Source organism: Eschrichtius robustus, chromosome 12, assembly GCF_028021215.1.
Source record: "Eschrichtius robustus isolate mEscRob2 chromosome 12, mEscRob2.pri, whole genome shotgun sequence".
Taxonomy (NCBI): Eukaryota; Metazoa; Chordata; class Mammalia; order Artiodactyla; family Eschrichtiidae; genus Eschrichtius; species Eschrichtius robustus.
In genome coordinates this window covers 86748469-86993870 of record NC_090835.1, presented here as the reverse complement: position 1 = coordinate 86993870, position 245402 = coordinate 86748469, and the positions used below count along the sequence as shown (strand labels likewise).

Genomic DNA, 245402 nt, shown 5'->3' with positions numbered 1-245402 from the left:
GTCATTGACTTTGTTTAATGACTAAACTATTATTATTTTGTCCTGTTTGACTGCTTTCCTTTGCTTCTGCATTTTCTCACTTCTCTGATTACACTTATTCTTTGGCTAGTTTTTCTACAGACAAAAGGCAGGCGGGGGGGCATGGGGAGGGGCGGGGAAGACCGCAGAGTCCTGCTCCGTTTCAAGGCTTGTTAACACATCTGCATAGGCAAAAATGCAGTGATAGAGTCACTGCACACAGACGATAATTAAGATGTTGCATTGTTTCCCAATATGTTGCGAGCGTTATAAACATTGATAAAGACACATTTTTTTTTTAAAGACACATTTTTGATAGAGGTCAATTTTCATCAAGATCCAAAAGAAAACAAGAAATGTAAATCAGTAGCGTCACTGTCATGAGTGTTTGAATTTACCTGCCTCTGCCTGGTGTTCCTGTGGGAATCTTGGGAGTTTGATGAAGAGAATAACGTGTGTTGGTCCAATATTGGAAAAGGAGTAGAAACCTAGCAGAGGATGGTTTCGATCCATCGACTTCTGGGTTATGGGCCCAGCACGCTTCCGCTGCGCCACTCTGCTTTTTGTTTCTAGAGTTTTTCTTCTACCTTACCAATTTGTATATAGATTGATAGACGCTCAAGCCTGTCGATTCTTCCCTCTCCCCCTTTCCCACTAACTTCCTTCTTTCATTCTGAGTCAGCCCCACATTTCCTTCTCAAGATTGCTGCCTACGAGCAAATCTCTAAGGCTTCGGCACTTTTGTAATTTACTCAAAAACCGAAGCTCTGAAACCCTTTCTCAGGAACTTGGTATTCAACCCGTTAGGGTCTCCTACACCGATTTCTAGGGATGAATTTAGAACTCAGACTTTTTTCCCCCGCGCCTCCCGCAGCTCACTCCCGGACTCTGAAGTTGGGACGCCCTGGCTCTTCCCCGTCAATGGCAAGGCCGAGGACAGGGCAGGGGCATTGTACGATCGCGCCCCTGGAGAAACTGAAGACGTGGCGGAAGAGAAGGAAAAGCAAATACTTCCGAGAATCGTCACTCGCAGAGCTGAGGGAGACGTGAAGCCCAAGGTGATCTATCCTAGCTGGATTCTTTGTTCACACCTCAGTCCATGGCCACCTGCTGCTTGCTTATTCAAAACCAGACGTCTCCCTTTTTATTTTCATGGTTATATGCCATATTCTTTTGTATGATTTGGATTGCTCTAATATATTTTTAAAATAAATGTTGGACATCGAAGGTGCTACTGAGGAGGTGAAACTTTTAAGTGGATTTTTACAAAGACAGGTTATCAATACTCCAATCTCCTTAGGAACCAGAAATGATCATTTTCCAAGGGCAGAGAGAACTCGAGTTTCTTGAGATGAACCTAGCCACCAATATTCAAAATCCAGAAGGGTGATTTTTTGCTGCATAAGTCTACCTCAGAAGATGATTGATTGATTCCTTTTCTGAGCTGTTCTTTCCTTCTCAATTCCCCTCTGAATTCTACAGGGCTCCGATTCTACTTTTTTTCATTTTCTCTGCTACAGAAGCCACAGACTTTGTCTTAACCTCCTAAGACAGAAGCCATGGAATCATCACTTCCTCAGATATTTTCATCCCCAGTAACCTCCCCAGCTACATTAACAGAATAAAACCACCACCTTCAAAAAGAGAATCATTGGCCCATGGTCTTGTAAACCAGTAACTTTTAGTCCTGAGTGCTGTCCCAGGAAAACCTTGGAAGGAAGGTTTGGAAATTCGATGAGGTACGGTTGGGGTCCAGGCCTTGGCATTATTAGTGGACTTTCTGTAAATCTCTTCAAAAGCTCAATGCAAATGTTCTTATTCCAGCAAAGTAACCTGAGTCCTTGAGGGTCACACCCTTTTTGTGGGCATTTATGTAGCTTTGGATTCTAGGGCATATACCACACATATTTCATTTCTATTGTTCATTCCTTATTGCCTCATCTTTAGCTTCAAATTTATCTTTCAATTTCTATTCATCTGCTTAAAGTTCTTATTTTAAAGGCCCATATTGCAGTCACTGTTCAGCTACAGGTTGGAGCAGCTAGAGGAGCTGCAGGTGACATTTCATCACCGGAGAGACCAAGCCAGTATCTCTCCCACAAGATTCTGAATACGATTTATGCTCCCTAAATGGGCCAGATTCATGGGCCTGAGACCTATGCAGTCACGCAGCTCACTGCCCCCGAACCCACACTCAGAAGGGTCCTGCTCCTGGGGTTTAATGCTCTGCAATTGCTCTCTTGAAATTCTTAATAGTTTTACCTTTACACACGTTTTGTGAGGTCCAGTAGGACATGGAACATGGGTAGATGTGGGGCTTTCGTTGAAGCCTTGGCTCTCACAGGTCCCGCCACCCAGAGATGAGTTTTCAGCGGCCAATGTACCCTTCAGCTGGCAACCTGCCCTGCTATCCTTCCCCACCCCCCTCTCACACCTGCCTCAGCAGTAAGCCCCCTGGGAGGTCTGGGGAAGAGGTAGTTAAGCAGCATAACCCTGGTGCCTCTCGGCTGTGGCACAGTGTCTGTTGTCCCTGCCCCAGGCTGGCAGTCTGACAGTGTCAGGGTAAGTTGGGTGGGAGTCTTGGTGGGCGTGAGCCCTTAACCCAGACTCATATGGGTATATTTTCATAATTTTAACAGCACTTTCTTCCTGCTTTTTGAACAAAGGGCCCTCATTTTCATTTTTCACTGGGTCCTGTAAATTATGTAGCTGGTCCTGCTCCCCAGATTTCCACAGAGTCTGGTTCTCTTGCCTGCCAACCTCCCCCCCCCCACCCCACAGCTTCTTTACTATCTTACTATCACCTTTGAAAGGTCAGGCCTGAATTCTCAAAGAGGGAGCCTGATATCTTCATGGGAAGAATGCAGGATCAGCTACTCCCCACAGGACAGGCCAATAAATTGAGTGACGAGGTGTTGAGGCAAGGAGAGTGACTTTATTTGCGAAAGCTAAACAACAACAGCAAAGAAGATAAAAGAGAAATCTAGCTAACCAAGAAGATGGCGGACTAGTGCCCTTAAAAAACCATCTTAATATGGTATTTAAAGGCACAGGCTTTTAAAGGCAGTGTGAGGGAGGGGCTCCAGGGTGTGTGATGAGCTTGTGAACAATTCTCAGATTGGTTGGCATCAAGGTGAAATTTTGAGCACCACGCGTCTTCTGGTTTCAGTCAGTCTGGGGTCTCCATGTTTGTGGTCAGCAGTTTTCATCTGGTGGGCATCTGCTTCCTGTAGAAAGTTAGTAATGTGTGTCAGACCTTTACATCTATCTTTCAGGGAGCTGGGAGTTCAGTGACTCTGCTATATGGCTGGTTTATAGTCTAAATTGTTACTAGTTTCCTGGACCAACAGCTGTTCTTTGTGTCTATGTCTTCACAATTCCTAATCATTAACTCTTGAGTCAACATTTTGAGACTCAGAGGAGGCCTGGGATGCTAAAGCAAAAAGCCTTTAACCTCAAAGGACAAGAGCACAGGGGCTTGTATATGGTTTCAAAGCTTCATTTTGAAATCCCACTGCTTAATGCTGCTTAACCACTCCCCTGTAGTACTCCCTCAGCAGATTTTTTTTTTAATGTGGTCATCTGGATTGAATTGTACTGAATTGACCTTGAAGTGTTTCCAGGGAGGAGACAAAGTAAAAACACTTAAAGGATACCAATGAAGAATATCTTTAGGAACTAAAGGTAGAAAAGAACTTTAAATTAAAAGTGAAAAATCCAACTATAAAGACAAAGATGACAACTGTGACTATATTAAAATCAAGAACTTTTCATTAAAAATATTGCACTTTGGGGGAGGCGTGGTGGTGGGATGAACTGGGAGATTGGGATAGACATATATACACTAATATGTATATAATAGATAACTAATAAAAAAAATCGCACATCATTCAACACTCAAGGGATGGGGCTAAATTAAAAATTAGATACAAATGAAGAAAGAAAAGGTAGAAAAAATATAAGTGAATATTCCTGAGTCAATAAAACAGAGATTAATAGATGAAAAATATGAAAGACTAGTAAATAAGCATGAAAAAGGAGATTTAAAGTTCCAAACAAGAAATAGAGAAAACAGGATTAGAAGTTGCTCCTTGACTGGAGAATCAGCCAGTGATTGTTTATATTTAGTCTGTAGATTCTGGAGTTAAGATATCACATGATAGGTAGTCTTCCTGTTAGCATGAAAAGATAGCACCATGTCTAATAAAAGAGAAAAAATGTAATCTCTCTAAAGTTAGATGTTGAAGGGAAGCAGAATACGCCATCCCAAAATATGCCTCTTTGGCATGTGAATTATTTTGATCTGAAGGCAATCAAGACCCAGCTGACTCAGGAAAAAAAATGTTTTTACCTCTCCCATAACTACCCAAAAGAGTTTTGATAGGGAGCCTGTACCAGAAAAAACAAACAAACAAATACAACAACAAAAACAACAACAAAAAACTATTACCAGATGTAACTTTTCTATCTGAAAGACCTATTTGCATGGCAGGGCAAATTTCTAATTACCAAACTTCTCTTCTTATCCTCCTGTGAACTACACACCTCCGCTTTGAAGCCTTAGGCCCCTATCCCATTCCTGAGCTCAGGATGGCATAAGCCTCAATTCGCCACTTTGCCCCTGAGCCTCATATCATTGGGGCTCCTGTATGTATGAAATTAAATCAGCTTTTCTCCTGTTAACCTTTCCTATGTCACTTCAGTTACTAGACCAGCCAAAAATCCTAGAAGAGAAGGGAAATATTTTCTGCATAGTACAGTCAGCTCTCCATATCCCTGCATTCACATTTGCAAATTCCACCAAATTCTGATAGAAAATATTTGAAAAAAAATTTCAGAAAGTTCCAAGAAGCAAAATTGAAATTTGCCAAGTGCTGGTAACTATTTACATAGCATTTACATTGTAGTTACAACTATTTACACACATTTACATTGTATTAGGTATTATGAGCAATCTAGAGATGATTGGAAGTATTAATATATGGAAGGGTGTGTATATGCAAATACTGTGCTATTTTATATAAGGAATGTAAGCATCCTCGGATTTTGGTATCCTTAGGGGTCCTGGAACCAATCCTCCAAGGATACTGAGAGATGACTTTATTTGCATATAACCTACACTCATCCTCCCGTACACTTTAAATCATCTCTCGATTACTTATAATACCTAATACAATGTAAATGCTATGTAAATAGCTGCTGGTGCATGGCAAATTCAAAATTTGCTTTTTGGAACTTTCTGGAATTTTTTTTCCAAACATTTTTGAACCACCGTGGGTTGAATTCAAGGATTTCAGAACCTAGGGATGCGGGAGGGTTGACTGTATCTCTGGGGGTGGAGCCCAGGCATCTGCGCTTTAACAATTGCTCCAGGTGATTCTTTCATATGTTAAATGTACTGAATAAGAATCTGCATTTAACCAGATCCCAAGGTGATTTGTAAGCTCATTAAAATGAGAGAAACACTGACCTACAAAACTTAAAAAAAAAAAAAAGAGGCTACTGTTCCAAGATGCTTCAAGTAATATAACTTAGACTTGCAGATACTAATTCCACATTATATGTTTATTTCAGAAACTGTTCTCTTTTCAAGCCAATTTCTAACCTATTTTGAGTAAGTGGAACTCAGTTGCAGAAGTCTTTATTCCATTGATTTCTAGCTTATGAGAAAATTCCATGACTTTGTGCAAATAACTGCCATCACAGACTATCTTCTTTATGGCCTAAGCTGTCCCAGTCTCTCTTTTCAGGAGCTCTTAAAACAACCTCTTTCAAGTGCACACATACCGTTTGTGGAAAATGTATTTTTATTGCTTTTTCCCCTAAAAGATAGCCTTACAAGAGAAAGTTTCAAAAAGTTCCCAGAAGGGATTAATATGGAGTTAATCAAACTGTGGAATCTCTAATGTGGAGTCTTTATTTCTCTGGTTTGCCAGATTTTGACCATTTCGATTGAGCTGCACATTGTATTGGGCTTGGGAAACAAAATTCACTTGCCTTCTGGAGACCCTGCTGAGTTTGAATTCCCTTCACGCTACATACACCTGATATTTTAAATAATCAAGTGGGGAGGGATAGAAGAAAGATTGGAAACAAAAGCAGGATAATACATTTGTTTTTATTCATCTTGGAAACACAAGAGTCCATTAGAAAGCATGTAAACTAAGGAAAGTATAAAAGATTTTAAAATGTTCCACCTGACTACAGCACTGTAATTAAATATATACCCTCTCAGTTTTACAAATAGGTAAACTAAGACGAGAGTCAGAACTCAGGGACCTGATCAAACATGTCTCCATTTCCACTAACACTCTCCTAATTAGCTTACTGTTAGACGACTTATATAAATTGTCATATGTGTCAGGAAAATGTGTCAAAGATTTTAAAATGAACAACAGAATTTACTGGGTCCTTGCGTTAGTGAAGTATAGAGCATTAGTCTAGTAGACCACGTAGGAATTATCTGATTTTATAGGCGTGTGCGTCTCTGACTGACTTTCTATTTACTAGGCTATTCTGGAATTCTATGGTGGGAGAAGTTAACTCACAGAAAATTGATAATAATGCAAATGGCTCTTGTTTACATCAATGCAAAGGACTTTGCTCAGTTGAGATACAATTTTACCCAATAGAAGAAATAAGTCCAATCTTAAGTTTTATTGCCCTACAGAATATTAACCAATTTTGCATCTGTTAGCACATTTATTTCACCCTTTCAGATTGTGTGTTGTCTGTTCTTCATATTCTCCTTTGAAGCAGTTTTAACAGCTTACTCATTGATTAGTGAGATATATGAAATCTTTGACACTGTGTTCGTATTATATTTGTTTGAAAGTCAAGTTTTCAGCTTTTCATTGAATGATAACACCAATATGTTTGGGGAGTTCAAAAGAGGGAGAGAGAACTCCTGCCTGGAATGTCGAGGGCTGAATGACAGAGCACATGACCAAGGGGAAGGGGGAGCTGTTACGTTTGAAAGATTATTAATTGGCAGAAAAGGAGAACCCAGAGCACATTTTCTAAGTGTTTGGAAGGTAGGACACCATAGTTCAGAAAGGGCAGTGGAGCAGGGAATTTGGGTTGTCGCAAAACCGTATAAATGCCAGAGGTTGTAAATAGAACCTCGAAGGTGAATGGTCTCTTCAGCGACTGCTCTTTGTCACATGGCTTGCTAGGGAAAGTACCTACATAAATTCTTTTTAATCTCTCAAGAATCTTGAGGTAGGGATTTCCCTCTAAATTTACAGATGAAGGAAGTGTTCACAGATGGTCACAATAATATAAAATATCACACATCACAGTTTTGTAAGTGATGAAGCTTGAATTCAAACATACGTATCTGATTCAAGATCCTCATGTTTTCTACTCTTCCTGCATTGCCTTTAAAACTGTATTTTAGGTTCTCTGCATGAAGACCAAAAACGAAGCAAAAGAAAACAACTCACCCCTAATCATTGTGCACACAAAATTGGATCTTTCAATAGCTGTTTTGCCAGTTCATACATATGTGTTTGGGTTGTTTTCTGTAGGAAATGAAAAGTTTCTGAAGGCTATTGATTTGGGAGACTAACTAAAGACTACTATGCGACAGAATGGAAAGAAAACATTGGATGAACCTCTCTCTTTAACCAAAGCAGGAGGGATTTTAACAACAACAAAAACATTTTTTTAAAACTCAGTAGAGATTTTAAACCAAGACCAAGACCTAATTTCAGTCCTCCATGCTCTATACTTCTCTTATTATGTGTCCTATAATAAACCACATCCTGCCTCTTCACTTCCCATCCCTTCTTTCACGCAGGTGGAAAGAATGGAAGAGGGAAGATAAGTTAGAGGGAGAGAAAAATGGCAACGGAAGGAAAGGGAGGAGAGAAGAGGAGAGAGGAGAAGGGAGTGGACCCCTTGTAGGAACCGTTAAGATGCTGGAAATACTACTGTACAGGGAATCTTTAAGTCCCACTCACAGGCCCAGTCTCCACTAATAAAAACTTGTTAAGATAAAATACTGTGAGATACTGTGAGCACCGGGGAAAGCTCCTGAAAGACGGTAGTTGCAACATGGGCCGATAAAATCTATATCCCAAGTCCCCTACTCCTTAAGGTCGGTCTTGTAACCGTGGTCAGCAGGGGTGGAGTGGGAGAGAGACTCAAAGTAGGTGTGATGTGGGCTCCCGGTCTTCAGAGCAGTATCAGTTCTGTCGCCCAGCGCACGTCTTCACCGTAAAACTCCTCCTTTCCTGTCTTTCGGTTTTGCAGATAGTGCTTGGTTTGCTCCTGTAATTTCTAAAAATGACTGGTTCCTCTCCTTCCTGGATGGAACAGTTTTCAATCATGGACAGAATTGCTACCGCTGAGGTTTTGCTGTTGTCGTGTCAGGATGGCCGAGTGGTCTAAGGCGCCAGACTCAAGCTTCTGTCTTCCCTGTCTCGGGGCTTCTGGTCTCCGCATGGAGGCGTGGGTTCGAATCCCACTTCTGACAAGACTCAGTTTTGTTTTCGGCAGGCACACTCACCTTTCAGCCTTCAAAAAATCTCACTCTTGCCCTTCCACCTTGGTTCCCCCGGCACTTGAGCGTCATCCTCGCTTATTCCGTAGTTCGGCCCATTCTGCCTCTAAAGACACCCCGCCAACAGCATCTCTCGAACCTCCAGTCAAGCCTTTGACAAATGAAAATTCCCAATTAGAGAACCTGGAGTATTCCCACAGCCAAGTGGGCACATTTAAAAAATCTTAGCGCCACCGATGATGACCTTCTCTTCCCGAGAGAAGCCAGCAGTGGATTTCCAGCAGAAGGTCGTGCCTTGCTTTGTCAGGCTGTTGATCTTAACGAAACCCAGGAACTTGACTCAAAAACAAACAAAACAAAACAAAAATACAAAGTAACCAGGAAGATCTCCCTTTCCCGGAGAGATCCACTTGCTGTGGGCAGGAGGAAAACGTTATACTGTCTGCCTCGCTGTTGGCAAATCAAAGGCCAGTCTCCTGCATGACCACACCAGCCAGAAGGACCCAGACTTTTTTTAGTGGTAGCTCAGCTCAAGGGTCTCCCACACAAAGTCTTAGACTTTTCCAGTGGGGAAATTACTGGCAAATTCACAGCTTTTCCCCATAGAGAGGAATTGAAAGAAACAAAATGGAAACAATCATACAATTGTTAAAATCAATTTGCAGCCTTTGTATTTTTGTATTAATGAGAAACATATAGGAAGGACTAAGTATATACAGTTTCTGGTTTTGCCTTTTGCATTTAAAAACAACATCACAATACCTTATTTTACCATCTTCCAAGTTAAATAAGAAATGACACTTTGGGGAAAGTGGCAAGTACTCAGAACATTGTCTCCTAAGTTTTTTTTTTTTTTTTTTTAATCAAGCTCTGTAACAATTTCCTGGCTAGAAGGATCCTCAGAGCTCAGTACTCAGCGTCTTGAGCAGGTGTTGGGTACCTTATAAAGAGAAGTAAACATTGTAAAATTATTTTTATTTTATCAATACTTTTTAGGTTTCTCTGTGTAGTCCAAAATATAGTAGGAATGCTTTGAAATAGAAAATAAAGCCAGTAACAGGAAAATAAACAGTCCCAACTCGAAACAATGGCTGAAAACGATGAAAATGGAGAATGGAGAAAAATAACTTGGAATTTCATGATTGCAGGGGAAATGCAGAGCAGAAAAGTGTGGTGGGTGCTTAGGAATCTGTAGAGTGTAAAAAAGTGGAATTTAATGATGGAAGGGAAAGAGAGGCTTTGGGTTCAAAAGGTAAGTTAATCACACTTGGTTGTCCAGGGCTCATTTGTGTTATTGGTCCATGAAAGGTCATTCTCAGTTCTACTTTGTTTCATGGCCTGTATCCATCCCTTTCCTCTCCCCCCAACATATAGATCCTCTGTAAAGTTTTTAATGTTCTTTAGAAAAGAAACTACCCTCAACACAATGCTGTTGCCTTGTGTGATTTTAATTTTCATTGGCACTGTTCATCCTGATATTTTTTCTTTTACTCAACGCAGTTTGAAAAATCTATTGTCTTGCTACATTTACATCTGCTTTTATGTGCAGCTGCTACATAGTATGAAATTCATGGGTGGCCACTGCTGTACACCTGATGGACATCTAGGTTGCCTCTAACAATCTGGTACTGCAAAATGCTACACTAGGTAAGGCCAAGCATGGAGCTGAGCTGGAATTTCACCGAGATACATTTCTAGGAGAAAAATTGCTGTGTAGTGATTTAAAAGCTATACAGGAAGAAAAACTCATTTAATATCAAAGCTGCAGAAATCTAAGATCTTAATTTTAAGACCAAGATCTTACTTAGCCTATGTAGAACTTCATAGAAGGCATTATTTACTTTATAAAATGAAAGACAAGACAACTAGATCACATCATTCTTAAAAGAAATCTCAAAATGAGCTATTGATTTACTTAATTTTAATAGTATGAGCATTTTTTTGGCTATTGGTAACCAAAAAATGTTTTCAGCAGTGTCATAATCTTGAGGGACTTTCCCTCTTAGACTTTAGAGGTGATATAAGAAGGTGACAAAGGAAACTTTTTGTTAGAACTTTATAACAGATTCCTTTCTGTGTGCAGAAAAGCAGTGAAGGTTTCAGTAATTCTTCCCACAGTAAAAACCCAAGATCCAAGTGTGGATGACTGGTCAGTTGATCCACTAAGGAAAAGACCACAGGTTGTTATGGTATTTTTTTCCTGGGAAGAGGGATCTCACAGAAGGCAGAGCTGGAGGTTGCCTCCATATAGCTCTGAAAGTATCCTAATATTCTCAAACTGGGGAATTCTCATTTTCGAGTGTCCTTCAGGGCGGGAAATATTTGCGGTGTTGAGGGTTGAGTTATTACGAGCTATCCAAGGTGAAACTTTTGACATGAACGTGGCAAGTGAAACAAAATAAGGATGTGTCAGAAACGGGATTTGAATCCACGCCTCCGTTCGGACACCAGCAGCCCCAACGATGAGAAGCAGAAGCCTGAGTGTGGCGCCTTAGACCACTCGGCCACCCTTGCACGTTAATCTGTTTGAGAGTGTTATACTGTAGACTCTGAGGGGTTAGCGCCTAGCTGAGTCCCAGAAGAAAGTTTCTGAAGTTTGTCGGACTACGAGTTCTGAGTTCAGAGACTGCGAAGCAGAGAGGTAGGAGAGTACGAGCGTTAGTACGGACCTGAATAATTCTTTCTGCCTTGGAGACGGGGTGGCAGGGTATTGAGCGACACTCCCTCCTCGCCCCTCCCCCTTCCCCAGCCCAGTCCCCTGCCTTCCGCTCCGCCGCCAGCCAGACCAGGGTCCCGCGCCTCACACAAATCTCCTCCTACGGCCCCGACCCCCACATGTGATCTGGACCCCAGGTCACTGTGTCCTTTGCGGTTCAAACCTTTATCCAGCAGGTCCAGTTCGATGCTGCCCCAGGATCGGTGGAAACTTTAAGTGAATAAATGGTCAACCCCATTGCTGTGGACAAGAGAGGGTCAGTCCCCTTGTTCTCAACCCATCCAAACTGTGATTTTATCTCCTGAAGCCATACTTACATCATTCATTCCACCCATCACCGTCTTCTGACCTGCAGGGTCGCTTGTGCTCTACAGTAATAATCCTGCCATTCTTCTCTCTGGAGCTCTCAGATGCTTTCCAGTAAATATTACCCATCTTGGGTGACCGCAGCTATTCTGAAACATAATGTTTACCTTTTATGACTGAAAAAAATATGTTTAAGTGACTGAAAATGAAATAGCCAAAGGGGAGGGGGAACAAAAAGGAAAAAAAAAGAGAAGAAATATCTTTGTTGCAATGATTATTCTAGGATTAAAGGAGAGAAGAAATTTAAAATTCCGATAACTAGGAATATCACCAAGTTTCTATAATTAGGCTGTAAAGTCTAAATCTATAGGACACTTAAATTTGAGAGCTATCACTTTTTAATTTGTAATTACCTCATCTATTACCCTAAAACTAAATGGGAAGCATCTCTTTTTAAAAAATAAGTTTATTGTTTGTAGATTTTACTCTTTTTATTGTGACTATTTTTTCACTATACGAACAGTACAATTACAAAGTATGCAAAATTGACAGTTTATATTTTAATATATACATATGTTGAATTTTTGCACTAATGCTTCCTATACTTTGAAGCATAGGTATATTCCTACACACTCTTGAAATCTATTTATATATTTTTTTGTAGAAATGAAAACGTCTGAATACAGGTTTAAAATATTTGGGATACTTGAAAATGGATATTATCAAAATATAATGTAAACAAGAAATGGTAACTGAAATATGCCATAATTCAATTTTCTTTATAGACTGATTTTTGCAGGGCCCAGCACAGTCAATATTCCATGAACTGCTGGGTAGTATGTTTCCTAGGCACCTGTTTAATATTAATATTAATTTATTTTAATGTCTCAAAATTTTCATTACAAGTCCAGGGGACATTGGATAAGTGAAATCTGAGGAGATAGAGGCTTCTAAGTGGTTAGAGTTCCGTCATAAAAAACCTGTAGTAGATTGTATTTTCCAAAGATGGTCATACAGCTGTATCTCATGCCATGTGTTTTTCTTTGAATACAATTTTGACACATTTCCTTCCAGAGGTTGGGGGGTCTCTGTTCCCTCCCCTTGAATCTGGATAGGCCTGTGACTACGATGGAAGAGATACTCTATCACTTCCAAAGCTAGGTCATAAAAGGTGATAGAAGCTTCCAATAGTTTTCTCTCAAGACATTTGTCCCCAGAACCCAGCCACCACACTGTGAGGAAGCCCCAACAAAGCTGCAGGGAGGGACCACATGGAAAATAACTGAGGCCTCAGCCCACAGCCAGCAGCAGCGGCCATACATTTGAGTAACCCATCCTTCAGATGATTTCCTGCCCCCGGTCTTAGGGTCTTCCACTTGAGTTTCCAGAAATCACAGAGCAGAGGCAAGCCGTCCTCATTGTGCTCTGCCCAAACTCTGTGAAAACCAACAAATCTGTGAGAACGAATAAATGACAGGTGATAAATTAAGCCGTTTAAGTTTTAGTATGATTTGTTACGTGGCAATAGTTAGGTATGGATCAATCTTGGTCCAATGAGGAGAGAGGAACAAATAACTGGGCAGGAAAAGTTGTTTATTTATTTATTTTTCCAGTTTTATTGAGATATATTTGACATATAACATTGTGTAAGTTTAAGGTTTACAACATAATGATTTGACATATGTATATATTGCAAAATGATACCATAATAAGTTTAGTTGACAACTATCAACTCACATAGTTACGTCTTCTCCTTGTGATGAGAACTTTTAAGATCTACTCTCTTAGCAACTTTCAAATATACAATCCAGTGTTGTTAACTACAGTTGTCATGTTGTACATTACATCTCCAGAAAGTATTTCTCTTATAATGAACAGGGAAAGTTTAATACAGAGAATTATTACCTAAAGAAGCGGTTGGAGAAACAAGGAATTGGCTAGTAAAAAAGTAAAGACAACACTGATGAATAAAGGAATAGCAAATATAAGGAGCAGTCACTACCCTTAGGGCTGAAAACACCTTAGGAAGTGCCCCTCACCTACAGCTGAGCCAAAGCACAGAAGGAAGAGCCCTCTACCCTTCACCCCACCCCTAGCTAAGATCCAGACCTCGATGGGGAAGGCATGGGTATGGCTCACTGAAGAGCAGAGAAATTGCTCTCGGGTTGTGCCAGCAGAACTTGCTTGAAATGTGCCCTCTGGAACTTGCTGGAGATCCGTCTTCCAGCGTTTCTTGGAAAGCTCTTCTTGGAGAGGTATCTCACTGAGAGCACTCCCCTACAGAACGCTCAAGGGGGATGCTGGCCAGGGGAAGTTGGTGGCTGCTGGATCCTGAAGCAGGGGAAAGCCATGCCTAGTGTAGGAGCAAGGCCCTGGGGAAGCAGCAGGCCAAGTAGTGCGTGGGAACCAGGATGCAAAACCCGCTTCCTCCTGCAATGATTCTCCACCATCCTCTACCTGCAGAGCTTCAGTGCCGACTGGCAAAAGAAAACTATTTAAAGGATTCATATCCATTTCCACAAGGCAGGCAAAAAGGGTGAATTTGGGACTGAGAGACAATAAATTCATTATGAGTACTGGGTAATGGACACTTTGTTACCTGAAAATGGGAACAAACCCTAAAACATGTGACTCTGGGCCCGGGGAAGCAGACAGAAACCGGAAAGACCTTGAGGAGAAGGTTACTGAAAAGTCCTGAGGACAGTTTCTTCCTGTTGCCCGTCTCGCCGTATTTCATTGAGGTTATACATTACTTTAGGTGCAAGAAAACCAGAGGTGATCACTATACCTAAATACAGGATGAAATCTGAGAAAACTGCAAATCACAGGTTTGTTGGGACTTTATGATCTCTCTTGAGCCTGCATCCCCTTCTTCTCTGATACTCAGGAGATGAGGAGGAGCTTCCGGAGACAGGCCGTTCTGCACGGGCAAGTTTAGGATTTTGGAGAATCTGAACAAACTGGCTCTCCTGGAAAGCAGGAGGCAGACCTTGAGTCCAGAGAAGTTTAGGAAGCCGCTGATGAGTAGTAGTGATAAAATTGACCTCACATTTCTTTCACTCCCCTCACTCTCAACTTCTTTAATACGCCCATTTCTTTTTTTCTTGCGTTTCCCTATTATTTGCATTTATGACACTCCAGGTCACAAGGGCATTGTTTGGCCTGTATATGACTTTGGTGAGTGGGAGGTGAAGTGTGTTGTTTTTTACCCTGGGAGACCTTTTAGAGAGCTGGCTGGCTGGCTTTTCAGAGATTCTGCAGCGTCTCCTCTGGATTATGGGAGAACTGTATTCCAGGCTGGGACAGATGCACAGAGACTGGATTTCCCTCTTCTCCACCAATAAATCTTATTTTGCTGAGTTGTTTTAATGTTACTTGTATTTGTCAGTAGTCGAGGTGTTTTGGTTTTGCTTTTCGTTTGGAATTAAGAGCCATTGTTTCTTTATTAGCCAGCTATCAAATCCTGAAAGTAGACAGGAAAACAGTCCTTGCTTTGTTTCAGGTGCACAGGGCCTCTGACTTGGGACAGGAGACCTAGGATTTGTGGTTGAGTTTTCTTCTTTACCAGCTCTCTGTACATTATGGTTGGTGCTTGTGCAAGCTGCGTCGCTATACAGATTTTTTTTTTTTTTGGTGACCCTCACAGCCCCTTTGCCCGGGTGGAAATTAACAATTTTCTGGTATCTTTGCCACAGCACCTTTGGACAGAACTTTTCTATTTGGATTTCAGCGACGCGCGGTGGAGGAGAAACATGGCCCTTTCTTTACGCCCCGGATTGAGGCTCCAAAAGGTATTCCAGCCTCAAGGACTAGGCTACAAAAGGCAGAGCCTCTCCTCGGCTTCTGTTCCCGGGAGGTCGCTCCATTTCCTTCTTCCTGCTGGCCTCATCATTACCCTCACCCCTCAGTCTCTCTTCTGATAGCTGATATCGGGGAATTTGAGACAGATCTTGCTTGCTTTCCCCCAAGGCTCTAAGAACTGAAGTCTGGAATATCTGGGCTTCAATCGGTGCGAAAGGTACCGCAGAGTAGCGGGCGTGGCTGTAACTAAAATCAAGTGGCCCAGTAGTTCTCACCCCAACCTCCGCATCCTGGCAAATGGGCAAGCTGTTTATTCCCCACTCTCGTCAACGTGCAACCTCGGACCCTCGGCTGCTCTGGATTCAAACAAAAATCTCAGAGGTGATTGAAGGGTCTTGTACTTCCTTTGACAAAAGCGAATCGAACGGGATGTTAAAACTATCAGAGAGTGAGGGAATTTGTTTGACCACAGCCCAGAAAATCGAAAAGGGGATGGGGGCAGAGCGTCAAATTTTCTAGAAACCAATCAAAACAAAACAAAACAACAAAAACCTAAAGATTTCAGCCTATAATCTGCTTTAGGACAAGGCGTGAAAGAGGTCGTCAGGCGAGGCTCCGTAGCTCAGGGGTTAGAGCACTGGTCTCGTAAACCAGGGGTCGTGAGTTCGAATCTCACTGGGGCCTTAAAGGCGTTCGTTTTCCATCTGGAGCAGACCTCAATTAAGAGATGTATTTCTAAGGGGTGAGTTTCGGTTGTCCTTGACACCAAAACCTAGAACTAAAAATCGACCTTTTCAGGTACAAAAGGAATTACATAACAGAAATAAAGCTGCTGTGCCATCTGAATTCTTGATGATACCTGAAATTCAGGTATGAAAACCTCACTCGAAGTGCCACCAATAAAATTAATACCAATATAAGCCAGCTGATAAACTATCAGTAATTTTTATTGGGATTCAATAAATTGCAACGTAGAGTCCTGACTAACTTGGGTGCTATAGGCCTAAAGAGATATTGTAATTATCGATTTTATCATACTTACCTAATGGACTTTAAGCTCCCCTGAAGGCAGGAGTCATATCTTGTTTGACACTGTATCTCAGAGCCTTGCAGAGTGTGGAACCTAGTGGGTGCTCAGTAACTGTTTGTTGAATTAGGCCGAGCTGAAGAAATGTAACCAGAGTGTGGTGAGTTTGCAAACACCTTAGGAGGCATAAAAGTTACCTGAAAACCAAGGAACCAAGGTCAGTTCATAGAGAAGAAAAAAGAAAGTAACACAGTGCTGATGAAGATTCTACCTAAGTAGGAAGCAACTAATCTTCCCGGTCTCAATTTATTATCTCATTATTGGAATTAGCTGTCTGCAAAAGCAAACCACTGATCACTTCTGAATGGCTAACATAAATTGCTAAAATCAAGAATCCAGATCAAAGATTAAAATGATGGAATTTCCATATACCACATTTGTATTAAATAATTAATAATATAATAATACCCAAAAGTCACAGATACATTCCTCAAAAAGTACTTTGGATTCTTGAAACAATCCAACACACTTTACATTGTACCATGTTTGAAAATTTTATTGTAAATTGCTGAAGATGCAGGACAGGCACAGATGGTTCGTTTTTGTTAAAATCAACCAGAGTAGCTGTCTATTTCTTGCAACTGAGGACTCTGGTTGTTGCTCAGTCTTCAGAGTTTTTTATGCTTTTCATAGCTTCATGAATACCACTCTCTCTGCTCGAAATATGCCTCCGTCCCTTCTTCTAGCTAAGTCCTACACATCTTTCAGAATTCAGCTCATGTATCACTTTACCTTCAATCTAGGTGAGAGGTGTCTTTTCATAGCACCATTTGTACACCTTTATTATAGCATATATTGAATAATATCTAGTAAATAATTGAGGTATTTTTTCTCTTTTTCTTCTAAAGTGACACTTATTGATAGTAGAAACCAAGCCTTGTTTAGAGCTGTATCACCACAGCAAGTTGGCATTCAAATATGTATGAATACATTTTTTAAAAATGAATGAGTGAATGCTACATTTCCAAACCTGCATGTACTCTGTAGACAGATGACATTATCAGGAAATTATTTAGCCTGGTGTTAAAAGGAAATAATACGGAAAATTAAAACCATCTTTGTAATAACTTTACAGTGTTAATGTCTATAATATTTGCAGTTTATCCACTGAACTTCAGGGACCTTGATTTTGGCACACACTGGTAAAAAGCTGTTAATTATGTGGCACCGTATTCAGTAATGTTAAAAATGCAACACATGGTTTCCAGTTCCTCAGGTAAAGAGCTTGGAAGTCTCCGCCCTGTCCTAACAACAATTAAAAAGCTGAACAGACTAAAAGCCAACAACTCTTCTTGAATCCTTAAGAGAGAGGAGAATACAGGACAAACCCCTGCTGGCAAGATTGGAGAGACAAACTGGTAAATATGAGTCACAAACCTATCAAGCAGAGACCCATGACCAGAAACTGCCAGGGAACCAGCACTGGGAAGAAAACCTGAACTGTAATTTATGAATTTCTGGAGGCTCAATGTGGAAAACTCTGAGAGTTAAAAACTCCAGGGGAACTCAGTCACAGGGGGACCCTAACAATATTGGGAGATTTACCACCAGGAGTTCAACCAAGTTCTCACAGTAAATATTGGAGAAAATTTTTTTCATAATACTGGCAGAGGAAAAAAAAAAGAAGAACTATTTTGAAATACACCAGAAGACTCTGTCCATCTATAAAAGGCCTGCTCTCAGGAGAAACTAGTTAACCAGAGCCTAACCTGATGGCATATTAGCAGAGCCATATTGACGTTGGGGAGGGGAAATACTCATTTCAGTCAGTTCTAGCCTTCTATATGGGAGAAGGAAAATGCCCAACACCAGCACAGTCTAATCATCCTATCCCATCTAAGGGGGGGGGAGAAAAAAACAGAAATTTTGTGAAGTCCACAGTCCAGATGCATAGACTCACTAAAAGGTCACTGACCAAATCATATGACTACAGAACACTTCCCTGCCCCACACACCTCGCCACCACATTACTAAAGGTCTACTTACAGCAGTCCTTTTTACTCAGCACATTATGTCTGGCTATCAAGAAAAAATTACAAGGCATACCAGAAGGCAAAAACCAAAAACCAAAAACCAAAAAAAGACACTTGAAAAGACAGAGCAAGCATCATAGCAGGGATGTTGGAATGATCAGACCAGGAATGCAAAACAACTATGATTAATATTCTAAGGGGACTAATGCATAAAGTAAACAGCATGCAAGAACAGAAGGACAATGTAAGCAAAGAGATGGAAATTGAAAGAAAGAAAGAAAGAAAGAGAAAGAGAGAGAGAAAAGGAGAGAGGGAGGGAGAAAGGAAGGAAGGAAGGAAGGAAGAAGAGAAATGCTAGAGACCAAAAAACACTATTATGGAAATAGAGAATGCCTTTGATGGCTTTTAAGTAGACTGCACACAGCTGAGGAAAGAATCTCTGAGCTAGAGGATATATCAATAGAAACCTCAAAAACTGAAAGAGCAAAGAGAATAAAGGCTGAATAAAACAGAACACAGTATTCAAGGACTGTAGGACAACCAGAAAATGTGTAACATAGAAGTAATGGCAATACCAGAAAGAGAAGAGAAAAAGAAACAGAGGAAATGTTTGAAACAATAATGACTGAGGCTTTCCCTAAAATTAATGTCAGACACCAAACCACACGTTGAGGAAGCTCAGAGAACACCAAGAAGAATACATAACAAGGAGACTACAAGTAGGTATATCATTTTTAAACTACAGAAAAATCAAAGATAAAGAAAAAGTCCTGAAAGAAGCCAGAGGATAAAACACCTTACCCATAGAGGAACAGAGATAAGAATTACATCCAACTTCTCCTCAGAAACCATGCAAGCAAGAAGAGAGTGAAGTGAAATATATAAAGTGTTGAGAGAAAAAAACCCACCAACCCAGAATTCTGTACCCTGCAAAATTATCCTTCAGAAGCAAGCAAGAAAGAAAGACTTTCTGGATTTCCCTGATGATGCAGCAGTTAAGAATCCGCCTGCCCATCCAGGCGACACAGGTTTGAGCCCTGGTCCGGGAAGATCCCACATACCGCGGAGCAACTAAGCCCGTGAGCCACAACTACTGAGTCTGCACTCTAGAGCCTGCGAGCCACAACTACTGAGCCCACGTGCCACAACTACTGAAGCCCGCGTGCCTAGAGCCTGTGCTCCACAACAAGAGAAGCCACCACAATGAGAAGCCCGCGCACCACAGCGAAGAGTAGCCCGCACTCGCCACAACTAGAGAAAGCTCACGTGCAGCAACAAAGACCCAATACAGCCAATAAATTTAAAAAAAAAAAAAAAAAGAAAGACTTTCTAAGACCAACAAAATTTAAAGGGATTTGTTGCTAGTAGACTTGCCTTGAAAAAAAATGCTAAAAGAACTTCTTAAGAGAGAAGGAAAAAATATAGGTCAGAAACTCAGGTCTACATAGACAAAGAAAGAGCACTGAAGAAGGAATATGTGAAGGTAAAATAAAACCCTGTTTTTTTCTTATTCTTAATTGATCTGCCATATAACAGTTTGTTCAAAATAGTAGTGTAAACAAAGTATTTGCTCATGTATGCTTATTTGTATATCATATGTATATGTATATATATTTGCTTATGTATGTTTACATATATGTGACATGAATGACAGCAATGATACAAGGTACAGGAGAGACGAATTGGGATTATTTTGTTATTATATGGTACTCACACTATTCATGACGTGGTATAGTGTTATTTGAAAGTAGACTTGGATTAGCTGCAAATGTATATTGCAAACTCTAGGGCAACCACTAAAAAAAGTAATAGAAGTATAACTGATATGCTAAGACAGGAGAGAAAATAGAATCATATAAATGCTCAATTAAAACCTCAAAAGGCAGAAGAAGTGTAAGATGACAAAAGTAGGAAAAAAGAACAAGGGCAACAAATAGAAAGCAATAATGAATTAGTAAATATTAATCTAACTATATCAATAATCACTCTGAATATGAATGGTCTAAATACCCCAATTAAAAGATGGAGCTATTATCAAAAAGACAAGAAATTACAAATGTTGGTGAAGATGTGATAAAAAGGGAACCCTTCTGCACTCTTGGTGGAAATGTAAATTGGTGTAGTCACTATGGAAAACAGCATGGAGTCTTCTTAAAAAATTAAAAATAGAACTACCATATGATCCAGCAATTTCACTTCTGGTATTTATCTGGAGCTTGAAGGAAACGTCCACTTTGATGAACTAGACCAAGCTGACCCAGAGAAAGGGATCCAGAGAAATAAATACTCCAACCTCTCTGTCTTCTCTCATTCTGGTTTCCTGTTAGTGCTCCCACAAATGAAACTCAAAGCTGAAGTCACAGGGCAGGGGAGCCCATGTTGTAGTCCATACAGGCTGGCCTTCCATGGAAGAGTAGGCAGAGATCAGAAGGTGTGTGTGTGTGTTTCAACATTAAAAATTAAAGCACTTAGCTTTCTATCAACATTTTTCTCCATGAACGTGATTTCATGCTTATAATGCCTATGTTGTGTTAATGAAAGTCAGTTTAATATCCAGTGACATACTGTGAGTCTTGTAAGTTTTCATCTCTTAAGAACAGTAATTCCCTAGATACTGGTTCTTCTTACCTAGATCCAGACTTGGAACACAGCACCATGAGTGCTCTTATGAGGTTTATATAAATCACTTAGAACAGTGTCTGGCCCATGATAAGCTCGATCCAACTAGTGGCTGCTATTATTATTTAGATGGAATGACCTCTAGAGGTTCAGGCAGATCTCGGTCTCTCTCTAGGACTGTGTGGTGGGAATGTAGGAGGAGATCGTGTGGTGAGATGGTCATTACTAAAGAGTCTATATCGCTTCTCACTGCTCCTCACTTTAAGGTGTATGTAAAGATCCCAATTCAGTAATGCAATAGACACCGAGATGTGGAAACACTTCTGCCCTCACATCCCTTCATGCGTCTGTATGGAGAAATTTGCTCATTGGTGTATTGCTCTCTGTCCTGTTTGTTAAGTATTCTGTGGTCAGGAATAGACTATTCCCTTCTTTACACAATTCTCCTTTTCTCTGACAGGAATTATTCCATAAAAGCCAAAAGGCTTCGTAGCTCGTGTGTATGTGACAGCTGCGATTTCCCCACGCCAAAAACAAGCAAGCAAACAAACACACAAATAAACAAAACTAGCCTTTATAATTAGATGCCCCAGGCAGGAAACGAGGATGCTGGGTGGGCATTAGATCGCAGAGGCAAACTATCTGCAATGAACCTCTAAAGAAGGTCAAAACAGGTGGAGGAGCAGGGTGGGAGTAGGGGTGGTGGACACCGCCTTGATTTCTGTAACACGCGCCACAAAGGAGCGGTTACCACTCTGGCTTTTCCCGCAAGAGATGCCGGACCAGCTGGCTGTATGACTTCGAATGCGGTTTTCAGGCAGGCTCGGGGAGGATTTGGGGGAACCGGGAGGCGCAACCTGGAGGTGCTGGACAGCGAGGCGGGTAGTCCCTCCAGGAGCGCGGCGGGTGCTGGGAGACTCGCGGAGCGAGGGCTGGGCTGTGTCGGCTTCTCGGCGTCCTCCATCTGGCAGGAAGCATCACGGACCAGCCAGGCGGTGCGCGGTGATGCTCTGCCTCAGCCAAATAGCCCTTGTCTTCCATGGATATCTTTCCCTTCTTGGGGTCAAGGCGAGGAAGAGCCAGAGTCCGCTCGCCCTTTCTCCTCAGCCTTCTCTCGGGGCTTCTAAAAGGAGCACCCCTGGATCCCGGGGAAATGCTGATTTCCGCTGGCGTAGAGGAAGGATCACATACACGCTTCTGCGAAAGATGAAAGCGTCTCGAACAAAGCGTGTTTTATTCGCCAGGGTAGCAGCGGTGGATGAGGGTAGGGGTGAAGAGGGTCCCTAGCGGTGCCGCGCGCTCCAGCTCCAGCTTGTCGCGGGGACCGAGCGCTCCCGTCGCTCATGACTCTGTAGAGCGCGCACCGAGACCCCAAAGAAAGCATGCTCCAGTGGCGCAATCGGTTAGCGCGCGGTACTTATACAGCAGTATATGTGCGGGTGATGCCGAGGTTGTGAGTTCGAGCCTCACCTGGAGCATGTTTTCTGCCCTTTACGATTTCAGTCTCTTTTCATTCTACTGCTTTCTGTCCCTCTTCTTTAAAGAAAAAGCTGAAAAGAGGTTATTACATTTTCCATGGTGAGAATGCAGATATTCCATGATTAAGGAGGATATTTGGTCGTTTTCAAACATAGGAAGAAATCACAAGCCAAAAGGAAGCAAACTGAACATGTTCTAGCAAATTCGATTCTCCTCAATCAGGAGAATTTAAAGTCAGGTTGTACAGCCTCAAATGAGTCTCCCTCACCCTTTCCTCGCTCCTTTTAAAAAACCATTTCTCAGATCCTTGGGGACTGAGCAAGGAGGAGGAAAACCTGGGTCTTGTGCTCTGCAATTTCGTGCAGCTGTCACCAGGGCTCACGGATTTTCAGAAGCTGCTGTCAGGCATCTTAGCTTTGAGTTCCACAAGATTTGCAGTGAGGTTGCTGAACTCCATCTTTGAAATATAAATTGTGCTTTGAGTCGCGCTCCACCGCCTACTTTACATAAATCAGACTGGGGAACAGAAAATAATTTCCCCCAGCAACGAAACATAGGTGGTTATGTATGGATCTCTTCCTAATTTCATCAGAAAATAAACGGCCTTGTTTGGAAAAACGACATTCATCCTGACGTTGTGTCTGAAATAAATGATTGAATGTTGCTCTGCTTTTAACCAGTTTCTCCTGGATTTCATTGTCTCACAGGGCCCACCTTCTCTTCTGTCTCTTACATATGGCTATATCCCACAGTTCCATCTCAGCTTTTTTTCTCATCTAATGACATACACATTCTTTGTATTATATTAATTCCCTTGATTACAACATCTCTCTAAATACTGATGATTGTAAGATTTCTTTCCCATCCAGACCTATGCGTCCTACTGCCTACAGGACTTTTTTGTCCAGAAATTTACGCAGGTCTGTAACATCAACACGTGGGAAAATCATCAACTTCAAATCCACTCCCTCTCCTGTGCACTGTATCTCAAAGGCAGTCATTCAACAAATACCTGATGCCTGCTTTTTGCCAGATCCACTCTAGGTGCTGAGATTACTGCAGTAAAATTTTAAAAATCAAGCCTCTGCTTTCTGGAATCTAAGTTCTAGTAGGGAGAAATAAACAATGAACAATTAAATATAAATATATAGTTAGACAAAGTGATGATACATTTTATAGAGAAAACAAAACAGTATAAGAGGGATCAGGGATACCAGGGATTATGCTGGGAGTGCCATATGAGGTAAGGTTGTTAGAGAAGGCCTCTCTAAGCAAGTGACATTTGAGCAGAAACCTGAAGGAAATAAGGGAGAAAGTCTTGGATATATATGTTGAAAGAGGTGGAGGCAGATGTAAGAACAAATGCAAAAGCCTAGACATGGGAATGGCCCCATGAGCATAGTTAGAGAAGAACAAGGAATAGAGGTCACTCCAGTAAGTCCCCTACATACAAACCTTCAAGTTGCGAGCTTTCAAGGATGTGAATGTGTGTTTGCATGTCCAACCACGTAAGTTAGTTCACGTGTCTGGCGTACCTTGTCATGTGCATGCATCCGCTACAAGTGGGTGTGTTTTTGTGTACTTTACTGTACAGTACTGTACAGAGTACAGTAGTACAGTATCTTTATTTCAAGCCCAGGATGTCTGGAGGCAAGCATAAAAGCAGTGGTGATGTAGATGGTACTGTTAAGAAGCACCAGGAATTGGAGGCCCAGACAAAGGACAAAGAGAGACTAAAGGAAGAAGTAACTGAAGAACCAAAGAGATTCACGATGCAGTCAATGGTAAGGGGATTTTCTTTCTTTGAGGCGGCACTGTTAGTTTTGAGGCACGGGACCTGAAGGTAGAACAGTGCACGAAGGTTGCAGCAGCCGTTCAGAATGCAATCCAGTGCTACTATGTCATCTACGACAAGAAAAAAAGAGCTACTACCCAGACATCACTGGATTGTTTTTTTCAAGAAGGTAGATAGAATTGAATCCAGCAAGGAACCAGAACTTGTGCCATCAACATCAGGCATTAGTGAAATTGCAGCTTGCCCTCCATCTCCTATTGCTGACGATCCTTCAGCTCTACCATCTCCCACCTCCTCTCCCTCCTCCATTCAGTAGCTCTTCTTGCCTGTGCACTCAATGCCAGCCCCTGTGTGCCAGCTGTTGGACTGTACTACTGTAGTTTTCAAGGTACTGTACTGTAAGATTAATTTTTTTTTTAATTTTCGTGTTTGTTTTTTATGTATTATTTGTGTGAAAAGTATTATAAACCCATTACAGTTCAGTACTATATAGCTGATTGTGTTAGTTGAGTACCTAGGCTAACTTTGTTGGACTTCGGAACAAATTGGACTTATGGATGCACTCTCCCAAGGGAACTCATTTGTATGTAAGGGACTTACTGAATTTTTAAACAGAAAAGCCTCTTCAATGATTCTTAAAAGCTAATGCCTGACATGATATTTTATAATACTAGTTAAGACAGTGACCAAACGATGTTTGAGGAAACAGTGTGAAAGTAAAGTTGCCAGAGGCACAAAGATGTCTCCAGGGACTATTCATGTTTCCTGTAGGAATCTCAGACCAGTCAAGGGCTGGGGTTGTCCCTGGTTTCCATGGCTTGATTTTAGAACTCTGTAATGACTCTGATCACACCAGCTTCTGCGGAGCTCTTCAAAACAGAAAGCAGAGATATAGTTCTCTAACATTTCCTTTTTAGTAAGACATGCATGTACAATAAGATTCACCCATTTTAAATGTAGAGTTTGATGAATTTTGATAATTGTATTAATTTCCTATTGTTGCTGTAACAAATTAGTGCAAATTTAGTGGCTTAGCACAAAATTATTTTATTTAGAAGTCCAGAATGGCTCTCACTGGACTAAAATCAAGCTGTTGGCAGGTCTGTGTTCCTTCTGGAAATTCTTGCAGAGAATTCTTTTCTTGCTTTTTCTGGCTTCTAGAGGCTGCCCACATTCCTTGGCCATGGACCCCCATTCATCTTCAAAGCCAACAGTTGCATCACTCGGATCTCTGCTTCTGCTGTCACATCTTCTCTGACTCTCATCTTCTTATGCCTCTCTCTCCTATCTTTAAGGAACCTATGATTATATCAAGCCCACTTGGATAATCCGGGGTAACCTCCTTGTTTTAAGATCCTTACCTTAATCACATCTGCAAAGACCCTTTTGCCATGTAAGGAAGCACATTCACAGGTTCTGGGGACTATGGTGTGGACATCTTTTAGGGAACCCTCATTTGCCTACCACAGTAGTTATACACCATTGTACACATAGCACTGCACTTAACATGGAGAACAGCACCTTTCCCCTGAAAAGTGTCCTCCTGCTCCTTGGTAGTCCATCTTCTCCCTACACTCCTGCCTCTGGCCACCTCTGATCTGCTTTCTATCACTACAGTATGTCCTTTTCTAGAATCTCATGTAAATAAAATGACACCTTTTATAGCCAATTGTGTTAGATTTCTTTTACTGAGCTTAACACTGTGCTAATCTCTGTGGCAGAGAATCATTTTTGATTCCTGGCTTCTCCACACTCCCCATATTTATCTGTTACTGAGTCTTCTCAATTCTATCTTACCTCCTTAATATCTCTCAATATTTCTGTGCCCACCGTCCATGTTCCCGAAGGCCTCTGTACCTTGGCAAATACTCCTCTTCTGCCCTGAAACTTCTTTGCTCCTCCTTTTCATTTGCTTCTACTTCTTCCATTGGAGATCACTTGTCTGTCCTCAGGGCGTGATGAGAGCTCCATCTCCACAGTTTGGATCTGACGCTCTCCTGTGAGCTACATATGCTGTGCCAGGCACTTGATGTATTAGTTCAGTCTTATCTTAATTCACTCTCATTTATTGGGTCATAAGCTCCTTGGGGGAGACAGGGGCTGCATCTTCATTGCACCCAGCTCAGCTGCTGACTCTGAAGAGACTGTAACTCTCAGCATACTTTTTCCGCCTGTGGTTTCGTGGACGTCTCTGCTTCCTTTACGGTACTCCTTTGTCTTCCCCCATTCTCACTGCTTAGGGTGAAAGTTTATTGTATTGATTTAATTTATTCATTTTGGCAAAATAAAGGTTAAATTTCAGCTCTGGGAAATGAGCAACGTTAGCAAGAGAGTTTTGTTTTGTCTTGCAGTTTCTTTCACTAGAGGAATGTAAAGATCTGAGGTCAGAAAAGAGATTTGCCAGTGCAAATAAAAAAGATCTCTTAAGCTCTTTTCTCCACAGATAATGCTCTTCTTCCTCTTGTCCATGTGACAGATGCCTACTCATACTTCATGGCCCAGAAAAAAAAATCTGATAATTTATTTCTTCTTACTAATAGGTAATTCGTAATATTAAATTCACATTTATCTCATTGTAAAAACGATGTATTTACACATACAACTGTCTTCCTACTAGTTTGCTTATCAAGGACAATTGCCATGACTTTATTTAAAAATTTTTTTTTTCAATTAAGTAGTCCAGTATGTGACACTTAGTAAAGCCTCAAAAATATCAATAGCGTCTCAAAACTGTACAGTGGAATAAAGTCAGAACTTTGGATAGAAGAGGAGGATAGGAAAAGAAGAAGGAAAAAATAAGGTGGTTTGGATGGGAATGATGAGAAGAAAAAAAAACGTGTTTCTTTTTGGTTGTTCCAGATGAAAATATTGGACATTTTGAACACTGTTACTCAAGGTTTTTCTAGAGTTGACATATGCTTCTGCCAAATAAAGGACTAACATATATGTTTGGCTAATAATTAGAATTCGAAATGAGTTTGTTTTAGCCCCATCGTAGGGTAAATAACTACTGTAGATCTCATACTATTATGAAAAAGAGTTAAATAGTCTACATAAAAATTTTTCCTCTTCATATAAGAATACTCCAATAATTTTTTAGACTATTTATGGAATTATAGCGTCTTATATAATAGTGGAACAAGAAACTTTTCTTACCATTTTGACCTTCTGGGTTTCTTTACTATTTATTTCTCCCCAGTTTCCGTTTCTGTTGCTGATGCAAGCTGAAAAGATTTGTATCCTTAAAGGGTCTCCAAGTGATTTTATCTATAACATAAATATGGCCTACTTTTGTGTCTTTGGCATGTCCAAATTATATTTCATATAACTACTTTGTTAATTTTCAAATTTTTTGTATACATAATATATGGTTCAAAATATTTTATGTATAAAGGCCCTCCCTATTCCTATCCCCAGCCAACCAGTTCCCCTCAGTACAGGCTATTCATTTATGTTATTAGTTTCTTGGAAAAAAAGAATTATTTGCATCCTCTTTGCCAGATACCGTTCTAGGTGAGGGTCTGGGGAGGAGCCCATCCCTTCCCATGTAGAGAAAAATTTGGCCACGCCCAAAGAGCGGTCTGGCCTTTGCTCTCAGCTTTTGGGAAGTAATCTATATCACATCTAATAGTAGTGTGTTTGGGGGGCGGGGGGCGGTGGGGTTGGCCATGCTCTGTAGCCATGTCAGAAAGACCAACCATGTAATTTACAGCGAGGGCTTCGGGTCACTTAGTATCAGTCAGCCTAGTGAGTGAGTTCAAGCATGTGGGTAGTCAATCACTCATGCCTATGTAATGAAGATCCAATAAAAATTCTGGACAAGGAAGGTTGGGTGAGATTCCTGGGCTAGCAATAGTCTGTGTGTATTGTCACACATCGTCGTCAGGAGGGTAACTCATCCTGAGGACAAGGAAAGTCATATTTAGAACCTTGCCAGAATCTACACTATATGTCTCTTCTTTTGGCTGATTTTAATTTGTATGCTTTTTCTGTAATAAGTCATAACCAGTGAGCATAATAGCTTTTGGTGAGTTCTGTGAATTCTTCAAACCCAAAGGTGTTTTTGGGAACCCCCCCCAAACTTGCAAATAGTGTCAGAAGTGAGGGCAGTCAAGGGGACTTTGCTGTTTGACTAACTCCAAGTAGAGAGCTAAATACCTCTTCCAATTTGACAACGCTTCCCATGCAACTCATCAATTGTAATATATCAAATAAATTAAACTCTTTCTAGCACCTCTCTTTTTACCTCTTTTTCTAGGGCCTTCTGGGAAATCTCAAAGTCAGTTTTAGCTGCAAATGATATACATTAGGACTTGATTTGAGGAAGAAAAATGTCAAAAGTTGTCAGATATTTTGAACACCTAATTAAACAGGATCACTTATTACTGGAAAACAATACTTGGCTGCCTAGTTAATCAAAGTGACAATAAGATTTTAAAAGTAGACATAGAGGACTTCAAGTTTCTACCCCAATTGTAAAAAGTTTGGAAGTCATCACTCCCTACCTCACGACAACAGGAAAGCTAAGAAAAACTAAAAACTAACAACTCTTCTTAGATATATCAGAGAATTGAGCCACAAGGAAACCTGCTGACAAAAAAACTGGAGAGAGAGGCAGGTACCATGAATCACGGTTACCAGGGGGTAGAAGCCCAGGAGCAAAAGCTCACAGCTGGAGCCAGTACTAGTTGGAGTATCCAGTACATGAACTCTAATTGATATGCTAAGAGGAGAGAAAAAAGAATCTATAAAATGCTCAATTAAACCCAGAGAAGACAGAAACAGAGTGGAAGACAAGGAATAAAACAAAGGATAGGAAAATGAATAGAAAGTAGTTACAAATATGGTAGATATTAATCCAACAATAGCAATAATCACATTAAATATGAATGTTCTAAATATACTAATAAAGAACAAAGACTATCAGAGTGAATAAAAAGACAAGATACAACTACATTGTTTTCAGTTGAATTGTGTTTCCTCTGCTCCGAATTCATATGTTGAAGCCCTAACCTCCATTATTTCAGAATGTGGCCTTATTTGGAAATAAGATAATTGCAGATGTAATGTGGATAAATGCAGATTAATTAAGTTAGGATGAACTTATACTGGAGAGGAGGGGAATCCTAATCCAATAAAACCAATATGACATCTCCTTATAAAAAGGGGAAATTTGGAAGCAGACATGAACACAGGGAGAATGCCTTGTGAAGAGGAAGGCAGAGATTGGAGTAGTGCATTTACAAGCCAAGGAACACCAAAGATTGCCAGCAAACCACCAGAAACTAGGGGAGCTCACAATTTATATTTATAACTAATCTAAATACTCTTTCAAATAACACTACACAACTTCATGGGTAGTGCAAATACCTCATAACAGAATTTTCCCAATTCCTTCCTCCCATCAATTATAATGTTGCTGTTATTCATTTCAATTATCTATAAGTTATAATCAGTCAATACATTGTTGCTATTATTTTTAGCAAACTGTTATCTGTTAGATTGATTTTAAAAATAAAAATAAAATATTTGATTTTACCTTTATATATTCCTTCTGTGTTTTGGGTTGAACTGTGTTTCTCCAAAATATTTTGAACTAATAAAAATTAAAATACAACTTATCAAAAGTTGTGGGATGTAGAGAAAGTAGTGTTTAAAGGGAAATAGACAATGAATGCATATATGAGAAAAAAAAAAAAAAAGAAAGATCTAAAATCAGTAAGCTTCCACCAGAGGAAACTAGAAAAGAAGAGCAAATTAAATCCAAGGTAAGAAGAAGAAAAGAAATGACTGTAAAAATTGAACTTTAGAACTGAAATAGATCAAACTGAAAACAGGAAATTAATGAAAAAAATCAACAAAACCAAAAGCTGGTTCTGTGAAAAGATCAATAAAATTGATAAACCTTTAGCCAGTTTAACAAAGAAAAAAAGAACACAAAATTACTAATATCAGAAGTGAAAGAGAGGTCACGAGTACTAGATAATAAAGGAATATTACATATTATTATTTATGCCCACAAATTTGATTACTTAGATTGAATGAGGTAATTCTTTGAAAGATACAGTTAAAATTCCAGCAAGTTACTTTATATATTTTGATAAACTGATTCTAAAGTATATATGGAAAGACAAAAGATCCAGAATAGCCAACAGGACGCTGAAGAACAAGGTTGGAGGTCTGACATTATCCAACTTCAAGATTAGTTATAAAACTACAGTGATCAAGACAGTATGGTACTGGTGAAAGAATAAACAAATAAATCAATGGAACAGAATAGAGAGCCCAGATATAGATCTAAACCAATATAGTCAAATGATTTTTGACAAAGGAGCAAAGACAACTTAATAGAGAAAGGACAGTCTTTTCAACAGATGATTCAGGAACAGCTAGACATCCACATGCCAAAACAAAACAAAGCAAAACAAAACAAAAAACAGTCTAGACACAGATCCTATGTCACAAAAATTAGTTCAAGTAGATGATAGACCAGACCTAAATGTAAAATATAAAACTTCTCTAGATAACATAGGAGAAAACCTAGCAGACCTAGGGTTTGGTGAAGACGTTTTGCCATGCTGCATGGCTTACGGGACCTCAGTTCCCTAACCAGGGATTGAACCTGGGCCAGGGCAGTGAAAATGCTGAATCTTAACCACTAGACAACCAGGGAACTCCCATGGCAATGACTTTTTTAGATGCTACACCAAGAGTATGATCAGTGAAAGAAAAAAAGTGATAAATTGGACTCCATTAAAATTAAAATCTTCTGCTCTGTGAAAGCTCATGCAAAGAGAATGAAAAGATAAACCACAGACTGGAGAAGATATTTGCAAAACACATATCTGATAAAGGACCAATATCCACAATACGCAAAGAACTCTTAAAACTTAGCAATAGGTAAACAACCCAATTTTAAAATGGACAAAAGATCTGAATAGACATTTCATCAAAGAAGAACTACAGGTGGCAAGTAAACGTATGAAAAGATGTTGAACATATATCTTTAAGGATTTGTAGATTAAAACAACGAGATATCACTACATACCTTTTAGTAGGCTAAAACCCAAATGACTGACAACATCAGATGCTCTTGAGGATGTGTAGACAGAGACTCACTCATTGCTGGTGGGAATGCAAAATGGCACAACCACTTTGGAAGACAGTTTGACAGTTTCTTACAAAACTAAACATAGTCTTTCCAGATGATCCAACAATTGAACACCTTTGTATTTACCCAAATGCATTGAAAACTTATGTCCACACAAATATCTGCACACAGATGTTTATAGCAGCTTTATTCATAATTGTCAAAATGTGGAAGCAACCAAGATGTCCTTTGTTAAGTGAATGAATAAACAGTGGTACACCCATACAATGAAATATTATTCAGCACTATAAAGAAATGAGCTATCAAACCATGCAAAAGACATGGAGGAACATTACATGTGATAGCTAAGTGAAAGAAGTCAGTCTGAAAAAGCTACATACTGTATGATTCCAACTATTGAACATTCTGGAAAAGTCTATAGAGACAGTGAAAAAGGTTGATGGTTGCCAGGGGGTGGTGGTTTGTGTGAGGGATGAATAAATGGAGCACAGGAGATTTTTAGGGCAGTGAAACTATTCTGCATGACATTATAATGATGGATACATGACATTATGCATTAGTCAAAATCCATAGAACTGTACAACACAAAGAGCAAACCCTACTGTAAACTATAGACTTTAGCTAGTAATAATGTACCAGTATTGGTTCATCCATTGTAACAAATGTATCACACTAATGCAAGATGCTAATATTCAGGGAAACTCCAAAGTGGGGAAAAGATGGTATATAGGAAGTCTCTGTATTCTCTGCTCAGTTTTCATGTAAACCTAAAAATTCTCTAAAGAATAGAGTCTAGTTAAAAAAGTAAACATAGGAGGTAATGTAATTATAAATAACCTTAGCTGTTTCGAAAGTGGAAAGACTTTGTTACCTGAAATAATCAAGACATAAAAAAAAGAGTGTCCTTTTAGAAGGTACGAGGCGGCTCTCAGAACGGTGCCAGCCATGGGTGCCAGGCATGAATGCAATGTGGCTTTAGATGGCTTCTGGTGGACAGTTGTGTACCAAAGGGATGAGAACCGCTGCTGGGGTCTTAAAGCACAAGCTTAATGCTGTATCCATGGGCAAACAGGCACTATGCAGGAAGTTAAGCACTATGTAGGCACTAAGCTGAAATTTGAAGGGGTGGACTTGAATCCTTGACCTGTCCGGGCCAACTTTTTGATCCTGGGTACATGTTTTTATCCATGGATGGCTTGCTTGGGGTGCAAATTTTGGAGATCTTTTATATAAAGGTGTCAAGAGAGGTACTGGCTACAACGCAGGGAGCAAGAAGTTTTAAGCAAAGGCAAATGTGTTACCCTGAAGATTTCAAGGGCATTTATGACAGCAGTCATGCATCTTAACAGTTGACAGGCAGCTGGATGGATGCTCATGGGATAGGAGAGGAAACAACTTTTAAATTTTTTTTAAAGCCTATTTTATTTATTGGCCATGCTGCACAGCATGTAGGATCTTAGTTCCCCCACCAGGGATTGAACCCGTGCCCCCTGCAGTGGAAGCGCAGAGCCCTAACCACTGGACCAGCAGGGGATTCTCCAACTTTGAATTTTAATAAATATTTATGAACCATCAAAAAAAAAAAAAAAAAAAAAAGAGTGTCCTAGTAGTTAAATTCTGCCATTTTAGGAGGTAATGAACTGAATTGTTATCATAACGCAAAAGCATGTAATGGTGAGGGTTGAGGGGTGAATTTTATATTTTAACCCAAAATGCCAAAGGTAAACAAAAATTGGCAACAAAACCGAAACAAAATAGTGCTCAAACAGGGAACCAAAATCAAATCCTTACCATACTACAACTGACACATGTCTGGAGCACAGGGACCAGGAGCTGGGCTCACTGAGGGATCTCCAAACTGCCAGTCAGGAAAGGACCACAGCAGGCTTGCGAGGACTCGGTGCCTGGATGGAAAAGATGGGTGTCTGAGGTGGGCTGTGACTCATGGCAGCAAACTGTCAAAGACAAAACCCAGATAAATGAGATTTATTTTATTCGGGCTATTGCATTCAGGAGAGAACTCCAGATTCAAAGATCAGTGTCTCTGCAAAGTGGTTTGCCTTAGATTTTTATAGGGAATAGTAGACGAGTTACAGGTGAAGTTATTTACATTTGGAATTGCTCGGAAATCTCGATCAGATGAATAGAAAATATTTATCTCTGGGTCTAGTTACTTGTAAGGGGATTGTACAGAAAAGGGTTAACATAGAAGCCTGAGATTGCTATTCTTAGAAAGATCAGCTTGCAAGATGGGCCCTTAGCTGGCATCTGGAAACTAAGATTTTGAAATAGTTCCCACCATTTCTTAAATGACACAAGTGGCTCACTCTGCCTAAACTGTGCAAACAATATGGTTTATCCTGAACACTTTCTTTGTGGGAGTTCTGGTACATGCTAGGCAGCTACTAATAAATATCTAGACATTGAGTCTCTAATGAATGAATTTCCCTTGTGGACATTTCCCATGTGTTGTCTTTGCAATTATATACAATATATATTATATATAATATTATATATATATATATAACGACTCCTATTTATAGATTAGAATGTTATTGTTGTTAATGGTGCAGTAGATACTGACTTTGGGATTTCTCATTATTCATGGTGCTCAGTTAATTAGGCTTTAATTACAACAACTGAACATTTCTAAATATTGTATTTCCATTTTCAAATAGTTATGATAGCACTTTTCTATGTAAAAGGGTGTAAGAAATAATTTTATTAGGATCAGTGGGTTCTAATAATGTCCTCATCAAGTATCCGAGCTCTTTCTTCTTGATAAAGACAAAGACTGGGTCTTTGTTATGGCTAATGTGGGTAGTATGCTGGGTAATGCTTTAATTCTTTTAAGATGAGGTCCTAAATTCAAGCCCCTTAATATGAAATTTGAGCTTAACGTCTGCCTCTGAGAAAAATTATGTAGGACACGAAATCCTAAAACTCCCACTACAACAAGAAAGAAGGCGAGATGAATCACAATTACAAACATCATATTTGTAAAACATGGGAGTGTTATGGAAGCAATGAAGACTGTATGAATTGAAGTTTCAGAGAGTGGTAAACCCTTCTGTGGTGAGCTCATATTAACTGGATTTTTTTCTTTTGTTTTGTAACATACTGAGATTAGCTTGTAAAAGGACTGTTCTGGAGGAAAGAGAAGCCCGAAAGGATTTGGTTGGTTAAGGGAGCTGACATGACAATTTAGAAACTACAGGAGCCCCAAATATGATTAGTTTCCCTAATGAGACAGTTGATAGATTGGAGGACTATACAAGCATACTTGGGGAGTTTGGCCAAAGGCTTCTAAGGACAGAGTAAAATCTTCCATAATCATACTGTTTAAAACAGAAAGTCCTGCTAGAGACAGGCCTCTACCTTGTACACACAGCTGCTCTCCCTTTCAAGATGTTTGCTAGATTTGAAGCTGTAGGAGATAGGAGACTAAAAACTCAAAATATCTGAGGGCCAGCACGTCATCTCCTACAGTCTTCCACAGCTAAAGAGACAAACATCTGTCAGGGTAAAACAAACAAACAAACAAAAAATGCTCAGGAAATTCAAGGAACAAGAACAAACTAGACATAGTAAAGATGTGAAAATTTAAACTGCGTGATTAGCCAACCTCACTAAATTGACATATCTAAAACAATATATAGAACAGTGTTAGAATGCATATTACTTTCAAATGTACATGGAACATATATCAAAATAGACCATATAATGAGTCATGAACAAAATCTCCAAAGACTTAAGTTACGTAGTATATACTCTCACATCACAGTGGAATTAAATTATAAATCAATGAATGTATCTAGAAAATCTCCCACTGTTTGGAAATTAAGCAAAGAACACATTTCTAAATAACACTGGGGCCAAATAAGAAATCAAATGGAAAATATAAAATAGGTAGAATTGAATGATAATGAAACTATATTAAAAGTGCTGAGGTGTAATTAGAGCAGTGTTGAGAGGCAAATTCATGTCTTTAAATGTATATGTTAAAAAGAAAAGGTTGAAAATCAAATATTTAAGCTTTCATCAAAAGAAGCTAGATAAACAAAAGCAAATTAATTCTAAGAAAGTAAAATGAAGAAGATGCTAAAAATAAGAGGAGAAATCCATTGAAATGAAAGCTAACACACAATAGAAAAAAATCAACAAAGCAAAAATATTAACATCTTTTTGCCAATGAAGTTAACGATTTAGATGAAACGATTTCTCACAGAGTGAAAAATGCAATTTGCCATAGCTGACACAGGAAGAAACAGAAAATCTGATCTGTCCTATATCAAGCAGAGAAATAGAATCTCTAATATGAAATTTTCCTACAAATTAAACTTTAGGTCAATATAGCTCACTGGTGAATTCTTCCAAATATTTAAGAAAGAAATAATACAAATTGTACACAAATTCTTCCAGATAATATAAAAGGAAAGCTTCCCAGCTTACTTGATGAAGTTAGCATGATCCTGATATCAAAACTTGACTAGGACATTATAAAACTAGAAAATTTCAGGTCAATATATCTCAGGGAAATAGATGAAAAATTCTAAATATTAGTAAATTGAATCCAGCAACGTATTAAAAGAATAATCTATTATGACCACATGGAACTCATTCTGTAAATTTAAGAATATTTGGTTTAGCCTGTAAAAAACAATATACATTAGCACACTAAATTTTAAAGGAAAAAAAATTATATGTATATCTCAATAGATGCAGAAAAATCATTTAATAAATTTCAATCCCCATTCATAATTACAATTCATACAAACTAGGAATAAAGGTATCTTCTTTAATCTAAAAGAGTATTCAGGGGAAAAAAAAAAACCCTACAACTAACCTTATGCAATGGTGAAATATTGAAAGCTTTCTTTGAGATTAGGAATAAGACAGGAGTGTCCACCATAGTAACCTCTATTCAGTATTGTACTGGATGTTGTAAACAGCAGGTAAGGGAAAAAAAAAAAAGTATAAAGACTAGAAAGAAGTAAAGTCAGCATTGATCACACTGACATGATAGCATACACACAAATCCAAATGATCTACTAACAATTATCATTAATAAGTAAATCTAGCAAATTTACTGTATATAAAGTAGATATACAAAAATAAATGGCATGTCTCTATACTAACAATAAGCAATTAGAAAATGAAATTTAAGAAGAAATGCCATCTAAAATAGCATTGCTAAACATCAAATGCAGAGCAGTTAATCTTTTAAAACAACACTTCAACACTGAAAACTTCCAAACATTGTTGAGAGAAATTAAAGACTTGAATGGAGGAATCTACCATGGTCCTGGCCAGAAAAATCCAATCTTGCTAAAATACTAATTCTCCCCAAACTTACTTATAGATTTTATGCATCGCCAAAAAAACAAAAAACAAAAACAAACAAAAAACTACTAGCAGGATTTTGGGGGAGAGTGGGGGGTGGAAATTGACAGTTGGTTCTAACATTTATATTGAAATAATAATTTTTTAAAAATCCAGAATAGCTATGGCAATCCAAAGTGAGAAAATCAAAACTGAGCCCCTATATTATCAGATATTATTACTTACTTTTAAGTTAAAAAAATTAAGACAGTAATATTGGTGTAAAGACAGACATATACCAATAGGACAGAATAGAGAGCCTAGGGAAAAAAAAACACATATGCAGTTCCCTGTTTGATGACAAGGAGACATTGTAATTCAGTGGGGAAAAGATTGACTTTTCAATAAATAATGCTGGGTCAATTGAAATCATATAGTAAAGAAAATGATTTCAATCCTTATCTCACACCATACATAAATTGAAAATGGAATATCAACTTAAATGTTAAAAGTAAAATACTTAAACTTCTAGAAGAAAACATAGAATAGCTTCATGACTTTAGTGTAGGCAAATATTTCTGAACTAGGCTGCAAAAAAGCACTAACTGTAAAGATTGGACTTCATTAAAAGTCCAGTTGGACTTCATTAAAACTGAAAAGTTCAAAATACAAAATTAGGAGAACTAAAGGTGTGCCACAAATTAGAAGATATTTGCAACACATATCTGACAAAGGACTTGTATTCACAATACGTAATGAACTACAAATCAATTTTTTAAAAACTGGAAATCAACCCAATTTTTTAAATGGGGAAAACATATGGGAAGATGCAAAATATCATAGTCATCAAAAATGCAAGTCAAAATCACAAAGACCTATCACAACATCCTGGCCTGAGTAGCTAAAATTAAAATGACAATACCCAGTAGTGGCTAGGCTGTGAAGCAACCAGAAGCCTCATACATTGTTTTCAGTAGTGAGAACTGGTACGTGCATTTTGGAAAACAGTTTAGCAGCACCTAATAAAGTTAAACATACATATATCCTATAGACCAGCAATTCCACCTATGTATCTATGTATCTATCTAATAAATCAGTGATTATGTTCACCTAAAACCATGCACAAGAAGGTTCAGTGCTTTTTATAATAACCCTAAATTAAAAACCAAATGTCCATCGACTTTAGAATGGGTAAGTAAATTGTAGTATATCCATAAAATGGAAGTCGATAAATAGGAACAAAATGCTTTTAACTACTTTAGAAAACATAGATGAATCTCAAAGACAATATTGAGTGAAAGAAGCCAGACATAAGAATGCGGAGTCTACCTGATTCAATGTAGAAGTTTAAAAACAAATGACAGTAGATATAGTGAAAGAGTTCAGAACAGTGGCTTACTTTGGGAGGGTATCAAATCAGAGGGAGCAGGAGGGAGCGTGCATGGTGACAAAGGGGTGTAAACTAGTAAAAATCAACACGCTGTACACTTAAGATTTCGGTGCTTTACTGTATATAACTTATACCTTAATAGAATAGAAAGGAATAAAAAACGACTGAAAGAGTAAAAGATATTTAAGCGTCAAGCTAGAAATGATCCCAAATGATGTTGTCTTATGTATCTAGGAAGCTTACCATTCCAACAGGAAGCTCTGAATCACCACACCCCTATAGCTATCCAATTTGTATCCTTAAGAACAATACATAAATTTTCTTTTATCACTGTTTTTTTTGTTCTTCCTATCATATTCAGGAAACATTGAGTATGTTTCTCCATTGTCTGAGTTTTGGTTGGTACAATTATTTTTAAAATGGGAAATACGTTACATTTTCAGAAAACAAGGCAAAATGTTTTCTTTTTTCTTTCTGAAATGGAAGAGGTTGTTAAGAAAGACTATTTAAAGGGAGTAGCTGAGAGAAAATTAGCCACCGGGTGGCCGAAATAGCTCAGTTGGGAGAGCGTTAGACTGAAGATCTAAAGGTCCCTGGTTCAATCCCGGCTTTCGGCAACTCTTTGTCACCCTTTTGTAATGTGAACTAGGAGACACTGACCCAATACCAAGTGTCCGTCACCTTCAAATATATTGTCCATAGTGCCATTTATACAATGAGGAGTTACATACATTTACCCTTAATTTCCATGGCAAAACGCAATTCTATGCCCATATGCATGAATTCTTCCACAGCTTCAAGTAATTCCTTGCGGTAAAGAAAAAAACAAAAAACAAAAACAAAAACAAAACCCAAAAATACCCCCCAAAACTTAGTGTTTTATTTAGTTTGCACCTAGATGTTATTAAAGGCATCTGTAAGAAGCAGGGCATAAGCACTTTCAGTTCTCCACTTATTTACAGTAATTCTTTCAGTGTTCAAATTACTAAAACAAGCTCATTCCCTCGCGAAGACTTTCTATGTGAACATCAGGGATCTATACACAAATTGTGGGATGTACAAGGATCTTCAAAAGCCAGAATGTGGTTGATTTTGACAAGTACAGAGGACGTGTGACTGCAGAAGAGGTGTCAGATAGATTTCTTTTCTGTGATTTTTGAGCACCTGTAAGTCTTAGCTCTTGAAATCCAGGACAAGAGCCCTTGAAGACTAGAGGAATAAAACTTAGAAGACTCTGGCGGAACTTGAGCCCGTAACGGTTGAAAATTTACCAGTAGAAACCCACCTTCTCTCTTGCGCCAGAGTCGGCCTAAAATTAAACAAAATCATCACTTGCTGATTCATTTAGCTTTAAATTAATATATTCGTTGAAAATTTACCTAAGGGTCAGTCAGCATGAAAGTTCGAAAAGTAGAAAAGAAATGATACAACCTCAGGAAATGTAAAGGGACACTTCCCGAGGCTGCAGGAGATTCCTTCAACTTCAAATGATAAAAACTATAGCCTCACCAAGGACCAAAGAGCACATCTCACTTGTTCTATCTTCTCCGACCTAGTGCTTGGATCCTCTGCTTCTCAAAATGGAACTTGAGTGTTACAGAGAATGCACAGTTGGGTGAAAATTTTAATACCGACTTGAAAAAATTAGGTCACTAAGTTGCAAGTCATTAAAGAGACTTTTGCAATTTGTGATCCAGTAGGGACAGGCTTCTAAAAACCGGAGGCTCCCTTCATTCACGATTGAAAATCTCGTAACAGTGCTTTCTCCACAAATAAACTAGACAGCCTCTGCACGAAAATTTCTCCGTGGATTTTCTAGTCCAATAAGAAAGAAGAATTGAAATAGTGTAGTTTCCCCAAGAAAGTCTATGAATGTGGTTTGAGGGAGCGGGGGAAAAGAAGTTCCTTTTATTTTTCAAACACAAAAAATGTAAACGAATTTACTTCCTTGAAAGAGAGTAACTTTCAGAGTAGCAGGTTAGTTCAGTTGGTTAGACCGTGGTGCTAATAACACCAAGAGCGCGGGTTTGATTCCCGTAGCGGCCAGTCGAGGTGTGGTTTTGACCTTCTGGTGCCTGCCGAGTAGGCACTTAGAATCCACAGTACGTATTAACTCCGAAACGCCGCTGCTCAGAACCGGAAGTTCAGATATTGTCTCCTTTGTAAAACAAGAAGGCTATGTATTTTCGTTTCGCCTTGGTGGTTGTAGTTTTTCAAAATAAAAGTAACTTTAAAAGTTCAAGTTTATTGAAGAAAATTGAAGGAGTAGTGTGGGAACGAGACGGTTGTGTTTCAGGGAAGGATTAAGGTTAAAAAGAGTTACGAAATGTGCCTGCTTAGTTTTTGTGAACCTTCAGGAGACAGTATTATTTTGGCGCTTTAAACGAGTTTCAATCGAGAAAAGGAAGCAAGCTCAGGGTGGCCAGTGACCGAGTTGTTTAGAGCGTGGTCCTAGTAGCAGCAAGACGCGGGGTGTGTTCCCGTAACGTCTGTGCTTCGTTCTCTTTCCTTATCCCAGGCAGTTTCCAAGGTAAATGCCCGCTACACGTGAGGTTGCCCCTTGGCTTTCACGGAAGATCTTCTCTCCCTTTAGCAGTAAATAGCTGGGAACGGAATACGAAGCTGTAAGACGCCATTTCTCCTTTCAATCCGTTCACAGCCCAACAGACTTGGGCCCCCGGAGGTAGCGCGTTTGGTGGTTCCTTTCATTTCAGCCTCAAGGGCTCCTCATAGCGCACGTCGGCAACTTCGATAAATTTACCTGCGGTGCAGAGCGAGGATACAAGCTACACCTTCGGAAATCGAGCCACATATTAAGATGCTCTTTTGGTTTAGTTTGAGGAATCCTCCCCACCCCCCACCCACCCTCCCGCCTTGGCAGTGATTTCCCCCCAGCCTCTCTGTTCTGTCTCCACACAGAGAAAAGAGGTAGGTCTGTTCTTTGGAGAGGCCGCTCCAAAGCTGCCTTCCCACGTCTTCCTTACACGCTCATCTTCTCCTGGGGTGTTTACTTTAAAAAAATAATGGGGAGGGCACTCCTCTTGGTTCTTCTGTCCACTGAGGTCCGGTTTCCCAGCTCCTGCCTACTTCCAGAAGATGGTCGGTTCTGGCTGGTGAGGGAGGGGGAAGAGGGGCATCCGCCGGGCTTCAGAACTGAACCCTAATGGGCCCAACTGAGTGAGGCAAGGAGCCTCTCGCATCCCGCGTCCCCAACAGCCGAACCTTTCTTGACCCAACCTTTCCTCAGGAGATGTCCCTTTTCCTTTTGCTAGTAGCCATGCGAGGAAAGAGCTGTGCAGGGTAGTCCTCTGTGAGTGAGGACTCTTCCCAATAGGAAAAAATATTGATGGAGAAGATACTGCCAGGAAATTTTGTTTCGTTTATTTTTCTTTAAAGTTTGATTTAACCACCACCCCCCCCCTTCCAGTGGTCTTTTTCAGCCAATCTCTTTTCTCAAGTTCAAGAAGTGATGAAAGGAAGAAAATTTTCAGGATGGTCTTCTGATGCTTCTGAAGTCTCTTTCAGACTCAACTGACAGAAGGTGAAGGATCACTTCCACGAAAATACATTCGAAAGACTTTAAAAATGAAGGATCACTTCCACGAATATACATTCGAAAGACTTTAAAACTTGTTTCAGTATCCTTTTGAAAAAAGTACCTAGGAAGATGAAGGAAAAAAGCCAAGCTTTCCGAGCCAGCCAGGAGTCGAACCTAGAATCTTCTGATCCGTAGTCAGACGCGTTATCCATTGCGCCACTGGCCCCTGCTAGACAGTTAGTCTCATGTTCATATCTTCATTACTATCCACAGTTTATGCCAGCCGAAAGAATGATTGCTTTTTTTTTTTTTTTTTTTAATTGAGTAAGAGGTTAAAACCAGAGACTGTATGGACTTTGGGAAAGCATGATTTCTTTTGTGCTTTGGTTGCATAACATAGATTTACATAAAATGTTTTCTTTGAAAACAATGGTTAATCTTCACTTATTCTCTGACTATGCGTTGAAAACTTGTTTGGTGCTTAGTATGCAGCTGCTCTCGTTGCTTGAACAAATCTCTATGGACTCAAGTTATCTGTTCACTTTTCCTCACTCTATTTCACATCCTTTCTTACCCAGCTTATATTACTGCCTAGTTTTGAGCTCTTCATTCCTTCTTTTTTTCCCTCAGAATATTCATCTGCCCTCAAAACGCAATAAGGAGACAAGAATTCAACAGAAATATACATTTTAAGAATTTCATTTGACAAAGAAACTTAGAAAACAGAATGGAATTGGCTTAAAAATGTACTTAGCTGTTCAAAGTAGGCAAAATAGCTGAAAATGCAAAAGTGCTCTAAGAGTGGTTTACTACGTTAAGAAGGAGACCAGATTTTTGAAATTCAAGGCAAAGTCAGAAGTTAAAATGTAATATATCCTCTCTGTGCCTCAATTTCCTGGTTTGTATAAAACGCTTGTCTTAAAGAGTGCGTAGCAAATATGATGGAATATTATCTTAAATTTTTATGGCTCTCACCAGCAGCCGCTGATATCAGGACAGACACTGAAGATTGCTGCCTGGGAATGCTTTAAAGAAGCTGCGGCTCTCTATAATCACAAAGATAAACGATTTCCCCAAATTCCAACGTCTCCTCTGTACACTTTGCTGCTGTAATCTCTCTTAACAGATTTAACAACTTCATTTCAACGCAGCCAGTACTTTTGAGCGCGCTCTAAGCCCGGTGAGGACAGTGGGGAGGCTGGGCTCAGGAGGCTCACAATGAAAGGGAATGAAATCTGGCTGCCGCCCACGCTCTTTAAACCTCTTTAAAAACTTGGGTTCTAAATCGAAACTGCAGCCTGAGGGATTTCTGTGAGGCTAGTTGGCACAGCATTACATTTTGCGGAAGCCACATCGAAAACGAGGACGCTGTGAGCAGGATTTGAACCTGCGCGGGGAACCCCCATTGGATTTCGAGTCCAACGCCTTAACCACTCGGCCATCACAGCTCCGGGGCAACGATTCCCTTCATCAGACTAAAGACAAGTATGCATTGTTGCCATGCAAGGTGGAAGAAGGGATAGGACCACGGACTTCTAGGTGTCCCCAAGAAAACCTTCTCCAACTCCAGGCTTGCTTATTTCACTCAGTGGCGATTTCGACTTTTCAGGTATTTAGGCAAAAAAAAATCTTGGCAACATTTTTTAATACTTCAATTTTTCTTTCATTCCACGGATGTGGGGGAATTGTCTTGTTCTACCTACAAAATGTATCTAGATCTGAAAAACTTCTCACCACCCCAACTGCTACAGCCCTGCTCCAAGAAACCTTCATCTCTAACATGGAATATTGCACAAATCTCTTAATAGGTTTCCCTTCTTCCACCTTTTTCATCCCTGCAAAACATTCTATGAAAAGCAGTCTGAGAGATATTTGTGAACCTAAAACACTTTATGGCACAGCTTTGCTCAAAACTGAACCGGCAACTCCTCATTTCATCAGAGTAAATGCCAAAGTCCTCACTGGGCCTACTGGATTGTCTGTGATCTCATTTCTCTGGTTATACTCCTTCTTGCCTACTCTGCTGTCCTTACTACTGACCTTCTTGTTTTACATTGTATATATCAGGCACATTGCTGTTTCAGGGCCTTTGCACTGACTGTTCCCCCTGCTGGTAATACTCTTGCTTTGATATATGTATGACTCAGCCCCTTATCTACTTCAGGTCTTTTCTCAAATATCACCTTATCAGTGAAACACGGCCATAAGTATAAACTCCCCTCATTCCAATGCTTCTCCTCCCCTCATTCCAATGCTTCTCGTCCCCGTTCTTTATTTTTTTCCATATCACTTATGATCATTTGATACACTTTAAAACTAGCTTGTTTATTTTGTGTATTTTCTGTCTTCTCTATGAGAGTGCAAACTCCAATGAGGGCAGAGATTTTTGTCTGTTTACTGCTAGACTCCCAGTACCCAGAGGAATGTCTGGTACATTTATTGAATGGATGACATTCAATAAATGTTTGCTGAAAATGAACGAAATGAGTTTTAATATCCCATTTTGCAGATGAGGAAATGAGATGCAGAGAGGTTATTAAGTTTCCCAGGATCACAACATAATAAAACCAAGACTGAAACCCAGCATTCAGACTTCCTTCCTAAAGATATTTCTGCTCTTCCAGAGATGCCTTAAGGGTTAGGGATGAAGCTGAGGGGGGAGGATAGGGAAGCAGTGTTGGCTGACTTGGGGAAAGAGGAAGAACTATAGAGGTTGGGATGGTTCAAAACAAACAGCTTCCTCCACAAGAACCATGTATTTGACTAGAACTTTTCTGATGCTCACATTCAAAGGCAGCAATCTATATAGTTTGTCTTAGGGAACACTACCTCAACATCAGGACCATTGTTCATACCCATTTGCTTAAATGAAAAAATTCAAGTCTCCTTTTGCTCTGAAATATGCATTTCCCCATTTCCTCCAGGGGAGCAATACCAATAACAAGCATAATGGTTGTGACAGTTATCTCTGGTTACTCTCCATGTCCTCTGAGACTCTTCATATCTGGCTTTCTCTGCCTTCTCCCTAATCTGGTAAAATTGCTTTCATATTCTATGCTCAGTATCACCATCTTAATATCCATGTCTTTCTTGTAGGCCCCTCCTTCTTCTAGAAAACTGCAATAATGTGGAACACTTCAGCCCCAGTCACTCATGGATGCAAATACTGGCTCCAAATTTTACAACTTGGTGATCTTGAGCACTCCTCCACGTCTGCATCTATAAAACAAGTAAATGATTGTCAATAACAACGGCACCTACCCCCTTAGGCTTGCTTGTTAGTTTATATATGAAAAATCAATAACTACTTGATTTAATAGCTGGTAACAAATGGTAGCTATTACTACTGTTCTAGCTCTTTCTTTTCCATTTTTAGTTTCAACAACATAACATGGGAAGGGAATCAGAATATGCCACCCCAAAATATGCCACTTTGGCATAAGGATGGTTTTGAAGGCAACGGAGAAAAAGCAAACACAGGAAGGACTCTCAGTCCTCTTCCTCTCTGTCTAAAAGCAGGGGGTAAATTTCCCTTTGTGAAGATGTTCCCCTCCGCATCCCCCATACCAGAAGGAGGAGAACAACCCTTATCACCAGAGATGGAAAGTCAACACCAAGATGAGTCTGCACACACAAGCCTTACTAAAATAACCCTTATCTTCTATTAGTTTCCCCATGTATTTACCTTCCCAGATTACTGCCTTTGGGAGCCCAAACCCCTCTTTTCTCTGTCTCTACTTCTCTATAACTTATTGCCCTTTGTTAAAACAGTATAAAATCTTTTGAGTCTAACTGCTTCTTTGGGTTTTCACTTCTTTTCTGGGAAGTCTCTGTGCATGTAAAATTAAAATTAAAATATTAACATCAATAAAATTTGTAAACGTTTTCTTTTAGTAGTCTGTCCTTTGTCAGTTTAATTCATAGGTCCCAGCTACAGACCTAAGAGGGTAGGGAAAAAGTTTTTCCTCCCTTACACACGGCAGGTGCAAAGATCAGAGCTTTGCGACTTTGAAGAAAATATACCCACTTCCAATAGGATATTAAGGAATGAACAGGTAATATGGAGCCAGGTGTCCTCATGTTTGAGTCATAACACACACACTAGCTCTACACTTAGGCCAGATAGGCGATCACTGCAAGACTCAGTATCTCAAATTACTGAGATACTGAGTCTTGCAGTGAAATTAGGAAAAGAATACCTTCCTCAGAGAATCATGGTAAGGGTTCAAACTTAACACCAGTATCTACTGAGTGTCTATTTTGTATCAGGTATATGCAAGGCAGTGTGGATTCATTGATGAGCAAAACCAGACACTGCTCTTACCTTCATGCAATTTACTACATTCCAGTGAGAGAAACAGACATTAAGCAAGTTACCACACTGATAAATGTAAAATGTGCAGGGAAAGAGAATACATGATACTATGAGTAATACAGGACGTTCACTTAGGGATTTTAAGGAAGTCTTCCCTGAGAAAGTAATAATCCAGCTGAGATCTAAGCATGAGCAAGAGATAACTAAGCAAGGAGGCAAGCACAAAGCTCTTCAGCTAGAGGGGACATCATGTGCAAAGAGACTGATTACCTGAAGGCCCATGAGTATGGAACACAGACTGCAAGAGACAGTGAGCTGTAACATGAGGGTGGAGAAGTACTTAAGAGTTGGTATTTGGGGCAGTTATACGTAATGTGTTGTATAATATGACATCTACAACGCGTAGTGTGGTCCAGACTCTTAAAATGCTTGTTTCTGCCTCCTCTTGCCTTTATCTAGCCAAAATATCCAGAATATAAGATCTGGTGTGACTTAACCTCGAAGGAAAAACCAGTTAAATTCCCCCAATAAGTTTGAAAGAATTCACCTCAGAAGGATCGTGAGAACCCTCCTAGGGGCTGGTAGGGGCAAATTCGGAGCCCCTGCTTCCCATTCGGAGATCTCAGTCTCTGTCGCCCCCGTGTGGTCACTTCGTGAAGGCACGGATGTTAACTGAGTTGAACGCTTGCAAGACGAAGTAATTACCCTGAAGGTGGGTCAGGAAAGCGGAAGCACCTTCGTTCCTGCGTTATGTCCATTCCAAAAGAAAAACTGTCCTCCTTAATGGTTTTTAGCAAAATATATCATGAAATACACACAAGCAAGTCACCAAACTTCTCAACCCTTTCTTATTTCCGGGAAATCCCTCAAACTGCCCGAATACCTAACTGATTTCAGAAATGGTCAGGATCCTTCCTTTCATCCGGGACGGTCTCCGCCTGAGCTGGATGCCAGATGCTGAGTTTTAGGAGAACGTTGCGTTGATTCCGCTGAAGAAAAGGAATCAACGACAAGCGAAGGCCCCGAGTCCGCCCTGAGCCTGGGGGTGGAGTGGGGGGAGGGGGCGGATCCGGCATTTCCCCCTGCGGGGGGACACCCACTGGAGTTGAATAGATCAATCCCACCGAGAAGCAGACCCAGAGGATCTTCCTGGGGTGGTGGGAACGGAGGGGAAGGAGCGGTCCCGAAAATGCAGGCAAGAGTCGCCTTTCTCCAGTGCAGATACCCAGGGGGTTCTTGAGGGCAGGGATCTTCTCTTATTCAACCCCCGACCCCTACCCCTCCCCACAACTCTTCTTCCCCATCTACGCCTGATGACTTTTGGAACTACTGGATGGTACTAACAGGAATAAGCATAACTGGACAGTTGGGCGGTCGCTGCTCAGTTTCGAAGTGGAGCACTTTTCTTCCTCTGAAGTTCAGGAGAAAGTCACTTTGCAGAAAACCCACACGTCCAAGGGAGCCAGTGTCTCCCGCGCAGCGCAGGCGGGGTCTTGTGCAGCGGGTGTCTCCTCGGGTCGACACCATTTGGGCCTCTCGGCCCTTCCAGCCAGAGGACGCCGAGCGCAGGAGGAGAAAGAGCGGCCCGCGACCTGCGCGGGAGGGGAGGCGGGGAGACCCGGGCTTCAGCGCAGGTGGCGTCGGGACGGCTTTTCATTTTAAACCCCTGGACTTCAAAAGAAGCGCAAATGTCTGTGTATGTTTTGAAGTCTGGCACCACCAAAAGGAAGTACGGGTTTCGTGCTGAAATGGGAAACAACTCAGAAGTAAGAGTAGGGAAACCCAGACCTGTTTCCGCCCGGTTTAGAATCGGTGACCTTTCGCGTGTCAAGCGAACGTGATAACCACAACACTACGGAAACTGGACACGGAATAGAAACAGGTGAAGGTACTCCTTGATGCACTAGGTCTCTGAAATTTTTCCATTTTTTGAAATCAACGATATTATACATGAATAGAAATGCGTTTACCAACTATATCTACCACAATGTTCAGAAGAAGCCTGTTCGAACAGCCAAAAAAACTGGAATGCCCTTGAAGGCTTCCCAGAGAAAATGACACCAAATCTAAGACTTCATAGATGAAAAGAAGTATGGTGGTTGTAGAGAGGTAGAAAGGGAATTTTGTTACCGAGAACTGAATGAAGTGGGAATAGTTCGTGGAGTGGAGCGGGAGTGGGAATCCAAGAATTTGAAGCAAAGCATGGAAAGAAATGAGACTAAATGGAAATATATGAGCCAGATCAGAGGGAAGAGGGATGTGCCTTCCAAAGAGGGGAAGGTAGATTTCAATCCGAATATGATGAGAGATTGGAGACTAACCTTTAATTCTTGGCGTATAGACGTTATCACTGAAGGGTTTTGTGTTTTTTTTAATCAAAGTGTAATTTACATACATTAAAATGCTCTAATCTTAAGGGTACTTATAGCTCAATGGGGAAAAAAATGTGACAACAACTCATTGATTCAATAAGCTCAGCAAATAACAACCAAGATAAACATAAAGAAAACTATAACTAGCCAAATTATGTTGAAATTCTTGAAAAACAAAGATAAAAACATCTTAAAAGAAGCTGGAGAGAAACGATACTCCATGTTAGATTAAACAAAGATTAAGTGGAATAGCAAATATTAATTCAAAGAAAGGTAGAAAAGGAGAAACAGAGAACAAGTAGGACAAATGGAAAACAAATTATGATGACCAACTTAAACCCAAATATAAATAATTGCATTTAATGTAAATGGAATAAACAATTAAAAGGCAGAAATTGGCAGGCTAAATAGTAAAATAAAACAAAGAAAAACAAGAGGTCTCTGTGTCCTGCTTACAAGAGGTACACTTGAAAAATAAGACAACAGATTGAAAGTAAAGTGACGGGGAAAGATAAACTATGAAAACATCAACCATTAGAAAGCTGGTGTGGGTATACAATATGAGACAGAGTAGACATCAACGTAAAAATTCATACCAAAGATAAAGAGGAACATTTCATAATGATAAAATCAGCAAGAAGACATATTAATTCTTATATGAAGCAAAACTGAGAACACTAAAACAAGAACTACAGTAAGCACAATCATGGTTGGTGATTTTAAAGACCACTTTGAGCAGCTGATGAGAAACTGACAGAAAAGGGGAAGTAAGTAGGGATAGAGAAGACGAACCATAGCTAGTAACCAGTCAACTTGACCTAATAGACATTTAGACTACACCCAACTACTGCAGAATTCACATTATTTTCATATTAAAATATGAAAGGTGCATATTAAAAACTGCATATTAAAAATTAAGAAGTGCATATTAAAAGTGCATATTAAAAATTCACCAAAACAAACAAGTGCCATCAAACAAGTCTCAATAAATTTTAAAGGACTAAAACTATTTTTTAAATGTTTTCTGACAATAACAGAATTAAACTAGAAGTCAATAACAAAAAGATAATTAGAAAATTCTAATACTGGGAAGCAAGCATTACACTTCTAAACGAAGTATAAGTACAATGGAAACTAGAAAATACTTTGAACTGAAAGAATGGAAATACAGCATGCAACTAAGCAGTGCTTAGAGGGAGATATATAGGTTTAAATGCATATATTAGAAAAAGAAGAAAGGTTTAAGATTGGGAAATTTTAAGGAGGAAATGATGTTTTGTATTTTAAGCCAGAGATTTTGGTCTGCTGTGTTGAGAATGGCTTTAGATGGCCAGTCTTGGAGACAGGGAGAACAGGAAGAGGCTGTTGTAGATTGTGGTGAAGAAGAGATATTGAAGATCCAAATAGGAGCCAACAGATGAACAGAAGGGAAGAACATCTCACATATGCTGAAGGTAAAATCAGGAAGACTTTGAGATAATTTGATTGGTCGGGTAAGGCAGTGGGAGGAGTCAAGTTTAACCACAGATTTCCAGTGGGATTGATGATCAGTTGAGCTCATGGTGTACTGTGCTAGTGGTACTCACGTGAAATGCAGGTGGCAACGGAAATATGAGTTTGATATTAGGGAGAGACCTGTTTCAGACATGGATATTTTGAAAGATCAGCTCCAGGCAGGCAGCCAAGGAAGGGTCAGCTCCAGAGACTCCACAACGGAGACAAGATGTAAATGTCAGCCTTGGAGAGTGCCAAGTGCTTTCAATTTTTCCATGTGTGATCGTGGTTTAGGTGCAAGGCTCAGAGAACTTTAAACTTAACAATGTGTGGATGTTCAAGACTCCTAAGTTTGGTGTGCTGCCTGTGTGGAATTGTACACACAGAAAAGAAAGTATGATAACAGGAAACAAGGACAGTTGAATCCAGAAGATCTCAGTTGAGTCTGCAGAGTAACAATGTTTGGAAGTAGTTTTCCATAGTGTAGTCGTTATTATATTCATTTCACACACCTAAGTGTGTGGGCACCAAATGGAAACACTTCTTAATCATTTCTCTACTCCAACATTTTCCATCATCACCGTGCCTTACCTTCCACCTTTTTAAGGGACTTTCCATTCGAATCGGTTCACCAAACTTTATCCAGTGCCCAACATGAGAAATGAATACCTGGCCATGAAGAAGAAAGAACCACACAGCTGGCCTAAGACAACGTCAGGCCTACATTGAGAGCACAAAAGTGGAGCTGTCCATTTGAGGATCCTAAGCCAGGACACATTTAATGGGGGAGGAAGTTTGAATGAAGAATCATTTAGGTCAAGAATGAAATAGCATTTCAGTTAGAGAGAAGTCCCTTTAACAAAGATACGATTGTGAATGTCCATGATTTGTTTAAAGCTGTTTTATAGAATAACAATAGTTTTATCATTTAGTACTATTAAGTAGTCAACATTTCTGGAGGTACAGAATATTACTGATTAGTTTCAATTCCATTTTAAGGGGTTCTTTAAAATGTCAGTCCTCTGACACATTTGCATACCTGATGCTCAACAAAGGTGTAATTAATCTGTTGGCCCATGACAGTGAGAAGCAAGGAGGTACTTAGGGTGCAATCGTTGCTTGTAGAATTCTGTGCACATTCCTAAGTATGGGGGAGTGGGCATTTGTAGAGTCTGACAAATTATTTTAAGATATATCTTAGAATGCCAAAAGAAACTGCAGATAAAACAGAAACACATTTGCTTTTAGGATTTGATGTGTTTTTCAGAACTTTTATGTAAAAATCTGTCTAGAGAAGAGTCTAAGACTTCAGACCTCAAAATGCTTTTTTCATCTGTCTCCAAACTCTTGTTAGATGCTTTATATGTTTAGTCACTAACCATTTTTCTCTTAAGATGACATCACATTCTTCTCTTTTCAAAAATTTCAGTGATGTCCTAGAGTCCAGAATCACTTAAAAAGTAGAAACAGCTATTACAGTACTCAATTTAAAGTTTAAATTAGGTTTTTTTAGCCCTTTCTTTAATTTTTTCCCCTTACCTTCCTTTAGAATAGAGTTAAGAGCAAAAATGCAAGGGAAAATTGCAGGTTTACTAGGAGAAATGGTGAGTAGCAAGAATGATTCAATGGTAGAGGATTTAAACTCACCCCCTTTGACCATGGGTCTCTGTCTTCAGTGCACTATCCATTGTCCCTCAAAGGTACTTGATAAATACTTCTACTTATTACCTTGAAATTAGAAAAGCCATTAGCCATTTAATGGTCCATTGTAAAAAAAAAAAAAATTGAGTGCCAACTCTATTCCAAGTGTGTTTGAGTCTGCAAAAATAATTAAACCTCTCAGTAATCAGGCAAATCCAAAGGATATCTGAAAGGGCATGTATTTAAAGCTGTTGAATCTCCATCACTTGATTCAAACACTTGGATAAAGGGGCAAACCTCTGCTAGGCTAGGCTGCCTATCCACTGCTAATATCATGATTCGGACAAATATTCAGAATCCTTAAATTACTCTTGGTATGTGTATTGGGAATGCTTCTCCGGGTATTATTCGACCTTCTACCTCTGTCCTCTTCTACAAGTACCCCATTTTGCCCAAGCAAAGCTTAAGTCCTGACTATTGGAAGATTCATCCGGTGTCAATTCAGGTTGGTTTCTACTCACCTAGAGAAAAATATTTTCTATCACGTTAAATCGCAAAAACCCAGAGCTCAGCAGGGTAAGAGTAGGCACCGCTGGGACTTGAACCCAGGATCTCCTGTTTACTAGACAGGTGCTTTAACCAGCTAAGCCACAGAGCCTCACTCACTGTAGTATCTGGTTACATATCATTTGAAAACAATTTTACACATCTCTGCTCTAATGAGTCTAGTAACTGGTTTACCAGGTGATTAAAAAAAAGGCACCTTGTCTCAGTCAAAACTAAGGAAAACATGTTCTTTTAGAAGAATAAATACAGGGGCTAGATTAAGATGACTATCTCCTCTTGGGAAATTGTTCCAGCGTGGACACCACTAGATTCACTAGACTGTAGACTCTGGCAACAGGGGTCAAATACTTTTGTCCCAAGAGAAAAAATGAAATGGCTTTCTATTAACCAGCATTTTGTTTAAACCACGCCTGCTGTCTTCTCTGTTAGTGTGTTGAGGCGTTACTGGTCAAAGATTAGCACATGTCTGACACATGGTTGCTGAAAGAACTGTGTGTGTTGCGCCTGTCAAATCATCCTTGGGATGGCAGCACTTATTTCTCCACTTCAGGAATGTTGACTTCTGATGGCTTACTACTGGGTTGGTCTCTGTGCACTGTCCTCAAGGGAAAAGAGGCACCTTGCTCAAAGTTATACCTGCCCCTGGGTGCAGCTCAAATCCAGCCTCAGTTCAGAACATTACTGAAGGGCCATTTCAGGTTCAGATATCCCAGTGAGATCAGCTGAGGCCTCTGTTACAACAGCAAGTTCAACTTCTGCCTCTTCCTAATCCTGCTTCCCTCACCCTCTCATTGCTGTTGATTCTAAGAGTGTTCCCAGTAAAACTCCTGCACACAAATCTCCATCTCAATGTCTATTTTCCAGGGAACTGACCTATGACCAAAAGCAAGTGACTGTAGCCTACTATCAAAGTAAGTCTGAATGTGGCCCAGATTTTCAAAAATCACTTAACCATACCAAGTACCCTAGTAAAACAAGAATGGTAGATACTACTAATAATATTCTGCTCTACAAACTTTCAAAATTTTCACCACAGAACAAAGCAAATGAAGACACCTGCAAGTTGATTTGGAAGATGTACAAATTTACTGAAAGGTGCTAAAGAACCAGAAGAATCATTTACATTTATGATATTAAAAGCAAAGGATTGAAATGGAAAGTTAGAAAATAAATGGCAAATTTAGCTAGTCAAAGGATATGATTCTCATTTCTAGGGGGAAAAAAACCTGTGAATACCAAATACTAAACACTTTATATACTAGCAGTGCATATCCAAAAGGAAACTATGTAATATTTATAGATATATATGCACACATGTACTTATAAATGGCGGGAGAGAGCATGAAGAAGGCTTTTTACAATGTACACAGGTCAATTAACTTCTGAAAAATACTACTACCCCTAACTTAACAGAAACAGTCGTGGTGGGAAGGAGGGAAGAAGTAGAACCCAGCAAAGAGAGCAGAGGGTGACTCAGGAATTAGCTGCTCTACTGGCCCCTCCCTGGGTTGACACCTGCCCTCAGGTGGATCAGGGTGCACTTTGTCCTGGAAAGGGTGCATTTCTCAATTATGCCTCTCGAAGGAGGTTTCCAGCCTCTTTCCACTGAGTTGCCCAACTGGGGCCTCGGCTCCTCCTTCCCTTTCAGATCCCAACGTTCGTCTCAGGTCCAGATAACTGACCTGACCCCTGACACGTCCTGGCTTCGACATCCCTTGTCTTTGGTTCTACCCAAGGACGTGGCCGGTCAGATGCTCTTGAGAAGCCATCCGCAAGGTTCTTTCCCTCCCGCGGACCCCAGCCGCTCAAGTGTTCGATGACCAGCACTGCAGCACCAAGGCCGTGACTCTCTCCTTCGGGAGAGGGAGGCCCGAAAGCGCAGCTGAAGACTCAGGGTCGCGGTGACCGCGGAAGGACCCCGGGGCCAGGTGGCTACAGGGTGCAGGTTCCCGGGTCCCGAGGCTTCCAAGAGAAGCTGACCTGCCTGAAATGGTCTCCAGGAGCAGAGAGGAATCTGGATCCCGCGCGCATGAGCCGAGTCCTTCGAGGTCTGTGGCGGCTCAATGGTCAGTTCCGTGATCCACCCGTCGCGGTCTCAGGAAGCCCTGCCTGGGGACGTTGGCCTGAGTCTTCTCGGGCCAGAATCCGATGTTTGAGAAAGATTAAGTTTTCCCGGAAGAAGGACACTTCTTTGAGACAGAATAAGAAGCTTTTTCCTCCCTCCTCATCCATTTCCCCGGCCAAAGAAGCATCTCTCTTCCCAGCGTAAGCTGCAAGACAATGCTGTTTAAGTATCGCTGGTAATTTGAAGAAAACGAATCTTGCTCCGGCCGGTTAGCTCAGTTGGTTAGAGCGTGGTGCTAATAACGCCAAGGTCGCGGGTTCGATCCCCGTACGGGCCAAACCTCTTTGACCTTTTCTATCTCCCAAAAGAGATACTGCATAGAGGAAGAGTGTCTGAACGTAGTAGGACTATCACATTTCCTTCTAACTTCCTTGCTAAGGGGTTCTAGAACGTTGCTTGGGCGGAGTAAACAGACCCCCCCCCCCAACCCCGCCCAAGACCTGGTACCTCTTCTAGGCTCCAGGCACTTCTCCAACTCACAAAGCACAACAGTAGTAGAAACCTGCAGGTAAAAGGTACAACAGAGGGCCATTCTTTATTTCATTTTGTTTTGTTTTCCTGTAAGGAAACTATTTCTTGGAGAAAAAACTGGGTTATTTGATTGCTTCCTCCGAAAACAAATTGTAAAACCACCCATTCTTCATACTGCTCCCTCTGGGTCATTCTGTACTCCCCCGTTCCTTCTAAGAGAAAACAAGATTTAAAAATAGAAAAATTGTCCAAAACTTAAGTAGAAAAAATGACAAAAGATCTTTGTTTTATACACTCTGCACATTTATACCAACATGAAAGGTATACATAACTTTAAACATTTTAAATTTTGTTTTTCTTGCATAAATAAGACATTCACATGTTTAAAAAAGCAGAAACTAAAAATAGATACATTGGAAAGTTTCCCTTCCATTCTTACCCTCCACCAGCCCACTTCTCACCATCACCTCCCATAGGTAAAGTCTGTCCTTAATTTTTCATTTATCCTTATTGGTTTTCTTTATGCATATACAAGTAAACATGTATATTGATTGTTATTTTTTCTTGTTTTTCCACACGAAAGATAGCATCATTATTTATTCACTGTTTTGCATTTGCATTTTTCTCTTAATATATATTGGATGTCCCAAATTGCACTTTCAACTTTGTACACTGTCAGATCAGAGTTTATTTTAAAATGAGTTGGTCCTGCCAGCCAGAAGTTGACTGACTCTGCAAACTTCTTAACCATTGTACAAAGTGTAGGCTTTTCCAACCCAAAGAAGGAGGTGGTGGAGATGATATCCTTAATTTTCTCTTATAATTTGAAAAAAAGCACTTTCTTAAGCCATATAATGTTCAAAGAGGTTTGAATATGGGCTCCCAAGCTGCTCAATAATCAAAGAAAATTAGATATAATTTCAACAAATATTTATTGATCTCTCTCTCACTTTTCAGTATGGCAATTTATTGTCCTTCATGAAAAGATATGAAGGAAATATAGCTAATTGACAAATTAGAGTACAAAAAAAGTGTGTGCATGAATATGATCTCTTTTTAAAAAAACTACACTGCAACTAACTCTCAAATGGTTCAGGGGGAAAAAATGAGTACATATGAAGAGAGAACAAAAAACCAAACAAATGTAGAAAATGTGTTAACAATTGCTGAAAATGGATATAGAGTATATAGGAGTTCTTTGTATTATTTTTGCACTTCTTCTGTAAGTCTGACATTATATATATATATTTAGAACCTTAAAAGTGTAAACTCAAGGAGAATGTGTACACACATATATTAAAGGACATTCAACAAATGTGCTGAATAGTAATTCCCTCCAGATGGCGGAATTTATGGACCATATTTATTTTCTTCTTTTTGTTTAGCCACACCTTCTAAATTTTCTACAACGAACCTTTATATATAATTGTATAATATAAAAAGAAAAAAAAACTTCAGAGAAAAACAAAGAGGGAGAAAAAAATCAGTCAGTCTCTAGGGTGTTTGCTCTCAATATACCTCCTTTCCTTATTGGGGAACCAAGAAGAGGGAGTGAATTACTAAATAATAGAGTAAAATTCCTAGAAAGAATTACCCTGCCATAATAATGCAGTGCACATGGCTGATGCTCAGAGTTCCTTACCTGGGATAGGACTTTTCAGGTCCATGTTACATATTCAGTATTAGTGGTGAGATTAATATTAATTGAAAATTGAAGCAATTAATACCCTAGGGTATAAATCAAGATGCTATGAATTTGGTTATTTGAATAGGGGGGTCCTCAGAATATAGTAATCCAGCAACAAAATGATGAACATGATTTTAAGAAGCAGTTTAGTGTCTTAGTTAAAAGGAAGTTCTCTAGAGCTAAATGATCAGAATGCTGACTCTAAATTCTGTCCTCGGTTATTTGTAAAATGAGCATGATTATAATACCCACCTCATAAGTTAGTTGTTATGTTTAAATATGTTAATTCATTTAAAACACGGAAATAGTGCCTGGTACATATGTCTAAATAGTAAATATTGAAAAACCAGAACTGCAGTATAGCATAGCAATTCTGGGATCAACCTTAAAAAGCAGGTCTATTTTATTCTTACAACACTACATTCATTCCCAAATTCAATGTATATTCTTTTCTACCTGTCCTAAGAATCAGCTGACTTTTCTCACCTCAGATCTAGTTCCTCTTTTGTTCATGCAAAGTTTTGTTCATTACTATTTCCTGGGTTCATTTTAGAGCTTTTTCACGATGAGTTTTTTCCTAGCTTAGCCTCATTATCAAGGTCATATGCCTTTTGTTTATCACAAGCATTACATTTCCATTATTTCCTTGTGGAAGGAAGCTTTTAATTTTTGCTCAGGGATGGATGGATGGATTGCTTTAAATTAGCTGTTCTTTAAAAATACTGCTCTATTCCTTCCAACCACTCATTCTTCTCATTCCCAAAGAGTCTGCAGGTTGGAAGACTCTTTTCCCATCTATCATCCTTTACTGTGGTCTCCAAGATGCAAATACATCTAAGTCTTTACAATCGAATGTTTCAATTTGCCATTTTCATTACAAGTGGTTTTTGTACTTGTTACAAAAGAATTTGCATTGGTTCCAAGAAAGGATTTCCTGAAAGACAATGTTCATTCTTGACCAAGACAGAGCTTTCTTCTTTACTTTCTTTTTTAACGAAAGTGGGCCCGGTGGAAATACGACTGATGAAATTCCTGTTAGTGGTAAAGAAATTTCACGAAGTCAACGCTATTGAAAATATTAACGAAGACCCTCGGAAGTTATACGTTGGCCTGTTAGCTCAGTTGGTTAGAGCGTGGTGCTAATAACGCCAAGGTTGTGGGTTCGATCCCCATATGGTCCAATTCTGATGCCCCCGCGACAACCTGGGACAAAGTTTTCTTTGCTCATGATTCAAAAGGAAATCATAACTTCTTACAATCATGAAAGTTTGATTATGACAATTTAGCTCCCTTCCCTACCTCTGAACTGATAATAGCCAGCAGGGGAACACCTTTGCTTATTGGTTTAAACCTAAATTTATAAATCAATCGCCTATAAAGGCACAGGACATAACATATTTATCATAGACTAATCATGAATTGCCCCTGGAACTTAAAATGGGGGTAGAATCTCCTGAGTTATCCAGTTTATGTGCATGAGTAGTGCATATCTGAACAAAATCAGAATTATATTAAGAAGGAAAAAGGGTGAAATGGATACCAGGTAGCAACTGTGACCAGTAGTATAGACTGGCTTCCTCTACACTTCTGCCACCCCATTGTAGTGTGCCTCCGATACACTGGGCCTGCAGCAGTAAAAGCTACATTTCTCAGACCTCCTTGTCACCAGGATTCCCTGTGTCACGTAGCTTTGGCTGAGCAGACATACTCGTGCGAGACTTTGGAGAAATGAATATTGTGAGATAAAGCCTGGATAGCTCTTCTGGCATATGTCGGTCTAAATAAAGAGGTAAACTGAGGCAAGTTCAAAGGACCAGAAATTGAGTTTATTTGGGAATAGCAGAGGAATTGCAATTCAAGAAACGCATCATGTAGCAAGCCACGGGTGGGTCTGTTGAGGGTTTGGGGTGGCTGTATTTACGGGCAAGGAGTGTAAAGGGGGGGGGGGAAGTCCAGCCAGATTAGCGGCTATCCATGGATCAGGAGATAAGTCTCTGTCTTCTGTAAATCAGGCATTTAGGGGAAATCAGCCCCTCAGTTCTTACCTTCCATTCTTCTGAGGGTGCATGTGTGAGATTCTCTATTTCATATCCTCTGGTTCAATTTTAAATTGAAATCCTTTCACACGTGCGTGGTTGTTGGGATATTTTAGTTTACCTGCAGCTACTGTCTAGGATTTTGTGGAACCAGAAGTGGCAGCAGTAAGATTTCTACCGAAGCATTTTCATGGCTGGGTGCTTCTGACAGTGTAGTATCCACACTTGATTCTGGTCTCCAAGAAACTCTGTAAACTCAAAAGAAATCCCTTTTAATTTTACCTAATTAGAGTGGATTCTATTTTCTGAAACTAAGAACACTGATTAGCTATCAACATTGACGGCTGCAGTTGTGGTAAAGATAAATGGTGGGAAATAAAGGCCAAAAAAATCCAGTTAAAAAAGCTGTGGTCCATATTTGAGGTAAAGTAAAACTTCAAGGAGTTTAGGCAATTGATGGAGTATAAGAGAAGGCCTTGACATTGGGAACGCTGTAAATGACTTCTGACTTTTTAGCTGGCTTTTGCACAGTGAGGCTTACCCATCATAGATCAGCCTACAGATCCTACTCCTTCATGGACCTTGATCGTTTTACTCATCCATCTGATTGACAGACACCAGATTTCTCTCTTTTCTTTCCTGTGCTATCCCACAGCCATGATAATCTTTTCTCTTTACCCATTCCACTGATTATGATCCTTGTTTCTCTTTTTATATCTCTGTCCTTGTCCACATTCCTTGATTTTCTTTTTGCCCCACTACTCCATCCTAGTACCATTACCCACCATTACCACTATCTGAGAGACCTTCACATTCCTACCTCTTTCCTACCGTCCTACTCTTTCATTCACATAAACTTCATACCCAGATATCAGCTTTCCCAAGACAGCTTTCCCAGACCAGGCCTGTTGGAAGTTTGTCGCCAAACCTTTGATGATAACATAATGCTTCAGATGATCTATGTCTATGGAATTGATAACATATGGACCTTAGATGCTTTTATCTAAGAGATATCTAAGAGATATCTTTTAGCTAAGAGATATCTTTTAGCTAAGAGAGTTCTCCCTCCAGCCCCTCCTTGTTACTCACCTGTGACCTCAACAGGTTTCCAATCTGCACACAAAATAGGCAAAGAGTTTGCTTTTATGGAGCTTTCATTCTAGTGGGAGAGACAAACAAGTAAACAAATGAAGGATCAAGATAATTCTGAATAGTGGTAGGTGTATTATACTTATGAGAAAATAAGACAGGGTGGTATGATGGAGAAGACTGGGTGGAAAGCTATTTTAGATGGGGTGGCCAGGGAAGGGCACTCTGCAGAGGTCACTTTCAAGCTGATAAGGGAATGTGGAAAAAGTCAGCCATGAATGATTTGAGGCAAAGCACTGGAAGCTAAGGCACAGCAACTCCAAAGGCCCTAAAACCGAATGACCTTGCAATGCTGTAGGGACAGATGGCCAGTGTGGCTGAAGAAAGCTGGTAAGGGAAAGGATCTAGTACTCTGGCTTTCCCTGCTCATATAAGTCTTGGAACAATCTCTAGTTTCAGGTGGTCCAGCTGCAAAGTCTGCTTTTGTGAGGTAGGTTTGCTGATCTGTGGGCTTTGCCATTAGGAAATAGACTAAGCTGGTGAAAGGTGGAAGAGTATGTCGGCCCCAAATATGCCATTTTGGCATAAGGATTATTTTGAGCTAAAGGCAGTTGAAAACTAGCAGCTATAAGAAGAACACTCTAATTTTCCTTCTTTTTCTTTAAAGTAGGAGATAAAATTTCCATGTGAAAGATGTCTTCCTTATACTTGGAGAAAAGTAACATTCCTATTATTAAGGATGGAAAGTTGAGGCTGAGGGAAATCTTTACAAATTAACCCTTATCTCCCTAGTCAGTTCACCCAATTAACTATCCTAGCCCAAGCCCCTTTGCCTTGTCATGGTTTCATAATGTTACTACACTTTTTCTGATTCAGTATATATGCATCAACTCTTAACTGCTTCTTTGGGTCTTCATTTCCTTATGAGGGCTCCCATATCACAAAAAACTTAAATACATTTGTATATTTTTCTCCTCTTAATCTGTCTTTTGTTACAGGGGACCTAGCTGAGAATTTCGAAGGGTAGAGGGAAAGATTATTTTCCCTCCCCTACACCGGAGTGAGTGACTTGAGTTTTCTGATGTGTGTATTCTTAAAAGTCCCTGGGAAACAAAATCTCAGGTTTCTTCTACAAATACATGAAAAGGAGAAAGAGAGAAACTATAGATTCAAAAAACTTGAGACATATATGTCCAATGAATTGTTTGTAAAACACATAGATATGATATATATATATCTTGTATATATGTATGATTTTTAGAATATATATTATAGAATATACTTACAAAATATATAAAACTGGTGAAATGTGAACAATGATTTCATACTTGATCTTATTTTTATTATTTTTAAATGTGTTAAGGATATTGTGATTATGTTTTTCAAAAGCATCCTTATCTTTTAGAGATACTTTAGTTTCAGTCTTGTGTCAGTCATATAGGAGCTAAGCAGAAGGAAAAATCAGTAATACTGATTTTCTATTTAACATACTGTACTCATTACGGGTTTTTTTGCATTAATTTTCATTTAAAAATATTGCTTTAAAATATTATTTGCCTCTATTGCTAAGCTTTTTGGCAGCCTCTTAAATTTTGTGCCCGAGGCAAGTGTCTAACTCGTTTCATCTTAGTCTAGGCTTTGTTAAATTTATCAATGACACGTGTCTGAGATTTACTTCAAACAATGTGTCTGGAGGAATGAGGGTTGGGTTATATGTTAATAAGATTGCCGTGAGTTGATAATTGTTGAAGGTGTGAGATATGAACATCGAATTCGTTGTACTAGTCTATCTTTGCATATATACTTTTGAAGTTTTCCCAAATAATTTCTCTGTCAAACCTTCCTAGCTCATTTAGAAGGCAGGGCCTAGGACCGAGTTAAAGGCACGTGAAGCCTTAACAGCTAGAAATAACCACAGAGACGCAGAAACCTCCCAGGTTCCTAGAGCGGACCTGGAAATAACGCCAGTGGAGGTAAACCATCCTTTATTCAACCCTAGGGCGGAAGGGTTCGCCGTTTTGTTTTCCGAACAGTGGGCCTCCACGGTCTCCGGAACAAACACCCTGAATCTCGTGCCCAGGCAGCACCACCTGGTGCTTCCAGGCGGCTTGAGAAGGGCTAGGCTTCGGAGCCTCCAACCTGATAAAGGTGGGACTTGGGCAAATGTCGAGAGGCCGAAGTCTGGGACTAGAGTTGGCCCCCATGGCGCACATTCTTGCTCAGAAGCAGCAGATTGCAAAAATCAGGTGGTGTCGGGGCGGGCGGGGGATGAAGGCAAGTAAGCTCCGGCGCTTCGCCTCCGGACCCCAACACAGCCTCCGCGGATTTGGGAGCTGAACGGAGTCGACGACTCTGCAGAGACGCCTCTGGCCAGAGAGCAGATGGCAGAGGCCTGCACACTCGCCATCTGTAAGATCCACCCGGAAGCGGCCTGGCCTTGCGGATGGTAATAGGTAACGAGTCACTATTTATGGGTGTGGTTGTGAGGGGCGGACGCATGCAGGGAGGCATTCAGGCTCGTAAGCGACAGGTGCTGGAGAGTCCACATGCTCTGGGTAATAATACCTGGTGGAAAACCGTTACCCGCAAGGCAGAAATGTTGCGACTGTGTTGAGTGCACTGTTTGATGATTCTGGGTATCAAGTAAATATGATAAAGTGGTAATGGTGTACTGGTAAAGGGGGGGGGGTGTTCGTCATCAGACAGTACGTCTCCACAGCCAGCCTGCCTTCACTTTAGAACCACCTAGAGAGCTTTTAAATTTCCTAGGTAATGCTGGTGTGCAGCCGGTGGTAATAACCACCGGGCTGCTGTCAGATCCAAGAAGTGCATCTCACTCTTTACTCTTCTGGGCAGAAACCATTCTTCTGACACTGTCTAGTCGAAGCATTGCGGCCTAACTAGCACTTAATTTGTGTGTAGAGGTTCTCCGAATGAAATTTATCAGCAGGGTACTGAGTCCAACACTTGGATGAGACAAAGACTGAGTAGAAGAAGACAGTTCTCATTTGATGCTGTCTAATCTGAGGCACTCAGCAATATTTTTCTATGTTTAAGCAGATATTTCTTCAACAAAAAGAAAGAAAAGCAAGATCATTGTTTAGTAGAAGAATCAGGGATGTTTGAAGATATGGTTGAGGATGTATTTGCCCTCAGGTTTCATCCTTGTGGTGGCATGTGTCAGAATTTCTTTTCTTTTTAAGGCTGAATATTATTCTATTGTATGTATATACCACATTTTGTATATCCATTTATTCATTGATGGGCACTTGGATTGCTTCCACCTTTTGGCAATTGTGAATAATGCTGCTATTGCACATGGGTGTACAAATACTTCTACAAGACCCTGCTTTCAATTCTTTGGGGTTTGTACCCACAAGTGGAATGGCTGGATCATATAATTCTATTTTTAATTTTTTGAGAAACCTCTGTACTGTTTTCCATAGCGGCTGCCCCATTTTACAATTCCACCAACAGTATGCAAGGATTCCAATTTCTTCTCCTCCTTGCCAACACTTGTTATTTTCTGAGTTTTTTGATAGTAGCCATCCTCATGGGTGTGAGGTGGTAGTATCATTGTGGGTTTGATTTGCATATGCTTAATGATTAGCGATGTTAAGCATCTTTTCCTGTGTTTATTGGCCATTTGTATATCTTCTTTGGTGAAATGTTTGCTCAAGTTCTTTTTCCATTTTCTAATCAAGTTGGGTTTTTTTTTTGTTAAGTTGTGTTTTTTGTTTTTTGTTTTTTTCTAATTGAAGAGCCTCCTTCATCTGCTATTCTTTTCAGGGATGGTAGATAAAAGAGAAGATATGCTCAGAAATAAGTCTTGAATCAATTCTTCTTCTTTTTTTTTTTTTTTTTTTTTTTTAGTATATGTGTATAGAGTAGGTAACACTTAAAAAATGAATTCTTGTTTTCCAGATGGACAAGGTGGAGACAGAATTCCCAGGCAGCAGGATGGTAAACAAGTGCAGATCTGAGAAACAGCCTGCTGACCTTTGGTAACGTGTATAGCAACAGCAGGTAAGTCTGGAGAGAAAGAGCTTTATAGATCATGTAGGAGGCTTAGACATGCATCTTGTAGCCCAGTGCTGTCCAATAGAACTTTGCATAATGGTGGAAATGTCCTACATCTGTGTTGTCCACCATGGTAGTCACTGGCTACCTGTGGCTATTGGACGCTTGAAATGTGGCTAGTACTATTGAGTTTATTTTATTGAATTTTTATTAATTTTATTAGCTCCATATGGCTAGTGGCCACCATATTGGACAGTACAACTCTAGGCAGTGGTTTTAAATGAGAAGTAGCATAACCAGATTTATATCTTAGAAAGATTACTTTATAGTCAGGATGTGGAGAATGTGTTGGACAGGCGCAAGACCCCAAACAGTAAAATCAGTTAAGAGACTCTTGAAATAATCTAGGTAAGTGTGTATAAACTTTAACCACCTCCTCAGTTAACAGCCCTTTATTCTCTTTTTTTTTTTTTCCCATGTATTTGTTAGGTTGTTTATATGATTAGAACCCCAAAGAACAAGTAACAGCGGTTTAAGTAGGATAGAAAATTTATTTATCATGTGAATGTCCTGCTGAAAGGCAAGCCAGAAACTTCTGGAAGCTCTTCTCCAAAAAGTTCTGCAGTGGCCTGTGCTTTTCTTGCTGCTGCTCTGCGATCTCCAGAGGACTATCCTTGTCCACATGGGCAAAACTGAATCACAGCCTGTAGGAAAGGGAAGGAAAATATTGTGACCAAGCAACTTCCTTTTAAGCAACATGACAGAATGAAAGTTTCCCACAACACTTTTGCTCACACTCTGTGTTAAGCTAAAACTTGGGACATTCTTTCTGACATCAGAGGGGCCATATATTTAGGAAAGAGTTTGTAAGTATGAAAAGCATGGGCAAATTTTCAGCCACAGCTCAGCCTTTATATAATAGTGTCCTTGCATGGAGAAAGAAGGAAGTGGTCTTTGAATGTGAGGAATAAGAGAAAACTTTTGTACAACATCAGAGAATCCTTGCTGTACCAGGCTGCTAGGGCTGTGGTAACAAAGTACCACACCTGGATGGCTTAACCAACAGAAATGTATTGTCTCACAATTCTGGAGTCTGGAAGTCCAAAGTCAAAGTGTCAGCAGGGTTGATTCCCTCTGAAGGGCTGGGAGGGAAAGATCTGTTTCAGGCCTTTGTACACTTGTAGATGGCCATCCTTTCTCTTATGTCTCTTCACATTGTCTTCCCTCTGTGTGTGTCACTGTGTTCATCTTTCCTCAAGACACCAGTCATATTAGATTAGGGCCCACCCTAATGACCTCACTTTAACTTTTCCTCATTTTATTTCTTTAAAGACCCTGTCTCCGAATAAGGGTCACATTCTGAGGTACTGAGGGATAGAACCTAAATGTTTGAATTTGGGGGGAATACAACTCAACCCATAATACCTAATAAATATCCGACCAGAGTTCATATCTCATTTGATACCAGGAATCCATATTCCTTAAGGAAACCATTCATAATTACATTTAACATGGTTTTATGGCAACCCCAAATAAATTTGCCAACTGCTGCTCTGTTTTGATAGTTAAAGCAGAGGTGCCCAAAGTTCAGACTTCAGTGTTTTAAACAGTTAGAAAAGAAATAAATCCAGTTCTGCCTGTCTTCTTTAAATAGTCATCCAGTTTCTTCTGTCAGGGAACCTAAATCTCCAGTTATTAATGCCAGCCTGAAATTCAGGACAGAAGAACTTAATTCTTAAGTTAATGCTCCTTGTTCCCCAACTGTATATAAATGAAACAGGAAGAAAATACACGAAGAAGCCTTTTTTAAAGAAGTATATGATCTATTTGGGAAGTCACATTCAAACACAGACACACCGCAAGAACTACCCTGTAGGACTACTTATAAACAGGTATTTAAATAACATAAGCAGCATTTACAAGTTCAGTAGAATCTTTTAAAAAAGGAAGAGAGATAGCAATTAAGAGGCTTCCATGCTCTCAGGTTTTATGATTTCATGTGATGGCTGAGATGGAACATGCAGGGGAGTGGACATCCTTTTTGTTAAAATATTTGGATGCTTGAGTCAAGAAATGTGGGCTTGAGAGCCATATTTTTTGGATCTTTAAAAATCTAATGAAAACTGTGGACTGACTCCTCAAATAAATACACATACATTTGATATTTTGCATGAGTTTCTGTGTGTTCATGGATACCCTTTAGGCAGACGGTGTATGTTATTTATCCTAAATTCCTTTCTCCTTTGATTTCCTCCACCATGGTAGCTAGAGAGCCAAAATCCTTCCCTTCCTTCTCTCTTGTAGTTGGGGTGGGATATGAGCTGCGTCTGACCACTGAGATTCAAGTGAAAGTCGCTCGTGGGGGACTTCTGGAAACATTTTTAAAATGCGAGTGACTTCTCTAAAAGAATAAAATATAAAGGGAGGGGCTGTGACTTGGCTGGCATGCTCCATCAACTCTTTACCCTAAATCCTTTGCTCTTCTCTCTCCCTGTCTGGAATTCAGACAAGATTCCTGGAGGAACAGCAACTATTATAGGTCTGTGATGATAAAAGCCACGGAACAAAGACAATTGAGCAAAGAAGACAGAGGGAGCCTGGGAACTTCATGACATTCTTGAACAGTGGTGCCAGCCCTGGATGATTGACCTCAGGACCTCCTGCTAAATGACATATACTAACTCCTTTCTGTTTAACCCACTGGAGTAGAATTTTCTTTTGTAGTGAATCCAATCCTAACTGATTGGCTAATATGTATTAGCACCTGTTGTGGGCCAGTGGAGTTCTAAGAATGTTTATGTACTAACGTTTTTAATCCTCACAATGAATGACTTTATGAGATAGACCAAAGGTTCTCAAAGTGTGGTCCCTGAGCCAGCAGCATTAGCATCACCTGGAAACTTGTTAGAAATGCAGATTTGGGGGCCTGACCCCAGACCTCCTGAAGCAGAATCTCTGGGAGTGGGGCCCAGCAGTCTGTGTTTAACAAACCCTCCAAGCGATTCTGATGTATGCTGAAGTTTGACAACTTTATCTCTGTAGATAGGGTATTGTTGCTGTCCCCATTTTACAGATAAGTAGACTGAGCTGAATTTAAGTCACTTGCCCAATGTCACACAACCAGCAAGACTGACTCCTAAGTCTGTGTTTGTAGCCGCTATGTTACATCACATGTTAAGAACTCCTGCTCTAAAGCAGTAGTCTTCAAAATTTGAAAGCATACTCCTCTGAAAAATTATGTACCCCCCTGCACATTTTTAGATCAACATCTAAAAATTTCACATAAGTTCAAACAGTTGTAAAGAATCTGATTTCCAGTACATTGTAAATTGTGACATTTCAAAATGTGTTCCGTCACTCTTCTAAATGAATCTAAATACCATAGTGATTATTTTTAAAATGGACTATCATCTATTTAAAAAAATAAATTTTCTCTACATTTGAAATTTTACATCCTCTCTTTTGTATTTGAACTCGTATTTTCATTTCCCTACCCCACAAAATACATTTTATTGTGATATGGCTGTTTTTGATCTACTCTGTTGTGCTTTCTGCAACAAAAAAGTATAAACATTGAACTTAATTTAAGAAAAAATTTCCGGTGACTATATAGCTTTGAGTTAACAATTTGTTTTCTGCATTAAGTTATTGCAATTTTTATTAGATCGAATCACTGTGAGTGTATGTTTTGATAAGTTATAGACATACAAACTAAAATTGAATTGCAAACTCATCTCTTAATGAGATGGATGGGACTAATATTTTCTAATTAATTTGTGTATCCATGGATGAATAGTCCTTGTTGCAAGACTGAAACAAGTTCAACATCAATTTTATGTCTATTTCATTTTTATAGATATGAGATAAATAAGTAGATAGGAATTAAAGGAGTTTTGAAATAGGAATGCGATTCTAATTTTTCTAACCTCTATATTACATGCTAAAACCACATTATCATTAAAATTTTTTTTTTTGGCCGCTCAGTGCGGCATGTGGGATCTTAGTTCTCCGACCAGGGATTGAACCTGAACTCGCACCCCTTGTATTCGAAGCATGGAGTCTTAGCCACTGGGCCGCCAAGGAAGTCCCCATTAAAAATTTCTGTTAATCTATTATTGACAACTGGGTTAGACCCTCTTTCATGTTTAAAAGCAAATACAATAAGAAACCACCTGAGTTGCAAAAGAATTTTGTTAACCAGTCTTTTAAGACATTCACTTTCTGACACCATTTTCTAGAGTCCTTTTGTCAGATGCTTCGAGGAGGCTTTGTGTCTTGGGGAAATATGAAGGGTAAGATACGGGATGGTTGAGAGTTATGTCCTTTTTCCTTAGTGGGAGAAGAGTTGTGACAAAAGGAGGTGGGAAAGCAGAAAGTTTTCAGGCAGATCACTCAGTGAATCCACATGGGTGTCCAAGGTCAGGAAAATGATTCCCTTAAAACTGTCAGTGTCCATTTATTCCCAGGGATATACACATTCTAGTTTTAAAACTAAAGGATACTAAGAGATACCTCTTAGAATTACCATTGTCAAGTCTCTTCCTCTGTCCAGAAGCCTGGGAGGATGGGGACTTAGTCGTCCCCAGCCCAATGCTGCATACTTGATGTCAAGATGTATGCTGCAAAACAAGTAGATTAAGGGATCAAATGGTAGTTATTGTTACATTATGTGTTAGATGTGAAATTAATATCTACAATAGATAATATATATAACACTTAGGAAGCATGCTTATATTAATCTAAAATATAAATATTGGTTTCCAGGTATCCATAGGGAGGAAGTGTGTGAGGGTCACTCAAGAGAGTCAGTGGCATCTTTGCTCTCCCTGTCCCCAAGAAAGGGACAGGGGGAGCAAAGATGGAGAGTGGCCCCCAGAGGCACTTGACATTCTACCAGACACAACTCACATGTTAAGACCCAGAAAAAATCGAATATATCAAAGATCTAAATATAAAAAGAAATAATGGACATTCTAGAAGAAATCAGAGAGTTCTTTTGTTACCTTTGCTGATCCTGTAGTGGGAAAAGGCATATCCAAGTCAGACATAAAACCAGAAGAAAAGACTGATAATTTCACCTGCATAGTTCAAAGTCTACATGTCCAAATTTGCCATAAAGTGCAAAGGCATTTTAGCAACCGGACTACTTGTGACATATCAAAACATGACTTAATCGACTCATTTAAAGGGCTCCTAAAAATCCGAAGAGAAAGACCTAACAATTAAGTAGAAAAATGAGTAAAGAATATTAAAAAGCAGTTCACAGCAAAGGAAATACAGATGGCTTTTAAACATAAAAGATGTTTGATAACACAACAAGAGAAATGCAAAAAAAAACTCCATTAAGGGACTACTTTTACATTTCAAACTGGAAAAAAAAAAACAAAAAACGTTTTCTGCTGGCGAGGAATCAACAGTGTTTTCCAGAGTTGGAGGGACAGCCCAGGCAGAGTTGAGTTGGGCTTTCTGAGTACAACCATTTGGAAACAATGAGAATCCCCCTACTCACATCCTGGGAGCTACAGAGAGCTTCTTTACTGTTGCCTGAAGAACAAATGGGTCCAAAGTTCCATTCCTCTTGGAACTCAAAGGGCTGGAGTATTTAAATCTCTGTAGGCAGACTATTGATTCAGGTGGTTTTTCTTATGTTGGCAATCTGATAAGACGGGGGGAAAATAATTCACACACTTAATACCACCTACTGAAGCAATTTCTTTAGGCTTGAAGACAAAAAGCAAAGTAGTGTTTTCACAAAAGGATAGAAAAATAGACATGTAATCAATCGCGTATATTTCCAAAGCCCTGTATTCCTTTCCGGAAAGATTCTGGGGATCAAAATTCAACCTACCGAGAGTGGGGTTCGAACCCACGCGGGCACTAGCCCATTGGATCTTAAGTCCAACGCCTTAACCACTCGGCCATCCCGGTTGCCGGGTGTTGTGCTTTTGCAATTATTTTTTAATTAGAAGCAATGTATTTGTGCTGTGCATTTAAGGAAATACTGAATTATTTCTGGTTTTGTGGAATTGCATCAAAATATGAGGATTATTACAGAGAAAACACAGCAAGCTCTCTGTGCTTTCAGAATCCACCCACTTTTTCCGATCCCCTCTCACTAGATCACCTCAAGTTCCAGAGAAATGTTTGCCTTTACTCAATACGAAAGGGAGAAGGCGAGTGGGAGGAGGGGAGCAGAGAGCAATAGAAACCACCGCATTAACGCCACCTACTACCTCGACTTTACCAAAGGCGCTGGCCCAATTTTTCCTTAAGAGATCATCGTCTTCCCTGATGAATTCAAGCCCCCACCCCACACCCAACGAAGCATTGGAGGTAACAGGTTGGGGCCCCAAAGACATTATATTAAAACGAGCTCACCTTGGGGTTACATTTGGAAATCCCTAGTGGACACAGACGCAGTTCAAATTCGTGATTTTGATTTTAATGACAAAACGCGTTAACTGACAGCCCAATATGTCCACAAAAGAAACACATTGAGCTAGGTATGGGCTACAGACAGGAAGACACCGCACCAGAACTCCAAGGGCTTCCAGAAAAGCCAGCGATTGTTACAATGGCGAATCCAATATTTGCAGCCAAAAGTATCCCCCGGGAGACTTATTACAAATGCAGATTCCATAACCCCTCTTGCAATGGATCCTTTACTAAAGAGATATAGGGTAGATAGATCCCAAGACTCTTAATTTTACCAAGCACTCCCAGGTAATTCTAACATCAATTGTCTGCTGGCAACACTGAGTTAAGAGTGCTGACAGTTGTCATGGGAATTTAAGAATCCATGAAAGAAACTCCCAAATAGGAATTTTGGTGTATCTGGAGGAGACAGAGCTGAAACGAAATCCTGAAGCAGGGTTGGAATATAACTAATTAATACTGAACACCTAATGTGTGAATGTCCCTCAGGTAACCAAGGGAAACCCCACAATGAAAGAGTTCTGTCAGCTGTACCAGACAAGCAAAGAGGGTCCAAGGACAACTGCTCAAGTTGATGAAGAAGCCCAATCCTTATTTGGAATGTTTGGACTGACTGGGTCCACACCCAGATCTTTCTCTTTGCCTGATAAATTCAAGTACAAGAAATGGCCCCCTCAAGTCCTTTGGCTGTCCAGTTCTGAGTTTTATCTCTGGCCAGATCAACGTTCCATTCCTAGAAGAGGAGATTCCTGCCCAGGTACACCTTCTAGTTAAATCCCAAAGAAACTGCTGAAATAAAAAAAAAAAAAAAATTGCAGATTAAAGTGTGACATTTTGTAAAATAAGATGCTCAATAGTTTTCAGGAGTGGTGGCTTCGTGGCTTAGTTGGTTAAAGCGCCTGTCTAGTAAACAGGAGATCCTGGGTTCAACTCCCAGCGAGGCCTTTCTCTTCACGGTTTTATAAGGTAAAGGCAAACTCCTCACCGCTTAACAATTCGGATTTAAACCTGACTGAAGCCTCAGACGTTGAATCTTGATGGCTGCTGTCTGAGGCATCTTGCAGAGAAACAAAATAACAGGAGTTAGAGAATTATTCGCCATAAACTATAATTGGGTTGTTGTGTCGTTGTGTTTTAACACATTTTGGGTAGCAGTCCTTTATTAGATGTGTCATTTGCAAATATTTTCTCTCGGTCTGTGTGTCTTTTCATTCTCCTCAAAGTGTCTTTCACAGAGCAGAAGTTCTTAAATTTTAATGAAGTTCAGCTTTAATTCTTTCTTTAATGGATTGTGCCTTTTTAAAACATTAAAGTATAGTTGATTTACAAAGTTGTGTTAGTTTCAACTGTACAGCAAAGTGATTCAGTGATTCATACCTATATCTGCATCTATATATACAATCAAACATATTGTTGGTATTATTATTTTGAACAAACCGTTATCAGTCAGATCAATTTAGAATAAGAAAAATAAAAGTTTTTATTTTACCTTTACTTATTCCTTCTCTGATGCTCTTTCTTTATGTAGACCCAAGTTTCTGACCTATGTCATTTTCTTCTCTCTAAAGAACATCTTTTAACATTTCTTGCAAGGCAGATCCACTGGCAACAAATTCTCAATTTTTGTTTGTGTAATTCTTTATTTCTTCTTCGCTTTTGAGGGGTAATTTCACAAGGTGCAGAATTCTAGTTTTTTTGTTTTTTTTTTTTCTCTCAACGCTTTAAATATTTCACTCTACTCTCTTCTTGCTTACATGTGTTCTGAGGAGAAGTTGATATAATTCTTATCTTTGCTCCTCTTAGGTAATTTTTTTTCCTCTATCAACTTTCAAGATTTTTTTCTTTATGTTTGTTTTCCTGTAGCTTGAAAATGATATGCCTTCGTATAATTTTTTTGGCATTTATCTTGGTGTTCTCTGAGGTTCCTGGGTCTGTGGTTTGGTGTCTCTCATTAATTTGGGGAAATTTTCAGTCATTTTTGTTCCAAACATTTTTTCTGTTTCTTTTTTTCTCCTCCTGAAATTTCCATTACACATATGTTATGCCTTTTGTAGTTGTCACAGTTCTTGGATATTCTGTTCTCTGTTTTTCCAGTCTTTTTGTTTTTTTGCTTTTCAGTTTTGGATGTTTCTATGGAGATATTCTCAAGCTCAGTGATCCTTTTCTCAGCTGTGTCCCATCCACCAGTAAGCCCATCAAAGGCATTCTTCATTTCTGTTACAGTGTTTTTGATCTCTAGCATTTCTTTATGATTCTTTCTTAGAATTTCCATCTCTCTGCTTACATTGCCCATCTTTTGTTGCATGTTGTCTACTTCATGCATTAGAGCACTTAGCATCTTAATCGTAGTTGTCTTAAAATTCCAGGTCTGATAATTCCAACATCCCTGCCATATCTGAGTGTGGTTGTGATGTTTGCTCTGTCTCTTTGTCTGTCTTTGTCTTTGCTCTGTCTCTCTGTCTCTGAATTGCATGGACAAACTCAGAGGAAAAATAGAAGTTTTCTTGATATATTTGCCAAAGAAATTGAGAGAAAATTTCTAATTAAAATACTTTTAAATGAGTGCCTATAGTATGACAAGAAAATATAAACTCTTCTAAACAATGAGAATTTACAGAGCAAAATATCAAAAGAAAAAATATTAATAAAAATTTGCAGGAGGTGGACCTGTTTTGTTCCTTTACTTTGCTGGTGAATATGTTCTTATTGGGCAGGACCAACCACCTTCAATTTATTTTGCTTGTTTACCCCCTAAAAGCATTTTAAGTAACTAAATGTCCAGGCATAGGAGATTGGTTGAATAAACTATGACATGTGGACTCAGAGAAGAAATGCTATGCAGCTACAAAAAAGATATGGAGTGATTTTCAGGAGATATTGTTAAGTGGTGGTGGGGGGCGGGGGGCAGGGGAAGGGGCAGATCAGGATTATAGTATGCTATCTTTTTTCAAAAGAAAAGGGGAGGATTAGGAAAATATATGTGTTTTTCCCTTTGGAAAGAAAACAGCAAAGGTAAACCAGTGAAGCTGGTTATCTAAAAGGATAGTAATAGTTCTGGGATAAATGGAATATAAGGGATATCGGGAGAACGTTTCTCTGAGTACACTTTTTTGTATACATTTACCTTTTGAAAGCATGTGACTCTTCTACATTTTCAAAAAATAATATTAAATCAGCAAGGATAGGAAGTGGAGGGGAAAAAAATCCAAAACACAACAAATGAACTCAATTCTATCCCATTATCATAACTACATGGAAGAGTAAAGAATGTAATTTGTGAACACGGCAGTTGACAGTGTACCTTTACTCTCGGTCAATGTAGGGGAGAACTGCAAACAAATCTTCAACACTTTTCAGTAGATTTTTTTTGGTAGTGGACAGCAAAGCGATTCCTTAGCCACTGTGTGTGTCTAGAAAGCAAGTGAGTAAATATGCTGATATTGTTGGAGCTATGGATCTCAGTGTGGAAGAAGGGACAAGTAAAGATATGAGATGAGGTAATGCCAGAAAGAATCCTGCAGAGTTGGATTAGAGTTGGAGGTATCAGTGTGAGCTCATGATTTTTTAAGTATGTATATGTATGTATATAGGCATGTATATGTGCACATATATGCATATGCATATGTGTATGTATATATGCACATGTGTATATACATGCACATGTATTTCTTAGGTCTTTCCATTAAAAGGGCCAAGAAGCAGACATCATAGAAGTAACTAGAACAAGTCTCCAGGAGGGCCTCCAACACTATCCCCCATTGAAAGAAACCAGAAATCTCTGAGAAATGGCTGACTTTGGGGCTGGGGCAGGGTAGATGCAAGTCAAGCCTGGAACAACTAGTTATGTCAGAAGGTAAGAACGTGCTCAAACAAATGACAGTGGTATCTTCAAGGACCCAGAACCCAGCTTGAAAGGGCTCTACTAGGTAAATATGGCTAATTTGAGCACCGTGTAATAGGAAAAAAAATAGGATTCCATGAGTCCAGATCAATGATAGATATTTAATTAATGGAGAAAAGGGAGGACTTTTGCTTAAAATGGAACATTGAGCGCAGACAGGTAAATAAGGAGGGTGTGCCCGAGGAGCCCTTTACACTTTGATGCTGTTACCCTCAACCTGCTGCATCTCCCTCCTCGGTCTTGACACTTGTCTTCCAGGCATGAGCTATGGTGGGATTCTTTAGACCTCCTCTCTCTGCTCTCACTTCACCACCTGCCTTGATTCTCTTCTCGTTCCTCAGATCCCAGCGTAGGCTTTACAGGGCTTCTTACTGAGGCTTCTCTGGCTTCCTTTATCTCGGCTTAGCTGCTCCCATGTATGCTTCCTCGGCACCCAGACTGCCCTTGTCATACCACCACATATTTTAATTGCTTCTTTAATATCTCCTTCCTGCCCTCTAGCATGGTCCCTATAGATCTCTGTTTAGTTATCTTACTCGTAGTAAAGATGCTGGTGCCATTAAACACGGTCCTTTCTTTGGCGAACCCTGCAGGCTTTGAAGAGATCCAGAAGATAATCATAGGTCATAAAAGGGCTTCAGCATTTGTTTGAGATATTTGGGATGTGATAAAGCTCATAGTTTACACAAATAAAGCCAAGGGTTCAATCTCTGAGGGACATCTTTTGATTTGGAGACAACTGTGGAGACAACTAATTTTGGAGAAAAGTAATCCAGTTCACTGCATTCTTGGCCAGTGGTCTGGAGAAAAAGATCCACATCTGTTTTTCTTTTTGTTTGTTTTGTTTTGTTTCGTACTTACTTGTATATGTTTAGCTGTTAGTTGTAGAGGCCCCATCTTCTGGTGCAGTGCCCTATACTTTGAAGGAGTCAGTAAAATTTTGTGGAAATGAACAGAACATTTTGAGAGCTCAACTGCAGTGAGCAAGGATTTATGCAATTTTCTCACCATTCTCCAGGTGTTTCATTCCCAAGACTCCAGACGAATCCAGCTTAGAATAAACTTTCTGACTTTTCTCCACATAAATTCTTTGATTCATACATATGATATAAAAGCCTCAGTGTGATTTCAGGATTTGAAACTGCCATTCAATCTGTAGGTCTCTTGCTGCAACCATTTACAAACAAGCCTGATGTTACTAAAGTGCTTCTGACAGTTCCAAGCCTTAAATGCAGTCCTTCAAGTTATCTCAAAAAGAGCAGCGACAATACTTCACAGTTGGTTTAGTTTGCAAGTAGGCAGGAAAGAGAATAAAGAAAACAAACAAAACTTAAAACAGGTCTGGTGGGAGGAATAGAGAAGGAACAGGGAACAGTGGAAGAGAGGGAAAAATAGAACAGTCACAGACTGTCCTTGAGGTGTGGATCATAAAAATCAAAGATGTCCCTCAGAGATTGAACCCGTGGCTTTATTTGTGTAAACTATGAGCTTTATCACATCCCAAATATCTCAAACAAGTGCTGAAGCCCTTTTATGGCCTATGATTGTTATTTTCTGGATCTCTTCAAAGCCTGCAGGGTTCACCAAACAAAGGACCATGTTTAATGGCACCAGCATCTTTACTACGAGTAAGATAAATAAACAGAGATCCAAAGGACTGAAACCCAACTGCTGGGATTTGTCTACCCCAGGCTAACTGGCTCCTATGTCAGCTCATCTCAATTTGTTCTCAGTTCTTTACCAGGAGCTTGAAATTACAAAATGAAACATTATTTAAATCTCCAACCTCCCCCTCTTTATCTTCTTATTCCCCTGCACCTGAAAATGTCAGATAGCCTAGGGGAAGAATGCTCTATGGGCAGTAAAATGTATTAAAAGAAAATCTAATCAGAAGATCCTAGCACTGTCATAAGTATATACATAGAGGGAAATAGATAAATTTAAAAATGGATATAAGGATATGTAGAAATTAATAAATGATGAAGTTGATATTTCAATTCAGTAGGTAGGCAAAATTGATTTTAAAATAAATTGTGATGCTATAACTAACTTTGCCTATTGGAGAAAACAAAGATGGACATTTACCTCTCAGCCAGTAACAAATCAAGTTCCAGATAGATTAGTGACTTAAATACAAAATATAAAATAATAAAACATGTAGTTGCAAATAATAAGAGAACTCAGAAGAAAAAAATTTACTTGGAAACTATTACATAAGAAAAGTTTGAGCAACAAAGGCTTAATAAAAATATGCTTTGATGAAAGCCTACAAAATCATAATAAGCTATCTTAAATCAAATGCACACAAATGGGAAATTCACAGAAGAAAAAAATCCACCTGAAAATTAGAAATGAATGAGTCTGAGAGTGAGATGATGGTGAGGGGGCTGCTTTGGTCTATCACTTCATTGTTTTAACCAAGGACAGTGTCTTCATGCTATCTTAATTCCTTCGTCTTTATGAATTGCCAAATATCTTGATGCTCTTACACACTGCTTTCCAGTGGTCTTCTAAAATGTTTCTTAATAAATTTAAATCATTCTAAAGAATGTAATTGCCAGTATATGGTAAGATTTGAACATTAAAAGAGTCCAATCCATCATTGATTTTTTTTCCATTGGAGCCTAAGAGCAGTTTGATATACCCTAGCATCCTTTAAAAATGTACTTGGTATACTTTTATTTAACAGTCGAAAAATGTTCATGAATTATTTTTCTCTTTTAAAGGCATTTCTGTTCTATAGCTGTCATGGAATTGTATCCCCATATATTGCATTTTTTATGCTTAAAGGCTGTGACTGATTATTATACTACTCTGAAACAGAAAAATATATTTAAAATGAGATATGAGATATATATTTAATATGATATTTAGTTATTTCCAATGAGTGTCTTTGTATTTTAAGAATCTCCCCCCCGCCCCCCCAGTTTGAGTTGTTTTCAAGTTTAATAGTAGCATGTGATCAGTAAAAAGTATCTCAAAGCATTTTTGAGAAGTATTTAGTATATGAAGAGTAAAATTATATTTGAACCTAATGAAAGGGACAGGACTTTTTCCCCCACGTTAGCTCATGTGTCTGCGGATGGAAATTTCTAGGGGTTGTAATGGGAAAGCTTCCGTAGAAATAACAAAATTATCAGAAATTTGCAGAGAGGAGATGGATAACCAGATAAGAACAGGTAAACCTCAGGTCCCACCGAGATTTGAACTCGGATCGCTGGATTCAGAGTCCAGAGTGCTAACCATTACACCATGGGGCCTATCCTTAGTTAGTGTTTGCTAAATTCTTTGATGATATAGTTCTTCCTCCCTAAGTCCCTTGATCTGGTTATCTGAAAGGTGTATGTACATTTTGCTTTTCCTCCTCTAGGATTAAGTCATGGACGCTTACCTGTCACACGCCTGCATCCATCTTTTAGCCAGAATCTAATAGAAAACATTGACTTCCAAATGTTAGGAATCCTCCCCTCCACTCACCCATTCCCACAGAGTGCTCGGTTTTGTGACAAGTGTTCTGTACTATTACTTCACCCAAGGCTCACAATCGCCCTATGAGATGGGAGGCATTATCGCTATTTTACAGGTGAAGAAACTGAGGCAGAGACCTGGTGTCTTTCACCCTACTTTATCGGATCCTGTTGCTCTCACGAAAAATCGTCTTTTTCTAGGGTGATAATCTTTCTCTTTTACGGACGCGTTATGGAAAGATTTACCAAAGTAGCAGAGGAGACATTGGTGTTTAAGGAAAAACTGAAATAAACATGCTTGGAAGACGCGGCTGGAGGAAGGATCCCTGCAGTCCTGGGAACACAACTCAGAGTTGGGGGGCGGTGGGGGGGTGGGAAGCAGAAAGGAGAAGCGCTTGGGAATTTTCCTAGGACCGAGTCCAGCCCCACGGTCCTCCTGCTCCCCTTTCACCAACGGGAAATATGAGCAGAGGAGACTCCCAAAAGGACACAAAGAAAATTCCCGCCCCGCCTGTCACATCTATTTCCCGCACACACATAGGCGCCCACACTTTGTGAAAACCCACAAGACAAATCAGTTTCTGTGATGGGTCTTGGTGAATGTTCTGAGTCGCATCCTAATCCAGTATCTTCACAAACTCCTTGGGCTGGCTTTTCGCTAGCTCAGAGCGCGACGATATCCTGCGCAAGTTTAGGAGTGAGTGCCTAGCAAATTCTTTAGTGGTATAGGGGAATCCAGTTTTGCTCCAAATATTTTCCCAGAATTCGACGCCTGTAGGATGAGACTGGCCTAATTGAAACTGAATTTCTTGGCTTGCAGCTTGGGGTTGCCTACCAGGATTTCAGATTTTAAGCGAAGATACGCTGGAGGCGGGCTTCGAGGACGGCGCGCCCTCTCGTGGACACAGACTATAAAGCGCAAGCCCTCCCTCCCCGCCCCAAACAAAACCCCACCAAATACCCCAAACAAACCAACAAAAAACTCCACAACCCTATAAGTATCCCTGTAAACACCAGGCTTCTTGCAGGATTCCCTTGCAGAAGGATTTTTTCAGGGTGGCTTTTACTGGAAAAATCTTAGATTGGTTCTTTTCTGGAAAGCTGGGTTGGGAGTTTTCCTCAAGCTTAGAACAGGTGGAGAATGGCCAAGGACGGTTCATTTTTTGCATAAAGTGGGTAGGAAACCCTCAGGAGAGAGGGTAAACATCCTCCACTGGAGATTCTAAACTGTTGAAACCTGGCGGATTCAAGAAAAATGTCCTTACAAAGGAGATGCTTTTAAACCTGTGCGGGGGAAGCCAGGTAGATTCCTCTTCCCTCGGCATAACCAGTCAGCGACGAACACACCAGTTCAATTACATTTTCCAACGCCACAGGGAAGAATAGTCCCAATGGCCTTGACCCTGCGCGGTTCCCGATATGTTAACAAAAGTGCACCACGTGCAGGAAGGCGCCTGTGACTTGTGCAGAAGTGTGGCTCCCCGTCTAGCAGAGAAAAGCATCTGTACTTCTCCAGGGCCACATCCTACAGCTCTCCCAGACTCTTGCCCCCAGGCAAACTGTGATGAGAGCAGCAAGTGAAACCCTTCTGAGTAGGGGACAAATAAGTGCAGTGTTCAGAGGTTAAGGTCTGTCTCCTTCCTGCACCCTCAGAAAGGGAAAAAGAACACCTTCAGCCTAAATCCTAGTTTTCTGTGCAGCGCTCACAAATCTTCAACTGAAAGACAAATGTGTAATTAGTGCTTTCCAGAGGCTAAGCCCATGGCAGGCACTGGCCTCCCTACAACCAATAGGTAACCAAAACTAGACACATACAGACTTCAGGAAGACAGGGCAAGAATGTAGTCAAAGAAGACTTTCTTTTCAAACTCTCATTCAAAAGTGCAAAATTCGGTGCTCCAGTTACACTTCCCCCCACCCCCCCAACTTTAGCTACTGCTGTGGTCTCATTAAGACAGAGTCATGGTTGACATTCACCTTCCGGGAGGCTTCTGCTCGTCTTGGGCAAAGACTTGTTCTTAGAGTCACTGTAGACCTGGGATCATTGAAGGAAAAGAGTGAGAAGAAATCTGGGAAGAAGTGGAGCAGAAAGATTTGGAACCAAGCATGGACATGAACTATCCTGGGTTCTGGGATGATCAAACCAGGTTAGGTGAAAACTTTATGCACTCAGCAACTTGTTTTTTGTTTGTTTGTTTTGTTTTGTTTTGTTTTGTTGGCCATGCATCTTGTGGGATCTCAGTTCCCCAACCAGGGAAAGCCCAGAATCCTAACCACTAGGAACCAGGGAACTCCCTGCACTCAGCAAGTATTTTTGAACTCCTAACAGGAACCAGGGACTGTGAGACTGAGAACTGAAAGGTGAACAAGGCCACAGTACTGGTCTCTCCCCTAGGAGACCTTGCTGTCTAGAGCAGGAGGGAGGGCTTATCAAACAAGCAATTAAAACGTGAGGTGGTAGGAGAAGGGGACATTCCGGTGCTGAGGAAACACAGATGGGGCACACACAGATGGGGCACGTAAGCCTAGAGGAAGGGAGTCAATGAAGGCCTCAGTACGAAGGGCTGAAAGGGCTAAGTTAATATTTGAGGAATGAGTAGAGAATCAGACCTCATAACATGAGGGGAAATGGGAGGGCAAAAATGTTTTGCTGGTAGAAAATGTGGAGAGGAAAAAAAATGGAAGAATAGAAATAATTTTATCGTGGTCTGTGACTAGAAGCTAATTTGTAGGTAAGTGTGTGACAGGAACGGTGACAAATGAGGTTGGAGATGTGGGCAGGTTAGGGCAGCAATCATTAAAATGTGGAAAGCTGCCCCGAGCAAAGTGGAAAGAACTTGTCCTGTCTTAGGATTCTCAAAGGTGACAACAAGGGCTGCTCACTCATGGGTTGCTACCTGCAGTTTGAAGAACTGATCACGGATCAACTTAATCCAAGTGCAGAAGTATTACTAACATAAGTCTAAGAAAGAATCTAAGGAATTTGCAGCTAAGATGGGACGAGGTGGCCTGAAAGTGGTTAAGGCCCGGGACTGCTAATCCATCGTGCTCTGCCTGTGTGGGCTCGGATGCCACCCTCTGAGAAAGCTCAGTGAAGAGCAGAGCCGCCAGGGAAAGCAGCTTCTAATCAGATATGTATCACGTCTCAGTTTAGACTTCCTTTTCCAGTTTTAGGGTAATGTGGCCATTTTTTTAAAAACAGAAAGTCCGTTTGCATGCGCACATAGATTCCTTTCTAGGAATAAAGCCCGGGGAGGCAGCCGAGAGACAGCCCCTCCGCGCCCGGACCTGGGCACAGGTTACAGGATTGGCGACTGCTCCCTGCGGCGCTGGTTTCTGCATACAGCTTCGCTCCAGCAGCCGGTGGGCTCAAATTTCCGAAGCCTGACCAAGATACTATTGCTCATTATGACTGACGTGTGGTGGGCTGGATTACAGGGTGAAATGCTGGTTTTAAGGGACGAGATTGCAGAAATAAAAATGAAAACGAGAACAGTTGGTTAGGTCCCACCGAGATTTGAACTCGGATCGCTGGATTCAAAGTCCAGAGTGCTAACCATTACACCATGGGGCCCACGAGGAATAACTTTGGAAAGGTATCTCTTGTGACAAATATCCATCTTTTAGGCACCGGATCCCAACTAGTAAATTTTAAACAACGTGTTCCCCCCATCCCACTAACAAAACTGTACCGCCCCCTAGAGGGGCATTTTGAAAACGTGTGGGTGTTTTGGTTGTCTCGATGGCTCAGGGCACAACTGGCGTTGACAGAACAGGGCCAGAGATGCTGGAAGTTCAGCTGTGCTCAGGACAGTCCTATACCCAAGAATTATCGTTAGGACTGCACAACTTTTGTAAAACGACATTTTCATTTGGGTTTTCAGGGACCTTTTCTAAGGGTGAAATCCCTGCTTCCACCTTTGTACCTCCCACTTAATCATCTTATATACAACTAGCAATGCTGTGTGGGACCTGGTTAGGAATTTGACTTTTATCCTGAGATGGGAAGTCACAGCTTCTGGTTAAGTGTCCTGGGATACTCACTTTTGGAATATATGAGAAGTCTGAACATTCTGGGCCACCACACAGTTAGGAAGCCAGACCACATAAAAGTGCTCTGGCAGACAGTCCCAGCCCACAGCCAGTGTCAATTGTCAGACATGTGAGTGAAGATGTTTCCAGACGATTCCAGCCCTCAGCGGCTGTCCCAAGAATCACAAGTCAGTGATCCTCCACCTGGGGCCCCAGACATCTTGGAGCAGACAGCCATTCCTGCTGTGCTCTGACCTAGTTCCTGATCACAGAATCCATGAACATAATAAAATGTTTTGTGCCACCGAGCTTGGGCTGCTTATTATGCAATAACAGTAACCTGAACAACTCTAGAAACAGGAATTTTCCTGATCTACTCCCTTAGTTTTACCCAGTAGGACTGTCCCCAATTTTTTGCCACTATAAGTAATGCTTTAGTGAACATCAGTGTCTTCTTATGGAGCTACATAAGTTTGTCATATGTTTTCAAAAATGATGATTGTTTACAAAATTGTTGGGCTTGCATGGGGTTTTGTGAGAGTGGGATGATTAGAGATAAGAAAACTTCCCTAAAGACACCATCTAAGTGCTATGTACGGTTATTATACTAAGCTGTAAAAAAACATTTGTTGGGGTGTCATTCACTGAGTGAACATTCCAGGCTCTGTGCTTGGGGTATGGCTGAGAACAAGACTCCTTTGTTGGAATTCACCTCTTTCGGGATGGTTTTGCAATAATACTGTTTGCTTTCCTGGATCTAGAGCCTAGCAGAGGTGGCGCCATCTCATCTTGCTTTGCAGGGCATTTTTTTCAGCAGCTATTTAGAAAACATGCAGGCTGTCAAGGCTCTGTGCAGAAATTAAGTTGGACTAAAAGAAAAAGACACAAGAAGCTCAAAACTGCTCACCCCATAGCTCCCTTTCCCCAGCCACAACGGCCTCTTGCAGTTCCCAGAACACACTAAGTACCTGACTTGGGTACTTGTTCCTTTTGCCTGGAACAGATTCCCCCAGGTAGTGACTCAGCACTTTATGCCAATGACTCCTCCACGACGCCTTGTCTGCATACCCTCCTTAAAATTGAGACCCCCAACTTCCTATCCCCTTTCCTGCTTTATTTTTATCCAAATCACTGACTAAGGAGCTGATATATTAAGAATTTTATTAATTTATTCTTTTATTGCTTAGCTTACCCCTCCCCTCAAAGTGTCACAAGAGCAGGAACTTTCACAGGCTTTTTTTCACTGTGTATCCTCCATACTAGCATAGTGCTTGTCACATAATCATAGGTGCTTAACAAATACTTGATGATGAAATAAATTAATTTCCCTTCTGCTGGCTGATTGGGTCACATAAAATCATTGGCTCTACAATTATATGCCTGATTTATAACTGGAATTGGCAATACTTTCTATATAATTCTTCTTCCCTTATTGCATGATGCTTAATTATTTCCCTGATACATATATTGTCTTATTCGATCCAAACAACTTTTTGATGAAACTGGGCTGGGTTTCTACCCCTGTTTTGCAGATAAGGAAACTGGTACAATGAGTTTCACTGACTTGTCTGTGATCGCACAGTGACCAGAATGGCATTTGCACCTTTGTGTCACCCCTCGGTGACCTCAGATCATCCATTTTCTGGTATTTTGTTTTGTTTTGTCTTGTTTTGCCAAGGAAACATGGTCTTGGTATCTAAGAGTTCTAACTCCTACCTTCATTGCATGGAGAGGGAGAGGAAAACCTGGGGGCCACAAAACGAGAGGTTGGACTCATCTGCTTGGTTAAGCTTGCAGGTCTCCTTCTCACCCCTTTTCCTTTCTTCCTGCAGCACAGTTTTATAAATGACAAAGTTTTGTTTTAAAATTCTAAGTCTGTAGTCTTTTTTGTACACACAGATATTGAGATTCTAAATCAACACATTTGAGAGCCTGAAGGGTGCTAACCTCTCCCATATGTAAGTGCATCTTTGGGGGCTCTCATCTGGGAATTCAGTTTTATAAACCTTACGTGGAGTTCTTTCCCAGAAGTTGAAGAAAGGGTACAGAAATAGAACCTGGTCATAACAGGAGCAGGAATAGATGGATGAGGTTCTTTGAAAGCACTTCCAAAGCTCTAATGTTTCTCAGATATTAAGAAATCATGCAGTCAAATGTAAAATGATATAAAAGTGAAATTCCAACAATTTAATGACAGGTATGTGCACGGGAGTTGAGATGGAATGCTAGAATCTGAGCAAAGGAAAGGTGAGGTGTGAGGATTGTTGGTGACCTCTACCTCAAAATCCTCCAGGGAGACAAGTAATTCATGCTAGATTGCAAGTGTGACTGTTTAAGATACAATTATACCAAGAATAAAGAGAGAGAAGTTATAGTGCTGTTAAAGATTTATGAAAATGTTCCTTAGGAATCAGGCTACTTCATTTACTTTCTTAACTTACTAAAGCAATTTATGACCAATAAATTGGTCAGTCAGGCCAGGCATACTTCTCATTACAACTAATATAGTGAATTCTAGTTTGATGAGTATCTCTTGTGAGTTTTGTTATCGTGAATATATTCCTCAGATGTAAGAATCCTAATAAAGTCCCAGCTTGAAGCATTCCATTGCTACTTCCAGTTTATAACAACTAAGGCTCATGGAAACACTGCAGAGGAAGACAGGCTAGGGGAGAAAGTCAGGTTTCTCCTTAAGGAAAGCAGGCCCTCCTTAAGCTCTATGGATTATCGCATCTCTGTTACAACTTCTATCTTATAAACCTGCTGAGACAGACTAAACAGTAGGTTCTCATAGAAGAATATGAGGTTATAGAAAACAAATGTATTAAAAAACTTGCATGAACGAAGGTGAGGAATGTACCTAGTAAACATATGAAAATAACAAAAAACAACAATATTGACAATAAGCCAATCTGTACAGTAGAGAGGACTTCCTGGATGGTGGAAGATAAAGCCCTTTTGAAGGCTAAAATCCTCTGCAGTCTTTTTTCTATTTTTCATGTAAAATATGAACTCAGGCCTGCTCTTTCTTATAATATTAACTACTTAAATTTCAGAACCTAACCTTAAAAATGAAAGTCTATAATTAATGATTCTCAAAAAACCAAGATGTTCCTCTACCCTGAAATTACAGTTCCAATCCTCCTTCATAAAAGTAGTCAAAAGAATGTGATCTAAAGAGTTGTCAGATTCTCTTTCTCCTGTCCAATATGGAATTCTCTGCCGGTATTCAAAACTACCACCGAGTTGTCTGTTCTCAGTGAATAAAAATGTGGGAGTCTCATTTGATTTGTAAGAGATCTCCTAGGAAGCCCAAACATTAGACATTGTTGCATATTCCTTAGATATAGATCTATGCAGTTTGCAATTCTGATCCCCTGGCTGGCTGCAAAGGTAACAATGTTGAATTTGACATCTCCTTTCAGCTGGTTAAAAAGAGGACTACTAGTTCCAAAACGGACCAGTGGTACTTTCTTTTTCTCCTTCATGCTCAGAGGAACAAAGAAACTCCTATGACTGCTAGATTAATTTAACAAGTAACGTGAGAGTCTGCTTCATTTAAATAACCATACAACGCTAAATTGGCATCTTGAATCGTGAATATTTCAGAACCTTATTTGATAAACGTTTCATGGTTCATACCTAGTGGTTTTATACTGAAATCCTGTCATCGTTTTGAGAAGCCCACTCCTGTAGATTTTAGTCCCACTAACCATTTCCGATGCCTTGAATGTGATATCCACTTTCTTACTTCAAGTGCCCAGAATGCTGTTTTGTACACCACCCTCCTCTATTGATAATATTATTTATTCTGTGCTCCTTGGGCTTTCCATGCACATCTCTACTGAAGCATTTATTATCTTATGTGTGTTTTGTTTATTTATGGACAATGTGTACATGTGATTCAAAATTCAAAGTGCTTAAAACGGGCCCAATTAAAAAGAGCCTCCATCCATCCCTGCCCCTAGGCCATGCAGCACATTCCGCATTCTCTGGTTAATCTCTTTTTCGTGCCTAAAATACATCTCTGAGTCCACAGCACCTTTTCTTCCCTCCAAGGGCACCGCACCTTAGGCCTCACCTTATCCAAGATGAACTCAGCTACTTCGGGAGTAGAGGGTACTTCCTCCTCCGCCTTTGTTTGGAACAAGGAAGGGGCGGAGCGAGAAATGCGAGTCTTCCCCGCTCGGGTTTCTCTAGTTTTAAATTTGGTCCGAAGAATTCAAATAAACGGCTGCCCCTCCCCCCGCCATCCCCCGCCTTGAGTACACCTTTTTTCCACTGTTGTCTTTAGAGTTTTGATTTATCTGTACTCTCAACATGGCAAGGCCGCGGCAAGGCGGGGAAGGGCTAGGGTTAATGGTGGTGCTAAGAGCCACGGTAAGGTCCTGTGTGCCAACATCCAGGGTGGAGTCAAGTGCCTCTCCGGTCTCGTCTACAGAGACCCGCGGGGTGCTGAAGGTCTTACTATGAAATGTGACCATGACGCCATAACCTACACCCAACGTGCCAAGCGCAAGACGGTCACCGCTGTAGACTTTGTTCTTTCAAGCTCCAGGGACACACCCACTGTGGCTTTGGCGGCTGACTGCACTGTATCTTGTATTGCCGTTTTCAATTGTAAAAGCTCTTTTCAGGGGTACCTATCTTTTCTTTTAAGGAGTTAGCTGTTCAGATCACATATTGTAGCTGGTCTTGTTCCTTAGTTCCTGCACTAGTGTACGGCATCGTGGTCTGCTGCAAAGTGATACGAGAAAAAGGGCTATGCAGTGAATGGGTCTGGAGTTCCTGTACACGTAAAAATAGCTTCCATTCACAATGCTTACAGGCTCCCAGGCGCACTTTTAGAATGTGCTAAACTGCAAACATTTTAATTTGGGGCTTCCTAACTGTGAAATTAAACTAGTATCTAAAGGGAACCAGTCCAGTTACTTCCTGGATTTCCCTGGCGTTGTCATTGTTGCTCTCGAGGTTTTCAGGTATTGTCTGTCCAGTCAAAACATGGGGAGACGGGCTAGATGAATCAAAGAACGTAGTGTTGACACCAGAAATGCTCGCAAAAATGCACTTTCTTGTCTGAACATTTGTCAGATTAACACCAAATTTGGGTTAAATGTCACTTCCTCAAATATTACCCAGATCCAGCAAAGACACCTCCTCCTCCTCCTCTCTCCCCGCCCCCTCCACCCCCCGCACGGAAATGACAGGCAAGGCGCCCCAGCTCTTTCTTGAGGTGTTAAGCAGCTCTGAAAAGAGCCTTTGGGTTTGGCAACGCCTATAAACACATTTACTTGGAGCTGGTATACTTGGTGATAGCCTTGGTACCCTCATACACTGCGTGCCTGGCCAGCTCTCCAGGCAGCAGCAGGCGAACAGCCGTCTGGATCTCCCTGGATGTGATGGTCGAGCGTAATGCGCCAGGCGCGACGCCTCGCCCGCGATGCGCTCGAAGATGTCGTTAGCGAACGAATTCATGATGCCCATGGCCTTGGATGAGATGCCAGTGTCCGGGTGGACCTGCTTCAGCACCTTGTACACGTACACGGAGTAGCTCTGCTTGCGGCTGCGTTTGCGCTTCTTGCCATCCTTCTTCGGCGCCTTGGTCACCGCCTTCTTGGAGCCCTTCTTCGGGACACGAGTGGACTTAGCAGGCTCAGGCATGCTGAAGTACTGCGGTCGAAATGAACCAGAAGGCCAGGAAAATAAAAGGCACTTCTTTAACAACAAGGGTTTACGCAAATGAGGCGGGATAAAGATTTCTGGTGATTGGTGATTTTCTCCAGTGACGTCATAGCTCAATTTTTGCCCAGCCGAGGTAGGCATCCTGCATAGTCGCGTTTCCATTGGCCTAAATGAAAGTAAAATGTTAGCCAATCGTACAGCTTCCTTTTCGCGCCTAGCAGGGCCTATAAAATATGCGTTTTAAAGTTCTTGCTTGTTATCTGTGATAGCGGTTGTTGATCCCGAACCATGTCCGGGCGAGGCAAACAAGGCGGTAAGGCTCGCGCCAAGGCTAAGACTCGCTCTTCGCGGGCCGGGCTCCAGTTCCCTGTGGGCCGAGTGCACCGCCTTCTCCGCAAGGGCAACTACGCCGAGCGGGTCGGGGCCGGCGCGCCGGTGTACTTGGCGGCAGTGCTGGAGTACCTGACGGCCGAGATCTTGGAGCTGGCGGGCAACGCGGCACGCGACAACAAGAAGACGCGTATCATCCCGCGCCACCTGCAGCTGGCCATCCGCAACGACGAGGAGCTCAACAAGCTGCTGGGTAAAGTCACCATCGCGCAGGGTGGTGTCTTGCCCAACATCCAGGCCGTGCTGCTGCCCAAGAAGACTGAGAGCCACCACAAGGCCAAAGGCAAATAGAAGTCTGGATTAGTTTAATGTAGCTCAAGTTTCTCAATCAAACCAAAGGCTCTTTTCAGAGCCACCTACAGTTTTCTGGGAAGAACTGAACACTAGGCTTACAAAGTTTCTTGTGCTCCAGATAATACTTCGGGCCATTATAGGTGAATTACATGAACCTCAAAACTTGTGTTAGGAAGTGATTTCCACTTCATGTTGAAGTGTGTGAAATAACCTATAAACTGATTCATCAGCATTGGCAGATTTGAGGGGTTATGTGGAGTGAGTCATTCTTAAGTATTGTCACCTTCACCTCTACCCATCACGAGCCTCTGGAAAGCACAAACTTCTGGTGGAAGGTCAATGTGCCTTTTTGTGGCAGTTTTAAGACATTTTTGTTTTCTGGGTTCTAGACATCCTGAGTATTCAGGGATCAAACCAAACCTGTATCTTAGGTCAAAGGCCATTTTTGGAGCCGTAAGATTTCTGAGAAAGACCTAATTTCACGTCAGTGTGCATTACCTTTTACATTGCTGATTAAGGAAAATTTAAATACTCAGGCTTCTTATAGGAAACGTTAGCTGAGGTGCCTGGCAATTATACTCATTGTTTATTATTGGGTTCTCAAGTATTTTCCAAGCTCCCTTGCACCCATCCATACAAACAGGTGTCTATATAAGTCGATGATCATTCGTTTCAGGATAAAAATGCGATATTCTAGTTTTAAAATGCCGTTTTCTTGGTCTTTTTATTGTTAAAAGACCTTGTACTGATGGGATTAGATCATTTTTTCCTTAAAAAAAAAAAAAAAAATAGCTTGCCTTGGTAATTTCTAGCCCCTGGGGGGAGGGGGAGGATCAGATGTATCAGATGCCAGGCAAGGAGGCTCTCCTAAGGTTCTGCCAGTTGCTAAGGAACTATTGGATGTAGATGCAAACTCAAGGGGTGTGTAGCTTGCGGTAAACATAGGTTACTGGTGGGAAATTAGATTCTTTAAAAACAAAGGAATTACATTCTTAAAATAGAAAAATAAACTGTGCTGCAATGGAATTGTTTTATATTAACAATGAAAAGAAGTTCATGTAAGGATGAGTTTCCCTATGAAGTTATTAACCCTTTAATTCCTCACATGCAAATCAGATTGCACTTACTGAAAAAAATTTAAAAGTTCTTAAAATTCGTGTTTGAAGGAAAGCTGAGGGGTGATGGTACAGCGCTGCTATTAACCAATTGTGGCCACTGATCACTGGATATGTGGCTAGTTTGAACAAAGTAGTGGACAAGTAATATACACACTGGATTTCAAACAGTGCAAAATAAAAAAAAATGTGAAATATCTAACAATTATATTGATTACATGTTGAAATGAATATTTTAGATATATGGGGTTAAACAGAATACTATTAAAAATAATTTCTTCTGTTTTTATTTTGTTCTAATGTTGCTAGAAAAGTTTCCGTTTCTTATGTAGCTTGTATTTATTTCTACTGGAAATTGCTGTTACAGAGCAAACAACTTTACAGGAAAAATGAAAAAAAAAAATTGAGGCCACAGATAACTGAGACTATCGGAGGATTGCGGGAACTACAAATAAAATTTTCGAGTCCTAACCAGTCCGGTTACCGGTTGGATAGTCCTGGTCTCTTTTTGTCCAATCAGCTTGTGACTCTCGCTTTAAATAGGTGGCCAGGCGGCGCCTGTATGCTAGTTGAATCATCTACCCATGGCTCGCACTAAGCAGACCGCTCGCAAGTCCACCGGCGGCAAGGCGCCGCGCAAGCAGCTGGCCACCAAAGCGGCCCGGAAGAGTGCGCCGGCCACGGGCGGCGTGAAGAAGCCGCACCGCTACCGGCCCGGCACGGTGGCCCTGCGCGAGATCCGCCGCTACCAGAAGTCCACGGAGCTGCTGATCCGCAAGCTGCCGTTCCAGCGGTTGGTGCGCGAGATCGCGCAGGACTTCAAGACCGACCTGCGCTTCCAGAGCTCGGCCGTCATGGCGCTGCAGGAGGCGTGTGAGGCCTACCTGGTGGGGCTCTTCGAGGACACCAACCTGTGTGCCATCCACGCCAAGCGCGTCACTATCATGCCCAAGGACATCCAGCTTGCCCGCCGCATCCGCGGGGAGAGGGCGTGAGCCTGAAGGTCTCCCATTCACCCCAAAAGGCTCTTTTCAGAGCCGCCCATATGCACACTGAAAAAGGACTGTTTCCCTGCTAATTACTGCCACTAGCTTTGCTTGTGGGAGACAGGTGGACTTTATACATTTTGATTGTCTAAGTACCAGGTGTATGTGTTATTTCCATCTCCCAATTTAGTAAAACAAGTGGTTAGACCTTCCTTACATTCCTAATTTCTCTTAGTTAGAAAGCACATTACTGCTACGATTAGACTGTCAGATGTGATCATGCCCATTCCTTTTCTGAGGGGGCTTGTGAAATGCAAGACCTATGATTTCCACATGGGATTTAGGGTGATGCTAATATTTTACCAAGTTAAAATGATCTAATGCTTTCTACTTGGATTAACGCCTTAAGCCAAAAGTAATTGAGTGTACCCTCCCAGGAATCAGCCTTCCTATGGGAAAAAAGATTTGATGGGAAGCAGTCGTCCCCCACCCCCGCCCCAGCCACATCTAAGGCCAATTTCTAAACAGATTGGTATTCTTGAGTGTGTAAACAGGGCCTTCTGGCTTGGGGAACTGAGATATTAAGTCAAGAGGGACCCACAACAGAGATGGCTCTTTCTGCTGGCTGGGTAGGGCACCCTCTCCTGGATATATGCAGTCAGTATATTGCTTCCCCAAGTAATCTTTCAGTTCTCATTATTTGAAGATTTATTCAGGGGAAATGAGCAGTCCTAGTTATGTGTACGTTTCTAATTATGTGGATACAAATATTCCATGTCTCTAAACTCTCTATGTGCTGAACTCCGGTAGTCAGTTATCCTACCTAAGCTTTTCTGGAATTTCAACATAATTTCATCATTCCATACAAGGAACTTGGAGTTTTGCTATAGTAATGGCTCACAAAAATGAATACTCAGACACCAGACCATTTTGGCTCATGCTAATGGGTAGATGGTGATGCCAAGTACTAAGATAAGAATCACTGGGAAAGTAGTGATGATGATGTTCAGTCTGGGATATACATTTTGAATTTCCCGGAGATCTACAGGAATATCAGAAAGTAGATGTATGTGTATGTCTGAACTTGAGATAAGTCTGGGATGGACATAAAAATTTGGAAGTCATTAGTATATATAAAGCATTTGAAACCAAAGGACTGGCCTAGAGATCCCTTTGGCTCTTCCTCTCTTGTGACCACTCTGCCTTATTTGCCAGTATCGAACTTTTTGTCATTTGCCTGCACATACCACAAGCCATGAATTTGGTGACGCTCATTTTCTGCTGGAATCCCTACACTTTCCTCTATTTCCCGATTTCCTTTAATCCTCAGACCAAGTGTTACCTCTCACAGATCTTACTCCTCTATGCTCCCCTTATATTCTGAGCTTACTTATCTTGCTACATTGTTCTTTATTTACTCTTGTTTCTCCCCATTAGATTTTCTTTAGGACCGGCGGCGTCTCATTAACATTGTATCCTTAATGCATGGTACCCAAGTGTATGATATTTTTTGAAAACAAGTGCATTAGAATTTAATAAAAGAGGAAACAGAAGAAATTGCCTTTGTGCCTGCATTTCTTGAAATGGCAAAACTGCAAAGTGGCATATATGTTCCAAATCTTTCCTAAAGCATAGAATTAAAGGACCTTGCTATGTCTGATCAGAAATACGAACATACCAGAATCTTTTATTATTCTGAAAACGGCCTTTGGTTGTTTCAGAATTCATCTTTTTTTCAAACTGTTAAGTCTTAATCATTAGTACTCTTGGAATCAATAGCATCCAGCACCATCGTTGTTACAGTCAAGCTTGAATTGTTCTATTTGTATATCTACTTAATTTTTCCAGCCTAGGTAACGACTGGGTATCGTTAAACGTTTTAAAACAACTCTTTAAGAGCAAAATTTTTAAGATGCAGGATTTACTATCTTCCTGACACCCCAGATGAGTTTGTGCATCATTCACAAAAAACCACTTCAGGGCCCCTCCAACAGATGCTTTGGCTTCATAAAAACTCACACCACTTGCCTACCTCCCACGTACGGACATAGATGAGTCAACTTAATAACCTTGTAGCTTCAGTGATTTTGAAATTTGTCTGACACAAATGTGAATTTTGTTGACAACGGCTCCTAAATATCAACTCTGAAATATGGAACAGAAGAGATGAGGACACCCTAGGACTGAAACCTAATTTGAGAGTATCAGTACTGTACGTCACAGAACAAATTAAAAGTGTACCAAGTCGTGTCACCTTTTTTATGATGATAGAAGTGGCTCTGAAAAGAGCCTTTTGGTGTTTCCAAACTTGGTCCCTACTTGGTCTTGTGGTGGCTCTCAGTCTTCTTGGGCAGTAGCACGGCCTGGATGTTAGGCAGGACACCACCCTGCGCGATAGTGACTTTACCCAGCAGCTTGTTGAGCTCCTCGTCGTTGCGAATGGCTAGCTGTAAGTGACGCGGGATAATGCGCGTCTTCTTGTTGTCGCGGGCCGCGTTGCCCGCCAGCTCCAAGATCTCGGCCGTCAGGTACTCCAGCACCGCCGCCAGATACAACGGCGCGCCGGCCCCAACCCGCTCGGCGTAGTTGCCTTTGCGAAGCAAACGGTGCACTCGGCCCACGGGGAATTGGAGCCCGGCTCGCGACGAGCGGGTCTTAGACTTAGCGCGAGCTTTACCGCCTTGCTTCCCTCGCCCAGACATAACTAAAGACCTACAAACGCTTTCAGGAATAACTGACACAAAACCCAAGAAACGCAGCTTTTATAGCCCCTGCTAGGAGCGAAAAGGAAGCTATACGATTGGCTAACATTTTACTTTCATTTAGGCCAATGGAAACGCGACTATTCAGGATGCCTACCTTGATTGGGCAAAACTGAGCTATGACTTCACTGGAGAAGAATCACCAATCACTAGAAACCTTTACCGCACTTCATTTGCATAAAGCCTTGTTGTTAAAGAGGTACCTGTTGGTTTCCTAATCGTTCGTTTTACCTTGATCGCAGTTTTTCCCCATGCCGGAGTCTGCTAAGTCCATTTCTGCTCCAAAGAAGGGTTCTAAGAAGGCGGTGACCAAGGCCCAGAAAAAAGATGGTAAGAAGCGCAAACGTAGCCGCAAAGAAAGCTACTCCGTGTACGTGTACAAAGTGCTGAAGCAGGTCCATCCGGACACTGGTATCTCGTCTAAAGCTATGGGCATCATGAATTCGTTCGTTAACGACATCTTCGAGCGCATCGCGGGCGAGGCGTCGCGCTTGGCGCATTACAACAAGCGCTCGACCATCACCTCCAGGGAGATCCAGACGGCCGTGCGCCTGCTGCTGCCCGGCGAGCTGGCCAAGCACGCCGTGTCAGAGGGCACCAAGGCAGTCACCAAGTACACCAGCTCCAAGTGAGTCACTGATTGCTGAGCGATTGATCAGACTTTCTCACACCCAATGGCTCTTTTCAGAGCCACCTACACTTTCCGAAAAAGAGCTTGTCCGTTGTTAGGTCTGTTTTGAAATGTTTCATGTTTCTTTGAATGTGTAAGTATAGCTTTAGATAAAAAATTTCTACGTTTTTTGGGGAGCCTTGATTCTCATGCATTTGTGCATGTTTGTTACAGTTGGCTTTCACTATTATAAGTAGCTTTCGTGTACTTAATGAAGAACTAATAATGCATGTATCCTTCGGTTTGCAGAAGTATTTGAAGATAAATCTTTGCACTGCAAGTAGCCAGAGCATCGCAAAAACTCCTGGGGTTTTCTTTAATCTTATCTCTGGATCCTATCCCGATAAGCTACCTAGTTTTTGGGTCCTATCCAATAATCTACTTAGCTACTTACTGCCTATGAAATTGAAGTAAGGAATTACTTACTCCTTCTGGAGGATCCAGAATTCAAAGGTATTAGTTGACAAGGAGGCCGAGTTCGCAGCCAGTGTGTCTGAGTGCTTCCTCCCTAAGCTGCAACAGGTCCACAATTTTATGCATTATTAAAGTCTCAGCCTTAATAGTTGGAAGCTAGGGTAATTTTAAGATAGAGTGCTGACAGGACTTGATGACTTAAGAGTTGCGAGACAGCATAATGTAGGTTGTTCCATTTTCTAGTTTCTCACCTAGTTCCCTCTCCTTTCAATTTACCCCACCTTGCTCCACCACCTCTCATACGTAACTGTAAAATGATAAACATTGTTAAAGGGATTAGATGGCTTTTAGTCATGGAGTAAACAAGAGCAGTTTGAAAAATAAACCTGAGTCCTTTCTCTTGTGCCAGGCTAAGAGTAAAGAGTTGGAAATTTTAAAATTTTTCCTTCACCTCTTCAGTTCTCTTTGAAATGATTATATGTTTTCTACGTTGGCAGGAAAGCCTGGCGCCTCTGAAAAACCCAAAGGCGTTTTCTTTTTTCTTGAAACAAGTTACAATGTTAATACATTTTAATGGAAACACAATAGGAAGGACTAGTTTCCCCAGTACATTACAGAAATTACGTTAAAGAGGGTACTTTATCACTGGCAAATACATAAATCTTGCTTGCTGACCACTTGATCAACCAAAGACAAAAAAAAATCATCTATCCCCAAATTAATTCTGAATGTAACAAATAGATTTTGGAAACCATAGTATAGAGAACAGAATAGAATTTTAGTAATAGCTCCAAGTATGATGTTAAAGGCATTTCATTGGTGGAGAAAAGAATTATTTTAAAAATCTGGCTGTTTAAGGAATTGCTAGGGAATTGTTTAAAACTGTGCTACGGAGAATTCATGGGGAGGAATAATAAGCAGATATTAATAACTTATTAAAAACTCAAGGGAAATTGAGTTAAATATACCAGTGTAAAGAGGTTTTAAAAGGGCATATGCAGCATTGCATACATTTTCTTTGAAAGAATATCTGCTTTTATCTATCCACCAAAATACCAAATTAGCTACCAGCAGTGATCTCTGTGTGGTGAGATAACGAGTTTTGCCCTTTTCCACAACACTAATGTTTTGCGTTCGCATTCAAAAGCAATTGTTAAAGCCTTAAAACATGGTAACAAAATAAGTTACCACAGCGTGAAACAGTAGAAAAAAGAACAGAGAAAGCCTCTTTTTCTTTTTTTTTTTTGGTCAAATTCCCCTCCCCCCCCTTAGGGCGGGACTTCCCGCCTTCAGGTTCTCAGTTCGGTCCGCTAACGGACGTATAAAGGCTTGCATCCGCGAGCTGTAGTAGCTAGGCTTTGGTGGGCCTCGAAGTGTTCGTTATGTCTGGTCGTGGGAAGGGGGGGAAGGGTCTCGGAAAGGGGGGCGCCAAACGCCACCGCAAGGTCCTGCGTGATAATATTCAGGGCATCACCAAGCCCGCCATTCGGCGTCTGGCCCGGCGTGGTGGTGTCAAGCGCATCTCCGGCCTTATCTACGAGGAGACCCGCGGGGTGCTGAAGGTGTTCCTGGAGAACGTGATTCGGGACGCTGTCACTTACACCGAGCACGCCAAGCGCAAGACTGTCACCGCCATGGACGTGGTCTACGCGCTCAAGCGCCAGGGACGCACCCTTTATGGTTTTGGCGGCTGAGTGTTTAGTTTTGTGTCTGTTCCTTTAACAAAAAGCCCTTTTCAGGGCTTCCTACTTTTCCCTTGTAAGGAGCTGTGATTCTGATATTTTTCATTGCTTGGAATTGTTAAAATAACGAAAAGTGTAATTATTGTACTTTGGTCTGCGAAACTGTTTTGTGCTTACTCTGGGACGCGTGTGTTCCCAATCCCGCCCAGGTACAGCCAGGGGTCGTTAGGATCGCTATCCAGTCAATTCCTTACCTAAGGATATATTCACGCTGAATTGGTATGGGGTTTTTAGTTGTGTAATTTCCTAAAGGAGATAGTGGGGAAAGTCCTTGCAGATGCCTACGTTCACTACTACGTAACTTTCTTTTAGAAAGTAATTTTTATAATTTAACCACCTATGAAAAGTGGGGTAACTTTGTGTCAGTTAATACACTGTACCACTGGCAAGAAGTCACACACAATCGAGTCTGGCAGTGTTACTTGGAAAAAGTGTATTCAGATCCCAAACTGGGAAAGTGTTTTATAGAAAAAGAATTCGTCTTTGTTAGTTAGTGACATCTCTGCCCCTCTAAAGGTAATAACTATCTTGTCAAATCAAGCTCGCAGGCATGTTCTATGTGCCTGGAGGGATAGTCAGTAGCCTATTGCTGGTCTGGATCACTTGTTTACCACAAAGGATAGGGAGAACATTTTATACAAATTAGTCCACTCATAGAGTCAAGTGAGTAAAGGGTTTTTTTGGTTGCTTTTAAAAGGCGAGGCTCATAATTGGCGCTCATTAAGTCTTAATTTATGTATTTGGTGAAATGGTGAATGCCACTGGTGACAAGAACTGGGGAGGGACAGTTATAGTAATGGATTCAGATAAAGCAAAAGTACAAAATTCCTGGTCCACATATGGAGAGCACATATGTTTTATTTAGACATATTTTTCTTAATTTTTTTGTCACTAATGTAAGCATGTTAATGAAAAATGTACTTGTTTTCAACTTGTGAAAAATCGTCCGATTTGGCACCGCTAAGCAGACCCACATATATTTTCGACATAAAGAATAATCTCTCTGTTTAGGATGTAAAAGATAAAAATAAATATTTTAAGAGATGTAAATGTCCTGTTTTGTGACTTTACTACCAAAGGGATGCAAGATGGTGAAACATTTAAGCATAATCATTAGAAGCAGATGGCTTGGGATTAAACCTATACCACCATTCTCTTGTGGTGAGAACGGGTTAAGTTACACATCTTTTCTGGGCCTTAGTTTCTCCATTTATACAATTGTGTGATAATGATATTGATACCTCGCTCAAAGGATTGTTTTGAGGATTAATGAGTTGATAAATGAAAAGTGCTTAAGTACCAGTGCCTGACAAATAGTAAGTTCAATGTGAAGCAGTTATTACTCATTTATGCCTCATCCCTAATTGCATCACAACCACATTCCAGCTGAGATTCTCTAGTCTGTTATGGGGCCATGGGAAATACCCTAAAGTCAATATGTTTTTTGAAACAGTTTTTGCACTTGGAGATATTATCTTGATTATTCCTACTGTGTCACACCTGTTCGTTTGTACTCACATTCTGGGTGGTAAATAAAAGGCAGGAGGAGCCTTCCTTAGCCTTCTGAGGATGATCACAGCATAACTGGATAGGTTTGCTGTGATTTTTGTCTTTCTCTTTCTCACTTTTTATCAACCTCATCTCATGTTTCTGAATAGCCATAGGATTTAACTGCCAAAGAGAAACTCAGACATCATGTGGACAAAAGATCTCTTATGTGAAGGCACATAAGAATTACTATGAAAAAGTTGTTTGTTTAAATAATAACTGGTCTTTCCATAGACCAGTTAATCAGAATCTGTAGGATTGGGTCACCTCAAATACAACTCATTAGCACCTCCCATTTCTACTGGTCCCACAGGCCTTTTCAAATCTAAGGGGAAATCTCGGTGTTTAAATACCATCTTTTCATCAATTTCAACTTTAGGAGAATGCTCTCAAAGGCTGTGGAACTCTCAGACCCAAAGCTCAGACCCAAATTAAGGGACAAAGGATCAATCATCCTTTGTTGCAATGAGAGGGCCTGTCCAGGAGTTCAAGTTTTTACCTTTCTCCCAAGAGAGGATTTAGTTCAAAATTCATGGGTTTATTTTATCTGTTGTTAATGGATTAAAGTTTGTTGCATAAAAAGTTCTTGCTATAAACATCTGCTAGGTTCAGCGGTTATAGAATCAAGACATCAGAAACCAAGGACAACTTCTTGGCTTTCCTTTCCAGCTGTACTGGGAAAACTACCCTTAAAAAAGAAACCATAGGAGTTCCCTGGTGGTGCAGTAGTTGGGGATCTGCCTGCCAATGAAGGGGACATGCGTTCCATCCCTGGTCGGGGAGGATCCCACATACTGCAGAGCGGCTAAGCCCGTGTGCCACAGCTGCTGACCCTGCACTCTGGAGCCTGAGAGCCACAACCGCTGAGCCCGTGCACCACAACTACTGAAGCCCGCACGCTCTAGGGCCCACGTGCTGCAACTGCTGAACCCACATGCTGCAACTACTGAGGCCCACGCACCTGGAACCCATGCTCCGCAACAGGAGGTGCCGCAGTGGGAGGCCCACATACTGCAACAGAGAGTAGCCCCTGCTCCCCCGCTCGCCACAACTGAAGAAACCCCACGTGCAGCGACAAAGACCCAATGCAGACAAAGAAACCCAAAAAACCAAAAAAACACAACATAGTCTACACTAAAACCTTAACAAATAGAAAAAATTATTGTGACTAAATACCCTGAGAATCAGCATGTATTACTTAACACAGTTTCATTGCTTGTTCAGGACTCTAACCTAGTGAGTATACAGGAAAGCTCTCAGTCAATAGCATCAGGAATGTTAGTTAATTAATTCATTTATTCATTAATATTACTGAATGACTGCTGTGCTTCAGGCATTGTACTTGGCACTGGTGATACAGCAAGGAAAAAAACAGTCTCTTTTTACTAGGGAAAGACAGAAGATAAACTAATACACAATCATTTTTCTACATCCAATGGCCAATTATTAGTCTTCATTTTATTTGACCTATTGGAAACACTGACATAATTGACCCTACAATTTCTCTTTGATATACTTTCTTCACTTGGTTCTCTCTTACCAGAGGCTCTGTATCTATTGCTAGCTCATCTCTTCTCCCCAGACCCTTAATGTTGGGGTATACAGGGCTAAGTTTTTACTACTTCTTTTTCTGTACTCACTCGCTTGAAGATCTCACCAAGTTCAGACTTTCAATACCAGCTGTACATTAATGACTTCCAATTTTATATTGCCAACCCAGGCTTCTCTCCTAAACTCCAGACAGACATACACCCAATTTCTTTTTCTTTTTCTTTTCTTTTCTTTTTTTTTTTTTTTGCGTGGGGGGGGTGGGGGGCGAGTGGCTTGCAGTACCTTAGTTCCCCCACTAGGGATTGAACCCAGGCCTCAGCAGTGAAAGCACCGAGTCTGAACCACTGGACAGCCAGAGAATTCCCTACAGTTCCCTATATTTTTTCTTCACATGGATGTTTGACATCTTAAAGTTAACATGTCCAAAATAGAATCCTTGGTACTCCCCCATCCTAATCTTTCATTAAAACATTCCCCCATTTAGTTGATAATTACTTCATTCTTGTCTATTCAATTCTTCTAGAAATCCTCTTGATTTTGCCTTCAAAATATATATGGAAACATCAATTCTCTGTACCACTATGCTACCACCCTGGCTTGAGGACCGTCTTCTCTCCCCTAGGTTACTGGCTTCAGTTTCCTTAATATTTTTCCTACTTCCACATTTGACTCCCCACTGTCCTGTGGGAAGGTACTTTGATGCCCTGGTAGCCTCCAAACACACTACCAGGCAAGCTCTCCCATGGCATAAAAGGACTCAAATTAAATCAAAATGTTGGGGATGCATGATTTTTTAAATCAACTTAAACACATAACCTGAGACAAGGGGAAAGATGTAGGGTAAGTTAAGACTTAAAATAAGGGTTCAAGGAGATGGGGCACAGTAGCTGAATCATGGGTTACACAATGCTCAGATATCTTTCTGCTGCATCAACCTTTCTTACTGATGGTTTGGTTATGAAGCCCAGAGTCCAGGTTTGGGCAAGAATGTCCACAGATAGACCCTGGCCTATCAAAGAGAGATTATTACCCCTGGCCACATCTGTTGCTCACCAATTTGCCTGCCAAATAGCCATGGGTTTTATTTGTGTTATCTTGGGCAAAGGACGCATGGGGGCCAGAATGGATACCCCATATCCCAAATATATTTAGTGTATCAGGAATATTTAGTGACTCATGTAACTCAGGCATATTTAGTGTCCAGGTGTATCAGGTATAAGTAGTGCCTCAGGATCGTGCAGATCTCCTGGTCCTTTCTCCTTATACTTAACACACATGTGCTCTACTTTCTAACTACTTATCTATACAGTACTTAATGCATCTTATGAATTTCATCCATCACATTTGTTTCTCTGTAGCAGAATTAAATCTTTGCAAATAGTATAAGAAATACATATTTCATAATATTTAGGAAGCCAAGATCAAGAATTGGATTAGATATGCTCAGACCTTTAGATAGGTATTTTATAATAGAGAATTTAAATTTTTATCTTTTGTTTAACTTGGTCTGTTTTTTATTAATATGACATAGTTGTGAAAAAGGGATGAAGGCTTACTTGTTTAAGGAGGAGTGGTTAGTTCTAAGCCTATATTAATAACCACATTCCTATGAAAAAGGATTTTGTATAAAATCCCATCACTCTTCTGTATTGTTTTGTAGACAGGGCCAATCAATCTATATTTTATATTTTCAAAAGTCGTGTTAAGTATTACTTTTTATCAAAAGTTCTTTTAATGGAATATTTTTCTAAAATTTGATGAGTCAGTTTGAAAAATATAGCAACTGAAAGTATAAAAAGGTTTTAGTGAAGGACCTTTAGCCACAATCAAATCAGTTCATTCAGTCCAAAGTGATTAATTCTTGGGAATTCCCTGGCGGTCCAGTGGTTAGGGTTCCGTGCTTCCACTGAAGGAGACACAGGTTCGATCCCTGGGGGGGGGGGGGGGGAACTAAAATCCCCTCACGCCACGTGGCCAAAAAAAAAAAAAAGTGATTAATCATTGCTTTGTTGATCTTGGGTTAAGCAGCCTGCTTCTAATGTGACTTGCAAAATCTTAAATCAGACCTGTGGTAGAGCTTGACAGTATCAGGTACAGTTATTTATTAAAGTTCTTTTGATGTTTCTTCTGGAAAACTCAATTTCAGATCTGTTTTGTAGCAGGGGCCTTTAGAGATAACTGCATAGAAAACCAGCAACTATCTGTTGATGATAAGAGAGAAAACGTCTGGTCAATGTATTATATTAATCAACATTATCAGTATGGAGTAGGATAGAATCGCCAATTTAGGTATGTATTATGAATAGTGAGGACATTGACATACCTCCCAGTGCCCTTTGATGTAGGCCATAAAGTATTTGCTATTATTGTCACCAAATGAGAAGGTATTTATACCTAGGAACAAAATCTGTTGGCAGTTTTTTGTGTCTTTTATATGCATATAATTATGGTCTACCCAACTTAAAAAGTATAACTGTTAAACATTTATATCAATAACATTTTATCTGGTTAACTTAGGGATGTATAGTTGCCTCTTTTGATTTGCTCTCTTTTTTCAAATATTGCACAATATATAGAGAACAATTCTCACAACTGTATACGCTTCATTACAAATATAAATGAGAGAACAAACCTTACGTTTGGCCTAGTGGTCACAACTACAAAAATAATTTAGATATAAATAGATAATACCTTAATGGCTTCATTATTCAAAATTTGGGGGTCTGGATTTAGAAAAAGTAATATCAAAAAGAAATCAGGCTATGAATGTAATAAGAGATTTCTACAGCCAAATACTAAAATATTGAGTATAAGACAGCATTTAAACTATGCACAGAATACTTAGGGATTTTTTTTTTGATTGTTGGGGTTTTTTTTCTTTTTTCTTTTTTAAAGAACTGAGAGACTTTTGTCAAAATTATTTGAGAACTCAATGGAAAGCCACAAATAGTAATAGACCCTCAGAAAATGCTGGGGAAATATAATTAAAAGCAAAATCTCCCAATTCAGAAAAGCTCTCCAAAAAGGGAGTAGGAACAGAAAAGTTTTACTATTGCATAAGCATTAAACCAGAATGTGAAGCAGGTCACAGGCAATTTGCTAAAGGGATTGCAAAGCAAGGAGAGAAATCTCTTTTATACAGCTAAATGGCTACAACCCTTTCAAACATTATGTAGGCTTAGCAATTTGGAATCTTGTGATAAGGGAAATTAGGCCTGTCTCTTTTTGGAACAGAGATTGTGTTATCTTCCTTGATTGTATTTCAAAGAGGAAATATTCCTGAGTTGGGAGACTGGCTAGATGAGTGTTTAGCACTTGACATTATGAAGATTAACTACTGGTGAGGCAAGGGAATTTTTAACTTCAGCTATAAAATATGTAAATCTGGTCATTGTTTTCTCATTTTTTGTACATGTGGGCAGTTGTCCTTTAGTCTGTGTCTCTGCATTAGTCAAGCTTTCACCTTTGGCTTTGGGTTTTTTCCTATAGCTTCTAAGACCTGTGGGAAGATACTAAGGCCTCCTTTGAGGTTAGGTCTGGATTTCCTAATGTTAGGAAAAACTCTACCAAGGATCTTTTTTTAATTAGGTCTCCTAGCTTAGAGAGCTGCCCTGTATTTTTTCATCGTAGAGAACACTTCTGTAATACGACCTTGTTTTTTTTATAATTTAGTTGAAACGCCTTTTAATCACATCCCACCCTCACCAACTATTCTGTGAGATATTACAGTGAGCCTGTCCTTTATCAGCCTTCCATACTGGAGTGTTAAAGCCTATTTAACAGCCACGGGTTTGTTTCTTGAGCAGAGGACACATGGAGCTAGAGTAGGTTATTGTGATCGAATCGTAAGGCCTTATGTATACTAAATATGCCACGAATTAGTGAGGAGCCAGGTGCACTTCCTTTCCATCCCTTTCTAAACATTCGCTTGCACTCCATCTACAAAGAGAAATGCCACTCTGGTAAAACTTTCAAGTCACGTGTATTTGGGTGATCCGTTTGCTTCCAGCTTATGACCATCTAAGCTTTCTGTGCTCAAGCAAAGGAACTTTCACAGTAAAGGGTGTAAGCTGTGCTCCTAAATAGTTAAGGGTAAAGAGCAAAATGAAGAGCCAAGGATGTAGAGAATGTGAAGCGTGAAAAAGCTCAAAACAAACCAGCATCACGGCTCCTCAGATGAAAAGATGGGGGCCCTGAAAAGGGCCTTTTGTTGAACAAAGAGCGCGAACACTCAGCCGCCGAAGCCGTAGAGAGTACGTCCCTGGCGCTTGAGCGCGTAGACAACATCCATGGCAGTAACAGTCTTGCGCCTGGCGTGCTCTGTGTAAGTGACGGCGTCCCGGATTACGTTTTCCAGAAACACCTTCAGCACCCCGCGGGTCTCCTCGTAGATGAGACCAGAAATCCGCTTCACACCGCCACGCCGGGCCAGGCGTCGAATAGCAGGCTTTGTGATGCCCTGGATGTTATCACGCAGAACTTTGCGATGACGCTTGGCGCCCCCTTTTCCAAGGCCCTTACCGCCTTTGCCGCGACCAGACATGCCGAAAACCTCGAGGCTTAACAAAGGTTAACTTCCAGGCCTCCCAGATGCAGGCCTTTATACGTCCGTTGGCGGACCGAACTGAGAACCTGGAGAAAGGTAGCGGGAAGTCCCGCCCCGGGAGGGGGGGAGGGGAATTTGACCAAAAAGAAAAAAAAGCCTTTTTTGTTCCTTTGTACTGTGTTTCACACGGTGGTAACTATTTTGTTACCGTGTTTAAGGCTTTAACAATTGCTTTTGAATGCGAACGCAAAACATAAATGTTGTGGAAAAGGGCAAAACTCGTTATCTCACCACACATAGATCATTGCTGGTAGCTAATTTCGTATCAATATTTTGGTAAACAGATAAAAGCACATATTCTTTCAAAGAAAATGTATGCAATGCCGCAAATGGCATTTTGGAACCTCTTTGAATACATTTTAACCAATTTCCCTTATTTAAAGAGAAAATACATTTTTTATGTTTGCTTGTTATTCTTATGAATGCTCTTTAATACAGTTTTAACCAACTCCCTAGCAGCCAGTTTTTTTTTTAATAAATCATTTTTTTTCCATTTAAGAAAAATTTACTTCTTCACTATACTTGGGTATATACTATACTGACATTTCTAATGAAGGGTAGCAGAATACGCCACTCCCAAATATCCTTTAGCATAAGGATTATTTTGAGCGGACTGTTTCTGAGAAAAAGCAGACACAGGAGAAGCTCTAAAAACTGAATAGAATTCACCCCTTTTTAAGGGAAATTTACATTTATATGAGAAATCTCCATTTGTAAGGGTGTCTCACTCAATGCGCCAGGAAGAGAAAGATAACTCACAAGAAACTTACCAATGGAGAAGGTGCAGGATTTAATCGGCCTCCCCTTGTTTACTGTGCTCTTCCAGGTCACCTCCTACAACAGCCACACCCCCCCCCCCCCCACGTCTTTTGTCTTTAGCTGAAGATGATATTTGAAGTGGCGGTTCGGGCCACTTCTGGGAGTTTTACTCAGTTCCCCTCTGTTTATTCCATGTATACATGAGACGTACACAGTATTAAACTTTGTTTTTCTCTTGTTAGTCTGTTGTTTTTTTTTTTATTACAGGAGGGTGTCAGCCACAGAACCAGTGAAACTAATGTTTTCATATAAACAATTGAAATAGTAAGCATAGATAAAGGTCTGGAAGAGGAGAAATTTATAAAAACCACAAAAAAACAACCTTAGGGGAAAGGCATTGTTTGGGAGCCTCAGAGATTTGTATTGTTGAAGGCTCCCTAATTCTCTGTACTTAGTGTCTGCCCCTTGTCCAGAGTCCCTGCCCTCTTCCAAGTTACTGGTCCCCGAAATCACTCAGTATCTTCATTATTCCACCGGGTAATTAATATTCATTAACATCAGTTGCATTTATTTAAATCTGAGACTGTTGCTAGACTGGAGAAGGAAGTAGGAGGTACACCAAATTAATAAGGTCATGCAGATCAATTTTTTTCCAGATAAATTAATATCATGAAGTGAAAAGGCAGTGTAACTCTTTACAACTTACCTTTGCTCGTTGGATCCCTCTGATCTTTAGGCTCCTTCCTCCAGTTTAGCTACTTTGAAGTTATTCATTTGAAAATCCCTACATTTTCCTCCATGTGATCTCATCCTTGTTTAACTTTCAACTTCTTTTTTGCCTTTATTTATATCACTTATTTACTTTATAAGGATTTTTATTATTATAAAATTAACAGAATTTTTTGACTATATTTTATGGGCTTGTCATTGAACTAGGGTCTGGGGATATGCAAATATGAATAAAACCCAGTCTCCACTCCAAGGGAATTTGTACACTAATGGATAAGATACCAAAAGTGTTCAGAATGAGCTCCCCAAAATGTGCCACATTTGCACATTGATTATTTTGAGGTAAAGGCAATTGAGATCTTGCAATCTCAAGATAAACTTCTGCCCCTCCCTTAACTACTTAGAAGGATTTGAATTGGGGGTCTTTCCCACTATGAGAATTATTACCGGAGAAAAATTTTATCTGAGTGAGCCAGCTGCATGGCAGGGCAAACTAATTACCCAATATTTGATTTCCCTCTTATTGTCCATGTGAATTATCCTCTTGTGCTTGGAAGCCACTAAGCCATTCCTTAGCTCAGGATGGCATATATACCTAATTTTACCTGTCTGTTTTTGAATTTCTCAGGTATGTGGGGTTTCCGTATGTATGAAATTAAATTTGATTTTCTCCTGTTAATCTATCTCATGTCAATTTGATGATTAGGCCAGCTAAAAGAACCTTAGAAGGGTAGAGGAAAATCCTTGCTCCCCGACAATACCCAACAAATCTAATATGGGAAGATATTGTTAGGTTCTTTCATGGTAGTCCAGAGTCTGCAGAAAGGAAAATTAATGGGAAGACCAACTCCAGGAATAAAGTTTAAATAATACTTTCATAAATCTTGTGCTACTAAACTTGAACTGTACCTCTTATGAAAACAACTTTACAGTATAAACTATGGAGTCCTAAAAAGTTCTTCAGCATCTAACTGAAATTAGAAATATCTAAATTATTTTGGCAAGATTTTTGGAAAGTTTTGTTATCTCCATTTTTAAATACAAGTTTTACTTTTTTTCTGATTATGTAGATAGTAAAGAACAGTACGTGCTTTACCCAATGAAATTGGGTTAATAGTCCATTAATTTAAAAAACTCAGTTAACATGTGGAATTGTAAGCAATGACATATCACACTTGAATATGTTATTTTATTTAAAACAAAAATTTATATTCATTTATCAACTATTTGATTATAAGTTCATTGATTTTATCAATCAAAACCACATCAATAATTGTAAAGGCATTATTTTAACAATGTGGTGGTTCTTGCCATGGGGAATAGAATGATGCAATGAAGCAAGTGTTAGTAATTGCATGATCAATATCAATAACAATAACAACAGCATATTTTATTATTAAAAATTGAAAGAACTCATAGGCCTTCCTTGGAGCTGTATCATTTACTCTACTTGACAGTTCTACTTCTGAGATATATTTGTTTAAAATATACAAACTCAAGTAATGCAGATGACTTTCTTTTTTTAATTTATTTATCTATTTTTATTTTTTGGCTGCGTTGGGTCTTAGTTGCGGTGCTCGGGATCTTTCGTTGCGGCGCGCGGGTTTCTCTCTAGTTGTGGCGTGCCGGTTTTCTCTCTCTAGTTGCGGCGCGCGGGCTTAGTTGTCCAGCAGCATGTGGCATGTAGGATCTTAGTTCCCCAACCAGGGATCAAACCCGCGTCCCCTCAATTGGAAGGCGGATTCTTTACCACTGGACCACCTGGGAAGTCCCGCAGATGAGTTTTTAAGAGGGAAAAACTGAATAATTAGATTCACTGAAATCAGGATTCGGGTCTTCCAACATCAAATAATGAAGCCAAAAAGAAAAGGGAAAAAAGGTAACATTTACGTCCTGTTTGTGATTGCTGAGGTCACTTTTATTCCAACGAATATTATTTACATGTGATTGCAGTTCAGATTGAAATATAGGATATACTGGGAATTCCCTGGCGGTCCAATGGTTAGAACTCGGCGCTTCTACTGCAGGGGGCCTGGTGTGTGTGTGTGTGTGTGTGTGTGTGTGTGTGTGTGTGTGTCAGGAGACTCAGAAAACCTATTCCAATGGACTAGGAATGCTATAGAAATTCATTTTCATTAAAATGTATTCATAAGGAAAACTACACATGAGCTGATGTGGAGAGGAATTGAAGGCCCTCTCTAGCTAGGGTGACTTGGTGATCTGAGAGAAGGTGAGAGCGATGATGGTGGGGGAAAGGGGAAGCAAAAATCATTGACAGCACTAGGACTATAAGAACCTGGTAAGTGATTTACAATCGACCTTTCCTATTTGTTAAGGCACACCCTCTTCCTAATGCAGTTCCATACCGCCTTTACTTCACCATCATTGATGTAAACAGTCCATTATGAAATGTATTCTCTGCCTGAAGTTACTTTTAAACAAGTAATTTACCTGTCTGGATTACTACTCTATTCCCATTTAGGAGGGTGTGTGGTGCGCAGTAAGACTGAATTGAATTAAAAGGGAAGGTAGGCCAAAGTCGTATGGTGCTGTTTTTTGTCTGATGGGCATTTGCCCCTGTAGAGGAATCACAAGGATGTTAATTTTGCTCATAAGTTTAACCTAAATTATGTAAGCAACCAAATGTTTTGCTTTTTGGAAAGCAATTAAGGTACTCTGGGGGAAATGACCTAGATGTAAATGACTTAGCCAAACTTTGTTATAAGATTAATATTCAACAGCCTCTTGCTTTCCAAAACAATGTGACTTTGAAAGCACAGCTCCTTTTGTTGATAAGGTGAGTGGCTCTGAAAAGAGCCTTTTGGTTTGGAAAGATTTGAGTTGCAAAGAACGACGGACTTCTACTTGCCTTTGGTCTTGTGGTGGCTCTCGGTCTTTTTGGGCAGCAGCACCGCCTGGATGTTGGGCAGAACGCCGCCCTGAGCAATAGTGACTTTACCCAGCAGCTTGTTGAGCTCCTCGTCGTTGCGGATGGCCAGCTGCAGGTGGCGCGGGATGATACGCGTCTTCTTGTTGTCGCGGGCCGCGTTGCCCGCCAGCTCCAGGATCTCGGCCGTCAGATACTCCAGTACCGCGGCCAGATACACCGGCGCGCCGGCCCCGACCCGCTCGGAGTAGTTGCCCTTGCGAAGGAGGCGGTGCACTCGGCCCACGGGGAACTGGAGCCCGGCCCGCGAGGAGCGAGTCTTGGCCTTGGCGCGAGCTTTGGCCCCTTGCTTGCCACGTCCAGACATACTGAAAGTAAAAACCCACCAATACGAGTCAGGTCTGAATAGATACAGCGAGAGCTACCCTACTTATAGTTTTCACTGGGCGCGAAAATGAAGGTGTACTATTGGCAAAAACTAGTTTTACTTAACCCAATGAAATCGGATTTTGAAATACACTTATTTTGATTGGACAAAACTGTTACGTGACGTTTCCAGGATTCACCACCAATCAGACGCTCGACTTTACTCACTGCCTCCTTTGTTTAAGAAGCTGTGAAGGAAGAGGACTCAGCTTTGTTCTCATTCTTCCTGTTATTTTTGAACTGTTTGGCAGTTAATTCCGCACCATGCCTGAACCCTCCAAGTCTGCTCCGGCCCCGAAGAAGGGCTCCAAGAAGGCGGTAACCAAGGCTCAGAAGAAGGACGGCAAGAAGCGCAAGCGCAGCCGCAAGGAGAGCTACTCCGTGTACGTGTACAAGGTGCTGAAGCAGGTCCACCCGGACACCGGCATCTCGTCCAAGGCCATGGGTATCATGAACTCGTTCGTTAACGACATCTTCGAGCGCATCGCGGGCGAGGCGTCGCGCCTGGCGCATTACAACAAGCGCTCTACCATCACCTCCAGGGAGATCCAGACGGCCGTACGCCTGCTGCTGCCCGGCGAGCTGGCCAAGCACGCCGTGTCCGAGGGCACCAAGGCCGTCACCAAGTACACCAGCTCCAAATGAGCCAGGCCGCAGCGGAGCGAGCGGTAAGGCTAGGCCCCACACCCCAAAGGCTCTTTTCAGAGCCACTCAATCTTCTGAAGAGAAGTGGCACTCACTTTATACAGCAGGTGTTTCTTATTTGGTGCAAAGTATAACAAGTTCCGCGATTTCTTTTCTTTTTTTGTCTTTAAATAACAGATTTATTTTCTCGCAGTTCTGGAAGCTAGAGGGCCAAGATTTGCTGTCAGCAGGGTTGGTTTATTCTGAGGCTTCTTTCTTTGGTTTGCAGATGGTCATCTTTTCTGTCTTCATTTGGTCTTCCTTCTGTTCGCGTTTCCTCATTTTCATCTTGTTAGAAATTACTTCCACTACAATGTAGGTGGTGCTGCAGCAATACTCGAGACATTTTTATATGTTTTTATGTCGAGAAGGGTGAGGTTCATTATCAGACAAACGTAGTGAAGAAGACAAAATGCACTTTGTCCCAAAGGAAAATCCTCTCGCCTTTAAGTTTGAACCCGGCAAAAGATTTGGCTAACAATGGCTTGAGCGCTCCATCCTTAATTTTAACGTGTACGTACCTGACTAATGAATTGCTTGGCACACAATAAGGAAGGTACAAATCGTTTTATTCACTTATGTTTTCTTTGGGGAGGGGTGCTGTCTCTCCTCCCCTCTCCCTGGGTTTGGGTTTGCCAAATATTAAGTTAGAAAGGCAGAAGAAAAACAAATGGAAGTAAGAATCCAATTCAAATTATCGCACACATCAACCAGGTGCCACGTTTATCGATAGCCAATCCAGACGCTGCGCGCGCAGTTTGAAGTTTACCAACGGTGTCCCTCGTGAGTCTATCCTAATTGGGAGATTTCTGGGCCACGCGGCTTTGTGGGAAGAACTCTGCCATTTTGTCCACTCCCTAATTTCTCTGGGTGAAATTCCTCTGTATGGGAGGGATTAGGTCCTACTCCTGCCTTTACTGTGAGGATCCGCTCCATGCTTGCTTTCTTTCTGCATGTCACTTGCATTTACTGTTTCTGTATTAATCGGAATAAATTTTTTAAAAATAGAGAAGGGCTGTTCCCCTATCCTCAATTCGGGAAACCAAAACCCATCTCTTCATTTTAGGCTCTTAGGAATGAATGGCATATTTAAAACTTTTTAGTCTTTACAGGGAATCAGCATGGAAATGCTTCCCAAAGAAGTATGTTATTCTACAAAGTGACCACTTGATGCAAAAATTACCATTTGTTCATATTGCATATGAAAATACATAGGTGACCTAATATGTTTAATTTGCAATATGCCAAGACAAATCAGTGACTAGCCATGAAAAGTCTTAAGGACTAAAGTCTTGCGATGGGGAAACTACTTTGAATCTTTGCTTAAGGGCTTACATTCAGAATTAATAATAAGTATGACCTACATCTGTGCAAAGTGTATTATATTATTTTTTCTAGGTGATTTATAATTTCAAATTTCTGACTTTTTATATTAAGCATATTAAAAAGAATAATTTGAATGTAGGTTATAATAAAACATACAGACAAAATATTTCCCGGAGGATTTCCTCATGTGCTTAGAATGAAAAAAATATCCATTAATAAATTAAGGGTTTTTTAAAATATGTTTTAATTCTTTAAAAAATGACTTTTTATATCATGTCTGCTTTAATTGTGAAAATAATACAGGATATAAAATTGAGAGTGTAGGCATGGCCCATTCATGCATAAAATGATAAATGTTCAATGATGATAACTTTCTAAAGTACTTGCACATGTCCAAGAAAAACAAAAAGAAAACTATAAAGTTACACCTCATTTAATACTAGGAATATGTATATGTGATGTGACTCTGGAGTTGCACCTAAAATATAGCTCAAATATATCAGTGTCTTCTACCAGTTGGTTCTTGTGGAACAGTGTTTTGAGAATATGAACTGTATAAAAATATCCCACTCAAATTTGGGACGTGACATTGTATAAATGTAATACTGGACTTTTAAAAAATAATTTTTTAAAGAAATATTTTATGTGCATAACATTGCTAAGTTAATTTTATTTTATTGTTTTGCCTTATTTTCCTCATGTGTGGAATGAGGCCAACAAATACTACCTCAGATGCTCATTGTATTTATTTATTTTTGGCTGTGTTGGGTCTTTGTTGCTTCGCGTGGTCTTTCTCTAGTTGCGGCCTGAGGGCGCCACTCCTCGCTGCGGTGCACAGGCCTATTACTGCGGTGGCCCCTCCTGCTGAGGAGCATGGGCTCTAGGCGCGCGGGCTTCAGTAGTTGTGGTACTCGGGCTCAGTAGTTGTGGCTCGCAGGCTCTAGAGCGCAGCCTCAGTAGTTGTGGTGCATGGGGTTAGTTGCTCCGCGGCGTGTGGGATCTTCCCGGACCAGAGCTCGACCCCGTGTGCCCTGCATTGGCAGGCGGATAATCACTGCGCCACCAGGGAAGCCCCTAAAAAATAATTCTTGATATTAATTTGATTGTAGCTTCGTTTTAATTTACTCTTTCTTCCCCAACATTTATTTTAAACTGATATCTTGAAAATAAACTAGTGAAATATTAAGATACTCTGTATGTTTTAATGTATTTGTATTTGGCCAAATAGCTGCATTTGACTAAAAATCTTAAGAAATTGAAATTCAGTGCTGCCTGCAATTAAAATAATTATACCATAATATGAGTGTGTGCATATATGTATATGTACATATATTTATGCATATACATATAATATACACATAAAATGTTTTATTTATACACACATTACTAAAATATGTTATATTTCAATTTTTCCAACACTCTTACTCCAAGAGGGTGACAAAAGATATAAAAGCATTGACTGTCTAGTGTCTGATTATTTTAGGCTCTTGGTACAGAACAGCAGTGAGATGGAGAGTATAGAGCCAAACCTTTGAGATTTTTAGCTATACCATTCCATTAGCCAGGATACACTTTATACATGTATACGTATATATTAAGTTTTAATTTCTATTATATTTTTATTATATTTAATGGAATTAATAGAATAATCAGAAAGTGGAAAGTGTTGGAAAAATTAAAATTTCATTTTCTTTTAAAATAACTGGTGTACAGATGATAATGACTGGGAGAATCATTTGCAACAATGCATTGCAAAAAGAAAACATAGTAAGAGCATCCTCATGTTTATGAGCTGTGGACTATATTAATTCTTCCAAAAGCTCAAAGTGAAATATTAAAATTACTAATGTATTATGTGTATCTTAGAAATATATACCTGGATAAAAGTCCATTGTATGCTTTATAAAATTTTTAATAATACTGTTTTTTAAACACATTGTCTAGATACAAAATCTAGTAAATTAACCTTGGTGAGGTGATGTTTTATATGGCAGAGAAGAGTGAAGCTATCAGCTCAAGAAGAAAAGTGAGTTTGATTGAAAAAAAAATTTATTTGGGGACAAGATAAAGGACTTTCTGTGAAAAGAATAACAGGCACTTAGCCTTTAAAAACAGGGTTTTTAGTCTGTCATCATAGTGTTCTCACGGTCATCTGATGCAGCCAGGTGCATCACGCAAAACAATCTAACATAAACCCTGGTGTGGAGATTTCTACCTCTATTCAAGAAACTAAATTCCTTGAAGAGGAACTGATTACCAGTTTTGAGACAAGGGAAATTCTGATGGGTCTAGAACATCATGCTGACTGAAAGCAAGGATGATCTCCCATGTTTGGAGTAACAATAAAGAGAGTTAAGATGAGAGTGGCAAGAAAGCCTGAAAGAATCCCCACGGTGTAAGTAGTGCTAACTTGAGAATTAAAACTAAACAAACAGAACAGTTGTTGTTGTTTACTGGAATAGATTCAGCATATAAAAAGCCATGAATCCATGATAATAAGCAATTGGAACAAATACTACGATGAGCTGAATAAGAAGTTTACCTGGTGTGTCTCACTATTCATCTTTTCCCAAGTCTTTGTGCCCCATGTCACTGAGATGAGCATCTTCTTCTCCAGAAAGTGCCTGGCTTTGCAGTCTTAAGGTTCTGTTGTACTTATATTAGGGGAAACTCCACCTCCTGCAATGCTATAGGATCAAGTCTCAAAAAATAGCTCCCTGAGAAACTCGCTGATGCTTTGTTCAATAAAATTTCAGGAGAGCAAATTGCATTTTAATGATTGCCATTGTTGGAAATCAGGCCAAACACTAATTCCCAAGGCATTCTCAAATTGTCCTGTGTACCAGCTTCTGCCACAGCCATCCCCAACACTACCACCAACAATGTGGTTACTAAATAAATAAATAAAATGTTATCCTTCTCTTTGTCCTAAAGGCAGTGATTCTCAAACTGTGGTCTGAGGACCCCTGCGGGTCCCTGAGATCCTTTTAATGGGTCTGTGAAGCTAAAATTATTTTCACAATTATCCTGAAACTTATTTAAAAGATATTTGCAAAATATAGAACAGTACTAATCTTCTTACTAATTTTTTAATTTTGAAAAATATAGCTCTCTTCATAAAATATGTATGTTGAAAAGGGTTTATTGTAATTTTTAAATGAATTAATAAAACAAATATTCTTTCAGTTTTAACTTCTAATAAGGTAAATATCAATAGTAGTAACATACAGAAACACAAATTCTTTGGATCCTCAATACTTTTAAAACGTGCATGGGTCGAAAACTTTGAGAACTGCTGCCTTAATAATTATGTCACACTAGGACTGTTTGATTTACTGTTTTTCAAATTATTTGGAAATAATTTCCTGTGTACTTATGCTACCATCTGAATACACAGATCCATTTGCTTCATTTTGCTGTTATGTTTAGGGATTTGGCTTTTTAAAATTTAACCTTATCCTTACATAAAATATTTTTACATAGTTCCAAGGTCAAATCAAGGTATGTTCAAAGAGGTCTTTCTCCTTTAGCCTATAGCCTCTCTCATCTTATAGGTAACAATTTTTAATGTTGTGATTTAACATCCCATTATTTGTTAATTATAAGCATACATTTGTGTATTCTTAGTTCCCCTCTATTATATATATTTTTTAATATTTATTTTATATTTATTTATTTGGCCGCCTCGGGTTTTAGTTGCGGCACGCGGGATCTTTCATTGCGGCGCGCAGGCTTCTCTCTAGTTGTGGCGTGCGGGTTTTCTCTCTCTAGTAGTGGCGCACAGCCTCCAGGGCGCGTGGGCTCTGTAGTTGTGGCGCGGGTTCCAGAGCGCGTGGGCTCTGTAGTTTGCGGCACGCGGGCTCTCTAGTTGAAGCGTGCGAGCTCAGTAGTTGTGGCACGCCAGTTTAGTTGCCTCTTGGCATGTGGGATGTTTAGTTCCTTGACCAGGGATGGAACCAACTTCCTCTGCATTAGAAGGCGGATTCTTTACCACTAGAACACCAGGGAAGTCCCAGTACCCCTCTACTAGATAAACAGTAACATCTTACACACAATTTTCTCTATCTTGGGTTGTTTTTTTTTTTTTTCCTTTAAAATATATATCCTGAAGATCATTCCACAATAGTATATGGAGATTTTCTTCCTTTCTTATTTTCTAGCTGCCTAGTACCCTGGGCTTTCTTCTTTTTCTGATTCTTGGCTCTGTAATTCATTTTCTTGTTAGCTGCCTGACCCTTCAATCAGATGTTTTCTAGTTGTTCTAAGCATCAGGATTTATCTGAATTGCCTAGTCTACTATTACTGGACATAGGATCAAGGTATAGTATTCATTAAAATTTTTTTAAAATGTCAATCCATAAATTACTCTAGGACTTCCAATCCTTAAAATCTTTAAAATGCAGCTGTGTAAAATTGATATGGGTCACTGCAGGCGTACCCTCTGGTCCAGTGATAACTCAAGTTCTTGTTAACGATGCTCAAGTTAGCACATCAGTTGCCATAGTGGGTTAGTTGTTCATGATCAAAGAAGTGAGATGGTAAATTGAATGTAAATAAATACTAGTCACAGGACTAGAGGAAGAGACTAAACACTGTATTGTTGGTTTAAGAAATCAGGTTTATAAATTTGAAGAAATCAATAACTTTTATGAAGTGTCTGTGAAGCCCAAAATTTAAACACACAGAGATTAACTGCAATACCTTATCAGTAAATGGTAATAGGATATACCTTAAAAAGTATAGGTTATATTTGAGTCAAATCTCTTGAAGTTTAGGCATTTCATTCTGGCTCCATTTTTTTGCAGTGTCCACACCAACGAGCTTAACATTCAAACACCTTCACCGCACTGTCAAGGACATTTTTATCAAAGCTACCATCTCTTCAGTCACATCTTTTTTTCCTTGAACTTTCACTTATGCCTTGTTTTCCAGAACTACATCCATCACTTCGTGCTTGAGAAGGGATCCTTCTGAAGTCATCAGAATAATTAACCTCATCAGAGTACTCAGAATGACATCTACTATGGATTCTCCGCTTCTGCCATCCTGACAATCCTCTGATACATTTTTGTTGGATCCAAAATCTTGGTGGAGGGAAATCCCTGAACAACATCCTGACTTCTTAAGGTGGGATGCTTATCTCCTTAGGCTACATCAGACTGTAGTTGTTGCTACCTTCAAGCCTAGTGTTAAATTTTCACAGTGGCCACACCATGGAACATAGACCTCTACAAACCACAAACCATGACTTTCAATAATTTTTCAGTTGTAATTTGATGGAGTTAAGAAATATAGAAGAATATATACCATTCATCTGCACCGTGCCCTGCTGCTCCAGTGTCCTGGACCTCAGTCCATCCTATATAGGAAGATGATAGCCTGCAATAGAACTTTAAGGCCACTCTCATTCCATACCTATTTTCTAGATGAACAAACCGATGCACAGAGAAGGGGAGTATTTTGTCTAAATAGCTAGAGGATCAGTGACAGAATCAGTTTATAAACCTCATGGTAGTAGCCATCAGTGTACAAATGATAGATTTTGTGGTCTTTTGTTATCATCAAACTAAATTCTTTCAAAACAAATGGAGATGACCCATTCGTATTTGTTTTAATAGTGAAAAAGATGCCATTCTTTATTTGAAAAAAAAAAAAAGTTTCTCCCTCTTGTTCCCAAGAACAGGAAAAAAAAAAAAGGCAATTTTTTTTTTTTTTTTTTTCTTGGAGAATACAGGTAAAATTCTCTTTGGAGGGTCCTATAGCTCTACCCTATCATCATTGCTCTACCCTGTCATCATTGCACAATTAACAACTTTTGCCTTTCCTGTGGGAAACAAGCATGTATAGCAAAGTCTGCCTGTTGATTATAGTACTGAAATTAAGACAAACTAAACTCCGTCTGTAACTTTTCCAGAAGACAGTGTTTGAAAATTGCAACTTATACTCACACAATGCTTGCAGACACCCTGTATTTCAATTGTTGGAAATTTGTGCCACCAAGGAGCAGAGAGAAACCTGCCCACTGAAATTGCGCCATGTGAGACATGGAGTTGTTGTTATATCTCTTATCTGACCATTATTTCTGCCTTGAAAGCAGTAATGAAATAGACAAGAAGAGGCCTCTCCCTGAAGCAGCAGCCCCCCTGGGAAGACCCTTTATACTCATTCTCCCAGAGGGTCAGCAATCCAGGTTTGCCCAAGTGAAAGGCTAAAGTATCACTGTGGATGAGACCTGAATGCTGTTTAATTATTTGCAATAGATACAATGTAGTTATTTTTAAAGTAGACGTTTAAACATTAACCTATCCTTATTCTTAGTTTCTTTTGTCCTCCTCATTCCAAAGAACCAAAACTAGGCCTAGTCCGGGGGAAGGGAGTCATACACCCCTGATTTCTATGGGCTGTTCTATTTAAAGGAAGGCAGCTATTATGGGGAGAATTTTATCTGCCTCCCCCAGCCTCGCTGAACCCTCAGAATGTAACCATATTTAGGGATAGAGTCTTTAAAGAGGTAATTAAATTAAAATGAGGTCCTTGGAAAGTGGGTAGGTCCTACTCCAATATGACTAGTGTCCTTTTAAGAAGATGAAATTTGGATGCAGACAAGTACAGAGGGAACACATGTGAAGATAGAGGGGGAAAGATGGCTGTCTACAAGCTAAGGAGAGAGGCCTAGAACCCATCCTTCCCTCACAGCCCTCAGAAGGAAACAGCCCTGCTGGCACCTTGATCTCAGACTTCTAGACTCCAGAACAGTGAGAAAACAAATTTCTGTTTTTTCAGCCACCCAGACTGAGGTACCTTGTTATGACAGCTGTAGCAAACTAACAAAGCAGCCAATATGTTACTATAATGTTACAATCCCAATCCTCTGTCTCTTTAGCTGTAGACCAAAGATACCACTAGCACTTACCTCAGTTGATTGGAAAAATAAATTAGATAATGCACAGTATCCAAAGATAGTACACACTTAATAAATGACAGCCAATAACTACTGTGACTTTTTCCCCTATATGCCAAAAGCAAGATGTAAGTGCTGTACAGTTTACTGCTTGAGGGCAGATCCTTGAGTGAAGAGCCGTGACGTAAACTCTGACATTCAATAATCCCTCAAATGACAAAATATTAGAGCAAACGAAATGAAGAACTTCCAGATGTACTGGAGATAAGCAAGAGAAATACATGAATGGGAATAAAATGCTGAAAATAGCAAAAACAAATAGAGCACCAAAGGAAGGTCATTCTTATAATCTGAATTAGTAAAGAACCTACTCTAAAGCAGCCTAAACAGGTGGAAGGAACATAGGCCCTGGAAAACCTTTTGTGACTGAAGTTCTGCCCAGTACTTGTTAGCTGGTTATCTTGGATGCTGCTTCAGTGAACCTGTGTGTATGATCAGGCCACACAAGATGGCTGTTCTCTTGCTCTCTGTACATCCCCTGATCGAACAGTCCCTGCTTCACCTCACCCTAGTCACAGGACTGACCTTTCCTCTTAATCATAGAGCTTATCAGTATCTGCTTAAGTGCTTGCCCCAGCTCCAACCAGAAATTGTTCTGATTCTTAGAACAGAACGGCTCCAGCATGCTGGGTTATTAAAGAGAAATATCTGCCCCCTTGATGGTTGTTAACCAAAGGGACAGTGAGGGATGTCCTCCTCTGCTGGTTTCCCCGGTAACTGATGAGCCCACCTGACATCAGTACCCCCTATAATTGGTACACTGGTACACCCCCCACCCAACCCCCACCATGAAGACTGCTGCCATGTCCTGTCTGCTGTTGGTACAGAGTGGGGAGTCACTCTAGAACTTTGCTTCAGACATGTAAGATCCCCTGTTCAATAAACCATTGATGTCTCTGTTGCTGTCTCCAGGCATTTTCTTTGGTCTCGAGGCTGGGCAATTACAGGACTTGCAGGCCTACAGGGTACAGCCTAACACTGTGATTCTTCTGATTACCTGTAAAATGGAGATAATAATAAGGCCCCAGTTCTTAGAAGGATTTTATGAGATGATGTACCCTGCTTCCAAGTGTGTTCTTGGGACCCGGGTGAGGTGCACAAATAAAAGTTACTATGAAAAAGACATTACATAGATTTTTTTTTTCTTTCAACAAAATAATTATTAAATAATATGAGAAATAAAAATAAGTGTAATTTAATAAATGTTCCACCACAAAGTGAGCTTCCCTGGGTCATATAGCTTTATATTTCCTGAGTTAGACATATAATAGTGGCTCAATTAAATAGTACATTAATTAACCAGTATTTTCTCAGATCTGTACTAAGTATCACTGGGGGCATGGAAAATTATCATAAGTAGTATGTGGACTTTGGTGTTTAAAATGTTGAAACAGAGAGTGAAAATATCATTCTCTATTCTACTCTCTTTAAATCTTTCTGATTAAGTAACTGGGAAAGCATTAATTTGGTGCTAGCAGATCTTTAAGGCCTTGCAAACACTTGTTAATCCTTGCCCCGTTCCCCAGTCTTTCAACTTCATAACCAAGAACAAGTTTCAGACTCAAAATAGTAGGCAGCAAATAGCATATAACTGAAATTGAATAATATATACATATATTTACATATTTACATATTGTTTTATACTTGTATTCTGTTCATGGTCAGAAGCAGGAATTTTCCACTATGGTTGTCTTTTAAAATACATTGATTTCACTTCTTTTTTTTTTTTTCTTTTTTGACCGAGCAGCCCTGCTTGCAGGATCTTAGTTCCCCGACCTGAGATCGAACGTGGGCCCACAGCAGTGAAAGTATAGAGTCCTAACCACGGGACTGCCAGGGAATTCCCCTAAAGAATATATTTTTTAAAAATATTAAATAAACAATAATATAGATTGCACCCTGATACAGAAAAAAGAAAAAATCATAAAAGTGGAACTCAAATAACTGAAGTTTGAACAATACTGAATAAAATAAGCAATGTCATAAACCAGTAAATGGCAAAATGGCACTATTGTTATATTTTATACTTCTATATAAATTATAGATCTATATATGTTATATAAATTATATAACATTAATATAACACTACTTATGTATAATTGTATATATAAAATGTAATATAATTAATATTTATTATTATTACATCAAACTATTTAATATTAACTGCTGTAGGAATTTGGAGGGAGTAATATTATTCTGGAATGTGGCAATCTGGGAAAGTTTCTTGGAAGAGGTATAACAAGGTTTGACCTTGAAAGAAAGGATCGCTAAGGTTTCAGTTGGTATATTATCAACTAAATATGTTGGGTAACACATTATTCCAAAATTGAGCAGCTTAAAACAGCAAACAGTTATTACCTCATAGAGTTTCTTCGGGTCAGGAATCTGGGAGCAGCTTAGGTGGTAGTCCGATTCAAGATCTCTCACAAAGCTGCAATCAGGTCATCTAAACCTTAGATTCTAAAGGCTTGACTGGGACTGGAGCTTCTAAAGTCCAAGAAAAAGCTTGTTTAGAATGCTGTTGGCTGGAGGCCTCAGTACCTCACCATGTGGATATCTCTATAAGGTTACTCATGACAAGGGCTGGCTTCCTTCCTCTGGAACAAGTGATCCAAGAGAGTGGGAGTGATCAAGATGGAAGTCCCTTATCGAATCTTGAAAGTGACATACCATTACTTCTGTCATATCCTGTTGACCATAACGCTGGAGCAATGTGGGAAGGGCACCGATATTAGAAAGTAGGGGTCACTGGGTGCCATCTTAGAGGCTACTTCCCACAGTTGGCACAGAAGAGTGTGCCTCTCAATCCTCATAGCCATCAGCATTAGCTGGGGAATTTCAAATACCCCAGATGTCCAGGCCCCTCCTCTGATAAATTGAATCAGAATCTCTAGGGGCAAAGCTCTGCAGTAATATATTTTTTCAGAGTTCTACCAGCAAGTTTGATGCATGATTAAAATTGGGAACCACTGGACACAAGAGGAGTGAGAAACTAGGAACGTAAAAGTGAGAGTGGCCCTTTGATTATTACCTAGTTACATGGATAATGTACCATGAGAAGAAATATGAGAGATTTCGCTCTCTTGGCTTGAGACAAGGGTGGAAATAAGGCCAGAAAAAGCTAAAGAAGTTGCAGAAAGGTTAAGATTCAGGAGTGGATGCACGTATTAAATGGTGGGTATGGGTTTGATGTTTGAAAGACATCCTTATTTGTCAGTGGCTCTTGTTTGTGTGGTCCCTGGTGACCCCCAACTGGAAACAGATTCAAAATCGGTGATTCTTTCACAGGAATTTGCTCAGTTCAGGCTGTGGAGAAGAGGACTATTCTGGAACAAAAAGTAACTGCTGTGGGACTTCCCTGGTGGCGCAGTGGTTGGGAGTCTGCCTGCTAATGCAGGGGACACGGGTTCGAGCCCTGGTTTGGGAGGATCCCACATGCCGCGGAGCAGCTGGGCCCGTGAGCCACAATTACTGAGCCTGCGCGTCTGGAGCCTGTGCTCCGCAACAAGAGAGGCCGCGATAGTGAAAGGCCCGCGCACCGCGATGAAGAGTGGCCTCCGCTTGCCACAACTAGAGAAAGCCCTCGCACAGAAACGAAGACCCAACACAGCCATAAATTAATTAATTAATTAAAAAAAAAAAAAAGTGGGACTCCTGATATTCATCCCACTTTAAAAAAAAAAAAAAAGTAACTGCTGGGAGTAAAAGGCCTGGAGTTCCTATATCTGTAAGGAAGCGTCTGGTACTTCTCTGGGGTCCCTGATGCCCTGACTTGGCCTGGTAGTCCTTCTCTCTGACTTCTCTGAGAGGTTTCAGCAAAGAAGTAAAATGACACTTCCACACAGAGCACCATGCCCATTGTCCTTTTGAAGTCCAGGATCAGGGGTCAAAATGAGTCACAGCTGATCACCCAAAACCCACAGCTTTCTGCAGCTACTAAGAATTTGAAACATATAAGAATGAAATCCAAAGCCATTATACTGTCATATAAGGTCCTACACATTCTGGAAGGCCTCGTTCCCAGCACTGTTTCCCACCTCCAGCTATTTTGCCACCTCAGTCCCAGTCACATTGGCCACCTGCTGTCCTTTGTCTAACACCGGGTATTTCCCCCTTACCCCACATATACATTCGGGGCCTCTTGTTCCTGCTTCCTTCTGCCTAGAAGAATCTTCCCCAGTGGCCCACTCCCTTGTCTCTTCATCTTTGTTAAAATTTCACCTTCTTGAGGAGCATTCTGTGATTATGTTATTTAAAATGGAAGATACAAAACCATTCTTTATCTTCCTTTTCTGCTTTGTTTTCCTCCCAAATGTTTAATGTTCATTATCTTCTGACATTCTTTTGTTGCTGTTTTTTTTTATGTGCGTGTCTGTTCCCACATTAGAAAATAAACTCTATGTGTGCATGACTTCCTTTCTGTTTAGTTCATTGATATATTTCTGGCACCTAGAAGAGTTTATGGGACATAATATGTGCTCAACAAATATTTATTGAAAGAAAAAATGAACTAGAAAACACTGTACCGGCTGAACTTTGAGATTCAGTTTCATAAATGAAGATGACCTTAAGCCTTTCAAATGCCAAATAGATGTATAAGATTCCTTTTTAATATATACAAAATATGTGCATAGTAATTCTTAGACATTCACAAAGCAGTCTCACTGATCCTCACAGTAGTCATGTGACTAGGAATTGCTGTTTTCCCCAGTTTACTGATAGGGAAACTGTGTTTCAGAGAAGCCAAAATCTTGGCCTCTTAAAGTAAGTGGCAAATGTTTTAGGAATTGGTCTCCTAATTTCAAGTGTAGGTCCCATAGGCCAATCATAACAGTGGACACAGGTAATGTTGATTAAAAATGAATTATAAGGGAATTCTCTGGCGGTCCAGTGGTTAAGACTCTGTGCTTCCAATGCAGTGGTCGGATATCTAGATCCCACAGGCCATGGCACGGCCCAAAAGAAAAAAAAAAAAATTGTAAAATAAAATGTTAAATACTGAAAGAATACTCTAGAAATAAATCACACTTCTTAGGTCTAATGGAGATAAAGGCATAAAGATATAGGAAAGACTGGGAGGTCCTGGCTTGCATATAGACAGGGTGTACGTGTGTGGGAGAGGTTGAAATAAAAAGGAAAACAACTCTGGAGAAACTTCAAGAAGGTAAAACAATGCAAGTTGGAATAATCAGAGAGGCGATTAGAGGCTTTGCAGGACAGACAGGATTTAGATGGTAGAGGAACTGGGGCTTAACAGAAACAGAATGGAGAACGGCTATATGGTGCATTTCAGGAAATAACTGTATCTTTCTAGGCCTAATATTAGTCATGTCTTCACTACATCAATAACAATTCTAATTTCATATTCAATGTTAATTGATGTAGTAAAGAAATGAACTAATATTAAACTCCATAAATATTCTGCATGTTTCTAGTGACCTTTTTGAGGCTACAGGGAAGGCAATCACTGGCTTTTGTCTACAGTTTTGGCTTAACTCTCCTTTGCTCCTGAGCTCATAAGTTCAGCCCCAATTTTGTGCTTTCTATTCCCAGAAGCCCAAGTCCTCCTGTCTTTTAATGGGAAAAGATTGAATAATATCTAGAAAAACAGTAAAGATGTTGGGTTTTTACCATCTTAATATCTGATAGTCTGTAGCATGTTTGGGACTTATATTTCCCCACTGATTCTTGAGAATGCCTAATTAGCTCTGAAATATGGGCCTAAACACCGGGAGATTGCGCTTCCCCCTTGGAGAAAAATGCCATCCTTCAGGTCTCAAAGACTGCCTTTTCATTTAGAATTTCTCCCTTATTACAAGGGGAAAAAAGGTAAAGAGGAAACAGAATGAGATGAAATGTGGAGCTGACTCAGAAAAGAAACTGATACTCTTAAATTCTTTTTCCCAATTAAAAAATTTGACCATGTGAAAATAATAGTGAACAGAAATGCCATTCCCAAAAGGGGTGAAACATTAAAAGTTAAGAATAATGCAGCAGGATCAAATTACCTGAAAAATCTAAAGGGGACACAACCTGCTTGTTTTCCTTTAATTCATTTTTTGGGGTGATATTTATAAAGCATGGGGAGGGTCAGGGCATGGAATGGCAAGTGTATGACTGCTGAAAAATGATGTAAGATAAGTAAACGTTCAGTTAAAGAGCATTTGAAATTTGCTAGCCACTAACTTACTCAAAGATCGATCCTCAGCGTAAAGCTGAGCTGGACGGTAAGAGAAATAAGCACAATAAAATTCGTTTTGGGTGATGGCTGTAACATGTGCAACTTGTTGTCAGATCATCTTATTTGAAATACCACAAACCCAAAATCTAACTTGTTGCACTAATTAAGCAGCATTTACTAAAGGCTTCAGATTAATATTGCTTTTGTCGACCTCTAAAGCTGTTTAAACTAAGTGCCAGTTCTCTTTGGAAAGCGTGGATGGCTCTGAAAAGAGCCTTTGGACGTGACGGAAGCTGATCAACTGCTTTGCATCCAGTGGCTCACTTGGAGCTGGTGTACTTGGTGACAGCCTTGGTGCCCTCAGACACGGCGTGCTTGGCCAGCTCGCCGGGCAGCAGCAGGCGCACGGCCGTCTGGATCTCCCTGGAGGTGATGGTCGAGCGCTTGTTGTAATGCGCCAGGCGCGACGCCTCGCCCGCGATGCGCTCGAAGATGTCGTTAACGAACGAGTTCATGATGCCCATGGCCTTGGACGAGATGCCGGTGTCCGGGTGGACCTGCTTCAGCACCTTGTACACGTACACGGAGTAGCTCTCCTTGCGGCTGCGCTTGCGCTTCTTGCCGTCTTTCTTCTGAGCCTTGGTCACCGCCTTCTTGGAGCCTTTTTTCGGAGCAGGAGCGGACTTGGCAAGCTCAGGCATGGTGATGAAAAGTTAACAAAATCCTCGAGAAACAAAAACTGAGCAATGCGCCAGGCGAGTCCGTTTTATTTACAGCTGCATATGCAAATGAGACTTAGTAAAGTTCTATGACTGATTGGCGAATACTGGTAATGACGTCATTATCAATTTTGTCCAATCAGAACGCGCATTTAAAGGACCGACACGTCCTCTTTTAAAACGGAATTACTACTTTGCCCAATGAAATAGCTCCTTTTTCGCGCCCAGCTACAGCTATAAAATGTGCGTTTTTTTTCTTTTCCTTTAGTTGCTGCTGGCGTAGGCTTTTAAAATACTGCATTATGTCTGGACGTGGCAAGCAAGGAGGCAAAGTTCGCGCCAAGTCCAAGACCCGCTCTTCTCGCGCCGGGCTCCAGTTTCCCGTGGGACGAGTGCACCGCCTGCTCCGCAAGGGCAACTACGCTGAGCGTGTCGGGGCCGGCGCACCGGTGTACTTGGCGGCGGTGTTGGAGTACTTGACGGCCGAGATCCTGGAGCTGGCGGGCAACGCGGCCCGCGACAACAAAAAGACGCGTATCATCCCGCGTCACCTGCAGCTGGCCATCCGCAACGACGAGGAGCTCAACAAGCTGCTAGGCAAAGTCACCATCGCTCAGGGCGGCGTCCTGCCCAACATCCAGGCGGTGCTGCTGCCCAAGAAGACCGAGAGCCACCACAAGGCCAAGGGCAAGTAAGGCCTCAAGAGCAACGCCTTCGAAACCAAAGGCTCTTTTCAGAGCCACATATTTTTTCTGCAGAGGAGCTGCGACAGTAGTTTCACTTAATTCCATTGTCATTACTGCCTGGGGAAAAGAAATTAATGTAATTAATTTGGCAAGCAGTTTGAGCCACTTTTCGGACTCTTGGTCATGTCCTCGGAATGTCAGGAAGAAATAAAGAGCTTTTTAGTAAGGAAGTGAGTGCAGTGTCAAGGTGCAAAATCCTAAGTATCTATCTTTAAGGGCCCCTGAAGACACTTTTTTCTCGGCTTATTTGCAGTAAGTCGACCTCTGCCAGTGCTAAGGTTCTGCTCTGTGCCTTGATTCCTGCAACATCAAATTAAAAATAGATGTCTAAGAAGTCATCTTTTGTTGAGCTTAAAACAATGTGCAGTGAATTAGGTGGCTCATAAACCGGAATAAAAACGTCTACCATTTGAACAGAAACAGTTGACCTATCTGAACGTGACGCGGGCTTTTTAACTTTAAAAAGTTCCTTGTAGCCAAACACCCAGGAACCAAAATGTCTTTAAATGGTCAGCAACTCACATTTAACATGTTTGTGGACAATTTTGCAGAGGTTACTGGATCCAGAAGGTCAAATTTTCTAGCTTTGTTGTATTTTAAAAAGAATATCATGTTTTTTGCTTTGAGTTCCAAGCAGGAGGAAAGGTGAAAACATTGAGTGGAAGTAGAGGGCAAGTTTTCTTGGCGAGCGGCCGAAAATAAAATATATACGTTACTCAGTGCACAGCTGTTTTCAGAGATCTCTGGGTGGCTCTGAAAAGAGCCTTTGGGGTTTGCTTCTTAGGCGGCAACTTCCTACTTCTTTTTGGGAGCCGCCTTCTTTGCCTTTGCAGCTTTGGGTTTTGCTGCCTTAGGCTTGGCGGCTTTGGGTTTCGCCGCTTTTGGCTTCACTGCCTTAGGCTTCGCGGGGCTCTTAGCAGCCTTCTTCGGCTTTGCCGCGGCTTTGGTTTTCTTGGGACTCTTGGCCACCTTTTTGACGCCAGCGGCTGCGGGCTTCTTCGCCTTCTTGGGAGTCTTCTTCACCGCTTTCTTCGCTCCCGCAGCCTTCTTGGGCTTCTTAGGGGTGGCCCCTGCAGGTTTTTTCGCTTTAGCAGCCCCCGCCTTCTTGGCCTTCGGCTTGGCTTCCCCGGTGGGCGCCTTCCTATTGAGCTTAAAGGATCCGGAAGCACCCGTACCCTTGGTCTGCACAAGGGTACCCTTGCTCACCAGGCTCTTGAGACCCAGCTTGATTCGACTGTTGTTCTTCTCCACGTCGTAGCCGCCAGCTGCCAGTGTCTTCTTGAGCGCTGCCAAAGAAAGGCCATTGCGCTCTTTGGAGGCGGCCACAGCCTTAGTGATCAGCTCGGAAACTGGGGGGCCGGTCGCCTTGCGCTTAGCCGCGCCACCGCTCGCGGATTTCTTAGTAGACTTCTTCTTGGCAGGGGATTTCTCCACCGGCGCCGGAGCAGCCGTCTCAGCAGGAGCGGTTTCCGACATGGTGATGGGAAAAACTGCTAGAAGAAGAGAGATTCAAAACCCAAAGAGCAAGTTTTGCAATGCTACCTTGCTCGGGCCCGGGGCTTATATAAGCCGGTGCTGCCCTGTGATTGGTGGAGCGTCCGATCCACCGCCCTCAGGCAGCCGGCTCTCGTGGTTGGACTCCCAAATTGTGTTTGTTAGTCCCAAAATTTGATTAAATGCTAAAAACAATGGTACAGAATTTGACTCTTTGAAGCTCCAAAGGAGGAAAACAGCCTCCATGTTCACATACTTGTTTGTGTTTTTATGAATCACGCGCAATTAATGAACGATATTTTTAAAAATCCCTTCAGCTTTTCATATGTGTCCATCGGGCGTAAGGCATCGAGCTAGTTAGTTGCATGTTGCAATAAATTTTTACTAAATATCAAGTGACCGTCTTTTAAAAGGCTTTGTCCCTAAGTTCGGCCTTTGATTTTTGCAAGAGGAAAGACAATAGGTTCCGTGGTTTTGCCATAAACTTTGTTTCAAACTGCGGCAAGTAACACAGGCGCAGGACAGCTGGTTGCCTACAGCCCAAAATTAACCATATAGATCTTACTTTAAAAACCGGTTCTGCCTCCCAAGGAGTTTCCACGTGCCAATGTCTTTAGAGAATGGGATTTTGCCGCTAGGAAAAGTTCTGTTGCCAAAGTGACTTCTTCCAGGAGGAATAGAAATTGCTTTGGCTACAGGATCCAATGACCTGCATTCAAACAAATTTGGTTTGTTTTTGATTGAGATGCTTTCTCTCTTTAATACCTAAGCGAATCCAATAAAGTAAGAACAAAGAAAAATGCTTAGCCCCGATAATGTATTTTAGAAAAAACCCTGAAACCTGCTAAAAATTATTCAAGGGCTTCCAGTAGCCCTCGAAAGCGCAAACTGTTTAGATGGCGTGGGACTTTGTCCCTCTTTCACGGTGCTTTTCCCAATGGTCTCAAACTCCTTACCTCCATCGACATTTAACAAATTGCACGGTCAAAACACCCTCTTTTGTAGGACATCAGTATGGATATTTTTGTGTGTTTAAGTGAAGATAGACTTGTATCTTCCAGTGAAATAATTGGCCACTGACTAAGTGTGGACTGGCTCTTAAGGGACTGGAGGTTATAGAAGTTTAAGAGAATTCAGGAAAACATTAACATCCAAGGGAACTGAGGCAATGACCAGGAAGTGGAATGGAGGATGAAGTTTGCTATTTATTGGGAGGTGGGAGGGGGAGGCATGGACAGGATTTTGTGCCTGGATGGGGTGATGGTTAGGATCTCTCATGCAATCAACAGTCAATTCTCTCCTGTGAAAAACTGTAGGCCAAAACACTTCATCTCTTCAGGAGCTCCTGGAGTTGAAACTATAGCCTACTATGGCCAAATCTAAACAGTGGCCTATTTTTGTATGGCCGTCGAGCTGAGTTTTTCTATTTTTAAATTGTATTTTTTTAATATATATACTTATTTATTTATTTATTATTTATTTTTGGTTGCGTTGGGTCTTCATTTCTGTGCGAGGGCTTTCTCTAGTTGTGGCAAGCGGGGGCCACTCTTCATCGCTGTGTGCGGGCCTCTCACTATCGCGGCCTCTCTTGTTGCGGAGCACAGGCTCCAGACGCGCAGGCTCAGTAGTTGTGGCTCGCGGGCCCAGTTGCTCCGCGGCATGTGGGATCTTCCCAGACCAGGGCTCGAACCCGTGTCCCCTGCATTGGCAGGCAGATTCTCAACCACTGCGCCACCAGGGAAGCCCCTTAAATTGTATTTTTAAAAAACTGTGACAGACTATATGTTGCCTGCAAAACCTAAAATATTTACTATTTGTCTCTTTTGCTGTTTTGTATTCCTTCTCACAGACACAGTTCATGGTGTGTTGCTACAGGCCTGCCTCTTTCAGGACTATGCAAATCGAGATCTAAAGAAAAGGAGATTTTAACAAGAAAATGTTCCAACCAAGTATTTCCCACTTTTTCAATCACAAAACTTTCAGAAAATTTTGGAGGGGGGTTGGGGGAAGTCATGCTTTACAGGAGAGGAGCATAATAAAAAGAGCTAACATTCATTGAGCATTTAAGTGCCAGGAACTAATCTAAGCATGCCCTACAAACTAATTCGTCTGCTACATTTTACAGCTGTTCTAGGTGAGTCCCAGAGAGAAGATGAGTAATTTGGCAAAGATTATACAGCTAGTAATAATTGGCAGCTGTGAGGCTTGAACCTCGACCACTATTTCTTTCTGCAACAGAAAGGCAAGAGGCACATTTTCTGAAGTCAAGGAGCTAGGGTACTTGGCAAAAACAAACAAACAAAAAAACCCTTTATTTGCCATTTACACAATTATCCACAGAAACCAATAAACTTTCGCAAGGTATGGGCCAGTTTTCCTTCAGTCGCTTCGTGTAGCCAAAGGCTTAATGGTTTTATCACTTTAAGTATGCTTTCCCAGAAACAGCTCGATAGGCTGACTAGGAGCACAGAATAATACAGTAACCTCCGTCTGCAGCTTAATCTCCAAATACGCAGCACTGAAGTGACAGTAACAATTAGGCCCACAACAGCTATTTCATCAAAACCCTCCTGCCATTTTTCTTTTGGGGGTAACATGTATCCTCTAAAATGAACAGTTCCTTTTTGGTGACAGTTGAGGGGCTCTGAAAAGAGCCTTTTCGGATGAGGTATATTAATAGGAGACGGTGATAAGATTTAAGCTCTTTCCCCGCGGATGCGACGGGCGAGCTGGATGTCCTTGGGCATGATGGTGACGCGCTTGGCGTGGATGGCACACAGGTTGGTGTCCTCGAAGAGCCCCACCAGGTAGGCCTCGCACGCCTCCTGCAGCGCCATGACGGCCGAGCTCTGGAAGCGCAGGTCGGTCTTGAAGTCCTGCGCGATCTCGCGCACCAACCGCTGGAACGGCAGCTTGCGGATCAGCAGCTCCGTGGACTTCTGGTAGCGGCGGATCTCGCGCAGGGCCACCGTGCCGGGCCGGTAGCGGTGCGGCTTCTTCACGCCGCCCGTGGCCGGCGCGCTCTTGCGGGCCGCCTTGGTGGCCAGCTGCTTGCGCGGCGCCTTACCGCCTGTGGACTTGCGAGCGGTCTGCTTAGTGCGAGCCACGCATAGGCAGCGCCAATTATTTAACAGTAGTAAGAGGAGCCAGTCGTCCCAATATATATATGGACCCTCGCGTCTTGATTGGACAATAGACTGCTGCCTCCCTCGCCTGCCCCGCCCTTCCCCGCCCTTCCCCGCCCTTCCCCGCCCACAGAATTGGTTCTGGGCTTATTCCTCAAAGAAAAGGAAGCGTTTTCCCGCCTCTACTTCGGTCATTAGGATAATGTAGAGGAAATATCTTGTTGGCTTTAAAAGACTGCAGGATGAATCAAAATTCTTAAAGTGTTATCTAAAGAATCTCAAAGTGCCTTGCACTATTTTAAATACAGTACAAGATGTCATGACTGGGTTCTTGACAAGAATAGTTTACTGAATAACATAAAAGGGAACCAGCTTATGATAAAAGGAGGCATTGAAAGTCGAAATCCAGCCATGTTCTATGCTAGTAGTCTCAAAGTTCAGCGTGCTTAAGAATCTCTCAGCTTATTAAAACGAAGGTCGGCCAACTTTTTCTGCAAAAAAAGGTATGATAGTATTTTAGGCATTGCTCGCTATACTGTATCATTACTTTGCCCTTGACGTGGGAGTGCGAGCGCAGTTAGGTTAAATAGGTTAAATGAGTTCGGCTTACACTAAACCTCTGTAAAAACTGGCAACGCAGCTGATTTATCAGAGGATTTGCCACTGTAGGTGGAAAGGCTGACGAGGGACTGCCTGGGGACTGCGACCACGCGCAACTTAAACTCAACTTCAAATTTTTAGCCCCCCCCCCCAAACCACCAACCCAACACTACTGCTCCAAAATACTTCAAATGGGCCTTAATGCCTACAGCTCCTTAACAGATTTCGTGGGTGGCCCTAAAAAGGGCCTTTAAGCGACGTTATGATGCCTTGGAACAACTCTAGCCACCAAAGCCGTACAGAGTGCGTCCCTGGCGCTTGAGCGCGTAGACGACGTCCATAGCGGTGACAGTTTTGCGCTTGGCGTGCTCAGTGTAGGTAACGGCGTCCCGGATCACGTTCTCCAGGAACACCTTCAGCACCCCACGGGTCTCCTCATAGATGAGACCGGAGATGCGCTTCACCCCGCCACGCCGAGCTAGGCGTCGGATGGCGGGTTTGGTAATCCCCTGGATGTTATCGCGCAAAACCTTGCGGTGGCGCTTGGCACCTCCTTTCCCCAGACCCTTCCCACCCTTGCCGCGACCAGACATCTCGACAACTCGATTAAGTATAATACTCCAAGTCACACAGGCGGTGTTTTATATAGTGGTATATCGGACCTGGTTGGGAACCGCTCAGGCCAGCTGCGTCTCTTCAGGGAGGATCCAGACCCGAAGCCCCGCCCACGTTTTCAGCACACTGGAAAGGGCGGTGCTTAAACTACTTGGTCAGAACCGACGCCTAATAAAAATCCCTCAGCCCAACTTCTACATTGTGTTGCGCTCGCCCGCCCCTGGAAGACCTTTCTTTTGGTTTGGTCAGGACTTGCTGTTCGTTTTGTTTTGTTTTGTTTTGTTTTCTGCCGTCTCTTAGCGACTTGTGGCTGCTGGAATGAATGGCGCATCTCAAGAGCGATGATTGTAGTCATTTGGGAGCTTTTGTGAAACCTCGTGGCTGGCTGCCTGATTATAGATAGCTTCCAGGTGGGGTTCTTCGTCGTTCCCAGCGTCGGTGCCCTACCCCTTTTCCTTACTCATCCTATCACCTTACTTTCCCTTCCCTCACTGGCTGCCACATTTTGGGGGGTAGTACTGGCATTTTCCAATTTTCTTCATCTCACTTAGAAACACTTCAGGAAGCTGTTTGAGGAAGGTCATCTTTTACCTGCAGTTTCCTTTGGTGAGTCCATGAACAAGTGAAAATGCCTCTCAGGGATTACCGCCCTGCCCCCCTCCCCCTGCCCCCCCCCCCGCTTCTCTCCTTTGTTGAACTGAGAAATCAAGTGCACCCAAAAACTCCATGCCTTTAATTTACAAATACAGTTGCCTTGCCAATGCTTTGCCCTGGAAATATTTATATTCACATCTATGTGTCCCACAGGTGTGATTCTTTGTTAAAATAATTTGTTAAGTCTCTTCTCCCACCTTCATGGAGGAAACAAACTGACTGCAGATTTCTCAGCTTAAAAAGTTTGAGAATCTTAATAACCTATAATGGAAAAGAATCTGAAAAAGATAGATATCTGTATGTACATAGATATATAGATATATTTGAATCACTTTGTTGTACACCTGAAACTTACATAAAATTGTAAATCAAATATAATTCAATAAAAAAAATTGAGTTTGAGAATGTTATCTTATTTAAATTAAGTACTGTTCAAATGCTTCCTTTTTGTCTTTCTCAGCAAATAATAATGATATTGCCTGATAAATTCTTGTTCAATAATTGGGATAAATATTTAGGAGTTGTTTGTTTGTTTGTTTCTCACATTAGGAGAGATATTCTTTTCTGAGAGAAATGTTGGCAATGCTTTACAGTCCATAGAAATCCTTTCCCCTTCAATCAGATGAATAAATGAGGTATACTTGCCTTTCCAATGTTCTGAGGGTTGCTACTGATTCACACTTGTCTGGTTGACAATTCTTAATGTTCTTAGTTCCAAGTGTTGGGCTCAATCCTTTTCATTATTACTGTATTTTCAATTTGATGTGCCACACGTTTATTTTCTTGACACTTGATTTTGTTTTCTCTGTTTTGGTTAAACCTTTGGAATTAGCTGGTAGATTGTGTTTACATCTCTTATTTTTCTCTTTTGTTTTTAATTTTTTTCTCTTTTATTGTTCTTTAATTGTTCTTCATTCAAAATTAGTTTACTGACTAGTAATTAGCACCTTTCCTAATTCTCATTTCTCCTGTCCCCAAAAACACACACACACTAATCCAAAACACCACTAGCCATTTGGAGTCTTTTCAACTCCATGAACTTAACCTCTCACATCTTTCCTTCCATTCCATACAGTCTTATTTCTCCACATAGATTGGCCTTTTACCAAGTCAGAACCTTAATGGAAGCATAAAGTTTCCCTTCTTTCTTGGTCCTACCTCAGAGCAATCACCATCCTTACTTTCATCTTTAAAGTTTCCTTAAGCATTTATGCCTCCATGCGTTATCAAGACCAATTTAAAAATTTTGAAGATGCAGAATCTACTGCCCTTCCTGGCCTCTTCCTCTCTTCATCTTACTACACCTTCTTTTTATTTATTTATTTACTTTTGGCCGTGCCACGAGTCTTGCAGGATCTTAGTTCCCCGACCAGGGAATCGAACCCGGGCCACAGCTGTGAAAACACTGAGTACTAATCACTGGACCACCAGGGAATTCCTCACACCCTCTTTCTTGAAGTTCACTCTGCCCTGTTCTTGTCTGCTCATGGCTTGAAATCTGATTTGCAAAACCCTTTAAGAAACCCCTTACTTTCTCCTGAAACTCTCTCAAAACCTAAATGTATTCTCTAATATACACAGCTTTTCATGCTTAACACTCCCTTCTTGTTTTATATAATGTCCTACCTTGTTTCCAAAATTTTATAATACCATGGTCTTTATAGTCCCTTCTAAGTGTCTCCTAATTTAGCTAGTTATCATGCCTGAAATATATCAAACAATAGCTGCCAGAAACTCTGATTCCCTTTCATTCACTTCAACTTACTAGCATCTGCAGGGTTGGATACTGAGAAAACAAGAATCAAAATGAAGGTGTGGGTCTCTTGGGGTAGGGGTCCTCTGCTGCCTCGCCCTCTTGGGTTTACAACAGGGACAGAGGCTAAGAACACAGTTCCTAAGCTTCTAATCTTTAAAAGCAGACTGGTTTCTATAGACTGAATGTTTGTGTTCCCCCAGAATTCATATACTGAAACCTAATCTCTAATGTGAGGGTATTGGGTATTTGGAGGTAGGGTTATTGGGAGGTGCTTAGGTCATAAGTGAAGGGCCCTCATGAATGGGATTAGTGCCTCTATAAAAGAGACCCCATTGTCTCTTCCACACTGAGAAAATAGCCATCTATGAATTAGGAAGTAGGCTCTTACCAGACACTGAATCTGACAGCACCTTGATCTTGGACTTCCCAGTCTCCGGAACTGTGAGAAATACATTTCTATTGTTTATAAGACACCTAGTCTATGGTATTCTGTTACAGCAGCCTGAGCAGACTAAGACACTGGTACTCTACAAGTCATGCTTTAAAAAAGTACTCAGATTTTTTGCCTTTGGTTTTGGTGGTTATTCTGGATTTGCTTGTTTGTTTGTTGTTTGTTTTTTAAAATAAAGCTAGAAAATGCTGTTGGAGATCCTGGCTCAGGTGTGCCCAGGTATGGACTGATTCTTGGGTCCAGCTCTTATTTTTGCCATTTATTGGTTTCTTGATCTCAGAAGAAAGAGGGAATTTCTTATTATGTGCCACTATATTTTATTTATTCCCTTGTATTAGACCAGTGAAGTCTGTCAGATAACTCCTAACTGTTCTTGTTTTTTCTCTTGCATCTGTTATTTATTATTGTGTAGTGAATTACCAGAAAAGTTAGTAGCTTAAAACAACAAATGTATTATCTCACACAGCTTCTGAAGGTCAGGAATCAGAGAGTAGTTTAGCTGGGTGGTTCAGGTTCAGGGTCTCCCAAGAAGTGAAAAGTCAAGCTGTCAGCAGGGGCTGCAGTTACATGAGGTTTGACTGGGCCAGAGATGGCTCACTCACACGGCTATTGGTAGTTGCCCACTGACTGTTGGAGAATGCATCAGCTTCTTATCGTGCCGGCGTCTCCACAGGGCTGCCTGAATATCTTCCCAACATGGCGGCTGGGGGGTTCCCCCACCCCATCCCCAGCAAGTGACCTGAGAGAGGGCAAGCAAGAAACACAGCACCTTTTATGACTTAGTCTACAAAGTACTTATTGTCACTTTGGCTTTATGCCACACCAGTCTCTAAATCCAGCTCACATTCAAGGGGAGAGGAATTAGGTTCCTTTTTTTTTTTTTTTTTTTGGCCGTGCTGCACGGCTTGCGGAATCTTATTTCCCCAACCAGGGATCGAACCCGCGTCCTCGTCAGTGAAAGTGTGGACTCCTAATCACTGGACCGCCAGGGAATTCCCTAGGTTCCATTTTTTGAAGGGAAGATTATCAAAGAATTTTTGGATATTTCCTAAAACCACCTTTTCTACAATCAAACTTAGGCTTCAAGTAGAACATGTCCTCATTGACCCATAGTACACTTCTGAGATCTGAAGTTCAGATCTCAAAAGACTCCCAAATCCCAGCAGATGTCCTTGCTGAGGAGGACTTCTGCCTTTCCACTTAAAGGAAATCAGGCTTTTCTGCCCAGCTCTTTCTTTCTTTCTTTCTTTTTTTTTTTTTTAAACGATTTCTCCTCCTTTATTTTCCTACAGTCATTGGAGGCTTACCCAGATCTCGTCCCCTTTCAGGGTTTGTTGAAAGAATCCCAAACAGATTTACTGGCTTTGTCCTCCCAATACTTGCCTACCTTTAGAAAAGACAGACTTTTTTAGAGCTAGTGAAGGATTTATATGTGTCTCATCTAAACCCGGGGAGCTATTACCAAGTTCACATATGAAAAGACGTGTGAAAATACTTTGGAAACTATAAAGCTTTATATAATTGTTGTCATCAGTATTATATCTACTCCCCATAGAATTCAAAAAGAATCTGTGATGAAATGTGTAATGCAGAAGGTGGGAAGCACTCAGTGACTGAGGCTATCTTGTGTCTACAAGGTTGCTAATCGGCAATACATTCATTCAACTAGAATTTAATGAGCACCTGCCTGTGTCAGGCTTTTTCTATTCTGGAGAAACAACAGTGAACACGAAAAAATCTTTGGCCTTATATGTATATGGTGAGAAAAAAGGGGCAAAACTCGACTTTTAAAACAGGTTCACACAGAGTTGGGAGACTACGCTCCTGGAGCTAGTATTTCATACTTGTGTGACTTCATGTAAGGGATAAGGAGACACGGGGAAGTCCACACGTGGTGTGGGGGGTATTACTGTCCCAAATGGGCTCACTGTGGCTTCTGCCTCAGGGAAGTCACCAGATGTTGATGGCATGCATGGTGCCTGTGGATTACTCCTCGTGCACATCTGCATTAGGAGGCTCCTGAAAGCTGTCAAATAAAAAACAGCTAATTTGTTAATTTTACAGTATCAAATCTTGGAATGGGTGTGAAGGAGAGTAAACAGTTCAGAGCTTTATCCCGTAGGGTTACGAGGTGCTACTACTAAACAGTTAGAAATGCAATTCTCATGAGAACAAATATGCTTAGTTTGAACACCCTGTAGCTTCAGCCAGATTCATTCTTTCCTTTTGGAGTTGTATAAAAGAAACTGAATTAGTGCATTAGAAGTCTGCCCACTACTGTTAGATCCCGGGCAAACCACCAACATTGTCTGGCTTAATCGAGGTGTACTCTGCCCCTCCTGGGACCCTGGACCTGGACAGGTCAAATCAATAATTGATTAGGGCATGCAAAGTGCTTGTCCTTCCATGCACTGCGAATACATCACAGAACAGTCAACCAGAACTCCGCATCCCGACTATATCCGAAGTGGGAGAGGGACTGGCTAATATTTATGCTCTGAATCCGTTTACTTGGTTGACAGAGTTCTTTTGTTGACTGATTCCTTCTAGTGAAATCTTTGATTACTCAGGGTCCAGGTGACCTCGATGCTGGAGACACTGTTGCCCTTATAAGCTGCTGTTCAGCAAGTCCTTTTAAATAGCTAACAAAATGAACACAGCATGTGTAGCCTTGGCCAGTACTCTGTATAGCCATTTTGCATGACAAATATTATGTAGTTCCTGGAGAGACCCCTTCTCCCCCATTTTTTTAATACCCATCCTAGTATAACAGCTACTCTCAATGAGAACAGAAGTGGCTCTTAAAAGAGCCTTTGGGAGGAAGCAAATGCGCCCAAGCCAGATTAGAAGACAGTTTATGCCCTCTCCCCGCGGATGCGGCGCGCAAGCTGGATGTCCTTGGGCATGATGGTGACGCGCTTGGCGTGGATGGCACACAGGTTGGTGTCCTCGAAGAGCCCCACCAGGTAGGCCTCGCACGCCTCCTGCAGCGCCATGACGGCCGAGCTCTGGAAGCGCAGGTCGGTCTTGAAGTCCTGCGCGATCTCGCGCACCAACCGCTGGAACGGCAGCTTGCGGATCAGCAGCTCCGTGGACTTCTGGTAGCGGCGGATCTCGCGCAGGGCCACCGTGCCGGGCCGGTAGCGGTGCGGCTTCTTCACGCCGCCCGTGGCCGGCGCGCTCTTGCGGGCCGCCTTGGTGGCCAACTGCTTGCGCGGCGCCTTGCCACCGGTGGACTTGCGAGCGGTCTGCTTGGTCCTAGCCATGCTTCAACGCTAATGCCGCGAGAGAAGCAACTGAGCGCTTCCAGGACCAGACTTTATACAGATGATCCGATCCTGATTGGCCACAACTTTGCAGGAGTAACCTGATTGGCTTTTAATTCAATCTTTATTTGGTTTTTACCGCCTCTGAAAAGGTTTTGTTTTCCATACTATTAATTTTGTGATTTCTATTTTCGCAGGAAAGAATTATGGCTGTACTCCATCCTGAGTTTATGGTTTTCGAACAAAACGTTAAGATTTCACCAGTAAAAAAGGAGTCTGGTTCAGAATTTGTGGAAGTCAGCGCCTAAATTGTCCTAAAAGAAATGCATTTTTTCATTGGAGAATTTTTCCCTTTTCAGATAATGTGGGGGGAAATTACAGCAAAATAATGTATTTGCTAGTCTCTCTAAATAGTAGTTCCATTTCATAACTGCATCAGGATCTGCTTTTAATGACTGTACCAAGACCTAAAATAGAGTTTCAGAATAGACTATGGCACACCGGCCTCCTGAACACAGAACTTTGCCTAGCGTGGTGTGGGGAAGGGGGAGCTTGATGTGTGCTTGACTAAATACTAGTAAATGACTATCTGACTTCATTAATTGATTTTGATGCAATCAAATGGCTTATTGGCCTTTAATATGTAAATTATGTACTTAGGCCTGGAGTAATGATACGTTTACATTGATCAGTGATTAGGTGTTTTCCTGTAAATAGGGGTAGCTCTGAAAGGAGCTTTCGAGTAGGGGCAGTTTTAGTTAACTAATGGACCATCGGGTTTTAACGATGAAGACCCAGAAACAAAACAAAATTGGTTTAATATGTAACATATTTGCTGGAACAAATAATCACCGGAAATGTGTTCCTGGGGAGGGGACAATAAATGCGGCCGCTTTCATGGTTTTACAATCGAGTAAACTGCAAACTAGTTTTTACCAGATGAGTTAACGCATGCTCGGTCAAATCAACAGGGGGACTACATATTGCAACATACAGTACTGTAAACTTAGCCGGGGATTCGTGATAGGTTTCAGGACAGTGTTCAGTTCTTCAACAGAAATTGTGGGTGGCTCTGAAAAGAGCCTTTGTTCTTAGAGATTGGAGTATTAATTCAGACTTTACTTGCCCTTGGCCTTGTGGTGGCTCTCAGTCTTCTTGGGCAGCAGCACGGCCTGGATGTTGGGCAGGACGCCGCCCTGAGCGATGGTGACTTTGCCCAGCAGCTTGTTGAGCTCTTCGTCGTTACGGATGGCCAGCTGCAGGTGGCGCGGGATGATGCGCGTCTTCTTATTGTCGCGGGCCGCGTTGCCCGCCAACTCCAGGATCTCGGCCGTCAGGTACTCTAGTACCGCGGCCAAATACACCGGCGCGCCGGCCCCGACCCGCTCGGCGTAGTTGCCTTTGCGGAGCAGGCGGTGCACTCGGCCTACGGGAAACTGGAGCCCGGCCCGCGAGGAGCGGGTCTTGGCCTTGGCGCGAGCTTTGCCGCCTTGCTTACCACGTCCAGACATCGTGCAATGCTTATGCACCTACACCAAAAAAGACTGAAGAGAAAAAAAACCCCACAACTTATAACCGCAGCTGCGCGCGAAAAAGAAGCTATTCCATTGGCCAAAGTTGCTGTCCCAGTTTAAACAAGACAATGCAGTTCCTAATAATGCGTGTTCTGATTGGACAATATTGAAATAACGTCATCACTAATATTAGCCAGTCAGACAAAGAACTTTACTAACCCTTATTTGCATACGTTTTGTAAATAAAAAGGACTCGACCGACTCGCTATTTTTACTTTGCTTCTCGGGAATCTTGAAATTTTTTTCATCATGCCTGAGTTGGCTAAATCCGCCCCGGCTCCGAAGAAGGGGTCCAAGAAAGCGGTGACCAAGGCCCAGAAGAAAGATGGCAAGAAACGCAAGCGCAGCCGCAAGGAGAGCTACTCTATCTACGTATACAAAGTGCTGAAGCAGGTCCACCCGGACACAGGCATCTCGTCCAAAGCCATGGGCATCATGAACTCATTTGTCAACGACATTTTCGAACGCATCGCGGGCGAGGCGTCGCGCCTGGCGCATTACAACAAGCGTTCGACCATCACCTCCAGGGAGATCCAGACGGCCGTGCGCCTGCTGCTGCCCGGGGAGCTGGCCAAGCACGCCGTGTCCGAGGGCACCAAGGCCGTCACCAAGTATACCAGCTCCAAGTGAGCCGGCCCGCTGCCACACATGACCCAAAGGCTCTTTTCAGAGCCACCTACACTTTCAGAGAAATAGCTGGTGCACTTGCCTGTAGTCTAGCTTCTCTCGGGAGAGTAGGGGGCTGGTTTGGGAGCGGAAAACGGGGTAAAAACTTAAAAAGCCCTCCGTAAACATTCTTGTATACGCATTTATGCAGTGTCATGCAAGCTTCGTATGGATTCTTTGGCGTCCTTTGAAAAAGATTTTCAGTTTTGCCCTCAGCTGCAGTAGCCAAAATTTTGCTTTTGTTTACCCTTTTTCAACGCAAGGAACGCTCCCCGTCTCTGATTGGGCAGCAGCACTATTTGAAAAGCCCGCCATAGGCTGCAATTGGCCAGATAGTCTGCCATCAGGGTTGTGCGTTTTGAAGAGATTTTCTCGAAAGTAAAAGGATGACTTGCATTATCTGCGGGAATGCACCGGGCTCTGGAGCCAAGAGCCATAAAGCTGACAATTAACGGTACTGTGTTCTGCAGTCGGATCCTGGGCGAAATTAACCTCTCGGTGTCTATTTCTCATCCACTACAGAATGGGTATGGTAACATTAGACTTGTCTATCCTACGGAGATCTTAGGGTGAGTTGAAATGATTTATGTCAAAGTGCAACGGGAATATTAAAGGTCAGGGACGTTCCTTAAGGAGAAAAGGTTGAACAAGGAACCCAGCAATTTGGGAAAGCCGCGTTCTTCCAATGTTTAATCGATGTGCCGGAAGGAGATATGCCAGGACTCGCTAGGCCGGGGGAGTAGTTATCTGGCAGTGATTTTAGAGTCCACGATTTAAAATCCCGCGATAGAAGTCAGAGAACTCAGTATTTAAGAGAAGGGCATATTTACTTAACGCATGGACTAGCTAGTAATATTAGGGAATGGAATCTCTCAAGGCATGATCGAAAGTCCTCCAATTCCCCCCTCCCCTGCATCTTTCAACAGTGCCTAAATTCTTTTTTTTGCAGTTGGAAGCATTAACATTTTCCGCTACCCTGTCATCCCCTCTCACCAGGAGATGACTGCTATTGTAAATCTTTTTTTCCCCCATTAACAGCAAAATAAGCCCCTACTACCACATCCCCCATCCAGGCTGTAACATTTCCTGTCTTTCCCTGTTGTCACTTCCCTTAAAGTTGTAGGTATAGACCCTATCTCAGACAGTCTTGTCCCTGTCACAGGCAACAAGCCTCCAGGAATTCATGCCAACAGGTCAATGGGTCTGCAAAATATACGGGTTTGTCATTCACTCCTCTAAAATGAGATTCTTTTTCCAGTCCCTGCGCCCCTGTCATTAGGTCTTGGGAGTTGGCGACAAAACCCACCGACAAGCTACCCTACTTGGTGGAGAGCAGTCCCCTAATTTCATCCTGAACTCATCAGCATCATATTCATCCCCTCTTTCTATTATTTGCTTTTTCCGAGATTTTTTTCTTCCACTGTTAAGAGATCAGAGGGATAATTACCTTCAGAGTGGGTGAGATAAGAAGTATTGCCCTCTTCTGCCATCTTGTGGCAAGAAAACAGAAGGACCGATCCAAGGCGTCGTGTTTTCCAGATCCAACTGAAATGCTTCCTAACTTCAACTTTTTACTAACAGTGAGTTAGGATGAGTAGAGTGATCATTTCTGTCTCCCTTTAACCGCCGGATTTGTTAGTCACTTCAAGAGTCACTTGTGCGCATGTGAGAGAGGGAGAGAGGTATTGTTTTGTGCTCTGGTCAGAGCTGTGGAAATAAAAAGGAATAAAATTTTAAAAAAGAAATCAAAATATTCTGCACCCTAAAATAAATAAAAAATAATAGGGTCATGCTCACCCTAGTTCTGGTCCTCAAAGTAATAAATACTTGAATGTTTTCTGTAAACCTAAACACCTGACAGAACAATGATACCCTGATTTTTGCTAGACTGCTCTTTGAAGATGTGTCAGGACTTGTCAGGATAATGATTACCATGTGAGTTGCAATTTTTCCACCATGAACAGGCCAATGTGCACGTGGTAACCTCAGTCATTTTGCAGCTCCCCCTCCAACACACACCATTTTAAATACGTGTGTGTGTGTGTGTGTGTGTGTGTGTGTGTTTTCCTCAAAGTCTGACTCTTGACCTCTTTGCAGGTAGACTCTTTCCTTTCCAAATGTTTCTGTCTCTTAGTCCTGCTTTGACAGTTTCTACTGCCTAAGTCCAAACAAACATCCTATTAAAATGCTTGTATTAGTTTGCTAGCACTGCCACAACAAAATACCACACACTGGGTGTCTTAAACAACAAAAATTTATTTTCTCACAGTTCTGTAGGCTAGAAGTCCAAGGTTAAGGTGTTGGCAGGACTGGTTTCCCTCCTTGGCTTGCAGCTGGCTGTCTTGCTGTGTCCTCACATACTCTTTTTTCTGTGTGTCTGCACCCCTGGAGTCTTTTCTTATAAAGATACCAGGGCTTTCGGATTAGGACCCTACCCTTATGATCTCATTTAACCTTAATTACCTCTTTAAAGGCCCTATCTCCAAATATAGTTACTTTGAGGTTAGGGCTCAAAACAAAGGAATTTTGAGGGAACACAATTGAGTCCATAACAGCATTTAGGCCATTTTTTCCATGCTTTGATCCCAACTTTCTATTCCAAATTGTCTTTCATAAACTGTTTACATTTAGCTTTAACTGCAGCTAAAGAGACAGTTGTGATATTCCCTAAACCAGAGGTTAGAAGTCAAATGCTCATGGGGGCCTAGCAGATAAAAGCAAAACTGGCTACAAGGTGCTTTTTGCTATTTTTCTTGAAGTACAAAGACTTCTGACACTGTATTTCACCTTCCCAGTTTTAGTAGCATATTTCACTGTTCTCTTAATACTACCCTACGACAACCACAGCACAAGGATGTTGATAAACGCCAACTAACACTTGGAAACTAAGGGGACCAGTGGGAACTGCAGAAAACTGAAGGCTACAGAGCCTATGCACTATGATTTCACTTGACTGTTGCCTCATGGGGCTGCAGGCTCAGTGTCAGTGAGTCTTTCAATTTTTTCAAGAGGATTTGCATTTTAATAAGGAATACTTCAAATTTTCAAAACTGGCAATTGTCAACAAAAAAATTAATCGGTCGATCTAAGAAAGAAATGGAAAATTTTATTCAAGCCAAATTGAGTCTGATAACCCAGGAACAGTCTCTCAGAAAGTTCTGAGAACTGTTCCACGCGTTAAAGATCAAAGCACAGTTAAGTTTTTGAGACTGAGACCTGTACATACAATGACGTGTTACTGACAGTTTACACAATCCAGATCTATGCATACAAATCAAGTAGTGGGTCAGGGCCATCATGGCCCCTTACGAGATTACGACATTACGACATTACGACGGAAGGTTATCTCCTAAGGAGTAGTGACCCTTGATGAGATTAATAAGGAATGTTATCTCCTAGGGAGATCTGGTTAATACAGATGTACAACACACACTAAAGGGGAGGGAGGAGGCCCAAATAGGCAAAGAAAAATTTTATGTTTAAAATTTTCTTGTCTTGCCATAAAATATGAATTTTATTTCATCACAACTAATAAAAAATGTATAACAGTGTGGACTAAACAAAAAATACCTGAAAGCTTCATGAAAACCTTAATCCCACAGCTGGAGAACTCTGGACATTAACAGAGATTTCTGTGTCCATGTCAAGCTGTCCAGTATACTCTCCATACCACCAAAACCCAGATCAAATGCCTGGATCTCCCCATCCTCCTAAATCCTCAACTGAAAAGAATCTGTTTCTCACTTGGCAGCTCTAGACAGAGCAGAGGGTCACACACACAGCAGGCATTCAACAGCTTTTTTTTTTTTTGGCAATTTAAGTAAATGGATACAAAAGTGAACTAAACAAATAATAAAAAAATTTAAGCTCCCTACCAACAATGAGGTATAAGTGGTGAAAGTTGTTTGGAATAGTTTGTTGTAGATTAAATAGTTAATAAATAAACTCATTCTTTTCTAATTATGTCATATTTGTCTTACTGTGATGTATTCTCCTTTACCTACTTTTCTTTGGTCCTTTCAAATTTTTCTCCTTTTTTTTTTTTTTTTTTTAGTAACTGTTCTTATTTCTCCTGTCTTACAATAAGTAAAATGAAAGGGGAAGGTAGAGGCAGTACGGATCTTAGCGGAAGCTCCACCTCTTCCCTTCCTGGTTCCACTGCCTTCTGCAAATGGCCCACCCTTGTTCCCTGAACCCAGCTTGCCCCTCTCTCTCCTTTAGCTCCTTGTTTCCTCTATTTACATGAGGCACAGACTCAAATTCTGTTGAAATCAGCTCTCTAGTGAATCACTGATTTCTTTTAATATTTTTTTACTTTATCTCCACGCATATGGGAGAAGTAGGAAAAACCAATTGTCTTCTTCTGATTAACAAATATCACAAAGATAAAGATCTTGAGGAAAAAAGGAGCTGCCAATTAGCAGCTTATTACTAGGGCAAGACATATTCTTTGAGAAAGACAATCACTTACAGACTTTTACAATTTAAATGTTACTTCGTAGTAACATGGGTCATAGTAACAATCTCTGAGGTCAATGTCTTTGAACATCATCAGAAATAGCCATTTTACGAAGCCCTACAGGATGTGTTCCTCTCTCCAGCACTAAAAAGTGTCTGTGTTTTCAAGGCTAGATCCTGGAATTCCACTGGTCAGTAGAGCGATAAAAGCAGGCCTGAGAATGAAAACTTGGCATTGGAGAAGTAAAAGGGGAAAGGAGGATTATTAACAGAAGGTGTATGAGTTGTCAGAGTAAGTTACCAAACTTGGAAGTGTGTGAATGGGAGCTGTGGACCAAAAATGTCACCTGTCACATCAGTAAACAAAGGATTTTACTGCAGCCATCAAGCCATCAGCCACTGCCACGCACTGCCTGTGCACCCTGAGGGGCTTCAGGATGGAGAAAAGCAGGATACTGGCCCTAGGTAGTTAAGATACATATCAAAGGAATGATTTCAATGAGCCCAGACTCTTGCATCTTCCCACACATAAAAAAGCACTAAATTCATTAACTTGTGATGTCTGGTTTTCTTTAATTAGCAGTAATATTTTGATGTTAGACCACTCGGTGTTTTTGTTTGTTTGAACTCCTATATATCTTGACTCCTCCCTTACCTCTTCACAGCAGTCCCTCAAAGCTATCTGAGAGGCTGCATCCTGGTCTTAAGTCCTCAGCAGGTCCACGGAATAAAACATAATTCTCAACTTTTAGGTTGTGCATTTTTTTTTCAGTCGACAGCTCGAAGGGAGTCCTTTCAGTGGTGCCCGGTGGGGTGGCGCCAGGTGGCTGAGCTTCCAGGATGATATGATCTATGGAGGTGTGCATCTTTGATTGCCTTTGAATGATTAGGCTATTTTACAACTCAGAGATAGAATGTAAGTTGTAGATAATTAATAAAATGCAAATGATTCCAGGTGATGGGTGTGGACAGGAAGGAGGGGGACAAAGGTAAACTGGTCTGAGTCCCATTTTCTTCCTCCAAACCTTATTGAATAGACACTCAACTCTCAGCCAGCCGATTATTGCCCCACACAAGCAGTTTCTAGGCCTCTCTAGGAAATTCTGAGATTTGGAAATCTCTATAGTCCAAAGCTATGAAGTGAAGACTATAATTGAAGAATAACACTTTGCGGAATCAGAAGGCTTGGGTTTTATCCACCACCCAGCCCTGCTGTCACTGCTACCACATTCTGTGTAACTTACTGGACGGTCTCATCTTCCTGGTCTGTTCCTGAACTAAAAGTGATCTCTGAAGTCTCTCTTCCAGCAGAAATAATCTGTTTCTAAAAATAAATCTCCTTCTTGCCGGTCACTTGAAGCTACTGCTAACAAATGTAACAGATGACAAACTTTGTTTCAATCTTGCAAAATGCTTTTTGTGGGAGCTGTGCTATACACAGAGAGTGTGCTTGGAGGCCCCACGATAAAATGACTATTGTGAGATAAAATTCACGTTTTATGGCAAGACAAGAGAACTTTAAACATGAAAAATTTTCTCTGCCTTTTGGGCTCCTCTCCCCGCCCCCCCGCCCCCCACCTCCCTCCTCCTCCCCCTCCCCCTCCCCATCCCCCCTCCACTGTGCATTATGTGTCTGCATGATTCATCGACCAAACCACTCCCATCAGCAGAAATACTGGCCTCAACCGTAAAGAACAACATTCTCCTATCACCAACAAGACAACTCCTTAAAAGAAAACCTTCCTTCTTGATCTTGTAAGGAGCCATGAAGACCCACAACTTTGTACTTGAAGATCTGAATTGTGTAAACTGTAAATAATACGTCGTTTGATGTACAGCCCTCTGTCTCAAAAAACTTATATAACTGTGTTTTGACTTGTAATGGGCGGAACAGTTCTTGGAGCTTTCTGAGAGGCTGTTCCCTGGTTATAATCCTCAATTTGGCTTGAATAAAATTTTCCATTTCTTTCTCAGATCGGCTGATTAATTTTTCGTCGACACTATCATAACAGAGCTCTTCTCTTTTCATTTTTATGCATGTCAATAAGAAATTCTAGGTAAGCATGAATTTGCCACTGTGAGAAGATGCTCAATCTATGGTTACAATATCCAAGAACGGACTGAAAATTTATTTCTTAAATAGAACCCAGAAGAAAATAGTGAATAATGTTTCATCTTTCTGGGCAATTTTTTTCCTTTTGATTAATCACATGTTCCTCTGGTGATCTGTGAGATTAGAAAGCTTGTTACTGAAACACCTCAGATGGAAATTGTGTCTGCCATGGGCATCCATGTAAGCAAGACTGAAAATGAAATGAGATCTCCCCTGGTACCTAAAGTGATGCTTTACTGTGATAGGACTTTCATGTGGAAAAAAATTTTAATACAAAAAAAAAAAAAATTTAAATACAATTGATAAAAGAACTTTAATGACAGGATTTCTAAAACCTCTATTGCCAGGTTCATAAAGATGTTGCCTTCACTTTAGAACCACCTGAAAATCAAATATGGCCCTTTGGCCTCTCAGTCCAGACATTTATGTAGACATTAGGTATACTCATGTTTAGTTATAGATTATTACATAGAAATAGACTTACTGTCAATGGTATCATAAAGGAAAGCCTTTTATGTGGGCACTTTGTCAATACTTTTGAAAATAAACATTGTGTTATGTAAATGAAAACTTTAATATGAGTTGTTCTCAGGCTCTTTGCAAATAAAAATTATTCATTAAAAAAAAAAAAAAAGGAATGGGAGATATGCACATCAAATTCATGGTAGAGTTGCCCTGAGAAAGGGGATATTAGGACTGGGTTTGCAGCTGAAGAGTACTTCAATTTTATGTTGTTGTTGTTTTCCTTAAATATAAAAGAAATTTGTAGTTTATATACTATAATGTTAAATAGTAGATAGATTCGGTGTGGTAATTTTATTACTCTTTTGTAATTTTTTAAAAGGTAAAAGAAGAAGGTGAAGAATAACGAAGAATAGTCGTGTTTGGTGTATTAGAAATCGTAGCTTTTAACGTATTTAACAAACGAGCAATGCCCAAGATGTGACAGGTCATGTTGTAGATACTACAGGAACCACAGGGGGACTAAATACTGAATGAATAAATAAAATATACTATATATTACATAGTGATAAGTGCTAAGGAGGAAAACAGAGCAGGGGGGAGAGATTGTTGAGAACTGTCATTTTAAATAAACCCCAACTCCCTTTAACCAAATCTCTGAAACTGAAATCAGCTATATATATATGGTTCTTTTTAACTCAAAATTTAAATTCTCGTTTACAATACAGTAGTAGGTAAAGATGGGCACCTTTCAGCGGATGGATTAATATTAATTCTCTGCTCTCTGAGATGGGGCACATGACATTAGAGACTTTCTGATTTGTGAATTATTTTCGTCTCAAAATTTTCTTGGGATAAACATCTACCACTGAATTACCCACATTTTCATGAGGTACAGAAAGAAGGGAAACAGGGTTGCTGAGACTACAGTAGTTTCCCCCCCACCTCCGAAAAACAGAAGCACCTAGCAGAGGATGGTTTCGATCCATCGACCTCTGGGTTATGGGCCCAGCACGCTTCCGCTGCGCCACTCTGCTAAACGCGACAGCAAGCGTTCGAAGGAATTCCTTTATTATACTTTCATTTAAAGGGAGCTGTTTTTGTAAGTTGGAAAAAGTTTTCTTTCCCTCAGAGCCCATTCGCTGGCTTTACTCATGCTTCAAACAGAAGAACGAATCCAGAGCAGATTGACTCCATATATTCTGAACACAGAAAATTGGATGTTTCTTTTAGGAAAACAGCCCGTCTCCAGCCAGCCTGCCCCTTCCACCTAGCAGAAGTGACTCTGGGCCTTATGGTCACAAAACATATGAGTAGGTCAAAATTCGAATGTAGAAAGTATCCGATTTCAAAACCAGAGCATTTTCAAAATTGGAAGGATTTTTTGAAAAACAAAAGTTTCCTTGCATTGGCCGGGAATCGAACCCGGGCCTCCCGCGTGGCAGGCGAGAATTCTACCACTGAACCACCAATGCTCGCACGACAACTCTCTGCACACTTTCTACATGGCTTTTGCCTGTTATTTTTATCGCTACATCGAAACAATCCGAATTTTCTTTCCGAAAAAAATGTTTAGTTTTTTGCTCTTACTGACTAGAACCTTGTAATGTTCCTTCTTTTCAGGAAACCGTCCCTTCCACTGCAAGCTCAGAGCATCCCCCTGCGACACCGGAGGCTGGCCCGGGTGTGGGCGGCCCGGTCTCGGGCGCGTCTCAGCGGCCGGTAGCCGCCCCCGCACGATGTTAGCCCCTTGGACCCTGGGTCGCGGACGCCCTCGCATGTGTAAGGTCTCCTGTGTGTGTGTGTATGTGTAGGGGATCGTGTGTGTGTGTGTGTGTGTGTGTGTGTGTGTGTGGAGGGGCTCCAAGTCCGGGCGGGTTGTGGAAGGTAAGGGAGTTGGAAAAAAGGGGTACAGGGGCAGGAAGCAAGAAGAAAAGGGAGGGGAGGATCGAGGAGGAAGAGAATCGAAGAGAGGAAGGGAAGGGCGTGGGGAGCAAAAGGAGGAAGAAGGGGAGGAACGAGAGGGAAGGGGAAGGGAAAGGAGCCTAGTGCTGTTCCCCTCTGGTCACCCCAAAGGATAGGCTGCGGGAGATTTAGGACTTCTGTGGGTTTGTTTACCTTATGCTTCGGTTGCCATGGTTATGGAGGTGGCACTAGAAACTCCTTGCAGTCAAATAAAGAACAAAGATCTTATTAAAGGGTAATTTTCCCCAAAAATACACAATCATGACTCTCATACAAGTATAAAAATGAACCCCTTTGAAAAGATTTTATGTAACTCATTAATGAGGTAACTGGTGAGGTGTTACTACAATTCAAAGGAGAATTCGAAGAATGGAGGCCATTTATAGATCAGGAATATTGAAATTAAAGCGTAAATAGGGCCCAAACTGGCCTTTACACGGTTGGGGATTGGTGAGGTGGGTGGACTAGGGAGGGAGAAAATGTCCCACCAGGAGACAATTAATTTGCATGTCTATAGACAGGAGTTATTTTCTATTGCTATCAGATATCTACAATCTACAGAATTGTAAAGTAGCTCTCATAGAATCAGAATCAGATGACACAAAAGGGTGCGCTATAATTTTCCTTTGAAGCACAAATTTCCCTGACAGTCCCTTTCTTTCTCAGGAAAATTCTGCCGACTCAGCACAGACAGAAGGGCTAAACTCACAAATTAAACACACCGTTTAAAAGCTCACCATAGCTCAAAGCCAAGGGCGCTGGTCTGCTGTTTCTGACCATCTCCCCTTAGAGTCTAGGGTGGGGGATTCTTAACAGGTGGGTTCACAGATCCTTGTAAGAACTGATGAAAGATCTGGATAAACTCCTTAGAAACCCGTGCACATACACACATTTGCATTCGAGTTCAGGTTTGGGGCCTAGGATAACAGTCCGTGATCCAGTAGTTCCAGGGTCTCTGCTCTCCCTCTTTTAACCTGGAAGGTGGTCTTCATTAAGTACCATCCTCTCCATACTTCTCATTCATTCATTCCTGCCATCACCCACTTCAGGAACTGCAGCCTCTCTTTTACGAAGGCCCCACTTGGGGGCTCAGTGTAGTTTAGGGGTGGGGTGGATGGGAGCTAATGTATAACTAGGTGTAGATCAACCTACATCCCTTAAAATCATGTCCAATGCCCTACATGCCTGCCTTACCCGCACCTACACACACGTTGTATGATTAGGCCTCCCAAGGTGGCTGTTCTCTGGCTCTCTGTACCTACATCCCCTGCTCGACCAGCGCCTGCTTCACCTACACCCTACTCACCTGACTGACCTTCCCTCTTAATCATACATCCTAATCAGTAAATACCTATGTACTTGCCCCGGTTCCATCTAGTGACCGTTCTAATCTTTAGATCGGAACTATCTCCACTATGATAGCTTATCAAAGGAGCGGTGAGGGGCACGGACCTCTGCTGGTTTCCCTGGCAACCGATGAGCCAATCGGACGTCAATTCCCCCATAACCTGTAACCTCTCTCTTCCCCTGGGAACAAAGACTACTGGCATGTCCTGCCTGCCATCTGCCGCTGGCGTGTCACACCAGGACCTTGCTTCAGATATGTAAGCTATGGGAAGAAAATACACAGGGAAATTAATAGAACACAAGGGTTATTTTACTGAAGTATCTTTGTGCAGACTCATCTTGGTGCTGACTTTCCATCTTCTTCATGGCCATAAAATTCCCCTGGAGAAGGGATTTATGGCAGTCCTCATTTCTCAGAATTTTCTTTTAGTCAGAAAAGGGAAGTTCCAAGCTTTCTTTCTACATCTGTTGTTATCCGAAAACTGGGTTCACCTCTCAGCGAGTATAGCCAAAAGACACAACCAAACCAAAGATCAGGAGAAGGAAGGATTTACTACCTGCAGCAAGTCCGGAGAACACCAGGGCTCTTTCCCAAAGCAGTGTCTCCCAAAGCAGCAAAATTGGGGAAGTTTTAAGCTAAGAGTACATGCATATTCATGAAGGGGCTTGAACAAAGGAGAATTCAGCATAGAATTGGGGCAAAGGTCAGCAGGGTTCAAGCTTTAGTCAAAGTCACAAGGGTCATAAAGGGTCAACATCGTCATCCCTTAGGATCCAGTTGATCTGGTGGTTGAGCACTTGGATTTAAATTCTGCAAGACAGCAGGAGAATGTGCTTCAGGCTAATCTTTATCACAGAAACAGAACTGGGAGTACTGATTTACTATCTTTGCTATTGTTACCTCTCTTGCCTGATAACAGTCCTTTGTTCCTGCATTCTTTTGTTCCCTTTAGATCATTAATTACTGAGACCTGTTCAAGGGCAAAGATCGTGACCAGGTTTAGATCCATTATGGGCCGTTTTCAGGCAAAGCAGGGTAAACCAGGGTATGGTTGTTATGCATATTTAAGTCAGTGCCTTCTCCATTGATAACAGTTTCTAGAGATTTGGTTATCTTGCTATTCCTGATACAGAGAGGGAGACACCCTTGCAAATAGAGATTTCCCTTATAAATATAAATGTCTCTTATGATAGCGGAACTTTTACTCAGTTTTCAGGGCTTCTCCTGTGTCTGCAGTTTGGTACTATTTGATAAACAAATATTTGCTAGGTCATATACATTAATATGTACAAAATAGATAACTAATAAGAACCTGCTGTATAAGAAATAAATTAATTTAATTAAAAAAAATATTTGCTAGGTCACGCAGAGACAGTGGTCTCTGATCTGTAACACCTGCCATGTTTCCACTCCACGCCTAGCCCATATTTGTTGCAGTGTAGGGGAGCAGAATTTGCCACCCTAAAATATGTCTTTGGCATATTAATTGTTTTAAGCCGGTTATTTTCTGAGAAACAGCAGATAAGGGATGTATGTAATCGAGCAGTACCCCATGGAGCCTTCCCAGGACAGGCCTTCCTCCATATCCTCTGCTTTAGTTCCTCTCTGAAGTACCTAGATAATAGCATTTGATGCACATTTCCTGGGTTGTTTTGCAGATGAAAAAAACCTCCCCCTCTCAAACAAATGGAAGATGTTAACTACTTGAGGACCATAAGCACATAGACCCAGGCCTCCTGGAGCCTAAGGACCGATAATGTTAACCCCTGTGACACCACCCTGCTGCCTCACCATCAGCCAATCAGAGAATTGTGCACAAGCTGATCACAGACCCTGCAAACCCTCCCCCCCCCCAACTTCCTTCAGGGATCTTGGGGCTTTTTAGGGCATGAGCCACCTGTCTCCTTGCATGGCCTTGCAATAAACCTTTCTCTGCTCAAACTCCGACGTTTCAGTTTGTTTGGTCTCACTGTGCATCGGGCACCCGAACTTGTGTTAACAGAGAAGGGCTCTGAATATCAAGTAGGAGCTGCCCTTTTATATGGAACATTTACATTTGTTAGGAGGGGACTTTGGATGGCTTTATGGACTTCTGTTATATCTCCTGTAACTAAGAAAAAATGTCTGGTGTGTGTAAGTGTATTTGCATGTGTCTAAAAATGTTGTTTCCTAAGGTTTTATTCTAGTCTCACAGAAATCTAAGACTCTTCACCAAGTATACACACCAGTGTCTATAAAACTGGAGACTTTAAATATTTTAAGGTTACACTATTTTAGGGGATCATAATGAACCAGTTCTCAGGACTTGTGCAATGAATGTATTTAGGCAGTAGGAAATAAGTGTAGTTTTCTGTCAATGACATTTTATTTAAGGAAGGTCACCATAATAGTTCTTTCTAAGAGTAGTCAGACTAAAGCAACTTGGAGAGAATTAAATTATTAAAATATGTAAACTTCAAGTCTTTAACAAGGCCTGTCATTTGAGTATTCCTATTTCTTGATTAAGAAAATCCTTGCAATCAACCTCTTAAATGCTCCCTTTACATCTTTGTTTCTAAGTATGTATATAAGGGGGTTCAACATGGGCGTGATGATTCCATAGAAAAGGGATACCATCTTTCCTCGGTCCTTGGAGGCAGGGGATGGTGGTTGCAGATACATGTAGATAGCAGTGCCATAAAAAAGTGACACCACTATTAAACAGGAGCCACATGTTCCAAATACCTTTTGCCGACCTTCAGCTGATTGTATTCTCAACACTGCTTGTACAATAAAAGCATATGATATGAGTGTCAAGGGTATTAGAAGGAATAGCACACTGATAAAGAATAGTTCAGCCTCATTTGCTGTTGTCTCTACACATGACAACTTGAGCAGAGCAGGGACTTCACAGAAGAAGTGATCCACTTCTTTGTGGCCACAGAGTGGTATCTGCAGCGTCAAGGTGGACTGCCATACTGAGTTGCTGAAGCCTCTAATCCAGGATGCAGCTGCCAATTGGAGGCAGCGCCTTTGGTGCATGATGACTAAGTAATGGAGAGGCTGACAAATAGTTTACAAACCTATCAAAGGACATGACGGCCAGGAGGAGACATTCAGTGGAACCCAAGGCCGGGAAAATGAAAAGTTGGGCCACACAGCCGCCATATCTAATTACCTTCCTGATGCTGCATATGTTTACCAGCATTTGTGGAACTGCACTTGTGGTGTAGTAAAGGTCCAAGAGTGAGAGATTGGTAAGAAAAAAATACATGGGGGTATGGAGTTTGAAATCCAGACGTAACATGAGAATTATTGCTGGATTGCCCAAGATGGTCAAGATATAGGAAACCAGGAACACCACAAAAAGTGGAAGCTCCAGCCACAATCGATCTGAGAAAGCTAAGAGGACGAACACTTGGGAGACACTCTCATTGAGCCTATTCATGTTAAATAGTTCAACTCTTGGTTCCCTGGAATATAAAAAGTCAGTAAGTTAACAAGCACATTTATTTACTGTCAGTTAGTTATAATCATTTTGCTAACAATTTGCATAAATTTACAGACTGATGCTATTAATAAGGTGAAAGTATGTTGACAAAAATATACATATTTACCTCTCCAAGTATTTCAAGTGTTTCTATTTTTGTAACGGTGTATTAGCAAAACAAATTTCAAAAATTTTAAAGTATACCTTCAGCTTCCACACTCACAGAATTTATTTTTTATAAAATATCAAATTTTGATTTTTTGTTATTTTGCAAATTCATTGTTCTCACCTCTTTCTACCTAGGTGCATACTATTAGATAGATACAGACACAGTTCCTGCTATTTGAATTCATTCTAATTTCTCCTTAATGCCAATGAGATTCCCTGTTTGTATGAATCAACTAAAATTTTGTAAATCTCACCCCCCCAAAAAAACATGTAGAGAGTATCTAATAAGTTATCAGACACAGTTAAGGGCATATTTTCTTTTTGTTTTAGAAGCTCAGAATTCATATAGGATTACTTAATAATATGGAACTGGAAGTCTGGCAGGCTTGGGCTCATATGCTACCTTGCCTAATTAGTCACATTACCCTGGGAATGTTTCTTATCCTCTGATCTTCAAGTTCTTCACTTGTAAAATGAAGATAATAATGCTTTTCCAAGTTGTCTTGATGTGAAGCATATATTCACATTGCTTAGTCTAGACCCTGGCCCTTAGAAACAGAGCGGTGTGGATGAAAGAGACTATAGTGATTCAAGGTCTCTGAGGCTGCTCAGAGAGGAATTACTTATGGTTTACAAAACTTTAAATTTTCTAAGGTCACCAATGAAAAATGGCTCTGCCAGTCGAAAACTCACCTTCCTTTTTCCTCCTTAGCTCCCAAACCATCAACCCCCAAAGTAAGGATCATAGTAACCACCTGCTGTGAAGTGTAAATGTGATTTTCAGTGAAAATTGCTTGGCATAGTGCTTGGCACGTAGAAAGCACAGTTGTGTTAGTCAAAGTGTGATAGTGATGTGGGAACTCTGACATGCTTTAGGCAAAAGCTGTTCAGAGCCCTATATTTCCTAGAAGTACTAATATGTCAGCTCCACCTGCTAAACAGGTATTCATCCCAAAGAAATCTTAACAGGACACTCTAAATTATTTTATTATTTTATCAATATCAGAATATAAATTTTTCATTATTATTCATATTCATTAGAATGTTAGCAATTTGTATTTTAATTTTGTTCTACTTGCTCTAGGACTATTAGTCCCCTAAAAATTGCATTGCTCTCTTGACAAAAACTTTGAGATACACAGTCATAAGTATAAAGTGTTCAAATGTATCTTTTTTTTTTTTTTTTTTAATTCTATTGTGTTTGAGCTGTTTTATTATTTTGGGTTTGTTTGTTTTTGCAGCTAGTGTTACCCTAACTAATACAGCAATTGAGAGGGGAATTCTCTGGAGAATTTGAATTTTTTTTTTTTTTTTTTTTTTATGGCTGTGTTGGGTCTTCGTTTCTGTGCGAGGGCTTTCTCTAGTTGTGGCAAGCGGGGGCCACTCTTCATCGCAGTGCGCGGGCCTCTCACTATCGCGGCCTCTGTTATTGCGGAGCACAGGCTCCAGACGCGCAGGCTCAGTAGTTGTGGCTCACGGGCCCAGTTGCTCCGCGGCATGTGGGATCTTCCCAGACCAGGGCTCGAACCCGTGTCCCCTGCATTGGCAGGCAGATTCCCAACCACTGCACCACCAGGGGAGCCCTCAAATGTATCTTTAAATGAAAAAAGATAGCTACTGAACATTTGTATAGCATAATTCTATCAACTTAAAAAAGAATATTTTATATATACATACATAAAAGTATTAATATATAAATTTAAAATTACCTTGAAGAATACAGAACAAAGTGTTACTCCTGGGAAATGGGAATGGGGGGAGAGTAAAGCAGAATTATTTATAAATTTACCTGTTTATTGTTCTAATTTTTTTTAAGTCTTTTTTCTTTTATTAAATATTAGATACAAAATAATATTTGTGAAATATGTATAATAAATAAAAAGAATAATAAAATAAATGCCAGTAAATCCAAACACAGTATAAGAAAGAGAACATCACCAGGATCTTTGAAGCCCAGTGAGTACCCCTCCCTCACCCTATCTTTTCTTCCGCAGAGGTAACCCCTATACAGAATTCATGTTTATCATCATCTTGCATTTCTTCACAGTTTTAACAACTCTGGCTGAATCTATCGCAAGGCTGCTCTATAACACTTCAGACAATAAGCAAATATCTGAGCATGTCTGCTGAAGTGGAACAATGCAGGCCAGCATCGCTCTGACTCGCAGCCCCAAGAATATAGTGCTTAGTGTTGCGAATTTTAAACTTTATTTAATGGAATTGTACCATATGCACTCGTCTGCAACTCGCTTTAGGCTGCTCAACACAGTCTTTTGAGAGTGAGTCACCATATACTCCTGGCTGTAGTTCATTTATTTTCACTGCTGAACAGGATTGTGCGGGACCAATGGACCAGTCTCTATACATTTGCCTACCTTCGGGCATTTGGCTGGTTTCTGAATTTTTGCCATTATAGAATGCTGCTGTGAACATTTTGTAGATATTCCCTGGAGCACATGTGCACAAGTGCTTCCAATGCAATCCTACGAAAGGAATGTCTGTATCTTGGAAATGTACAACTTCAGTTTTACTAGATAATGCCAGATTGTCACCCCACAGCAGTAGATGGATTTTTTGGAACATGTTTGCCAAAACTTGATTTTGTTAGACTTTAAAAAATTCTACCATTCTGACTGAGTGTAAAATAGCATCTCATCATGGCTATAATTTGGATTTTCCTGATTAATGATGGGTTGAGCATCTTTTCATATTTTTAATAGACATGGATGTTTTTTGGTGAAGTATTCCCTCAAGTCTTTGTACATTTCTCTTTTGAATCATCTTTTTTTTTCTATTGATTTATAGTAGTTCCTTAAGTAGCTTGTATTCTAATTCTTTGTCAGTTATATATGTTGCAAATATGCTTTCCCAACTTGTGGTTTATGTTCATTTTTTACAATGAATTCTTATGGCAAAGTTCCTAGTTTTACTATGTCTACATTGTTTTTTCCTTATGATTTGCCTTTTTTAAGCTTAAGAAATTTGTTCATATCTTGCAGTCATAAAGATATTCTTCCATATGATTTTCTAAAATGTTTACAGTTTCATGTTACACATTTAAATCTTTAAAGCAACTGAAATTAATTTTTATGTATTGCATGAGGTAATACTACAATTTCTTTCTTTTTTTTTCTCCACAGTTGTGTAATTAACTGTCTCAGGACAGATTATTGCAAAGCTTATGCTTTCTCCTTTGCTATACAGCTTATTTCTCTTGTTTAGAAGCCTGTGTGTGGACTCCCTGTTCTGCCTTGTCAGTTCACTAATGCCATATTGTTCCAATTTTTAATGAGCAGATATTACTCTTTTAACCTTTTTATTTTTTATTGCTTCCTACTCTGCGTCTCATCCTCCTCTTTGGGACTCAGAAACAAGTCGAAGAGGCCCACTTTGCAGTCAGAGAAGGGAAAGAGGGATGGGACACAGAGAGGGGACACGGAGGGGACACAGGGAGAGGGTAGGGGGTGGAGGTGACGCGGGGCCAGAGTCGGGCGGACATGCGGCTGGTTGCTGTTTTAAGCCACTAATGTTTCGAGTGACTTGTTATATAGAAAAAGCTAACCGATACATACCCTTTGGCATCTGAGCACGTATGTTATAGCAGTGGGGACACACTACTATATATTGGTCATTTTTCAATGTATATACAACACCCTGGAGTACAGCATCCCAAAACTTCTGGGTGTTACCCCCAAGCTCACACATTAGCTGAGGCTTTAAGAGGCCATTCCACTGTTACATTAGGCTGAGTGCTTTGCGGGAATGGAATATATGGCAAGACAAGTGAATCCTGACCATGTGCCGTTGTCTCACCTCCTTTGCCACAAAATGGGTCCTTTTATCTCAGGCATCATTGATAGATCAAGCATTTGTAAGCCCAAGGATGGTATTGCTGACAGAGTGCTGAAGGCAGGGAAGATAAATCCTATATTTAGAGAGTAAGTCAACCCATGCCAGAAAAGTTTATTTGTTATTGATGTAATGTTTGATATTTGTTCTTTCAGGGCCTCTTGGGAGAGAGATGTGTTACAACCTGGAACACATCCTGGAAGGATTCCTGGAAGCCTGTTAACAACTTCCAGATCTTTTAATTCCCTGAATCTCCTAGATAATTGTCTGCCAGGTACCTTATCCCCAGGATTGCAACTGGGAAACCCACAAGGGGGATGAAGTAACTATTACTGAAGTTGAGGGAGCTTGTCAAGACTGGGTTCCAAGAAGCTACAAAGAAGCTGTAAATTTCAATGTAGGGAAGTTCTGTGGTTACTCCAGTTCTCACTGCGTCAGATATACCCTCCCTAAGAACCATCCCATCCCTCATCCTTGTACATCCTGGGGGAAAGCCTACATTCTCTCTTTTTTACTTTTCCCACCACCATTGAGGGAGACTTGGAAGCTAAGGTCTTTTCCCAGAAGGTTCCTGATATAAGCATATGGTAAGTGCAATGGGAAGTGAGTAGGTCTGAGAAAAAAGGAGAAAGCATGTCTTTACTTAGATAAGCAAAACAAGTTCAGTTGAGTTCTACTCAAGGTCACCAGGCATTATCTAACATATAGTAGGTGTCTAATAACCATTTATGGAATGAATGAATGGATTAATTAATCAGAGCCTGCCCAGTGAAGGTATGAAATCCTAGACGCAATAGTGGCTTAGTGAAAAATGAGCTAGATTTCAAATCAAGAAATCTTAATTCAGATCCTGGCTCTGCTAAAACTGTGTCTATATAATGAGGATATGTGCCCTATATTATAGAGTTGTTATGAGAATTAACAAACTATGAAAACATTTACCATGTTATAGAGTACTTGATAGTGGTAAGTCTTGTCTTTACATTTTTTTTTTATCTTGGTGAAAATTTGATAATTTCTACACTGCTTTAGAATTTATTCAGCTGATTTCATGTACTTTTCATTGTTTTATCATGTTTCCAAGAGTGAAAACACTTTGTCCTATGGAAAATTGAGGGGGAGGGATAATGTCTTTACTGTTATCACCAGTGCCACCACCCTCGTGCACTGACAAAATCAATAAATGTTTATGATTATGCATCCAAAGTATCTTCACATGGATATAACTCCTTTATGTCTCCTGTAGATTTTATTTATTTATTTATTTATTTATTTATTTATTTATTTTTGGCTGCTTTGGTTCTTTGTTGCTGCGAACGGGCTTTCTCTAGTTGTGGCGAGCGGGGGCTACTCTTTGTTATGGCGCACGGGCTTCTCATTGAGGTGGCTTCTCTTGTTGCAGAGCATGGGCTCTAGGCGCAGGGGCTTCAGTAGTTGTGACTCGCGGGCTCTAGCGCACAGGCTCAGTAGTTGTGGCACACGGGCTTAGTTGCTCCGCGGCATGTGCGATCTTCCCAGACCAGGGCTCAAACCCGTGTCCCCTGCATTGGCAGGCGGATTCTCAACCACTGTGCCACCAGGGAAGCCCCATCCTACAGATTATTGAAAAGCTCATTCTGCTCCCTCCGGAGTATTTATTTCCTGGACTATTTCCTTTGTTTCTCTGTAAATGAATGTTTCAATACTCAGATTAGTTCTTTTTTTTTTAATTTTTATTGGAGTATAGTTACTTTACAATGTTGTGTTACTTTCTGCTGTGCAGCAAAGTGAATCAGTTATACATATACATATATCCACTCTTTTTCAGATTTCCTTCCCGTTTAGGACACCACAGAGCATTAAGTAGAGTTCCCTGTGCTATAGAGTAGGTTCTCATTAGTTATCTATTTTATACATAGTAGTGTATATATGTCAATCTCAATCTCCCAATTCACCAGATCAGTTTTTTGTTGTTGTTGTTGTTTTGTGTTTTTTTTTTTACCAGATTAGTTTTTTAACAGAATCCTACAAACAGCTTAGGATAACAGGCTTGGGTGAATAATGAAAGAATACTAGGGGAAAAAAAAGTACCTGCCATTGAAATGCCAATGAGTATGAATTAGGCCAATGGGTATGAATTTGACCCAAACTATGAACAAAAATGAAGTAACAAGTGTCTTCAGAACAGAATTTAGGCAGAATCCAGAAGGTCAAGCCTGCAAAGGTGGAAGGGAAAATAAATAGGGGGAAATCCCTTTAGTTTGTCAAAGCCATTAAGAAATGAGTCTGGGGATTCCCTGGTGGCGCAGTGGCTGAGAATCTGCCTGCCAATGCAGGGAACACGAGTTCGAGCCCTGGTCTGGGAAGATCCCATATGCCGCGGAGCAACTGGGCCCGTGAGCCACAGCTACTGAGCCTGCGCGTGTGGAGCCTGTGCTCCGCAACAAGAGACGCCACTATAGTGAGAGGCCCGCGCACCGCGATGAAGAGTGGCCCCCGCTCGCCACAACTAGAGAAAGCCCTCGCACAGAAACGAAGACCCAGCACAGCCACAAAAAAAAAAAAAATTAATTAATTTAAAAAAAAGAAAAGAAAAAGAGTCTGAGTTGAAGAAGATCACTGTATGACTCTCTACCTTCTTCATCTACTTTATTCTTCCCTCTCTGCAGGCAGGTTTCCTCTATTATTCAGTCCACACAGCATGAAGTGGCAATAGCTCAAATTCTAAATTTTCTTATCTCCTCGGTCCAAGAACTAACCCTACTTCACCTGGCCATTCCCCACCATCCCCCAAAGATCCCTGACTTTAATGGAAGAAGAGAAAAGATTACAGGGGCCATTTTCTCTTGGAGATTTCTCTTTAAGCAGACGTAAAGGATCTACACACTAGAAACAGCTACTGTCAAGGTAGAGAGGCATTCTACAATTTATGTGCAAAGTGGTGAAAGTCAATGGCACTTTGGACTCCAGAGAACTCAGGACTACGTTAGCATTAGTCACATTAGCACCTGTGAGAGCATCAGTGCCATGACATTGCATCATTTTTGTCAAAGCAGGCACTGGCAGAACAGTAGCGATGAGCAACTTAGATCAGAAAAGGAAGAAAATAGAGGGTTCCCTCCACCAGGGAGAGGACAAAGAGCTCATGTGAGAAATTCCTGGGGACTCTAAGTAGAAATGATGGCAAATGATAAACGCCTAGATTTCTGTTGTGCCAGTGCAAGACGTGGAGGTGGGGAAAAGTACAGCAAGAAGAAACCTCCCAGAAAGGACTTTTTAATAATTTTCTTCTTTCTGCTTCTTGCAAAGCTCAGAGCCCACCCTCCCCTCCATCTATGTCCACTTGATATTCCATGGTGAAATCTCGTAGTCTCCACAGATGTTAGAGAACACTTTTTCAGCTAACATTTTTGAATGCCCCCTATGTGGCAGGAGCAATACCGAGTGATATGATACAACTCTCACCTGTGTTTCCTGAAACTATATCAGCCCATAGGCCCAAGAGTGGTAATAAACAGCAGGCTGTTATTTTATCTACTATTACAATCCCTGCGGTCTGTGGAAAATGGCTTTAATTATTTCTGGCAATTCCCAGAAAGTTCTCACAAGAGCTCTGTGTTCTCTGGAACCCAAAGTGCCAATGCCTCTCTCCACTTTGCCTATATGTGTGTAGAATACCTCTCTCTTCCATTCAGTTTCGTTATTCAATCATTGAAAAAATAGTCCAGGGAAATTTCCTAGTGGTCCAGTGGTTAGGCCTCTGCGCTCTCACTGCTGAGGATCCGGGTTCATTCCTGATCCAGGAACTAAGATCCCACATGCCTCGTGGCATGGCCAAAAATAAATAAATAAATAAATAAATAAATAAATAATCTTCTAAAATTTTTTTAAAAAAAGAAAAAATAGTCCAACAGAGTTCCTCCATTTTCTTTAGTTTAGGTAACCACATTGTCATGCAGGAAAAACAGCAGAGAATAAAATTGCTATGTAATGAAAGGTTCAAACTATAACTACAATGTGAGGTAAGAAAAAAGAAGATATTGGTAAAGGCTTAAGAGGTCAAGTAAAACTTCAGGGAAAAGACAACACTTTAATCTGGGTCTTGACCACAGATGAGTTTTACAAAAGAATGATGAAAATATTCAAAATATATGAGGAAGAAGTGTAGGTAAGGAGGACCATGGTATGTATGAGTAAATGTATTGAATAAATTAATCTTAATTAAGGGTCCATATTAGGCATTGGTGAGAATGAGGGATGGATTATTTCTTCTCACCCCAATGTTTTATTCATGCTTTATGTCCATATTGTATGCATTTCCTATGATCTGTCTTTATTCCCTTGTGTAAAAAGCAGGATTTATATCTGTTGTCTATGTATATATATATGTATATATCTTCATGGTGGTCTACAAAAAATTACCTGGGAGGCTATTAATTATCATTTTAAATTTTTAAAATCTGTGTGGTTATTTACTCTGGGACATGTATAAAGTAGCCTATATGAGAAGTAGACCCCACCAGCAATAGAAAGCATGTGCCCTTGTGATTTTTGATTTGGAAATCATATCTGATTTAACAGATTGTTTTCCGTGTCCACAATGTCCCCCAGAGCCCTACAAAGTGCATTTTTCCATATGCCATATGTCTCATATTTTAAGTCATACCATCTGAAATATCTCTTCAAAGCTGGTTTTTAAAAATGCTCAATCATTTTTATATGATGTGATACCTGAGAGAGAAATAAAGATAAAAAGATAGAAATGAGATAAAGATAGAGGTTTTTAAAAAGATATCCTGCTATAAATATGTATTTATTTGTTTATTTATGATTAGAAGACCTTCTACAAATTATCCTTGTGGTTTTTATCTTCTCTGATGAGAAAGAGATCAGAAAAATTTGTTGGAGCATGTAAGGACCAATGTAAATAACACTAGGTGCAAAGACAGAAGCAACAGCAAAAATGAACCAATCAGTTCCCAATTCCCTATCTCTTCAAAGATCTTTGTATGCACCAGATATCTTAGTTGCAAAGAAGAAATCAATTCTTCTTAATTAAGCAGAAATAAAGTTTACTGAAGGAGTATTGAGTAGTTCATAAAATTGCTGGAACGGTTGGAGAAGCAGACTCAGAGGCTCATAACCAGACCAGAGCCAAAACAACATACATAACCCTCCTATGAGTTGACCCAAATCACTGTCATTAAACACTGGATGTTACAGCTTGATCTGCTGATGCTTTATGCCATGGACACTAGATGCCTATGCTAGCCTACTGCCACTGCTGACCCAAGAACTGGCCATTTCTGCCACTGCTGTCACTACCAGAGAGATTTTTCCACTGCTTCTAGTTTTTGTATCACCTATCTTTGATCCAAGTTGCAGTGAGGCTGTATCTGATTGGTCAAATACAGACTATGTGCCCTTGCCCTAAGTACAAAAAAGGCTGAGAAAGAGAATATCTTCAATTTTTCCCTGTGCTGAACACCATGCTATGCCTCCCAGATCCCCTTTCAAGACTGACGGGCTTATTCTCCCAGTTGCTGGGAGTGTTGCCAGCTGGTAGCCCTTTCTGACAGCTCTCAGTGTCAGTCCTCTCCAGTAACTGCCCTCAACTGAAAAAGACCAGCTTGGTCCAAGGTAATGACCCCTCCCTAAGGGCAAGCTGCATCCAAGGGACTGGTCTCTTGAGGTGGTATAAAGACCTTACCCCTCCACCCAAATCAGGACAACTCTAAAGGACCATCTTTGTTCCATGGGAACAGTAGAGACTTTTGTTGTGACTGCATCACAGCCCAACTTCTTCTGCCCAATGCTACGGCCTTCAATCCCTCACAGGTGTTAATCCCCAAATCACTACCTATAAACTTCCTGCATGCTAATCTGTCTTTCATAGTATGCTTCTCTTGGAAGCCAACTTGTGACACCAACTATAATGAAATAGTTAAGTAAGCATTCTCTGAATATAATTCAATATAACTAAAAATTAATGACATTCAGAAACAGAAAACATATTCCTTCATTTGAAATCTTTTTAATTCTCTCAGCTATTGATTCAAAGAGACAATATAAATATTTGAGAATATCTAAAAAATTGTGATAATCAAAACACTACACCTGATAAAGTCTGGGAACAACTACAGCAGTGTGCAAAGAAAAATTTTTAGCCATAAACATTTAAATGAAACATAGATATACTTCAAGAATCCAGTTGAAAAGAGACAACAAAATAAATAAACTGAGGGACTGCAGCAGAAATTGAGGTAAAAGCAGAAATCAGTGAATCAGAAAACAGAAAAATAAAACTTTAAAAAATAAGTCCAAGAGTTGTATATTTTAAAAACGATTAGTAAAATTGAGAAACTACTATCTAAACTAAGTAACAAAAAGAGAAGAGAGGGCTTCCCTGGTGGCACAGTGGTTAAGAATCCGCCTGCCAATGCAGGGAACATGGGTTCGAGCCCTGGTCTGGAGCAACTAAGCCCATGTGCCACAACTACTGAGCCTGTGCTCTAGAGCCTGCCAGCCACAACTACTGAGCCCACGTGCCACAATTACTGAAGCCCACGCGCCTAGAGCCCGCGCTCCGCAACAAGAGAAGCCACCGCAATGAGAAGCCCACGCACAGCAACAAAAAGAGTAGCCCCCGCTCGCCGCAACTAGAAAAAGCCTGCGCAAAGCAACAAAGACCCAATGTAGCCAAAAATAAATTTAAAAAAAAGAGAGAGAGAGGAGAGAGCAAACATACAACACAAGATGATGGTAGAAGTTCCACATGAGGGAAAAATGATATTCTGATTTAAAAAAACAAAAACAATATCACTCTGGCTGCTGTATTGAGAATGGGCTGTGGGGGAGACAGGCAGAAGCAGAGGGCTCACTTAAGAGTTTACTGCCATAATCCAAAAAGAGATGATGGTGTTACCAACCCATCTTAGGAGAAAGGATGAACACAATGATATATTCACAAATGGAATACTATACAGTAATGAAAATTAATTTTAACTCAACAATATGGGTATATCTTAACATATTGAGTGAAAAGAAGCAAATTCAGATTACCTATGAAATGATGCCTTTTAGACAAAAAACAACTAAAATTAAAAGCCTGTATTGTTTGGCCATGAGTATGTATCAAACAGAACTATCTTTTCAATAAGTAAGGGAACACAAAATACGGAGGGAGACAAGAGAAAGAGTTGTAGTAAAGGTTAGGTTATTGTCAATGTTCTAGTTCTTATAGATTTGGTAATGGATTAAAGAATGTTCACAATTTAGGGTAACGCAAAGTCTTAAGCCAGGCGTTATGATCAATCCCATTTTGCATATCTGCGGTCCACCCGGGTTGGGGGAGAAACCAAGGATTTGGGAAAAGTTTCCCATCAGTCCAAAGGTGAAGTTTGAGCCGCGTCCCTGCTGCGTGGGCTTCCAGTTCACGGGCCCATACTGAAATGGGATGAAGTCCAGGATGAGGCCCGCATGGGAGCTGTAGAGGCAAGCTTACTACTACAAAGAGAAGAAAAGACGCCTTCTCCTTCAAAGTCTGAGGACTTCAAAACCGTAGCGAAGACGCCTGGGAAATGGAGTCCCAGCTCCTGAGGAGGTCCGAAGGCTTCTGGGAAGCGCAGTCCAAAGCCGGCCCGTCTCCTTCTGCGCAGCCTCAAAAGTCTCTGTGGAAGGACGCCTTGGGGGGGTATTGCAGCTCCGTCCTTCCACCGGAAGTGTCCGATCGGAACCAGCCCTGTGGGAGAGGTGAGTCCGGCTCTGGGGCCTCAGATGTCCGGCCCTTTGTCCCCTTTAAACACCCAGTCCCTATCATGTTCCCTTCGGGATTGCAGCAGCCCTGTGGCGCTCTGGACCGGAACCTCAGAGGAATCCCGAGGAAAGGTGGAACTAGGTTTGGCGTTGGGAGAGCGTTCGCGCCCTCCTATTTCGGGAAAGGATAGGGGTTTCCATAGTTACCCCCGCCGCGCGTGACGTCATCGTTGAGGGCTAAGAGGGCGTGGTTTGGGGGGTGGGCCTCGGGCATTCCTGCTTGCGGAGATTATAGGGTCACTGGTAAGAGGAGAGGCCTGACCCAGTCAGGCAAGGCGAGGAAGGGTGGCATCTGTTTTGGATAGGCTGCGTTCTGCCAGAAGAAAACTGCCCCACGGTCCGCCGCTGACTTCTGCTTCTCATGGGAGGAGTAATCCGCCTTTTCGCAGGAAAAGTGGGGACAGCCCGGCATCCTCATGAAATTTACTCACGCAGTAAATATTTAGTGAGTGTTTCCTGTGTAGCGGGGAGGCCGCGAAACCAGTATTGAAACCAATATCTCGTTCAGAATGAGAGAGAAGACAGCAAATCAGGCAGTTGTAAGACTGGAAAGTGCCTCAATTTGAGAAACGCAAGGTGCTGTGAGAGCTGTGAATCCCCTGCTCTGTGACCTCTACTGGATTTCCCCTAACTGCCATCCCTCCGCCAACAAAACTCCCCCCCCCCACCCCCGTCCTCCTCCTACCCCAACATACACGCCCAGAACCTACCCATTCACCAGGAACCTACTCATCCAACAGGAAGCCTGCACTTTACCAAACTTCCACCTTTCCCAACGTAACTAATTACTCCCTACTGTCTGTTCTAATGGCATTCGTTTACATATCTGCTTAGGTATTTTTGTAACTCTGCTCCAACACAATGATTGTAAAGCACTAGATGCTCAATAAATGTATATTAGCTTGAGGTTAGTAAGACATTTGAAACCCAGCTTTAGGGGATATATATCAAATCCTTGAGAACTAGATGATTTTATCTAGAGTTGTGGACTGTTTTAAGTGGATGAGAAGTGATTAAACATCTGAAGACAGAACTTTCAGCTATGTGAGGAGATAACATATGTTGTAGAATCAGCTGCTTAGCATGATAATTTAAGTTTAAGCTAGGAATTGTGGATTCTGTAGGCCTACTTTACTGTTCATCTTCCTACACTAAATGAGATAATGCCCATAAATATTTAGGACACTACCTGGTAAACACTTAACACGTCTAGAAAACATAACAAGAAGTGAACTTAGGTCTCTATATCAAAAGAATGTCCCCATAAATTATGAAGGATTGAGACTGATATATATACCATAGCTCTAACCCCCCATTTTCCTCCTCTATCATTGCTAAATTTTGTTCGTACTTTCACCCCCTCAAACTCTGTTTTCCAAGGTTCAATCTGAGCCTGTGATCTTCATTTCATACTTTTGGAGAATTATCCTCAATATTTATCTTTAACTGCCCTTTCCATGGATCTTATCTAAATTTGTATTTCCATTCCTAACTCCTTTCCATTAAAATCTCTTAATATCTGTTGGAAATGTTTTTCTAAGTGGATGTCTCATCATCTAAAATACAGAATATCCAAAACACAAAGCAATTAGGAAACTCAAATTTCCTAATTTACATTTTTATCCAATAAATCAACAAATGTGGGAACTTAAGAATAAATATTAATAATGCATGGTCTTTAACCTCATGGAGCTCCAGTTAATTGATGGAAAAAAAAAAAGAAAAAAAACCCAGCCAAACAACTAAAAATAATACAGGTTGTTATGTGTTGTATCCACAGATGTTATGTGTTAGGAACTGTAGGAACTCAGAGTAGAGTTGGTGAATTCCTTATCAGAGGTAGTGCAATTCTTAGTCACTCCAATTACACCCTGCAGGCTGGTCTCACTATCAATCTGCTGTTCTTTCCCACTTCCTCAACTCTTTGTTCTCCCTTCCCTTTTGCCTTTCTGGATCTTTCTCATCCTTTATTGTCCAGTTTAAGCCCCACCACCTGTAGGAAATATTTGCACACATAAACACACATTCTTTCCTTACCTCAGAGCTATTAAGATATTCAGTGTCTCTACCATGCAATTTGTTTAGTACTTCGGCTTTCAACATTTATCAAACATTTTCAATGTGTGTCACATGAAACTTGTTTTGTTATTTAAATGTTTTGTATCCATGTGTGTTTTATGTCATTTCTTTCCAACTATTTTGCAAACTCCTTGCAAACTCAAATACTATTTTTTAAATTCCTTATATCTGTACATCAGAATAGAGAATATCTAGGCATATCCCATACTAACCAGGTCAGCATCTCCAGGGGCAGGGCCAAGGAATCTGTTTCTAACAAAGTTCCCACATGACAGTTAGACAGTGAGCTCAGCTCTGAATTCAGACTTTCTTGGAAACCACTGCCATATAACTTCTAGCCCAATGCTTTGCTGTGTTAAGATTCTTAATAACGTCCATGTCTGTGCAAGAATCAATAGTCAGCTTGGTGAAATGTTGAGTAGAAGGACATGAAAGATTGGTACTTGTATTTTGCTATTGTACTCTGGGGCTTCACCTCTAAATTCCTTTATTCAGTTTTTCAGTTCAGACACCAGAATGACCATTCCAAAGTGCTGATAAGACTTGAGGAACTCATATCTAACAAAAAGACTAACAAAATACCGATAATCAAGTCTTGGTGCTGGTTTATTATAATTTACTGGTGATATGATAGGCCTCAATGTCCAGGACATAGACAGAGCCATGAAACCAGAAAGGCAGAGAAGGAATTGTTGGGACAAAAGGAAACCTACCTGAGACTTTTGGGGAAGAAGCTAGTTACACTGACTGAAATTGTTAACCTCTGGCTGTCAAGAAAAGTTGCCCTATTTTATTATTTAAGAGATTTATAAGTAATCCTAGTTCCACATTCTGAATAGATAATTATAACATTCTAAGCTTGTATTTCCCACACACTTTTATGAGTATAGTAGCCTCTTTATGTTTCTATCTTTTCATATTGTGGTCCATCCTAGAAATAAACAATATATCTCCACAAACAGTATTTGTCAGGCCATTCTGCTCAGAAGCTTTTGTTGGCTCCCCAGTGCCTAAAAGATAAACTCTGAATTCATGAACTTGACATTTGAAGCTTTCTTCAATAGGGCCTTTGTCTCTATAATCTCCTTATACAAACCTACTGACATTTTGCTTTCCCACTTCTGTGTTCCTACCATTAACCAGTTGTTCAAGTTTGTAATTTCCTATTTCTTTCTCCCACATCCTAGTCAAATCCTATCCATTCATCAGAAGTTAGTTTTTTTAATTAAGCTTCTCCTGACCATTGTAACCTACTGTGCTCTTTTCCATCTCCAACTTTATGAAGCACTTCTGTCATTTTTCTCTTTTGATGGTTATTTTCTTTATGACTAATAAATAATTTAATTGCATGTGACAAGTTAACATTTAATATTGCCTTATATTTATATTGTCTTATATTTAATATTTGTAATTTAAATTATCTTATTTTTAAAATAAAATTTTAAGCTGCTTTTAGGTAGAAATTATGCAACAGTTGTATTCCACAAAACAGGTATTTCAGTGCTTTTAAGTGTATAATGAAGAATAACTATTTCTATGATGTGATATTTTGTCTTCCTAGACAGTAATAACAATTTTTTTTTATCCCTGAGGAGAGCTCTTTAAACTAAAAAAGGCCTTTCACAGAGCAGAAGTGGGATTCTGATCATACATTTTATCTCAAGATGACAACAGAATCAAAGAAAGCTGCAGCTCAGAACCTTCAAGAGCATGAAGGACTTCTGATAGTGAAGATTGAAGAGGAAGATTTTGTCTGGAAGCAGGACACTTGCTTACAGAGAAGTGATCCCCTCAGGCAGGAGCTCTGCCGGCAGCTGTTCAGGCAGTTCTGCTACCAGGATTCCCCAGGACCCCGCGAGGCACTGAGCCGGCTGCGAGAGCTCTGCTGTCAGTGGCTGAAGCCAGAAACCCACACCAAGGAGCAGATCCTGGAGCTACTGGTGCTAGAGCAGTTCCTGACCATCCTACCAGGGGATCTACAGGCTTGGGTGCATGAACATTACCCAGAGACTGGAGAGGAGGCAGTGACCATACTGGAAGATTTAGAGAGAGGCACTGATGAAGCAGTACTCCAGGTACAAAGGGGATGGGAGATCTAAGACCTCCAGGACGGGTGGAGTCCCACAAAGGGAGAAAACGGCCTGAGATTGATATCTAGTAAGCTTTGTAGGAACTCTTAGTTCAGTATGCAGTTATGTCTCCTTCCCTCTCTGTTTGGTACCATACTACCTTTTATAATTGAGTCAGACTTAGTTCTTCCTTCCCCAGTTTTATATTATTGAGTTGGCCAAAAAGTTTGTTCAATCCGAACGAAATTTTTGGCCACCCCAATACTACAGGAGGTTCTCTTTGGTTTTGGAAGATGTTTAATTCCAACAGGGATTCTCTCATAAACTCAAATGTACTTTGTTTTTCTCAGATTCCAGTCTGTGGACATGGACAAGAACTATTCAGGAGAAAAGTGGCACCTCCTGGACCACCACTTAGTGTCCAGTTCCAGCCAGTGAACACCAAGGTCCTTCATGGTTCTTCAGAACCCCAACTCCTACTGGACCATGGTAAGGGACAATACTGTCTGTGGTGAGCATCCCTGAAGAACTGGGACAGTGAACCTCCCTTCTCATATTAGTCTTTGTAACTGTAGATGGTCCTTTCCTTTATTACTTAATGAGAAATAGAGAACTTTTTTCTTGTGTGTCATTGGCCAACCAGAAAAAGAGAGAGAAAACTTTGTTTCTTATCCAAAATGTCTCCTTTTTTTCATGTGTTCTTTATCCATAATATTTCCAAAACATGAGATGTTTTCATGTTATGAGCAAGTTAAAGGAAAGAAAATGAATGAGTTGAGATGTCAGAGAATGAGAAAAGAAGCAAAAGGGAAAGAAACACATACACAGAAACAAAACATGTTCATAGAGAAGCACATACAATGATAGAGAAAAAGAGAGGCAAATATGTGATGATATACTCAGAAATAGAATATAATTCACAGATATGTAGAACAAGATCCATATTGTTGCCTTTTTTAATTTTAATCTTGGTTTTACAAAGCTCTTTTATGTTTTTATAGAAAGTTGGCCATACTTGCACTGACTACCTCCATAGAATCCTCATTGCTATTCGAAAACTCATTGTTTAAAAAGTTCATGGACTCAATATCACTTTAGGTGTATATGGTCCCAAAAATAAACCCAAGAGTAAATTACAGTAATTTTTTTTAATTACCCAAATTCTGCTTTCAAGTTTTCTCTGGACACATTTCCATTCACCCCACCTAAAATTGTAAATTTTCCCACCCTAAGACCAGCACTGCCTAACCCCCTTTACTGCCTAGCTTATTCTAGACAAAGGACACCCTATAACAAAGAGGGGCTGCTTGATTCCAGCATAATATAGAGTCATGAGCACAGTATATGGTTGATGAGCTAGAAGGTAGGAATTTTGAGGACTAGATCATAGTCCTGGAAACCAGTCTGAAGAGCTCAGGTGTGTTGTAGAAGAGATTAAGGGTTTCTGAGTAGGGTGTAAGAGGATGACAGGGTTTTTTTGTTGTTGTTGTTGTTTTATTTTTGGCTGCATTGGGTGTTTGTTGCTGCACGCGGGCTTTCTCTAGTTGCAGCGAGCTGGTGCTACTTTTCGTTGCGGTGCACGGGCTTCTCATTGCGGTGTCTTCTCGTGCTGCGGAGCATGGGCTCTAGGTGCGTGGGCTTCAGTAGCTGTGGCACATGGGCTCAGTAGTTGTGGCTCGTGGACTCTAGAGCACAGGCTCAGTAGTTGTGGTGCACGGGCTTAGTTGCTCTGGGGCATGTGGGATCTTCCAGGACCAGGGCTGGAACCCATGTCCCCTGCATTGGCAGGTGGATTCTTAACCACTGCACCACTAGGGAAGTCCCAGGATGACAGGGTTTAATGACAATTAGTCTGGTAAGGGTATTTAGGATGACTGGGAAGAAGAATAGCTCAGAGTCAGAACAACAAGGAGGCTGTTACAGTTATCTAAACAGGAAGCGGTGAGGTTCTATAGTAACAGAAATGTAAAGAAAGGGAGGTATATAGGGGACATTTAGCAGAAATGACAGAATTTGATTATCCATGAATGATGAAGAAGAAATGGAAGGGTGGATTGGATGGATAGATGGATGGAGGTTTTTCCCACCACATACATACCTCAGAGTCATTATAACTTTACTTTTCTCAATGCATCTATGTCCTCATCTGCTTTCTTTGAGATGGTGCCTCCCTTTCATCCTCTAAGCCTAACACTAGAAATATCATAGACCCAAAGTTCCTCAAGAGCCCTCTCAGTCACATTGCATGGTTCTTTCTCCTTACTTTGTTCCCCACCCCCATTCTTGCTGGTGGTGATCCTCTTCCTAATCTTTTCTGTTGTATCTGCTCATCCTCGGATGTCTGTTTCCTCTCTCTGCCAACCACTGCATAAATTACTTGCTTTTACCAATTTTTCTTTCTTTTGTATCCTCATCCATCAGTCCTCTCATTCCAAAGGCCACACATTTTTAGAGTGGCCAAATGAAGTACCAATAGGTAACCATCTTGTGTGTACCTCAAAGTTTTATTTTCTATCAGCTCAGCAAACAGGTATTTACCCCTTTATTTTTTCATCATTATTTTAGATAATGAGAGTGAAAACAGTGGATCCATGCCAAAGCTGGAAATTTATGAGAGAATGGAATCGCAGAGAATTATATCAGGAAGAATTTCAGGATTTGTATCAGAAGGATCTGCTGAGCCTCAAGACATCTGTAAGTCTACAGGCAGGATAAAGAGACAACAGGAAAAAGAATCAGGGGAGTCTCAGAAACCATCATCTGCTCAGGATGGAGGTTTTAGTAAAATCCTCACCCACAAAAATACACTTACAGGTGAAATAATAAGCCATGATTGTTGTGAGAGAAGCCTAAATCTGAACTCAAATGAATTTTCACACCAGAAATCTTGTAAACACAGTACCTATGACCAAAGTTTCAAATGGAATTCAGATTTTATTAAGCATCAAAGAATTTATGCTGGAGAAAAAATTCACCAATATGGAAAATCTCTCAAGAGCCCAAACCTTATTAAACATGCAGCAATTTTCAGTGGAGAGAAAACCCATCAGTGTAATGAATGTGGGAAAGCTTTCAGACACAGCTCAAAGCTTATTAGGCATCAGAGAATCCACACTGGGGAGAGACCTTATGAATGTAATGAGTGTGGGAAAGGCTTTGGGGGGAGCTCAGATCTTATTAGACACCAGAGGATTCACACTGGGGAAAGACCCTTTGAATGCAAAGAATGTGGGAGAGCATTCAGCCTGAACTCACATCTTATCCTGCATCAGAGAATTCACACCAGAGAGAAACCCTATGAATGTAGTGAATGTGGGAAAACCTTCAGAGTGAGCTCACACCTTATTCGACACCTGAGAATCCACACTGGAGAGAAACCCTATGAATGCAGTGAGTGTGGGAGAGCCTTCAGTCAGAGCTCACACCTTAGTCAACATCAGAGAATTCACAAGAGGGAAAACCTATTAATGTAAAGAACTTAAATTCATAAGGAAATAGCAAAACGTGAAAAACATTGAATAAAAAATAAATACTGGGTGAGATGAATGACTGTAAGACCAGTGTCTCTTTATTCTCTCTCTCATTCTCAGTTTTCTGTTCTGCATATGATCTTCACCTGTATGTGTCTGCTTTCTGTGAGACGGTGTTCTCCCTCTCATTCTCAGTTTTCTGTTCTGCATATAATCTTCACCTCTATGTGTCTGCTTTCTGTGAGACAGTGGATGTACCTCTTCCGTTGACCACTAAAATCAAACCAAAATAGCAGAATTTGGGGGAGGCTAATAAATGGGTCAGTCTATGGCAATGAAAATAGAAAAAGAGGATGCTCTTGGGAAATAACCATGATTACAGTGTGGGGGGAAGAAGATTCAGGTAAAGAGACTGATCATCAACTCTAGTTAATGATTCTCCACAAGAGGAGGTAGGCTAAGCCCAGGAGTGGAATAGCTTGAGCAAGGTACTGCAGAACAGTTCTTTTGGAAGATTCCTTTAAAGAATGAAGACATAGCACAACTAAGTTAGACAGTCGTGTCAAACAAGAGGACATATACAGTGGTGGCATTCCAATATGTAAGCCAAAATCTGTGTCCAGAGGTCATACCAGGAAGTGAACAACCGGAAGAGCACTTAAAGCAAGAGGCCATAATCCAGAGGTTCAAATAAGACAGGAGGAGAATAGAAGCAAATTAGGCAAGAGCTAGGGTTAGAGGTAAGGAAAGGTGTTCAAATTGAACTAAACCTTAGAATTTGGAGGAGATACACAGTAGTATAACTGGGATTTTACTGCCACGTATGCTGTGGGGTTTTTGGCACCTTCCTGGGGTAGGTGGATAGAGAGTGTAGTTCTGGGGAGCTCTCTTGACAGAAATAGGGTTCTCTGGCTACTGACAATTGTGGAAGAGGGCTGAAGCAATTAGTACTAAAAATATAGGTCCTGAAACTTTATTTCATTGCTGCTGGCTGCTATTCTCTCCAGAAAAGACCTAGAGGAGAGTGTAGAAAGGGTAGGTATCTGAGAGAAGAGTGGAGAGGAATCTGCAACAAGTTGGAACTCTACCAATGATTTCAGTATATAAAGGTGAATCCTGCTCTACTTGTTTTACCTTTTAGATGAAGCACATTTGAACTAATACGAGAAATAAAAACATATTTAAGGCCTAAATATTCTATAGTATATAATGCTTTTATATGAAAACTCTCTGGTTAGAAACAGAACTTCCATATGAGAAGTATAATCTAATGAACAAAATTTTCCACTAAGAGGCTTTATAAAAAAAAGTCTTAGCATTTATTTTTCAATGCCCTTGAACTAGAAATGTCCTGATAGTATCTAAATAACCCAATATTTGTTTTAAGGTAATGTTGAACCCATAGTTTCTTTTTACAGGCACTGTGCTGATAAAACCTGTCTCATGATTGTACAAGTGCTGTTATTTTTACCATTTTATTTTATTTTATTTCCCATTTTATAGTTGAGAAAACTGAGCTGTAAAGTGTCTGGCACAAGAACATATAGTAAATGGTAGAAACGGGATATAAACACACATACTATTCCAGTGCCCTAGTTCTTAACCTTAACCTTGACTATGTCACTGACAGTATGACAACGGGATATAAAATTAGAGAAGACAGTACTGGGGAATTCCCTGGTGGTCCAGTGGTTAGGACTTGGCGTTTTCACTGCGGGGGGGCCGGGATTCAATCCCTGGTCCGGGAACCAAGATCCCGCAAGGCGCGCGGCACAGCAACACGATTTTAAAGTTAGGGGGAAGGGGTTTGTATATCACCCTTTTAGAACACTAATTGACCATACGTTTCAAAATCAAGGCGGCAGCAGGGACCTGGTAGGCTAGGCGGCGACTTTGCCCTGGAGGCCCCGAGAGACTACCACGAAGACTACCACCCGCCTGGTTAGCAGGCATTCGGGCTTGTGTGGCCCGGGGGCTGTTGCCCAGGGTTTAACTTCCCTCAGGGCTGCTGTTGAGATTCAGGAACAGGATTCCAGAGGTGAAGGCGGCAGCTACAGGAAGGGGCTGCGACTTAGATCGCCCTCCCTCACACCACACCACACACATGCACACCCACACACCTGTCTGTTTATGTTGCTAGTGAACGTCTGCACACCATTTGATCATTTACTAATCATGATCAGAAGTCTTATCTGTAGATTTATTTCTAGTGGAAAACACCAGCGTGCTCGGTTTGGTATTTTTGATTTCATCCCTTTGTGGCCAAGCTTCACATTGTTTCCAAATTATAAATTGTATTGTTTGTCTTGCCAAGTTTGTGCTTTCTGTCACATGTGACAAAATTCACCAGCATTGTCAGTTTTCCTTTTGAATTAATATTTTAGTGGTTCATTCAATGAGTTTCAAAATGACTAGACTTCTTTAACCTCAGTTAAAGATTTCAGTAAACTTTGGCATTTCTCTACGTTAGTAATGATTTATTTTGCCTTAGGAATGACCCCGACAAATCAGCCCCAAGGACAATCCCCTTGAAGCAGAGACTGCCATATACCCCCAACCCCTGGAGTAAGAGTTTACTCAAACTGTCATAGGCCATATTGGCTGCAGCCTTGGCTATTAAATATCAAAGGGAACAGAACAGTCTCCTGACAGTAAAAGAGGAGGACAACACGACTGTGGGAGCAAGGTTGCAAAGCTTCAGTCTCTATTCACCCTGACTAGATATATTAGTCTCCGTGTTTCTACGTCCTCTTGAGGATGGAATAAGACTGTGCACATTCTTTGTCTATTGTACGCCCTGAGAACTGTTCCCTAAGATGTCTTTCTAAGGTATTAACTCTGGTTCATTCATTGAGTCTTTCACACCCCAACCATATCTTGTTTCCAGGCTGTAGCCAGTGCCTGTGGAATGGGAGTGCATTCCGAATTTCCTCATCAAGAGACACAGGAGCCACCAACTATTCCTTTCCAGACTATGAAAAAGACAGCTTAAATGGGAATATCCAGAATTCCAGGCCATTCTTGAGCAAGGTGAACATCAGAATCCATCTTGAGAAGAAGGGAGTGGTTGAAAGTTCTGCCAGTTATCCAGATTGAACAGCATCAGGAACACTTTAGACATAAGAAACACCATGCTGAATCAGACTGAACATCCATCCTCTCAAGTATTGCATTCCAGCTTGGGTTGCATCAACAAAAGACATGATGCAGAATAACACAGTGCTGTCCTCCCTGTTATCAGCATCAGCAGGAAGCTATGCACCAGCTTTCCTAACTTCATTTAAAAACCTATTCCTGACTGATCTCATAAAATAAAAATTATCTTTATTTAAACCTATTTGTATTTTCATCATGTGTAATTTCATAGTCTAACCTCTACTGTACATTTAGTGCTTGCTCTGTAAAGTAAACTTACTCTTTTGTCTTAAAATTTTTGTACCCTCTTTCCTATTCCCTTATAATAGAAGCCAGATCATCTACCTGATCTTTCAGACTCACCTAAGCCTTGTTTGTTTGGGTTTTTTCCTTTAGTCCCTGTAGTCTTAAACGGTCAGAAATGATTCTAAAATATCTCCTAGATCTGTCCTCTTCAGTATTACCTCCTCAACTGAAGAAGGGCCCTTCTTCAATTTACCAGTTACCTGGAAGTCCTGCCATTTACAACAATATGGATGGACCTTGAGGGCATTATGCTAAGCGAGGTATATCAGACAGAGAAAGAAAAACACTGCATGATATCATTTATAATTGGAATCTAAAAAAACTGAACTCATAGAAACAGAGTAGAATGGTTGTTACCAGGGGCTGCAGGTGGGGGAACTGGGGAGATGTTTGTCAGAGGGTACAAACTTGTAGTTAGAAGGTGAATAAGTTCTAGGGATCTAATGCACAGCATTGTGATTATAGTTAGCAATACTGTATTATATATATACCTGAAAGTTGCTAAGAGGCTAGATCTTAAATGTGCTCATCACAAAAAAAGATGAGATAATCATGTGAAGTGATGGAGGTATTAGCTAACACTAAGGTAGTAATCACATTGCAATATATGTGTATCAAATCCTAATGTATACCTTAAACTCACACAATGTTGTCAATTATATCTGAATTTTTTAAAAAGACAAACACAAAAGTATTTTTTTAATGTCAGTATCTTGAAATGGATTCATTCTGACATGAAACATGTTTTCCCAAATCCCACTATTCATATGTCATGATTATTAGCTTTTAGATTAATAATAAATAAATGAAATTTTATTTTATTTATTTTTTGGCTGTGCCATGCAGCTTGTGGGATCCTAGTTCCCCTACCAGGGATCAAACCCAAGCCACTGCAGTGAAAGTGCTGAGTCCTAACCACTGGACTGCCAGGGAATTCCCATAAATGAAATTTTAAATTCATGCTATACCAAAAAATGGGATTTAAAAATGACTCTTCCTTTATTCTTTTCATTTTAAACCAAAATTTCTCAGTGTCAAACGTAACTTCTTCTTATAGACCCAAGTTTTGTTTTGTTTCCTGAAATTTAAAAAAGTCTTAAAATATTAGAGCCCATCTTTCCCATCTGAAGGCACTGCTCTTCCATATTTTTTAAAGAACGAATATTTGGTTGGAAAGACAGCAACGTTTATGTCTTCTGAATGTGAAATTTTTATAAAAGCATAATAACAAATGCTCTGCAATATATACCTTAGGAAAAAATTTTGGTTTATATTCTGGAAACACAATTGTAACCTGTTTCTTAAGTGATATTTGTAAGGTTTTTTTTTTTTTTTTTAATATTTATTTATTTATTTGGATGTGCCGGGTCTTAGTTGCGGCCCGCGGGATCTTCGTTGTCACATGTGGGATCTTTAGTTGTGGCATGTGGGATCTGGTTCCCTGACCAGGGATGGAACCCGGGCCCCCTGCACTGGGAGCACAGAGTCTTAACCACTGGACCACTAGGGAGGTCCCTGTAAGCTTTTAATATGTATTTTATTTTTGTTTATTTCTTTATTTAATATGTCATACTTTTTCTGTTCGTCCATTTTGCTTTGGCAGAGACAATACTCACCTGTACTACAACATTCTTAGACCAGCACAGGAATGCCTGTATTCAAGATGCCTTTCACATGATACCTTCTTTTATCCTCATAATATCCTTACTCACCACAATTACAAGGGTTTTTTCTCCAGTATGGTTTCTCCTGTGCTTGATAAGATTTGAATTCCAGCTGAAATTTTTCCCACATTTATCACCTGTTTGTTTGAAGGTTTCTCCACAGTTGCCTCCCTTGTAAGGTTCCCCACTGAGTCTGCTAGATGTGTAGTGCTAGCTTCAAATATGTGTGACTTATGCAGTCACACAATGCCTTAGCACTCACAAGTGTCCTGCTTTCAGAAGGTCAAGAGCTTGGTTTAATGCCCTGTTGTCACAGTCTTGAAATTCTTAACTTTATCGTTCAAACTGTGTTTTGTAAGTGAAGTAAAGTAGGACAATAGAGCATGTGCCTGAGCAGAGGATATGCCCCCATTCACGTGTAGCATTTGTAATCCCTCATGAGCACAAAATTCCAGTGGACCCACAATTCATGAAGAGTTCAGCATGATGCAAAGTGAGTATGAAGTGGAGCGGAATAGGCTACCCAAAAATGTGCCACTTTGGAATGTGGATTATTTTGAGTTGAAAACTATCAAGACCCAGCAGATTCAGGAAAACTTTTACCTCTCCCTTAACTACCGGAAATAATTTAGACTGGGGACCTGTGCTGGAAAACGAGCTATTAACAGAGATAACTTTTTTCATCTAAAAGACCTATCTGCATGGCAGGGCAAACATCTAATTACCAAACATCTGCTCTTCTTATCATCCTGTTAATTACCCTCCTCCCCTTTGAAGCCCCAGACCCCTATCCCATTCATCAGCTCAGGATGGCATGTAAGCCTCTCTTATCTTCAGGGCTCCTAGACATAAAAAATTAAATTTGTTTTTCTTCTGATAATCTGTTTTATGTCAATTTAATTATAAGACCAACCAAAGAACCTAGAAAGGTAGAAGGAAAATTTTTCTTCCCCAACACCTGCTTCCCACTCCACTTACCAACTTAAAAAGCCTACAGAGTAGAAGCGTTCTTTACAAGCTACAGACCATCAGTTGTTAAATTTTTCCAGAAGACTCTATTCTCTACCTGGGGTTCTAATTTTCTTAAAGAAAACTTTTATGGTGTCCGAGCCCTGCAGCAGTCTCACTTGTTCATGTCAATACACACGATAAGCCTGGAAATTGTCATTTTAACTTGAGCAGTGGTGGTCTGTCTCACTGCGGCCACGCTGCAGGGATCCCAGGACAGGTCTTGGTCACACATGCGTGGGGTGCATCCTGTCCCTGGGCTGTGCAAACTTGGGCAGGTCACTTAAGCTTTTTGCGTGTTTCCGGGTTGTAAGTAGAACACACAGCACCGCACCCATCATAGCGTGCCTTAAGCCTCCTCCTTTCCCTTCCTCTCCTTGTGGGTCATTTATGATCCAGACGGAGCGACTGTACTGATGGGAACACTGCGGACACATGCTGGTTGCGCGATGTGCCTGCCTGGTAAATACATTCAGGTTGACGGAGGTCGTGACGGAGTGAGGGATGCTGTCCAGGGAGGCAGGGATGGGGAGAGGACTCGGGGTCGGGGAACTGGAATTAGAGAAGTGATGCTCGGAGGGCAAGCGCGCCTAGGAAGGTCCCCGCCCGCTGCCCCGCGCCGGGGAGGGCGGAGGGACTCAACGACGCGGAGCTGGCGCTCGGACCCTCTTTTTAAGATGAGGCGAGTTACAAATCAAAACCCCATAGGCCTAGGCGTCCTGATGTGCAGACCTCGCTGCAGGCACGGGGCGCTCGGCCAAGCCAAACGGCTCGCACCTTTCCGAAGCCGCCGGAAGCGCAGGCGCAGGGCTGGGCCGGGTTCGCGGACGCACTTCCGCCGCCGGCAGGTCTGGGGCTCCGAGGGGCTGGGTAGGTCCGGGGCACCGCCTTCCCCGGGCGCTGGTAAGACAGGCGGGAAGACGGCCCCGCGTCGGGGCCCGGGAACCCCAGGTCGGCTGGGCGCGGGGGGGGGAGGAGCCACCTCCTTGCTCAGTCGGCGCTGGAAGTGCCCGCGGAGACCCCGCAGCAGCCGGCCCAGCTGGCGGCCGGCGCCCCAGAACGTTTCTAAGTCTCGCACTCCTGGGTTACTGGTGCTAACACGAGTAGTTCTATGCTGACCACCCGTTTGTCCAACGTGGCCGCCTACTCCCGGAAGCCTTCTGTGGTCTGCCAGGTCCTTGTGGCTTGAAGGACACAGACAGCCAACACCTCCTGAGCCTTGCGCTCGTGGTTGGTCACAATGATGTGCCAGTGCGGTAAATGAGAACGGGGTTTGTAGTCTAGCCTGTTAACTCACTATATTGTCTTGCTCTTTCGAAGATCCAAACTAGTGGAAGACATGTATAAGTGGCTCCATGTCCTTTATCTTGAATGATTCCTAAAACAATCTTTCTCCAAGCCCAGTCTAGAATCCCCTAAATTAATCTTTAGGGCCGGGAAGGTGAAGGTGTTTTGGAAAGTTGCCCATTGAGTAACAGATGCTAGGCGCAGAGAAGGCACTAGAGGGCCTCCTTGCATCGTCCTATATTCTGTGCCCGGAAACCTAGAAGTGTACCTGAGCTCCAGAAGTGATCCCTGGAGCCAGCACCTGGATGACCAATTCACAGTGGTAACTGCATCCCTCTAACTGAGGTCTTACTAAGTGCCAGGCACTGAATTTAACTGATTCTCAAAATAACCCTATGTAATAAGGTCTGCCGTTTAGTTAATCGCACTGTAACATTATTTTCCTGGTTTTGTAATTGTGCTGGGGTTATGTAAGATGTTAACATTAGGGGAAGCTGGGTGAAGGTTATGGGGATTGTTCTGTACCTTTTTTCTGGCAATTTTCTATAAGTTTAAAATTATTTAAAAATAAAACGTTTAAAAACCTCTACGATATTTTTGCAGAGGGGAAAACAGAAGTTTAGAGATGTTAAGCCACCACACATAAGAAAAGAGGATTCAAGCCCAGGTCTTTTGGAATCCACAGCCCGCGCCCTTAACCACTGCCTGCCATGCTAATTAGTTGGTAATCCACATTTCCGCAAACCCATAGGCCCTGCTTAAGTCTGTTGCTACATGGAAAAGTGAAACCACATACCCCCACACAGCCTACTACCTACACTAACATAATTTGACTGTTCAACTGTCTTCCCTAAATGTAACTCCACTATTCCACTTCTTTAGCAACATACCTTTACTATTCCAGGAAATTCTTGCCCTAGAAAGTAAAAGTTGCCGATAATTATATTTGTTTCAAGAACTTGCCCCTCAATCCATTTATGTGAACATCAAACTCTTCAACTATCAACGGATAGGATCTAGACTTTTTGCAACCAGCAACTCAAATTCTGCACCTTGCTGTGCCCATCAATCCTAAACTATTGTATCATGATCCTTGCCCAATCCTTATCCTGCTTTGAAAGATCTGCCTTAAGCCCCCAAAACCTCATAAATACCCTGTCTTTGCCTTCTTCCCTGGGAGACACCACTAAGACTCTGTCAAGTAGTGCTCTCTAAGAACAAACTTGGGTTGGCCTTATCAACTGATCGTTTTGGTGTTATTTGGAGGAAGCAAGCATCCAGCAATATTCCCAGTATTGTCAAAAATGCAGTCTCCTGACAAACTTCCCTTCTCCTACTTGGAAAAAGGTTTGAATTGCCTTAAACTTTTATTTTTTTTTTTTAGTTTTCTTTATTGAATTCTCTTTAATTTGGGATTGAGCCTCCTTTTTCTTCTAAAACAGAAAGATTAGACTTAGTGTGTGAGCTCAAATATTGAATCAGCCTGCATATACGAATGTTTTTAACTATGGTTTCTGTAACCTTAGGAGTGTGCCCTAAAGGATAACACGTATCAGCAATCCTCCTCTTGGCCCATTGGAGTGGGAATGGCTGCTGTTTTCCTTCCAAATGTTCCTGAAGAGCCAAAAGAGCTCTTTGAAGTAACTAATAAAAAAAGGCCTGCTGTGGGTCAGAGATCTGGCACAAAAGGGAGCAGCCAAAACAACCAGGAGTTATTCTGCCAGCGCTTCCAACATTTCTGCTACAAGGAGACTCTCAGGCCCCATGAGGCCTTGAGCCAGCTCTGCGTGTTCTGCTGTGAGTGGTTAAGGCCTGAGATACACACCAAGGAGCAGATGTTGGACTTGCTGGTGCTGGAGCAGTTCCTGACCATCCTGCCTGAGGAGCTCCAGGACTGGGCACAGGAGCATCAACCAGAGAGTGGGGAGGAGGCGGTAGCTCTGCTGGAAGATCTGGAGAGGGATCTGGATGAATCAGGCCAACAGGTAGGAAAGGGCCCTATGCTCAGCGGAGGGATAGTTGGGAGTGAGCATCCAAGCTGGTCCTTTGTGGGGTCTCTGGGTATCATTTACTCTGTGGGCCCTTCAGATGCCTAAATGAGCTTGCTTGTCCTCAGGTTTCAACCCAGGCCTGTGCACAGGAAGTGCTTTCTGAGACATCAGTACCTCTGGATCCATCTAAGAAAGCAACATATCTACAGCGTCAACCCATGGAGATCCAGCTTAAGGGTGAATCTCAGGACCCTCTACACCAACAGGATTGTGGTTAGTGTTGACACTTAGGTCATATGGCTCCCCTGGAGACCTTAGAATCGTTCATCATTCAGCAGATGTATATTGAGTACTTATTATATGCCAGGCACTGTGCAAGGCACTATGTGTAATAAACAAAGTGGACATGATCTTTGTTTTCATGGAGCTTACAATAGTCTGACGACAGAGGCATTAAACAAACAACCACACAAATAAATATGCCATGATAGATTGTATATGGGGGGAGAGGGATGACAGAGAAGGTCTCTTTGAGGAAATAACATGGTAACTGAATCCTAAAAGTGGAGTAGGAATTAACCAAGTGAATAATAGAGGGGAAAAGCATTCCAGGCCAAAAGAGCATGTGCAAAAACAAGTGTGAAAGAAATTGGTGGGTTTGAAAGACGGCCAGTGTGACTGGAACGTGGAGAGACAGGCAGAGTAGCAGAGAGAAGATGGTCAGGAGCCAGAAAATGGGGGCTTTGTGGGTCCTGTTAAGAAGTCAGTAAATCTCTACCTTTCACTGTGTGTAAGCCTAACTCTGGGTTCTCTGAGGATCCCTGCCCTAAAGGAGTTGAGTATCCATAAAAAGATAGCTGTTGATTTGAGACAGTGAATGATTATGTGCCAAATTGGAGATCATGATTCTGAGGAGAAGGAATCTACCTCTTCAGGCCCTGGTGGTAGCAGAATGGCTGGGATTTGAACTGGGTCATAAAAAAAACGGGTAGCATTTCACTGGGCAGAGAACATCAGGAAGGCTGTTGCTCATACTCACTCCTCTTCTAGCTCTCTCTGTCCAGAGACCCTGTTCTTCAGCTCTTCAGTGGAGATTTCTAGTTATTTAGCCCTTTTTTTTTTTTTTTTTAATTTGTTTATTTATGGCTGTGTTGGGTCTTCGTTTCTGTGCGAGGGCTTTCTCCAGTTGCGGCAAGTGGGGGCCACTCTTCATCACGGTGCGCGGCCCTCTCATTATCGTGGCCTCTCTTGTTGCGGAGCACAGACTCCAGATGCGCAGGCTCAGTAATTGTGGCTCATAGGCCTAGTCGCTCCGCGCATGTGGGATCTTCCCAGACCAGGGCTCGAACCCGTGTCCCCTGCATTGGCAGGCAGATTCTCAACCACTGCGCCACCAGGGAAGCCCGTTTAGCCCATTTTTTTTCCTCCCAGTGCTTCTTTCCTTCCCTGTCCTATCAGACCCATGACATATTTGGGTTTTACTAATATGCTCAACATTCTCCCGGCCACCCTCACTGCACTGCCACACACATCACCACCCTGTTGGACTCATAAAACACCACCTGTGACCATACCTTCTCCACTCGCCTGCCAAACCAACTCAGAGCTATTCTTCAAGACTCACCTCAGCTGTCGCCTCCTTCAGGAAGCCTTTCTTGATACCTTCCTACATGTTTGAGTTACGTGATACCTCTTGTGCATACCTCTGTCACAGCAGTTAGCATATTGTATTTCCACTTCACTTGTCTGAAGCTCCTTCCGTTGATTACAGTTGGTCATTCTTAGGAACCAGTTTCTTTTTTAAATGTGAAATGGACATTTTCTTTAATAGTAAGATGTTAGTTAAGTTTTCTGACATGTTTTATCAATTTCTGAGGCACCGTTCTTGTATGCCAGCACCTTTGCTCTGGATTCACTCTTGTTGAAGTTCATCCTTTAATAATTATTTTATTGAGTCATTTGTTGAGACGTGGATGGATCTAGAGACTGTCATACAGAGTGAAGTAAGTCAGAAAGAGAAAAACAAATATCGTATATTAACGCATGTATGTGGAACCTAGAAAAATGGTACAGATGAACTGGTTTGCAAGGCAGAAATAGAGACACAGATGTAGAGAACAAACATATGGACATCAAGGGGGGCAAGTGGGGGGGGGGGCGGGTGGTGTGATGAATTGGGAGATAGGGATTGACATGTATACACTGATGTGTATAAAATGGATGACTAATAAGAACCTGCTGTATAAAAAAATAAATAAAATAAAATTCAAAAATTAAAATAATAATAATAATAATTTTAGCAAGATTCTTCGGGTAGTAGACTTAGTCTTTGCATGTCGGAAAATACCCTTATTTTTCCCTCCCTCCTTTTTAATCATGGTTTAGCTAGGGTAAAATTCTAATTGATAATTTTTTTTCCTCAGCATTTTGAAGATACTACTTCACTGTCTTCTAGCTTCTATTTGCTATTAAAAGGTTACTATCAGTCTTACTGCCTTTTAAATTTTTTTAGGGATTCCATCTTTATCCATTAGTGGCTTTTAGATTTACTCTTAACCTTTATGATCTGAATTTTCATTAAAAAGTGTGTCCTGATAGGGTTTTATTTTTGTTTGTCTTGCTTCATCTGAAAATGCTCTTTTGCTCTAAGATCTCATGTTTTTCTTCAATTCTTGGAAAATTCTCAGCTACTAATTCTTTAAATTGTGCTGCTTTTAAAATTCCTTATATTATTTTCTTCTGGAACGCCCAGAATACACTGATTAGAACCTACTTATCAATCTATTCATTTAGCCACTTTTTCACATATTTTATGTCTTTGTCTCTCTGTGGTACATCCTAGTGGATTCCTCTTCTGTTATCTTTGAGTTTATTGTCTCTAGTTTATCCACTTCTAAAATTTCTATTCAGTTTTTATACCACATATCTTTGTTTCATTTTTGCTTATTTTATTTCATAATTCCATGCTTATTTGTCATGGATGGTATGTCATCATTTATCTCTTTTAGGTATCTTTATTCTACTAATTTTTTCAGGATTTTTGATGAAAATAACTTCATCTGGATTGAATTCATGTTCCAATTGACTTTCTGAACCATCTTTCTTAGTGTTCAATTCATTCTGAAATTTTCATATCTAGGCTCACTTTGAGTTCTTTCTGATCTGTTTTACATCATCTGCTTCCATGTTTAGCTATTCTGTTGTTACTGTTACCTGGCCCCCTGGAACCAGGTTTTAGGGCTCCTGTTTCATGTCATACACAAATATCACCAGTGTAGTCACAGGCTTCCAGGTGGCTTGACATGGTTCTTGGTCAGAGTTGTATCTTTCTCTGTTTGTGTCTGTGTGCTTGTGTATGTGTGTACCTGCGTGTCCCACCCAGCCTCTGGCATCAAGCAGTGAGCTGGTGCTACTCCCTCCTTTCATGGAGTACTTTTAGGTCCCCATTTTCCTCTGGGACTAAGACTTCAGTCACTCTCTGGGGCCCAGCAGACCCACAGCTTCAACTGTAGCCACCATTGTGTATTTTTGTTTCCTTTCCGGTCCACAGAGATGTTTATCTTACTTTTTAGCACAGATGGGTTTTTAGATTTATTTTTATTTTTTACTCAGTGTATTTAGAGCTGAAGTGTGAACTCATGGCACCATCCTGCCTAGAAGTATACCATTTTCCCCAACCTTTTTTAGACAGTTAGAAATTGAGTTTCTATGCTGTACTTTTTTATATTAATCCATAAATTTTTTTCTCATGCTGATACGGATTTTAGTTCTATTATATGTGCAATGCTGTTTTGCAACCCATCTGCAGTAGCCATTTTTTATTTGCTAATGGCTCTAAAAGACTATGTTCTTGCATAAATGCGTCTCTTTGTGTAATTTGCCTTTAAATTCTACACAGATATATCTAAGGTAACTGTAACATAAATTAAAGTTTTAAAGCACCTAAATACTTTAAGATAACCTTACATAAACCACTAACAATGAGGGTTTTTTTACCGTAGTGGCAAGCTGGTTTGGTGAGGAAATTATTGCAGGTTCCTGTCCTAAAAGGAGACCCCGAGGAAAGGCTTCTCTCACTTTTGGCAACATTCTTTCTCAGCTCTGCCTTATCTCTGGGTTTCTGCCCTTCACAGAATGGGCGCTCCAGGACCCAGAAGTGGCTGTCACTTTTCTCAGGCAGACTGCCAGTGAGCTTCTTCCCTCATCCACACTCTCAGAGATCTGGAATCTGCTGTTTGACCATGGCTCCTTCTCATCGCTCATCCCAGAGTCTCTTTAGACAACCCATTTTGGCACAGTCAGCCCAGTGTTTCTGCTCAGAGTTAGGTCAGACTTGTACTACATCCTAGATCTTCAACTGGCTCCATAGTAGTCTTTCCATTTTTTTTCCCATTTAATATCTTTTATAACACAAAGCAAACCACTTTTCCTTGCATTATTTCTACATGGTTATAAATTCTTCCTTTTACTCTGGGTCCTAAAAATGTGATTACTTCAGGGAGAACATGGCTTGAATGGGACAATCTCACTTTTTTTCAGAAACTGTTGATCATTGAGGAAGTGGCCACATCTCCCACCCTGGAGGAGTAGGGGGTGTTGGGACTCTGCTCAAAGGAACCTCTGTAGGAAAGAAAGGCAGAGGAATTATGGAATCATGCTTTCCTTGGGTGAGGTCAGATGGGAGTCTAGGGTCTGCTAAAGAACCTTCTCTGTGCTAGTACTGGTTTCCTGGGAAATCTCGAATGACCCACAGAGTGTAGCTTCAGGTCTGACAGATTTCCAGTGTTCTTTGCAAGAAGAGTAGTAATGTCTCTGGGAGCTAAAGCAATTTCTGTCTGTCCCCACATGAGAACATCCTCTTTTACCCCATGTGTCTAGACTCTAATCTCTTTGTCCTGCATGTTTACAAATGTGATACTTCTCTGTGGCTGATCCCAGAGGCCTTCAGAGCAACCTGAACAGAACTGTTTCATGACTCCAACTTGGTACCTGCCACTGTCAGCTTCCTGTTTTATTTTGTTCCTCCCACAGTTTCTGTTCTTTCATCCCTCTCTACTCAACTTTTGGCCTTCCTGGTGAACCCATTCTTATCTTAGGTCTTCTTCTGTTGTTTATGATGCTTGTTCATTGGACCACTCTTAATCCTCCCTGATTTTTCTCCACTTTTTTCTTGAATCACCCCCTCCCAGTCCAGCCACTGCTAGTCCTCTCTTCCTTTGCCATCTCCCAATTTCCTCCTCAAACGTTGTAAAACCATTTTGTTGGTATATTGAAGCTGTGTACTTCTAGTATAAGAGTTTCATTTTATTTCCTGTATATTTCAGTGACATTTGAATACTGTATTTTTTATTTCAGATGATGTGATACGAATTGAGAAAGAAGAATTCATTCAAAAGCAGGAGCTTACTGTAGATATGGAATCCCAAGAAAAGTTATCAGACCAAATCAATGGAGAGGCTCTTGAATGTGGAGAAACCCAAGAACATGAAGGACGGACAGAAAGATATCAGAGAAACACTTCAAATGACAGAAGATATAAATGTGATGAATGTGGAAAAAGATTCACTCAAAACTCAAGCCTCATTAGACATAAAAGAATCCACACTGGAGAGAGACCCTGTTCATGTAATGTATGTGGCAAAACTTTCATTCAGAGCTCACAACTTACTGACCATCAGAGAATACATAGCCAATTAAAACCGTATCAGTGTGATGAGTGTGGGAAAGCCTTTTATTACGGTTTACACCTTGTTCAGCATCAAAGGACCCACACTGGAGAAAAACCTTTCCAATGTAATGATTGTGAAAGCTTTTCATTACAGCTCAGGCCTTATTCAACACCAAAGGACCCACACAGGAGAGAAACCATACCAGTGTAATGACTGCGGGAAAGCTTTCTCTCTGAGCTCACATCTGATACAACATCAGAGAGTCCATACTGGAGAGAAGCCATATCAGTGTAGTGAGTGTGGGAAAAGCTTCAGCCAGAGTTCAGGCCTCTTCCATCACCAGAGAATCCACAGTGGGGAGAAACCATATGAATGTGATGAGTATGAAAGGCTTTCAGTCATAGTTCAGCTCTTGTTGGACACCAGCGAATCCACAGTGGGGAGAAACCATATGAATGTGATGAGTGTGAAAGGCTTTCAGTCATAGTTCAGCTCTTGTTGGACACCAGCGAATCCACAGTGGAGAGAGGCCCTATGAGTGTGATGTGTGTGGGAAAGCTTTCAGATATAGCTCACATCTTCTGGGACACCGAAGAATCCACACTGGAGAGAAGCCCTATGAATGTGATGTGTGTGAAAAAGCTTTCCGGCAGAGCTCACACCTCATTGTACATCAGCGAATCCACACTGGAGAGAAGCCCTGGTGATGTCAAGAGTGATGTAGAATTTTCCATCTATGCGCATTCCTGTGGGACATCAGAAAAGCACAGCTAGATGTAGGGAACTCTGTGATCACTATTGCAATTTCAGCAGTCTTTTGAAAATACTTATAGAGGCTGAAATAGGCAGGCACCTGACAGCTTACCAAGCAAGACGTTGTGATGTTCTGCCACTAAGCACATCATGTGATGAACTGGGACTTTGGAAGGGCTCATTCCATATTCTCAAACTTTTCTTCTCTGAAGCAAGTGGCTCAGGCAATCTAAATGATCTGTTAGACAAACAACAAGATTTTAGAGATTACTACTGTTTCTTTTCCCCTTCCCTTTCTATTCTCCCGTTTTCTTTGGAGATGGAATAATAATCTTGTCTAAAGTGTGAATTTAGAATTAACATCTGATCTGCATTTTTTTAAAAAAACATGAATTTTTGGTTAGCTTGATAAAATACATTAACCAATCAATTACATACACTAAAACATTGTGCAATACAAAAGCCACTTTGTAATATTGGAATGAACTATGATTTGCGCGGGTAGGATGAGTTAGTGGCAGTAGAGCAAGAAGATTTACCATGCAATTTCCCAGTGACCTTTCACATCTTAAACCAGAGAGGGCAAATAGGCCAATGGGCTGTAGTTGGCCTGCACATGCATTTTTCTCACAAAGTTTTTTTGTTTTTTTTGGTGAGATAAAATTATTGCAACTACTTAAGTTCACATAAACTCTGACTTTCCAGATTCTCTTACAAAAATGCATAATGTGGCAACCCTGGGCACCACATTCCCATGTGGGAACAACTGACTGGAGCTGATTATCACTGTTGTCTAGTTGGACATGGTCCCCACTGCCACACAGATTCCTACTGTCTTATGTACCCCCCTTAATTCATTTTGTCTGTGTGAACCCTGCCCCTGCCCTAAGGGTTTCTCAGAGAGGCTTCAGGGCTCTAGGTCCCTTACCACCAAAACAGCTTCATTTTAATTAGTTTTAAATATTGGCCTCCTAAATAAGATTTCTCTGAAGAAAGGGTTTTCTGCTAGCAACAGTTTGAAGATTTAGATTAAATAATAAATTCTAAAATGTAACTTTTGAGCACCTGAAGGTAGAGGAAAGCCACTTTAAAATTTTCTTTAGATAGAATTTATAGGTAATCTATTGAAAGTCAATTATAATAGCTTCTAACCAAATTCTTAGAGACCAGTTAATCAGGAGAGATGAAAAACATAAAAACACACATGAAGGGAGTCAACATTAAGTGAAAAATTGAAAAAACGCAAGGCCAAAAGCAGAGACCATTTGGGAAAGAGAACCGTTGAAATGTGAAACATTCAGTAATAGGAGCAGTTGTGGGAAAGCAGTGGGATGAGGCCTTAATGGGAGAGTAGGCAGAAGTGAAAAGAAAAAGCAGCTAAGAAATGGAAAGATGGGGATAAACTCTACGAGAGGAGGAAAGCGAAGAGAAGTTAGGGAGAAAAGGGAAAGACCAGAGATGCCAGAAAAACAAACTTCGAACAGGAAATGGAAGCAAAATTAGTGAAAACATAATAAATGAAAAAGCAACCTTTAAAGAAACATGAAGGGGAAGTTGAGGGTTTGTAGAGGCTACAGCCCATGTGTTGATCGTTGACCTCCCAGTGACTTCAGAGTAATAATCAACTCTTTATTTCTATGCCATGTAGGCCAAATCCCTCATATGAAAGGTCCTAACCCAAACCTGAGTTCACTACTCTATGTACCACTCAGGATCCTGGTCCTGCATGGGTCTCTGAGTGTTGAGACACAGGACGCCCCTCTTTACCACTCTAAGCCCCAACTTGTTGAACTCTGCTCAGCCTGAACTCTACCTTCTTAGCAAAACCAAACAAGCAGAAGGATTCTCCTGAGGAGCAATAGTATATTCTTGGCCTCTCTCTGCGAGGCATGTGGCTTGCCTGTTCCACTAAAGAGGAAAAAGCATGCTGTGAGATAGTAATATCCATTATAAATTAAATAATAATATATGCAAAAGGAAAAGCCCTTTGCAAAGTATAACAATAATAGCTACCATCTGTTGAACCGCTGTGTCCCAGACATTATACCAAGCACCTTATGGTCAATATATACCTCATGTAAACTTTCCATCTCTTCTATAAGCACTATTTATTATATCTCAATGTCTACATATAATTTATTCTTATGAAAAGCGTGTAATAAAATGAAAAGTTTTTATTACATTAAAATGTTAAATAGCCTGTTAAAGTGCTTTTAGAATAAAATCACACAACTATGTAAAACAGATTAAAAATATCAAAAATTGGAAGGGAATGACAACAAAATATCAATAGTGACTGTATTTAGGTGATGAAAATGGAATGATTCTCTTCTTTTCTTTCTACTTGTCTTATATTCCAAATGGAAAAGTTAGAATTTGTCCTACACATGTAATAAATACTTTTAAAAAATTAAAATGCTACAGAATTTTCTGAGTCTTTCTGGAGATGATTCTATGATAGTTTTTTCAATTATTTTCTTTAGGATTGGTTTATTTAGATTTTTCTACTTCTTGAATGAATTTCGGAACTAACGGTTTTTTCCCAGAAAACCATGAATTTCATTAAGTTTTTTTTTAATTTTGGTAGCATACTTACCTCCTCATCTGCTATTATTTGTCATTGATAACTTAATTTTCGTCTCTCACTTGGATTTACCATAGGTTTGTTGTTTTTATGGGCTCATTTACAAAGATTTCATTCTTGGATTTATTTATTAATGTGACTTTTTCTATTTTTAATTCATTTACTTTTATTTTTCTTTTCTAACCTTTTCCTTGGGGATTTCTTTCTCATTCTTTTTCTGGTTTCTTGAGTTGAATTCTTAGTTCATTTATTTTCTCTCTGTTGAAATAATGAAAGCAAGTGAGTATATACATCTACCATGTGCTGATATTTTTAAAAAATTGTCCACTAGTGTTTTTTCTGGGTTTTTGTTTTGCTTTGCTTTGTTTGTTGGTAGTTTTGGAAGATATAACTAGAGGGGGAGAAGGAAGGACTCTCCTTGTCATACATAGACTGTCTGCTTATGCCTTAGTAAAGAGGTCAGAAAGGCTTTATCCAAGTAGAGGAAGGACATGCCTAAGCCAAGGGCAGAGCCAGGATTTTAACAGGATCTGTGACAGTGGTTGGAAGACTCATTTTGTCTGGTGTTCAACCACTCAAGTTACCACAGCTGGTGCTCCAAGGCGCTGGTGTGTTGATTCTCTGAAGTTGACGAGTGACTGAAGCCAGGGGTAGCTGAAGAATACTCTGGGCTACTCAGTAAGTTCACAGCCTCTAGCAAGGTTTGTGTTTGAAAACCTGATAAGAGAATTTTATACAACAAGGCACTAAATAAGGAGGGAGAAACATGCTAAGAGTGCACCATGCACTAAAGGGGAAACAGGAAATAGTTAAGCATTTTCTAGATTTTTTACTTGCTCGTTTGTCTATGAGGGACATATTATGCCACAGTCAAGGGAAAGGGCTTTGGCTTTCCATCATGTAATTCTAATGAAAAAAGAACAGGGGTTATCCTTTGCCTAAATTTTTCTACCCAGAGAGGAGAGTTTTCTAAAGCTTACTTGAAAGTCACTCATTTTTACGCTTTCTAAATGTTCCACCCAGGTTTACTTGATCACTTATATTTGCCCAAAGCACAGGGAAGTTAGATCTGATTTTCATCTTAAAGGAGTTATACTCTTTTACAGGATGACTTGTCAGACAAAGAATTTCAGAGAGAGAAAAGAGATATTGATGGCATTCTCCAAACAGGAAAATTGTAAGTTGTGAAGAATAAATAGGGTTTAAAAACAATTATCTTTTTCTATTTACACCAGTATTAAGTTTTTATAAAAAATTAAACCTTAACAGAAATATATAATGTATAAAATGCAAGTTCTCTGTAAGTTTACCCCAAGTGATAATCACTGAGAACACGTTTAAGATGATTATTTGACAAAAATGATCATATCATACTGTTTTGTAACTTACTTTTTTTACTCAATATGTCTTTGGCATCTTATAGTTTTTAGTTTTAAAAGTGATTGGGTATAAAGGCTTCCCTGGTGGCGCAGTGGTTAAGAATCTGCTTGCCAATGCAGGAGAAATGGGTTTCGAGCCCTGGTCCAGGAAAATCCCACAGGCCGCGGAACAACTAAGCCGGTGCACCACAACTACTGAGCCTGCGCTCTAGAGCCCATGAGCCACAACTACAGAAGCCCGCACGCCTAGAGCCTGTGCTCCGAACAAGAGAAGCCACCACAGTGTGAAGCCTGCACATCAGAACTAAGAGTAGCCCCTGCTCGCTGCAACCAGAGAAAAGCTCACATGCAGCAACGAAGACCCAACGCAGCCAAATAAATAAAATAAAAATTTTTTTAAAGTGATTGGGTATATAGAAATTTAAATTCCCAAATGCTGGATATTTGGGTTTCCCAGTTTAAATAAAAACTGTCTTTTTGTACACATGCTCAAACATTTGTATAAGTATTTTATATGGATAATTCAAAGAAACTAAGTTGCTGGATCAAGGAGTACGGACATATTAATTTTAAGAGGTCTTGTCTTCCAAAAATATACAACAGTGCCTCTATTTCCACACACTTTCTAATATTGAATATTATCGATTTTTTGTCTTTAGTAATCAAAAAGATTTTTTAAATCTCATTATTGTTTTAATGTAAATTCTTTAAGTAGTAAACTTGAATACTTTTTAACAGTCATTTTTGTCTATCAATATTTATGTTCTATAAATGAAGACTTAGGTCCTTTGCCAATTTTTCTACTGGCCTGTTCACGTTTTTCTTTTCTTTTTTTTTTTTTTTAAGAGATCTTTGCTTATTAGGAAAATCAGCGCTGTGTCTTTGAGATGTGTGGTATATTTTACTCTGAGCTTATATTTTAGGTGTTTTTTTTTTCATTCAAAATTCCTAAATTTTTCCATCACCAGTTCCATTTATCTTTCTCTTCATGGTTTTTCAGTTATGTCTTCAGGGTTTTTTATGTCACACTTAGAAAGTCCCTCCCCACTCCAAGGTAGCAATAGCTTCACACTTACAAGTTTATTTTTAACACAGCAGCCAGAAAATCTTTTCAATGCCTAAGTCTGATCATGCTACTCCTCTGCTCAGAAATTCTGAATGGCTTTTCATCTTGGAGTACAAAACAATATCCTTGCACTCACACAAGACCCTCATCTCTCTCTCTCTCTCTCTCTCTCTACTCCCAACACCCTTTTGCTCCTTCAGCTCCAGACACATAAGTCTCCTTCCTGTTCTTCGATTATTTCAAATACTCTCCATTCCAGGCCTTTGCATTTTCTATCCCTCTCCCAGAAACGCCTTTACCCCTAGGGCCCACTCATCTCCCTCAGTCTTTGCTCAAGTCAATGTACTAATGAGGTCCTCGATGACCACCCTATTAAAATTGCATTACTACTTCATTCTCATCCCAAACTCCATATTTTCTTTATTTTCTCCTGAGTACTAACAACCACCATCTGATACACTATATATTTTTCTTGTTTGTTTATTGCCTGCCTCCCTACCCCCGCCCCCCACACACACACTTATAAGTTTTATGAAGGTACGGGCATTGTTCTACCTTAAACTAGTTCCAGCTTCTAGAACAGTGCCTGGCACAGTAGGTGAATAATAAATATTTGTGAAAGAGAAAGAAGGAGAAAAAAAAACTAAGATTTTCTTACCCATCAGCTTGGCAAAGATCAAAATATTTTGTAACATTGTGTTGGCAAGTATAGGTAAACATCGCAGATTCATTCTATGATTAGTAATTTGGCACTAAGAAAAGTACAAATGCCCCTACTCTGTGCTCTAGTAAATCTTTTTCTAGGAATATATACTATGGGTATATCCTTACACACAAGAAATTATGATGTTCAGAGAAATTTATTGCAGCATTGTTTGAAAAATAAAAGAATGGAAACAACATACTTGACCATCAATAGTGTAATTATTAATAAATTATGGCATAATTGAATACTATGTGATTATTCTTTTTAAAAAAGAGTAAGATGGGAGAAGCCCTTTATGTACAATCTCCAAAATCAATTAGTAGGAGGCAAAAAAAAAAACCAAGTTGCAGAACTGTTACCATTTGTGTATGGGTGTGTGTATTTGGGGGTGAAGGTGAGGGAATCTAAACCTGCGTAATATACCTATGGAATGATATAGTATATGTCACGAAAAACGGTTGTCAAATCTAGATGCGGGGGCCAGTTATCCTTTTTTTTTAAATCTTTTTTATTGAAGTTTACTTAATTTACAGTGTTGTGTTAGTTTCGAGTGATTCAGTTATACCTATATTCTTTTTAGATTATCTTCCACTATAGGTTATAATTCTTTTTAAACATTGAACCATGTGAATGCATTACATACCCATATTACTTATTTAATAATTAAGTGGGGGAAAAAAATCTTGAGAGGGAAAACTTTTTTTTAAAGAGCAAAAAAAAAACCAGCTTGCGGGCGCCTAAGTCCCATCAGTCAAACGTACAGGAACCGGGTCCTCCGCGGGCTAGAGCTGAGGGTGGGAAGCCCGGCAGACGCCACCGAGGCGAGGCTTCCTAGAGCGGCCCGGAAGTGCCCAGCTGACAGCAACCCAGCGCCGATTGGTCGGTTTGAGTCTAACCTTTGTTCGGGCCGCCCAAAAGACGCTAGCTGTCGCACCTGTACCTCTCCGAGCGAGGTGAGTCTCTCCCTGCTCCTGGGTGGAGGAGGGGGCAGGGCACAGTCGTGGTCTGCAGCAACTGTCTCCCCACACCTCCCCCTCACAGGCTGTCCCCTCCCTCCAGACATAGCTGCGAGAGAGGACTTGGGCCGACATCCCGGGAGAACGGAGCGAAAGGGAACACTGGTTACGAGTTGCTCTGCGAGGGCATTCATCTAACTACCATCCTGCGTTGGCGCATGTACCCCACAACCAGTGCATCCTAGGGACCCGTACATCTCAGGTTGTGGAATGAAAGAGCTTTTTAACAACGCTGTTAATACTTAGCGTTTATTTAGTGCTTGCTCTCAGGCCAAGGACTTTGCATACTTATTTAATCTACACGTCGACCCTGTGAGAAACACGAGAATTTTTACAGATGAGGATCTAGTAACTTGCTCTAAATTACACAACAGCCCAGATTCAAATCCATGCTCCTGCTTCAGTGTTCTTATTTACAGCCTCCTATCAGACGGTTTTCTCTACTCAATTCTGGTTGCTTCCCTTTATCAGTGTTTATGTTCACAGCAGCTTTTGTCATTTCTCTATGGTAACAGATTTTTCTCTGAGACAAGATTCTAAGAGATTCTCCTTGAATCAGTTCCAGATAGAGGATTAATCTTCTGAAAAACAGCCCAGAATGGCCACATCCCTGGAACCTGAGGAACAAAAAGGACTTTTAATAGTTAAGGCAGACCATTATGGGGGACAGGACTCCATCTCACAAAAGTACAGTCCTCACAGAAGGGAACTCTTCAGGCAGCACTTCAGGAAGCTCTGCTATCAGGATGCACCTGGACCCCGTGAAGCTCTTACCCAGCTCTGGGAGCTTTGCCACCAGTGGCTGAGGCCAGAATGCCACACAAAGGAGCAGATTTTAGACCTGCTGGTGCTTGAACAGTTCCTGAGCATTCTCCCTAGGGACCTGCAAGCATGGGTGCAGGCACACCATCCAGAGACTGGAGAGGAGGCGGTGACTGTGCTGGAGGATCTGGAGAGAGAGCTTGATGAACCTCGAAAGCAGGTGGGAAGGGGGCGGTCATTTGGCTGTGAGAGATCAGGGTATAGACCAAGCCAAAGCAAAAGCATATGAAAGAACACCTGAAGGTATTTAATATGTTACCCTAGAGAAGAACAAGGCTTAGGGACTGACTGCCAGTGTCAAATAACTGAAGTGTGACTAAGTAAAAAGAGACACTAGACTGATTCTATGTCAGTTTGGAAGGCTAGGATCAGTGAGAAGCTGTAGGAAGGCAAAAAGGTATCAGAGGAAAACAAACAATTTTCTAACATTCACGGTTACCTATACATAAAATAGGCTACCTTGTAATAAAAAACTCCCCTTCAAGGTGTGGTTCAAGTAGATAATAAGGATAATACAGAACAGCATGGTCTAATTGTGACCCATTCACATTTAATACATGTAATTAAATATACATTTAATATATGGTAATTAAATATAATGTGAGCCCTATATGTAATTTAAATTTTTAGTAGCCACATTTGTGAAATTAAATATATTTCATTTAACCAAAAATATGTAATCAATATTAAACATGAGGTATTTTACATTTTTTAATTTCAGTTTTCAATATTTGAATGTATTTTACACTTCACATATCTCAATTTGTATTAGCCACATTTCAAGTGCTCAGTAACCACATCTGGCTAGTGGCTATCGTATTGGACCACATGGTTATAGAAGAAATGCCCCCATTTGGTGGAAGTTGGGTTCAATCTTTAAGGTACCTTTCAAGTCCCAAGACTCTATGATTCTGGACCTCTGCAGATCACTGTTAGAGGCACTGAATTTTATTCTCCAGTGTCCTGAACTGTATAGGTTAGACTCTGTCTCTTCATTTTTAGTCATTATTGCCATTTGCAATTGAATGAGAATTTGTCCTCTTTTCTATGGCCCTGGTCCCTGGCACATGCTTCTTTTGATCTTTCTCTGAAGTTCTTTCAGTTCTTTCACAAAATCTACCTTGCAAGCCCAATCATACTTCATTGTTCCCAGGTCCCAGCCAATTCAGAAAGACAGGACACACTTTTGGACAAGTTGGCCCCCTTGAGAAGGCCACATGAGTCACTGACTATCCAGCTCCATCACAAGAAGACCCAGCAGGAGCAGGAATCTGGGGAGCCCCAAAGGAATGGTAAGGAGCAGGAGTTTGTGTTTATGAGAGAAAAGCTGGTTCCTTAGGTTAGAGAGGAGCTTTCTCACTTTCATCCTCTCCCTTTTAAGTTTCCCTGCTTGTCCTTCACCTCACTGTGGAAGATGCTATCTCCCTTCCTACCCTTGCCCTGTCATGGAAAGAACTATATTTCAGTTTTTCATTAGACTTAAAAGCTGCTATTTGGCCCATGGGGTGGGGGAGGAGTTCACCAGATGTAATCAATGCTACTAATAGAACACAAGATGAGGACTGATAAGAGTCCCTTGAGTTTGGCATTTAGAAGTTAATGAGTCTTAGCAAGTCTTAAGTCTCCTGCCTTATCAGGAGGCAGAAGCTGAAAGAGGCAGACTATTTTAATAAGCTTTAGTAAGCTTAACTATGTGGAATCCTCACTTCTTTTCTGTGAGAAGCCATATAAGCTTCTCTCCTCACCTTTGAGAGAAGACAGGACAGGAACTTATAAAATACGTCGCAATTATAATTTAACGTGTCTATTTGCTAAATTCTATTGCATAGAACATAGAGAATTATTATTATGACTAATGGCTTATCTATGCAAAACTTTAAATTCTAGATACCTTTCCTTCTGTTTTTTTTTTTTTTACAAATACTTCTGGACCAGTTTCACTCTGCTTCCCGTTAATGTAAGTCCAGAAAATTACACACTTCCTATACCTAAAATTATAGAGGTTTACACATGTGCTGCTACCAAAATAACCTTTCAAGGGAATACTATACAGTTAAAATATGAATTGTATTTTCTTAATCTAATCTACCAAAAGATACTTCATGAAATCTAGCTATCCTTGAGGCCTATGACTTCTTAGGGAAGTCTACTTTGTCTGCATTGAACAGTATTAATATGACTTTTTTCTAAGGTACAGCCCTGGCAATCTTACACAATTTTTATCTGTGTTCCCACTACCACTATACTCCCCGCCAAAAAACAGACAAGCAAAAAATAAAACCACCAAAGCAAAACCAAAGGAAAAAAAGAAAACAACCCTGCAGAAATCACAACAAATACATTTGAAGAAATGCCTCTCAACTTTATTAAAAGAATGTGATATCTGGTCCAAATTCTCATTTTACAATTAAACAGATATACCCACAGTGATTGTGACTTTTCCAAGTTTCCATAAGGAGTTAGAGGGAAAACTGGGTCTCCTGCCTACTAGTAGAACAATTTTTTAAAACCATCATGATAATATACCAAAAAGCCAGTGTCTTTTAAAATAAATTTATTGTTAAATAGACTTTTTCTTTAAATTATTTATTTATTTATGGCTGTGTTGGGTCTTTGTTTCTGTGCGAGGGCTTTCTCTAGTTGTGGTGAGCGGGGCCCACTCTTCATCGCGGTGCGCGGGCCTCTCACTATCGTGGCCTCTCTTGTTGCGGAGCGCAGGCTCAGTAATTATGGCTCACGGGCCTAGTTGCTCCGCGGCATGTGGGATCTTCCCAGACCAGGGCTCGAACCCGTGTCCCCTGCATTGGCAGGCAGATTCTCAACCACTGCGCCACCAGGGAAGCCCTAGAGAGACTTTTTTATGCAATATCTCATTTTAAAATTTTCATTGTATCCATATCAGCAAGATTATTAGTATTAGCCGTTGGCTAGGGTAATGGGACTCGTCTCTGTAAACATACCTGGAAATTATAATAGTGGTCACTTAATACAGAATTATCTTCACATATGAGAGAACTTGGAGAACCGAGTGTCTTGCAGTTCTTTGTAGCACATTGTCAGGTATTTCAAAGGGAACTTTTTGGATGTTCTCTTAACCCACAACACTGACTCTCCGGTAGCAGTAAGTGATAGTCTACTTTGTTCCAGTTTCACTTCAGTCAGCATTTAACCTTGTTCTTTCCCTCTAGACTGTCAAGCAAGTTGTACGTATGGTAATCAAATGGTCTTTATGGACATACCCTCATCTCAGTGACCAGCAGGACTGGGCTTATCTGGAATGTAACTGATAAGGACTCTTGGATATGCCAAAATAAAATTGGAAGAATGGCCCTGGCAGAAGATGCTAAAATGAAATACTCCTAATTTAATCAGTTCTGAAACAAGATCTCCTAGAATCCTATTAGCCTGGGAATAGCTGGCACTTGGAAGAGATACATAAACAAAGCCCTGAAACTCCAGTTGGCCAAGTAGACTGCAGGTCCCTGAGATGAGAAAAGTTCCCATTTGACAGTTTCCATACAATTTTCTTTATGTTGTTCAATTGCAGATGTAAGGGAGAGGGTTATAATTTGAATTGCTGAACAAGGAAAACTGACGCTGTATTTAAAAAAAAAAAATCTTTTGAAGTCCTGGTGAGGGATTTTTCTCCAGACTTCTCCTGAAGTTGTAGGAGAGAGACTCATCCTAAGGACTGGTAGATTCCCCTGAAGGTGGTAAACTGACCACAAGTGCCAACTCTTTGTATCCTTTTTAAAAAGATATTCCTCTTCATCAGTAAGCCACCGAAAACCAACCATCAGTGACTCCAGTATGTAGAAGAAGCTGTGGAGCCAATATGTTGACATTTGAAAACACTTTTCTTAATGGTATGGGGGTGTCTCTGATTTCTGTGATTTGCTTAATGATCATTAACCTACTAACTTAGCAATACTTCTGCCACACATTATACTTTTACACATGCTTTATCATACATTTCATCATCTGATCAAACTATAGGAAAGGAGGAGGGCACAGAGGTGATAAGGAAACCAAAATGGTTATGATCTGCCAACATTTAAACAATTATCAGCAAAGCCAGGACTGATATCTGGACTTTCTGGCTCTAATCCAGTCCTTGTAATTTCTAGCCTGAGATAATATGGTATTTAGGTTCCAAAACAATATCATTTTAGAGCAAATAACCAAACTTTAAGAAATATATTGCCTGATTAAAAAATATATATTGTAAGGAGGAAGGTAAGATTTGAGGAAGATTTGGTAGGATGGGGACGTTGTGATGACAATGAAGAATGGGGTTCATGGCGCTCAGTCCAGAGCCAGTGTTTTCCATACCCAGCCCAGGCACTGAAATGTTCTAATAGCTCTTGCTGCTTCTTCCGTCATACCGAGTGAACCACTGAAAACTATATGTGATTAAATGATTGTTGTACAGTTGGGATTCCTAGGCCTGTTGAGATGGAGGTTTCATCATAACCAAATAGGTGACACCCAGCATTAAGACCAAATAGGTTTACTCCCTCCAAATCATCAAAACACCTATTTTCTTATAGAATTCAACTCAACAAATATTTATTGAGTACTTGCTATGTGCCAAGTTCTATGCTTAGCTTGGGGTTGAGGATATGGGGATCAGAAAGAGGGAGAGAGCACATTTGATTTAGGAGGTTAGGGAAGACTTCCTGGAGGAGACAGCATTTGAGATGCACCTTGAATAACAGTTAGGCCAGTGGCTCTCAAAGTGCAGTCCCTGGACCAGCAGTGTCTGTCATAACAAGAAGAGCAAATTCCAGGGCTCTACTCCAGGCTTATCAAATCAGAAGCTCTGGGGGTAGGTAGCACAGCAATGTTTTGATAAACCATCCAGATGATTCTGATGCACAGTAAAGTTTGAGAACCACCAAGCTAGGGTTTAGACAGGAGGAGATGATAGGGAGGACATTAGTTTCAGAAAAAGGATTCAACCCAGCACATACACCAGACCATCCACTGTCACTTCCTGCTTATCTTCCTCCATTTATCCTGACCTGCATGCTCTCTCTGCTTTTAGCTAACTATTATTTATACATACTTCCCTCCTTTAATGGTTCCGACTCACTATATTCCTCTCAGACCCCTGATCCCATTACCTTCTCCAGTCACTTTTACTTGGTTTTACTCCCACTTACTACCTAGGTTTCAGACCCCTCATGTTTCTCCCAAAATTTTACCTCCCTCCCCATCTGTTTTCTAATCTCCCTGTTTATCCCTCTTAATTATCCTTGGCATGTGTGTAGTCCCCACTTACCACTCTGCATTTGCACAGGATTGCCAGGTAACCCCTTGTCCACATTTTTGCCTTTTCCTCTCTTCATAATCTATTCACAAATAATGTATCCTGCTATCTTCCTTACTGGCCTCTTCTTTAATTTCTTCCCTATATTGTCAATATATGTTTTGATGGTGCCAAATATCTAATTTGTGCATTGCATGTGACTTTTCATTTTTATAACACACTTTTAACATTTACATGTTCTTTATTCCATAGGCTTTTTGCTTCTTAAACCTAGAATAGGACCTGTTTGTATACTGTTAATTTGTTACAGGTGATAAAACCAAGACTAAGAATGAAGAGTTGTCCCAGAAGGAAGATATACCCAAAGACATGGAATTCCTTGGGAAAATAAACAACAGACTTACCAAAGCTATTCCTCAGTATCCTGAATCCAAAGATGCTATTGAAAGTGAAGGCAGATTCGAATGGCAACAGAGGGAAAGAAGACGCTATAAATGTGATGACTGTGGAAAAAGTTTCAGTCATAGCTCAGACCTTAGTAAACACAGGAGAACTCACACTGGAGAGAAGCCCTATAAATGTGACGAATGTGGAAAAGCCTTCGTTCAACATTCACATCTCATTGGACATCATAGAGTACACACTGGAGTGAAACCCTATAAATGTAAAGAATGTGGGAAAGATTTCAGTGGGCGCACAGGTCTCATTCAGCATCAGAGAATCCACACAGGTGAAAAACCCTATGAATGTGATGAGTGTGGGAGGCCCTTCCGTGTAAGTTCAGCCCTTATTAGACATCAAAGAACTCATACAGCAAATAAGCTCTACTAATATGGTGTAACGAACAAAAGTTAGACACTCAGGCCTAATTAGTTATCAGAGAAATCTGCCTTGGAGACCTTGAGTATCCTGATGTAGGCAAAGCTTCAATCATCATTAAAAATTTCTCTGGCACCAGAGAATTTACATGAGTAAAATTTCCTTTTATTTCTAAAGTAGTTCAGTTTCTTGGAAGGTACTAAGAGTTATTTCAGAAAGCCTTGTCCACTGCCAGCATTGCTCACTTGCAGCCCAAGATAACCATGTTTCCTGGTTGAAAGATGTGAATTCTACCTCTCGACTCTGGCTCCTTTTTCCTTGACCACTCAGGGTATGACTTTAGGCAAAACATTCATATTTTCTCTGCCTTCATTTTCCCATTCTGTAAAGTGCAGATGATATAATAGAAGCCCACCAGGTATGCTGTATTAAGTTAAAATAGATGAAAACTGCTTTTGAAATTAAGAACTAAAACAATACTATTTTCCCCCATCATTAGTGATATAATGGCCTAAATATCCCTTATCTTAAAGTAGGGAATATAATAATTTTGTGGAATATTGTGCTTTGCCAATGATAAAAAAAATGAGGAAACCACCAGAAAAGATAGCAGGCTAAGAAAAACATTAAAATGGAGAGGAAAGCAATAAGTCATCAGTGGGAGCTGCTGGGAAGGGGGATGATGGAGTGTGTTAGGGATCTGTAACTTTGGATAAGTCACTTCTGAATCTCAGGTCATTTAAACTGAGGGAGATGGAGAGAGGTTGGTCTAGAACTGCACTGTCCAATATGGTAGCCAGTACCCACATGTGGCTATATACATTTAAACTTAACGGAAATAAAGTGGAAAATTCAGTTCCTTGGTGACATTAGCCACATTTCAAGTGCTTAATAGCCACGTGTGGCTAGTAGCTACAATAATGGACAGCACAGATCCATTTTTTATGACTGCAGAAACTTCTCAAGGACATTGCTGTTCAATCATTGGTAAGGTACCTTCCAGCTTTGATACATGATTCTGAGTTCAGGAAGGTAGCAAAAGAGATACCTGAAGAGGCTGTAATAGCAATAGGAGATAAAATACAAACACCTTAAAACAAAGTAATTTAGTAAAAGTAATTTTGTGGTACTTTTTCAGCCTTAGAGAGTGTATTGTAATTGGAGAAAGATGATTATTAAGTAAGTACAATAACCTAATAATCAAAATTGAAAGCTTAACTTACTACCTCATCTCTATAAAAAGAGTGTAATTACCTTTACAAGGTAACATCCCCTGTCAGTTACCCTATACTAGTGAGAAACTGGGACTCTCAGGACACTAATACTTTAAGACACAGTGAACAATTTAGTTTTTCTTTGTCTGTTGGCTTCTGAATGTATTAGCATTTCATGAACGTATTTGCGACAGTTTTACATCACTAGTTTGAGAATTTTATAGCATGACAGGAATTGTGACCAAAGGCCAACACATTCAAATTTACAACACCATCAAACTGCCACGAACCACTGATTCTAGGAATACCCATCACCAAAATGATCAGTAAGTGATCTAATCTCTTACTGAAGACATTAGTTACACATACTTGCTTTGATAGTAGGAAAAGCACCAGAATTATTTTGTGTCTACTACTATTGGAAGACGACTCTTAAATCATTCCTCATAACACCATAAACTGAGCTTCTATGTCTTTTGAACATAATGCTCCTTTTAAAAAAAGTGTAAGTTTACTTTGAATGTATACATCAACTGATACAAATATTTTAAGACATCAAGTTTCACACTCATACTTGTTTTTTCGCTTATCTGAGCACTATTTCAAAACATTTGAAACAAAGGATTTTTTAATGATCATGAAAAGTAAAGTATTAAATCTTTAGTATTAGAAACATCCTTATCTAAAAAATAAAGTTAGGTGCTTAATGAATGATAGCTTTTCCCCCTTTACCTTCAGTCTTGCTAAAAAACTGTCATGTGTAGAAGCTGTTTACAGTCTTTAAAGGGGAAACTCATGTCTCTGATCTTATCCTTGAATTTAGAGTCTTCTGCAATGGTAAGAAAGATGATCCTGGCTACCACAAGATTAAGTTTCCTCAAATGGGTAAAAACGATGACAGACTGATTTTCCTCTAACGTACTCTGTATGACTGAACATTCTATTCAGGTAGTTTTGAATACCTGTTGTGTATAAAGAATTGTTCTAGTGTTAGAGTCGTACACCCTCAAAGTCTGAGTGAAGAGTAGTTTGGAGCACTGAGACTATGCTACCCTTTTTAGTCTGGTGTTGATTCCAAATTGCCACCACAGTGTCCGCCATCTGATCTTGACCAGAGGGGCAAGGATAAGAGTCAGAGAGGTACAGAAAGATTTGGGGCCAGAGACAGCCTGGAGTGATAGTGGCAAGAGAAGAAAGTCCAGTGGGACCTGGGATAACTGCTGGCATAAGGCAAAGGAGGCATGAGGTTGAAGGAGATCTAAGTAGTTGTTAGTATTATGAAGGATTAGGCAGTGTCCTAGTAAGTCTGTAGAAACGCACAAAACAATTGGTGAGGATGCAAGCAGTTGGAAAGAAGAGCTCTGAGTTCAATCACAGCCACAGTTATTGGAAAAGAAGGTGTAATATGTTAGACACCGTAATCAGAACCACTGAGTTCTAGCAGAGAGCCATCCTGGAATGATGGCACCTGCTCTAAAAGAACCCTAAACATGGAAGGCAGTTTCTCAAATAGTTGTGTCAAAAACATATGCATCACTCCTCCCAAATTTTTTGGAGGGTTTTTCTTTTTTTTGGAGGGAGGCAACAACTTGTAGTTTGTAGTTTTCATGAACTAGTAGAACAGACAGTGATTTTAAGAGGCACCTAAAGGGAGTACGGGGGTAGTTCTTTCAGATACAGTTGGGGAATGGTGGTTAAACTGGTGATTTTGAATGAGGAGCCAACAGCTATAAAGGGAGGAAACAGATGAGAGTTGGGGTAGGAGGGGATGTCGGAGGTATGCACGGGCCTTGGTGAAGAGGGGGCAAACAAGATAGAGGAGAAGTGGATGGAACAAAAAGAGAATGATAAAAAAGGAACAAGGGTATAGGGAAAGGAACAAAGATAAAATAAGAGATGGTGATAGAGAAAGAAAAGAGTGACAAGTAATTCTAATATTGACATCAATTATAATTGAGACAGTGGGTTATATACCACAGCCATACAAAGGTGAACAGATCAGCTTATCCCAAGGTCATCGAGTCTTACATGCACAGCACATATTATTTATGTTATCTTTATTGAATGGGTCTACAATCTCATTCTGAGCATAAAATTATTTCTTTATAGTCTAATCAAAAAGTCCATCAACAGTGAAACTGCTAGAAACTTTGAAATGCTTCAAAACAACCTGTTCTCCCCTTAGTAATATCACAAGGCAATTAGACTAAGGTTCTAAAAGAATAGATCTCTCAGTCTTTCTTACTCAAATCTTCTAGAGCACAGTTTCTCAACCTTGGTTTCATTGACATTTTCAGCCAAACAATTCCTTGCGGTGGGGGGCTGTCCTCTGCAGTGTGGGATGTTTAGCAGCATCCCTGGCCTCTATCCCCTGGATACCAGCAGCCCCAACTTGTGACAAGCAAAAATTTCTTAAGAGATGCAAATATTCCCTGAGGGACAAAATCTCTCCCCCGCCCTGCCAGCCCAGTTGAGAACCACTTCTCTATAGGAAAATAATCTGATTTCCATGACCGTTCCACGTCATATACAATAAGATTCAACTTAGAAATGTTATATATGACTAGCACTGTTAGACCCTTTTACTACCCCACAAAATGATTCCCAGGGTACCTAAAATCTATGCAGCAGTCATGCTAAAGAAGTAGTCTACTTTAGGAAGTCATACCTCACTTACTTTTGAGCACCAGAGGAATCTGTCCTCAAGTGTGACTTGCATAAAGAGCTTACATTGCATTTATCTAGACCTTCTTCTTCCCTCTATACCATAATTCTGCTGCTACCCTCTCCTTTGCCCCTTGACCCAACCACAAATAGACACTTTATCCTTGATCTGCACTGTCCAATACATTAGCCACTAGGTACATGTGGCTATCGAGCACTTGAAATGTGGCTATGCAACTGAGGAACTAAAATTTTTTCACTTTAATTTAAATTTAAAAACTGATACTCAATTCAGTTATTGGAAAACCTTTAAGTATGTTTGGAGTATTTCGGGTATAGGAATCTAATTCTGCCATTCAAATTTTATGTGATCTCAATACAGATCAAGTATTTCCAATGAAAATTTAATAACTGAATTGAGATGTGTAGTAAGTATAGATACACTGGATTACAAAGACTTAGTATGAAAAAAGGAATGTAAAATATTTCATTAATAAGTTTTATATTAGATTTTAAAATAATATTTTGGATATACTGGTTTAAATAAAATACATTAAAAATTAATTTCACCTGTCTTTTTACATTTTTAATGTGGCTACTAGAAAACTTACATCCACATAGGTGGATCACATTACATTCCTATTTATTGGACAACACTGATCAAGATCTTCTCACTCTCAGGGTAGGTCCCATTCACTATGTTCCAAACCACCTCAATTCTGTGAGGCTAAGTTCTGTGCTGCCAAGGACTTTTTACCTATTTCTTCTTATTCATTAATCCAACAGGTATTTACTGAGTGCATGCTATGTGCCACACCTCTATTTTAGGTATTGGGGATAGAGCAGGATATAACAAGATATTTCCATGTAAGACTATGAGAAAAATAGTGAATGTTAAAATTAAAGGTATAATGCTATCCTTTCAGATGGAAGACTATTAGGAAGAAAAGGCGGGGCATTTCAGGTTAGGTGTGGGGAGGAAGGAAAGAAGAGGGGGGAAAAATAGATTGTTATTTTGGGATTACAATTTCATTTCAATTTAATAAGATTTTAAGTTTGGTTTGTTTGGCAAGTCCAATAGCACAGCAATAGGGACTAAAGGTCTTTGGATATGCCATTGCATGAGAGGACTTATTAAAGGTTAGACCTGCTTTATGCATTATTGTTAATACACACTTCATAGTATTTACTGCAGAAGTCTCTTTGGGGAAATTAGCAATGGAAAAATTTCTATATGTAAGAACCATAAGTTCCCATGTATGTTGAATTAACCTATTATATATCACCGTAATACTGGGTACAAGGAAGGAAATTTCATTAAACCAGTTATTGTGCCTTTTTGTTTTTCTCTACTCCACTCAGTCGATAGTCTTGGAAAACTCTGCTATAGCCTTAACTTTATCTCAAAGACGTGAAGTGATTACGTGCTTTTGATGTTTTTTGTTTAAAAATAACTTTCCTATGAAGAACAATCAACAGCAGTTAGAAAGTAGATAATTATAAACAAATTCTATTTTACTATCTCTATATAAAAATACAAACATGAATATGAGGACATCTAAAAATGCAGAAATAGTTATATATTCCATGTATCAATATATAAAAACATAGCTGGAAGGAAATCCTTTTTCAGAATCAGGAAATAGTTCCTTATCTACTAGGTTAAAATCCTAAACCCTCCAGCAAATGTATAATTCAATATTTTGAACAATTTTAGTTTTTCATTGTCACATAAAATATGTAAATAGCTATTCACATTATTGTGGTGATTTGCATGTACAATAGGAGTCAGATGGGAAAGAAAATACCATTCTTATTTGTAAAGTAATGACAACACAATAAATCTGGAATCTTTGAAATAATTTAAAGTTAAAACATTTCTTAACCTACTGCATATATTTATAAGTTACATAATGTCTAATTCTTGCACAAGTTGAGTTTTTTGCATAAACAGTTAATGCTACTTTCTAGGCACTCTCTTACTCAAGGGTTGACCTTAAATTCATTTTTCCCCTTGGATCAGTATTCTTGACACCTATGGAAAAGAACATCCTGGCTCCTCCAGAAAGTAGATAAAGCTAAGTCAGAAATAAAGAAGAAATAAACATGACACTCCAATGGGAAAAGTATAAAACCATCATAGTCAGACAGTTTGGCTTCAAATGAAGAGTAAGTAAATCAATACCTCCTAGAAAAATCTATGCCATTTCTTACACAAAACCCAAACTACTACCAGGACTTTGAGTTAGTTCAGTATAGACATTCTACCAGACATAATGTATTTGATAAAGCTTCTAGCTTTTTATCTTCAGACTGGTTTGCTATATTAATTCAAGGGTCTCAGGAATATGAGAAACAATGACAATAATTCAAAATTTTTCATTATCTGTTCTTGGATGTGTCTTCGTTTGTCACAACTGTTGGGCTATAATAAAGGAGCTGCTTCTGTCTTTTCATAAAAAAAAGAAATCCCTGCTTTTATAAACCTGTATTACAGTGAAGGAAGACAAGACAAATATCAAATAGGAGTAGTGGTATATGGAATATAAATAATGAATTGAAATGAAACAGAGTGGCTGAATGACTACTACAAGTAGTCAGAAAAGGCTTTTCTGGAGAGCTGACATTCTAACTGAAATATAAATGTCCAGCCTTGGGAAGTTCTGAAGAAGACCATGTCAGGCAAAGGGAATTGCTAATGCAGTCTTTACAGTAGGAATGAATCTGAGGTGTTTACAGGAAATGAAAGAAGGTCATTGGGTCTAAAGCACTGGATTAAGGGGAATGTGGTATAAAATTAGGCTAGAGAGGTGAGCAGGGGCCAGGATATGTATTCTAAGCATGATGGGACACCATTGGAAGGGAAGGACATGATCTGATTTTTGTTTTTAAAAGATCATTCTGGTCCCTTAAGTAAGCAAGAGTGAGAAAAGAGCGGAAGCAAGGAGACCAGTCAAGAGGCTACTGCAGTAATACATATGAGAGAAGGTGGTGGCACCAACCACAGGTCCAAAGTGGACATGAAGAGAAATAAACAGATTCAAGGTATATTTTGGAGACAAAGCCAAAACAATTTGCTAAAAGACTGTTGTAGACTCCTAAATTCTCACACAAAAAGATGTTTAAATACTGGGTTAAACGTATGAAATTGCCATTTCTGTGTGTCAGAAGCAGTCAAATATCAGCAATTTCAAATGATTTAACCTAGTAGAAACAAAATAAGAACAGAGAAAAATCTAGAGAGAAATGGAACAGGGGAAGGGACTTTGAAATTGTGTGGAGGCCTAATTATGGGCCTAATTAATTTGTTAAATGGAAATCTGTATTCTTTTCTCCTTAAAACTTTCTGTGGAAGGCACCCTTTGTTAAGCCCTTTGTCTAAAGGGAAATTGCCAACAAACCTGATGAGATTCAGAACACCACTATAATAACATGTCTCTGTACAAACTTCCTTCTGGATAGCACATTTCCTAAACTGATAAAGTCAAGGTTATCAATGAAAGGCAGTAGAGCAGAGGTTAAAAGCAGAATGCCTGGGTATAAATCCTTACTCTGCCTGTTACTAGTTATATGACCTTGGCTTACTTTCTGTGCCTCAGGTCTCCCACCTGTAAAACGGTGGTAAAATGGTATCTACCTCATAAGGTAGGAATTACATAAGTGACCAAATGTAATGAGTTTAGAACAGTGCCTGACACATAGTAAGTGCTATGTTAGCCGCTGCCAATAGCGCAGTTAGGTCTTCTTGTTTATCAAAGTGCATCATGTTCAGCATTTTCTTCCCCCCAAACTGCTTAAATTAGTTAACTGGCATTTGATCTTCATGAATTCACTGCACTTGTTGCTGTTGTGTGTGTTTTAAAATAATTCCTGTAATGTTAACAATTACCCTAATTCTGAACTGCTCCCTGCTCCCTAAATACCTAACCCCAAACCCAGCCCGGTCGGCCCCACCTGTCCACCGGCGGAGAACACCACCCCGGTGACCCTCACTGCGGCACTTACCGCCAGCGCTCGTCTCCCGGCGGTTTCCGGCCCCCGGCGCCGGGTCCAGCTCACAGCGCCGTTACCGGGCCGCAAATCCCGGCCCGGGGAGCTCTGGAACCGTTAGCTACCGGAAATGGCTGGGAGTCGCGAGAGAGCTGAAAAAGGGGGCCGGTCTTTCCCGGGTTCGGAAACACTGAGGTCCCCCCTGGAAAGAAGCCCAGGGCTCCCAGGTGGAGGAAGAGGAGACCCGTTTGGGGGAGATCCGGAAACGCACTATCCCGCAGCCGGTTCGGACGCAGCTACAGCGGCGGGGGCATTCTCGAAAAGTCGACCAAACACGAGCCTGTGGAAACCTCCAGGATTGCGCGAGAGGCCCGAAAGTGACTTTGGGGACAGGCTCCTTCCACGGTCCGCAGCTTCCTTTCCGCGCCCTCCGCGCAGTTGTCGACCCCAGTCCGCGGTTCCCTAGAGCGCGGGTCCGGCGGGCCCAGGCCGGGAGTGGGCCGAAGCTTTAGGGGCCTCGGGTGCAGGAAAGGCCCGGTCAACCGCGGACAGGGAAAGGGGGTTTCCTCTGCTTAAGTTCATCCTGGAAGGCAGGCGCCCCTCTCTTCTGCGAGAGGGGCTGGTTGGGACGTTCGGTCACACTAGGAAGGGGCGCCGAGGAGCTTCCTCCACTCACGTCTCGGGGTTGCCAACGGTACCTGCTGTGCCCCGCTCACCGTGATCTGGCAGGACCTTGGGCACTAAGGGAGAGGAAAACTGGCCTCTGTTTAAACTTCTCTGATCGTTAGGGGAAATGAGGGCCCAGAATGAAATGGGTGAAGAGTACTGGCGCTGGTATTCTTTAAACCTGGATTCAAATTCCCGCTCCACCACTTTCCTGTTAGGATCAAGGGCAATTTTTTTAACCTCTCTAAGCCTCGGTTTCCTCGTTTGTGTAAATCAGAATAATATAGTGCCTGTTTCATAGGATGGTTGTGACGGCTGTGAGAGTGCACGTAAAAAACTTAGTCTTTAGACGTTTCCTTCCCCTCCCCTGTATCTGCTATCACTCATCCATGTCAGACAAATAGGACTAATTAACCAACTGTCACTTTTGCTTTTCTGGAGCTCGTGTGAAGAAAAGTAAAGTGCAAGACTTGAGTAAGGGAGAAACCACGAAGAATACAAAAGATTGACAGTCATTGTGAGCTTCACATAGTTGCCCATCCCAGCATTTTCACCTCACTTGGCTCCTGGCACATGGTAGGCTCTTGATAAGTACTTACTTGGATGAATGAGGACAGATCTAGGGAGAAGGAATTAAAGAACAGAAGGGAGAAAGTGAATCAGACTGACTAAATTTAGCTAGTTGACAAAACAAGCGAAACCACTTTTCTTGTCAGAAATGTATGGTAGTCACTAGGCTCCTGTGTCAGACAAAGGACTTTACTTAATGACACAAGCATCATGAGCTTCATGCTCCCCTTGTCCTCAAAGCCAGAGGAGTGACGTGGAGGGGCCCCAGTGGGTGCTGCCCACGCAATGGGTTTTCATCCTAGCAGAGGAACCCCAAGCATAGGAAAAGCCAGTCTTTGCCCAACCTTGCCCCAGAGTGAGGCAATATCTTTATTATCCTGGTCAGGAAACAAATCTGCTCCACAAGGAGATACAAACATCTTTGAAAAGATAATCTGAAAGAAAATCTGTCAGAACCCTTGGAGAAATGTGAGAGATCCTTGGAGAATTGTTTCCCAACACTCTAGGTAATAGCATCTGGGGTTAGAGGAGATGTCAGCCTTTTTTTAAACTTTATATACATTAAGATTCTAGTTTTTTTCATATTTTGTTATTTTAATTTTTTAAAATATAATAAAAATAAAAGGCAAACAGAAGTTTACATTTGTTTTAGTAAGGGATAAGGAGTCACTCAGGGTCTGTGACTGGGGAAATGATAATGATATTTAAGGAACATGAATCTAGTAAACATATCTGGAATGGACTAAAGTTATGAAGATTATCTCAAGGCTGCAGTCATGTAGGTATGAGGTAATTAGAACTGAGGAAGGTGGCTATAATAGAGAAGAGCAACATTTCAAAGGAGAAATCTGCTGGCTCCCACCCTGGAATTGATTTAAAGCAACTTTCACCTGGCCCACAGGGCCCCAGATCAAAGCCAGTTCTCACAGTGAAAATTTAAAGTCACCACTCTGCAGAAATAATGAGGATATGGCAACACCAGTCACAAATCAAGTAGGTGGCCTGGCTCAGCTCCTAGCTGAGAAGCTGTACCTGTGCCTTGTGGCCTCCCCTAGCTCAGCAGGCCTATCCACCGAGCTTGCAACTTCTGCCCTGCTCACTGTTTTGCATTTTTATTCTGTTTCTGATCAGTAGAGATTCAAAGAATGTTTCAACCTAAATGTTTTTTTCCACTTTTTTATATTAACCCATTTCTATGTTTAGAGCAGCGTGGATTAAATACTTAACATACTCATTTACCTAGAAGACATCTGCCAAATTGGTCTTCAGCATTCATTCCCCAACTGATTTATTTAAAGTTTCCTTCTGTTCTCTGGATTGTCTCTTTCTTTTGGGGGATCAGATCTCTTTGTTACTCTTGTCCCTCCTTTCATGCTCTGCACCTGATTTTCATTAAATGTCCCCTGGATTGGATGCTTATATTTAGGAATGGAGTCCTGTGCTGGTTAATTTAGGTAGTAGGAGTTTCCGCTGCAGTTGTAGGAGGCTGCTTGTGCAGCTGGTATTATCCCAATGGAAATTCTCAGTCCGGGTTGTGTGTAAGTAGGCAGGCCTTCCTGTAGAGTGAGTGAACAGGGAGCAAGCAGACAGGCTGGGTGCCTACACAATTACCAAAACTGAGAACCTCTTTCTCCTCCTCCTTGTTCCATTGTAGAAGTCCAGAGTCATTTCAAATTTTGCTATGCTTCTTTCTGAGGCTCCCAGTTAAAAAAGGGAGATATCCAACTGTCCCAAATGCAGTTCTTAAATGGATAGCCCATTCTTGCCATTTGCAACTCTTGGTCCTGAAGTTTGAACTTCTCCAGGATTCTTCTGCAGATGCATACCTGGCCCTGGTGTCTTACAGGGCAATTTCCTCTGCTTCTCCAACAATCTGATCCCAATTGCTTATTCTCTTCCAGAAATTCCTCAAAATTTCTGCTCCACTCTTTATTTTCTAGCACTGTTATTTATTTATTTTGTTTTAAATTTTTTCAGTCATTTGTGTGTTCTTGGGAGGGAAAGGAAGTAGATATATGTCACCCTTCCAACTTGAACTTAAAACAAGCCATGTTCTTCTGTACCACCTCTCTCTCATTTTCTCATTTTTACACACCTCATTTTTGGATTCTTAGAGAAGGCTTTCTGTTTAAAGTGAAATCTGAGCCAGACCTCGAAGGATGGATAGAGTTTAGGTAAGTGGAGAGTAGTAGGAAGTACACTTCTAGCAGAGGGGTCAGTATGAGCAAAAGTGTGATACTGAATGAAGTAGCAGATATGAGAACCAAGCCACCTCCTATTAAGCCAGACATTAAAGAGATTTGCAAAATGTGCAATGATTCCACTCCTTTTACTTTTTTTGAAAATATAGTTAAATTTCGTAAAATATTAAAGTAACAAAATATTTTACTTAAGTTAACATGTAATGGGTATGTTATTGTTAAAGAATAAATATTTTTAATTCCTCAGTTTTAATTTCGAACAAAGTAAATCTTGATGGATATGACCCATATAAACATAAGCTCTTTGGAGTCCTCACTAGTTTTTAAGGTATAAAAGGAGTCATGAGACCAAAATATTTGAGAATTAATATGCTAGTCCATACACTATATGAAGTTATGCTTCTGAAACTAAAATGTAGAGCAACTATGGAAAATGTGGGAACACCCTTGTGGCCCTAGGTGTGGAAAATATTTGGAGTCTTATTAAAAACATGTCGCCTGCTTATACAAATAAGGAAAGTATGAGTAACCAGAGTCTAACATTTTTTGTGCTTTGGTGGGGCTGTCATTGTTGTTGGACCTAGCGACTCAGGCAGTTTAAAATATGTTCTAAACCCTGGTGTGGCTAATTGTAGTAGTGATTTAAAAGGGTTAAATGCTTACTTTCCATAGCAGGAAGTCAATAGATAATATATCTATACCTGAAAAATCAAGAAATGGCAGTGTTAGCATGTTATTTATAAATATGGAGGTTAATATCAAGAGTAAAAGGAAAGAGTTAAAGTGGTTGTCTCTGGGGAATAGATATTGATAACGGAAGGGAAGAGTGAGGCCTGGTGTTTTTCACAGTATAAACCTGAGAGTACTATTCAATTTTATTTACTTTTTTTTTTTTTTTTTTTTTTTTGGCTGTGTTGGGTCTGTTGCTGCCCGTGGGCTTTCTCTAGTTGTGGTGAGGCGGGCTACTCTTCGTTGCGATGCGCGGGCTTCTCTTGTTGCAGAGCACAGGATCTACGCATGCTGGCTTCAGTAGTTGCAGAACGTGGGCTCAGTAGTTGTGGCTCACAGGCTGTAGAGCACAGGCTCAGTAGTTGTGGCGCACAGGCTTGGTTGCTCTGTGGCATGTGGGATCTTCCCGGACCAGGGATTGAACCCATGTCCCCCGCATTGGCAGGTGGATTCTTATCCACTGCGCCACCAGGGGAGTCCCTACTTTTTTTTTTTTTTAAGAGCTATTCTTTTTTTTAATTTATTTATTTTTGGTTTGGTTGTGTTGGGTCTTCGTTTCTGTGCGAGGGCTTTCTCTAGTTGTGGCAAGCGGGGGCCACTCTTCATCGCCGTGTGCGGGCCTCTCACTATCGTGGCCTCACTCGTTGCGGAGCACAGGCTCCAGACGCGCAAGCTCAGTAGTTGTGGCTCACGGGCCTAGTTGCTCCGCGGCATGTGGGATCTTCCCAGACCAGGGCTCGAACCCGTGTCCCCTGCATTAGCAGGCAGATTCTCAACCACTGCACCACCAGGGAAGCCCAGTCCCTACTTTTTTAAAATGTATTTTTATTAGTAAAATGCACAAATCAGGTGTGCAACTCAATGAATTTTTACATATGTATGCAACCATGTTAACTACAACTCCAATCAATGGTAAACATTTTTTTGTCTTCTGTCACCAGAGATTAATTTTACTTGTTCATACAAGGCTACTTTTATTCAACATAATATTTTTTAGATTCATCTACATTGTTCATCTATCAGTAGCTCCTTTTAATTTCTGAGTAGTATTCCACTGTATGAACATAACACTATTTGATTCTCTGTTATCCTGTTGATGAGCATTTGGGTGTTTCCAGTTTGGGCCTACTATGAATAAAGCTGCTATGGACTTATGTTTTCATATCTCTTAGGTAAATACTTAAGGGTGAGATTACTGGGTCATAATGTAGGCATTATTTAACTTCATTAAAAATTGCCATTTTTCAAACGTTGTACCATTTTACACTCCCACTAGGAGCGTATAAGAGTTCCAGTTGCTTCATATCCTCATTAGCACTTGGTATTGTCAGTCATTTTAATTTTAGCCATTCTAATGGATGTGTAGTAGCTTTAATTTTGTATTTCCTTGATGAATAATGACCTTGAGTACCTTTTAATGTACTTATTGATAATTCATATATCAATATGAATTCTTTAGTAAAGTGTGTGTCCATGACTTTTGCCTATTTATGTTTGTCTTCTTATGATTGAGTTGTAAGAGTTCTTTATATATTCTGGATACCGGCTGTCAGAAATATGTATTGAAAATATTTTCCAGGGACTTCCCCAGTGGCACAGTGGTTAAAGAATCCGCCTGTCAATGCAAGGACACGCATCCGAACCCTGGTCCGGGGAGATCCCACATGCCACGGAGCAACTAAGCCTGTGCACCACGTCTACTTAGCCTGCGCTCTAGAGCCTACGAGCCACAACTACTGAGCCCGCATGCCACAACTACTGAAGCTCGCGCACCTAGAGCCTGTACTCCGCAACAAGAGAAGCCACTGCAATGAGAAGCCCATGCACCGCAACAAAGAGCAGCCTTGGCTCACCGCAACTAGAGAAAGCCCGCGTGCAGCAACGAAGACCCAACACAGCCAAAAAAATAATAAAATAAATAAAATAAATAAATAAATAAGTAAGAAGATATTTTCCAGTCTGTAGCTTCTTTTCACTTTCTAAATGGTGCTTTTTGTTGAACAGAAAATTTAAATTTTGATGAAGTCAAATTTAGCAATTTTATCTGTTATTATTAGTGCCTTTTGAGAAATCTTTGCTTAGGTTATAACGCTATTTTACTTCTAAACTACCTATGTGTACAACTTTGGTTTCTAAAAATTATTTTTTAATGTAAAAAAAGAAACAAAGAGCATAGTTCTAGTCTGTTGCCAGTTATTTCTAGTTACCATCCCAGCCGGGAGGCAAGAACTATGAGATAAAGAGCAAAAATAAGTGTTTTGCAAGAGCTGAAGCACTGTAACTTCTCAATGTTTATTGTTATTTGTTTCATTGTGATGATTAGATGACAAAACTCTTAAAAACAAATCAAAGCTACGGGGGGTAGACAAAATATTTTTAGGTTAAGGTTGGGGACTGGATAGAAACATCGGTGGTGGCTATCAGCAGGAACAGATAAGGAGGGGAAATTAAGATGAAGACTGGAGGAACTTCCCTGGTGGTTAAGAATCGGCCTGCCAATGCTAGGGGACACGGGTTCAAGCCCTGGTCCCACATGCCGCGGAGTAACTAAGCTCGGGCACCACAACTACTGAGCCGGCGCTCTAGAGCCCGTGCTCCGCAACAAGAGAAGCCACCGCAATGAGAAGCACGCGCACCGCAACGAAGAGTAGCCCCCGCTCACCGCAACTAGAGAAAGCCTTTGTGCAGCAACGAAGACCCTACGCAACCAAAAATAAATAAATATATTTTTTAAAAAGTGAAGACTGTAGGGGAGCCTGAAAACCCAAAATAAATGGGTAGTTAGAAAAAGTGTTAAAGGAATAAAAATGGGGGACCAAAGTAAAACAGTTTCCATCTGAAAATAAATTAAGGAAAAACCTCATTTAAATTGGAGTCAGGAAGCCCTGAAGGAGAGCTCTCACGCATGTACCACTGTACAGCCTGCATAACCAGCAGGAATAAGGAAGATAAAAATGATTTTAACAAGGTCAGCTTATACAGAATTCTTTGTATAAAATTTTCTCTGTCACAACTTCTTATCCGTGATAATAAGAACGTTACTTCTCTTCTGGTACAAGGGAGGACATTTTTCACATGGGAATTGCATCACCTGCTTTTAAGAAAGATCACTTCTTGTCCCAGCAACAAGGCACTGACCACTGCTTGCAGCTAATAAGAAACCGCCATAACAACTAACTCTTGTTCTTCTCCAATGAACTTTTTTTCAAGACAACCCTCCCCAGTCTCCTCCTAAAACCTAATAAAAGCTGACCTTCCCTTTGTCTCTTGCACTTGCCTATGATTCACCACGGCTTGCCTGACCCAAATTGCAATTCTCTGCTTTTCCTGCAGAAACCCATTTTGCTGTTAAAATAATTGTGCTTTATTTCTAAGATTAACATCCACAGCCTCCGCCCCAAAATCCTACGTAGTCTGAAAAGTTAAAATTGTAAGGGTGTATAAAGAATGAGCATAGATTTGAACTTAGGTTTTTCGAAATTTGTGGTATTAGAACTAGGGTCTACTACTGAAGCTTACGGCACAGATTACGTCATAATGCTAAGCTTAACTCAGCACTAAAAATAAACTACAAAGCAGGTTTTGTAAGAGACCGCAATTCATTAAGATAGGAAAGGGTGGAACATATGTAAAGACTCGAAAAGAATTTACATTTAATTATAATTATTTTTTGAATACTTAATAGTATAAGGTGTACTATTTATTACTAGGTGCCGTAGGGGATTCAAAAAGCTATGAACCATGATTAACAAGAATTCCTCGAGAAATCTGCAGTCTATGTGAGAAGACTGGACATATTTATGAAGCGAGAACAGTAAAGTACAGGGGTAACTAACCCGGCCAAACGCGAGTCTAGTTAATTAGCATCATAAGGATCCTTAAGGTGCATCCTCCTGCACCGATACCCCAGCTTCCGCCTGCTCTCATCCCTGGCCCCCGCACACCCTCAGATCAGCCCGCCGGGGGACGGTTACCTCCCCAGCGAGCGTGCGGAGCGGGCTGGGTGAGCCAGGTGCGCGGGGCAGAGGTGACACCACAGTCCGTTATTACCCACGACTTTCCCGATGCCCTAGAGCCGCGCAACCCTGCGACGCGTAGACGCAAGAGGAACGCTAGGCCCAGAGTACTGTTGAGAGGGGCGCGGTGGCCCCGTCCCCTTAGTCGGTCGACCATAGAGCTTTCAGACCTCCAGGATTCCTAGAGAGCTCCCGGAAGTAGCTTGGGACAAGATGCTTGCTGGCCGGTGCTGTGCCTCCGCATGTTTGGAAGTTAGGGGCTGGAGGGGTCTGGTCCGGTTACAGCTCTCGCCCCTTTCTCTACCAGCCCTTCCTCCAGGTCTGTTCACACTTTGCAGCGTCCCTTCCCCACCCGGGCCGCCGCTGGAACTCACGGTGAGTACGGTTCGGGCTCCGGGCCGGTGGAAGGGGAGTGCTTTGTGGCCAGACCAGGCCGCAGGTGAGAACAAGCGTGAGGGGTCTTGAGAGGGGACCTGAGCCGAGGTCGGCGCCCCAGTGATTCGGTGAATCAAGGGTCGCTTTGGTTGCCAGCGCAGGCCGAGTCCGCGTGCCCAAACTTTTTGCGAGGGAACCTTTAGTAGAGATTCGCTGTCTTCATCGCTCATCGTTCTGTGGCGTTATTTGCAGTCGATTTTGTCTTAAAATAGGAAACTGTTCCCGGGTTATCTTTTTTTTTTCCCGTGTTATCTTTCATCCACCTCTTTCCACGATCTGAATTGTTTTTACTTAGCAATTTTGCATTTCCGTCACAATTCTCTTTTTTTTTAAAGATATATTTTGCTTTTGGAAACCCCAGTTATCCTTGGAAATCTATTTTTCCTGCTAAGTTATTTTGCTCTTTGTAGTGTATTCAGAATGTGGTGGTGTGTTGACTGGGTAAATGTACAAAAGAAACATTTTTTGACAACTTCGTGGTGATGTAAAATTCAGACTTATTCAGAATACTTCGTTTATTAAAGCTAATTGAAGCAGATGCCTGGGAACTCTTTAGGAGGGGCCCCATTTCCAAAACTCAAGTGACTCATGAGTAATTTTTGTCAGGCAACGTTAAGACTGCCACTACCACCTCTAAAAAATGATCCCTATTTCTGTTTGATTAGTTCAGTTAAGTATACTTATGCAGTAATCATTGTTGTAGCAAATGCATACATATTTTGAATTTCTGCTGTGGTTAAGTGTAAAATGTGGTAGATGTTAAAACTTACGCAGTTTGAGATAGGTATAAAGCACAGTGTTTGCTTCACCTTTATCTTTAAAGCCTGGAAAATATCTTTGTTTTGTTTTATTTTCAGCTCCCAAACATCCCAAATTAGACTTAAATTAGTCTAAAGGAAGAAAACATTCTTTCTTCATCTGTTGAAAAGATAATGCTGTTAAAATGGGTTGTGCTTTCAGTAGTTCACAGGATTATAGCGTTTGAGATGAGAAAAAGCTTTAAAGATTGATTATTTTAGCTTCCTAAATCAAGAAACTTGATGAGGTATTCTTAAAAAGAGAATGTAAGAGGCAGTCTTTATCCACAAGGTGTTTACCAACCTAAATACAGGTGTATATACACAAAACTGTTTGAGAGGAGGGTACATAGTAGACTAATTTTGTAGTACATATCTTTGTACTTGGTTAGTTATAGGCTGTAATTTTCAAAAACTGTCTCATGGAAGAGGGAAGAGGCTAAAAATGGAAAATTAGCTACTAAAAAGAATAATCAAATGGATAATGGATAAGATTTGTTGGTTGATTTGGTTTAAAATATGAACAAATCTGATAATTAGATGACTCCCATCAGTTTCACTACTGAGACTTTATTTAATGTCATTTAGTATTATATTACCATTTTAACATATCAACAATATAAAGCTCTTGCGTGATGCACACTTAACATTGAAACCTTTTAAAGCTAGTATTGACGAGCATTGATTATAAGATGGAAGTTGGCCAGTAGTTCAGTACTTAAAGATCAACCTTGACTTTAGGAAATTCATAAGAAAACATGGTAAAACTATGACTATGCAGAATCACATTCAAAACAGTTAGAGCTCAGAATTCATGTCCCATAGTAATGACCTTTTAAGTTTTTAAACTATAAGTATCTATTTTAAGAAATTTTAAGAATTTATTAAATTTTCCTTGATTTTTTAAATGAATTATTTTAAAACCATGGGTGTTAATCCTGTCTGTTCAAAACAAAATTGTTTACCCCTTGTCTCAAACCCTCCACAAAATCTCAGCCTCTTGTCCAAATTCACTCTTCCCTCAAATCTCTGTATTCCAGGAAATTCCCCCACTTCTCTGTAAAGTTATCATCTATGAATTAAACCCTCTGTTGTCAGTTACCATATTTAACCTTATCTCTTGCTCCTTGATTTCTCCTATCTGTAGTTTACTCCCAAAACTACTGTTACCAGTCTTGTCTGATTTTAAAGATAACTTTTCAAATTCTCTTCCTTTTCTGTCCACACTCTCTAAGTAGGGGTTCTTAACTTTCCTGGAGTCCTTAGGTGGGTGTTTGGTGTATGAACCCGATGAAATTGAATGTAAACTTTTGTGCCTATGGGCTTTTTTATGGGGAGAAGTTCTGTGTTTTCATTAGATTGAGAGACTATGAGCCAACCCTACCCAACCCTCTCGGCCCAAAACCCCTGAAAGATAGAGACACTGCTTTGAAGACTCATGTCAGGAACAATATGTAATCTGATTTTCCTTCTAAGTGCCTACCTCTTCTTTCCCTTGGCAGACTATAGGTCTGGGATTTTATCTTTTTTTTTTTTTATAAGATATCTTTTTTATTTTTTTAATTTTTATTTATTTATTTATGGCTGTGTTGGGTCTTTGTTTCTGTGTGAGGGCTTTCTCTAGTTGTGGCTAGTGGGGGTCACTCTTCATCACGGTGAGCGGGCCTCTTACTATCGCGGCCTCTCTTGTTGCGGAGCACAGGCTCCAGACACACAGGCTCAGTAATTATGGCTCACGGGCCCAGCCGCTCCGCGGCATGTGGGATCTTCCCAGACCAGGGCTCGAACCCGTGTCCCCTGCATTGGCAGGCGGATTCTCAACCACTGCGCCACCACGGAAGCCCTGGGATTTTATCTTGATGTTAGCATTTCTTGCCAGTTGCTTTTGGATATGATGCCTTTGGTTATGCTCTTTTCCATTCTCTACAGTGCTGCCTTCAGTTATGTTTTTCTCCATCCTGTTGTCCACAGTGCTGCCATTGTGATCTTTCTGACATACAGATATGTAATATAACTTCCCTGCTTAAAAAGGGATACAAAGAAAAAGGTCACGGCTACAAACTAACATTCGCAAGAAAACCATGGCCATGGGCCGACATTTGCAGTACATACTATACACAGTGTGATAAATCCTATGTCTGGACCATGTAAAAAATAACTTGGCAAGAATGAGCACCTTAATCTTCTGGGGCAGGGGGTTGGGGGTATTGGTGGCTGAAGAGTGAGGGCAACAGGGAAAACCTAATTTAAAAGATAATAGGTAAGCTGAGACTTTTTAAGTTAAAGTTAAATGATTTCCATGAGACCAGGATTTATCAGCCTCAACACTGACATTTTGGACCAGATCATTCTTTGTTGTGGGGGTTATGTTATGCATGTAGTACGTTTAATAGCATCTCTGGTCTCTACCCACTAGATACTAGTAGCATCCCTTCCCCTCAGTTGTGACAACCAAAAATGTTTGCAGACATTGCTGAATATTGCCAAATATTCCTGGGAGACGGGCAGAATTGAGAACCACTGCAGCAGAGTGGAGATATGAGAAAGCCACATTTGGAAAAAGCTGTATGAAGGAGAGTTTATAGCAGATATAGCTAGGCAGGTTTACATATCATAAAGAGCCTTGCATACCATGCTGAAGTTAGGTTCCCCGTTGAAATATTTTAAGGGGGTGAGTTGTATTACATATTTGTTAAAACAGTCTCTCTAGCAGTATATTAGTTGCATGGGGCTACAGTAACAAAGTACCACAAACTGGGTGGCTTAACACAACAGAAATTTATTCTCCCATGGTTATGGCGACCAAAAGTCCAAAATCAAAGTGATGGCAGGTTCATGATCTCCTAACTTCTGGTTGTTACTGGCAGTCCTTGGGATTCCTTGGCTTGCAGCTACATAACACCATCTCTGCCTCTGTAGTCACATAGCTCTCTTCTGTGTCTGTGTCTTCACATGGCCTTCTCTTTGTGTGTGTCAATCTCTGTGTCTCTTCTCTTTTTAAAAATATACCAGTCATATTGGCTTAAAGGCCTACCCTACTCCAGTATAACCTCATCTTAATTTGATTACATCTGCAAAGAACCTCTTTCCAAATAAGTTCACATTCACAAATACCAAAGGTTAGTACCTCAGCATATCTTTTGGGGGGGACACCTTCAACCCACAATAACATGAATTTATGGAACATGAATGGAAAGAAAGCATAACCAAAGGCGTTATGGAACATGAATGGAAAGAAAGCATAACCAAAGGCAGGAAGACCACTTACCACTGCTACTGCAGGCAAGAGATGATGCCTAATACCAAAGGTAAAAGCCATAGACATATATCCCCCAAAGAAATAGGACCCTGTAATTGAACAGGTCTAAAGAAGACCTCAGACCTTATATCTAAAACTTACTCTTCAACAAATATAAACACAGTCTGTGTCGGGTATTGTAAATAATAGCCCTCTAATGTTCTTCAATTCTATCAGTAAGATAAAAGATAAAGGCCTCTACTCATGGGAAACATACAATTAAGTTAGAAATTCAAAACTCCTTTGCAACTAGTAATACACAATTATGGCAAAAGTAACATTAAAGTAATACATACTTATGTAACAGATGTATAGAATAAGAGGGAAATCACTTCCAATTGGAATCATTAAGGAAGGATTTTAAGAAGAAAGCATTTTATCTTGTCCTTTGAGAATAGGTAAATAGTTTGGGTACTAATGAAAGAAATCAGAAGACTTAAATAAATGGACAGATATACCATGTTTATGGAATAGAAAACAATATTGTTAAGATGTCAGTTGTCCCTCAACTGAGCTACAGATTCAACACAAATCCTATTCCAGGAATTTTTTTTGTGGGAGAAGCCAATTATAACATTTATATCAAAAGGCAACAAAAGTAGAAAAGCTGAAACAATTTTGAAAATGAACAACAAAGTTGCAGGACTCTTAGTAATTGATTTCAAGATTTTAAAAGCCACAACAATCAAGACAGTTTTGTATTGGCAAAAAGATAAACATATAGGTCAGTGGAACAAAACAGACTCCAGAAAGAGATCCACACATGTATAGTCACTTGATTTTTGACAAAGATGCGAAGACAATTCAATGGGTAAAGTTTAATCTTTTTTTGCAAATACTGCTGGAACAATTGATATTTGTATGCAAAAAAATGAACCTCCATCCATACCTCAAACTCTGAACAAAAATTAACTTAAAAGCAATCATAGAACTAAAGGTAAAACCTAAAACTGTAAAACTTTTTTAAAAAAACAGGAGAAAATCGTTGTGACCTTGGATTAAGCAAAGATTTCTTAGATATGACACCAAAAGTACAATCCCTAAAAGAAAAAAGTTGACAAATTAAACTTCAAAAATTTATGAATTTCTGTTCTTGGAAAGGCACTGTTAAAAGAATGAAAAGGAGGAAATATTTGCAAGTCACATATTTCATAAAGGACTTGTATCTAAAGTATGTAAGGAATTCTCAAAGCTCAATTATTAAAAAAGCTAATTTTATAAATAGGCAAAAGTTTTGAACAGATACTTACCAAAAAATATACAGTTGTCCCTTGGTATCCATGGGGGATTGGTTCCAGGACCCCTCATGGATATTAAAATTTGTCGATGCTCGAGTCTCATATAAAATGGCATAGTCTTTGCATATAACCTACACACATCCTCACGTATACTTTAAATCATCTCTAGATTACTTATAATACCTAATAAAATGTAAAGGCTATGTAAATAGTTGGTGGTGTGTGGCAAATTCAGGTTTTCCTTTTGGGAACTTTCTGGAATTTTTTTTTTCCCCAAACATCTTTGATCCGTGGTTGATTGAATCCAGGGATGTGGAACCCATGGATATGAAGGACCAACTATATGGATGGCAAATAAGCACAGGAAAGGATGCTCAACGTTATTAGTCAGTAGAGAAATGCAAATTAAAACCCTTGTGAGATACCACTATATGTCTTTTAGAATATCTAAATCTATATATATATGTCTAAATATATATATTTATTTATATGTCAAATGCTGGTCAGGATATGGAGCAACTGCAGTTCTCACATATTGCTAGTGGAATGCAAAGTATTATAGCCACTTTGGAAAACAGTTTGGCAGTTTCTTATAAAGTTATACATATACTTACCATATGACCTAGCAGTTTTACCTCTGGATATTTACCCGGGTGAAATGAAAACTATGTTCACACAAAAACTCATATGCAGATGTTTATAGTGGCTTCATTTGTAATCATCAAAAACTGGAAGCAATTGAGATAGTGTCAACTAGAGAATGGATAAACATTCATCCATATAAGGCATAAACTCCTGATATGTACAACAACATTGATGATCTCAAGTACAATATGCTAAGTGAAAGATGCCAGACTCAAAAGGCTACATACTGTATGATTTTATTTATAAAACATTCTGGAACATCATTAGTGTATGGGACTAGGTTTTGGGGTTGCGGGTGTTGATAGGGCATCCAGGTTCCTTGGAGATGCAGGACCTGTGCCCCAGAGAAGAGTTATAGAGCTTGAGGTAAAGTCCATAGTAGAAGTTAGCCTGGAGACAGGGGGAAGATGGCAGGGGGAGCACATGTATGATAATGTCAGGTGGAGAAGAAGAAAGTTTTAGGACAGTTCTTGACAATATCTTGAGCTAGATTATATGGAAATTAGTCTCATGTTGAGAGTGAGGGGCAGGTTGAGAGCCGAAGTGTGTAGAAACAGTATAGCTGGTATAACAGATGTTGAAAGGAGTTAAATCAGGAGCCCTGAGGGCCACATGAGGTTAAATGCAGAATTTCAGTTAGACCCAGTCTACATGGTTTCCTGACTTTGTTTAGCCATGTTCCACATCCCCAAGAGAGAAAGCAGAAGGAAAGAGTTATTCCCAGATGGGATTGGCATGCAGAAGGCTAAGGAGGCAAGGAGTTATTTCTGGAGAGGATCACTTAAATGACTGAGCCATGAAGTACATGTCATGGTAGGGAACTTGTTAAGATATCTCAGTAAATTACTATGACCTTTGACTTGCCTTTACACTATTTGTCATTTTCTCTTCCCAAAGAAGTACCCTTAAAGAAGAGGCCCTCAGAAGGTTCTCTTAAGAAGATAAAGAAAGTAGTGGAAACGAGTCTCCTGAGCTTTTCCGGCCCTAAATGGCTGCAGAATCAAGGAAGTCTTTAGCCCCATCCCCACCAGACCAGGCTCCTGAAGAGGACCTTGTAATTATCAAGGTAGAGGAAGATCATGGTTGGGACCAGGAATCAAGTCTACATGAAAATAACCCTCCTGGCCAAGAGCTGTTCCGCCTGCGTTTCAGGAAGTTATGCTACCAAGAGACACTAGGACCCCGAGAAGCTCTGATCCAACTCCGAGCACTTTGCCATCAGTGGCTGAGGCCAGATTTGAACACCAAGGAGCAGATCCTGGAGCTGCTGGTGCTGGAGCAGTTCTTGACCATCCTGCCCGAGGAGCTCCAGACTCTGGTTAAGGAACATCAGCTAGAGAATGGAGAGGAGGTGGTGACTCTACTGGAGGATTTGGAAAGGCAAATTGATATACTAGGACGGCCAGTAAGTAGAAGGAGGTGGGCATGCTCTGACTGTGACAGTCCAGGAAGCTGGGTGGAGGGACATTGACACAACAATGGGAGAATAAATGCTGAGCATGAGTTTGTGTTGCAGGAGGATGAAAAGAGTTATCGTGTGGTATGGCTTGTATTTGTAGAGTTCTTTTTATTCTTATAAAGGATATAAATCCATTTTTTATCCTCATAACTTCCCTACAACTGTATTGTTCTGTTTGCCAGATGGGAAACTGATGCATAGAGAGCTTAACTTACTTTTTCAGGGGCACCCGAATAACTAAATGTAGATCTGAGCCCGTAACTCAGGTTTCCTAGTTCCTTATCAAAAGTTGTTTCCACTGAAGAGCACTGCTTTAAGCTTCTGTTTATCATTTTTCCCCTTTCTTGGGAATGCAAAATATCAGCATTGTGTGCAGCAGGGAGGGCATCAGCAGAAATCTTTTCCTTCAGTACTAAGCAGAAATGATGCCTTTCTGTGCAAATCAACATGTTTGTGTTCCTAAGTCAGTGAGATTCTGCTTTTTCCTTCCCCCAGTATGTATCCCTTTAGATGTGCTCTTAGTACTGTTACATTGTTCACTTCATTTCTCAAAGGGATTCCTTGTAATGCAGGTGTCTTGTTTCTAGGTCCCTGCTCGTGCACATGGACATAGGGTACTCTGGGAGGAGGTCGTGCATTCCAAATCTTCACCAGAGCCTCCAGATACTCAGCTCCAACCTGTGGCAACCCAGCACAAATCTCCAGTGCTCCAAGGGCCACAAGACAGAGGTGAGGAGCCAGATTTCATTGATGAGGAGTGGGAAAGCAGAGAGGAAAGAAAGTACATTTGGGACACCTGTCTAGTTCCTGGAAGGAACTAGCCTGTACTGTTTACAGACCAGCCATAAGACCTGATTTAAATGTTTATCTAGGCTTCAAATACAGACTGTTAGTCCCAGTGGTAAACTCATGAACAAATTAAAGAATTTGGGGGTTTTATGTATTCATACATTTCTGTTACCACAGTGTATTTACAACATAGGCATTTTGAGGTTTTCCTGGTATCATGACACTTTATTTGTAAATATTTCAGTATGTATTTTCTTAAACAAGAGTGTTTTCATAGATAACCACAGTAAATTAATCACAATTAGGAAATTTAACACTGATGCAATACTAATCTAGCCCACAGTTCATATTCATATTTTGCTGGTTGTCCCAATAATGTTCTTCCAGAGTCTAGTCCAAGATCCCACTTTGCAATTAGCTGTCCTGTCTCTTTAGTCTCCTTTAACTTGGAGTAGTTCCTCAGCCTTTCTTTGCCTTTCACGATCTTGACATTTTTGAAGAGTACAAGTCAGTTATTTTGTAGAATGACAACAATTTGAGTTTGTGTGATGTTTCCTCATATTTAGATTTGAGTTGTATATATTTGGCATGAACATCCCAGAAGTGATTTTGTCCTTCTCAGGAATACAACAGGAATTTGTCTGTTATTGGTAATGTTATCTTTGATGACTTGGTTAAGATTATTGTTGCTAGGTTTTTGTTACTGTTTTTCCCTTTGTAATTAATAAGTAATTTGTGGGGAGATACTCTTGAGTCTATGTAAATATCCTGGTCCTCATGAAACTTTTGTTGCTGAAACACTAGTTTTAGTATTTATTGATGCTTCTTGACTGAATCAGTGATTACTAAAGTGATTATTTTCTAACTCTGTCATTTCTTCTACATTTATTTATTTATTGTAATGGAGAGTGTTCCCTCCTTCCCCCATTTTATTTTATTTATTCATTTTTTATTTATCAATATGGACTCATAAATTCTTATTTTATTCCAGAAATGTTCTGTTACTATCTTTATTTTGATGCTTAAATTGTCTCAGAGTTGGCCAGAGGAGGCCTCTTCAGTCTGGCTCCTGTGTCCTATTGACATTTCTCCATCATTTTTTGAGAATTTTCTTACGGAACAAGATAAGATGTTCTAGTCTCATCTCATACTTGCCCTGAATTTCTTATTTTTTCATTTATGTGGTTTATAGTAATTTGTTCTAAATTAGTGGATTTTTAATATTTCTAAAGAAGTATAGAAACATTTTCAATTAATAATACAATCCTTATGTAAAATTCTAATGCCTGTTGCCCAAGACACAGTAGTCTATGTTGATTTTGATATTACCCTGTCTGGTTTCTATAGGAAGCAGATGCTGGCAGTCATGGTAGACATTTCAAAAAAGTAATAAAGTTAGTAGAGATAGATTGGTTCTCATATTCAGCTTGGCAAGAGATTAGGACCTAAAGAAATACTGTGTACAAGCACAAGGATGGAATATAGCTTTGGTGGTAGAGAAGAAATTGTAAAGCAGTTCCTGTTAGGAAACCAGTACACTTTCTATTTTTGACATGTAACTTCAGGCTGAGTGGGACATCAAAGTGCAGATGTTTTGTGAGCAACCATAGGTATGAACCCAGAGTCCAAGATTAACAGCATTTCATATTCAAAATCTCTGGCATGCATATCGGCTGAAATACAAATAATTTTGGAATGTGTTAGTGCTGGTTCCTATAACCACAGGACAAGGCTGGTCTCATTCATAGCTCCTTTCTCCTCTCTCAGCCATATCTGCTTCACAGAGTCCTACCCCTTCCCAGAAAGGAAGTCCTCGAGACCAGGAGATGACAGCTACACTTCTTACAGCAGGGTTCCAGGTGAGTTGTGCTCCTCACTGAAACCCCATAGCTCCACTTGACAGTGTTTGTGGCATCTACCCCATGTCTGGACTGTCTGTAGCAGTACTCACTTAAGAACTTGTCCCATGTTCTTCTGCATAGAGACAGATTGATCCTTGATTTTCCCCCAATAAATCTGGTGCATTTTCCTCTTCTTTCCTGCTAGCTATGCAGATCCCTTTACAGTACATTCCCACCTCTTGATCCACTCCCACCCTGGTGGATCTCTCTGACACTCTGGGTTTGAACTGTGGAACAGTCCCAGTCCCAGATGGGCATCTTGTTTTGTTTCAGACTTTGGAGAAGATTGAAGACATGGCTGTGTCCCTAATTCGAGAGGAATGGCTTCTTGATTCATCACAGAAGGATCTGAGTAGAGATAACAGGCCAGAGAATTACAGAAACATGTTCTCCCTGGGTAAGGAGAGCTCTGGTTATTATTATCATTTACGATTTTGTGTTTGTTTATGTGTACAGTAGCTTTGAGCTTTCTGAAAGACATAGTTGAGTTTAAACTCAGGATCCAACAGAAAGATAAAATATTGAGACTTCTGGAGTTATAAAAGGAACTTTTGCAGCCACTATGAAAAACAGTATGGAGGTTCCTTAAAAAACTAAAAATAGAGTTACCATATGATCCAGCAATCCCACTCCTGGGTGTGTATCTGGAAAAGACAGAAGCTCTAATTCGAAAAGATACATGCACCCCAATGTTCATAGCGGCACTATTTACAATAGCCAAGACATGGAAGCAACCTAAGTGTCCATCAGCAGATGAATGGATAAAGAAGATGTGGTGTGTGTGTGTGTGTGTGTGTGTGTGTATATATATATATATCTCAATACAATGGAATATTACTCAGCTGTAAAAAGAATGAAGTAATGCCATTTGCAGCAACATGGATGGACCTAGAGATTATCATACTAAGTGAAGTAAGTCAGACAGAGAATCTAAAAAATAGTGAAATCTAAAATATAGTACAAATGAACTTATTTACAAAACAGAAATAGACTCACAGACACAGAAAACAAACTTATGGTTACCAAAGGGGAAGGTGGGGAGAGGGATAAATTAGGAGTATGGGATTAAGATACACACTACCATAATATAAAATTGATAAACAACAAGGATTTACTGTATAGCACAGCAACTATTATATTCAATATCTTATAATAACCTATAATGGAAAAGAATTTTAAAAAAGAATAAAGATATATACACATATATATGTGTAACTGAATCACTTTACTGTACACCCGAAACTAACACGACATTGTAAACCAACTATACTTCAATTAAAAAAATAAATAGAAATAAAATAACCAGAAAAAATAAATAAATTTTTTTTTAAAAAAGGGCACTTTTATTCTCTAATCTAGGACTTACCTTACAGTTTGTAACGGGGTATTGGTCTCTTTGCCAGTTGGAAATTGAAATTTTTTAGTGCTCTCTGAGTTCACATAGATTTCTCTCACTTAGACCTATTGTGCTCCTCCCTTTTAATGACTGGGACTTTTTTCATTGCTTTTCCACTCATTAGGTCTTTTCATAGTTCCATATTCCTTCCCACTCCCCAACTTCCATTTCTCCATAGTTGATCCCTCCTCTACTTTAGTCCTCCTTCCATCAACCCTATTTGATGGCAGTTCTTCCCCAGTTGGTGTGTGGTACTTTTGTTTGACCCTGCTCCTTTCTCCCCATATTAACGAAGGCATTTCAGAGACAGATGGGAGCTTTGCGTTTACTTGTAGCTGTTCCAAGTGTATTTTCCTTTCCCCCATCTTTGATTTCTTTCTCCTAATATAGAGAATAGGAAGTGACTTTGGCTTGATGTTTATTACATTTTTATTCCAGGTGGTGAGACCAGGAATGAGAACAGGGAATTAGCTTCAAAACAGGTAATATCTACTGGAATCCAACCACATGGAGAGACAGCTGCCAAATGCAACGGGGATGTTATCGGGGGTCTTGAACATGGAGAAGCCCGAGACCTTCTGGGCACAATAGAGAGGCAGCGGGGAAATCCCACCCAAGAGAGACGACATAAATGTGATGAATGTGGGAAGAGCTTTGCTCAGAGTTCAGGTCTTGTTCGCCACTGGAGAATCCACACTGGGGAGAAACCCTATCAGTGTAATGTGTGTGGTAAAGCCTTCAGTTACAGGTCAGCCCTTCTTTCCCATCAGGATATCCACAACAAAGTAAAACGCTACCACTGTAAGGAGTGTGGTAAAGCCTTCAGTCAAAACACAGGCCTGATCCTGCACCAGAGAATCCATACTGGGGAGAAGCCGTATCAGTGCAATCAGTGTGGGAAGGCTTTCAGTCAGAGTGCGGGCCTTATTCTGCACCAGAGAATCCACAGTGGGGAGAGACCCTATGAATGTAATGAGTGTGGGAAAGCTTTCAGTCATAGCTCACACCTCATCGGACATCAGAGAATCCACACTGGGGAGAAGCCCTATGAGTGTGATGAGTGTGGGAAAACCTTCAGGCGGAGCTCACATCTTATTGGCCATCAGAGAAGCCACACTGGGGAGAAACCCTACAAATGCAATGAGTGTGGGAGGGCCTTCAGTCAAAAGTCAGGCCTTATTGAACATCAGAGAATCCACACTGGAGAAAGACCCTATAAATGTAAAGAATGTGGGAAAGCTTTCAATGGGAACACTGGCCTCATTCAGCATCTGAGAATTCACACAGGGGAGAAGCCCTATCAATGTAATGAGTGTGGGAAAGCCTTTATTCAGAGGTCAAGTCTCATTCGACATCAGAGAATCCACAGTGGAGAAAAATCTGAATCCACGGGAGTTTAGGAAAAAACTTTAGTCATAGATTGGGCATTATTCAACATTAGAGGAACCATGTGCTAGTGAGAGGTCTTTCAGTGTAATAAAAAGGCAGAAAGTTCAGCATCATTACAACCTTATCTAGGGTCAGAATTGATAGTGGTGACAAAGTTAGAATAGCTCTTCAGTAGTTTGGGCCCAGTGCCTTGATGCAGGTTGATTAGCTTGACTATCTTGGGAGGTGTCTGATGGAGTGGAGCTCCCGATGGCCTAAGGTATCCTTTAGAAGCTTAAAATAGCATTAGAGCAAGTTGCTTGTCGTGGCTTGAGGCACTTAACTTTGTCTTTTTGGTGAGTAGCTGTAGGTTTGAGAGAGGCTACTCCTCCTAGTTCCTCTGCTTCTTCCCATCTGTGATCCCTTCTCCCATTTATTCCCCTAAAGGTGCACTTGTGCTCCTAATCTGATCTAAGAAGCTGCTTTAGAGTTTGAAGCAGCCTCTGTGTGAGACTTATATTTAGCTTTCTAAGATCCTAGTTCTAGGGAAATTTTTACAGACACCTCATGTGTTTATGCTTAAGTGTGCATTTTATTTTATTCTAATGCTCCTGATAGTGGAAATCCATATTCCCATGCAAACTCAGAATGCTATATTTTTAACAGCACTCCAGCATTTTTCTTCATATATCACCTTCACTGACTCCACTGAGTCATTGAGCATCCATACGTATCCTTCACCACTCCCAGTCCCAGTACCTGTGTCAGCGAGGAAGTGGACGCATTAGTGATGGTTGTGGGAATGATGCAGAGAAAGAGGTGAGTGGAGACTCAGCCCCGCTGCTCTTGAGCTTGGATGGTTGTACCTTTTGGTGACTTCTGACTCTGCTTTCCACCTTCCCACTGTACACTGTGGTATAAATAGGTGTTTACACTATCCTCGTTAAGGCATCACATGGGAAAAAAAGGAGACAGAGGTGCTTGAAGAAGACATAAAAATCCTTCCAAAGAATGTATACTCATCTCTTTTGGCCCATTACGGTACTGCTCTCTCAGGGGTCTGCACAAACCCCCTGACTAGGTGGTCTACACTCTTGTCTTTACCCTGGACCCACCTCCTTAGACGGCCTCAGCATCTCACTCATTCTTCATCTGTTTCTTGCCATTAGCTTTACGTATCTACAGCGGTAATCAGTTGAATACTTCACCTCACAATTCCTCATTCTTCTGAATTCTGGTGCACTCCATCTGTAATCCAGCAAAGACACAGTATTAAACTCATCATCACCAAGCACTATATTTCATCTTTGAAGCTTTCAGTATACCAAGGGATATTGTATAAAGTAATGAGGCTGGTTTAAGGTAACACCTAGAACTTCCAGAAGAATCCAAATATAGGTTGTCCTTTAAATTGGGCAGTTCTAGCTATTCTAGTGGTGGTATTATTCCAAGTGCTACCACTCCTCTAGATATTTGGAACATTCTCAAGATTCCCATCTAATAGAGCATATAAGAAAACTCTATTAACTCTTGAATTTCATCTCATTTTTGACCATTTGATTACTCACTTATTCACCATATTTGGAATTGAATAACTTTTGGCTGTTTCCAAAGTCGGCTGTCAGAATTGGAATTCATTCCATTAATCCTATCCAGAAGAAAATGATACACATTGTGATGAAAATTCCAAGGGAAATTATGAAATTTCACACTGTGACTATCATGAACAGGGACAGCACTTTCTAATCATGTTGTTTTATGATTGATGTTTTCAAAAATCAGTCATAAAATCATGTATCATAGAGGTCCACCTTTTGGATCATAAATTCCTTCCCTATAACATCCCTTCCCTACCCTAGTATGACCCATATTGACCACTAATAACATCAAGGTTATCTACATCTATTTCATTGAACCATTGGTACCCACTTGTCATTTGTCATCCTGGTTTCCTTGGTTAACTTCTTCAAAACAATGCTTTTCAGTATCCTTTATTTTCTTATCTTCCCTCCTCCCTCCTCCCTCCTCCCTCCTCCCTCCTCCCTCCTCCCTCTCCCACTTTTTGGCCTATAGATTACCATTCCTAATTCCCTTGTACTTGAAATTACAAGAAACCAGAAACAAATCTAGTTGTCTCTAGATCCTTGCTCTCCACTTTGGTTGTGCCTTATCGTCCTTAAGATACTAATTCTACCTGAGGCAAATGCTATCTGTGTACAGATATTACGTAGGATGGGTACATTGTCAGAGGGAGAGTATGTGTGTGTGTGTGTGTGTGCATGTGCATGTATACACACACTCCTCCCATGTATTGATAGTTTAGGGGAACAGTTGTCTCCTATTCCAATGAAAGCTCTCAGCAGAGTACCATATTGAAATGACTGTAGATGTACCAGTTAACATCTCTTTACTCAGAGTAATGTGTAGCCAGACTTAAATCTCAGAATTACTAAGCATCTGGCAGAAATTTAAAGGAAATATGACCAGAAAGATTAGTATTATACTGGGATGCATGTGAGAAAAGAATATGACTTGAAAGAACAATATATACCAAGGCTGATTCAGCACACCTATAGAAATAGCCAAGTAGTATAAGACAGTAGAAAAAGGCTATTGTTTCTTTGGGGGCATAAGTAGAAGCCCATTCTTGGTCTCCAGTTTTCACTCTTAGCATTAGAATATTGTTGATCACTCTATGACCTTATTTTGCTCCTAACTATGAGTGACATGCACTAAGTTCCTTTATCCTGCATATTCTGTTTCTATGCTCTTAATCTGAAATGAACTGTTGACCAGTACTTTCTTCTCCCATCTGCAGCTTTTCATTTTAGGACCTGGTGTAATAAAGTGGTTCTTCCGTAACTGTTGCGATCCAGCATAGTCCTAGGAGAGACATCTTAGGTTTCAAAGATTTTCTCCATTGAGTAAGGTGGCAGTGCTAGAATGCAGTGATTGATTCCCATATGGAACAGTTAGTTTTACTCTTGGTTCTGAGGCTCTAGATAATAATAGCTGACATTTATTGAGCACTCACTATGTGCCAAACCCAATGTTACATATTTCTCATGCTTATGGTAGATATTATATACTCCACTGTATGGATGAGGAAACTGAGGCTTAGAGAGTTGAATGAGTTGATCAAGATCACAACTAGTAAGTAACAGAGCAGGGATTCTAACCTACAGAGTCTGATTCTCAAGCCTGTGCTCCTGACAACTGGTCTGCTGTATCTCTAATGAACACCCTAACCCTGGCCAGTCATTTAAAAATTATGTATTCCTGGTTACTGAGGGAGGGAATGTGCAGTATAGTGCAAATCCATTACAGTTACTGGAAAATTGGTTGAAAATGCCATTTTGGTTTATAATTATATCATCTTTAAATGTTGATACTTTTGATGCTTTGTAGTACTAGAAAGCTAAATTCTGCAAGGAAAACATGTTTAAAGAAGTAAAACATGTTTAAAAACTGGGAGGACAAAGCAGTAACTTACAGATTCAAGTACATTTGTCTCTAAACTGCCCCAGGGAAAGTAGCATTGTGGAGGGAAATGAAATATCCATGCCCTAAGCCAGGCAGATGGACAGTCAGGATGACACCAGTAAGTTCATCTACAGCATAAAATGTGTAAAAGCTTCAACTTTACTGCTCATTTCCAACTACCATTTTATTCTTCTGTCATTCATGGTTTTTCAAACATGTCATCCATTGTTAAACCCCGTTTCCTCATTAATCTGTTCTTAAAACTTCTCCTTGTTGGCTTTTGTATTCCACTGAAATATCCTCAGAATCACCAGTGGATAAATATTAATGCCTTTTCTTAGTTCTTGTCCTTCTAGATCTATATTTCATACTCGGGAATTTCCCCTGCATCTCAGGAATTCTCCTTTGACTTGTGGGATCCTTTTTGGTCAGTTTTCTTCACTTTTAGCTTTTGTTGGTCTTTTCTTCCTCTCCACTGAGAAAATCTCCATGTCTTAATTTTATTCACTACTTTTTCTATACTCCTATTTAACCATTGTGATTGTTTACACTTACCTTCTTATATTTGAGTAACTTAATATTTCCTGCCCTGTGGGTTGTCTCTCACAGGTACTATAGGTACCTGTGAACTTTTCCACAGGTACCTATACAACTTGGTATTTGAAAACAGAATTCATCACTCTGTCCCCAACCCCTGTTTTCCTTTTAAATAGGCATCTTTGCTTAACATCTTTACCCTGAACAGACTCACTACCCTTCATATTTCTTATCCCAATCTTAGAGTGGTCTTTTAGTCTTTTTCTGGTCTCCACCATTCATGTCCAAAATCTTGCTAAGTTAGTTGTTCCAATTCTTAGTCAGTTTTCTCCTTGAGGCTGGACTTTTTTACGTTTCTGCCATCCCTTCATATCCTTCTCTGCAGATCCATATCATCTGAGGCCCAGGTTATTGTAATTCTTTCTTTTCGGTTTACTTGCTCCCAAGATCCCCACCTTGTATGCTTCCAAGATGGTCCTCCTCAAACTCCATTTTTATGATATCTCATTTTCACTCAAGAACACCCAGCAAATAATTCCTATCAGAGCAATGATGTTCAAAGTTCTCCATTACCTTGCCCTCCATACTTAATCTGCCTCAGCTTCATTACTCTCTAGCATATTCACCTTGATTTATCATGGTTAAACTTCCTGTGACCTTCCACTGTTGTCTTATAAGCCCTTGCCTCTGTGCCTTTCTCATGCTGTTCCTTTTGCTTAGATTTCTCTTTGGCCCCAGCTCATGTTCATTACTCCCTTCAAAGCCTAGCTTCCATTACATCTTCTGAATGAGCTCTCCCTGACGATTTCACCTCACACTGAGACCTCCCTTATTCTGTGCTGCCTCAGCACTGATCCTTTGAGTTTGTACTATGGTCCATGCACTTACTAATATGTTGTTTTGTAATTATTTTCTAGCATTCTGTATTGTAGTTTCACATTTGTATTTATTTCCCAAGTTAAATTGTAAGCTCCTTGAGGGCAGGAATAATAACTTTTACATTTGTATCTTTGCACCCCTTAGTGCCTAGTACAGTGCTGAGCACATAGTAGGCGTTTAATAAATGCTTGTCGAATTATTGTGTGGATTATTTTTTTATATACAGGAATTTTTACACTGCTTTTGAGGATATATGTCTTCTTATTTTGTGCACAGACCCATTTCCATTGTACATCAATAACTGCCTATACCTAAGACTAAAGACCAAAAACTTCAACTTTAGGAGGGTATGTGTGAAAAGTTGAAATGTGAAGCTTTCTATTTGTTTGGTCAGAGTTATTTATTGGTTAAGAAAGAAAATAGGAAACTCTAAAGATTACTGTTTATCATTGCAAAAGTGCCTGAGAATAGGCTTTTGTATCTCAAGTTAGACCAGTGGTTCTCGACTGGAGAAATCTGGCAACGTCTGGAGACAATTTCGGTTGTACCTTTAGTGGATGGCTGGGATACCACTGGCATCTAGTGTTAGAGGCTAGAGATGTTGCTAAACATACTGCGTGCACAGGACAACCACCACAACAAAAGAATTATCAAACTCTGTATGTTTAATAGTGCCAAGGTTGAGAAACCCTGGCGTAGATATATTTAAGGTAAATAGAAAAAAGAAGAGAGACGAAATACTAGATTTTTTTACAATTAGAAAAATTAGCTATGCCAAGTTTTATGAGAATCCTAAGTGTTTATATATTTTGTAGTTTGTAAGATTACAAAAAGCCTTAATGTTTGGAGTTTACAGCACCATACCTGTATGTTTTAAGATTGCTTTCAGCATCAAATCTGCCTCCATCCTTCATACCAAGTGGAAGATGTTGTAGGAGTACAAGTCTAGTTTTAGCCTTCTATATCTTGGTTCATTACATAAAATACAAGGTAAAACACTGGGGCCTATCTCTTTAGCAGAGGGCCTGCAACTTACCAAAGATTTAGCTTTGGGGACAACACATGACCCTTGACAGTCCCTTGGACAGCCACTAGACAGGAATAACTGCCAACTTCCCAAGGAAACCCCAAGCCAGAACGTTGTCAAAGTTTGCCAAGTATTAAAATACATTCCCACTTAAGTTTTTAACATACTCTGTTAACCCTACTTAAACACATGTAGGGGGAAATATTAGTAGGAAATTTAGTTAATTAGGAAATTGAGTAGTGTAAAAGAAGACTTTTTAAAAACCAGTCTCCTTTTGTAACTCAATGGTACTTCCTTCAACAGGTTTAAAAAGTAACGATCCCAGAGTTAGAAAAATCGGTTTATGTAATACAGCAAAGAAATAACTGCGTTGATCTGTTGTGTTTACTCATACAGTCTATAGAATGCTAGGTTTGGAAGTGACTTTTGAGATCATTTTCCAGCCCGTTATTCTGTAAATGAAGGTCCAGAGAGGTCATGTGGCTTGCACCAGGTCACCCATTAAGTTAGTGGTACAGGTGAAAATAGAATCCAGGCTTCCTGAGGCTTTGCCTATTTCTTTTTTGGCTAGTCATGATCCTTGTTGTTTTATGTTCTTGATTCATACTATGCCATGGGATGTATTCATACTTATTGCCTCCACTTGTAGTGTTTCATTTTAGGAATTATTCCTTTTATCAGCTTGTATGTCCAAACGAGTATACTGACTGGTGTCTTGAGTTAAATTCTTTAATAAACGACTCAATTCCAAGGGATTTTGCAGTACTGCCGCCCTTTTGAAAGTCCTGCCCTCTCAGGTCTGGTTCCTAATCTTGGAGAAAGCACATAGGATGTGCAGCATTGGCTTCAGACTGCTAATAGTGAAGACCAGAGCTCTTAGGGTCCTGTGTGTCAGTTTTAGGAATCCTGTAGGGCCCACACTGGAGATGTTGCCCTTTCCCAGCTGCAGTGTCTTTAAATTCCAATATTCGAGGGTGACCCTACCCTGGGTAAAATCAGGAAGCAAAAAATCACCTTCGTGACGGGTGAGACAGGAATTCGGAGTCTTTCAAAGACTCCGGGCAGAGGAGCTCCCAGGAATGACTCAGTAGGGACCAGAGCCCACAACGGCCTGCCTGGGTACAAGCTAGGCCCCGCCCCGGAAGTGCAGAGAGGGACTTCCGCCCGCGGGGAGCTCTCGGAGCAGGTTGCTGCTCGGGCGGCTGTAGCGTGCTCTGCGTTTGGGCGGTGGCGTGGTGGGCGTTGCACAGCTGCAACCCCTCGGATTCCTCCTCCTTGGTCGGGCCGGGGTGGAGCGTTGGCATGAACCCCGAGAGGCGGTCCTGGGACGGTGGGCACTAAGCCCAGATGCAACCCCCCAGGGAAGGGTTTTTCTCGCGATTTAGTGCTGCTGGGGTCCACATTTGGACTACTTCTCTCGGGATTATAACCCCTGTCGTTCCTGAGGTCTTCAGAGATTTATTGAGTCACATTAACAACGTGTACCCCTGGTACATTTGGAATCAATGCCCACCAGACCCCTCAGCTTGCCATTCCAAACAAAAGGGAGAAACTGCAAATGATTGGAAGTATTAGGAGCTCTACATTTAGGAGAGGTTTCCTCTTCCACATCTGCGTTTCGTGTCCACATTTCCTTTAGAATGCAGAATACATCTCTGTATTTCAGCTTGGCAATAAATAATCGCCCTTCCCCTTTAGCAGTAACTTTTCCGTCCACGCGTGTGCAGACCCGCCTACCGGCAACGGCGGTGCTGTTCTCTCCCGACGCACGTCTCCAGGCCCTCTCCCGGTAGTGCTCCGAGGCAATGGCAAGGAGATTCCTGTGGCACAGGGCCACGCCTGCTAATCCCAGTTTGTGATCTGACAGCCCTTCTTTGCAAGTTAGCCCCTTATTTGACATGGCTTTCTTTTTTTTTTTTTTTCCTCCCATTACCCTTAGTAATTAGTGTAACAGCTATGGCAATCTGCTTCTTCTTTGAGTAAATTAATGTTTCTTTTACAGAAGTATTCCGGAAAAGGGAGGCCCTCAAGAGAAATCTCGCTGAATTGCAGACTCTCCAATTAACAAGAAAGCTGCATGTATGCATTTTTAGAAGAGCTGCTTTTGCTGGTTCCAAGGATTCTGTTACTAGAAAACTGCTCTGAGCTGGCTCCAGCAGCTCGGTTGACAATGGCTGAGTCCAGTTCCTGACTATTCTGATGAGGAATGCCAGGTCTGGGTATGGGAGTGGCACTGGGGGGAGAGGGTATTTGGGAAAGTGGCTAAGCTGGAGGACCTCAAGAGGGAGTAGGGTGAACCTAGACAAGAGGGCAGCAAAGGAGAGGTATTATCAAGTCATCTTAAAACTTTTAGCCTCTTAGTGATTCTTCTCTTTTTTTCCTACGTTTTATGTAAGCAAGTCTAAAGTCAGACTGTGATAGTGGCCAAATAACTTAATCTCTGTGCTTCCATTTCCTGGTCTGTAAATGAGGATGATAAAAGCAACTGCCTTTTACATTACATGAACATTACCTGGTACATAAGAAATGCTATCTAGATATTTGTTGTAATTATTTCTTCCTCTCCTTACCTTCCTGGGACTTGGCCTGCTCTGCTGATTTACTTGTTTATACAGTGATTCCCTCATAATTTCACGTGTTTAATTTTTTCTAGGTCCCAGTTCTTGCACACAGTCAAGAAGTGATCTATTAATAAATGTCAGCTCTGGCAGCAGAAGGAGAACCACTGTCTCTCCGGCTCCTAGCCAGGAATACACTATTGAAGTATTAATTACAGGGACCCTTCTCCCTACAGGAGAGTTGTTAAGTGTTAAACTTTGACATTCTATAGTTTTCTGAAGGTTCTGGATGTAAGGGACCTGAGGACACTTTTTTTTTCTTAAGCTTCTGCTTAATGAGATCAGCATAACTGTGTGGTTATGAATGCTCAGCAATCTGGTTAAGTTCAAAATGAGGGTGGAACAGTAGGGAATCCAGCTCAGCTCTGCCAATTCCATGACTTTTATTATTCAGAAGTTCCCCCTTTGCTGTCTGTTGTCTGAGCTATAAGTTGTAAGTATATTTTCCATTTTTTATTTGTTTTTCACTCTACTTAAGTGGGTTTTTTTGTTTTACCTTGCCGGAGTATGGATTCTTTGTGTGTGGGGTCAAATTTATCAATCTTTTCATTTATGGCCTCTGGATTTTGGTTCGTAATTGGAAAGAAAGGGCTTCCTACTCTGAAGTTATAAAAGACTTCTCCCATGTTTTCCTCTGGCACTTGTATGGTTTCATTTATAACATTTACAACTTCTATTTATTTGAAATATTTACCGGTGTACAGAGTGAGGTCGGAATCCAATTTAATGTTTTTCCAGATGATTACCCAGTTCTCCGCATACATTTATTGAAAAGTCTATTCATCTTTTTCTTACTGATTGGCTACCTTTATTATATGCTAGATTTCTGCCTGTGATTGCATCTATTTCTGGACCTTCTATTCTGAATTATTTGTTTATCTCATTCACCAGTGCCACACTGTTTAATTATTGAGGCTTTATAATATGTTTAAAATTCTTTAGGACAAGTGCCCCTTCATTGCCCTTCTTTTTCAGTTTTCCCAGGCGGAGTCTTGCTTGTTTAGTTTTCTATGTGAACTTTAAAATCTACTTATTAAAAAGTTCGTATTTTTATTGGAATAGTGTTAAATTTACAAATTAACATAGGGATTACTTTCTAAGACCTAAGCCTTGAGATGCCATTCGCTGGTTCTGTTGGGAGGGAAATGGAAGGAGTTGGGACTGTAACAGATCTAGGTTCAAATTCCACCTCAGCTCTTTTATTAGTTGTCCAACCTCAGAAAACTTATCTGCTTCTTAGATTTCTTATATATGAGAGGATGACTGTAACGTCTGCCCTGCAGGATTAAAGGAGCTAAAAAGCCTAAAATGCCTTTTTCTGTGTAAATAGAATCCTTTCCACTCTTGCTCCTTTCAGGTCCTCAGCTCATGAACCACTGAGAGGGAAGCCTCCAGGATCCCAGAGCGGACCACCAGGTGCCTGGGGCGGGGTTCCGCGGAAGTCGACCTCTCCGAGCCAGTGCGGGCGTCAGAGGACCTGTCGGTTCATCAAATCACGGTTTTCCAGGTGAGACCTCTCTCGTCTTTCTCCTTGGGTTTGGATTGAGCTGTAGGGCGAAGAGCAGCAGAGAGGGTTACTACGCGCTGCACCTCGTTGCCTCACACCTGCCCCTCTACCTTGCGCCCCGACCCTTTCCTTCCCCTCACCCTGCCGCCCCTCCCCTTTCCCCGCCTTCTTCGCACACTCCTCCCCTTCTCTTTTACTATCTTTTCCTTTCTCTCTTCCCACGGCTTCTTTTTCTGTCCTTTCCTTCCTCCCTCTCCTCTGGGCCGTTGCCACACTGGCATTGCCGACTCCCCCAGAGACCCCCGAGTTCCCCAACAGCGTCTGGGAGGCTCGCAGGAGTGACAATCGCTGGAGTGACCCTCCTCGCTTTTCTGGCGGGGCCGATTTCCAGGCGGGTGTGGGGAGGTGGAGGAGACTTTCTTTTCTCTTGGCTGTGTGCCCTCAGCTCTCCTTTGTTCTGATAACCTTAGCTATCAGACGATTGACGAGTGACGGACACTTGGCAATTTTATTTAGATGTTCTTGAAATACTTTCATTTTGCCTCAAAGGAAAAAATCAGTTTAGCTGAATGCTCTACTCATGGAAACTCCTTTCTTTTGGTATCTATATCGCATTCCCCTCTGCCTCCAACCTTTTTCTTCTGTTTAAATGATGAAAGCAAATGTCCCTCTTTCTTCTTGATAGCTTTTCTTTGGAATTAAAAATCTTAAGGTATCTGATAACAGCTCAGAAAGGTAACTTTATACATATTTGTAGCCCTTAAGATAATTTATCCAGAAAAAATACTGTATTTATTATCCTTTGTAGTTGCCTAAAGTCAATATCAGCACTTTGGGGCTGTGAGGGGAATATATTAGGGAAAAGAAGGCACACTGAGGCAGTCACAGGAAAGGCTAATTCAAGTGTGAGCAAGCTACAGACCAGAAGGGGTTTGGGTAGGACTAGGAGTTCTCTGTGTTTTGCTAAGGGCAAAGCGACTTGCACAACATGCTTCCATGGTAGCCATGTTTCTGGACTCTGGGCAAGGGTTCATTTGCATGTGACCTGTGCACTGAGTTAGCCTTTTTCAGTGTTGCCAAGGAGCTACTGTTCAGAGAAACTTGATAGAACAACATCACTTAGAAATGGTACAGTTCCTAAGCCATGGAAGGTATAGTGTCCATATGAAAGTAAACCTGTGACTGATTTGTGGGGCTCGAAACTGGATTAAGGAAATCAGAGGCTTAAAAAGTACATGTTTGTATAAAGAAATATTGGAAAGACACAAGAAGCTAATAAAATTGATTACCTATGGAGGTGGCAAACTGAGGGGATCAGAGTGGAAACAAGTCTTCTTTTTGTATATCTTTTGAGGCCATTTTGACTTTTGAATTGTATATTACCTATTCAAAAACATAGACAAATTTTTAAATAAAAGTTTTAGAATAGTTTCTGATCTCTGGGCATTTTAGATTAACAGAAAAATTGTGAAGATAGTACAGAGAGTTCTTATATCCCCCCACACCCAGTTTCCTTTTCTTTTTTTTTTGGCTGTGCCACGTGGCATGTAAAATCGTAGTTCCCCAACCAGGGATCAAACCTGTGCCCACTGCATTGAAAGCATGGATTCTTAACCACTGGATCACCAGGGAAGTCCCCAGTTTCCCCTGTTATTAACATTTTACATTATATAGAATACTTATCACAACTATTGAGTTACTATTGCCTATTATTATTAAAGTCCATACTTTATTCATGCTTCCTTAATTTTTACGTAATGTTCTTTTTTCTAGTCCAGGATCCCATCCAGCATACCATATTACATTTAATTGTCATGTCTCCATAGGCTCCTCTTGGCTGTGACAGTTTCTCAGACTTTCCTTGTTTTTGATGACTTTGACAGTTTTGAGGGGTACTTTCAGGTTTTTTGTAGAATGTTACTCAATTGAAATTTGACTGATGTTTTTCTCATTGTCATGCTGAGGTTAGAGGTTTGGGGGTGTTGACTTATCACTGGTGAGACATAAAACAATTTGTAAGATGGAAAAAGGCAGAGGGGGATAATTTGTGTAATTTGAGTTTGAAGCAAAAGTTTTATTAAGTTTGGAGATGGAATTGAGTTTGTTCCCAGGGGATAAGAGAGTGGGAGCAATCCAACAAGTTATCCACACATTGGTCTGAATTATAAAGATGGAGTGGATCCTTCTTTGGAGAGATAAAGGGTCTGTTCTGTCACAGTTCCAGAGAAGACAAAGCACCCCTGTTGCTAAGATACTGTCTGTCATAGCAACATCAGCTGCAGCAATAGTAGAGGTAGCAGTAGACAGAGCTTCTTTTATCTTCATGTCTCTCTTCCAACCCAAATAGTGTGGACTTGTGTGAGTGGTAAAACACAACGATGATGTTATTGTCATTTTTCCCAAACTAATTCATTATCAGTTGAATTTCTGGTTTTTTGCCTTCTCTATTCCTGTGCTCCTTCATCTGCTCTGCTATCTGAAAATCTCTGCAACTCCTATCTTGTTTCCCAATTTAATTAAATATGATAAAAAGTCTTAAGTAGAAACTATCTATTATTTTATATGCTCACTTATATCCCAGATTTTGTGCTTTAAATACCTTTATAAAGGGTAGACTTAAATAGTTATTTGAGTCAGGTGTTCATTCCAATAGTTCTGTGGTGGTACAGACTGAAGAAAAACATTTGATCTGGCCACCGTGTGATCGGTATGTCCTGGGTTTGTGGAACATGTTTGAGAGTCCTAGTTTAGTCTTTATTACATCATATTGCTTTAGCATCAGGGAATAAATTACATTTGAAAGGTCTGTTTATTTCAGGAATCAAGGCCAAAGGTATGAACAAGGTGTCAATTCTGAAGGGAAGATTTTCGTAAGGATGGACCCACACCCGAAGGTCCCCAGCATATATGATAGGGATACTTTACGGATTCCTGAGAATAAAAAAGCTTTTCAGTATGAGAACCGGTTAGAAAGGCATGAGGACAAGCCTGAAGAAGAAAGATGGTATAAATGCAGTGAGTGTGGAAAGAAGTTTGCCCAGAGCTCAAGCCTTGTTCGACATCGGAGAGTCCACACCGGAGAGAAACCCTATGAGTGTGATCACTGTGGAAAAGCCTTCAATGCACGCTCAACCCTCACTGTGCATGAAAGAATCCACACTGGTGAGAAACCCTATACTTGTAATGAGTGTAGGAAAGCATTCAGTGTGAGGGCGCACCTGATTATACATCAGAGAATCCACAATGGAGAGAAACCCTATGAATGTAATGAATGTGGCAGAGCATTTAGTGTGAGCTCAGACCTCATCAAACATCAGAGAATCCACTCTGGTGAGAAACCTTATGAGTGTGATGAGTGTGGGAAAGCCTTCAGCGTGAGCTCAGACCTCATCAAACATCAGAGAATCCACACAGGAGAAAAGCCGTATGAGTGTAAGGAGTGTGGGAAGGCCTTCTATGTGAACTCAGCCCTTATTAATCACCAGAGGATTCATTCTGGAGAAAAGCCCTATAAGTGTGGAGAATGCAGGAAAGCATTCAGCCAGATCTCAACTCTTATTCTTCATCAGAGAATCCATACTGGAGAGAAACCATACGAGTGTGACGAGTGTGGGAAAGCATTCCGTGGGAGCTCTAATCTTACTAAACACCAGAAAATACATGCCAAAGGAAAGTGTCATCAGTGACTTACATGGTGAAGATATTACAAAGGCCTTTTTTTTAAATATCAGAAGTTGTCACCAAAGGAAAGGTACGGTAAAAGTTAATGTTTTAATTGACACTTCGTTTCTTGGAATATCAAAGAAGTGAGAAGTCAATGAAAAAGGACTCCATCACCGTAATGATTGATTTAAGTCTCTAAGACCACATCTACTTCTGAGAATGCAGTTTTACAACTCATAAGGTAAATTATACCATAATGTAGTTATGTTTTAGTAAGAGCAAACTTCAGTATTTCAAACATGATTTTTCCTTTTCTTACGTGCAAGCCTTTTGTTTTTGTTGTTGCTACTAGTATTATAGGTGAAACATTAAATTTTGAAATTGGAAGTAATGTTGGTTGGTGAGACAGGGACTACATATCCTCATTGAATCTGCAAATAACTAACCTATTGGTCTTGATTTCTTTGGCTTTGATGTACTACTGTGCTCTTAGAGATGGTTAGATGAGTTAGTGACCTCGTGGCAGAAGGCATACTCTCTCTTTTTAGCTAGGAATCCCAACTGATAGTTCTCCAAGGTTATTCTTTTTTTTTTTTTTTTTTTTTTTGACCATGGCATGCGGCTTGCAGGATTTTAGTTCCCCAACCAGGGATCAAACTCTGGCCCTCTGCAGTGAAGGGGCTGAGTCCTAACCACTGAACCGCCAGGGAATTCCCTCTTCAAGGTTATTCTTGCTTGGTTAAAGCCCCAGGCCTGGGTAAGACTCCACACTCCCAACGCAGGGGCCCAGGTTCGATCCCTGATCAGGGAACTAGATCCCACATGCTGCAACTAAGAGTTCAAATGCCACAACTAAAGATCCCGCATGCTGCAACGAAGATCCCATGTGCTGCAGCCAA

At 40.7% G+C, this 245402-nt stretch overlaps 21 protein-coding genes, 2 long non-coding RNA genes, 15 other non-coding genes and 1 pseudogene across 47 annotated transcripts; 19 read left to right on the top strand and 20 right to left on the bottom strand.

The window, feature by feature from the left end:
* Positions 1-8389: 8389 nt before the first annotated feature.
* TRNAL-CAA (transfer RNA leucine (anticodon CAA)) lies at positions 8390-8497 on the top strand. Its single transcript has 2 exons — positions 8390-8427; positions 8452-8497. It is a non-coding gene; the product is annotated as a tRNA-Leu (tRNA).
* A 7461-nt stretch (positions 8498-15958) lies between these two features.
* TRNAT-CGU (transfer RNA threonine (anticodon CGU)) lies at positions 15959-16031 on the top strand. The gene has a single exon. It is a non-coding gene; the product is annotated as a tRNA-Thr (tRNA).
* A 6379-nt stretch (positions 16032-22410) lies between these two features.
* On the top strand, positions 22411-22504 carry TRNAI-UAU (transfer RNA isoleucine (anticodon UAU)). The gene is made up of 2 exons: positions 22411-22448; positions 22469-22504. It is a non-coding gene; the product is annotated as a tRNA-Ile (tRNA).
* Positions 22505-38667: 16163 nt separating this feature from the next.
* On the top strand, positions 38668-38740 carry TRNAF-GAA (transfer RNA phenylalanine (anticodon GAA)). Its single transcript has one exon. It is a non-coding gene; the product is annotated as a tRNA-Phe (tRNA).
* A 3074-nt stretch (positions 38741-41814) lies between these two features.
* TRNAR-ACG (transfer RNA arginine (anticodon ACG)) lies at positions 41815-41887 on the bottom strand. The gene has a single exon. It is a non-coding gene; the product is annotated as a tRNA-Arg (tRNA).
* Positions 41888-43027: 1140 nt separating this feature from the next.
* Positions 43028-43109, bottom strand: TRNAS-CGA (transfer RNA serine (anticodon CGA)). Its single transcript has one exon. It is a non-coding gene; the product is annotated as a tRNA-Ser (tRNA).
* Positions 43110-52067: 8958 nt separating this feature from the next.
* Positions 52068-52141, bottom strand: TRNAT-AGU (transfer RNA threonine (anticodon AGU)). The gene has a single exon. It is a non-coding gene; the product is annotated as a tRNA-Thr (tRNA).
* A 2237-nt stretch (positions 52142-54378) lies between these two features.
* Positions 54379-54452, top strand: TRNAI-AAU (transfer RNA isoleucine (anticodon AAU)). The gene has a single exon. It is a non-coding gene; the product is annotated as a tRNA-Ile (tRNA).
* A 2988-nt stretch (positions 54453-57440) lies between these two features.
* On the top strand, positions 57441-57514 carry TRNAI-AAU (transfer RNA isoleucine (anticodon AAU)). The gene has a single exon. It is a non-coding gene; the product is annotated as a tRNA-Ile (tRNA).
* A 4178-nt stretch (positions 57515-61692) lies between these two features.
* Positions 61693-66828, top strand: LOC137772921 (uncharacterized). Its single transcript, XR_011075601.1, has 3 exons — positions 61693-61911; positions 63383-63484; positions 65985-66828. It is a non-coding gene; the product is annotated as an uncharacterized lncRNA (long non-coding RNA).
* Positions 66829-69323: 2495 nt separating this feature from the next.
* Positions 69324-69406, bottom strand: TRNAL-UAA (transfer RNA leucine (anticodon UAA)). Its single transcript has one exon. It is a non-coding gene; the product is annotated as a tRNA-Leu (tRNA).
* Positions 69407-70784: 1378 nt separating this feature from the next.
* On the top strand, positions 70785-70858 carry TRNAT-AGU (transfer RNA threonine (anticodon AGU)). The gene has a single exon. It is a non-coding gene; the product is annotated as a tRNA-Thr (tRNA).
* A 6144-nt stretch (positions 70859-77002) lies between these two features.
* Positions 77003-77074, bottom strand: TRNAQ-CUG (transfer RNA glutamine (anticodon CUG)). Its single transcript has one exon. It is a non-coding gene; the product is annotated as a tRNA-Gln (tRNA).
* Positions 77075-80783: 3709 nt separating this feature from the next.
* Positions 80784-80855, bottom strand: TRNAQ-UUG (transfer RNA glutamine (anticodon UUG)). Its single transcript has one exon. It is a non-coding gene; the product is annotated as a tRNA-Gln (tRNA).
* Positions 80856-86600: 5745 nt separating this feature from the next.
* On the bottom strand, positions 86601-86974 carry LOC137772915 (histone H2B type 1-C/E/F/G/I-like; annotated as a pseudogene).
* A 309-nt stretch (positions 86975-87283) lies between these two features.
* Positions 87284-87676, top strand: H2AC13 (H2A clustered histone 13). The gene has a single exon (XM_068557073.1). The coding sequence runs from the start codon at positions 87284-87286 to the stop codon at positions 87674-87676; it is 393 nt and encodes a 130-aa protein (XP_068413174.1).
* A 1702-nt stretch (positions 87677-89378) lies between these two features.
* H3C10 (H3 clustered histone 10) lies at positions 89379-89839 on the top strand. The gene has a single exon (XM_068557069.1). It carries the CDS (start codon positions 89379-89381, stop codon positions 89787-89789), a length of 411 nt encoding a protein of 136 aa, XP_068413170.1. The 3' UTR covers positions 89790-89839.
* Positions 89840-92095: 2256 nt separating this feature from the next.
* On the bottom strand, positions 92096-92482 carry H2AC14 (H2A clustered histone 14). The gene has a single exon (XM_068557074.1). It carries the CDS (start codon positions 92480-92482, stop codon positions 92096-92098), a length of 387 nt encoding a protein of 128 aa, XP_068413175.1.
* Positions 92483-92778: 296 nt separating this feature from the next.
* On the top strand, positions 92779-93252 carry LOC137772912 (histone H2B type 1-C/E/F/G/I-like). The gene has a single exon (XM_068557078.1). It carries the CDS (start codon positions 92794-92796, stop codon positions 93172-93174), a length of 381 nt encoding a protein of 126 aa, XP_068413179.1. The 5' UTR covers positions 92779-92793; the 3' UTR covers positions 93175-93252.
* Positions 93253-95008: 1756 nt separating this feature from the next.
* LOC137772916 (histone H4) lies at positions 95009-96372 on the top strand. The gene has a single exon (XM_068557080.1). The coding sequence runs from the start codon at positions 95009-95011 to the stop codon at positions 95318-95320; it is 312 nt and encodes a 103-aa protein (XP_068413181.1). The 3' UTR covers positions 95321-96372.
* A 6326-nt stretch (positions 96373-102698) lies between these two features.
* On the bottom strand, positions 102699-103010 carry LOC137772917 (uncharacterized). The gene has a single exon (XM_068557082.1). The coding sequence runs from the start codon at positions 103008-103010 to the stop codon at positions 102699-102701; it is 312 nt and encodes a 103-aa protein (XP_068413183.1).
* A 3054-nt stretch (positions 103011-106064) lies between these two features.
* On the bottom strand, positions 106065-107815 carry LOC137772903 (histone H2A type 1-J-like). The gene is made up of 2 exons (XM_068557067.1): positions 107431-107815; positions 106065-106322 (listed from the first exon to the last, which is right to left on the bottom strand). The coding sequence occupies exons 1-2, from the start codon at positions 107813-107815 to the stop codon at positions 106288-106290; spliced, it is 420 nt and encodes a 139-aa protein (XP_068413168.1). The 3' UTR covers positions 106065-106287.
* A 242-nt stretch (positions 107816-108057) lies between these two features.
* On the top strand, positions 108058-117742 carry LOC137772910 (histone H2B type 1-N). 2 transcript variants are annotated; one of them, XM_068557075.1, is made up of 2 exons: positions 108058-108542; positions 114817-117742. In XM_068557075.1, the coding sequence occupies exon 1, from the start codon at positions 108139-108141 to the stop codon at positions 108517-108519; it is 381 nt and encodes a 126-aa protein (XP_068413176.1). In that variant the 5' UTR covers positions 108058-108138; the 3' UTR covers positions 108520-108542; positions 114817-117742. The 2 variants fall into 2 exon arrangements, with proteins under 2 accessions (XP_068413176.1, XP_068413177.1); XM_068557076.1 differs by lacking the exon at positions 114817-117742 and adding an exon at positions 114690-114816.
* Positions 117743-123263: 5521 nt separating this feature from the next.
* On the bottom strand, positions 123264-124593 carry LOC137772911 (histone H2B type 1-L). The gene has a single exon (XM_068557077.1). It carries the CDS (start codon positions 123725-123727, stop codon positions 123347-123349), a length of 381 nt encoding a protein of 126 aa, XP_068413178.1. The 5' UTR covers positions 123728-124593; the 3' UTR covers positions 123264-123346.
* On the top strand, positions 124032-124593 carry LOC137772907 (histone H2A type 1-like). Its single transcript, XM_068557072.1, has one exon. The coding sequence runs from the start codon at positions 124048-124050 to the stop codon at positions 124438-124440; it is 393 nt and encodes a 130-aa protein (XP_068413173.1). The 5' UTR covers positions 124032-124047; the 3' UTR covers positions 124441-124593.
* Positions 124594-125267: 674 nt separating this feature from the next.
* H1-5 (H1.5 linker histone, cluster member) lies at positions 125268-125967 on the bottom strand. Its single transcript, XM_068557062.1, has one exon. It carries the CDS (start codon positions 125965-125967, stop codon positions 125287-125289), a length of 681 nt encoding a protein of 226 aa, XP_068413163.1. The 3' UTR covers positions 125268-125286.
* Positions 125968-128681: 2714 nt separating this feature from the next.
* Positions 128682-129634, bottom strand: LOC137774103 (histone H3.1-like). Its single transcript, XM_068559217.1, has 2 exons — positions 129597-129634; positions 128682-129165 (listed from the first exon to the last, which is right to left on the bottom strand). Exons 1-2 carry the CDS (start codon positions 129632-129634, stop codon positions 128682-128684), a joined length of 522 nt encoding a protein of 173 aa, XP_068415318.1.
* Positions 129635-129991: 357 nt separating this feature from the next.
* H4C13 (H4 clustered histone 13) lies at positions 129992-130303 on the bottom strand. Its single transcript, XM_068557083.1, has one exon. The coding sequence runs from the start codon at positions 130301-130303 to the stop codon at positions 129992-129994; it is 312 nt and encodes a 103-aa protein (XP_068413184.1).
* Positions 130304-136041: 5738 nt separating this feature from the next.
* Positions 136042-136452, bottom strand: H3C12 (H3 clustered histone 12). The gene has a single exon (XM_068557068.1). The coding sequence runs from the start codon at positions 136450-136452 to the stop codon at positions 136042-136044; it is 411 nt and encodes a 136-aa protein (XP_068413169.1).
* Positions 136453-137570: 1118 nt separating this feature from the next.
* H2AC17 (H2A clustered histone 17) lies at positions 137571-137963 on the bottom strand. Its single transcript, XM_068557071.1, has one exon. It carries the CDS (start codon positions 137961-137963, stop codon positions 137571-137573), a length of 393 nt encoding a protein of 130 aa, XP_068413172.1.
* Positions 137964-138275: 312 nt separating this feature from the next.
* On the top strand, positions 138276-138656 carry LOC137772914 (histone H2B type 1-L-like). The gene has a single exon (XM_068557079.1). It carries the CDS (start codon positions 138276-138278, stop codon positions 138654-138656), a length of 381 nt encoding a protein of 126 aa, XP_068413180.1.
* Positions 138657-146690: 8034 nt separating this feature from the next.
* TRNAM-CAU (transfer RNA methionine (anticodon CAU)) lies at positions 146691-146762 on the bottom strand. The gene has a single exon. It is a non-coding gene; the product is annotated as a tRNA-Met (tRNA).
* Positions 146763-147129: 367 nt separating this feature from the next.
* On the bottom strand, positions 147130-147200 carry TRNAG-GCC (transfer RNA glycine (anticodon GCC)). The gene has a single exon. It is a non-coding gene; the product is annotated as a tRNA-Gly (tRNA).
* Positions 147201-151528: 4328 nt separating this feature from the next.
* On the bottom strand, positions 151529-152465 carry LOC137772898 (olfactory receptor 2B2-like). Its single transcript, XM_068557061.1, is given in 2 exon segments — positions 151529-152092; positions 152094-152465. Coding segments are annotated over 2 exon segments (936 nt in total).
* Positions 152466-164198: 11733 nt separating this feature from the next.
* ZNF165 (zinc finger protein 165) lies at positions 164199-171998 on the top strand. Of its 7 annotated transcripts, XM_068557040.1 has the most exons (5): positions 164282-164390; positions 164624-164763; positions 167990-168472; positions 168817-168955; positions 171032-171998. In XM_068557040.1, the coding sequence occupies exons 3-5, from the start codon at positions 168062-168064 to the stop codon at positions 171937-171939; spliced, it is 1458 nt and encodes a 485-aa protein (XP_068413141.1). In that variant the 5' UTR covers positions 164282-164390; positions 164624-164763; positions 167990-168061; the 3' UTR covers positions 171940-171998. The 7 variants fall into 7 exon arrangements, with proteins under 7 accessions (XP_068413144.1, XP_068413141.1, XP_068413145.1 ...); XM_068557043.1 differs by lacking the exons at positions 164282-164390; positions 164624-164763 and adding an exon at positions 164199-164255 and having other exon boundaries at positions 167993-168472; XM_068557044.1 differs by lacking the exon at positions 164624-164763 and having other exon boundaries at positions 167993-168472.
* A 6905-nt stretch (positions 171999-178903) lies between these two features.
* LOC137772886 (zinc finger and SCAN domain-containing protein 12-like) lies at positions 178904-187995 on the top strand. The gene is given in 7 exon segments (XM_068557037.1): positions 178904-178952; positions 180863-181321; positions 181453-181600; positions 186683-187130; positions 187132-187379; positions 187382-187462; positions 187465-187995. Coding segments are annotated over 6 exon segments (1563 nt in total). The 5' UTR covers positions 178904-178952; positions 180863-180922; the 3' UTR covers positions 187704-187995.
* LOC137772922 (uncharacterized) lies at positions 187630-209384 on the bottom strand. Its single transcript, XR_011075602.1, has 4 exons — positions 209297-209384; positions 190518-190591; positions 187862-187987; positions 187630-187742 (listed from the first exon to the last, which is right to left on the bottom strand). It is a non-coding gene; the product is annotated as an uncharacterized lncRNA (long non-coding RNA).
* On the top strand, positions 194359-215307 carry ZSCAN16 (zinc finger and SCAN domain containing 16). Of its 3 annotated transcripts, none has more exons than XM_068557058.1 (4): positions 194359-194437; positions 195016-195482; positions 196476-196614; positions 215027-215307. In XM_068557058.1, the coding sequence occupies exons 2-4, from the start codon at positions 195099-195101 to the stop codon at positions 215185-215187; spliced, it is 684 nt and encodes a 227-aa protein (XP_068413159.1). In that variant the 5' UTR covers positions 194359-194437; positions 195016-195098; the 3' UTR covers positions 215188-215307. The 3 variants fall into 3 exon arrangements, with proteins under 3 accessions (XP_068413159.1, XP_068413157.1, XP_068413158.1); XM_068557056.1 differs by lacking the exon at positions 215027-215307 and adding an exon at positions 200905-201599; XM_068557057.1 differs by lacking the exon at positions 215027-215307 and adding an exon at positions 200905-201599 and having other exon boundaries at positions 194390-194437; positions 195060-195482.
* Positions 215308-217674: 2367 nt separating this feature from the next.
* ZKSCAN8 (zinc finger with KRAB and SCAN domains 8) lies at positions 217675-244592 on the top strand. Its single transcript, XM_068557084.1, is given in 7 exon segments — positions 217675-217838; positions 224774-225281; positions 225923-226064; positions 227892-227983; positions 228299-228422; positions 229860-230833; positions 243777-244592. Coding segments are annotated over 6 exon segments (2499 nt in total). The 5' UTR covers positions 217675-217838; positions 224774-224864; the 3' UTR covers positions 244527-244592.
* Positions 244593-245402: the final 810 nt, after the last annotated feature.

Bases quoted from the DNA above. Each gene is read 5' to 3' on its own strand.
- H2AC13 (XM_068557073.1), top strand. From the start codon at position 87,284: ATGTCCGGGCGAGGCAAACAAGGCGGTAAGGCTCGCGCCAAGGCTAAG.
- H3C10 (XM_068557069.1), top strand. From the start codon at position 89,379: ATGGCTCGCACTAAGCAGACCGCTCGCAAGTCCACCGGCGGCAAGGCG.
- H2AC14 (XM_068557074.1), bottom strand. From the start codon at position 92,482: ATGTCTGGGCGAGGGAAGCAAGGCGGTAAAGCTCGCGCTAAGTCTAAG.
- LOC137772912 (XM_068557078.1), top strand. From the start codon at position 92,794: ATGCCGGAGTCTGCTAAGTCCATTTCTGCTCCAAAGAAGGGTTCTAAG.
- LOC137772916 (XM_068557080.1), top strand. From the start codon at position 95,009: ATGTCTGGTCGTGGGAAGGGGGGGAAGGGTCTCGGAAAGGGGGGCGCC.
- LOC137772917 (XM_068557082.1), bottom strand. From the start codon at position 103,010: ATGTCTGGTCGCGGCAAAGGCGGTAAGGGCCTTGGAAAAGGGGGCGCC.
- LOC137772903 (XM_068557067.1), bottom strand. From the start codon at position 107,815: ATGTCTGGACGTGGCAAGCAAGGGGCCAAAGCTCGCGCCAAGGCCAAG. The intron at 106,323-107,430 runs GCAAGTAGAAGT...GGGACTTCCCAG, and splicing joins GAGCCACCACAAGACCAAAG to GTGGTCCAGTGGTAAAGAAT.
- LOC137772910 (XM_068557075.1), top strand. From the start codon at position 108,139: ATGCCTGAACCCTCCAAGTCTGCTCCGGCCCCGAAGAAGGGCTCCAAG.
- LOC137772911 (XM_068557077.1), bottom strand. From the start codon at position 123,727: ATGCCTGAGCTTGCCAAGTCCGCTCCTGCTCCGAAAAAAGGCTCCAAG.
- LOC137772907 (XM_068557072.1), top strand. From the start codon at position 124,048: ATGTCTGGACGTGGCAAGCAAGGAGGCAAAGTTCGCGCCAAGTCCAAG.
- H1-5 (XM_068557062.1), bottom strand. From the start codon at position 125,967: ATGTCGGAAACCGCTCCTGCTGAGACGGCTGCTCCGGCGCCGGTGGAG.
- LOC137774103 (XM_068559217.1), bottom strand. From the start codon at position 129,634: ATGCCTAAAATACTATCATACCTTTTTTTGCAGAAAAA. The intron at 129,166-129,596 runs GTTGGCCGACCT...TGTCCAATCAAG, and splicing joins TACCTTTTTTTGCAGAAAAA to ACGCGAGGGTCCATATATAT.
- H4C13 (XM_068557083.1), bottom strand. From the start codon at position 130,303: ATGTCTGGTCGCGGCAAGGGTGGGAAGGGTCTGGGGAAAGGAGGTGCC.
- H3C12 (XM_068557068.1), bottom strand. From the start codon at position 136,452: ATGGCTAGGACCAAGCAGACCGCTCGCAAGTCCACCGGTGGCAAGGCG.
- H2AC17 (XM_068557071.1), bottom strand. From the start codon at position 137,963: ATGTCTGGACGTGGTAAGCAAGGCGGCAAAGCTCGCGCCAAGGCCAAG.
- LOC137772914 (XM_068557079.1), top strand. From the start codon at position 138,276: ATGCCTGAGTTGGCTAAATCCGCCCCGGCTCCGAAGAAGGGGTCCAAG.
- ZNF165 (XM_068557043.1), top strand. From the start codon at position 168,062: ATGACAACAGAATCAAAGAAAGCTGCAGCTCAGAACCTTCAAGAGCAT. The intron at 168,473-168,816 runs GTACAAAGGGGA...TGTTTTTCTCAG, and splicing joins CTGATGAAGCAGTACTCCAG to ATTCCAGTCTGTGGACATGG. The intron at 168,956-171,031 runs GTAAGGGACAAT...TCATTATTTTAG, and splicing joins CCAACTCCTACTGGACCATG to ATAATGAGAGTGAAAACAGT.
- ZSCAN16 (XM_068557056.1), top strand. From the start codon at position 195,099: ATGGCCACATCCCTGGAACCTGAGGAACAAAAAGGACTTTTAATAGTT. The intron at 195,483-196,475 runs GTGGGAAGGGGG...CATTGTTCCCAG, and splicing joins TTGATGAACCTCGAAAGCAG to GTCCCAGCCAATTCAGAAAG. The intron at 196,615-200,904 runs GTAAGGAGCAGG...AATTTGTTACAG, and splicing joins TGGGGAGCCCCAAAGGAATG to GTGATAAAACCAAGACTAAG.